Source organism: Eulemur rufifrons, chromosome 3 (assembly GCF_041146395.1).
Source record: "Eulemur rufifrons isolate Redbay chromosome 3, OSU_ERuf_1, whole genome shotgun sequence".
Classification (NCBI taxonomy): Eukaryota; Metazoa; Chordata; class Mammalia; order Primates; family Lemuridae; genus Eulemur; species Eulemur rufifrons.
The window spans coordinates 31,081,254-31,369,611 of NC_090985.1; the positions used below are offsets into that span (position 1 = coordinate 31,081,254).

General features: G+C 40.3%; 1 protein-coding gene across 1 annotated transcript; it reads right to left on the reverse strand.

The window, feature by feature from the left end:
- Window positions 1-24,719: 24,719 nt before the first annotated feature.
- On the reverse strand, window positions 24,720-189,409 carry KHDRBS3 (KH RNA binding domain containing, signal transduction associated 3). Its single transcript, XM_069465958.1, has 9 exons — window positions 188,911-189,409; window positions 137,910-138,028; window positions 119,649-119,765; window positions 114,668-114,814; window positions 103,470-103,609; window positions 85,485-85,680; window positions 59,940-60,022; window positions 27,221-27,279; window positions 24,720-25,338 (listed from the first exon to the last, which is right to left on the reverse strand). Exons 1-9 carry the CDS (start codon window positions 188,996-188,998, stop codon window positions 25,247-25,249), a joined length of 1,041 nt encoding a protein of 346 aa, XP_069322059.1. The 5' UTR covers window positions 188,999-189,409; the 3' UTR covers window positions 24,720-25,246.
- Between the last annotated feature and the right edge of the window lie 98,949 nt (window positions 189,410-288,358).

A 288,358-nucleotide genomic window follows, 5' to 3' on the forward strand; every position in this document is an offset into this window, starting at 1 on the left:
TCTTCCCCCAGACTTCCTCATCTTTTCCTTCTACTCTTGTGTGTAGCCTGCATGAATTGCCAGAAACCATCCCCAAATCCTTTTGTGGGAGAGGAAACCAAGTGCAAAAATATGTAAATAAAAATGATAAAAATCCACCAATTTCTATGGATTCAATTACATAACTAATAGGAGCAATAGATTTCTCTTGAGAGGCAATGAGATGGTGTGTTTTCTCCATGCAGAATATAAAATGTTGTTGGTATTTAAGGGAAATGAAAAATAAATTGCTCTGGCTTCCTCCCACTACCCACTTCATGCAGAGTTTTCTCTTAAGCAACCTTAGAAATCTATCAGAAAAATCCAGGCCAGAGAATCAAGAGTTAGAGAGGTGGTATAACTCACTTAAAGGCTTCCAGCTAGTTAGCAAAGCCAGGTCACTTTGCAGATCAGCCATACTCCAAAACCTGAGCTCTTCCTGTCACACTCGAGGACTGCCTGAGTTGTCTTAGTTTTGTGTATGAGTTTCTTATTGCTACTGTAACAAATTGCCACATGGCTTAACAGGCCAGTGGCTTAACACAACACAAATGTATAATCTTGAACTTCAGTAGGTTGTAAGTTCAGTATGAATTCTCTGAGCTAAAATCATGGTGTTGGTAGGGTTGTGCTCCTTTCTAGAGGCTCTAAGGGAGAATCTGTTTCCTCATCTCTTCTAGAGGGTACCCAGATTCCTTGGCTCGTGGGCCCTTCCTCCCTCTTCAAAGCACATGACTCCACACTGTATCCATCTTCACATCTCCTCTCTCTGACTTTGACCCTCTTGCCTACCCTCTTCTCTTCCTCTGTGATTACATTGTGTCCACCCAGATAATCCAGAATAATTTCCCATCCCCTAATCCTTAACCAGTCGTATCTACAAGGTCCCCTTTTCTATGTAAAGTAACATATTCATAGCTCGTAGGGATTAGGGCATGGGCATCATTCTGTCCACTAATTTGGTTTTCCCCCAAAGCAGACCCTAACACAAGGATGCAAACATTCCTTTGGCAGGTGATCCCGGGAAGCACAGGAAAGAATGGGGAAGCCAGAGGGAAGGGAGAAGGGGTGAGGGCGGGTGTATTAACAAGTGGTTGCTGCTGAGGTGTCTGGGGCTCAATGCTGCTGGGGCGCCTCTGAGAATCAGGGTGAAACATGCTTCCAAATTCTCCCACCAAGAGGCAAGAAACCTGGTGCATTTACCCACCAGATGCCGTCCCTCATTGGCTGAGACATTCCCCTGGGGGTGTCCACGCCATGGGTACACCCCCGAGGCAGAGAAAACCATGGTGCTTGAGGCAGGGAGGCATCGACGTGTGAAGGGGTCATCCATGGAAGCTTCTGGTGACCACAAGAATGGTGACAGAGTGTCAGGTGGGGGCACTGACGGTGTCTGCTGGATTTACAATGGGGGACCTGAGCCCGGAGAGGTTACGTGATGGGAGCTGTGAGGCCTGGTGTCTCTGCAGGGGGCACCAGCCCTGACTGACCCTGCAGCGCCACCTTCCCTGTCCCCTCCATGCCCATCCCATGGCTTCGGGCTGGATGCAGAGTGGTCCTGAGGACCCCAGAACCATAAGGGGCAATGGCTTTGGGCAGGTTTGTAGCAATCTCTCCATTTTCTACGAGACCACTGAGGTTCAGAGAGTGGATGAGGGTCACCTAGAACTTTCTTAGAACCCATAACCACACAGATCCCAAAAGCACAGGCCATGGAACCCACATTAACGAGGACAAAAAATCTACACCAAACCTGAAAAGCCTTCCTGGCTCAGTGATGGCCTCGTGAAGCTATTCCTGCTTGCCTTGGGGTCCAGGGTGGGTTGGTGGGTGCTCCTGGCAGCTGTTCAGCCCCCTAGGGGCAGACTTGACCTCTTCGCCTCGGCCCGCTGATGGAGAGTAGCCGGGCAGAGAAGGCACATTGTCCTTAGCTGCCTTGGGCTGAAGGTGGCACCCGGCACTGCCCCTCACTTGCCAACCGTGAGGGCCAGGTGCAGGGCTGGGGCCTGTGATGTGACCTCTCTGGAGTATCAGGGCTCCAGGAGGCAGAGTGACACCAGTCCCTGCCGCAGAGCCAAACAGGGAACTCCGAATTCCAACTCGGCCCCTCGCTCACTGCAGATCTTAGCATCTTGGATCTTAGCGTCTCGGAGGGTCAGGTCCTTCAGGAGTCAAACCAGGACAGGGCTCCCGGCTCTTAGGGTCATGTGGGAATCACGCATCAGAGCACACACCACGTGTACCCGGTGCCCAGCACGGCGCCTGGCCTGCGGATGTGCCCGCGGGGCTCAGGTACCTCCTCTTCCTGGAGGATCTTTGTCTAGTCCTCTCTTTATCATGCCGGGCTGCCTGTGTGACCAGATAACCCCTCCTCCCTTCCTTTTTGGCTACATTTACTGCAACTGATAAAACCGAGCAAACAACTTCTGTGCAGTATGAATGCCCCAAAATGGCCCCAGAAAAGGGGGCACAGCCTGGGCCACCGCTCCACAACTCTCCTCCACTAATTGATTTTCTCCCAGCTCTTCACTCAGCCCCAGTTCTTATCTCGGAGAGAGCAAGGAGGCTGAGCCCCTTGGTGCCCCCCGTCCCCTGCCCCCACCTCTCCTCTCGCCCCACAGGATGGCCCCAATCTACTCTGCAAAGCATCTATTTACAAAGCAGGTCACAAACAGGCAGCGCTGCCACCTAAAAATAGAAAGTCATTATGGAGCAGACCAGTGTCTGCGCTCGTCCTGGGAGAGCTGAGGCAGCTTCTGTTTTCTTTCTTTTCTCTCCTTTCTGCTTCTCTGCACCTCCCTTCCCCTCCCCCCCATTTCGTATGGCCTGGGGGACCAGGGCATTTTCAGAGACAGGCCATTGCCCCCGGGGGGTAGCGTCTGCTCTGAGAGGGGTGTGCCAGGACCTGGGCCAGCTCTACCCAGGTTTTCCTTTCTTTCTTTCCACAAGCCCCACAGGCTGGTGCTATCGTCCACCTTGTCCATGGAGGAAACTGAGGCTCAGAGGGCTCTGGGACTTCCCCCAAGTCACAAAGCCAGCAGGTGGTAGAGCTGAGCTGGGTGCCAGGTGCACCACACCGCACCACACCCCTGATGCCCACAAGGGCATCACCTCCCGAGACATGTGCCCTGTGCCTGGCACCTGGAAGAGCTGCCGGAAGTGTGGGGCCCCACTCTCCTGCCCTTTTCCCGTGAAGCCAGTCCTGGTGGCGCTGCCCCAGGCGGTTCCTGGGCTGAGATGCATCCGCCCTGGCGCAGCCTGCAGCTGCTCAGAGACTGTGCATGCCTGTCCTCCGCAGAGTCCTGGCCCTGCTCTTAGCAGGGATGAACATAGTGCTTGGTGAGATGACACCATCCCCAGGACATGTCTTTGTCTGGGCCTAGCACAGACAACGCCCAGACCTGAATCCCCCGTGCGCTCCAGCCCTCTGGCTGCTCCGCATCTTGACTCTTCACTTCAGGGCTCTCCCTCCCCCAGCCTCCTCTTCTCAGTAACAGCAACCAGCTATTGAGGACCGGCTGTGTTCTGGAAACATCCTGCTGCCTGTCTAGGTATTACCAGCAAGGACATGGGCTCAGAGCAGTAATGTGGCTTGCCAGGGACACAGTTTAGGCAGCGGCTGGTCTGAGGTTCTAACCCGGGTCTCTGACGCCACATGTTCACTGTGCCCCTCAGGGCTCCAGGCCAGTGGGGTTCCCGGTGCTGGCACCACCACGAGTCACTTTCTCCCTCACCTAGAGAGCCTTGTGCACCTGCCAGGTGCCGGGTGGGATCTTCAGACAGGGATGAAGAGGCCAGTTCTCCAGTAGGGGGTCAGGTCTAGTGCCCTCTGAGAATGAAGGACTGTGGGAGCCACCAGCGAGGGGAGGAGGGTCCCAAGACCCAGAAGACCTGTGTCTGCAGAAGTGCTGGACATTACAACCTTAAAGCAAAGTACGAGACCAAGAGAGGAGTGGGCGGAAAACAGTCTGAAGCCCCGCTGGTGCCAGATGGCCGCACTGGGCAGGAGGCTGGGGTGCTGGTGGGCAGGGACAGGGGTTGGGGGGGCGCTGTTTGCTCAGGTGGTGAAATTTCTCCTGTGGCCTGTAGCCAGAGTGACAGGGCCCCTCTCCTCTCACCAGCAAGGGAGCCCCGTTGAGGGGAGGTGGGGGATGGCCCGGCAGTCTCTGGGCTTCCTCCTGGAGGGGGATCCTCTATCAACCAGGGGAGGGCAGGCACCTGCCAGGTCTGAAGTCCTCCCCTCTCCTTTCCCGCTTACTCACAGGGACCCAGGAGAGCGGTGTAAGCAGTACATTGGACGGAGTGGCTCAAAGAGGCATTTTAGTTTGGTATAGAAGTAGAAAATTGGGTTGCAACTTTTTCTACCTAATTTGACTTCCTCGTGCCACTCAACAGAGAATATGGGGTAAGTCCTCAAGCCTCAGGCCATGGATGTCAACTACAAATGGCAAACGAGCTGAATAGTTACCAGCAAAGGCCTGAGGGCTGGGTAGGAGGGAATGGAACGGTGGGACCCGGTGGGGACCCGGCAGGGCCTGGGCTGCTGGAGGCTGCCCCGCAGACCGTGGGCAGGCAGGAAGCAGGCAGCAGTCGCAGACCATCTGCGTTCCCAGAGAAGCCAGAAATCTGATGTTTGCAGGGAATTATTGGGCCATAAATGAAAATCATCTAAAACACTATGTGGCCCCAAGGAAATATGTCATTGGCCACGTGGAAGCAGAGAAATGGGCATATTGCTTAATACCGTTGAATGGGAAAGAAAAAAATGTTTGTAAGTATATACAATTTGACCTCAATTATTCAGCATAATAGATCTGTAGGAAAAAAAGATCCGAGGGAAATAAATATTCCGTAATATGTCTACACCCGTGGGTTTAAGATGAAAGAATTAAGGGGTGGAAGGAACACCTCACCCCAATCAAGCCCGTGTGGCGGCAGGATGATGCATGCAGCGTGTGTTCTTCAACATGAGTGGCCTGTGGTCTCCGTTCTGAACACTGCATCCCTCTCAACTCAGAGTACCCGGGTGGAGGGCCCTGCACTCCCAGAACGTTTGGATTTTAAGCCTCCTCTACGGATGTTTAACAAATGGCCCTGCTGAGGTCAGAGGCTGGGGAGGCAGGGGACTCGGCTGTCTGTGTTGTGGTGACTTTCACTTCCCTCCTTGGAAGATTTCCGGTCTCGTCTCTGTGACTATCTTTTGACATCTTTGGAAATCATGAATTTACAGAGTTCGTAGGAACGAAAGAGAAGAAGAGAAGAAGACACAATTCCCTGTGCACAGTGCTTTCCTTGCAGGGATGAATCTTTTTGGGCAGGGACACTGATCCCCCTGGCGGGCTGCAGAATGCTTCCCCAGGGTGTGGTTTTGGAAGCTGTGGGTGGAGAATGAACGCGCACATCAAAGCATTCTGTTTGAAGAGAGCATCCTGAATTTTGTTCTGCAGAAACACCACATTAAACTAGAGATCTAAACGCTCTTTGATTTCTGGTTTTTAGAAAATGTGTGTGTGCTTCCAATCCTCCCGTCCACCTTCCTCCCCCTCCCCCGCTCCTTCCCTCCAAGTCTGGGAGCTGTTTCCTGCCTCCACCTCGCACCCAGCACAGGCCGATGTAGAGCAGGTGCTCAACTACGTTTGGAGAATGAGGAAGTGAGCCTCAGTTGCATGTTTTGTTTTCTACTGTCCATGTTCCAGCTATACCGTTACCAATGTCCAGCTTCTGAGAGTCTCTCAATGACGACCGAAGGTGTTTACTAAAGTGTCTCCAGTTCATAGATGAAGGAACCAGGCTGAGCGAAATGGATCCCACACCGTGCTTAGGTGGCGGGAGGGGAGGCTGAAGACACAGCCTGGCTCTGGAGAGCCCGTCCAGTAGCAGCGCGTCGGAGGCAGCAAGACACACCGTGTCTGATGTTGCCGTGGCCGGTACTGGGAGAAACAGGCAGAAGAGCTTCCCTGTCAGCCCTGGGTTCGGGCTGGTTGGACAGTTGAGGCAGGGCCCAGCAGGTGGCCCCGCAGGGGCTGGAATGCCGGAGGGAAGACCACCAGGAAGAGAGCGGGGCCTGGGTGGGTGAAGGCTCTGGAAGCAGCAGGTGCAGAGACAGGGATGCAGCCAGGGAAACGGAAGCCAAGCCCAGCACACCTCGAGGTTTAAGGAAGGCTGTGACCGGCTTGACGTGAGGTGGGAAAGGCTCAACAGGCAGCTCCGGGTGGCTGAGCGGATTCTCAGCCACACTCGCTGGTGGGAGGGGACAGGCGAGAGGCTGCCCAGAGCCACCCAGCCTGCTGCCAGGGCACGGTCTTTTACCTGGCATGTTACGCAGCTCTTGCTGATGTGGCGTGTGCGGGTGATGAGGGCAGGGGTGAGTCCCCATCCTGCTGTTGGAGGTCCCCACCTGAGAGGGGGACACACTGCACACCACCAGGGCCGTGCCAGGGTTCCCCAGCAGAGACAGGAGGAGCGAGTTAATCCCAGCGAGCCACGCTCAGCATGCAGGGGGAATACGTGCGAATGCCCTTGGAGGTGAAGATGCGAGGGAAGGAGGGGCAGATTCCAAGGGGATCCGTGCACACCAGAGAGCCAGGAGGGACACACTGTGCCTCTGCAGAATCACAGCTGGTGGCAATGCGGTGCAGGGTCTCCCACAGCAGCCACCACGGGGCCAGTGGGCAGAGCTCCCCCTTCGAACCCCAGCGTGAGTGCTGGACTCACGAAAACCCCATCGTTCCAGAGCAGCTTCTGAAATGCAGTAACAGTTGAGAAAGCTCTTAGCAGTGATGCACATGGACGGGTACCAGTCCTTTTCTATTTTATGTATGTTCCTATTGTATTTCTCCATCCCTGTTTGTCTATTACCTCAGAAGAAAGGTATCTAAATACTAAAAATGCCACCTGAATAGAAGAGACTTGCGAGAGTCCTCCATTCGTTAGCAGATGGCCGTGTTTTACTGGAGAATTAGCTATTTTGTGGACCGTCTAAACAGCCCCTTCACTGCCAAGGGCATCTGGGATTTTGAAAGGGATTCTGAGCAGAGAGCAAGCGTTGCCAATCTCCGAAGTTGCAACATCTCTCCCATTTGTAAAATTACCTAAATGTCTTCAGGGGACACAGGAAGCATTTCTCTTGTCAACAAAGGCATCATATTAGCAAAAGTGTACTCCTTTGTGCTATAAAAATGTGTCTAGACTGCATTGCCGTTGAGGGCCATGATGCTCCCAAAGGCTGTTCAGCAAACTAGTCCAGGGCTCTGGAGCGGGCCTGGGGCTCAGACCTCACCCGGTCTTCAGAGGCGGTGAGATCTGAGGGAGGCTGCTCCACTGCCAGTCAATTTTCTATTTTCAAGTTAAGACTACACAAACCCACCTTATGTAGTTCTGGGGAAGATGCTCCTACTTCAGTGGGCCTTAGAAGGTGCTCATCAAATATAACCCCCCTCCTCCTCACTACCATCTGCAATCAGCACCTGCCCACCCGGGAGATTTCCACCTCTCCCTGTGCCTAGACAAGTGGAAGTGCCTACAGAATGCAGATGCCGGGGACCAGCCACAAGGAGTAAGGCAGACGCCAGGTGTTCGGGTGAGGGAGGGACAGCCACGCAAGGCAGCCGCTTCGGAGTGAAGCCACCACTAGATGGAAGTGCCAGGTTCTTGGGGAGCACAGAGGAAGGAGTCCCTCTGAGAGGGGCCAGGGAAGCATTCACCATGGAGTGAAACTGCAGGTGAGAAGCACCCAGACTGCCCTGGGAAAGAGCAGCACGGAGGCGTGTGGGCTGAGCGGTGGTGTCTGAACGCGGTGAAGTCCAGTGTGGCCAGAGTATGGGGGCAGAGCAGCGGCCAGAGAGGGAGGCTGGGGCTGGAGGGCCAAGCCAGGGAGCTTGAACTTTACCCTGGAGGCAATGAGCAGCATCAAAAGGGTGTAAGCGGTTGAGAAGATCATCTGCACTTCAGGAAGGCATGAAGCGCAAAGGGAAAATGACGGAGGGGTAAGACAGATTAAAGACCCCGAGGTTCATCACTTTTGCCACAATTATCTTGCAGAGACGATGTGGCCTCCAGCTCAAGCAGGTTAGAGAGGAGGACACGGGTATGATGGCTGAGGGCTGGGGAGCCGTGGAACTGCGGGCGGGGCAGGGGTGGCTTCCACGTTCTACGCTGGCAGCGTGTGTGTTGCGGGGAAGCGCTGCCGTGACCGTAAAAGCTGACACATATCAGGTGTTTACTATGTGTCAGGACTCATTTGAAGGGCTTGGCATGCTCGTCACTAAATTCCGGCAACCTCTTGAGGTAGACACAATTATCCCCACTTTGCAGGTGAGGACACTAAGGCACAGAGGTGTAACGCACCTTGCCCAGGTGGGAGCCGGCCTCCAAGATGGGCCCAGTGTTCCCCCTTCCTCCCAGCATTCACACCCCTGTGTAGTGACGGCCGACATCACCCAGCAGTGGTGTCTGACCCGTAGCGTGTGGTAGAAGTGGTGCTATGTCACTTCTGAGATTCGAGTGTAAAAGTCTGTGGCTTCTGTCTTGTGCTCTCTCACTTGCGGACTCTCCCTCTCCTGCGCCACTCTCGGGGGAAGCCAGCTTTCACGTGGTGAGGGCTCTCAGGCAGCCTAAGGAGGGACCCACGTGACAAGGAATGGAGATGTCTGGCCACAGCCACATCTGAGTTTGCAAGTGGATTCCCCAGCCCTAGTCAAGCCTTCAGATGACTGCAGCCCCGGCTGACAGATTGTCCCCTCATGAGAGACTCTGGACCAGAATGGGTCCCAGATTCCTGACCCTCAGAAAAATGTATGACACCATAAAAGTGTGTTCTTTTAACTGTGAAGTTCCGGAATAGTTTGTTACACAGCAATGGATAACTCATACACCGATACCAGCTCAGGGTAGTACCAATCTGATTCCAGAGGCTGCACCCTGGAGCACCCTGCTGCCTTATCTCCAAGAGCTAACACAGGGAACACATTTTGAAGAAGAGTGATTTGGGGCACGGGAAGAGCAATGAAAAACTGAGCCTTCTGGGCAGGCTGAGTGGGACCGCCGACCTGCCGACGTGTACCTTTAGGGGCTGAGTGGGACCACTGAGGTGCACGCTTAGGGGCTGTCAGAAGGCAGGTGGGTGGGGATGCAGGACTGGGCGTTAGGAGGAGGTCAGCAGTAAGCAGCTGGTGTAGTATTGACAGTGAACGAATACATTGTAGGTCACCACTGAGCGAGAACATGGGAAGAGGAGCTGTTGGATTCTGCACAAAAGCATCATTTTGCCAGAACTTCCAATTGTTCTAGCTGGCCTGGGTCACTTCGTAGAAGATTTTAGTCACACTGGAGGGCAGAATTCTCAGATTATGAGAAAGTAGAAAATCTTTTGGCAAGGTAGCAACCACAATTTTGACTTTATGAAGGCATCACTTTAAAAAAAATAGCTTTAGGGTCTACTATAGTTAAATACGCTATGAAAAAGCATCAGCTGTTATTTTTAAAACCGTAAGAAAGCCTATCAGATCCTTTAAAATCAAACACTACTAGAATGGTTATTTTAGCCCGTCATGCTTGAAAAGCTGTTGACAAGTCAGTAGATGTTAAGGAAGAACCCCAGTTCTCTGAGACCGGCCAGAATTAATTTAGCCAGAGAAAGGTAAAGTTCTATTTCAAATCTAAAGGCTTCTTTTGTTCAGTTATTCTTCTGTGCTGAACAACTCCTTCTTGTACTTTTCTCCCCCAAAGCTACGAGTGGTTGATCACATTATCTGTGTAAATATTCAATGAGCACTTGCTGTATTCAGGCGGATAGTTGGGAATGCAGTCACCTAAGATAAAAAGACTGTCCCGCAGGACTGCTATGGTGTAAGTGTTGGTGTTCCTCCAAAATTCCTACGTTGGAACCTCACAGCCGTGATAGTATTAAGAGGTGGGGCTTTTGGGAGGTGACTAGGTCATGAGGGCTCCACCCTTATGAATGGGATTAGTGCCCTCATAAGAGGCTTGAGTGAGCTCCCTTGCCCCTCCCACCATGTGAAGACACATAACAGAAGGCGCCATCTCTGAAGCAGGGAGCAAGCATTCACCAGACACCCAATCTGCTGGTGCCTTGATCCTGGACTCCCCAGCCTCCAGAACTGTGAGCAATAAATTTCCATTGTTCATAAATTGCCCAGTTGAAGTTATTTTGTTACAGTAGCCCCAAGGAAGGGCTGTAAAGCCTAGTGGGAGGACAGAAAAGGAAGCCGATGACTGTAAACAGTTGATGACATAGGTATGGGTGCCGTGGGTTATAATTTCTGGGTCTAAGTCTTAAAGGATGAGTAGGAGTTGGCCAGAATCTCGGAATTTCTGCATCACTATGCTGGAATGGGTCATAGGTGTACAAAGATGGTGAGTCCCTCAGCTTTCAGGGCAGCTCAATGGGGTTGGGTAGTGCTGGGTCTTCACTCACCCCAGTGAGTTCTGTATATATGATGATTTTATTTCCATGTTCTTAAAAAGTTGGGAATCACTGGGTTAGAACAAAGGAGTGAGGTGGACCTGCTAAAAGGATATATGTGAAGAGCTAAACAGAAGACCGGCCAGTCTGAAGGGCCACAAGTAGCTGCCAGCGGCCCCAGTGAAGAGTACATGGGGTGTGGAACAGTGTGTGGTGGCAGAGGCCAGTGGAGAGCTGAGGCTTTCATGATCACTTGGTGGCAACAACACCCTCTGTGGTGTCAGTGGGGACCGGGAAGGGAGCTTGGACCTCCATCTCCACCTGCAGCAGGAGGTGGGCCACTCCCTCCCCGCTGGGCTGGTGTCAGCGAGGCCTTATGAGAGCTGAACACCCACCCCTGCCCAGCAGGAACGAGAACCCCCTCCCTCTCCTTACCCCTGCCCCTTGTCAACAGGGGCCAAATGGGGAACGTGGACACTTCTCCCACCAGGCAGTAACAAGGCAGCACCTCTCTTCCCTGACCAAAGCGATGTCTAAGGCCAAAAACAGATTTAAACAAGATCCAGCATCTCCTAACATAATACCCAAAATGTCCATTTCTGAAAATCACTCATTCTACCAAGACCAGGAAAATCTTGACTAAGACAACAGATGGCAGTGCCAGGATGACAGAGAAGTTAGAATTTACCTGGTAATTACCACAGTGGGAATTTAAGGTTTAAGAGGTAGGCAGAGGGCAAGTCATGAAAGAACTTGGGTGATAAGCCGAGGAAGTTAGCCTGGATGCTACAGGGAGCTCCTGAGGATTTGGGTCATGGTGGAACATGTGCCATTTAATGGAGGTTACCAGGTGCCACTAAGGGCAAGGAGATCTGTTGGCGTGGTGAGTGCACACACCTCTGGCTGTTACCGCACCCACTCGCCTTCCTGCACATACACCCACCAATGTCCCCTGTGTTGCTACTGCCCAGGGCTAGGCTGATACCTGTGCATAGACCAGCTCACGGCCACCTCTTTAGCTACTCTCACCCGTCTCTTCCACATGCTCATGTTTTCCATTTCCACTCTATACCCCTCTACAACAATTCCTTAAAGCAAGAACCTTGAAGAGCTGAATAAACTAATTCTGTCTTGAATCTGTTCCAAGCCTTCACTCCATGAAGTAAAATCAAGGCCATTAATGACCTTTTTTGTTGTTCAATCTTATGTTCCATCTTTGGTCCTCATCTCACTTGGCCTATGTGCAGTAGGTCCCTTTTCCTTGAAATCCTTTCTTCAGATGCCTTCCGGGGCACTACTCTCGGTTCTTTTCTTACCTCATGGCACCTCCTTGGTCTTTTCTGGTTTCTCTCCCTCCATCTCACTGACTTCTAAGTGACGTAACATTTCACGGGTCTGTTCTCTGATCTCCATGATCACACGATAGCTTTAAATGACATCTATATTATGATGGCTCTCAAATGTCTATCTCCAGCTGAGATCTGCGCCCCACTCCAGGTTTGCATCTCAAACTTAATGTATCACCTGGTTCTCCTTCATCTTCCCATCTCAGAAAGAGGCAACTTTATTTTTCCAATGGGCCAAAATCTTTGCATCATCCAATTTCTTATTTTCTGCATCTCACAACCAATCTGTGCACTAAGTCTTATCAGTTCTACTTTTAAAGTACATCAAAATCCCTAAGTTCTCAACACTTGCATGGCTGCCACCCTGGACAATGCTAGTATTCCCTCTTACCTTCATAGCAGTGGCCCCTAATGTGTCCCTCTACCTTGCTCCGTAGCCTATTTGCAAGTCATTGCCAGAGTGACTCTATTAAAATACACATTGGACCACTGTACTCTGCTCAACTCCACCATCTCCCCAAGAGCTCCCATTAAAGCAAGGCCCCAAAATGGCCCTATGTGCCCAGATCCCCAGTCAGGCCAGCTCTCTGATTTCATTTTGTTCTTCCTTGCTCCTTGCTCATCCCATTACGTCTGCACTGGCAGCCTTGCTGGTTTCAAGCACCCAAGCAGGCTCCTACCTCAGGACCTTTACATGTGCTAGGTCTCTCAATGTAGTTCACTTCTTCACTTTTCTAGGTCCCTGCGAAAATGTCACTTATTTTTCCTCAACCACTCAAATTAAACCTAAACCCCCTTCCTGTCAACTGTGCTCTTTCTCCATAGCTCCCTGACATTCCATTTTGTGGGTGAGGGCTTGTCCCCCCACCGGAATATAAGCTTTTCTAGGACAGGACTTCCTGTTTTGTCCTCTGCTCTCTCCAGTATGCAGGATAGTGCCCAGCACATAGGAAGTTCTCAACAATATGTGTTTACTAAATTAAGTAATGTAGGCAGTAAAATAAGAAGCCAAAATTAAGGTAGTAACAGTGGATCAAGGAGAAGGGGACAGACAGAAGATGAACTGGAAAGGTTCAATCCACAAAGTTTACTTGTAGGTTTGTGATTTGTATCAGGGACTCAACAGTGAAAAGGATGCATGCAAAAAGAGAGTTCAAATTCTTTTCCACTTACCATAGTCTGGTTTATGTTCTAAAGTTCTTATTTGTTTAAAATTAATTCCAAACCAAAGGGTACACTGAGCTGCTCCCCAGCTGCCCACAGCCTTCCCAAGCTGGCCCTGTGATAGTGTCCACACCCTTCACTCTCACACGTGCCCAGCTCACGGCAGGCAGCCACTGCTCCCTCTAACACAGGGGCTTGTGTTCCATGTGTTTCTGAGATGGAGAAATGTGTACTGGACAAATCTAAAGGTGCGAACAAATTATGTTTTAGGATGCATCATGGAGGGTAAGAGAAAGCTAAACTATTCAAAAGTCATTCTGTGGTTAACACAAGGCTCCAAACATGGTACACTGTAAAAAGTAAATGCCTTGAGAAAATGTGTCTTTGAGGTAAGAAAGTGACAATTTAACAATGCATAAGACTGTTCTGGAAACTTCAAGACCAGGAAACATGTTGTGCGAGCTTCTAACAGAAGGAATAAAACACATTCTCCTGGGGTGTATTGAATTAAAATCACAATGCACCAGTAAACGATGAAAAGAGAATGAACAGAATAATACTGTCCACAGGGATTATGACCTTTATGTTCCATAACAAATTACTGAGAGGCATGGAAATCAGGTTTCTGGTCTGTCAGTGCCACTCTGCTTCCCGCAGAAGCCTTTATAATTAACCTTTTATGTGACAGAATGCTTCTGGCATAGCACTTTCATATTTATTGGTCCATAACTGAGATGGATAAATCACTTTCAAATGTAGAATTTGTGTAGAATCTTGACTTCTTACAATGAGTTGCAGCTGTATGTGGTTCTCCAGTGTGCAAAATTTAGAGCTATGCTGAAATAACAAGACTTTATTTTCTAGGTTTATATTAAAATAGGGAGAGATTTCAATAGGCAGCCTTTATTAACTACTATACAAATCATTCTTTTTTTGTTATAAGGAGACAACAAAATAAGATTGATTTTCTTTCCTTTTCTTAAAAATAGGCTTTTGAAATTAAAAAGCATACCATTTTATAAAAACATTTCACAGAACACAAAACCGTGCAAACCAAAAATATTAATTAAGATGATTTTCAAGTTCCCAAGTAGATTCATTTACGGACTAGGCACGCTGGTGAGTTGACTATTCCTAAGCAGTCCACAAATAGGATGAAAGTTCCTGAAAGAGAGGAGAATGAAATATATTTGTATACATCAATAAATTAACAATAATTATATGCTCTGTTGAGAATGGCAGGGTGTAAAGGAAGCAGGTAAGTAGAAATTTAACAGAAATGCGGATGTTTATGGAAAATAATGCAAAACAGAATTGTTACAATTAAGGACATCAAATGTTTGTTCAGTAAAGACAGATGAATGATTAATTAGCATGATGGTTACAATACTGTCCGTTATATGACAGTTACGGGATTGGTTTCAGAATGGCAATGATTTGTTTTACATGAAACCTCTAATATTAAAATATGAAATGAGTTCCTATGGGTCCACTCTGGCATAGTTCTTGTCTTCTGATAAGAAACTGAACTTTCAGACCTATTTTTAAAATTTTTTTACTAACTAACCCCAGAGAACTTTGATGTGCTATACAAAGCAAAACTTTGTTATTTCAAAAACTGGGCGGTGATCAGAAAGAAAAAACTCCACTCACAGTGAAGTATGCATCCTAGTGTTTATTTTTCACAGCTCTGGTCACACGTTCCCCCCTCCCCGCCTCCCTGCCCCCCCGCCCCAGGTAACTTCTCACTCCACAAAGTGTGCCCAAAGCAACTCAGGACATCATTCATGGCCAGGGACCTGGCCCCTTCCTATCTCTCCAGGGACATCTTCTTTCATTTCTCTCTGGCCACCTACATATATGTCCCCAAAACACATGACACCATTGCATGTCTTGGCCGATGTCCTCCTCTCCCACCTGTATCAGCCTATAATGATTAACGTTTTTCTCTTCCCTATTTGCTTGCAAGATTTTGACTTTCAAAACCCCATTTAAGTTTCATCTCCTCTCCATTCCTCACACCGAGTTTGTCGCTTTTTCCTCTGCACCATCTCTGCCTTCATCCAGCCTTTCATCACTGCAGAGTGCCAGGGACACAGTGAGCATCTCAATGTCACCTGCATAAAGTATCAGTACTGCTAGGATGAATCAGATGCAAACTGTTATTTTAAAGGCCAATACTTTAAAAAAGTTAAACATCTAATATAGTAAACCTATTGATTAGGGTATTGTTTTACTTAACCACTGACTATTTCTTGGATGGCTTGTGACTGAATACTTTCAGGTTTATAAAATGTAACAGACTCATTTGTGACCCTCAAGGAGCTTATTGGGAACGAAGCACAACCCACACCACACAATCGTCAGTTCAGAAGTAGCTCTCTGCCAATTGAGCGCCACCAGACAGGATTCTCTGAGGGAGAGAAAAGGGGGCTCTTTTGGTTGAAGGAGAGAAAAAAGATCTTGAAAAACTGGCAGGATCTGCATAAACAGGGAAGAGGAAAAGGTGGGCAAAGACACTGTGAAGGGAAACGCCAGGGCAGGTCTTGTCTGGGTCCTCAAGAGATCACGAGCCCTGCAGGACAGAGGCCACTTCCCTTACCCTGGTGTGGCCACCATGCTTAGCACAAAGCCTGCCTCATTATGGGCCATCCCTTAGAACTACAGTTCCCAATGTAAATAGGTTCTGGGAGTTAGAGGAGACCACCACAAGTCTGAAGAAGGGTCATGGGATTTTTAGCTCTCTCTATAAAACACAGAGATGAGCCCCCAGGAGTGTCCGTGCTGGACCAACACGCCCTATACCCCCTCACTCATTCACACACGTAACTAGCCTATCACAGGCCAGATGTTGTGCTATTAAAAGACCATTTTAAACCAACTTTTGAGCAGATGAGTATTCTGTGTGACCACAGGAGCTAATCTGGTATATAATAATGAATATATATAGCATTTTAAGTTTAAGCTTCCTTCAGAGAATCACGTTAAGATACATAGTAAGAGCTCTATAGGCAACAATAGAGTAACATCTATTAAAAATGCAATGACCCAGTACCCCACTGACAGAACTGGATAGATCATCCAAGTAGAAAATAAATAAACACTGGGCTTAGGCCAGGCGCGGTAGCTCACGCCTGTAATCCTAGCACTCTGGGAGGCCAGGGTGGGTAGATCGTTTGAGCTCAGGAGTTTGAGACCAGCCTGAGCAAGAGCGAGACCCCGTCTCTACTAAAAATAGAAAGAAATTAGCTGGACAAATAAAAATATATAGAAAAAATTAGCCAGGTATAGTGGCTCATGCCTGTAGTCCCAGCTACTTGAGAGGCTGAGGCAGGAGGATTGCTTAAGCCTAGGAGTTTGAGGTTGCTGTGAGCTAGGTTGATTCCATAGCACTCTAGCCCGGGCGACAGAGTGAGACTCTGTCTCAAAAAACAAAACAAAACAAACAAACACTGGGCTTAAACAGGACTCTAGAGCAAATAGGCTTAACAGACATTTACAGAACATTTTACCCCAAAACTACTGATCATACATTCTTTTCATCAGCACATGGAACATTCCCCAAGATTGATAATATTTTAGACCACAAATCATGGCTAAACAAATTCAAAAAAATTGCAATCATACCATGTATCTTCTCAGATCACAATGGAATAAAACTAGAAATCAATACCAAGACAAACATGCAATTTTACACAAAGTCATGGAAATTAAACAACTGCCTGCTGCACGATTACTGATTCAATGATGAAATTAAGATGGAAATCAAAAGATTCCTCTAACTGAATGACAAAGGGGACACCAGTTATCAAACTCTATGGGAGTCAGCAAAAGCAGTCCTAAGGGAAAATTCATACCTTAAATGCTCATAACAAAAAGACAGAAATATCACAAATTAACAATCTAATGACATGTCTCAAGGAATGAGAAAAGGGAAGAGCAAAGAAAACCCAAAGCCAGCAGAAGAAAAGAGATAACTAAAGTCAGAGAAGAACTAAATGAAATTGAAAACAAACAAAAAATGCAGAAGATCAGTGAAACAGAAAGTTGGTTCTTTGAAAACATAAACAAAATCAATAGACCTCTTGCTAGATTAACCAGGAATAGAAGAGAAAGGGTCCTAATAAGCTCAATCAGAAATAAAAAAGGAGATATTACAACTGATAGCACAGAAATACAAAACATCATCTGTGAATACTATGAAAATCTCTATGCACATAAACTCGAAAATGTGGAGGAAATGGAAAATTCCTGGAATAACACAACCTCTCAAAACTCAATCAGGAAGAAAGAGAATTCCTGAACATACCACTAATGAGTGGTGGGACTGAAGCAGTAACAAAAAAATCTTCCAACAACAACAACAAAAAGCCCTGGACCAGATGGATTCACAGCCAAATTCTATCAGACCTATGAAGAAGAGCTGGTACTCATACTGCAGAAACTATTCCATAACATAGAAAAGAGTGGAATTGTCCCCGACTCATTCTTCAAAGCCAGTATCACTTTGATACCAAAGCCAGGAAAGGACACTACAAAAAATAAAACTATAGAGCAATATCCCTTATGAAAAATTCTTAACAAAATACTAGCAAACTAAATTCAACAGTACATCAAAAAACCAATCTACCATGACCAAGTGGACTTCATTACAGGTGGTACAAGGATAGTTCAACATATATAAATCAATAAATGTGAGTCACCACATAAAGAGAAGCAAAAACAAAGACCATATGATCATCTCAATAGATGCAGAAAAAGCATTCAACAAAATCCAGCACGCTTTCATGACAAAAATACTCAACAAACTTGGCACAGAAGAATATATCTTAGAATTATAAAAGCTACATATGACAAACTCACAGCCAACATTATACTGAATGGGGAAAAGCTGAAAACATTCCCCCTATGAACTGGAACAAGACAAGGATGCCCATTGTCACCACTTCTATTCAACATAATGGTGGAAGTCCTAGTCTGAGCAATCAGGCAAGAGAAAGAAATTTAGGGTATCCAAACAGGGAAACAGGAGGTCAAATTATTGCTTTTTGCTGATGATATGATCTTATATCTAGAAAACCCCTAAGATTCCACCAAGAGACTCTTGGAATTGATGAAGTCAGCATAGTCTCAGGGTACAAAATCAAAGTACACAAATAAGTAGCATTCCTATACACCAATAACAGTCAAGCTGAGAGTCAAATCAAAGACTCAGTAATACAATAGCTACAAAGAAAATAAAATATCTAGGAATATACTTAACTAAGGAGGTGAAAGATCTCTACAAAGAGAACTATGAAACACAGAGAAAGGAAATTGTAGAGGATACAAACATGGAAAATACTTTATAAATTTATTCTACAGATATACACAAACATGTACAAAAACAGAGATGGAAGGCTGTTTCTAGTACTGCCTTTAATTAGAGCAAAATATTGGAAACAAACTATATGTCAGTCAGCAATTGTTTAAATTATGGCTCACTTATATAAATATTATTCAGCCAATAAAAAAAAGGTAGCTTTATCATATAAAATAATAGAAAATGGATACTAAGATATACTCTAAAATAAGGAGAGGAGAAGACAGTATAATGTTTTATATGCAAAAATAACAATAATTAAAAATATGCTTTACCTATGTACAGACTATTCTGGAAAGACACACACACACAAAAATACAAACAGTTGCCTGTGGGCATCGGGGGAAGGGGTGGGAATTTAGACCAAGTTTTCATTGTATACTCTTTTGGAAGTTTTGGATTTCATACCAAGCACAAGTATTACCTATTAAATAAGGGACACATTTTGGTTTTCCAACTTCACATTTCCCACTGGAAGAAGCCAATGGTTACAGAAGTAAGTATCTCATATCTCATTTCCACTGAGCAAACAAAGTAATACAAATGCTCCTCAACTTACGATGGGACTATGTTCCAATAAACCCATCATAAGTTGGAAATATTAAGTTGAAACAGCATTTAATACACCTACCATACCAAACATTGTAACTTAGCCTCACCTACCTTAAAGTCCTCAGAAGACTTATTATATTAGCCTACAGCTGGGCAAAACCATCTAACACAAGGCCTATTTTATAATTAATTTATGTCTTAGTAATTTATTGAATGCCTTACTGAAAGTGAAAAACAAAATGGCTCACTGCCACTGCCAGGCATTGCAAGAAAGTACTACACTGCGTATCACCAGCCTGGGAAAAGGTCAAAATTCAAAATTCAAAATCTACAGTACAGTTTCTACTGAAGTGTATCACTTTTGGACCATCATAAAGTCAAAAAATTGTAAGTCAAACTATTTTAAGTATGTAACTATGTGTACTGAAAAGCGTTCACTCGGTGTTAGTGCTTGAAGAATTAAAGGTTTGTTCACTCACTCATTCCTCACTGAACACCTGTCAGTCCCTACTTTGTCTAAGTGCCAGGTGGTATGCTATGATTTGGAAGTACAAGTCAAATAAGACATGGTTCCCTTTTTAAGGAACCTAAAGTCTTTCAGTCAGGGAGAAAGACAAACACATCAACAAAGAGAACAGAGATCTAGCTTTAGAGTAACAGCACCATCCCTGCACACCTCATGGTGGTATCTACTAATTTATTCCATCTCCCTGTTTTGAGTGTCTGTTAGGTACTAGGAACTGTGTTATGTTAGTAACGTATGCATGCATCCTGCCAGTAGTGGTTCAAATGAGATATTACACACACACACACACACACACACACACACAGCTCAATAACCTGTTATCTTTGAATGGAAGGATGACTAACTTGATCCAATAAGGCCAAAGAAATCCTAGTCCACTTTCCTGTAAGACAGATAAGACACTGGGCCACCTCATTCATTTTATTCACTTGCATATTCGACTACTTGTTCATTTACCACTCACTTGGCATAAGACATGATTATCTGCACTAAAGATGTTTATATTCTGGTCAGGGGAGAGGAGGGCAACTAGCCAATCACAGGACACTGTGTTGCAGAATTCACAGAATGATATGAGGGTCCTTGAGTAGAGATTCTACTAGGCTAGATGTGAAGACAGTGGGCCAGAGAAGGCGTCTTGGGCGAGGGCATGTTCTAAGTTTCACTTCCAAGTTTGGATAGACCAAGAACAACTAGCTAGATCAAGAGTTGGCTGAGTGCGATAAGGACTGTGATTTTAAATAGCAATGAAAGTGCTCAGAAGGGTTTCAGTCCAGCAGGGCTGGAGCAAATCAGGACAGGATCAGAGCACTGCTGTGCAGAGGCAGCTGGGGGTGGCAGCACTGTAGATGGTGCTCTACATGCAGAGCCAAAGAGGGATTCTTGAAACATGAATCCCAGTCAGAATCAACTTCAACTGGATAAGACTTTCCATTATGTAAGGATGCATGAAATTCAAATTGAAAAATGATCCACAGCCTTTCCCGCTCAAAGATGGAAACAGATCTATTCCTACAAAACACTGAACATTAACATAAAAAGTAGACATTATTTGTGTAGAAACAAACACTATTTATATTTATCACATATATTCTATAAATGAGTTATATTTTGGATTAACTTTTGACTCTATATTTTTTGTTCAAATCATTAGTTTTAAATTCTGGGACCCATCTCTACGTGTAGTGACTAGTTTCTAACTGAGTTAGAACAAGGGAGCTGGACTATCTGAAATGCAATGTTGTTGGCAAGATTGTGGGGGTTTTCTGGTGTCATATGGGTAACACTGACAGTGCCACTGACTTACTAAACCCTTATGTCAAGTACTGTGTGACGAGATGGGGACAAGAGGATGAAGAGAGAGGCCCCTGCTTTTTGAGGCACTCACTGTCCGGCTATCACTAACCAGTGCAAACAGAAGTTTCTACAAAGTTCCTTTTGGAACACAGACCAACAAAGCAGGATACCTGTCTGAGGGAGTGGAGCAAGCTTAAAGACAACGAGGATGTCATATCTGGAAGTGGCCGCATTCTCTTTAAGTTCCTCAGCAGAACCTACAAGATACTTCATTATCTGTCCCTTGCCTACCTAACCAGCACCATCTCCTGCTTTCTCTAATTATCTAATACAACTGTAATTTTCTAGACAATTATGTTTTCTTATAATTGCAAATATTTACATATAGCAACAGATAAGAGCAAACACATTTATTTGTGCCAGGCATGCATCTAATCTTCACGGCAATACTAAAGTAGATATCATTATCATGCCCATTTTATGGGTGGGAAACTGCAATTTAGGCTTCAGTTTAGAGAGGTTAAGTCACTTACCCAAGGTTACAAAGCTGGTAAACGGCAGAACTGGAATATGAATGCTCCGAGAATACCCTCCCTATGTGGTTATCTTCTACTGGTCCTACTATCTCCACTGGCACCTTCTCCTACCTCTAACCATCCACCCATGTTACACATCTCTCTTCCATGTGCCTGTAAAGCACCACATGTATCTCTGTCAGATGCCCATTGACTCCTTCCTTGCCCACTTCCCCAGTAGGCTCTGGCAACTTCAAGGACAGGGACTATGTCTTTAATCACTGTCTTCTACTGTCTACAGCATAGCAGATGCTCAGGAAGTATGTCCGAGTGAATACTGATTCTGATTTAACTTGGAATACCCTGAGTATAAGATTAAGAACCTAAAGTCAAAAAATCTCTCCATGAAGGAATCTGGGGCACAGGTGGGGTGGAGACAGAGAAGGGGGCAGTTATTGATCATAATGTCTGCCTACCGTTCACTCAGTAGGGTGTGAGTAACTCTTAGGGATACAATGTAACAAAAATTAAAGGCTCTTTACAGGGAGCCACTGTAGCACAGAGAACTGACAGTGCAACAATATGGTTAAGATCAAAGACTGGATTAAAGTCTATGGGTTCAAATATTGGCTCCACCAGTTACAAGGCATATAAGCTAATATAAATGTGAATTTTCACCTCTAGAAGCTTAAATTTATTCCTTTGTAAAATATAGATGATCCCGTCTTACAGTTGTGAGGATTCAATAAAATAATTTATAGACAGTGATAAGCATATGCTTGGCTGTTATGGCAATGTGCAACCAATGTAAGTCGTATGATAGTAATACTAAAATGAAGAAATATAAACTAAACATGCTCTTCAGAGAAGGCAGAAGGATCATGGCCTGATTTAACTGGTGAAGACATCGTGGAAGAGAGAGGTCACTGGGCCAAGTCCTGAAGGATGGGTGTGGTTTCCATGGGCAAGGAACAGGGGATAGCAAGTAGTGGTTTATCAGTCTATCACTTCCATTAGATTTTGAATTACTTGAATGTAGGGTTCCATGTCTTATAGACCTTTGCATTCCCAGTGCCTTTGTTGTGTCCAGTATGGAACTCACATTTGATGAATGTTGTCAGATGGAAAATAAATGAATTCTAAGGGGTAAAACAAGGCTAGGAGAAAGAGATTTTGGAACAATACAATGTGACTGGCTTGTCTATACCATGGTCTTCGTACTGAAATAGGAAGAAATAAGGCTTGGCAGAGTGTTGGCCAGAAAAGAGAAGATCTTGAAAGCAAGCAGGAAAGTTCCTATTCAACAGTGTTCCTGAACTCTCTGAATCATAATCCCTTTTTATAGTCTGATGAAGCTATGGATTCTTAAAAAAATGAAAATAAACATAAAACTGTATAGTAATTCCTACAAATTAGTGCTGAAGACCATCTGAGGGCTGACCCTCTATCTATCTGTAAGTCCTGATTTATTTTTTATATGTGAATTCTTAAAAATATATATTATTAAAGAAAAAAAAAGTGAAAAATTTCAGTAACATCAAACACTAAAGAGATGTGTATGTTATGTTACATTTCTGTGCAAGAGAAAAGATAAACAAATATACAATGCACTTACTTTATTTTGGTCTATGAAAATGATGAAGAGAATTATTTTCTTTCTAAAGGTAATCTGTTTCAGGCTAATTTGGGCTATTAAGAAAAACAAGCTCATATATTTCTCTTATATATATATTAAACATGTGAATTCAACTTTGACAATTAAATTTCACATAATTGTATTATTTTCAGGTTACAAAACACTGTCACAATATTACCTTACTTGATTTTTACAAGTACATGAGATAAGCTTCATTTTCACTGCACTGATGTACAAAGTGAGACTGGCCCAAAGTCAAACAGTTCAGTGGCAGAGCCCAAATATAAACACTTAAAAAAAGTAAGACTCTCTGGAGGATCAGGACCTAAGTAGTGTTTTTTGATGGTTTATAAAAATGTAAGAATATCTTACAAGTGAGACCAATTACTTCTATAACACTTATAGAAGTAATAATTTGTTTTATGAAATTTGGAAGCACAAAAAAAGTCATACTTCCACAAGACTAAAATAATTGTCAAAATTTTTCAGCATGTCTGTGCAGTATCTTACCTATGCACATGTAGGGAAAAATAAAATTGGGTTGGAATTATACATTAAATTTGGCAAACTGCTTTTTTCCCTTAACAATTAGGAAATTTTTTTTTTCATGTTATTGACTAGACTGTTATATTTTTATTAAAGAAAGTAATCTGACTACTTAAATAGTGTGATGACCTGAGCCTTGGATCTCTGCAGCTTATAATAAAGCTCACTGGGTCTGACTTGTTTACATTCAGGAAGGTTCTTTTCTGACTTAAGGATTTAATTTTCCATAATCACTAGTGTTGGTAATAGGAAGCCAGCATGGGAAATTTTCCATGTGACTTCAGATAAGCATGAAATTGTCTTCATTTTCCATAACACATCAGAATCTCTGGAATGAAAAGGCAAACTTACCTTGGTTTGCTCTCGGTGCACAATCGGTTTCTTTGACATTGCAAGATGGCTGACATTTCCTAACAAAAAAAAAGACGTTTTTACTCAAAATAAAGAAATCCCCCAAGAAATAAAAATTAAACATTTTACATAATCTACAATTAAAAAACTTAAGCCAAATGATTAAATAATAACTTTATTAAATATTTGTCAGTTTTAAGTAGTGCCCTCAATTACTAACCAAATACTGTATTACAAATAACTAGTTATGAGGTTTTACATTTGTTTAATAGGGAATAATTGGCCCCAATTAAACTGACTAAACTAAAGCTTTTTAGATTACTAAAACAAATTAAACTTTTTAAAATGAGAATTTAGGTGATCTTAAAACCTTTCTAAAATGGATAATGAAACTTGCTAAGTTGTAATCTCCCTGGTTTTATTAGTTATATTAAGATAAATTAAGTGAGATTAAAATCTTATTTGATTTATTTACCTTTGAAAATGAAGACCGTTTAAGGGTTACACATCCTCAGCCTTGGCGAGTGCGACCTCAATTAGTCAAGTCAGAATGTCTTTAAAAGCTTTGTGCTTATTGCTTCCAGCATGGAGCGAGGTGTTCATTAAGGTACCAAAATTCTCATAAAAAATCCAAAGTTGCACTAGTGAAAAAACGCTCAACAAGATGAAAACTGATCACATCTTTTTCAGAAAATCCAGTAGTTATTTTAAAACCAGTTTTTAAACAAGATTTGGTTTTGCGTAGTTTTAACGTGCCACTCAAGCAGCTTGATACCATTTGGACTCTTTAAACAGCATTTAAATCTACGGTGAGTATAGAATGGTACATTTAATTTTATACCATTTTTAAAATAAGCTGTACAATGTTTAGTGTGACCCTTTTATGACAAGCATTGTTAAATGAATTCTTTCCCTGTTTACAACTATTTATGAAGGCCTTTTTAAATAAGAAAAACATGAAATTGTTAGCTCACACACACGAAATTTCTTTCAAAAGTTTATTTAGTATCAAGCAAGAGGAAACTTTGCTTAACACTACAGAACATTTCAAGACTTGAGTTACAAAAGAATACCACATTATTTGCACTTGTAATTGGCTTCCCTTTTTACGCATGTTGGCAAGAGAAAAAAATAACTAGCATATGGCTGAAAGATAAAATAACTAAATTCTATGGAAACCTTTAAAATGAAAGGTGAGGCTTATGTTAAAAGAATAGATTAACATATTTAGTAAACCTATTTTTTTGTTTAACACTAGTTAATCAAAGTTATTTTTTTTCCCTTTGGATGACCTATTTTTTCATATACAGACTGGAAATAACAAAATTTTACATGTCTTTTTTTTTTTTTCTGCCCAGGTTGATGTTTCACCAAAGTAGTTTTAAGTTCCATCCATTCAGATTTTAAGCATTTTGATTTATTTAAAAAGGGATTGTTCATAGAAAAAAATTACTTTGAACAGTATACAGGACTGGTGGAGATTGGCTATTTCACAACATCAGACAGTACAATCAGTATCTGCCATATGGCTGGTCTCTGTAGACGCCCTTTGCTGATCTCGCTGAAGGTGCCTTGTGTCTGGAGTTAGTCCACTCCTCTTGTCCTAAAATCAATAAGATGAATCACAATTAGATCACTGCCATGAAGCCCACTGGTTTCATTTTTCAGAATCTAAGTCAGCTCTGAACCAACGGCAGATGTCATATTGAAGATACACATATATCTGGTGTACCCGAAAAAACAAAAACAAAAACAAGGAATTTAAAGAAATTACAAACACAGCAGATAATGATCATCTCCCTAGCAAAACTTATCAGCATGGGAAGAAAAATTGTTTCTGTATCTTAAATGGGAACCAACTTTGCACTTTGCAAGAACTTTTCTTGTGGCTACTCATTTAACAAAAACTCAGAAGCTCAAGTAGCAAATAGAACTATCTTTTATAAACATAATGGCATTTATGAGTGGGAAAGGTAAATGAGAAAAGAATCACTTAGATTTCATCTAACAGCAAAAACAATGAAAAAAAAAAAAAACCAAGGATAAAAATCTGTGAAGACAAAGGAGGAAAAACAGGAGAGCAAAATGGGAATAGGCAGATTGAGAAAGAGAAACGCTGCCTCATACTTCACAGACCCTTTCACAGACTAAAGGAAAGGCGCACTGGGTGGAAATTCACACCTCAGTCACACTTCACGAATGTGAAATAAAACTTAATGATATAATGTCAAATTTCACTCATCATAATACTAAATCTATACTGGACAATATTAATAATAAAGGATAAGCTATCATCTTTATCTCCTGAAATTAAACACCTGTTCAATCTGAAGATAATTTTTAACATCTACAGGTCTTTGACATCAAACAGTTAATGTCTCTGCTGCAACATACAACAATTTAAAAGCCATGTGCCCACAGAGACCAATTTAAAAAGCTGTGAAGGAAAAATGCTAAAAATGACCTCTTCTTTTGATACAAACATGCAATCAGCGTCATTCCCTCAAGCTAACTTGCATCAATTTAAGTAGACAGCATTCAGCAAACCAACATATTTCTCTTTAAGTGTTTGCTACAAATAACAAAAAAAAAAATTCCAAGGTACAGTCATGGTCATCACAGCTTTAGGCAGGTGATACAACAAAATGCACTTCAAAAGGTTTAACACCAGAAAATGGTTTTTCAGTTATGTTCAGAGAAATGTCCTAACATCCATTAACCACAATCCTGATTCACTTGCACTGGGTACCAGGCATTCATCAGAGCTTTGCAACTGATTGAAGCTTCTCGTTCTCTGATCTCTTTGCCCTGCGGCAAAGGCGCTTCTTACTATCATTATGTTGCTGCCACCAATTCTTTTAATTAAACCTGTCATCATTTTGCATACTGAGACTTTGGACAGTGAGGTCCCAGCATCTCTGCCAGCTCCTACTGAATTAAGAGCGGTTTAGTTTCTCCCTGTAAGCCTGGCAGATCTTTGTATCTACTCCCTGGCTCTGTGTTTTCATAACCTTTATGAAATAACTCCCAAAGTAATTTTTTCAGAGAATTTGGGATTGGAAATGAATTAAAATATAAAGATGGAGGCGGGAGAATCACTTTAGAGCTGTAGTATCAATTGCTTCATTTCCCTTTAATGTCAAGAAGCAAAGACACTTCAAAAAGACCCATGTTACCAAGTGTTCGCAGTTTGGCAAACTATTCTATCAATGAGAAAATCAGCATATGGCAATCAACCCAAACAGAAAATCTAAATTCAGAATCTGAATTCATGCAATTCTCTGCAAGTCTTTAGTCCTCTTTAAATATTAAATTTAAATACTAAAGGAGCCTCTGAAAATAGCTGGATATGCACAAATGAACTGAAAGGAAAGTGCTGTTTCATAATCAAAATGTCTTTATAAATTCCGCTTCCAATTAAGATCTTTAAGGTCTTTCTATGGCCATTTCCCCCCTTTCTATATATATTCTGGCCGGTCACTCACCATAGGAATCATAAGTCTCCTCACTGAGTCCGTGTCCATAATCATAGTAATCAGCACCACTGTATTGAACAAAACAAAACACAGTTGGTACAAAATGATTTGGCTGTAAGTATAAATGAAAGTCAGTGAAGTATTCTAAAACTTAAAAATAATTAATAAAGGGCAGGGCTAAAAACTGAAAAAAATTCCTGCTAAGATCACAGAGCCCAAAGACAGAAGCCTTAGACTTTAGGATTATCAAAGGCCCCTTACCTAATTCCCCAATTATAATAAATAATAAGTATGTTTTAACATTTTAACCACAATGGTTGGCCAATCAACACATAGTAAGTGCCTGAGTGCATGAGGGAATACAGAGACAGTACCTGACTTGGAAAGACCGGAGTGTGCAGTGAAGGATGTTCTTGTGAACTGTTCTAGCACTGTATGCCAAGAACTAAGTAAGGGTGGGCTTGTGCAAGCACTGGGGGTGGGTGGTGGTGGAAGTGAATACCACTTCTTTTCAATAGATGGGAAGCTACAGAAAGCAAAGACTTTATTTGTTCTTTAACCCTCAGCCACCAGAGAACTTGGCGCTGTGAATTGTGGGCACTTCACTTTATAATACACTGAAAACAAGTGCCCAGATTAAATGTTTTCTTTCCTCAGTGCTGCTGCATTACCATCAGGAATCTTCCGGCAAAGGTGACTCAGCAGCACTGACCATGTGTGTGACAGGGAAGCGGGCAAACAAGTCTCTGCAATCTAGTCACGAGTCTGTGTTACACAGGCCGAGGATCTCTCCAAAGGACGGGCCAACGCATGTTCCAATGCACAACATCCTTGAGATGGCAGGAGGGGGGAGCCTGTCATCACTGCCATCTGCAGCCCGTACAAGACAGGTACACATGCACGCTGTAGCTGAACTAGGCACAGTTTTTCATAGGAGCAGATTTGTGGAAAATCTAGATTACTAAACCATAAGCATTTTGAGTATGTGAAGAAGAGTTTCCACTCACCCACCTCTTTCCCACTTAGTTTTGTAGGGAAACAATCATCCTGAATTTATCTTAGACTGTCATGGTAATAAATATCCCCATTATTCCAACTTCACATAATTAAACAGTTTCCAATCAAAATGAAAACTGATCGAGCTCAGCTATTTAACAACTCAGGAAGTCACAACATGAAGAGTACAAAGCATGTTCTGAGTGTCTACTCGTATGCCAGCTGCTGAGATCCTGTATCACAAAATCCCCAGCCTGAGGCAAGTGAAACTGCCATATCCATTTTATAAATGAGGATACTATAGATCAGAAAGGCTAAGAAGCCAGTCTAAAATCTCATGGAGAACAGCACGGCTGAATTTATTTCACCACAAAGGCCACACTTGTTGGTTATCTGTGCACTTGGTTCTTCCCTTGGGTTTCTTTTCTCAGGCAAATGACATAAAAGACTAATCATCAAATCCAATGACTACAGGATAGCATGGCAATTCCTTTGAGAAAAACGTAAGCAACGGAGCTATGTTCCTTTTTGTCTCAAGCATGTGGGGATGGGTGTTCACACTGGCCGCTCCTTCCTCCAGAAAGGCTCTTCTCTCCTCTCCTCCATACTATGTCCTACTCCAGTCTTCAGCCTAAATGTGACTTCCACGGAGACCCCCCCATCCCCCAGGGTTGGGTCGGTTTCCCATGACCGCACGCCTTCTCTGCTTCTCCTCCTGGCCTGGAACAGACCCTCACGTTAATGTGTAGAGTGAACGAGCACATGGAGACTGTGGTGCCTGTGCAGTGCTGCCGTGTTCTGCAAGACCAGGACAGTGAGGGTGAAGAAGGGCTGAGGAGAAGGAATGGGCAGAGGCAATGGCAGCAAATAGGTTGAAAAATCTGGGTTTCTACAAGTAGTTCTATCAAATAGAATTAATAATTATCGATAAATGCCTGGACCAGAACATTCCTTAGTATAAAATGCTTCTTCCACGTGCAGAAGATAGGCCTCACCTTGTTGTCCTGGTTTAATCATATCCTTATAAGTTTATTAAATACAGTGTAATATACTGGTTATGAGGTGAGCTCTCTGTATTGACACGGACTCTTTGGAATGTGCTGCGTTAAGCTCCATTGGTTCTTTTAAATGTTGCCCAAGAACAGAATAGTCACTACTATAGCTGACCTTTTATACCAAGTGGCAATGTGCAATTTTTCCACAGAGGCATACGTAGCTATGGAGTTTTAAAAACAGTCTTGTTCAAATTGAGGGCTGGCAATCCCTGAGAATTTGGAGGAAAGGGAGTGTGAGCTAGACTGCTGCCCTACTGACAGCATCTCACGTGCGTGACCTCACCTCATCTAAAAAGCTCTGCACTTCTACAGATGAGGCAGCTGGGGCTCCTCAGCAGATGAGCCACCTGCCCAGGGTCACACAACTTGTAAGTGGCAGCACCTACACTCAAAGCTCAGGACGCTACCACTGCCACGTGCTCAACCCAAATGCTATGTGTGGGTTTTGCCCACCATTTCCGACCCCATATGTGATCAGAATCCCCCTTTACTCGGATCTGCCCTTTCGGCTCTTCCAGAACTTTTCTTGTTTGCTCTCCCTGGGGGGCTCACATGATCCCTCCTCATTTTCAGCAACAGAAGTGAGAGTTCACCAGGAACTTACTGCTACATGATCACAGTGATTTGTAACTGCCTTAGTTCTCTCTCTGGCCTGAAATTTCCCCTCTCCCTTTGTGTAGTCCTAATTTTCCCTCCAGGTATAATATACATTTATGGTGAGAAGAAAAGAGGGACTAGAAGAAAAAAAAGGAGAGAAATTTTCATATTCAAAAAATTAATCTAGGCCGGGCGCGGTGGCTCACGCCTGTAATCCTAGCACTCTGGGAGGCCGAGGCGGGTGGATCGCTGGAGGTCAGGAGTTCGAGACCAGCCTGAGCAAGAGCGAGACCCTGTCTCTACTAAAAATAGAAAGAAATTATATGGACAACTAAAATATATATATACAAAAAATTAGCCGGGCATGGTGGCGCATGCCTGTAGTCCCAGCTACTCGGGAGGCTGAGGCAGTAGGATCACTTAAGCCCAGGAGTTTGAGGTTGCTGTGAGCTAGGCTGACGCCACGGCACTCACTCTAGCCCGGGCAACAGAGTGAGACTCTGTCTCAAAAAAAAAAAAAAAAAAAAAATAATCTAGCATAAACAAAAGAAATAGGGCTTTCCGACTTCTTAAGATATTATAGTTTTAAATACAAGAGTGCTATTAAAGTAGAATATTTTTCTTGTCTTGAGGAGAAAAATTCAGACTCACTCAAAGCTTTTGATGAAGCGTCAGTGTCAAGTATCGGTCAAGACATCTGTACCTAAACTTGGGCCTTCACCTGGGCTGTAACCTTGGGAGTGTGACTCCCACTTGCTGGATCTTCCTGTTGCCTCTGTCAAATCAGGGGCTGGTCTGAATGCTGCTCAGAATCCCTTGCAGCTCTAACATTCTCTATGGCTCCTGCACAGCAGCTGGCCCCAAAGTAGTCAAAATAACTTCTCATTTTGGTGAAAACAAATTGGCTAATGCTTCTTGGAAACTCAGTACTAAACTAAATGAACTTCAGTCTTCTTTCCAAAGGTCAGAAGTTACATCATAATGGCTCCTTAGACAGATAAAACCTTGATGTTCTTGAGAATTTTATCTCTGTTGCACAGATAAAATGAGAGTAACCTCTTCATAAAACTGAAAAGAACAGAGACAGTTCCCAATTGTTTAACTTGGAACTGTAAATGACAGGTACTGAGACTAATAAACAGAAGAGTTCAACAACTGCTTTCTGACCAAACTAAGCCTCCTTTATTAAAAGAAGCGAGCAGTAATGAATATCAGTACAGACTGGAAATTGGTCTGTGAAGTGCTATAACACAGTTCAGGATAAAAAAAAAAAAAAAAATGGGGGTAAAGAATGTTTTCCAATGAACGGGAAGATAAAAGGTAGCATAATTTAGTCCCGCAATGGTTTGGTGATAAGACAATCTTAGTTTTGACAAGTGAAAACTTTAAACTGACATTTGCTATGATTTCACCGAGTTTCTGATTATTTATTGCAAGACTGTCATCAAGCCGAGGAGCTGGGAGCAGCTGAGCCCTGTTCTCATACCTGTCAGTTCCATCTGAATTGCTTTCGCAGCATTTCATTTCGTGCACCTCCAATGTCTATTAACCAAAGACGTGTCCTATATTTCCCAAGGATAAACTAAAAACTCAACATATGGCAAAGGGGAAAAACACTAGAAATCTCTTAATTTATGGATACAACTTATAATATTAATGATAGGCAAGAAAACACATTAAGCTGAATATTCCTCAATGCCATCAAAAGGGATCCTGGGGAAGCCTCCCCTGAAAAGACCAACAGTGGGCTTCTCTCACTGGTGCTGAGACCACATCTCCCCAGCTGGGCCACCCTCCCTCCATGCCCCACCCCATTGTCAGGGGCCAAAGGTGCTCTGTATAATTCCTGGCTTTTCCGGAGGTTTTCGATTTCATCAACTTAAGTAAAGAAACAGCCCCGCTCTGTCCCTCTCCTGATAGGAGTTAACAAGCGAACTGGAGTCCTGGAACCAAGTTCATGTCCACCCAGGCTGTCCACACTCCTCCTTCAGTGGTCAATGGGAGGACCACACACTCTGAGCGAGCACTCCAAGTGGGATGATGGCCACCGTTCCCTAGATCACCCTGTCTCTATGAGCAGGATTAAGACGGACCTTCTGACATTTATCTTTGCTCTGCTCCATTTGACCTTTTTACATCTTTCCACCGCTTTCCACTTTAAATTCACTGGAACTAATCTCATTAGGCCCTTTGCTTGTATTTACGTCAGCTCAGGAAGCTTGGCACACTGGGTTACTCTTTATCCCCAACATGCCTAAAGTTCTGCACATCCCGTCTATCCTAACCCACTCTGCAACTCTTTAACTATGCCCTCTGGAACTCATGGCCCAGCCCTGGCAAAATCCGCTATATATTCTCAACATCTTCTTTGAAACCTTTTTGCTCAGTGGACACTTGATTCATCTCTAATGACACTTCTTACGTATTTGTGAAATACCCTGACTGAATGGATTATAACAAAATTGTTGAAAAACCATGTGTCCAGACAATTAAGAAAAGACAAAGTATTATTTAAGCACAAAAGTGAACAAGAAGCTATACCCCAACCCCATCAACCCTAAAGGCATAAGATGGAAGGACTCAAAGGCACTCAATATATTTTTCTAATGTTGAATAGATATTAAGAAATAAAGTAAAACAAAGCACCAAGCCCAAGTGTGGTTATGTATTCAGCAAAAATTTTGGGGCAGTTACCATGTGTAAGACACTGTGCTGCAACACAGAGATACAGAAACAAATAAAGTGTGAGCTCTGCTCTCAAGAAGCTAGGAAGGCAAACATACTTTAGTAGAACAGGGTGTATGTATGAGCATAGAACTGTGTCCAAAATACCTTGGGAATCAGAGTCTAAATTTGGTGGGAGGTGAGAGGAAGCCATGAAGGAGGAGGCTACTCCATGAAGCTGACACACTAGTGGCTGAGGGATGGAAAGAGGATAAAAGTGAAAGTAGATGTGAGTGGGCGTCAGATGGTATACAGTATTTCGTGAACTCCTAAAGAAGGGGAATTACTAATTCACCTAGTACAGTCACCTCTCAGTATCCATAGGGGATGGTTCCAGGACCTCCCTTGAATTCCAAAATCTGAGAATGCTCAGGTCCCTGATATAAAATGGTGCAGCATTTGCATATAACCTATGTATATCCTCCTGTATACTTTACATCATCTTTAGATTACTTATAATACCTAATACCATGTAAATGCTATCTAATTAGTTGTTGTATTGTACTGTCTATGTCACATGGACAAGCAAAAAAGTCTATACATGTTCAGTAAAGATGAAATTTTTTTTCCCCCAACTATTTTCAATCCACAGTTGGTTGAATCCATGGATGCAGAACCAATGGAAACAAAGTACTGACGATACACAGGGTACTTCTGGCTAATACATAATTACTGTATGCGCTATATATAATTATTGTATTTTAATAACTAAAATAGAATTATATATAATATATAATTTTATGTATGTAAAATCTCATTTAACCTCATGACAATTCTGTGAAGTAGCTATTATTCTGTCTCCTTTATATATGAGAAAAATGAGGCTGTCAGAGGTTAACTGAACTATCCAAGAGTGATCAAGTAAGGACCACGGCTATAAGTCAGGTCTGTCTGATGCCACAGCTGATTCCCCACCCGCACCACCCTCCAGGCCGCCTCTTCCTTATCTGTAATGCTAAGAAGTTGGAGTTTATCCTTTTGATAAAAAAGCTATAAAAGTTTTTTTATTCACAGCACTGTTGTTTTTTCCCTTATCTCTTCTCTCTTTATTCCTGGTATACAACCTGTTACACTCACACCTCTTTTGGCACTTGGTATGTAGACAATAATCCACATCTTTCTTCAGCTTATGCTTTTTTCTTCTTTTTAAAAATTCTCTCTCCTCACCTTAATTTGCTTTGTTTTCCCTTTCTGGTAACCCCAGTTAGGTTACTTCTGAAATTTTGGGCCCTGACTCCCACATCGCTCAGTTTTCCTATCATTCATACTTTCTGGCTCTTCCTCCTTTGGTGCTATTCAGCAGCTAATAGTTTAGCCAGCTATTAACTTTTTAATTCCCAGCTCCCTAACTGGTTTGGCCTTTATGGATGCCATGTCTTTTCATCCACCTGAAGATTTAATTATTTATCTCATAATCATCTTCTATTTCGTGAGCTCTGTTTACTTAAGGTGTTAGTTTTTCAGTTTGTTGAGTCTGATGTTTCTTAAATGCTCTGTAAATTTTGGGTATGTGTTAACTTTTGAGATTCTCAGTTTGCTTGTCCATGGAAGCTACTCCTTATTTAGAATAGCTATCTTCTGGTGGTTATGGAAAAGGGATAGAATATACTATCGTGTAGGATATGCAAGTAGCTTATGTTCTGCATTTGGGGGCCTCTGGATCCCCCTAGAGGGAGCTTCCACCTGAGGTTTGACTTTGCATTGTTACAGCTTTAATCTGGGAATAGACAATATTACTCTGCATTGCTAAGCACCACTGAGTCCGAGGCAGGCTAAGTACCACTGAGTCTGAGGCAGGCTAAGTACCACTGAGTCCGAGGCAGGACCAGACCAGCCTTGCTGTTCCAAAGGCAGCTCTTCAATCAATAATGAGAATGCTGAGCCTCTCAGTACTCCTTGCTTACAGGCATTGATTTGGGGGTTAAATCTTCCCTAAACCACTCTACCATTATAGCACTCTTCTCTTGAATGGGTTTTGTGTGATTTTGTTTTTTTCACAGATCTGGTTTCAACTGCTTCCTCTTCCTCAGAAATCTTTCAGAAGTTTTTCTGTCACTTTGTGAGATTTTAAGAAGGAGGGGTGGGTGACACAGGCACAGGCTTTTAGCCCAGTCTCTTGATTCAATCCTCCATTTTTAAAAGTCCTTTTTAGTTTACAATGCATTTAGGTAGTCCTTTAATTCTCAGAACCCCTGTTTGAAGTAGACATATTATTTAATTTTATAGACAAGAAAAGTAAGGCAGAAGATATAAACTATGTCGAATTCATAGTTGTTCTCTACAGTCTTACCCCTAGCATATGGTAGCATTCCAAAAACAAAAAGATAAATGGAAGATTAATATGAACCCTGGGACTGAAAATTCTGTCTATGTCCCAGTGACTAGTCTGTAATAACAAGGTTTTGTTGCTCTATCTGTGACAATTTTTTGGGGGGACAGAGAGGAGTAGTGAATTACTTCAGAAGTCAAATTACTAAGATATATACTATCTGAATTTATTACAAAATTTTTTTCCTGCTTATTTTGGCCTGTTCCTTTAAGGAAAATCTTATCTGTAATCATTATAATAAAAATTGATATTTTAGCAAACACTAACTGTCTATGATGTGACAGGAAAAACTGAAGGACTTGACATGCATAACCCGGGTCACTGCTCTAGACTGACTGCCCCAGTCTAGTATTTCCATTCTACTTGGAAGACTTTACTTCTTATCCATTAAGAATTTTTATAGATAAAGCAGAATAAATGAAAAGTAATATTTAAAATAAAATTTTGAGACTACCCTTGTCTTCTCATTATCATAGGTAACTGAAGATTTGAAAGTCCTTCAGGGTAAATAACTAAAAAAAATTCTAATCTGCTTTCAATGAGAGCCTTACTTATCTAATAGTTCTTTCATAACATTCAATAATATTTCCCCAGGGGTTACTGAATAATTTCTAGAATTGGGCCAGACGAGTTGGGTGGAAGAAGAGTTGCAGCCAAAGTGCAGTCACCTGGCTGCACCTCGGCTACCTTTGGGCCCCTTCCTGACCTAGCTCGCTGGACAGCCTCCCGGGAGCTATTCCACCACCACTGCGACTGTTCTCTAAGCTGGGAGAACAGATGGCAGTGACTTCACCTCATTCTCGTCTTCTGTGTTTTGCTAAATGTGTGCAGACTAAATACGTGAATGTTAATCGTCTGTCCCTCTTCACTGAGAACTCTGAAGTTACATGGGCCGGTTCTGCCGTGTGAGGGAAAGGCTCAGCCTCTTTGTAGGCACACACACACACTGGCACTCAGAGTGCCTCCGTGTGACAGCAGGTGACGAGGAAACTTCCGCCCTCGAGGAGCTTATGCTGTGAGGACAGGGCATGTGATGGCAAGGCTGCACAAGGTTTACGATGTTTCAAACAGCTTGCTTTATTATTCTCTTGTGGCTGGACTCATCACTAATCCACCTCTCCCCACAGCATTAATACATCTTACGTCTTCAAAATGGCCTAGAGCAGGGGTTTTCAAAGGGTGGCCTGAGGACCCTTCGGGGGTCCACCAAGTCAAATGCTTTCACAGTAATATTAAGATGTTATCTGTCTTCCTCATTGTGTTGACATTTGCAACAAATGAAGTGGGTAAAACTGTTAGTGCTTTACCAAGAATCAAGGCAGTGGCACCAAACCAAAGTAGTATTTTTTTTAAAGGCATTTTTCACTTAAGAATGTCCTTGATGAAGTAGTAACACTTACTAATTTTATTAAATCTCAACTATTAAGGACATACCTTTCTATTATTCTGTATGATGATAGGAAAAATACTCTTAAAGCAATTCTGGGGCAAAATGGTGATCTCAAGGAAAAGCACCTGGGAAATTCTTTATGTCGTTGGCCTAAGAGCTGCTTCTTTTGAAGAACATCACTTTTACCTGAGAGAATGTATGGCAACAAACTATGCTTATTTAGACTTGAATATCTGGCAGACATTTTCTCAAAAATGAGTGAAGTGAGTCTATCACTTTCAGTAAAACAACCGGCAGTATATTACCGGTGATAAAATTTGAACTTTCATGTAAAAACTACATTTTGAAAACTAGTATTTGCCACTGTAAACTGACAGCAAGCCAATAGTTAAAAACTTTTCTGTTGAGATCAGTGGCAATTTTTTTGACATTGCATAACGAAATGTGTCACAGCATCGTGAAAATACGTATAGCTCAGTGAACCAATACTTTTTAAATCACATATGCATAATGTCACAAAATTCATCAGGTGCAAGACAGACCAAGGTATTTTAATGTAACAGAATATGGAAAGTTTACTGATAGGGTTTCAGAGTCCACATTACAACTAATTTTTAAGACATTACTACCTGCCAAGTTCTGGTATAGAATCAAAGAAGAATATCAACAATTATCTGAAAAGGTGACTTTTCCCTTCCCAACTACCTACATGTTGTTTGGACCACTTCAACCAAAATGACATATCCACATCATACCGAATGCAGAAGCAGTCATGAGAATCCACATTGCCACAATTCCTATTTTTTTTGTTTTATAAAATATCGATTTTTCATAAAAATATATTTATGTTAAGCAATGGGTTGCTATACTTAATAATCAACAAATATTTTTAAATGTTTGTTTTAATTTCTAATATTATAAATATTAATAAACCATATGCACTAAAGTACATTGTAGTCCTCACAAATTTGAGTATAAAGGGGCTGAGAGACCAAAATCTTTCAGGACCACTGACATAGGATGCATGGATGCAGGACCTTTTAGGAGGATGGAAGAAGGAGTATTATACACTTGCCTAAAGAATGATTCTTTCATCTGAAAAACTGTTTCCTTGTCCATGCATTGAATAGAGAGGAAGTGCTTACTAACTAGCTAGCCAGAAGGAAAAAGCCCGCTGTCACAACTGCTTAGTCTCAGAGCTCACATAATACCATGATTTAAAGACTCCTGTCTTCTGGGGCAGACAGGCAAAAAAGTCAAGAGAAACTATGATTTCATATAAGCAATGCAAAATATCTAGATTCCCCCAAATCAACGGGAATAGTTTTAACATGGGAATAGCTTCAGTTCTCCAACTGGTATGTTATTATTTACTAGTGCCAAGAATATAAGAAAGCAGAAACAAACATAGGTTTAAAATAAATAACTTTCTTTAGGAATTAAAAATCACATACACTTGCCAATATTTAGAATATTTAAATAATTGTCAATTTAAAGGGGCAGATCAAATTTATAGTTTAATCAGAGAATCCCTCTCTCTAAGAGAAAGGTTCAGCAATCCTATCAGCTTACAAAAATTGAAGGTGTGATTTTCTAAATTACAGACCTTTCAGAGTTGATATTGTTCACCTGACTGTTAAGACATTTCATTGCTCAGGAGAACATCCATCACGAGGCTGACAGGTGAGGGAAAACAAAGGCAAATTTAAAAAATAATTTTACCACGTTTCTTAAGCTAGTAAATAAGATTTGGGAAAAAAAATAAGTAGAAAGTGGGGCTTAAAACATCTTGAGGAATTATTCCTGCTCCCCATTTAATTAAGAGTTAACAAAAATTCTAGTCTACAACAGAACTCTATTTTAAGAAATGGGTTGATATGAAGTACATACACAGTAAAAATATTTTTAAAAATGTAACTGAACCATGTTGACAGGGTTATTGGGAAGGGAGGGATGAACAGGCAGAGCACAGAGGATTTTGGGGGCAATGAAAATACTCTCTATGAACCCATAATGGTGGATACATGTCATTATACATTTGTGCAAACGCACAGAACATACAGCACCAAGAGTGAACCCTAACGTAAACTAAGGACTTTGGGTGATTATGATGTGTCAGTGTGGGTTCATCACCTGTAACAAATGTGCCACTCTGGTGGGGGATGCTGCTAACGAGAGCTGTGCACGTGCCAGGGCAGAGAGTATGGAGAATCCCTGTGCCGTCCTCTCCACTTTGCTGTGAATCTAAAACTGCTCACAAGAATAAAATCTTAAAAACAAAACAAAACAAAAAAAACTATAACTGAAAATTTATCCCCTATTTTTTTTTTCAGGGACAAAATAGGATTTTAAAATAATATATGAGCAAACAGATCCATTCCTCTTTTACTAATAAATTAATAATTTAAAAAATAATGAAATTGGTTATATTTAAATATCTAATACTCACCTAGGAGCAACAGGCTGTACCATATAGCCTAAGTGTGTAGTAGGCTGTACCATCTAGGTTTGTGTTAGTATACTCTATGACGTTCGCATGATGAAATTGCCTAAGGACACGTTTCTTAGAATGTATTCCTGTCATTAAGTGACGAATGGCTGTATATATACACATATATACACAAACATACATACATATACATAAAAACTTTATAACTCTTTGAGGTAGATAGATATTATTATCTTCATTTTACAAACTAGAAAAAAAAATACGATTTGGTAAATTAAGACACTTTAAGTCACACAGCTGGTAAGTAGTGAAGCCAGAATTAGAAAAAAAGGTCTGCTTAAATGCAAAGCATGCTCTTAATTTTTCTGAGACTAAAGTTACATGTTGCCAAAATTAGCAACATTTGGACTGCCCAGACACTCCCCCAGGGAGTCAGTTTCCTGAAACCTGAATACCACAGGAACCCCAGACCTCAGGCTCCTCCCTTAGGAAAGCACAGTCAATGCTCCGCCATCAAGCTCAGCTGGGACTCTGCAGGCAATCATCCAACATCCTCTTTCAGGAGGTTTTCTAACCTTGCTGACCCAGACATTCCTTACTTCCCCTCACACATACGCATGCCACCGTAAGTGCTGGCTGGTGTCTTGTCTCTTAGCTCCCACAATCTCATATACACCATCTCCCAACTGTCTGGGTCCAGGGGCAGAATGCATCACCTCTGAAGGTGTTTCTACCCATTTCTACACAAATGCAACTACTAGACTTTTTCGTTACTGTTACCTTTCCCCTAGGACTCATTCTGGGGGAGTTCAAGATGATTACTCTTTTCTGTAATCTTTCACAAAGTTATCACCCAGGTAGAGTCTGCTGCCATGAAACAGTGAGAAGCCTGACAGGAGTTACTTAGTTTACTGGGATCGCAGCATTTGCTAGGCACAAGCACAAGACATAGAACATTGGTTCAAACAGTGCGACAGTATTCCAAATGGCCCAAATCAGAAAGTTCAGTATTTCCTTGCACCTGAAACTGATGGCTCTCCGTCTTGCACTCTACCTGCTTCACCTGGTTGTTGGAGGATCAACTAAGATTGCATGCAAAGGCATTTTATGAACGAGGTCAATTATTATAGAAATCCAGTGTAGTGTAGCATAATGACTGAGAGCCCACAGTATGAATTAAAGGTTCACTTAGTTTTGAATCTTGTTCTTCCATTTAGAAGCCGGATAATCTTGGGCAGGCAGCTAAATCTTTTGACTTCCAGCTCCTAAAGGGTCTCAGACATAAAAAGTGCTCAATAAACACACGGAAAGAAGGAGAGAATAAGTGAAGTAACGTGGCTTACAGTTACTGTTCAATACGTGATTACTGCAGCACGATGACGTCCCATAGCCAGCAGAATAATGAATGAGCAATAATGCAATGAGTTTACATACACCACTTTCCACTGGCCTGCCATGTAGTCAGTATAAAATAGATGGTGACTATTAATCCTAACCCTATTGTTCTAATTAAGTCTGCAAAACCTCATTTCAGATGTAACAATTACTTTGTCAAATAAAAAGATTTTAAATACTAATACAGACTTGCCAGAGAATCAGAGCTACAAGTTTGCCTTTTACAGCAGATCTTACTTCTCTCTACTGTGAAATACTTGTAAATTTCACCTCCACTACAAAGTGCAGAAACTTAGTGGTACTTTGCTGAATCAAAGGGAAGAAATGGACCTTGAGAGGTCACGCAGCTCATCCGCTGGCCTTCAGGCTAAACCGTCTTAATCATCTGAGAGAAATGATTACCTCTCCCCTTTCAAAGACTTCAGAGATGAAACCTGAGTAACCTGTCACAGCAGTACACTCGATCAGGCCTGCCAGAGAGTTCTTGTCTTATGTTTAACCTTACTCTCTCATGAGACACTCAGAATCCTTTTTTTCTTATTCTGTTCTCCATAGAGCTTGAGATTACCTGTGTCCAGAAGACTCAGGGAGACACTTTACTCAGAGAAAGCAATCAGGAAGTACGTGCCTTGGAAGTTCTTGGTAAGTCTGATTTGGGGAAGGACCTACTGCAACTACTACCATTTGATGCTAGGGGTCAAACATATAAAGACAGTGAGTTCACAGTCCCAGGAGACACAAAGACATGCAAACAAAGATTTAATATAACACTAAGAATAGAGACCACTTGTCAAATGCCTACTGTGAGCCATGTATTGTGCTAAGTATTCTACACAACTGTTTTCCAACCTTAAACGTGCGATACAACTATTATCTCTGTTTTATAAATTCAGGTTAAAAAACAATATTTTTCTACCAGGTAAGGGGACAGAAACTCTCACCTCTTTTTTAATCTTTTGTAAGATGATCATAGTGGGAATTTAGGAGGCTCAGATACCACCTTTTCCATTCAATATCTGTTCAGCAGATATTTATAGAGTACCTACTATGTGCTGGGCCTTGGGAATGCAGCAGTGAACAAGACTTAGTCTTTGCGATAAAACGCAGTCTAGTATGTAAGCCAGACAAGGGTAAACAGGCAGATGGAGCACTGTGATACTGGGAAGGCCCGAGTTCTGTAGAACACAGAGGTAGGTCACCTGAAACAGTTTTAGGGGACATGTGAACGCTTCCTGAAAGAAGAAAAACCTAAATTGACAACTAAGAGAAAAGCTAGACAGAGATGAAGAAAAAAGCAGTCTAAGTAGAACAACACCATTCAATCTGGCTTAGTAATAAGAAAGCAGCTAATCAGAGCCATAAAGGGATTTGTCTAACTAAAGTCACATGGCTCAGGATGGGAGTCTAGTTACTCTGACTGCCAAGTGTAGATTCTTTCCACAGACCACCTGCTTTTCACTAACATCTAATTTAACTATCAGTCACTACATTCTCAGAATAATAAGACATATGTTTGGGTACGTTTTTAAAAAGCCATGTAATTCAGGGAGACAAAAGGAGATGACGCGAAGGAAGATATCTCATAATCAAAGTCTAAAAGAAAGAGCCAGAGAAACTTCTGGGGTGCTGGAAATGTTCTCCTCTTAGTTATGTGGGTGTATACATATGCACACATTCACTGAACTATTTATTTCAGATAGGTGTGAATTTATGCTCTGCTGTACGTACATTATATTTCAGGAAGAGGGAAAAAATCTAAAAGAACTAATTTATATGTTAAGAGGGAAGAACCAACAGGCGTTTGTTGCTTATTTAACATGTATTTTCCCCTTCTCTTATCAACAGACCCTATCTTACAAGACTGGAGGTGAAGTACTAGTGATAATGTATTAATCTAAAAAACTCCATTTCATAGCCACTTTTGCAGATTAGGTAGCCAATGAGATAGAAGCAAAATTCATGGCGTGAAATTTTCAGTAAATTTCCTAACAGAAGACTGACTCACCTGGGTGGAGACATGGCTTTCTACTCTTCCTTCTCCCTGCCTGAACCCCAACTTGGTGGCTGGAACTATAACAGCCATTGTGACTGAGATGAGCCTTGGGATAGATGCTGGGGTGAAGGAGGATGAAAGAGAAAGGCAGAGGAAGCCTGGATCCTTACTAAGTAGAGGAGTTGTCACATTAGCCTGAAGTTACCTACATTCGTGCATGTGAGAAAAATAAGCCTCTAATTTGACTGAATTTATCATTAATTCAGAACTTTCTTTATGAATATTTTACCAGAAAAAAGCTCTGTCCTGCTATTCCTTAACACTGAAAAGTTGCTTAAAAGGTTGCAGATGGTTCTACATAATTGAAAAAAGACCATGAATTTTTATTAGATTCCAAGAAAAAGTAAAGACTACAAGGAAAACAATATTTTGTTTACAACAATCTCCTCATTTCACACTGTGCCTTTTTTCTTTCTCCAACATACCTGGGTCACCCATGCAAAAGCAGTCTCAGTGTGTATGTTTCACAGAACACCTACTGACGCTGATGCTGTGATGTCTGTGCAATGCCATGTTAACTTTCCTTATATGCTCATATTTTCATTTTTAAGCAGGTTTCTCCATCTTATTTCAATAATTTTTAGAAGATGGCATAGAATTAATAGTTAAGAACCAGGCTTTGGAACCAAACAAACATATATCAGAATCTAGGCTTCAGCATTTACTCCATGTAAGCTTGGGCAAAATTAATTCAATTTTCTCATCTGTAAAATAGTTTTAAAAATACATCTTTCACAACATTGTCATAAGGCTTAAATGAAATGATGTGTCACATATACATATATTACGCTGTTATTCAAGGATAGCTGTTGTTAATAATATTAAAGAAGTCCTTTCTAAATGAGTTATATTTTCCCCAGAGTGCTTATTTTGATGTCATACAATCAATCTATTCAGCAAACATTCATTCTTGCCTAAGAGTGAGGAACTTATCTCTAGTGATAGAAGCCCAACAAAAATACCAATAATAACTAACAGTTTCCTTACATTTGCACAGTTCCTCGATTTCATAAATTTTAACTTTTAGGAAGGTGAATGAATACTCACTTTATTAATTAAACATAAGGTTTCGTAAGATTTACCATGTGGCTTGTTCAGGGTCACACAATAAATGACAGAGCTGAGATTCAAATTCAGACATGTCTTTTGACTCAAACTTCAGTATTTCTACAGTAGCTGTTAGTTAATTTCAACAATGAATTAATTTCTCAGAAACACCAACATTAGAACTAAGGTTTCTTATGACAACAAAAGGAAACAGATCCATTGTTTATAACTTGTTTTCCTGTCAAAGGATGATTTAAAATATACTATTGATTACATATACCGTCACTAGACACCATGAGTAATTTTAATGAGAATTCTTTGTATGAAGTATTGAAACTATCTATTAGAATTTGATAGAACAGGTTGAAGTAATGGGAAAATGTCCTAAGGAAAACTGTCACCACAGACTCTGGCAGTGGGGAAGGGGTCGGGATTAGTTCCCAAGCAAGCAGGAGGCTGGGAAGGTGAGTGAGAATGAAATATGTACTGATAAGTTCTCTCTGTGGGGGAAAAACAAGATCAGATTTGGGTTTATTAAGCCTATTTATTTATATTTCTGATTCCCAAGTCCAACTACATTGGGTGCCAAGGCATATAATCTTTTGGTATTGGATTCTTTGGCTCTTCCAATAACATTAGAAAGGGTCTATCAACATTTTACGAGCCAGTTTATAGTATTTCTTTGGATCATTTGTTAATCTTGCATTTGTTTTTGCAGCCAACTAGTCAGTCCTTCCATCTGCTGTATTGAGGTATCTTTTCAAGGAAATTTCTGATAAATACATGTGATATTTGTATTTCAAAGTCGTATCTATTACTCTTTAAGAAAACATTGATTGTGATCTGAAATATTTACATATCTGAAATAATTAAGTCTGAAAGAAAGCCTTATGATTTTTTATGGGATTGTCAGCATTTTCCTTAGACACAATGTTAGGCTAGCAAATGGTTTTCATTGTTTGTGGGGAATCTGGCAGCACACTAACTTGCATCAATTTGCATATCAAATTATACAGACTCACTTCTTCAAATACACAGAATTAAAATAATTTAAACTATGCTACCCATAGCATTGCATTTGAAATCAATGTTAAGAAACTGTGCTAAGAATATCTACTTTGTTTTAAAATTACTGATGTAAAGCAAAATTCTACCTCTTAACATTTATTCAATAAATATTTATCGACCACTTTGTATGTTTCAGTACTGTGCTAGGCACTGGGAGATATGACTGAACAGATTTAAAAAAGAAAACAGACGTTGATTAAAGAATCGCTTCAATATAAAATTGCAGTTGTGAAGGAAAATTGCTCGGTATTATGAGAGCATACAATCACACGGGAAAACATCACTCTGGCTGCAGTACAGAGAAAAGAAGGGAAGGAGCTCAGGAATACAGGGGAACAAGTGGTAGGGGACAGGCAGGCTGCGGTGCTCCAAAAGCCAGAGGGCACTAGCCTGGACCCCCTTGGTGGTGATGGGTATGTAGAGCACCTTGACTTATAAGGACCAAAACAAGGTGTGAAACTCCTGAACCTGGTATTCAGGTCCATCACAAAATGGCCTCTACCCACCTTCTCCAGACCCCATGTGCACCCTCCTTCCTAGGCATTCCAGGCTGTAGCCTCACTGAAGCACTCCTGACTACCAGCGCACACCAAGTCAGTCCTTCACAGGACCATGGCACATGCTGTCTGTGCCCTTCCCCTCCTTCTGGTTTGCTTGGTAAAATGGTCATCTGTTACTCATGATAGTTTAGCAGATACCTGCTCAACAAAAACTCTCTATGCTAGGTGCTTAAGTGTCCGCAAACAAAAAAGGATAAAGATCCCTGCCCTTGTAGAGCTTAAATTCTAAAAGAGACAGTTTTAAATGTGTTAGGCATGGTTGGCTTCATTGAGAGGATGATTTTCAGAGTTTGCTTAACTCTGTGCAAAAGCCCTCTGATGGGAGTGTGTCCCATAGGTACTCTCTACTCCTTAATTTTTTTTTCATTTCAATTCATAATTTTAAATTCTTCTGAACAGAAAACTTCAAATTTCCCTTAGGAATAAGATATTTTTGAAGAATTTGGAACATAGTAATAGGTACTCAGTAGTTGTTTGCTGAATGAATGAATGGAAGACATAACAGAAATGCCAATAATTTATTTTTTGGGGAAACAAATATTAGCAACTATCTGGCAGACATTGTGAAAAGTGCTTTATATATATTATCTCATTTATATAGTACTTAATAGTCTACAATAAGTAGTTCTCAACCTTGGCTGCTTATCAAAATTACCTGTAGAGTTAAAAAATTTTAGATACTTGGGCTACACCAAGACCCAGATTAAAAAATAATGAACAAACAGGTGATTTGCTTGAGCTTCGTTTTCCTTTTTTCTTTCTTTTGTTTAAGGGCTGCAGAGGCAACTCTTCTATGCAGCCAGAGTTGAGTGACATCCATTTTCACATTAGACTTTCAATGGTACCAGATTTCTTAATGTGTTTCCAACAAAACAGAAGCAGATTTACATGTTATCAATTCAACTGAAAAACACACATAGATCACTTTTCCGATCAGTACTATACACGGTGTTGAGGGATATGAAGATGAGTACAAAAGGGTCCCTGCCATTGAGGGGCTCTTTGCAAAAAGGAGATGAGTCTCAATAACCTAGTAGGTACTCCTGGAGGACAGAGGCAAACACACGGTATTTTGGAAACACAGGAGACTTAGCACTTATTAGAACGTGGAAAGGCCTTGCTAAAGTGATGGCTTCTGGCAGAAGGAATGGTCTTGTATTAGTCCTTTAATAAATCCTACGGTAAAAACGACTTCCTAGCACTAGCAATACTGTTATACTTGGTGGGATTACAGACTGCCAAGGTTGAATGCCATAAACCTCCCCTTGAAAAATCCCCTTATTTTTCAAATTGCTATACATGTTTTTTTTTCACTCCTCTGTAATCAAAGTTTCCTTGACCATGAAATTCAAATAATCCAAGGGGCAATCATTACCCTGCAGAAGCACAAATAAGACTCTCCTGGAGCTGTATTAACATATGGTATGTCCATACTGGTTTTCCAAAATTTTAAAATTCTGAATCTAAGACACTTGGCTTCAAGAGTGTTAGATAAAGGATTACAGAGCTTCAATGACAGCATTTACAATGTGTGAGGCATCAAAGTGCTCTCCATATATAAATTGCATTTAACTTCACAACAACCCTATGAGGGAGCTACTATTATTATCCCCATTTTACATATGAGAAACCTAGAATACGGGTTAAATAACTTGCCCATGGTCACACTTTCATTAACCAAGTCTTAACTGAAACACTATTTTATTTATATTACTTTGGCCAAGATGATATGCATAGTTCTTTCTATATCTAAAATGTCTTATCAGTCTATACACTTATACATATTTTTTACTTTCAATGTCTCTAAAATTTAGCAATGTCTAACAGTACTATGTATACAATACTATAATACTTTTTATAGTATTAATCAATTAAAACAGATTGCAATTGGATTATGTAAATTTGTATTTTCTGAACTTGTAAACAATATAAACTCATTTTCATGTGGTATGTAGTACAGCAATCCTTATAAATGGTAGATTTAGGGAATGCATGGAAGTTTTGATGATTAATTCTCTACTTTCCCACGTATATGTCTATATTTTGGTCCTTCAAAAAGAAACTAAAGTATCAGAGTAAGAAGCAACCAACAAAAAAGTAAAAACAATTATTCCATTTAAACTTGTAGTGTGCTTCAAGTTAGGCTGGTGATATTTCGTACAGAAAATGATTGACCATGAGGTGATCTGGAGGCAATCTATCACCTGGCGATGGCGACCATGCCTACGATCATCCCACCATAGTCACTAGTACTTAGTGAGCACCAGTGAAATGCCTAGCAATGAAAGGTAAATAAAATGAAGTACAGTTAAAAAATTTTGAATGTTATGTGCCAGCCTCCATCCTAAACTGTTTAAGTATATTCTCTCACTTAGTCCTTACATATATCCTATGAGTTAGGTGCTATTATTGCAGATGGGGAAATTGAGGGTTAGTGAAAGATCACATACATGGCTGCTAAGTGGAAAGGTCAGGTCTGACTCCTAAGGGTATAATATTTTCACTCTATCTTGTTTAATAGACTTGTGGGATTGACCAACCTACCCTAATTTCTGGTAGGATGATTAACCATGTAAAAATACTGGGTACGTATATTTTAGGACACTAACAAAAGAGAATACCAAAAATAAAAGTACAATTTAGTTACCTAAAAAACTGGGGTAAAAATCTAACCATAATAGTACATTTTATAATTACTGAAAAAAAATTGGGGTAGAATAATAGTTACCATGTGTGTAAAGACTTATTAGTACGTAAAATATTTCTATCTCAATTATTTAATATAATCGTTAAAATTCTGTGGACACCTGAAATTCGACATGTCCCAAACTTATTAACATTTCCCTAAATTTTATTACCAATTTTAACTAATTATATCACAATCCACCCAGTAGTTGAAGTGAGAAACTGGATTCATCATCTACCCCTCTCTTTCTTTGAACTCTGCCAGAAACCACTATTGTTTTTAAAGAGCTCTCAAATATTTTCAAACTGTCAAACACTCACTGTTGTACTGGTAAGTTCAGGTACTTATTGTGCAAATATTGGGCCATAGGTTACAAACATTTTTAAGACTCTCAATGCAAATTCGTAAATTACATTCCAAAAGGAACATATTCCCTTATGAAAAATACAAGAGAAAAATATAACACATGTCTAAATTATTTCCATTATTAAAGTCCAATGAGTAATGAGTCCAATAAATGAGGTTTAAATACGTTCTGAGAAATTCAAGCACTGACATTCTCTATTATAAATGAACCTTAGACAAACAACTTCAAGCTTTGACCTCAAGTCTATGCTTTTTGTTACTGTTGTTGTTGTTAAGTCTATCCTTCTAACATATTTTAGGACTAAATTTAAACTAAAGGAGCCTTTAAAAACTTTTTATTTCAAAAATGGGGCATCAAAATTGCATGTATAATTTTATTCAGATTGCTTATTTGTTGGAATTTTATTATCTGGAGACTTTCTCAGAAAAGACTGTAACAGTTTCTAGATGCAATAATTAAACTCATAATAACTAAAATATGTAGAGGGGTAGTATAGCAGTATGTTTAGACTGCCTAGCTTTGCTTGCCAGCTCCAGTAATTACTCTCCATGAACTTAAGGAAGTTTCATAATCTCTGAGTCTCAATTTCTTCATCTATTAAAAAATGGCAAAATAATAGTACCTACCTTTACATGCATGTAAACTGCTTAGAACAGTGTGTGGCACCCATTACATGCTACTACAGTAAATTTATTGAACAACGGCTACATACACTACATCTGCTATCTCATTTAATAATATTACAAGTCAAATGTTACTGTCATCATTTTATAGATGAGAAAAGACTCAAGTAACCTGGTCAAAATCACGCAGTTAAGGAAATAATGGATCTAGGACTCAAATCCAGGTTTGTAAAGATTTATAGCCACTATCTTTTTTTACTAAATCATGCCACCTAAGAGACAAAAATTATACAGATGTTATATTGTTTTCTTTGACCAAAAAGATACTATATATGTAAGATTTGTAAGGACAATTTTTTTAAAAGTCAATAAAAATACATTTTAAGAATGTATTAATATGAAACCTGGGGAAAGAAAACATGGGGAGATTTACTCAATGGGTCTTTATCTTATGGAACTTAAAGTTCTACAGTGAAAATTTAAAATTGGGGGTTTCATAACCAACAAATCCACTTTTTAGAAAACCTGTCACATAATCTACATTTTAGTAACGAACCTCCTTCCCTGGTATGTTCACTCTCCGCAGCATCTGTCACTGCTATGAATGGCCGATCATAAGTACTGCTGTAGTCTTCTCAACGCTATTAAGCAGATGGCAGTGCTAAATCCAAATGATGTAGTACATCTCCCTGGTGGACTTTGTTTTCATTTACTACCATTATTCTGCAATTCCTCAGTGATAAATCTCATGTATTCTCAAGAACATTAAAGAGTGAACTGACAGTGGCAATTGATTTATTACCACTAGCATGCCTATGCCCTGCTACTGTGTTTCTGTACACCTGTGCAGATCATGCATGAAGATTCCACATGGTGAGTATAGGAGTTCTGGTCTTCTCTACATTTATAGGAACATATTTTATTTACCAGTTGCCTTCAAATTAAGCAAAGAACATAAGTTTGATCTTGAAGAGAACTGGGTATGAGGACTAACTGTTACTAATTAGCTAATCTTACACAAATTCTTGAGAATTAAATGAAATGATAGGCAGGGGAGCACCTAACATAGCAACTAACACTTGGTAAGTACTCAATACTTATTTGATTCCTTCTAAGTTTGTTAAATTGAGGAGCCTGAAAAAATTTTTCCTTTCTTTTTTATAAGTTTAATTCTAAGGAAATTCCTGAAGAAGCTACAAAACTTCTTAGGTTATTTTCAATACAACTGAGGTATGCAGTTTAGTAGAAGGACACTGTAACTCAGCGAGAAGCCCAATTGTGGTTCTCAGATTCATTTGGTCAAACTTTCAACTTAAGCAGTGCTACATTATAGCTGGTCTATTCACTGGTGACACAAATGCTGAGTGTAGTGTTGCCAAACCTCTGCCATTCATGTATCACTTTCAGGACTTCTGCCATCCATGTCTACACTTATCCTACTAGTGACTTAATGTTACTCTCTATATTAACAGACTTTCTTTTAAATAAATTTATCATAATTGAATTATAGCAATCATAAAATAATGTGCTTGATATGCTGATCACACTTTTCCAATGACTTTACAATCTAACCGTCAAAAAATTTCAAAAAGTCTGCCTGTGTACCATCTGAAATCCCTTTGTGGGACATCAATGATATGTATACTACTCTTGGAAAAACACTAGTATAATAGAAAGAAAATGGACTTTGAAATCCATAGTGCCACTAAGTGTGTAACTCAGGCTACTTAATTTAACCTTTCTCTGAGTCTCAGTTTTTTAAAAAATAAAATGAGGATGATGGCATCTACCTTTTAAGCTTAAAACTAAGATCAGAGGGGATCTGAATTTTAAGGACACACATCATTCTCAATGTGATTGGTACACTATAGTAGGTGCTCAATACATAATAATTATTATTAATGGCAATACTTGCACATGTTAACACTTTGGTCTTGTGTTGTTCTTTCCCTTTTCTATGCCAGGATTGATAAAGATTCTTTGCTTGGCCAAACTTTAGTCAGGCCCCTCCATATCTTGTGAAATACAATTTTAACAAAGAAGCTTGCTAAGTCAGTTTAGCAAGAACCTGACACCTATGATATCTGATCAAGTTCCTCATCTTCCACCACACCCAGGGGATGTCTGACCACCAAGGCCTGTCTTTAGCAAGAATCCTGTTTGGTCAGTTTAGCCAGGATCCTCACTACCCCCCTAGGTGTTTCTTTTCAGTGGTTTCCCACCCACTGGCCCTGCCCTGCTCCCTATCAGTTAACTACCACTTGCCCATGTTGTATTTGCAGTTGAGCCCAATTTTTCTCGGCCACTGCAAAGTCCCAACGCCATGGTCCCCACACCTATTGCGTGGTCACGAATCACGTCTTTTTTACTGTGCTTTAACAAGAGCTGCTGAATAATTTTTTTTCTTTAATAGAGTTGTAGCTTCACTTTTCCCTATTATTCTCCCTCCTATTTTTTTTTTCTTTCCACAGGGTCCTTGACTGAGAATTATGGTATTTACAGGTCTACAGTATAATTTGGGTTGGTATCTTTGTTTTATATCAATGTCTACACAGTTCTGTGTTAGTATTTGTTTTTTGATAGTTTATAATGCTATCAACTAATAATCTGAAGCTCTCTCCTCCAGCTGACTGAATGGACCCCTCTTGGCCAAGACAATACCCTAAAACTGAGTTGCTGGCCATGACAAGGGAGGTCAGATATGCCTCATCATGTCCCCTCCCTCCTTGCAGATTCGTTTGTAACTCATTAACAGGCAGGCCTAAGGCTATGCAAGACAAACCCGCAGGTCCTCAATTTACATAACAAATCACTGGGCAGTGGCCTGTCTCTGACTTCCTTATCTTAAAACATTCATTTATTTAACCAATTAGAAATCAAAGAGTCTTTAAACCCACCTATAACCTGTAAGCTCCTGCTTTGAGATGTCCCACCTTTTTAGGCCAAACCAAGGGACGCCTTCCATGTATTGATTTATGACTTTACGTGTAAGTCCTGTCTCCCTGAAATGTATGAAACCAGACTGTAACCCAACTACAGCAAGTCCACTTGCTTAAGGCTTCTTGGATGTGGCTCTGGGCCATGGTCCTCAAATCTGGCTCAGAATAAACCTCTTTAAAGTTATTTTACAGAGATCAGCTTCTTTCCGTTGACAATGCTCAGCTTGTGCTAAGAGGTTCCTTTAGCAGTTGTATAGCAAGTAGACAAAAAACCAAAGGGCCATGCTACATAAAAGAACACTTGTCAAAAATTTTAGAAGGCATGGTTAACAAACTTCTTAATGTAGACCAAATCATTATTGCTTTTAAAAGTCCAAAATAGTTGATCCTGATACAACAAAGCACTATTTTCTAAAAGATACTTTTATTGATGTTTAAATGGCTACATTTTTTAAGTTAAACAACAGGTCATCATTTCCAAAGTGAAAATCCCAAATTATTTCCAGACCTCCACAGGTCAGTTCTTGAGAGGGCATTATTGGACACATAATGCTAAAAATGCTGGCAGAAACAACAACAAACATGGCAACGTTAATTTCTATCTCATTGCTTTTCTTGGATGTGACATTTGAATATACACCAAGAGGACTCACAGTTTCCAACAGCTTTTGTCACTCTGTATCTTTGGATAAAGAGGCTTGGGTGTTGCTTTGTTGCAAAACAAGTCAATGATTTTCTAATTTAAAAAAAAATTCTTTTAGCTGGATAATGATTTTTAGATTCAGGCAAAAACCTAGGCTCAAGTACTTTCCAGTTTTGTTTTCTTGGGCAAGTTGTTAAACATCTCAATTCTCAGTCCCTTACATGGAAAAACATAACATGTAGGGTCATTATGAGAGTGGGAGATAATAATGTACATACAGGACATAGATAGCTGGGTGCTAGACTTCGTGGATTCTCTAAAAGTGACAGTTGTTATTTTTAATTCCTCTTTCAGAAATTTAAAAATATTTTCAGGAAAATCATAGAGATTTGGGGGGATGAAATGAAATACGTACTTGAAAGTACAGTCTAACCCGCAGAGTGTGTGGGAAATCAGCAGATCAGCAATAAACACACCCAGAAGCTAACTATTTTTACTATGCCGTCATCCACATACCTTCAGGGGGTCATTAGCACTTTTTTGGATCCCTTTTTGGACTACTTATTTTATGATCACTACAGGAGTCAAACAGTTCTTTAGAGAATTTACAAGTATTAAAAAACACAGACTAAAAATATGTAATTGTTATTAGCCTTATAAATAAGATATCAAATGTAAACTAATTCCACTTGATTTAGAATAAAAAGAATATATTCACAAAACATTTTCAGGAATCAAAACTACAGGTATCTGTGAAGGCTCAAGTCATGTCAGAGGCAGGGCCCTGCGGGCTGAGGCCATTTAGCACCTGTTCTTTTTTATTCATTAGACTATAACAGCTATTCAGAAGCCGGGTATCCACAGGAAGTAATCAATGGCTATTTTGAGCCAATATGTATTAGAACAATTCCAGTATCGTAAAGAATAGTTTATACTTCTCTTCACAGTAATTGTGTTAACATCTTGTTACTCATTAAATGTGTGAATTAGATAAACAATGTTTTTGTTTTACACCACAATATTAGTGTTATCAAGGTCAGTATAAAAATCAATGGGGAAATGTAGCTGAACTACAACTGAATTTTCTATCACTCTGCAGAGATTCTCATTTGCACTTTAATTTTAATACAAGGCATTTGAAAGTTGGGAGAAAAAATTCCTAATTTGTAAAGCCTGAGAGAAACTTGCTTCTGCAACACAACAGTGTCAAAATGATTAGGACTAAAGGAATTTCAAAGTCATTTCTGAAAAAAACCTTTTCACATAGCAGATAACACATAGTGGGCGCCAGACCACCCTGTTGCCTTGTTCTATTCTGGGTTCAAGTGGGCTGCGTGCCATTCACCTCCCTCCCTCCCAGTGTACAGTGAGTGCATACTGGTGCTGACCATCCAGGTGGGGACAAGCCCTTGTCAGGTACCTCTCTCATTAGAAAACATTTACTTGCACAGTCCTTCCAGATTTACCAGTACCTGCGCTTCACAGCCGTCCTTGTGTGAAATGCGCAGCAGCGGTGCAGAGCTGCAGAAGGCAGGCAGGGACTAGCGCTCACTCAGCGTCCACATGTGCTACCTCTGTTATATAAGTTATCTCACCTCCTCCTCTGGCAGAGAGAACGGCATTGGTGATGTTATCTCCCTCCACACATTTCACAGAGACTACCTGCTGCCCTCTAAAGCTGTGTCCCCAACTGCAGACGGCCTGTCAGGGAGCTCTGTCCTCGCCAACTACTTAGAGGAGGGGGGCAGAGCAGGAAGTGAGTGAGCAGCAAAGCTTCATCTGTATTTACAGCCACCCTCCATCTCTCGCATCACAGCCTGAGCCCTGCCTCCTCCTCACTGGCCCGCCCCCCATGTCCGGAAAAAGTTGTCTTTCATGAAACTGGTCCCTGGTGCCAAAAAGGTTGGGGACCGCTGCTCTAAAGTGCAACTAATAGTTACATATTTGATAAACTGAGCCTTAGAGAGGTTCAATAACTTGCCCCAAATCACACAGCCAGGAAATGTTAAAATGGGGTCTGACCCCAGGTCTGTCTGACTCTCAACCAAGGTGGCATGAGTCTTGGGAATGTTTTTGATGATACAACTGCATCAGAAAGAAAACCATTTTTGAACTTGTAACTATAATGTGCTTATGTGTACTATACTATTACAAAGTTATATTTTAAGGTACAAAACATAATATAAAGTAGAAATTTAAAAAGTGTGAATATGAGTTGATGCTAATTATCTTTCTGCATCTAGTGAATTGTCCTGCTTATTCCTGAGTGTGTGCCCTAATCTAGCGACCACTACACTATGTTGTAAGGACAGAGACAGACAAACACAGCCCGAATCATTTAACTCAGTGCTAAGAGAAAGAAAATGAGAGCCACATTTGCAATTCAAAGCTTCTTAGTACATTACATTTTAAAAAAGTAAACAGAAACAGGTGAAGTTAATTTTAACAATATATTTATGTTACATTCTTTTTTTCAAACAAAGCCTCTGGAATGTGGTGTTTTACACTTTGAGCACATCCCACTGTGGACTAGCCACATGCCAAGTGTTCCACAGCTGCATGTGCTGTGGCTACCACAGTGAGCTTTGTACTCTAAAAGGAGACCAAGGAAAGAACTCTGTAGTAATACCAAACTATAGCTATAGCATAGAACGTACTTTCAGATTTTGAATGGTGAGAATGATTTAAATATGAAATGGACTTTACAGAACCTGAAGTGTCAAAGTCAAGACATTTTAGACCAGACACCAAGTGTTACACAGTATTATCTACTGGTGAGTGTGAGGACTGTGTGCTCCTGGAGAGCAGCGGCAGCCAATGCGTTCCTAGGAGATCCGAAAGCATCACAAAGTATCAGATTTTTTAATACTATATATGGGAAACACAAATAGGAATTAGTTCCAGCAACTAATGTGCATATACAAAACAGAACAAAAGGAGAGTTGAAAGGCAATGGGGCAGAGTATAAAAGAGAATGCTTTGGGGCCAAAGTGGATTTATTTGTACCACTGTTTGGCCTTGTGAGTTTGGATAAGCAACTTAACCTCTTTGAACCCGTCTGCAAGGGAATGTTTAGACTTGAATTTAGCAATATCACAGGGGATGTTGAGAGGGGAGAAACAATTTATGTAAAGTCCATGAAATTATGTCAAGCACACAGTAAACACCACAACGAAGGTGACAATGATTTCTCTATTAATTATTTGATCCCGGGGATGGTCCAAAATTTTGCTATCCTAACTGGTTTATACTAAGGTTCCTAATTCTGAGACATACAGTGCTGTGCTTAAATCAGTGTTATGATAGGTGCGTGTTATAGGCTGTATTGGGTACCCTGCCCCTCTCCAATTCATATGTTGAAGCCCTAACCCCAGTATCTTGGATTGTGACTATATTTGAAGACGGTGCCTTTAAAGAGGTGGTTCTTAAGCTGAAATAAGGTCGTTAGGGTGGGTTCTAATCCAATCTGACTGGTGTCCTTATAAGAAGAGAAAATTTGGATATACAAAGAGACACCAGGGATGCATATGCACAGAGGAAACGAGCAAGAGAGGACACAGTGAAAAGGCAGCCACCTGCAAGCCAAGGAGAAAAGCCTCAAGAGAAACATAACCCACCTTGATCTTGAACCTCTAGCCTCCAGAACCATGAGAAAATGAATTTCTGTAAGTCACCCAGATTGTAGTATTTTTTTATGGCTGCCCTAGTAAACTAACATAGTGTATAAAATCATTTCACCCTAGTGAAATGTGATAATTCACCTGCTTCATTTCAATTTATAGTAGAGCCATTTCAATTTAGTTAAGTCTGAGAGTGTTTAAGTAGAAAAGACACAAGCTTACAGTCACACAGACTGAGGTTCAAAGCATGGCCCTTTGCTTATATTAATAACTTGTATGATCTGAAGCAAGTTACCTAATTTTTGTTAACCACAGTTTTCTTTTTTAAAAGAGACAGATAAGTTTAATTCACATGTTATGAGGATTAAAAATGAACATTCAGAGTACCTAACAAACAGTGGCTTCTGCATTTGCTAATATGTGCAATTCTCAACGCAATTCTCTGTACTCCTTCAGGTAAGACAAGTTGTAGCACTGAAAAGATCACCTCAAAGAAGGCAGACTGGCTGTCATATAAGATGTTTCTTTTAGTGAGTCTTTCCTGATATTTATGGGGCTTATAATTTATAATATACTGGCCTCTTGACTGCTCTCTGCCTCTAGGCTCACCACCTGCCAATCCAGCCTCTACACTGTCATCTAATCAATATCTCTAAATTCAAGGCTAAACACATCATTCTCTTGCAGGTAACTCTTCAATGGCTCCCTATTACTGTCTCCAGTATGACCCTCGGATCCTTGAGTGGGAAATATGCGGTCACTCCTCCTCTGGCTCATCTCTCTCCCCACAGCGCCTGTGCATCACACATTCTAGCCCTAGAAAAGTAGTGTAGCTGCCACACAAAACTTATGTTTCATTTCCTCTGTGCCCTGTTAGACTTGCTTTGTGAAATGCCCTTCCCTGTTTGTCACCTGGTGACTGCTATTTATCCTTCACTTTTTCAGGAAAATGTCCCGAGTACTCCCAACCAGAATTTAGCACTGTCATCTTACAAAAACAATGAATTTCTCCTCAGACCTCTCACATGATTATCATATTGCATTGCATTTAAATATTTATTATTTGTTTCCTTCTAGACAGTGAGCTTTTCAAGGACAGGGTCTCTGTCTTAATAATCTTTGTATTCCAAGCATAGAGCACAATGCCTAGCAAAATATGGACATTTAACAAGCACTGACTATTCGAATAAATGAACATAGGAATGAATGCCTGTTATCAGTCATATTAATATGCTTCATAAATTAATATGCTTTACATTCAGGATTAGTCATTACTTCTTTGAACCTCAGTTTGATCACACTATTAACTCTTACTGTTGTCAGTTAGATTATGTAAGACACATAAGTAACGGATTAAATTCCATGCCTGATTTAGAGTAGACTCTAAATAAATGTGGGCTTCTTCTTGTTTGCTATCAGCTTACCAGAGGTTACACTGTGATCTCTCTCTTCTTAACAGATCATAGTATTTAACAGAGTAAATGCTTTAAATTTTGTTCTTCATATCAAATATCAAAAAACAAAAGATTTTTTGGACTATAATCTTATACCGCATATACTCTTCATTAAAAAGCTACATCTCAGTTTCTACACCTACTAGCTGGAGGCAATTATAATTATTGCATAAGATTAGGCTGATGCCCATGAATATCTACTGAAATCAAGTATAAAAAGCACTAGCATAGTATCTGAAACACAGTAGGCACTCAATAAAAATTAGGTCCCTTCTTTCTTTTCCCACAGAATTAATCAAACTGTAAAGATCACTATATGTGCATACAGTTCAAATAAAACACAACTGTATTTGAAAGTCCAACACTGAATAGTCATGGCTGGCATAACTGTTTTGGTCAACAAGGAATCGGATATACAATGGACGTTCCACAAGATCATAATGGAGCTGAAAAATTCCTATCATCTAGTGGCATCTTGATGATCCTGATCCTGTGTAGGTCTAGGCTCCAGGTGTGTTTGTGTCTTAGTTTTTAACAAAAAAGTATACAGAGTGAAAAATAGAAAAAAGCTTACCGAATAAGAATATAAGAAAGGAAATAACTTCTGTACAGCTGTATAATATATTTGCAATTTAAGCTGTTATTACAAAAGAGTCAACAAGTTAAAAAAAATACTGGAAGTTTATAAAGTAAAAAAGTTACAATAGCTACAGGTAATTTATTATTAAAGAAAGAAACCCATTTTTAAAATAAATTTAGTGTAGCCTAAGTGTACAGGGTTTATAAAGCCTATGGTAGTGTACGACAATGTCCTAGGTCTTCATGTTCACTTACTGACTTACCCAGAGCAACTTCCAGTCCTGCACGCTCCGTTCATGGTAAACGTACCATTTTTTAGCTTTCATAACATATTTTTACTGTGCCTTTTCTGTGTTTAGATACATAAATACTTATTATTGGGTAACAACTGCCTACAATATTCAATACATTAACACGCTGTACAGCTATGTAGGCTAGGAGCAAGAGGCCCATCTAGGTTTGTGTAAAGTACGCTCTATGATGTTTATGCAATGAAATTGCCTAAGGATGCATTTTTTTAGAACATATCCAATTTAAGAAGCCCATGACTGTATTAAATGAATATGGAGACAGAACTAACAGAAATGTGGGGTGAGACTCTAGTCCTAACGTACCAGGGTTAAGAACTTGGCAGTCACACACCTGAGTTGCCACTTATCAATTGTGTAGTCACAGCAAGTGCCAGAATCTCATGATTATTCAGTCTCCTCTTCTACAGTAACACCACCTGCCTTATAGGATTGTTGTCAGGAGTGATGTGTTCATACGATCTACACTGCAGGCCTTACGGAACTTATGGAAACTGCCAGAAATATATAGTATGCACTCAGCAAATGTTGTGGGGGTGGGAGACTTGCTTTGCCAGGACATTTAGACTGCAAATTGAAATATCTGTGGATACGTATGTTTTTAAACAAAATCTGAGAAGGACTTATTTATAAAGAGTATAAATCTTTGAGTTAGAAAATCCGACTTAGAATTTCATCTTTCCACTTACTGTGTGATTTCTAGCAAAATAGTTAATTTTATGCTCCTTTTCTTTATTTACACAATGGGAATAGCACCACATACTTCATTAAGTTGCTGGGAAGTCCTGTCTAGTGTTCACAATGTGCCAGTCACTGGGCTCAATGCATATTAGGCGTGCATCTACTCCCAACACACTCAAGGACACAAACATGATGCACAAGGCTTCCACCACAAACGACCTGTTGAGAGCCACAGTTTGAAGGCTACTTAAGTGTTACAAGTTATATAAGGCAATAATTTGGCATGAGCAAAAATGAAAAGTTTTTTATGTCCATGTCCATCTCAGTGCTAGAGTTAACAAATTAGAGAACCTGTGTGTTCAAAGCTTGACTGGCACCACATGAGTTCAAAAGTGAATTGATGCTTTATCAAAATAACTACATAGTCCAGATTTATTTATGCTTCATAATTACTCCAAAGCTAATATTTTGGTGTGTGTCTATCTTTGTCTTCCCCTTAGAATTGTGAACATAAAACAAAACGTTTCTAGGCATTTAGGAAGACATTCTCAACAGAATAAATACTGATTTTATATCTCGGTGAACATCAAGGTATATTATCAGAAGAGGTAACTATAAAGTTCTGGTTTTTGCCTCTGGTAACATTTATTTCTGGGTAAATACTTCTTTGGAAAACGAACTGGAACTAACTTATTCACAAGTGAGAATTTGGAGTTGTTAGAAAACAGGAGCACTGCTGTTAAGAAATTGAAATGTTCTATGAGTAAGAAATAAAACTTTTGACACTTTCTTCTCCAAGCACTGACAATGTAGAATATTTACACATTTCCAATGTAATTTTTGGCCTCAAGATTGAATAGTCACACACATTCAGGCTACTGTTCCTCCTCAAAATATATTGAACACATAAGTCAAATTTTTAGAATAAATAAAACTTCAGTTTTTTCCCCCCAAGCCTGATTTAACATTACAGTAAACCTGGGTGTGGTAATACATGTTATTTGGTGGAGCATACAGTGTTTCTCCAATTAAAACAAATGAAAAACAAAACAAAGCAAGCCAAATTTACCCTCACTAGCTGATTATCATGCTCCTCCTAGAGCATATGAATATGGAAGGACACAAGTATCTGTTGTGGGGTCTGGTAATAAAGAGTGAATCTTACCTTTGGGCTGGGGTGCTATAGCTGTTATCATAGGAATCGTAACTCTGTTCATCATAGGCAGTGCCATATCCATCATCATAGTCCTAAAATATAACAAGAGAAGTACAAACACATTCAGAGACGTTTCTGGAAAGAAAGACGCATTCTGCTATTAGTGAATGTTCATTAATTCAGCTAGCATTTAACTATACGACTAATTATAGTGTAAAGAAAAATATAGGAGTGACTTCAGTGAAAATGGTGACGTAAGAACCTCCAAACATTCTCTCTACAAAAGCAGAGAATTGGCAAAAAATGTCAGAATCAACATTTCAGAACACTGGAAATGAACCAAAGGATTGCAGAGATTTAGGGAGCATTTTTTTCAATGGCTAAATCCTGGTTAAGAACAGTGAGCTTTGTGCTGTTTTAATTTGTGCTATCCCTATGCCCCATTCTCCATCTTGGCAGGAGCCTTGAAAACCAACAGCCACAATCACCAGGAGTGTGGAGGCCACGGGAGGGGGCAGAACAGGTTGGAGCTCTTTCAAAACTCCATTCCCAGAGAATTGCCTTTATGTGACCTGACTAGACCTTCCCTAAGTACAAAAAAAGCCTTTTTCCTAGGGGTATTTGAAGAAAATAATTTGAGGCAATTGTTTGAGATTTCAGCTGCCTGATGTGTTGGAGAAAAAACAGGCAAACAATAGGCTAATCAAAACGCTTAAAAGGAAAAGTGAGGAATGAGATATCCATATAGGTCGTGAAAAGCTCTGGAATATTTCTGGTAATCTAAAAGGCCATGAATAATGTCACACCCATGCCCAGGAAAGACCTTGTAAGGCTCTGAGCTCTCTCTTATGGCTGACCTTGAGATGCAGCACAAGTAGGAAATGAAAGTCTAATACCAATTATTTGTAAATTGACTGGTTGAGTGTTGAAGGTAAGTTGCAACATGCAACAGAAGCCCTTGGTAAAGATTAGGCAGTTTACAGGCATTTACTGAAATCTCTGTCCAATCATTAAGCTGACCACTAAGCTAACACAGAGGAGACTACAGTGGCAAAAGAGAATAACACAGACTTTACAAAATTAGTGTGGAAGAGTAACTAAAAAAATAACAAAAACAAATAAATCTTGGAAGAATTTTATTTCCAGAGTTGAAACATTATATTAAATGTCCAGTTTTAAACAAAAAATTGAGACATGCAAAGAAACAAGAAAGCATGGTCCCTATAAAAACAAAAAACAAAAAACACAAACAAAAAACCCCACAAAAAACAAAAAGTCAGTAAAAGCTGTCCCTGAGGAAAACGAGATATTAGACTTACTAGACAAAGACTTTAATTTAAGTCAGTTGTTTGAAGTACAGTTGCACCTTAAACAACATGGATTTGAACTGTGTGAGTGCACTTATATGCAGACTTTTTCAACCAAATGTAAATCGAAAATACAGTAATTCTGGGATGTAAACCCTGCATACATGAAGGGCAAGCTTTTCAAATACGTGAGTTCCGCAGGGCCAACTGCCAGACTTGAGTATGCATGCATTTTGGAAGTGCAGGGGCTACTGGAACCAATCCTCTACATATATCATGGGACAGCTGTATAGTCAATGAACTAAAGGATACCCTTTCTAAAAAACTAAAGAAAAGCATATGAACAGTGCCTCACCAAATAGAGAATATTAATATAGATATAGAAAACATAAAAAGAACTAAAAGAAATTCCTGAGTTGCGAAGTTCAAAAACTGAAATAAGATTCATTAAAATAGCTTATCAGCAGATATAACTAGGCTGAAGGAAAAAAATCAGATACTTGAAGACAGATGAACAGACACTATCCAGTCTGAGGAAGAGAAAAAAAGACGAAGAAAACAAACAAAACACCAGAGATTTATGAACATACACATCAAATGTATGAACATACGCAGACTGAGATAACCAGCATGAGAGGAGAGAAAGGAGTAGAAAGATTATTTGGAGAAACTATTGCTGAAAATTTAAGAAGCTCAACAATCTCCAGAAAGGATAAACTCAGAGACCCACACCTAAGACATGTCATTGTCAAACCACTGAAAGACAAAGATAAATAGAGAATCTTGAAAGCAGCGAGAGAAAAAACTCATCATATGCAAGAGATCCTAATAATATTAATAGCTGATTTCTAACAAATATTATGGAGGACAAAAGACAATGAGAAGCCAGATGATAAGCACTTAAAAAAAATACTGCCAACTAAAAATTCTATAGCCAGAAAAAATATGCTTCAAAAATGAAGGAGAAATTAAGACATTACCAGGTAAACAAACATTAAGGCAATTCATCAATAGCAGACATGCTCTATGAGAAAACCAGAGAGTCCTAAGGGAAAGTGAAAGGTCACTTGAATCCACATGAAAAAATAAAGAACACTGGTAAATCTGGTAAATATAAAAATAGTGTAAATATATTTTTTGTTTGTAATTCTTCTTCCTTCTATCTGATTTAAAAGATAATTGCATAAATAATTATAAATATGTGTTGATGGGCAAAGTATAAAGATGTACTCTGACGGTAACAAGACAGTAGTGAAGGAAGAGAATGGAGCTATAAAAAAGCAAAGTTTTTGTGTACTACCGAAATTAAGTTGGTTTAATTCTGAAAAAGTGATATAAGTAGTTGAGATATAAATTATAATCCCCAGAGGAGGCTAAAAAAATAATAAATAAAAATGTAGAAAAAGAAACTATAAGGAAATCAAAGTCGTGCAGTAATACAAACTCTGTGTGTGTGTGTATGTGTGTATTTAACACCAAAGGCGGCACCAAGGTACAAAAGAGACATAAGACATGTAGAAAACAAATGATAACACAGCAGAAGTAAATCCTAACTTATCGGTAAGTACATTAAAAGCAAATGGTTTAAACACATTAATTAAAAGGTAGAAATTGGCATTGTGGGAAACAATGATCAAACCACATGCTAACAACAAGGCATACACTTCAGATTCAGTTGAAAGAAAAAGTATGAAAGAAGATCTACCATAAAAAAAGTAACCAAAAGACAGCTAGAGTAACTATAATACAAATATCAGACAAAAAAGATTCACAATACAAAAATTGTTACTAGAGAAAAAGAACATTTTTTTAAACGATAAGGTCAATTCATCAAGAAGATAATTATAAACATGTATGCATATATAAAAACATATAAACAGTGCTTCAAAATATATAAAGTGAAAACTAACAGAGTTAAAAGGAAAAACAGGCAATTCAACAATAATGGTTGGGTACTTCAATACCACACTTTCAATAATCAATTGACTACCTAGAAAGAAGATCAAAGAGAAAAAGAAAATTTAACAACAATACAAATGGATTCCATCTAATGGACATCTATAGAACACTCCATCCAATAAGAGCAGAATAAAAATTCTTCTCAACTGCACATGGAACATTCTCCAGGATAAACCATATGTTTCTCCAGTTTCAAAATTTAGTACAAAGCTACAATAATCAAAACAGTGTGGTACTGTAATAACTCAACTTTGTAAAATAAATATTAGCATTAAAGGATAAGTATTCTCTTTGCAGGAGTAAGACATAATTTATACATGATCACCTATATTTTTAAAATGTTTTTTCACAAAGAAGGAACTGAATATTTGTCAAAGAGCTACGTGTTCTGCACTTTGAAGACAACATACAATACAATATAAAATGAATAGTCATTAAATGGAGGCAGAGGAGGAATAAAAGTCAAGAATATAGTTACAACACAATAATGCAAGCCATATTGGCCAATCCAAAGAGAAGAAAGCTATCAGACAACAAACACACATTTTGAGATGATTCTGGTTATCAGGGAAGTTAGCAAAATACAGACATTCCTAATATTCTAACAAATTAATACATTAAACTAACCTAGTGTCTCCTAACAGAAGGAACATTTCTCCTATTAAATTAAAAAACAATTTTCACTTATCACCTACCTCGTTTCTGGCACTCTGCTAGACACCATGGATGGAAAGGAGCTTCCTAATCTAGTGAGTACAACGCCATGAGGTGGAGTGGGAGAGAGATGACAGACAAGTAAAGGGACAACTATTAATACGATTCAAAATGTCAAATGAAGTGTCAAGATAAGCACTGAAGTGGGACAGACTAGCCCAACTGGGAAAGGGAAGGGGAAGGAAATTTTCCAGCAGTGTCAATACTAGAACTTAGCTTCAAAACATAAAAAAGCAAAAACGGCCAGAAAAAGCCATTAAAGTTTAAAATTAGGCAGAATGAACAGGAGACGCAAAACAATGGAGATATAGAAAGACAAGAACTCTTTGCATCCAGGGAAGCAAATTGTTTGTTGTGGGCACACTAAGATGCAAATGGAAGAGGAGAGAACAATGAGACCAAGTGTTGGCCTATAGAGACATAAAAGATTTCAGGAGTTTTGCAGAGCTTTGCCTTGAAGGAATATGTGAACGTGTTAGTTCACAGATCAAAAGCTGCCTCCCCTCAGAAGGGCATCTTACCATCGGGAGTGTTTTGCATGGTGACACTGGTATCACACCTGAATGCCTGCTGGATGCCTCTGTAAGATAAGGCTGGGCATGAGGTCACAGGTTGAGAGCTGATCAAAGAATGCCCACCTGGCAGTCACCTGCAGCTAGAGACAATTGGCCTAAGGGACAGTTCCTGCCTCACTTCTGATCACTTGTCTCAATCAATGAGAAACTAGATAAAGAAATATATAGCCACTATATTTCTATTTGGGATCTCTAGAAGCTTTTGGGGAGACTTAAAACCTAAAGGAACTATCTGTCATTATGTAAATCTGTAACCACTGGCAACTAATTGCTGCACCAATAAATACTGATGTGGGATTTCACTTGAGGCCTCACAGCTCACGGCATGCTGGAGGACTCCTGACTCCCCTATCTTTACTAAACTATACTTTTGTCTCTGTGTCTAGGTTATTTTTCTTTTATTTCTATAGTCTCTACTATATCTATTATTTCCATATCTCTTGTGATAATCCTGCCAAAGGACCCGTTTTTGCTGGGAGCGTAGCTAACTCCCGGCAACCAAGAAACACATAAACTAGATCTTGAGGGACCAAGTTGAGGAATGTGGATTTGGATTTCGAGTGACATCATTCATTCTGTGTTTTAGAAATGTTTCTCTGGTGTGTGGGCATGGAACAGAAAGGGCGAATCTGGAGGGCTAGACTTGCAACTAGGTCACTGTGCTTCAGTTTGGCAATACGCTAAGTACATAGTTTCTTTAGCAATTTGTTAGTAGCCTGAAAAGAATACAGCTTCTTCAAATGAAGAATTCTATTTCTGTGCTTATTTAAAGAATCAATACTGTAAATAACTGTAATTTTAAAAAAAAATAACTAAAATATTAAGCACTATACTATTTTAACTTTACAGTTATGCCACTAATTCCTTGTTCAGTTATTCTTCTGGACATCATAATGCTTACAATTCACTTGACTTTCAAATAGGTCATGAAATTATTGACCATTATATTTTTATACTGAAGATTGATTAAATTTGCAATTCTCACAAGATTTCTTTTATGATGATTTCACAGGTGGATTTGGCCATAAAAGTGAGTATTTTGTACTCCCTCCCATTACAACAAGTATTATCTGTTCAATGGATAGCACTTGGAAAACATAGGGCAGCATAAAGCAGAGCGTGACAGGAGAAAAGGAAGAAGAGCTGAGTGTGACTCCAAATCAATGTCTGAGTTTCCAGGCAGGCACTAGAGGAAATTACTGTTGATCACTTACTTATTTTTATTATAAAGGTAGGCGATGAGGTCACTGGCTGAGAATAGGGGGAGATTACCAGTACATAAATGATCCAGCAAATGATTAAAATGAGGAATTATAGAGCATAGCGGAGCTGGGTTAAGAGCCTCTAAACCTTAGGGATTTTTTTTTTTTGTCTGAGGACTGGATGATCTGAGGGTTTAACAGTCCTCCCTGTTTTTCCTAATGCTCTTATCTTCCAGTGTTCTTAATCACTGGTTGCTTATGTTTTCTTTTTATTTACATAATTTTACATTATAAAATTCTTCTATAGATTTTTCTGAGGCTAAAATAGGAATTTTAAAATAGTGAATACATCACTCCTACAAGTTAATATGTAATTGAGTAGAATCACAAAAATAAAGCATAGAAGGGGATGTTAAAGATTTAGTTCAAGCCCATATCTAAGCTTAGAATCTGCTCTTAAAATTCTTCCCAGGACCTGAGATGGGGAACTAATGAGTTGGCAATGCTCAGATACGCTGAAAGTTTTCTTTATATTTGAAATCTTTGTGTCATTTCTCACATTTCCATATTTTCTCCTAGAGAAATATTCCCCATTGTAACATGGCCCCAATCTACATGTCAGCCTCATTTTTTGCAGGTGTCCTCTGCCTTAAATGCAGCAATGACTTCCAGTACACATGCTGTTTCCGACAAGTCTGTGCCTGCCCTTTCTGCCTAGTGAATTTTCAAGATGAAGCTCAAATGACAGCCTCCAATTCCATTATAACTTCTCAGTCCCACAAAAACAGAGTCTATGCCACCTTTGTTATGCCAACAATGGACCTAACACATATACCTCTATTACTGTACTGTATGGATATGACTTGCTTTTTGTCTTACCTACCATGTTACACATGGATTGTGTCTTACTCATTCTTTCACGCCAGGCACAGAGTAAAAACAGTGCCTGGAACACATTGAGGATTCAGTATGTTACTTAGATTGCTGGATTGAACCTCCCCCAGAGGTCAAATCCTTTCCTGCTCAGTCCTCTCACCTCTGCTCCAAGTTCTCCTCAGCTGGTCTATACATCTTCAGAGCCTCTAGACATTCCTCAGATGACCAGAATTGAGGAAACTGGGTATTACAAATTTATTTTAAGGGACCTACTGAACTTCCTCTGGTAGAAGCTTAATAAAGCTCCCTTCCATTGTCAAAATGTACTACAAAGATGTTTTATTCCCTTCCTTGCACTTTAAAAATAGGGCTCTGCACCTGGGTGAGGCAGTAGTGGAGATGCACGAGATCTCTAATAAAATGGTAAGAAGCCACGAACTGACCCAAGCTATGAAAGGTACTTCTGTCTGGATACAAGCAATGCTCCCTGCTTTATCATCCCACCATCATTCCAACTAGCCAATAAGTCTATTTTTTTAATCTCCTAAATCTCTCTCACACTCATCCCTTCCTCTACATCCCCAATGTGAATCATGAGATTCATTCAGAATTATCTGATTTATCAGAATCATTCAGAATTTCTCAACTGGACTAGTAGGAGATCCTAACTGGCCTTCTCCACCTTCTAATGCTTCTTCATCTAAATATTCCTCCAGAATTATCTACCTAAAATGCAAATCTGAGTTTGTTGCTTCCCTCCCTGCATAAAAATCTCCACTCTCCCCTCTTCTCTCCTTGTTACATTGCCAAGCCCCTCACAGTCTTGCCCTTAGCAACTTATCTAGACAACTTACGTGGCAGTGACTGCCACTGTCACTTTGCCCTGTGAGCATTGGCACCTCGGTAAGGGCTGTGTTGTTCCATGCTGCAATTCCTCTGCACAGGCTGTTTCCTCTGACATCACCTTTTTGGTCAGCCAACTAGAAGACTTCAGGCTGAATTATCACTCCCTCCTTCGTGCTTCCACAATAAGTGATAACTTGTATATACACGGCACTTGTAATCACTTATTTGCCTCCTTTCTCTCTTACTAGTCTGCAAGGTCCTTGAGGGTAAGGACCAGGCCTTGTTCTCTTGTATTTTCAATGTCTGGCACATAGAAGGCATGTGGTAATGTTTGTTGAATGAATGAAGAGAACTAATTAATGATCAAATGGCAGGAAATGTAAGAAGCACTTCTTTGAGATAAATGCAAATTGAGGAGTTATTGCAGAACAAAATGCACTATTAAAATTTTGTAAAATTTGATAATGAGACTTCATCTGTATTATTTTGTCAAACATTAAATATCAGTCTTACGTTCCCTGCTCTCGGCAAGAAAATTTCCCTTTGGAATTCCATATTTCAGAAAGTCAGAACAACATTATTAAAAATAGTGAGCAAACATGGAGAAGAGATAAATATATATTATTGTACCTTTATCCCTCATTAAAGAGACTTGCTTATTCATTAGGCTACACGTTTGAATTTTTAGCTTAGAAATGACACTGAACCGACGGTGGTGAGCTAGACACTGGCAGATGCCAGGCTACGGTAAGTGCAAACATGTTCTAACACAGGTAGAGATTCTTCATTTGTCATTCTTGACCTATAAAACTCAAGCGGACATAAGGCCAAACACCATAGAAATCTTGCTTTGAAAAGTAGAGATTTTCCAGGATAAAGGAACAGCATGACCTATTTAATTCTATTTCTGTCACAAGTAAAATCAAGCATAACATTTAAACTTGGGAAAACCATTTTAAATGAACAGAGGAATTTACAAAAGAGTGATGTGAAGAATATTGTTTCAGTTTCAAGTCCTTTTAAAAGGAGATAATTATGCTACATGACACTTGACTTAGGGTGAGAACTCATCATTTCAAAATGTACAAAGTTTTCATATATAATAGAGTGTTAAAAGGTTATTTAGTTTTATAACGATTATTTTGAGTTTATAAAACAAACATCAGTTAAAAATAGTTTTTCCAAAATTCATTTTCACTGTGGTTCTGGTTTATAATATCTTTGTCAATATAGTATTACCTGTGAGTTACCATTAATGACTATGAGCATATCACATAATTAAGTTATAATTAAAGGCAAAAATGATATTAGTAACAATTCTAAATAAGAATCTTTTCCATTATCATTTAAATAAAACATCATTTATTTAATAATCAAATCACATGATCAGTTGTTTATTTTATGGAATATATTATGTGGCTTCTAGATAACAACTTTTTCACGTCAGTCTTTGGAGTCTGATGACTAAGTTCAAATTCCAGCTCTGCCACTTAATAGCTGTGTAGTTTTGGGGAAATAGCTAACCTCTCTGAACTCCAATTTTATAATTTGCAACATGAGAATCATAATATACCTCCTGGCTGTTTCTCATGGTTACGTGAAGATTACCCAGAAAATATTTATGAAAGCTGTTTGGCACAGTTCACACCCAGTTCCAATTTAATTAAAGACCTATTGCTTTTAACACTCTCAAGCTATGAGGCCAGAGAAAAATCAAAGCTATCTAGGTATCCGTCTACTGTAGAACATGATGAATTCTTAAAACTTTGTCTAAAATGAAATGTCTACATTTCCATTCTGCAAATACTTATATTAACGACTGTAGGTTTTAGATAATGAAGTGACTGATCAAGATTTGCTGCCATTCTATCCACATGTGAATACAGTCTTTAAAAGTATGTCTATTATTCATAGAATGTCTAGAATTACATTTGTTTGGATTTGCCAAGGTGCTCAAAAACACAGTAAAAGGAAAATGAAATAACAAAGTTAACCCAGAAATTCCACAAATAAAGGGAAAAGTAACTATAAATAAAAACTTAAAGAAATGAAATTAAATCAGAAATCCCACAAATATAGGAAAAGGGGGAATTGAGTAGATTTTATTGAGTCCACATTACCCTGGCATCACGCTAAAGATTTTTATATAGCTCTTTCCATTTTCCCTGTGAGGGAGACATTGCTGAATGCCTACTCTGTGTCAGACTCTGTTCTGAGCACTGGAGATATAGCATTAAACATACAAAAAAAAAAAACAAAAAAACAAACCCAAAATCTTTGTCCTTGTGGGGAAGCAAATAAATCCGATCATCAAAAAATATCCCATGTAAGACAGTGAGAGTGTCGGGGAGGGCTAAGATTTTAGATAGGGTAGCCAGGGAAGTCCTTACAGATAAGAGACTGTAAATGTGAAAGAAGTAAGGGAAACGGCCAGATTTGGGGCATTCTGGGAGCATTTCAGACAGAAAGAACAGCAAGTACAAAGGCCATGAGGTGGAGGGGGGCTATGGTTTGAACATTTGTGTTCTTCCAACATTCATATTGCAACTTAATTTCCATTTTGGTGGTCTTAAGAGGTTGGGCCTCCTGGGAAGTGATTAATGAATACACGCAGGCTCCACCCTTGCGAGTGGGCTTCATGCTCTTACAAAGGAGGCTTCAGGCAGCTGCCTGGCCCTCCAGTCCCTCCAACACCTGCTGCTCTTCTGCCCTGTGAGGACACAGCAAGAGGTGCTATCGGTGAAGCAGAGCGCGAGCCCTCATTAGACATTGAATCTGCCAGCCCCTTGGACTACACAGCTTCCAGAAATGTGTGAGAAATAAACTTCTAATATTTACAAATTCTTCAGTCTAAGGTATTTTGTTATAGCAGCAGGAACAAACTCAGACAAGAGGTAAAAGTGGAGCGAGCAGGGGGAGAGGTGCAGGGGCCACATCATGTGGGGCCTTTGGGCTTTAAGCGACAGGGGTGACCACTGGAGACTGTATTTCATGCTATTTTTTGTGTGGTCCAGTCTATTATCTCTGCTTCACGGATTTAACATCCAGTATATTATTCCTTTAGCTGTATCTAATCTGCTATTGAACCCATCTATTTACTTCTTTTCAGTTCTAGAATGTCTATTTTTTTCTATATTTCCCAGTTCTCTGCTTAAATCAACCTTATTTTTTAATCCCTTGATTATAATGACTATGATTAGCTTGTGTTTGCTATCTGGATCTCTTATGATCTGCTTCTATTGTTTTTCTCAGTGTTTTATTATGATGCTTTCTCATATGACTGTAATTTTTGATTATTTGCAATTATATATGAAAAATTATTTTTTATATTTCTCCGGAGAGAATTTATATTTGATTTTTGTAGGGGATACGTAAATTAGCAATTCCAGACTAATCTCAGTCCCACAGAGGACGAAGATAATTGGAAGCTGACCCTCTTTATACTTTTGTACAGATTTTTTGGGATCCAATCCAGAACCTAGGAGGGGATTTATCAGCCCCTTCACCCAAACTTGGTGGACCTTAAATTTAATTTTTTTTTAATTTCCCCAATCTCTGGGTTTCTTTTAACGCTCAACTCAGCTTCTCAGCTACCTTCTTTAGGAACTGGCAGAAGCCCACGGCAGCCTTTCTCAACCAGGGCTCTACCAGAGAATAAAGCCTGATGCATTAAGGTACCCACTATATATAAAATCAATCAGCTTCTTTCCTATGCATATAGAATGATACTAGCAATACATCATCCTTGGGACAGTTGAGGAAATATTCACACACATCAATTTTTATATTGTGTGATTCAGATGAGGAATCCCTGTTGTGAAAGGATGGATGCCCCAAAGGAAAATCTGCCAAAAATGCTGAACTTAACATTTTGGCTTTCATCTTTCTCCAAGTTGTTAGTCCCGAAATTTTTATTAAACTCTTTCAGTTTTCATGCCTTCATCAGTTATTATTATTATTATATTTTTGTTATTTTTTTTCACTTTCTGTAACTGTTCTCAGCAAGACTTTGGGGCCCGATTCTCATCAATATCCAATATTCACTTGTTTATTACCCATGTCTTCCACTGGAAACATCCCCATGAGAACAGGGCCTTCTTGTGCCTTGTTTACTGCTGTGTTCCCTTTGCCTGGCACAGAGCAAGCATTCCCTTAGCAATGGATTTATACTGATTTGCCCATTCTTTCAAGCGTTCTTCCTTCAGAAGAATGGCTCCCGTCTGAAAGATGACTGGCCACACAAAAGATGTCAAGTGTCTTTAATCCCACCGTGAAGGGGAAAGGGCTTTTGGCCCACCAAAATGTACATGTAATTCACAGTGCAGAGATTTCTATACAATGAAAATGGTAAGTATCAGGCCATCAGTTTTATAATATTAGCATTAAGATTATTCTTTGCTCAGCTTTTAGACTCACTGAGAAAGCTTCAGATTATTCAGGTATAACAGCAGTTCTGCTTGAAGGAAGACGTGCTGTTCTGTTATAAATGAGACTATCTGGTCTACTTAGTAGTACAATTCTCTTAATTCACAAATTGGTCATATTTTAAAACTCTTTAGTCAAGCATAAAATAAGTCATAAAAAGGTACAAATCCTAAGTGCAGAGCTTAGTGAATTTTCACCAAGTGGGCACAGCTGGTTACACACCAGCAGTAAACAGTACCAGGATTAAGAAACGGAACAGCAACCGTCCACAGAATCTCCCCTTATGCCCTTTCCTGATTACTACCCCTGGAAGTAACCACCATCTTGACTTCCAACACCATCAATGAGTCTCACTTGTTTTGAGTTTTATGTAAATAGAATCAGTGTAGCTATGATTTTGTGCCAGGTCTCTTTCATTCAGTATTATGTTTGTGAGAGTCGCCTATGTTGTCACGTGTAGCAACAAATTGTGGTCCCTTCTCGTGGCTTTAAAATATAGCTCTACATGATTACACCATATTTTTTTTTTATCCATTCTACTGTTGACAGATATTTTGGTTCTTAGCCTGGGTGCAGTGGGGCTCATGCCTATAATCCTAGCACTGTGGGACGCTGAGGTGGGAGGACTGCTTGAGGCCAGGAGTTCAAAACTAGCCTAAGCAAGAGCAAGACTCTGTCTCAAAAAAAAAAAAAAAAAAAAGTATTTTGTTTGTATTTTGCTTCTTTATAGTTCTTGCCTATAAGGTTCTTACACAAGTCTTCGGGTGCATCTGCATATGTATCTCTGCTGAGGAGTCACCCAGGAGTAGGACTGCCAGGTCCTGGGAGGCGTGTGCGGGCTCTAACAGATAACCCAACGTGCCACATATTTTCCCAAAGAGGTTGTATCAATATACATTCTCACAGCTATACAGGAGAGTTCCTACTGTGCCTCACACTAACTAACACCTAAAACTATCTTTTTGATTTTAGTCATTCTAGTATGTGCGAATAGTACTGAACTTTATACTTTTCACATATGAGTATCTGAGACACAATCCCTGAAATACAGAACTACATTGGTAAACTGAAGAATTAGATTTCTGAGCCAACAACAATAAAAATACTTATATGTCACTTTTTGTGTGTCAGACACTATTTTAATGACTTTCCATATGGTAATTTATCTAATCTTCATAACAACCCCATGTGCTAAGAACTAACACTCCTGTTTATAGATGAGGAATGGAGGCATAGAACAGTTAAGCATCTCTATCCACCAAGGTCACACAGCACATAGCAATTAAAGGCAGAGCAAGGATTTGAAAGTAGCTTGGCTCCCAGCTTTGCTTTTAACAGTTATGAGATAGTTCCTGTTCCTGTAAAACTGAAGGTCAGATGTTGTGCTATAGTCAACTCCCCAGGAAAATGCAGCATTATGAGGACATTAGGAGGACGTATCTAGATAGCCAGGTGGCCTTCCACTTGTTTCACCCTACCTGACAATGTGGTTCTATTTTAAACTGCTTTTTAATTTTATTCTAAACTACTATAGCCATGGAGTGTCTTTCAAGTATCCATGTCCTGTCATGTACCTCACATTCTACTCTATAAACAAACTAAATAAAATAAACATAATGCATTGTATCAATCAATAATAATATACCATCGTCATCAATAATATACCACCACCAAAATTCTCCTGGCTGTTTGCAGTACACCAAGACCTTCCACGTGTCTAGGCCTTTGAATACTCCCAGCTCTGCCTGAGTGCTACTAGTCCCTTTTCCTATTTGGTTTAAATGTTATCTCTTCTAGAAAGTCTTTCCATGTTCCATCAAACAGTCTTCCCTCTTTGTTCCTCTCTAAATATTCTTTGTACTTAAGTCAATTAAAGGTATTCTTATCTTGAATGTCGTGTTTTGTCTCTGCATCAAGAAATCGAATACTGAGTGCAAACTATACACTGGGTCCTGTGAATGAAAAGGCACAGACCCACCATCAATAACATAAAGTGTAACGGGAAACAACAAAGCAAATAAAGGAATGATTACATTATGATAAGTACTCTACATAAGATGTGTATATATGAACTCAAATAATAGAGATTGACCACCTAAAATACAGAGGGGATTATGAATGGATTCAGAGTGAGGGTGATGACTTGTAGGAGTGCGGACATACCACCACAAAATACGCTACTTTAGCATAGAGAGCATTTAGATCTGAAGGCAACTGTGAATAGCAGAAACAAGAAAAGTTCTCTGCCCTCTATTCACCTAGAAGCAAGACATAAATTTATAAAGATCAAGGTATCCCTCCCTGCCCTCTCTAACACGAGGGGCAAAAGTTAATCATCGAAGACAACTTCAGACCCTAATTAGTCAGTGAGAGCACCACAGCAACAAAAGTCCACTGATTTGGCCTCCCACAATTTGTTGCCCTAGTGACTCGAAGTCCTTTTCCTTCGTTTAGTTACTTGTCTAAAAATGTATTGTCCTTTGTAGAAGATGCTATATAAGCCAGAGTTCTAAGCCACCTCTTTGAGATTTACTCATTCCCTGGGTTTCACTCAGTATATAGGAATTTTACGTGTTAATAAACTTGTTTGCGTTTCTTTTGTTATGGAGGTTGATTCCAGCTAAGAACTCACAAGAGTAGAGAAAAAATTATTTTTCCTCCCCCACACTGTGTTCCTTCCTAGTCTCTGATCTACTTGTAGGCAGAAAATGAGTTCTATGAATGCTGGTTAAATGCCCAAGGAAAATGATAAAACTAAGGCAGGTTCTTGTAGGAAATCCAATATAACAAAGGACTAATCTATTGATTCCCAAGTTCCTTTCCCTGCCCCAGCCCTAATTCACCTGAGGGACATGACACACCTGTCATATCAGCTCAAATATAACCATCATCGCTTAACTTGGATAAGCCTAACTATGAAGTCAAAATTTGCTTTCCATTACTCAGTGACATTGTCATTTTAGAGCTTTCCAATCCCTTGATAAGGTACTTTTTTGTTGTTGTTTTCATTTAAGGAAAGGAGAAAAAATAAAAACAAAAAAACCCTCTATACGCATATATTTAAAATCTGGACTTATTTCCTAAAGTTTTACATTTCTAAAATAAGCCAAGCTTTCAAGCAATTTAGGATAAAGATTGACTTGTGAGGCTCCTGACAGACATTTCAAGTAAATTGCATACCACTCATACCCTTGCTTCTGGTAAAATGAATATAAAAAATTACAGAACCTTCATCTTTTTATCTAAAATAAAAAGGTGTCCCTAGGCTTTTCAATTCACATTTAAAATGCATTTTCATAAATAACCTTTTCACAATCTGTACTCTGTTTTAATTAAATTTCTCACTATGGAAAACAAGATAATTGAAGCAGTTTAGAGATTAGTTAACTGTCAGAAATTGTGCCAGTAGTCACTGCACTGGGAAAATCTGCCATCAGTACAACCCTCAACTTTACAAAATCCCCAAACTAGTCATATAATTAAAGATTCAGGTGAGTTCTAGCTTTCTCAAAAGAATGAGAAAGATTATGACTTCACTGGGTCTTTAAACAAAATTTACATTAAAGAATAACACGTACATTTAAAACATATATTTGGTTTTCCCTAAAGGTCTTCACCGATGATCCTAGTCATCAAAATTTCCGGAGTTTATTCTTATCACAAGGAAGAAGTGGTGGTCCCTTTATTCCCAGGTTACAGATGAGGAAACCATTTGTGGTAGCAGTAGTGTTTTTCTTTAAGAAAACCTTCATCATATACAGATAGCCTTAATGAGTCATGAAGCTACAGAACAGGCAGAGGCGGCTGCTTGCTCTCAGAACACAAGGTTTCGATCTCTGCTCCTATTCAAAACTACCTCTTTGACTCCATAATCCTGGATAACGTTAACCAATGAAGATGTCCTATGAGGAAATGTCATACCCTACAATAGATGCAGAAGGACTGGTAAAACCAAGTACTCCTTAATCATATCCCACTTGCTTCAAATTCTGTCTAGCAACCTTTATGCCTGAGCAGACTAAATAATTTTTCCCATTGATTTGTCAGTTTCTCCACTCAGGGGTGGGGAACCTGCGCCTTTGGGGTCACGTGTGGCCTTCTGGATCCTTGAATGTGGCCTTTTCACTGAATCCAAATTTTACAGAACAAATCCCCACCCCTGCATCAGCAGTGTGACTTTGAAAAGGGACCTTTCTCATGGTGGTGTTCTATAGATCAAAAAGATGCATGTAAAGTGTTTGAAAAGTGCTTGCAAGGAAGTATGGTCACATGGGTTTTACAACTTACTAGAAGTGTGATATGGGGAAAATTATCCTCTCTAAGCCCCCTAAGCTTCAGGGTCTAGAGGTAGTATCATTTTACTTCACAGGGGTGAAGTGAGGACTGAATGAGATAATATAGGAAAAGTACCCAGCACAAGTAATACTTTGCAAACAGTAAATACCCAATAAATGGCAGCTGCCTTTTCTTCCATTAACTTAAAAAATTTGAAGAGTATACTGCTTTTCTGTGATTACAGAATCAGAAAAAAAATATATAAAAAGGGGTACAACAGTGCCCTACAATTTTGTGATGGTTTCCAAATGTCAGTTGTTTCAGGTATCGTCCTTCCAAACTTACAATAAATTAAAAGCAGTAACTTCTTTACTGGTGTTAAGACTATAACTGATTTTACAAAGAAGCATCAAGGAAGCTCAGGTAAGATATACCAGATCAGGGCATCAGTTTAAAAAAGGCCCACGACCAGTTACGCCTTGATATATGCTTACGGTTGTGTCTTTAGCTCAGTTCTTGTACTCTTTCCTCAACTACTTATTTTCTCATTTCTTCTTAGCCCACAACATTATATAATTTAGAATGCTGGGAATAAAACTTTTAGACTAGAGATTAGAGAATTTGGGATCAAAATCTTGGTCCATGAATGGCACTGGCTGGTTACTTTCTCTATCTGAGCCTTAGTGACCGTGACTCCTCCCTTCCAGCTGAGAATACCACCTGGCAACGCTGTAAGGACTGTATGCAACCACGTAAGTCAAAGCGCAGCACGATAGTGGTCTCTACCGTACATCAAAGTCCCCTGTGGAACATTCCAGATGTGTAGAATGCCTTTAGGCTACCTCCTACACATTCTCACCAGAGGGTCTGGAGAGAGAAGCGCATGGGCACTGTAGTCAGATGCACTTGGCTTGGCTACTTCAGAGCCATATGGCAGCCTTGAGGGGCCTCCAGCATGTCATTTAAAAACATGTACCTAAAGCAAAGTGCAGGCTCCAGTGCCCTCCATCAGCCTGGCCTTCCCTTTGCCTCCCTTTCTTAAGTAGGCACTACCACATCGCAGGAGGTGATTCAAGGACAATTCCACATTCTATTCAATAAATATCTTGTGGCTAGATAATCAAAGCATATCAAATACCTGCTGAAGAAAAAAGGTTCTATATTCTGATGAATCTGCGTGATTTCATCTACAATACCCTACCATAGTTATGTTTAAAGCATCATCAGCTCAGCCTCAAAAGCTTAGAATAATTACACAAGATTGAGATATTAAGAGACATTAGTGAATGATAAATACTTCCTATGAGTAGATAGTTGATACAATCATAATTAAGTGAGTTAGAGAATAATATGATGAGAATTTTTAAGACAATTTTAGTTTATACATGTTAAGGGATGGCAAGTCTGTATTTTTTAGAAAAATCTCGTTTTTTAAAACATTTTTCAAAGCTTGTTTTAGAATTCAAAAGACATACTCATTTAGAGCTTGTTTCTATCATTACAATGTGTGCTTTATTTTGCAACTTCCTTTTCAATATCAATGTTTCTATTTGATACAATTTTTTACTACACAAACCATCTTTAGGATGATGATAGTGGAAATCAAGTTTTGACAAGAAATAATCAATCCATTACAGAATTTTCAAGTTGGAAAGAGGTTAAGATCATCATCTGGTCTAACCTGCTGAACTAACCTGCTGAACTGCTAGCTAAATATCATCATCACCATTATGCAGATTTAAAAAACCCAAACAACAATAACAACAACAACAACAACAAAAACTAAGGCCCAGAAAGGTTAAATAATTTGCATATGAAGACAACAGACGGTCATAATGAAGGTAAGAGGGATAGTAACTAGTACAGCCATGTGTTTCAGTCAGTTGGGAACTGTGTATACCAATGGTGGTCCTGTCAGATTATACTATATTTTTACTGTACCTTTTCTATGTTTAGATACACAAACATTTAGGATTGTATTATAATTGCATACAGTATTCAGTATAGTAACAAGCTGGACAGGTTTGTAGAGCAGGAGCAAGAGGCTATACCATATAGCCTAGGCGTGTAGGAGGCTATACAATCCAAGTTTGTGTAAGTGCACTCCAAGATGTTTGCACAAGATGAAATCACCTAAAGATGCATTTCTCAGAATGTATCCCTGTCACTAAGTGACACATGACTGCATTTTGCCTCTCAGAATAGTACTCTTTATTAAATTGCATTGTTTTTCATATTTATCAGCTTACTAAACAAACCACGTTATGTTTGCTAAAACTGGCTTAAGATACTCAATTTTACTTCAGTAAGTATGTTGAAAAGCATACATCATACATGGCATGACAAAGAAATCGTTGGCATTAACAAAGGCCAGGTTGTCCATCCTCCACACATTTATTTGGGATCTCCAAAATGTCAGGCCCTGGGAAAACTACGATAAGGACACAGCTCCTACCCTAAAGGATCCCATGGTCTACTGGGCTCAAGGACAAGTAAGTAAACACAGGGGTGGGTACAACGTGATAAAGGGACATGAAAGATCTGCTACCTGTGTCTGATTAGGTCCAGGGCAGTCTCTACGATTGAAAAGTAGAAAATAGGGTTGGTGTGCACAAAACAAGAAAGAACACCAGAAGAGATCTGGAAACACGTGGAGAGAGACAACGTTAAAGTGCCTATGTGTTTAAGGAAAGGCAGTTGGTGCAGATGGAATGTAAAATGACAATCTGGACAGAGAGGAGGCTGATGAGGCTAAACAACAAGTGGACAGTCAGGAAGGTCCTCAAATATCATGTACACAAGTTTTTTAACTTCATCCTGAAGAGACTAAGATCCTTCTAGAATTCTAAACTACTTCTCTCTCCTTATATTGTGGGGGGATTTGGGAGCAGAAGCATATCAGATTTTAGATGAAAGCTCACTAGAAGTAGTATGAAGGATAAATTATTTAAGGAAAGGAACTAGGGCTGGAACAACACTACAAGTGAAGGTGCTGCTGAGGATGCTATGACAACTGTCCGTGCATCCATCCTTCCAAACAGCCAGTATTTACTGAGTGACTACCATGTGTTGGCTGCTAGGAATAAATGAGTGAACGAAGACAGAATCATAACTAAACCTGCTTCAACATGGATGAACTGGAGATCAAAGAGTTATTCAGGAGGAAGAAGTGAAAAGACCTGGTAACTGAAAACAAGGAATAGAGAGGCTGGAAGAATGAGATCTGGGGGTCTGGGTATTATGGTAGTAACATTCACCCTAACAGGGAACTCTGGAGTAGAATGAGGCCTTTTATATCGTCTACACCATAGTTTTCAAAGTGTTTACAGGGCATTCAGGGAGAGAGGGCCATAGGAAGGTGATAACGAACATAGTTAGAGACTTAGATTTGGTAGTTTTGATACTGTGACATAATAAGAAATACATATTTTGGTCTTCTACACCTCCTAACTCACAGGTCCTAAAACTCTTGGTATTTCCTAAGTAATAAAAGCCATAAAAGGTAAAAGAAGGGCCTGTTATTATTCATAACAATCCCCCTCCCACTAAAAAAGCAGAGTTTATGTTAATAAGGTGACTTCTGCAAAGTCCCTAAGGATTGAGAGGGAGGTGGCAGGGATGGTGTTGAGGCAGGCTGGCTATCAGGGGAACCAAGCCTGTAATTAAACGGGTGGAACTTTCTGCCCCACTCCTGACCTTCTGGCTGGGGAGATGGGCTGGAGGTTGAGTTAAGTAACAATGACCAAAGATTTAATCAATCATGCCTCCATTATGAAGCCTCCATTTAAACCCCAAATGAAGGGGGTTGGAGCGTTTCCACGTTGGTGAACAGTGGAGGTGCAGGTCATCAATTTATTTAATAGATCATGTGGGTCTGTGTATATATATCTGGTGGCTTGTTTCTGATTAACAGACTTCTTTATCTTAATTTAAAACATTCCAAGCCTTTAGACAAAACTTTATTTCTTTAGCCAATCACAAATCAAAGAATCTTCAAACCTTCCTATAACCTGGAATCCCCTGCTTCGAGATGTTCTGCCTTTTTGGGCCAAACCAAGGTACACCTTCCACGTATTGATTTATAACTACATGTAATTCCTGTCTCCTTGAAATATATAAAACCAAACCATAACCCAACCACAGAGAGACCACTTGCTCAAGGCTTCTTGAGTGTGGCTCTCTAGGCCATGGTCACACATATTTGGCCCTGAATAAACCTCTTTAAATTGCTTTACAGAGTTTGGGTCTTTTTCCACTGACAGCAGGATTTGAAACAATAGGATTTTCCCCCATTTTTGTTTAAATAAGTAATTGATTTGACTTTTTTTTTCATATTTTATTCTGGAAATGATAGCCTCAAATAGTAAATATTAAATGAAAGTTAAAATGAGTTAGAATTGAACAAGCTCTATAGAAATTAAACCTTTATCACTATAAATATATTTCAAAGAGATCTTTAAAAGTTACATTTCTGAGTTCCAAAGGAATGACAGGCCCTTCTCAGAGATATAGATGCTTGAAAATTCTTAAATAGTGAAAATGCTACTTTTATTTTTACCAAAAAATGTGTGAACTAAAATAAAATCTTAAGCCCCCCAGATGAATGAATGGACCCCCCTGTTGGCCAAGATGACCCCAGAAATACCCTAAAGCTGAGTTGCTGGCCATGAGAAAGGAGGTCAGACATGGCTCCTTGTGTCCCCTTCCCTTCTTGGAGATATCCTTCGTAACTCATTAACAGGCCTAAGGTTAAACAATGCAAAGCTTAAACCACACCTGCAGGCCATCAATTTATTCAACAGATTACCTGAGTTTCAGTAGTTTGTCTGGGATTGATTAACAGACATCCTTATTTTAAGTTAAAACATTCCAAGCTCTTAGATAACCTTCATTTCTTTAACCAATTACAAATCAAAAAATCTTTAAACCCCACCTATAAGCTATAAGCCCCTGCTTAGAGATGTCCCGCCATTTTGGGCCAACCAATGTATACTCCCTACATACTGACTTAGGATCTTACGTGTAATTCCCATCTCCATGAATGTGTAAAACCAAACTGTAACCCAGCTACCGAGGGCACATTTTCTCAGGATCTCTTGAGGCTGTGTACTCTGGGCTGGTCACACACATTGGGCACAGAATAAACTTTTTAAAATTATTTTATAGAGTTTGTTTTTTTTTTCCCATTAACCAATGTAATAGTAGAGGTTTACTCATTTTTTTTTTTTTTAAATCCTAATGCCATGTTATCCCATTCTTCCTAAAAGTTCTCTATTTCCATTTACCTAGTTAGGGTAGGTTAAAACCACAGAATTAGTGAATTGCAAGGGACACAGATGTTATTTAATTCAGTGTCCTATAATCCCTTTCATGGCATTCCTGCTGAGGTGAACATGAAATATCTGCTGTACTTTCTATTAAACTGAAGAGATTTTGTTATAATCTCAGCTGGTAGAACACTCTTTTTTTGTTTTTAAATAAAGCAGTGATTTTTTTAAGATAGAAAATAGGCCTTGAATGTTGAATCCTGGATCTGCTCCTTCTTTACTTTGGGCAAGACACTTACCTTCCCAGATCTTAAATTCTCATTTGTATGATACAGAGCATACTGTCACTGCATGGTTGTGAGAATAACATGACATATATGAAAGTGCTTTGTGGAGAGCAGTTTCTCATGAAATATTACGTCCTTCTTGGAAGTTCCTTTTTATGCTGCAGTGAGATTTACAGTATGTTACTCTGGTTCCTTTAGGAGCTACACAAAATTAGTCTTATTCCTTTATAACCTGTGACTGCCCTTTGAGCACTAGAAGACAACTTAGGCAAGTTATTTTTTCAAATGCTAACTATCACATTTCTTCCCACCAGATGGTTTTAATAATGACTTGGGAAAAAAAAAATCAATGGTAACCTTCATTAGAACAACTTATCAAGTCTCTGTTTAGGGTTTAGTCCAGCAAACATTTACTAAGTGCTTAATATGTGCCAAAAACTATGCTAGTGGCTGAAGATTAGCGAATTCAGAAATACAGTATTTTTACCTAGAAGTTTATAATCTTCTGAAAAATAGACAATACCAAAAAATGGTTGTACATATAGCTGCATGCTAATAATTATGTCATATGAAAATTGCTATGTGAGTAAAACTGAAAAATTGACAGAGGCATCTGTGCTGGGTTCTCCACAGATGGCAATTTTTAAAAGCTCAGTCTTGAAAATATTCATTCATCCATTCATTTAGCAAATATTTCCAAAAGACCTACTGTGTGCCAGACATCATACTGGTTACTGGGAATAAAAAGGCACACTGGGGGGAGGAATCCCCACTACAATGGAATTTAGAATCTAATTTATGACTACTCCAGTTCAATGTCATAATTATTTCAGTATATTCTAAGAAGACCAACTTTTCTACTTGATACATGAACGAATAACCACTTCTTTGTGTTACAGGATTCTTTGCTTTTTAAGTACACTTATAGTGTACCCACCCTATCTAAAATTCTAGAAAGAAAGAAATAGACAAAAAATTTAAAAGCAGAGTATACTTTCCTCTCCCTGCCCATGCTACAAAGATAAGTGTGGTGTGTGAGTGGTCTTTAGAACTTCAAACAGTGAAGACCAATGGCCAATGTCTGGAAGTATCTTAGAGACTGCAAAGCTGTACCACAGAGCCTAGAAGTAGGAAATTCAATTAAAATTGGGTCGGGGAGGAAGATGAGGTCAGAAGAGCATACCTGAGAGGCAGTGCTACTAATGGCGAGCCACTGCAGGTGAGGTGAGGGGCTTTATCTACTCCTTACACCAACTACCAGCAATAGTTTGTTATCTACAGTGTTCAGCTCTTGAAGCTTTTACTATAACTGTGTCAAGAGGGCTTACAAAATGCTAGGCTAAATGAGGAAAATCTTTTTCTAGTTGTTAATCTTAAAAGGTATTCCCAGGAATAATAGATACTAAGTTAAGTGGAAAAGTTATAACATTTATAATGGGAGTCCTTAATGACAGTAATTCAACTTGGGGAAAGAGGTATACCATGATGATGCTTTTTTTCCCTCTGGTGTCCCACCATACTCCCAGAGCACAGGTGGAAAGCACACAGCCGTTCTATGGGTGCAAGAGTTATTACTGTGTGAAGCTGATGAAATTGCAAATGCTGCATTTCAGCCAAATTGAAATGACGATGGTAGATGTAGCCGTCAGTTATGTGAAGGTAACACTACTGTGTGACCAGGAGTACTGGCTTTGTGTTGAAACCGCAGCTGCAGTGTCACCAGCGCCCGGAAGCATGCCAGGTGGAGTGAGTGTGGGACAGAAGCAGTGCGGGTTGCCTTCCTCCTCAGGAGCTCTCACACTTGTGTCTGCTCCTGAAAGGACACAGGCATTCTTCTACGGCGCCATCATCCTTCAGTGCATGGAAAGGGGAGTAAATTAACTCAACAAAATACTCTGCAATTCAATTGTTTCAATGCCTATCCAATCATTTATCAAAAAAAAAAAAAAAAAAAAAATCAGAGCTACAAGTAGCAGAAGCAAATGCCTTCAATTTCTTTTCCTTTTGCTTTTCCTCCCTTGGACTTTAACCTTTCAAGTAATTTTTATTTTTATTCATCTATGTAATTTCTTTCCAGACTCACTAGTGCATACATGCTGATACAGATAATATGCGTACCTGGTTCACATGGTAGAAATTCAGTCAATCTTTATTGAGAGGAAAGACGAATTACATGTAAAGAAGGCAATAGCTCTTTCTGAAATACGTGGATTGTGAAGCCAAAAAAGTTAAATACCTTGCTTCACTGATACTAAAATTTATGGTAAAATGGAGTCTAGGATCCAGGTTTCCCACACTCTCTGCCTGGCAATTTCCACTACATCATCCAGTCACATCCACGTTAAATCCAAACCTAACAGAAATCAAGGTAAACCGAGGTGGAAACAGACACTGGACCTACCTAAAAGGAATTTAATATTTCCTCACCTTCATAGTCTCTGCTACTTTTAGGAGATTCAGCATTTGTGGAAGAGCCCAAGGCATGATTATTTTAAGTTTGATAAGAATATCAGGAATTAGGAACAAGTCAAACTGTAATGAATAAAAAGAGAAGAGATGGGGCCACATCCTTTCTAGATTGAATAACAAAATGGTGATTGTTTACTATGGGATTTATTCATTAAATGTAATTCACTGAGCTCTGAGTATGTAATCTCTGCCAAGTATAAAGAGATAAAAGTTATCCCCCACCTCCCCCTGCATCCAGAAGTTCACAGTCTAAGTGGGAGAGAAATATAACAATTGTAGTAATGCTCAATAGGTAAGCTATTACCTCCTCTGAATTTCTCTGGCAATAGTTGACCTAAGTCTAGAAGGATGAATAGGAGATAATCAAATAAAAGATGAGAAGATCATTTTAGCCTGGGCAGGCAGCATGAGAAAAGTCTGCAAGCATAAGAAAACATGGCCTGCTCAGAGAATTACAAAAAGTTCACTCTGTCCAAGACAAAGATCTTGATCTTTCCAGTGGCTACAGATGAAGCAGAAGAGGTTGTCTGTGGCCCAGGGATTACTGCAATCTTTAGAAACTGTGCAAAAAGGTAATAAGCACCCAGCAAGAGAGTGCCATTAAAGTAAAACATGAAAATCTATTGGTGTTTGCATTTTATCCCTATCAATGCTTCCCTTTCACTGACAACAGCTGATATACTCTTACTTTAATATTTTCAATTACTAATATGAATTCACTATCCACTGCTTATTTTCTTCATTTGTGGTAAACTAAGATATTACAGTAAGAATCCCAGGGGAGTTATAGTCTTAAAGAATTCCTTTCCCTCTCAATTTTCATGGTTCTTTCTCTTATGTTAAATCAGTCTATGAACCATATCAAAGAAACACTGAATGGTAAATAAAAAAACTCACTGATTTGCACCAATTAGAAAAAAAAAAAAAGAACTTTTGTCTTCTTCCCTGAGAAGAATTCCATCAAAACTCTATACTCAGCAGCATAGTTTAGGAGAAAACACTTAAGGGTGAAACCATCTTGGTATATGTAGGCAATTATTTTTTTAATGATTGAAGTATTCAAAAAGTAGAATATGAAAGAATGTTATGTTAAACTCTTACAAGAGCTTGATAACACGTCTCCTGGACCCCAGACTTACACCTCCCCACCACTCAAATTTTTCTTCCATACCTAAGATTTAAGCTATTTGATGAAAGAGGTCATGTCATTTTTGTATCTCTAGTACTAAGCACTTATTTAGCATTCAATAAATGTTTGCTGAACTAAGGGAGAATTATTCAAGAGCTAAAACAAACTGAGGGAGGGTACTTGGTTACAACGTCCAGTGCCACTGTTTGACACCTTCACTTACATATTCTCCATAGGTCTCTTGTGTTGGGGGTGGTGGTGGAGGTCTGTACCCAGTTGGGGGGACTCCTCTTGCTCTTGGAGTGAGAAGTCCTCTTCCTCGACTCACTGGCCCTCTGGTAGATAGGACTCCCCTGGGAGTTGGTGTTCCACGAGGGACACCAACTCCAACCGGCCGGGCTGTGACTCCTCCCCTTCCCCTGCAAGCAAGAAGGTCAAATTAGCAATATTTATCATATTCTCTAACATTCCATTACTCACATATTTTAAACTTCAGAAAAATCAATGTGCTATATTTCTGTAAAAAGCAATAAGGAAATCATAAGCAAAGTGAGAATTAAAGCAAACAAGAAACAGTTATCTACTAAAAGGAAGTGAAGTCATTCAGGTAGTTAGTCCAGCAACAATATGGTAATATCAAAGAAGTTCAGACTTAATTTCTGGCTAGTATGCACAGAAGGAAGCTATGACATCTGGAGAAGCTGCGTGCACTGTTGACTTCCACATGATGCCATGCCAGGATCACACCATCAAGTGGGCCTTACCTTGCTTTTCTATGGACAAGAAAACTGAAGCTTAGAGAGCAAAGTCAGAGACCAAAACATATACCACAGTTTCACCAGAGAGAGAATAAATTGTACTTTCTCAAATAATGTATCACCTAATGGTACTATAAAATATCATTCTTAAGTTAAATAAATATAAGCATTTTCTAAAGTAGAATTCAACATATTCATGTATTTCTAATGTAAAACATGAGATTTCAAGTCAGAGAGGAAGAAAGGAAGTAGCTATATCAAGCATGGTTCAACTTAAGCAAAAACCTGAGAAAATGTGCAAGTTCTATTTGAAGAAATAAGTACAGAAAAGGGTGTCTACACCAGAGAATAAAAGACACAGCCTGATCCATCTCACCTATACAAGGTCCACCAAATAAGAACTGCAGCTGATAACGCTAGTTGTCTACAGATCAGTTTCCTCCTCCTCCAGTGTGTTTGGGATGGCAAATACACAGTTCAAAACTCATTTTACAAAAACAAAAGAGAAAGTTAACAAAACCAAAAGCTGGTCCTTGAAAAGATCAATAAAACTGATAAACCTCTGGACAGGCTAACCAAGGAAAAAATCCACCAATATCAGAAATGAAGAAGGTTTCATCACTACTAACCTCAGGACATAAAAGGATAATGAAGGAACACTATGAACAACTTCAGGCCTCAAAATTTATTAACATAGATGAATGGAACTAATTCATTGAAATATACAAATGACCAAAACTCACACAAAGAGAATTAAAAATCTGAATAGGCCTATATTAAAGAAATTTAATCAATAATTAATAATATTTAAAAAAGAAAACACACAGTCCAGATGGTTTCACTGAATTCTATCAAATATTAATATTAAAGGAAGAAATGATATAAGTTTTCTACAATTTCTTCTAGAAAATAAAATCAGAGGGAACCTTCCTAACTAACTTTACAAACCTGGTCATTGGAAGCCTCTTCTAAAAATTTTTTCTATATTACTAGTCAGAGGCTGGACCAGCCTGGGCCAGCCAGAGATGACTGGTCCCAGCTTGGCCTTGAGCCCTGGTAGGGACCTATCATAGAAGGTGTCTCCCAGAATGCTTTTCTAATTCTCCCTCTGGGGGCTACAACTGGCTGGGGGTAGGTGGAAAAGGGAAGGACAGGTGCTGGCCTTGGGACCAATCCAGCTGCTCTCTGACCTCCCCAGGATGAGGCATGTGGTCCTAATAACCAACATAGAAAAATACATTTCATTATATGATGAAAAAGTAGAAATAAATCTCTCTCATGAACACAGATGCAAAAATCCTCAAAAATATTAGGAAATTGAATTCAATAATGTATTAAAAGAATTATATACCATGACCAAGTAGGATTTATTCCAACTATATAAGGTTGGTTCACTATTAGAAAATCAATGTAATCTACTACACATCAATACGGCTAAAGTAGAAAAATCTTATGGTTATATAAATAGAACAGAAAAAGCATTTGGCAAAATGCAACACCAATTCATGACAATCACTTTCAGTAAACTAGGAATAGAGAGAAATTTCCTCAAGTTGAAAAAGAACAACTAAAACAAACCTACAACATAGTCAATGTTGAGAAACTGAATAGTTTTCCCTTAAGATTGGGAACAAGGTGAGGAGGTCTACTCTCACTGCTAGCATTCAACATTATGCTGGAATTACTACCTACTTCAATAAGATAAGAAAAGTAAATAAAAATTATATAAATTTTGAAGGAAGAAATAAAACCTTCTTTCTTCACAGGTGACATGATTGTCTATGTAGAAAATGCCACCAACGAATAACAAAAAAAGAGAAACAAAAAGTCACTCCTAAAACTAGTAAGTTAATAAAATAAGATCTAAGAATATAAGGTTAGCAAGTCAAATGCTTTCCTATATGCCAATAATGAACTGGAATTTAAAATTTAAAACACAAAAACATTTACTGAAACCACAAAAGAAATGAAATATTTTGGCATAAAGCTAACAAAATACGTACAGAATCTCTATGTAGAAAACCACAAAACTCTGATGAAAGAAATCAAAGGAGAAATATTCCATAGTCATGGTTATAAGACTCAATATTATGAAGATGCCAATTCTATCCAATTTGATCTATAGACTCAATGTAATAAAAATCTCAGTGACCCATGTTATAGATACTGACAAACATTCTAAAGTATACACGGAAAAGAAAAAGATCTAGCAGGTATAACATAATATTGAAGAAGAAAAACAATGTTAGAAGACCCACAATATCTAATTTTAATACTTATTATAAAGCTATAGTGATCAAGACAGCCTGGTATTGGTAAAAGACTAGACATAAATCAATGGAACAAAATGGAGAGCCCAGAAATTGATTTGGCAAAGGAGGAAAGACAATTCAAGAGAGAGATGATAATTGTTATTTTTTAACAAATTGTACAGGAACAACTGGACATCCATATGCCAAAACCAAAACAAACAAAAAACCAAAATAAAAACAAAACAAAACAAAACAAAAAACCACCTAGACATTTAAATACAAAGATACATACCTTACATCTTTCACAAAAATTAACTCAAAATGAGTTTTAGAGTTAAATACAAAATATAAAACTTATAGAAGAAAGCACAGAAGAAAATCTATGTATGACGTTGATTTGGTGATGAGTTTTTAGATACAATATCAAAAACACAGTCCAAGAAAGAAAAACTGATACGCTGGACTTTATTAAAATTATAGACTTCTGATCTGAGAAGGACACTACTAAGATACAAAGACACCACAGGAAGGAAGAAAATATTTGTAAAACACGTATCTGATGAAGCTGTGGTCCACAAACCCTGGGCTGCAGCCAGCTACCGGTCTGTGGCCTGTTTGGAAACAGACCGTGCATCATCACCTGAGTTCTGCATCCTCCCCACGACACCCCACTCCCCCATCCCCAGTCCGTGGAAAAATTGTATTCCATGAAACTGGCTCCTGGTGCCAAAAAGGTTGGGGACCACTGTGATAAAGGATCTGTACCTAAAATACACAAAAGACTTTAAAAACTCAACAATAAGGAAATAGCTCAATTAAAAAATGGGCAAACTACCTGAACAGACACCTCACCAAAGAAGATATACACAGATGGTAAATAATCAAATAAAAAGATGTTCAACATCATTTGTCACTAAGAAATTACAAATTAAAAAAAAATGAGATACCATTTTACACCTATTAAAATTACTAAAATAAAAAATAACTGGATATACCAATTGTTGATGAGGATGTGGAACAAAAGGAACTCTCATTTATTACTGGTAGGTAATAATAAATAAATAAATGTATGCTGAGAGCAAGGTTTTTCCTGTTGGAGTGGATGTTATAGATAAGCAAGAGAAAGTGGCTATAATGATCAATGTGGTAACAGATTAGAATCAGAGATATTAGTATAAACCCATGTTCAGTTCACTATAGATGCAGATGGTTAAAGAATAAACATAGTTATATGTACAGACATGGGCTATTATACACACATATGTCCTTGCTCTGTCAGCTGAGAGAGTCTAGAAGCAAGGATATTCCAGTACCAACAAGGAGAACTAGTACCCCGATCTTGGGTCTTAATACCACTCCCCAATAAACAGAGCAAGAGGTCCTTGGAGAAATGGCTGATTCTAGGACTGGAGGTAGAAATACATACAAGATGAATCTGGAGCAACTTGTAGTGCCAGAATGTAAGAAAGTGCTAAAAAAATAATAAGTGAATAAATAAAACCCCAAATCATGGGAGTAGGTCAAAGGAACAGAAGAGCCTACTGAAAGAACTCCCAATGGGCAACACTAAAAGAATGTGAGCAACAAAATGCAGTAGTATTGGACTGTAACCCAAAGTGTAAAATTGATGTTTATGAGTCCACATTGATATAAATAAATGACTGAATCAATCAATAAATAAGGGAGAAGAGACAAATCTTCCAAATAATTTTTGTAAATATCCCACCCACCAGGAGGTGAACTATAATTCCCTACTACTTAAAGAGGGATTCTCCATAGTGACTTCCTTTTAAAAGATGCAGTGGACAGCGATAAAAAGGAGCAATACCCTTACGGTGGTGAATTCTGACAGATACCACCTCAGCCAGGTGATCTTAACATAAACAGTGAGAAGTCATGTGGATAGTATGTACCTTGATATGATGAGATGAAAATGGCATTCATTCTCCAAACCATAACCCAAGGCTAATCATGAGAAAAATATCAGACAAAATCCAACGGATAGACATCTTACAAAAGATCTGACCAGTATGAATCAAAACGGTCAGGATCATTTAAAAAAGTAAGTCTCAGGTATTCTCACAGCCAAGAGGAGCCTGAGGAGACATGATGACTAAATGTGATGTGGTATCCTGAGAAAAAAAGACACTAGATAAAAACTAAGGAAATCTGAAATGGACTGTAGTTAATACTGCATCAATGCTGTAGTTAGCAATGTGTCAACACTGATTCATTAATCAAAAGAAACGAGCCATACTAATAAAAGATGTTAACAATAGGGGAAAACTACATGTGGGTTATGTGGAAACTTTCTGTAAACCTAAGACTGTTTTAAAATACCAATAACATTAAAAAACAACAAAACAAAAACCCCTCAGTTTTGCAGCTTTCTTGCAGCCATGGGTAACTTGTGATCCAGTTTTGGCCAACGACACATTAGCACTGAGTGAGATTTATGGAAAGCTCTTTAAAACTACAGTTGGCATTTTCCTTTCCCTTCTTCCTGCATGTGATGCGGACATGGCTGTAAGACGACAGGCTTGCAGACAAAAGTGACGAGCTAAGAAAAGTATAGCCACAAGCTAGAGGGAGCCAGGAACCCAAATGGCAGTGTGGGGTTGCTGATAAAATCTCTACTGGGTGAAGCCACTATAAGTAGACATTTGGTATTAGCAGTTGAACCTAATTTAAACATAAGAAATCTGAAGCAATTAAATTTTCTCATAAACTAACCTTACTCTTAGATAACCTTTTCATGAATAATGTAAATTAGTTTTTCTTTTTTTTATCCTAGGCCATAAATATTGGTACAGTACAAACGTTGGTCAAGAGTCAAAGGCACTGGAATCAGATCTGAAGTCAATTCCTCATGTCCTTGCTAGCTTAACTTTACCTGCCAGTTAAGACTCAAGCAAACCAAGAGTCAGAACTTTCCAAGCCAGTTTCCTCAACGGTGAAATGGGAATAAATACAGAACCCATTTCTTAGTGTTATTCTGAGGGAAAAATTACACAGTACACATAAAGTGTTTGAAATGTTTTCTGACTCAATAAAGATCAACAATTTATATAAATTTCAATCATTTTGAACTGTACTGACAGAGACACTATAATTTCTGTACTGCTTTACTTTGTATCGTCAGTATATATCAAGAAAAATCTTCAATGTGATTAAAGAGTAGTTTGTAGATATAGTACATCTAACTCCTTTGTGCTACTTCAACTAATTAGCATATATGTAAACTATTAAATAATTAAGTCTTCCTGTTTCCTTATCCAATACTCCATCATCCCATCCAGGGTACTATATGGACCACAAAATACTCAATATGCTTCTTGAATATACAACTGTATGCCTTTCATCAAATTGAAAGACATAAATTTATAAATTTAAATTTATATATTCAAGAAGCTCACAAATCTTTCCCATAATCATCGATATTCTTCGTTATGTGTCACTGGGTGTATGGAATCGTAGTAAGGAATTATTAGCTGCTATAGAATTTGAGACAAATCATTTGATACATCTAGTAGTTCTGGATACTTATCTCTAAAATATGCTTTGAAGATTAATTTTTTTAAGTGTTGAAATTTCACAGGAATGGTGTTAAGCAGCATAGCATTAACATTGCTTTAGATGACACTGGTGGGTGAATGGCACGAAGGAGAGTGACTTGCTAACATAAGAATCTTGTCATATCCCAAAGTATTCACTGAGTGCTATAAATGACGTTCAGGGTAAAGCCGAACAGCTGGACTGATAACATGAGATGAGAAGAGAAAAAGTGCCTGTTCAATGACATTTATATTGATAATCAACAGGATTTTTTTAAACTTGAAGAGTAGATCCAAACTGATAGGAATAGGGTGCCACACTGCTCACAATGAGTGTAACAGAAGAGCAGAAAGATAACACATCTGCAGAGAAAGTTTCAAAAGCAGACTAATGAATGAACTGTAATGGTTCTGTCTGCAGTTTTTAGCAGGCTAACCATGGTTTCTAGTCCTGAAACTCAGATATAAAAAAAATCCATAAAGGATTTTGTAGTGGGGAAGACTTTCATAGAAATAGATGCTTTGAATGAACAAATACAAAAAATTATTGACTAATCAGAAACTACTTAGTTTATAGATGAATAAATGGTTTTAAATGTGATAAAAAAAACATGTTTTGGGTTTCAACATACCCATACTTGAATTCAGTTTTGTCACTTCATCTTTGAGTCTCAGTTTTCCCACCTGTATGATGGGGTTAATGATATCACTCTTCTTGCAGAATAGCTGTGAAGTTTATGTATAGGGTATGTAAAGCGCCTGGCCTAAAGCAGGAACTTGGTAAGTGGGAATTACTGTGTATCCTTTTGCTTCTATTGTCCTCATATTTTCCTTTTGGCTACTTATTGAAAGACAAGTAGAGCAGACAGAAGGTACAACTCACGTCAGTTCTCATATTATATATTTAACAACAGTAATGTGGTCTAGTAGAGTAAGAGTTTGTAAATATATACTAAATCGTTTGGCTTTTATCTGTAACTTTTAGAAGTAGCATCAAAGTACAGCAGGTAAAACAATGGGTTCAGTGGCAGAAGCCAGGACTGCTGACGCTAGCTCCACAGCATTACTAGTTTGGTGACCCTGGGAAATACAGTTGACTCCTGGGGCTCAGGAAGGTCCGGGCCCATGGGTGGCTACAGAGTAGGACCTGTGACAGGGTCCTAACCTGTTATTACTGGTATCACGGTGAGGAAAACCTTCCCACAGATCCATCTGAGGTCCATGCCCTGATGCAATAACGATCTGAGGGATAACTGCATTTTTCCTATGGAATCCTTAACACATTTGACAATCGTTCTTCACTCCTGACAGTGCTTTTCTGTGAATAAAGCTCATTCTAAGGTCTTTTTCCTTGCCTAGGGTTGCCATGCGAATGAGAGGACAGACAAAAGGAAAAGGTGAAAGCAGCCTGCAGTTGGAGTCCCTCAGAACACACTTAAACTGTCAGAGCTGACAAAGACAAAAGCTTCCAAACAGATGATGCTGGCAGCTCTTACTCTGAGCACCTTTAGAGACCACCTGAACCGTGGTTCTACGGCCGTGCTTCGCACACGGTCACGTGCATCCACATCACCCGGGGGCCTTGTTACACGCAGAGTCTGAATCAGCAGGTCTGGGGTGGGACTGAGATTCTGTTTTTCTAACAAGCTCTCGAGTGCTGCTGCTGGTAATCTGCAGACCATCTTTTGATTAGCTGGGCTTAAGATTCAGAGGCCACAGCCCTGTCATGAAATACGCTATTGGTTATCTCTTTTTGTTGTTCTGTGTTTCACCCAAGCTTCGATGCAACTAAAAAATTAACTGAGCAACTGCTTCGTTATCCTACAGTATATAGAGTACAAAAGAAATCCATTCTGCTGTAACATGTAGCCTAATAATAAAAAATAAATAAATAAATAAATCCAAGGCAATTTATAAATTATAATTTAATCCAAGTTACAAACTGGTTGTTAGTAAAACTGTTGACGATATAATGTAAAGAAGTATACCCTTTTTTAAAGCGCAAAAAAGTCATTTATCTTCTCTTTGGATTCGATTAAGTAGCCCCTAATGACAGAGAGCTCCTTCCTCACTTTGAGGCCTATGTCACTCACTATTATCCAATTCTGATTGTCAGCATGTGTTTACTTTTTTATTTAATACGAAAATAACAAAACTCTTTCTCTATAATTTCTATCAGCTCTATTTCTGCCTCTTGGAACTATGCAGCACAAGTTTCCTTCCCTTCAGAGAACAATGATGTTGACAAAGGAACTTGAGAGAGAGCTTTGTTCCAGATCTTATGCTGAGTGATCATCACATTGTCATGGCCACAGGATTTTAATTTTCAGTGTAGGATCATTCTGAGTAATCAGAAAAGGAACTGTGGCAGAGTATGAGCTTGAATAGGACATTAAAAAAATTAAAGACAATTTGCATAAGTGTGTGCTCAATTTTCTATTGATGAGGGAACTATGGCTTGGAGAGAAGTAACCTAAAGTTCCTCTAGGCCATATAGCTAGTAAGAGCCAAAGCTGACTCTAGAAACTCTCATTTTCCAGTGCCATACCCTAATTTCAAGCCACGAACAGCCCCCTTCTTTTCTGTTTCTAAACCTCTCTCTGCTTAGGAGGACTTCCCTTTGGCACTATCTTGCCTGATTCCTTCACCTTCCGTGTACGTTTGTTCAAACTCTTTTTCTCCATTCAGAATACTCCTACCCTCTTTTCTATTCCCATAGCACTCTTCGTTGATCTCTCTTTCCCCTATTTATATCATTCTGTCCCAGTCACTTGTCTCTCTGACTTTCCTCTCTTATACTCTAGACTCCCTGAGGTCAAGACAATGACTTAATCATCTCTGTAACTTCAATTCTTGACACAGAAAGGACTCAAGGAAATTTGTGATATTAATTAATAACATAATAGACTGATTTTCAAAGAGGTTTTGAAAAAAATATTAAAACTTCCAAAAAACCAAAGTGTGGTGGGGAGGAGCTTGCCACTGTATATGAACATGCTCCCTGGATTCCTTCTCCAGCTTTTGCACTGGACACGTATGTGCTGGCCGAGCTGGAGCCAAGAGAACCAGGCTTAGGCTGCTTTTCTTGTTTGTCCGTCCCTGCTGGCATGTAAATTATGAGTTTTTGTCATGAGTTCTCAATAATTTGCAACACTATTTGCTTCAGTAATTGCCTTCCTAAAGCCTATTAATATTGAGGTGATTTTAAAAGAAACCATCAATTTTTCTCCTTTTGTCTCCCCTTCATCAACTCCAGGGTGACTGGTCACTAATACCATCAGAGAGTACTTTAATAAAAAGTAATTTGATACTGAGTACTGATTTCAGTAGGAGGAATTCAGTGGGCTTTATGGTAGGAAACAAAAACAAAAACAGAGAAACTCATTTTCAACCTAAGTCCTCTAGTGTTTTGCCTGGGATATGGGGCATACATGTCAGGTATAGACACCTAGCTGTATTAAAGGCACAAACTGTGTAGTAATGACAGAGTTGGAAGGAAGGAGAGGAGGGTGACTGTTGTGATAGTTTAGGTGGGAGGTTGTCCTGAGCAGGTTAGTCTAGTAGAGAATCAAACAATTTAAAAAACATCCCAACAAAGTTTTTATTTAAAATTTCCATAAATCTGTCCAGTTGAGAAAGAATTATCACTTTCTTTTATCTACCCTTTCCTTAATAAAAAGAAAAAGTACTGTTTAATATTGATTGGTACATTAATATAAATCATATCATACATTTGGTGAAACATTTATTGCCCTAATATTAACTACTCAAGTCTTCCTAGTAACACTTCTCATAACTTCATATACTAGAGGGGAAAAATATACTATTTTCAGTATATTAAGACAATCCTTAGCAACTACGATATCATTCTTAATCCATTTTAAAGAGAGTATCATTTAACATTTCTACTTAGTGTGTAACTCTTTGTTGTTTATCCTTCTAAAAATGAAAAGGAAATTTTTTTAAAAAAATAAAAGATTTTAAACATTTCAAATGGCAGTAAAAAATTTGTTTTTACATTATCAAAAAATAAGGGGGGGTGGGGAAGGGAAGGATATATACCTATATGATGGGTGCAATGCGCACGACCTGGGGAACAGACACGTCTGGAGCTCTGGCTTGGGGGGAAAGGCGGAACAGGAGCAACGTATGTAACCTGAAATTCTGTATCCCCCATAACAAGATGAAATAAAAAAAAAAAATAAAAAAATAAAAAAAAAAAGAAGAAAAAAAAATAAATAAAAAATAAGGTATTAAATTCCTAAAATGTATATGCATTAAAGTTTTGCCAAAATAAATACATTCTGCCTTCTAGTCATACATATAGATATAAATTCATAAACAACAGATACATAATTGCCTTGTAAAGTTGCCTTATAAGAACAAAAAACTAACTATTTTAATAGAGTAAGAGGCAGAGAGGAAGTTTTCTTTTTCATAAAAAACTACTTGGAACTGGGTTAGGTGTTGGGGTAGAAAGATGGTGGGCAATGCTGGGTGAGAGGAGGAAAAGAAAATAATTCCTCTCTAGTCTAGCACTCCCCACTGCGTAATCCTTTGCCTTTACTGGGTGGCTGCTGTGCACCAGGCCCTGTTTTGTGCAGTGGGAATGTAACAACAGGAAACAAGACAGAATTTCTGAGAGACCTCCTGAAACTCACATTCTAGTAGATTTGTACATTCAATAGAAGGTTAAAAATATATTTTTACTTAGGAAAGTATAACTGTTTCCTATAACTGTCCAACTTTTGTTATAATTTCCAATTACTAACTACTGAAGTTAATTTTTATCTTAAAACAAACTTAGAAAACTTTTTGGTGAGCTTGATGCTGTTAGATAATTTAAAATCTCTAACTTGATCCTTATCTAAAATTTTTCCTTGATGACAATTCTGTAAATCTCTTGCCAATTTGCCTAGTAATTTTATAGCAGCCAATTTAACACTGCATTTTCCCATGTATTTTGAATCCTGAAATGTGAGTTTACCTCAAGGCTTAAAATTAATGATTCTAAACCTTTATTTCAGTGAACATCAAAATTACATACTGGTTTTTATTGTAAGTACTGCATTAAACTTCAAAAGCTGAAATAATTTATGAATTTCAGAAAACTTTTTCTTTATAAGAAAAGAAATTGATTCCTAATATATTCTGCTAACATTTAAAAACATTATGCAATCTATAATGAATAAAAAAGGTTAGGTTATTATTACTTTTTAAACTACATGGCTCTTAATGATGATAAAGTTTAGAAGACGCTACTGTTTAAACAAACAAATATAAACACAGAAAAATATAAAGTTTAAAATCTAAGCCCAGATTTTAACATGGTCCTTCAATATAAATTGATGAAAGACTGCTCATAGGCAAAATATGTTATGAAATTTAGGCACCAGTTATGGGCAGAGGCAGGAGCATAAGGAAATGGTCACTCATTAGTTGATAAGCAGAATATAATACATGATTGAAAAGAGAATTTATACAAATTCAGATTACCAGTCAAGTTCTCTTCAACCTCCTGAATCATTTCCATTTACTGTTTCAGAGAACATGTTCATTACTTTCACTAATTCTTCCAAACCTTTACATTTGGACCATGGCATCCATGCATATTTGTTTTATTGTCATTCTTAATTTCCCCCCATATTTATTTCGTTAGCTCAGAATTTCTTTAGGGTCCCTTGGGAACACTCTTATCTCCCTAGCAGCCTTTTATAGTGTTGTCTTCCTCTGATGTTTCTGTTTATCTTAATCTTATCATTTTTTATCTTCCAGGAAAAAACATCTCTAAATTACTAATTTAATAAATTTTAATACTTTATAAATTTTAAAGCATTTTTATTCAGTAATTTAATAAAACTTTAGGGGAGAAGAAGGTGAAAGAATACATATCTCTGGAAGTGAGGCTCTTGATATTTATTTTTTGAAAAAGCCCCACAGGTTCCCAAAACCTGAGAACCAGTGAGTTACCCATTTTTTAAAGAACAAACTCAATTTTAGCAGCCTTCTATCCATATAGTATTTACGGTACAAAGGTGTTATGATTTTAGGCTTTGAAATAGTTCCTAAAAGCATATAATGGCAAGAATCAAGACAGCATAAATTAAAATATTTTAGTATTCTTTAAATTCAATGTTAGATGAGAGAAATGGAAAAGATAGGAAGCAGCTTTTCTGGGTGGCTGCGTGTGTGGCAAGTGGGATGGTGATCATATTTCATAGCCATTTACTTCTCAGGAGAAACGTGTAATATTGGCAGTGCTGTCCCCCTTTGACTAAAGTGTAGAGAAGTGAAGTTGCTCTCCTGTGCCACTTAAATAGTCAGGAGTCTCAGTGACATTTGAATTCAGATTTACCTAATTCTAAAGCTCTTTTCTATGAGATATCCTTCAGGGGCAAAAACAGATCTAAAGATCACCAAAAAACTGTTAGAACTGATAAATGAATTCAGTAAAGTTGCAGGATACAAAATCAACATACAAAAATAAGTAGCATTTATATATACCAATAGTAAACAATCTAAAAAAGAAATCAAGAATGCAATACCATTTAAAAGAGCTACAAAAAATATGAAATAGCTAGGAACCAATTTAACCAAAGTTCTAGAGATCTAAAAATAGGACCACCATATGATTGAGCAATTCCACTACTGGGCATATATCCACAAGAAAGGAAATTAATATATCAAAGAGATATCTGTACTCCCATGTTTATTTCAGCACTATTCACAATAGTCAAAATATGGAATCAAACTGAGTGGCCATCAATGGATGAACGGGTAAAGAAAATGGATAAATGAAAATATTCCATATAAAATCTAACATTATTAAGCCATAAAAAAGAATGAAATTCTGTTGTTTGTAGCAACATTCATGGAACTAGAGGCTATTATGTTAACTGAAATAAACCAAACACAGAAAGACAAATATCACATGTTCTTACTCATGTGGGAGGTAATAAAAATGGATCTCATAAAGAGAGAGAAAAGACTAGTGGTTACCAGAGGCTGGGAAGGGGGTTGAGAGATGAAGAAGAAAAAAAAAAAAAGAATACAAATGTATTTACAACTGAACTGTACACTTAAAAATGATAAAGATGGTAAATTATATATATCTATATAATATCTCAATGAAAAATAAAAAGAAGAAAAATTATAATTAAGTGAGCTGATAGATATGTTAATCTGTTTGATTTAATCGTTCTACTATGCAAAAATATATCAAAACATCACATTGTATACCAGTAATATATACAAGTTGTCATCTGTCAATTAAAATAAATGCATAAAAAATAGAAACTTTTAATTTCAGCAGTCAGTGGGCATGCAAATTAAACTGGCCAATATTCATTCAGTTCAATGCTAAATTTGAAGTACTTTGCCATTACTGTTATGAGTGATGAAAACATCATATGATACATATAATTTGTAGTGTTGGGTGGTGGTAAATGTATTCCCATTATAGGAGCAATTAGCAATTTCTCAGATTTTTAAAAACCTGACCTCCATTCATTTATTACTTCAGTGATTACTTATTGAACACACCCTGTTTTAAGACTGTGCTTAGACCCAGGTACAAAAAGCAAAAGGCACATCTCTTTACTATGAGCCCAATCTAGTCTGGAGATAAAACAAATTTAGTAACTACATTGCCACATGGTCCTAGTAACAGCAGAGTTTAGCACAGGGTGCTAGATGCTCAGAAAAATAGTGCAGTACCCAAACTAGAGTTATTACATGCCTTTGGTAAAAGTGTATCTCAAGAACTCAATAGAGGGGAAATAGACTTAACTAATGTAAAATGGTCTAATACAATCCCTCTTCTGAGACCTCCAGGAAGTGCTTACAAAGGTATGAATTGACATGTTTTTAACATCTGAGAACCTCTTTATTCTTTCTTTATAGCTAGGATGGAGTTTTATTCATTTGCATCCAGACTCTTCTGTACCGGACCACTTTTAGCAATACTGTAATAATTACAGGGGAATAGCTTAAAAGCTCTTTGGCACAGCACGTAACACAGCTCCTTATCAACCTCACAAATGGTCAACTCCAACTACAGTCAACTAACTACTACAGGTGCGTCCAAAGGAGTTAATATGCAGGCAGTTAATTCAGAGGCATTTAGAAGTAATTATGCAGTCAGTCAATGAAGATTACCACCACTCAGGGTCCATTTAAAAGATCTGTGCTGCTTTCTTTAGCACAAATCTGATTGTTCCTTCTATTAAATTGTTTATTACTCTACTAGCCAAAGTATTGGCTTTGTATTATGTGTGTTTGGATTAGGACTACCAATTGATGATATACTAAGATTAAAACTTAAAATATAACTTTAATAATAAAGGTTTTGTTTTTCATTCCTCCCTATCTTGGCATTTCTTTCATCAACTGTTCTATTTCATCCTCTACTATTTCTAGCTTTACATTCTTGGGAGATTTGAATTTACAGTGTTTGAATGATGAAGACATTATAATACTTTGTCTTTAGTTTATTTTAACATTTCTATATATAAATAATTTCAGAAGGACTTCAGTTTTAATATTACATTTATATTCAGAGAAAATGCTTATAATAAATTTACTGATTTCAGAAAACATTTGAAGTATTATTTTTCAAATATAAAAACATAGAGGTAACAAGGGATAGAAGAGCATGAACTTTAGATTAAGGCAGGTAGATACTAATCTTGACTCCACCAACTAACTGCATAATACTTCAAGAAGATGTATAACTGCCATATTTCTAGTCTTACTTTCATCATTTATAAAATGGGGATAATTATAGTTTATCTACAGTTGTTCTGAGGCACAGATATGAAATTTCTGGCACACGTGTGTTCTCAAAAAAATAGCCACAATATTCCACTTCTAGTTTAGTAATGTAAGCTCCAATCAAACTAACCCTTGGAGAGATAACTCTAAACTTTGGCTAAAATATTAATACAAAAAAAAATCACTTGAAGGTACTAAATAATGATTAGAAGCAGGCAGATTCTGGAATACTACTGACACTTGGAAAAAGGTAGCTGGATGAGGTGCCTTCTTATGGCTTTAGCATGAGGACAGGCTACAGGAGGCACACAGAGAGGCTATAACTCTGATCGAAGACCCATGGTTTTTGTGGCCAGAAGAATCACAGGTCAAAATTTGTAGCAACCACAGCTGCTGGAAAGTGAGGGAGGAACTGCAGAAAGAATAGAACCAGAGCCACAAATTCTGTGTATGAACTCTGGCCAAATCTCTGGTGACCACTGAACCATAAATGCATAGGGCAGATTGCAAACATCCCTGAAAAGGATGAATGATTTCAAATGAGATTTGAGCTGCTTACCAAGAAATACAGTTTCCAGTTTGAATCCAGTCAAGCCATCTATTAAAACAAACAGTTTTAAAAAATAAAAAAGAATCAACACTCTTGGGAGGAATATAACAAATTCCAGTTTTCACAGAATAACATTTATTCCAAAATAAACCATATTAAACAGCAGACAACAAATTAAACACAGCTTTCAAGAAATTTATAATGAATAAAAGAAAATAGGATAGCAATGAGCAAAAAGAAATCTCAGCAGAGAAATAAAAATTATTAAAAATCAAATGAAAATTTGACAACTGAAAAAATACAGTATCTGAAATAAAAATATCACTGGATAGGCTTAATCACAGTATAGAAAATACAAATGAAAGAGGAAGCTCAAGACAGACTGGTTTGGAAAACAGAGAAAACGGATGACAAAAAATGAACAGAGCCTCAGAGGCCTACAGGGAAATAACATAGGATAGTTTCCCAAACTTTCTCAGTTCACAATATCCTTAGTATCTCAGTAATTTCTTTCATGATATTTACCTCAGGCCAAAAAAATAAGTAACAATTCTGGTAATTGAATTATGAGGCCCAAACAACTTATATATGTATTTCCTAACAACTTTGTAGCTGTTAGGAAAAAAAAATACATATCAGTTGAAAGGAAATATTCCTTGTTTGGAAGGTGTGTATCTGCTATGGCATCAATAAAGCACATATTATGAACACATACTATTTGCTGCATACATGTACAAACTAACAAACAAATATAAACTGGTAATGTAGGGCTAGGATGAGTTTGAAGACTTTCAAAAAAGTTTTTAAAATATATTTTTGTTCTATTTGGTATATTTTGGTAAAATGTACTAGCTCCCATCATCACAATAAAGATAAAAGTAACATGGCAAATGTGGTATGAGGAATAATATTAGGACTCTCAAAATTATACTGTCCTAATCCCAGGAACCTGTACATGTTACCTGACTTAGAAAAAAGACTTTTGCAGATGTGAAAAAGGATCCTGATATGGAAAGACTACCCTGGGTCACTGAGGTGGGCCCTAAATATAACCACATGTATCCTTGTAAAAGGGGAGGCAGAGAGAGATTAGAGAGAGAGAAGAGGAGATGGGAGTGTGAAGATGGGGGCACAGATCAGAGCGACGTGGCCACAAGTCAAGGAATACTGGTAGTCACCAGAAACTGGAAGGGACAGGGGAAGGATTCTTCCCTAGAGCCTCCATAGGGAGTGTGGCCCTCCCAACACCCTGACTTTGGATTAGTGATAATGATTTTGGACATACGGCCTCTGTAACTACAAGAGAATAAACTTCTACAGTTTTCAGCTGCTAAATTTGTGGTAATTTGTCATAGCAGCCACAGGATATCAATATAGCAGGTAAGTAACTTCTTATGATTGCAACTAAATTTAATGGAAGAAGAAATGGAAATGAAAGAGATTTACCACTTACAATATGATGATGTTGAAATCATCAACAGCTACTCTATTAGTATTAGGTCTCTTTTAACAGAGAAAATCTGCCTGTACCACACCCAGACCTATGTTTATTTTACATGGCAGTACCATTTATAACTGCTGTGACACTGCTCTGATCAGTAATATTCAGTTAGTAAGTGACTTTTGGTTTTCTCATATGAAGTTGGAGATACACAAGAATGCTATTTTAAATTATTTCAATATAAATTCTATCTAAAAAAAAATCTATATGGTCACTAGGTTAATTGAAAAAAATTGTATTACTTCTTTCCAATGACTTAATAAAAATTCTGTGTCCCTGGCCCAGCTCAGGAATTTTAGATACCATAGAGCATTTACAGGGACTAAAATGGTAACAGGCATTGGGACACACTCTTGGTGCCTGACACTGTGCTTAGCAATGGTAGTGTGGCCAGAAACTAGCCTGAAGCTCAGTGGGAAAACACAGGAGACCATTTTTCCAATCTGCATATCAATGTTATTACTTACATTTAAAAAAGTCTTATTTTAACAAATTAAAAAATTAATGCTATAAAAAAATTAATGCTAAAATATATGTTTTTAGAAACAGGGTCTCAATATGTTGCCCAGGCTGCAGTGCAGCAGCTATTCACAGGGGCCATCACAGCACTCTGTGTTCTCAGACTCCTGGCTTCAAGCAATCCACCTGCCTCAGCCTCCCAAACAGCTGAGACTACAGGTGCGTACCAACACGCTTGGCTGAATATAGGCTTGTACAGATATGTTGCTAGAGCTGTTTCTGGCTATTAATAAAGGAAACATTAAAACTGTTGTCAAGGTAGTCTAAACTACAAAAAAAGTAAGTCAATTAATTACACCTACCTGGTTATTGTTGGGGTTGGTACACCTCTTGTACGCAAGGTAGGTTTTCCTCGAACCACTGGAACATCTGCATTTTCTGAACCACCATTTAAATATGTTAATTCTTGAAGCTGTGCTTGCCTAATCTCATCATTATAGTCCTACACAAAAGACAGAAGATAGCATAATTTGCGTCATATTAGAAATATAAAAATATTTTGAATAAAAAGCTAATAATTTTTAATAGAAAAAAGGGTTAGGAAAATAGTTCAATTCACAAAACAAGATATGAGTTTCTCAAATTAAAAATGTGTCAGTGAATTTTTGTAAAAAGTGAAAAAAGAAAACGACAGTATTTTTCCCCAAGCTAAAATTTTCTATAATCAGCCATTAACTCCTTTCCCTGGGCATACTTTCCAAGTGAAACATTTATAAAAAAAATTAAAAGACCATATCACTGATATGTGGGCATTGTTATTTACAACTCAATTCAACTAGCAGTTATTGAGCACCTCTGATGTGCCACCTAACAGAAAGACAAAGAGGAGTCAGCCATGGCCCCAGAAGCCAAGGACCTAGATCTAGCAAAAGAGGAGGACTTACATACAACAGGATAGCTTTCCTAAAACTAAGAACCACATTTATACATTCTTTTTGTACATTTCCATTTGTATATCGTACAAGTTATGAAATTCAACATTTCCAAAATTGAATATATAATCTTATTCCTGAAAACTTCCTCCTATTCCTTCATCTTACATGACTGTCCAAATACCCAACTCAGAAACTTTGGGAGTCATTCCTGATGCCTCCCTCTTCCTATCTACCCTCAACTCCATTCAATAATCATCAACAAAGATATGGAATAAATAAATACAAGTGTGATCTGCTCTACAATAAAAAGAAAGTTCAGGTCTAAAGGATCAAAAAGGAAAGTCATCTAACTCAGCTGTCAGTAGTAAGAGTGGGTTCTGTACACAGTGTCATTTAAGGATGAATGAGAACTATTAAAAAATAATTACTAGAAGAGGGGCAGCAGTATATTCCACACAGAAAGAAATACATCTTTGAAAACCCAAAGTAATGTTGAGTACAGGGAACCAAAGGAAGTTCTATATGGCTGAACTGTAAAAACAATTGGGGGTGGGGACAGGGGCTTAAAGTGGAAGAGAAAGCAGAGGCCAAATCACACAAAGCCTTAGGTTATTTTCAAGATAACCTGAAATATTTAAAATTAAGGGTTCTGAGAAGCCTTGCATGATTTTAAGGTGAGTTGCATATTTAGGTTTATCTTCTGAAAAAAATCATTCTAGCATTATTAAATATAGACAACACAAGACTGAAAGCAGGGATCAAAACACCTCAAAACATACATGCTTCTCAAGTACACATGAAACATTTTCAAGAATGGACTATATAACAGGCATTGCACAAGCCTCAATAAAAGGACTGAAATCAAATAAAGTGCATTTTCACATCACAATGAACTAAATTAGAAGCCTATTAAAAAAGAAATTTATGAAATTCACAAATATGTTAAAAATGAACAACATAATGAACATAACCGTTAGATCAAAACAGGAACCTCAAGGAAAATTTAAAAATACTCTGAGATGAATGAAAATAAAAATACACCACATCAAAATTATAGAATGAATCCAAGACAGTGCTCAGAGGAAAATTTATACCTTTAAGTTCCTATATTTAAAAAATAAAAGATTTCAAATCAATAACCTAAACTTTCACATTTAGAAATAGAAAAGAAAAACCAAAGTCAAAGTAGGAGGAAAAAATAACAAAAGAGCAGAAATAAATAAAATAGAAAATAATAGAGAACAAGCAACAAAATCAAAAGTTGCTTGTTCAAAAGAAGAATAAGAAAGAAGACTCAGGTTATTAAAATCAGGAACAAAAATGGGATACCACCTGGAATTTCCAGAAAAGAAAAGATTGTAAAAGAATATGGTAAACACCCATATGCCAAAAAATTAGATAACTTAGATGACATGGATAAATTCCTAGAAAGACAAAAGCTACCAAACTGACTCAAGAAGAAATAGAAAATCTGAACAGATAATGTGTGATATAAGAGGAAGTATATATTTGGTTTCTGCCCCAGGTTCCCTTCACACAGATCCACAACCTCTTGGAATCTGGTGAGTTAATAGAGAGAGGAAGCCCCTTTCAATTACACCAGAGTTTATGTTAATGAGGTAACTCTTGGAGGATGGGGGCTGGCTGCCAGAAAAAGCAAGGAAAGATTAGAGGGGTTGGAAGTTTCAGCTGTAACCTCTAGGGAGGGGAAAGGGATTAGAGATTGATGCAATCACCAATGGCCTATGATGCAATCCACCATGCCTAAATAATGAAGCCTCCATAAAAACCTTAAATGATGGGGTCTAAAGAGCTCCCAGATTGAGGAACCCAGGTGCCAGGACGGTGGTGCATCCCCAGCTCCACAAGGATAGAAGCTCCGGCACTCCAGACCTTCACACATTGTCCTGTGTATCTCTTCATCTGGCTGCTCATTTGTACCTTTATATAATAATGGCCTTTATAATAAACCAATAATAGGAAGTGAATGATCAAACCCAAGGAGAGGTTTGTGGGAACTATCCTTATGTAGTCAGGTTGGTCAGAAGTACAGAAAGGCCTGGGACTCAAGGCACCTGAAGTGGGACAGTCCTGAGGGACTGAGTCCTTAACCTGTGAGGTCTGACGCTAATTCCAGATAACGTCAGAATTGGAAGACACTGTAGGACACTGAGGTGCTGTCTGGAGAATTAAAGAATTGGCGGTGTGGGGAAAAACACACACACACATTTGGTGTCAGAAGTGTTGTGTGTAGAAAAACAGTTTATTCTTTAACAAGAAAAAATACAAAATTAGTACTCAAAATGTTTTCTTCAAAGAAAAGCCTATGCCCACATGATTTCAATGGTGAATTCTAACAAACTGTTAGTGAAATAGCGATGCTAATCTTTTACATATTCTTCAAAAATTGAATAGAAAGGAACACTTCCTAACTCATTCAATGAGACCGGTATTGCCCTGATACAAAAACCAAAGACATGACAAGAAAAGAAAACTACACACAAATATCCTTATCAGTACAAATGTTAAAGCTGTCAAATAAGGAAAAATTAAGAAACCAAATGCAGCAGCATAATTTACACACAAGAACCAAGGTGAATTTACTACATGATTACAAGTTTGGTTTAACATCTGAAAATCAATTAATGTAATATAATAATAAGATAAAGGACAAAAAACACATGATCATTTCCACAGACAGAAAGAAAACATTTGACAGAAGAATCCAACATACTTTAATGACAAAAACACTCAACCACCTACGAAAACCCACAGCTAACATTAAATTTAATGGTGAAACACTGAAAGTGTCATCCTAAGACAAGACAAAGATGTCTATTCTCACCACTTCTATTTAACATTGCACTTAAAGTTCTAGCCAGGACAATTATGTAACAAAAAGGAAAAATGGCATCCAGACAGCAAAGGAAGAACTAAAACAATCTCTGTTCACAGGTGGCATAAACTTGTATACACAAAATCCTAAAGAATCCACAAAAAAAAAAAAAAAAATTGAGCTAATAAGTGAGTTTAGCAAGGTTGCAGGATACAAGACCAATATAGAAAAATCAGTTCTATTTCTTTACACCAGCAATGAACAACCCAAATATGAAACTAAAAATCAGTTTCATGTACATCAGCATTAAGAATAGCATACTTAGGAATAAATTAACAAAGTAAAAGTAAGATTTATAAACTGAAAACTACAAAACATTGTTGAAAGAAATTTTAAAAGATCTAAGTAAATGGAAAGATACCCAATTTTTACAGACAGGAGGACTTAACTTAATATTGTTAAGACAGTGATACTCTCCAAACTATCTACAGAGTCAAGGAAATTTCAACCAAGATCCCAGCCGGCTTCTTTACAGAAAATGGACATGCTGATTCTAAGATTCATATGGAAATGCAATGGACCCATAATAGCCACAACCGTCTTTAAGAAAAACAAAACTGGAGGAATGGCATGTTCCCATTTCAAAACTTACTAGGAAGCTATAATAATCAACACTGTGTGGCAATGGCATAAGGGTTAGACATAAATATCAGTGAAATGGAAGTCAGAGCTCAGGCATAAGTTACGGTCAACTGATTTTAAGTAGTTTCTTTTACAACTGGTACTACAACAACTGGATAATCATATAAATGTAAATAAACTAATAAATGAATGAACAAATGAATAAATAGAGTGGGACCCCCCTACTTCATTCCATATACAAAAATTAGATGAAAATAAATCAGAGACCTAAATGCAATAGCTAAAACTATAAAACTCTTAAATGAAAACATAAGGAGCAAATCTTCACAAAGCAGACTGAAAGGTGTGGCAAGAAACTGAGAAAGGTAAGAAGAAAATTGTATTATAAAAGCCACAGGAAGTCAGTGTTGTATTCACATTCTGTCAAATAGCCAAGTCCTAATTCCCTGGGATTCACTAACAACAAAACCACTACTGACTTCAGGAACCCTATTTTTGGTGAAGGGTGGAGCTGGAATCCATTTCAGTGGGAAGAAGAGTAAATGGCAGTGAGTCATAGACACAGTAAAGGCAGGATGCTTCTTCCTGCTGTATGGCTACAAAGAAGGGAGAGAAAGTGTCATAGTTTGAAGGGAGGAAAGGAGAATTTTAAGACAGAAGAAACATGAGCATATTTGAGTGTGAACAGAAGAATCAGGAGACAGTTCTCTGAATTATTCATAATTTACAATTAAAAATATGAAAGCATAATTTAGAGATTTTATTGAAAAATACTGTCTCTTTTCAAAAGCAGACTACAAAAAATGACTTGAAATTTGTAGTAGAAAGCATTGTGGAATTGTAAAAAAATAGTATCAACAACAATTAAAAAGGAAGCTGAAATCATAATCAGCTAACACTTGCAGAGTAGAAGGGAAGACAAACGATGACCAATGCAAGTCACTGTGATTACAGGAAAGGCTAGGATTGGGTTAACACTTTATTGTAAATATAGATTCTTTCCCTGACTTATTTGGGGTACTGTGACCTCAGAGGAGCCATTTGAATCTTTCTATTGTTATTTCAACCTCTCTAAAACAACCTTATTAATATGTCCTCAACCACTCTACTAAAAATGCATGAAGATTAATAAATGATTTGTGAAGCAGATTCTAAGTGAATGATTTGTACAGCTCTAAATAAAGTGTGTTACATAAATGCTAAATATTGCCCCACTGGAAAGTTCTAGGAGGTGTGATACTAAATTGTATGTGGTCAAAAATAGATTCAGTGAAAAAGAACATGGCTGAGGCCCTATTCAGAACACGATTAAAAAACATTTTTTTAAAAAAAGCATTGCTCTAAATAAGATTAGATGATTATAACAGTATCACAAAAACTATAAAGTCCATTTAAAATATCATCTTTACAAAACTGTATCTTAAAATAGAAACACAGTGTAGTAGAAAAAAATACAGAATTTGAATCAATCACATCTGAGGATAAACGTAAATTTAACCAACTGAACTTAGCAGCTAAGTCATTTTACACAATTTTTAAAAATTTTAGGTGACTGTTTCTTCTAATATCAGATGGATAATATTGATATAATCATTATAGTTACAATTTTCTTGGTCATTGAAATAATGCTTTTAAATCAATAGAGAAACCAATCACTGGTGATAGCTTACAGATCTATTTTTATTATTTTACATTTTGAATTTCATTTTAACTCCCCATCTGAAAGTAAAACTATTTCAACATTAATATTAACACCATTACTAATTGTGAAGGGTTAGAAAGGCAATTAGAATTCTAATTAAATATGTGTAAGTACTACTTTCCTATCCAGTGAGTTTAGAAACTATTTAAATATACGCTAGCCTGGAGAATGGGAAAAAAATTAAATGAAATCATTAAAAGTAACATATTAAAATTCAGTGGATCCTCTGCTAGAAATTTACTCTTCAGATATATTTGTCAATATTTATGCCCACAGTTAATCCTGAGACTACTGTTTGCATTATAATCTATAAGAAATAACCTTGATGTTCATTATTTAAGGACCAATTAAATAAATTCTGGAACATGCATATAATGAAATATTATGCAGGCATTAAAAAGAATGAAGTGAAACTATGCATAGGCTCATATAAACAAAAGTTCAAAATGACTTAAGTTAAAAAAAAAAAAGGTACTGAGAGGACATGGGACTTTTGGTATAGCTAAGTGAGGAACTCAGCAAAGCCTCTCCACAAAAAGCAACAACAAAATTGACAAAATGGTTCAACCATTTTAGGAGTCTGGAAACTAAATAAAGATATACAACAAATTGAAAATACAATAAATATATTCATGAAAAATTACTACATTTCTGTTAAGAAAAGTGAGAGTCAGTAACCTTCGTGCCTGGGGATGCTGCCAGTCCTCCTCCCCAGCCCACCTGGTACACTACTCTCACTAGGGCAGGGAAAGCCATGAGAACCCAAAGCTTTGTTGCAGGAAGGGATTGGATTAATTTGGAACAAAATGTGGAAAACTCCACGCCCAACTGCAAAACAGAGCAATTCTGGCAGCAAAGGCACAGGAAAGACCCATGAATCAGAAAGCCTAACACTGCATCTTGGGTGAGGGCAAGCAACAGGCCAGCAGACTAGCCAGACATTTAACAGAGGGGTTCGGAAACGAGACAGCCATGGAGGGCCTCGGTAAGCTCTCCACATGCCTCTGGCTGAATGGAAGCCTATGCACGAGTACAGTGAAGAACAGAAAGTGCCAAGGCCCTGCACCCTCCCTTTCCTGATGGTAAGTCTGGGCACATGCAGAGGAGACACAGGAATCTGGGCGGAAAGTAAAAGCCAGGACAGACGTGAAAACAGACTCCTTTGGACACAGTCCCCAATGCACACACAGCCCCATCAGCGGAGGACGGAAGCCTCACTAACACAGGTGTGTGAGCAATGCTGACACAGAGAACACCCCTAGCTGGCCAGGCTTAAACATAAAAGAAGAAAAAACATTAAAGAGAGATATTATTAGCTGTAACCACGAGGGAGATAGACTCCACAGATCTAATCTAACTAAATTATTAAAGAAACAGAAGACAAAAAAAAAAAAAAAAAAAGAAGAAGAAAGAAAGAAAGAAAGGAACACCCTCACCTTGTAAAGAAAGTACATCAGATTCCAGATTTGTTACGTTATCTAAAATGTAGAGTTTTCAACAAAAAACTAAGAGATGTAAAGAAATAGGAAAATGTGACATATACTCAGGAAAATAAAAAAAGCAGTACAAACAAAATATCTTGGAGAGGGCCCAGATGTTGGACCTGCAAAAAGAGAGATTAAAAAAAGTACAATAACTGCAATGCCCTGCTCCTCTCCTTCACTAGAGGAGGTCAACGGCAGAGGTAAGGTAGCAGAAGAATTAGTGAACTTGAAGATAGGTATAATTTTAATTAAAATTGTCCAGTCTGAGGCACCCTGGAGAATAAAGGATGAAAAAAAAGTGATACTCAGCCATCTCCGGGATGCCAGCATGTATACCAACACACATAGCAGAAATGGGGGGAGGGAAGGCAGAAAAATGTAAAGAATCACTGAAAACTTCCCACATTTAAAGAAAAACATAAACCTATAGATGCTCAGAGCTTAGCCAACAAGATAAACACACATCGCAGCATATTCTCACTTATAAGTGGGAGCTAAATAATCAGTACACACGGAAATAGCAAGTGGAATAAATAGACACTGGAGACTCAGAAGGGCAAGAGGGTGGGGATGTGGGAGGGAAGGGCGGGATGAGAAATTACCTATTTGGTACTATGCACACTAATTGGGTGATGGTTGCACAAAATGCCCAGACTTCACCACTACACAATATAGCCATATAACAAATCTGCACATGTGCCCCATAAATCTATAAAAATAAAAAACCACATCACAGCTAAATTGATGAAAACCAAAGGCAGAGAAAGTCTTGACAGCAACAAGAGAAAAACAACAGATCATGTACAGGAAAACAACAAAATGATTAATTACTCTCCTGTCATCAAAAATAATGGAGGCCAGAAGGTGACAGCGGCATATTCAAAGTACTGGAAACAAACAAAGGAACAAAACACAAAAAATTGTCAACTAAGAATTATATAATCTATCCTTTAGAATGTAGGTGAAATAAAGACACTCCCAGAAAAATAAAACGTTTTTTGCTAGCAGACCTTCATTCGTTACAAGAAAGTCTAAAGGAAGTCTTTCAGGCTAAAAAGAAATAATAACGTATGGCAACTCTATCCACAAGAAAGGAAGAACACTAGAAATAGTAAATGTGTGGGTTAATATAAAAGATTCTAAAAATATTGTACTGTAAATCAATACCCCCACAATTATAGATGCAAAAACCCTTAACAAACTATTAGTAAACCATATCCAGCAACATATAAACAAGATTATATACCATGACTAAGTGAGATTTATCCTCAGAATTCAAATTTGGCTTCACATCTGAAAATCAACTAATGTCATACACTATTATTAAGGAGAAAAAAAAAAAACACGTGATCATCTAAAACAGGCAAAAACAGTATTTGGCAAAATCCAGCACCCATGCATATACCATGTTTTCATGATACAAACTCTCACCAACTACAAACAGAAGAGAACTTCAACATGGCAGCAATAAAAAACCTACAGTAATGGTGAAAGACTGAATGCTTTCCTCCTAATTTCAGCAAAAATACTGCACTGGAGGTTCTAGTCAGTGTAATAAGGAATGGAATGGAAAGGAATAAAATGGAATAGAATAGAATAGAATAGAATAGAATAGCATAGTATAAAAAGATTAAAGGCATCTAGATTGGAAAGGCAGAAGTAAAACCATCTATTCACAGATGACATGGTCCTGAATGTCATCATATCCTAATAATCCACTAATTAGGATTCCATTACATCATCCTAATGATTCCATTAAAAAACAGCACACTAGAACTAATAAACATGTTCAGCAAGGTCATAAGTTTAAGTAAAAGATCAATATATAAAAATCATTTGCATTTCTATATACTAATAACCATCTGAAAATGAAATTTAAAAACAATTCCATTCATAATAGCATGAAAAGCATAGAATATTTAGTAATACATTTTATAAAAGAAATAAAAGGCTTGTATCCTTTTTAGAGAAATAAAAGAATGTCTTTTTTAAAAAGTGGAGAAACATTTCACCTTCATGGATTGGAAGACTAAAAATTGTTAAGATGAAATTTATCCCTAAATTGATCTACAGATTCAATATAATATCTATCAAAAACCTAGCAGGCTTTTTTGGTAGACATTAACAAGCTGATCCTAAAATACATATGGAAATGCAAAGAAGCCAGTTTAGCAAAAACAATTCTGAAAAAGAATAAAGTTGGAGCAATTACACAACCTGGATTTCCAAATTTACTTAAAGGCTAAAGCAATAAAGACTATACGACTGACATTAAGGACAGGCATATAAATCAACAGAAGTGAGAATCCAGAAATGAACCCTTATATTCATGTTCAGTTAATTTTCGACTACGGTACTAAGGCAACTCAATGAGGAAATGTTTGTCTTGTTTCAACATATGGTACTAGGACAACTGGGTATCTATATACACAAAGACAAATTTAGATCCTAACCTCACACCTCACAGAAAAATTAACTCAAAATGGATTAGGGACTTAAATGAGAGAATACTAAAAAGCATTTAAAAGAAAACAGCAGAAAATCTGTGACCTTGGTTAGGCAAAGATTCTTTTGGTAGCCCAGATTCAGGGTGAGGGAAATTAGATTCTACCTCTGGGTGGAGGGCTGCAAAGGTCCTGCGATAGAAGGTGCCACTGCAGCCATCTTTGGAAAATAGAACCTGTCCCACCTGGGGAGATCAGCGCTGCTGGTCCACACTGCAGGCCCACTAGAACATAAACCTGTCCTTAGTTGTGGTCTTGCCATAGTTGTAATTTTGTAGTCATTTATATGAATATGTGGTTGATTATCTGACTCTCCCATTAAACTATAAACTCCCTGAGGGCAGAGATCTTGTCTTTTATAGTTCACATGTACCTATCACATAGTAAGTTCTTAAAAGTTTTGTTTTTAAACTAAATGAATAAATGGACTGTCATATTTGTTTGGAAATATGACAGGAAAATATTAACCATTTTCAGCTCTCAGGTTATTAAATACTTAATGCAATTCCATGTCCCAGCTTTTTGAAGGTAACCCTGAGTTAAAATAGCCTTTCCCTAATAAATGTAATAGTTGTTTTCCTGAAAGATAATATCATCACAATACATGTGCTACAGTATGTAAGTCAATCTACCAGAACAACCTAAGATCAATGAAGACACAGTTTTATCCCAGAGTTTGGCAGATGTGTCAGCTTCCCTAAAATAAATTGTCTACAGAGCCAAAGTGCTGAATGCTTTCGTTTTTATCAAGAACATACAAATCACATAAAAGAGTCTGTAATTTAAAAAAATCACAATAACTTTTGTAACAGAGGTAGAGCAGTATTCCCTTTAAATTATCACATTCTTATCAACGTCAAGGTGTCTGAGAGGGGTAAAACAGACTATCAATTGTCTGTCAGATGTTAGTTACATACTTAGCTAGCAATAGCCCTCTCTTCTGTGTTTATTATGGTTATGTCTTTCATTATATTTATCACTTCGTACTGAAATCATCTGCTGATGTCCCTCCTTTCTTCTAAGTTACGTATTCCTTGAGGGCAGGGACTTTTATTCACATCTGCATGCCCAACACCAAACACCATGTTCAGCACATGGAAGGCACTAATGGGTTTGTGTTGAAGAACAATGGGTCTGTGAAGTGTTTTCTGTGTCACATAAAATCTTAGGACTTGAAGTCCCAAACCCGAACTAGTGATTGTGCTCTGCAAGACTTTTAGCCATGACACCTCAGCTGTAAAATTTAATTTCTCTAAAACTCCAACACCGCATAGATTTAGGAATAATGCCAAGTAAGTCACAGGGACACTTACGAGGTTTACTTGAGGTGATGTACGCGGAGCTTTAACAGATAAAGGAGCTATGCAAATAGCAATCACTGACAACAATTATCAAGGATTAAAATAAAGAAAAGACTTTTAAAGTACAAGTTAACTATCAAGAAAAACTGTACTAACAGGGATGAGGAACTTTTTGATTTCTTCCAAAGCATGTCCCATCCGAGCATAAGCTTCTGCGGGTGGAGCAAACACTTCAATGAGAACGTGGAGATCATCATTGAGGTGGAAGTACTTTGCTTCTCCACTTTTCCTCAACTCTTCTTCCTGAAAAAAAAAAAAAAGAAAAGAAAAATCACATTTAAAAATGCATCTTTATAAGAAAAGAAAAAGAAAATAAAAACTATCCAAAGCTTATTTGGCATGTAGTTATCGTAGAAGGTTCACCCAACAGCAAACACCACCCTAAGAAAAAAGGTTTAAGCTATAAATCTGATGCTGACATCCCCAGGCATTTGTAAACATGCCAAAGGCTTCCTACTGTGCTGGAATAACGTCTCCTTTCCTGACCCTGGTCTACAAGGAGCTCCACAGTCTGCCCACTGCTGCCTGCTCTGGCACCTTCGTCTTCCCATCTCCGCGTTTGACTCTCTGTAGCTGCTCCACAGGCCTCTGCTGTGTTTCTCAACCCGGCGAAGCTCCCAAGCTCGCTTATGCACTGGCTATGCTATATGCCTGTGATGCTATTAAAAAGCATTTATCACTATCAAAATACCTAAAATATCTTAATTTTTACTTGTCTATCTTCGATTTTCCCTCACTGGAAGGTGATCAGCACGGAGCAGAAAGTGTGATTGTCTTGTTTGGTGATGCATTCTTCATGTCTAGAGAAGCGCTTCGTATATAGCAGATGCTCAACAAATATTTGTTGAATGAGTGATTAAACATTACTCACTCATTTCTATGAATGAATTATTTGCTCATTCACATATTCATTCAAAAACCATTTCTACATGTCAGGCACTATATGCTGAGACTAAAACTGAATAATATAAATGAAAGGGTTTATTATATGATTTTACATAATTATGATAAAGGTTTTTAAACTTTTATATTTTGGTTTACATAAAGAAATTCAGGGGGAAATGAGGAGGGGGGGAAGATTTTTAAGGGACTACTGATTTTGCTCTATTGCCTTTTCCTAACATTCAATCATAGGTCCAGATTTCGAGAATCTGGGTCAGCCATTAGTCTTTGTTTCCAATATTAAAATCAGACAGATTAAGATTAGTAGGAACTTGAAACTAGAGTGATTTCTAAAAGGTAGAAAATCTTCCTGGCCCCTTCAAAAAACCTATCCCGTAAGAGACATAACGCCAGTAGTTCCTGGCAACACCATCTTTTAATTCCACTATTATCCAAGAGGCCAACAATGCTAATGCTACAGGCGTATACACTGGAAGGATTTTGTATCATTATGTAATTCCATAGAGTGAGGAGTTATCACCAGACTATACCAGAGGTTTATGATGAGAGGCAGAATAGTGTTTAGGGAAAAACACAGACTTTGAAGTTCTATATTCAAATCCCAAATCCAACATTTACTGTAGGACCTTGGGCAGGTTACATTATCCTCATTTTAAAGGGGTGATTTTCAGCGGGGATAATAATAGTATAGTACCTATTTCATAAGGTTGTTATATTAATAAAGGAGTTACACAAAAAGTCTTTAGAATTATGCCTTGCACATAATAAGCATTCAATAAATGATGAAAACAGTAATGATTATTATTACATAACTGTAGCATTAATTATTCTATAGTAAAGACAATGGGGGCAAAACATCTAGCATGACATTTGGCACAAACCAAAGGCTCAACAGATCATAGCACTATCATGATTATTATCTTACATAACTAGCTGATACATATCAGTAATGACTCCCATAATTTCATCAATATAGCATATAAATGAAGAAAGAGTTATATTCTCATTAGACTTTAAATAGTGAAAACTCTGGGAATCTAAAAGGATAAGATCTTAATACTAATTAACGGGAATCTCTTTAGAAACCAACATATTATTAACTAATAATTTCTATAAACTAAAATTAAATCAGTAAAAAGGATCAACTGAAATCAATATTCATGGGTTCAAGCAGTGAGGATCTGATTATAATAGAGCAGATAGGATATTGGTAGCATCCATTTAAGCAGCAAACTTCTTAAATGGTCACCTGTGGTCACCTACAATAAAATGCTTTTGAAGGAATAACTGATGGATCATGTGAGAGACTTACAGCACAGTATGAGGGGTGGGCAAGAGGAATGGAACGAAATGGGCTGTTTCTTACTGTATTCAAGAGTCTAAAGAAGGAAATGGCAGACTCAGCATTTTATGTTATGAGTTCAAGCTCAAAGAGCCAGATGTATCCTAGAAGGTTTTACTGCTTATAGCCACTGGCTGATGGAGCCAACAGACAGGTGCAGAGTTCAAGTTTATGTGCTGCTGAATGACAATGAAGATGCCCAGCCATCTCTTATGTGAGATTTAGGACCATGTCTGGATAACGGTGAAAACCTGAGAACTGAACTGGTAACATTTAGAAGGATCCAAATAACTCTGAGGACCCACATACTAATACCCCACTCAGCCTTCCGTACAAGCAGAAGCCTGTCTGAGGAGGCCTCCCCTGCCTATTTGAGCAGCTGAGGTAGTTCCTTGAAAGGAGATGACAATTCTCATGCTTCACTACCACCCCTCCTTAATACACCCTGGCCTATGATTAGATCTCTGCTTTCTCAGAGATGTAGAGAATGAGAGAGAGAAATTAAATCCAGTGGTAAAGGCTGCTTGCATGTAGTAATTATAACATCTCCTAGTGTGTGACACTTCCTCCTAGTCTTCCTAGCAATGACCTAGGACCTTTTTCTAGAGTGACTGTACACTAAAGAAAAGAAATACCCAGCCAGTTTGAGAATTGACTGAATTGACTCTGACCTAATGCAACTCCACTGAGGGCCATGGATCACAGTAGGGCTTATGGGATCAGGAAATAAATGGACTTCTGGTCCCAGTACATTGACAATGAGTTCAGTGGATTGTAAAGGCACAATGTATGCTATCCCCCAGAGTTCCTGGGTGTCTTGACGGAATATAAATAATCAGCCACTTGCAGAATCCCTATATTGATTCACTGATCCATGTGGTCAAAGACATAGAAATGAGAGGATTAATGAATGGGTGATAAGTGGTCTGGAAAAGAGGCCTAAGTATACAAAAATAGGGTGTCCTATGCAAATGCAGAGAAGGCACTCAGGCAGGTAGTCACGAGGACCCACTGTAGCACATGTTAGAGTGCCTCATTCCCCACCCACCTCAGTGCTACTCAAGGTGTTCATAAATTAAGGTGTTCATAGTAACAGGGAGAGAAGTTATACATTACTTCACAACATTGACTCCCCTCACAAAGGATGACTCCCTACTGCCATTGCTGAGGGCCCAATATGCCAACAGCAGAGAGCAACCACAAGCCCTTGATATGACAGTGTGATCTGAAAGGACCATCAAGCCCTGACAGCAAGCTGATAATACTGAGGATCACTTTCATTATATGGATAGCCAGGTACTTGCTGTTAACTTGGGCACACAATCTAGATAAAGGTTTGCCTTCCTTGCTTCCTTTCCATCTGTAAAACTACTGGTGGATGCCCTGATCACTACCACCATATGCTATAAAACACTGCTTCTGACCAAGGAACTCCCTTAATGACAAAGTAAGTAGGACAATGGATAATTCCCCATGGGTTTCATTGCTCCTATCATGGTAGCCCATTTTCAGGCTGCCTTATTAGAGAATTAATTTAGATATAAGCAAGGGTGGAGCATTCTACAAAGTACACATAATTTCATGCCAACTAACCAATATATGGTTCCACTTTCTCCTACTGTCAGACTAGATCAGTCAGGGATTTAAAGTAACATAATTTAAGACAGTAATACTTACTGAGTAATTAACAAAACCTGGACATGCATTAAAATCATTTCAAGCACCTACTGAAAACTGATTTTGTGGTTCTACCCTAAACAACTTGGGGTATGGGAATCTGTACTTTTAAACAGTATCCCATGTGAGTCTGATACATTCCATGTTTTCCACTGTTGCAGTAGATGTTAGTGTCAAAAAACCATGGTTTTATTAGCTATGTTAACCCAATAAAATTAATTTCTCAAATTAACACAAATAATATACCCAAGTTCTCTGAATGTGTTTTCTCTCATGTAAAATAAGGAAAATATTATCTTCCATCATTTTTCCAAAGATAACATGAAAGACTGCATATAAAATGTTTCCCACAATGCCCATCTCACAGTGGTGGTTGAATAAACAAAATAGTGGCTATTTTCATTACAAAAGCTATTATTTAGATAGCTTTTCTGTGAGAAGGCTGGATTTAGTCTAAATAACTTTCATGTCTAAAATGATCACTGTTCAACATTTCATGGTATGTGATCACTGAATATGGATTAGGTTGTCAGTAATAAAATCTTTCAACAATGAGAGAACAAAGAGTGACATTAGAGAACAACATAAGTGACATACATTATGTTTGTGTTACAATAGAAATTACTAAAACACTTAAAATCAATTTTAGAAACTTAATAAAATGTATATAATATCAAATAAAGGACAAAAAGAAGAAATAAGAGTGTATACATTATAAACCCAACTATATGAAAGATATGCACAGAAAAAAAAAGCAAAAGAACAAATCTAAAATGCAAACAGTGATGGCATGCCTATGGATAGATTTTATTTCTCTTCATAATTTTAATATTACCATACTTCCTACAAGCTGACATAGTATTCCTAGAATCAAAAATGTAAGTATTAGGTTTTTACATTACATATGAACATAAAGGTTACAGATACAGGATTAAGATACCACATATTCTGAAATTGGCCAGAGTGACTCAATTTTCTAAAAAGTATCACTTATATATTACCTTATATAACATTTTCATATAATTCCATTTGAGATCCTAGTTAGCTTATATATATATATATATATATATATGTATGTGTAAATACAATGGCTAATATTAAAGTACAAAATATAACTTGACTAAAAAAATAGCCGTTGTCTACAATGAATATTACCTTTGCTTTGTCTCTCATGGAACCTTTTCCAAGGATGGACATTTTTGTCAAAGTTTCTTCTTGTAAACGCTTCAGAGAATTGCCACGTGGACCCAAAAGTTTCCCCACAAAGTTGAACTAGGAAAAATAAACAGACCAACCAAATTTGTAACATTCATATCTGAAAGTAATTTATTAATCTTGAACATTAGGAGACACTGTAGTATGCTACACATCATTAATTAATGACAAATATTTAGGTTCCTACTACATGTATCACGCTGTGATATTTCCCACAAACCACAAAAAATGGTGCTAAAAATTGTAAATTTATAAAAATATTATATTTCTTTATACCAATCACTTCAGCAATGGCCATATTTCACAAATTGTGGACAAAGTTAATGTCCCAGAAATCCTAGGTTGCTACCCTGACAATTTCAACACACATTAAATATCTACCATCAATACTTCTAGTATTAGAATATAGCTGAGGAAGAATGACACTAGGTTACTATAATACGCACTAGACTGGTAATTTTAGAGTAACTGGGTTCTTCCACCTGGTTGGCACATAGAATTGGTTATTCAACCAGTGAATGGACTGGCCTAGATGAGTTAAGCATTCAGTGGCCGACAGAAGCTTTACAACAAAATCATTTATCTCTTCCAAAATAACTAGCGATGGGAATGTGGACAATTTATTTAACCTAGATGCCTAGGATTTTTTATTTAACAAGCAGGCTGGAAGGGAATTATTTAAGGATATGTCCTCTGTAGTTAGAATACCATGGTTTACAACCTGTTTTTTTCTGTTACCAGCTGAGTAATCCTAGGAAGTAACCTCTCTGGACCTCAGTTTCCTCATCTGTAAAATAGGAATGGCCACAGGACCTATCCTCATTGGGCTGTTCTGAGGATTAAATGGGTCAGTATAAATAAATAACTTAGAACAATGCTTGGCACATAATAGACACCCAATAAATAGATCTTGAATGAAAAAAAATTATTATTAGGAATTTCACACAACGTTTAAAAGTCTTACTATAATTAAGGTAAACCACGACGACTACTTCTTGCTCCCAAATAGAAAATCAGCAGGGAGGAAACTGTTCTCTTTGGTGAGATTGATTACAAACTCATGCAGTTGCCACTTCCCCTGTGATCTATGCCACTGCTGTGCTGTTGCTGTTTCTAAGAGAAAGTTGTTCCTCAATTTATCTAACTATGGCAATTGAAGTAATTTTCCTGGAATAAGTAGTTAGCACTTTAAAAAATCAAAATGGTATTTTTTCCTTCCCACTTTTAATTTTACTAGTCTTCAACCAAAACTCAAATACATACTTTTAATCTTTGCATGTAATTATTTTTTGCTTTTTAAATTTTAATTATAAGTACTTTTTTAAAATGTAAAAGTCATACTTACAGAATTAACAAAGTCAACTGCTACTGCAAGGCAAGAAAAAGACTCAGTGTCCTGAACCCTTAACCCTACACTATTTGTGCTCCCCATTTTCTCTGCTTTTATTTTTCTGGAAATTCTATTTTTCTATTATCTGGAAATTAGATATTCTATATTGGATCACTACATTTCTCTCTTATTTTTCCTGTCTGTTTTACTTTCTGGAATATTTAACTACATTTCCTATATGTCTATTGATCCATTTCTGCTATCAAATGTTTACTAACAGGACTTTCTTATATTTGTTCATTTTTAATAGTATTTTGTCTACATTTTGTGGAAGAGATTGAAGACAGGGGCCCCTCCCTGCCTTGGAGCTTATAGCATCTGCTTCTTCCAGCAGTTTTCCCTTCCCCGTTTTGTGAGCTGGTCTAGTCTTTCTATATTATGTGCTTTCCTCAGATGTCAAGTAATCCTCTGCCACTTGTTCTAAAGATTTAAGACTGAGCCTCTAAAATGCCGACTGGGAGGTTCTGCTTTCACACGTGGGACTTGACAACTGGTAGGCTTCCCTGTAAATATGGCAGCCCAGTGTTCTCACCAGGAGCTATTCAAATATCAGTACCTACATTTCTTTTCTCTTGAGCTAGGCATTTCCCAGCAGGGGAACTCCCCCATCTCCTAAGAGGAGGTATAAGCTTGGTTGCCAGAATACTGGGAATCCCATCGTTAAGCATGTACACTTTCATTTAAAGGAAATAATTCCCTCATTTTCAGTGTGACATCTCATCCTTATCCTCAGTTGTATCTATCTGTGTCACAGAGCCTAATACTTCAATCTCTTCAGGAACCCTCTGGTCTTCTGTTAGGGTGTGGAGGGGCAGATGCCTGGTTTTATCAGATGGGAAGAACATCTGGTGGTCTATTTCTTATGCAAACTTCCAACCAAATTTCTTTTTAGTTCTACCCCATAAGCTCACCTTTACAGCAACCAACATCTACAATTTCTGTGTGTTCTCAAGGTCTCTCCATGCTAATGAGCATGTTTCTGGCTGAATTCCTCTCACCCTGTCAGCTCAAGGTTCCACTTTCTCTGGTCTCCATTACCATTTATCCATTTATTTTGCAGCTACCAAAATTGTACTGACATCGTTTTGCTATTGTCTCTCCCATTCTTTTCATTTTCATGGAATTGTAACTTTGTTATTCACTTATGTTCATTTTAGCAGGCTTCAAGGATGGAGTAAAAATAAATTTGAAGTCAAATCACCATATTTACATTACACTGTAAATGGTCAAGTACTTCTCAATTGATAAAAATTAAGAGGCTTTACAAATCAATCATCTGATCCAAAAATCTGATTTCACACTGAAGAACTGAAATTCAGAGTGATGTGATTTATTCAAGGTTACTTGATATGTTATAAAACATAAATATATAAGATTCTATGTAAAAAGGAAAAGCATTTTAAATAATTTTGTATGTCTTTAGGGGTTTCTTTTTCTATTTAACTTCTATTAGTCTTTTGTTCACAAAGAGTATACAAATGAATACTTTGACAATCAGAAACACTTTTATCCCCTTCTTTGTTGTTCTTAACTCTGTTCAACTACATACTGTATATTAGTTACATCTCCCTAGTCAAATTAGCCCTCATGACTCTCTCGTTCTTTACCTACAACACAGGGACCATACTACCTACTGTGGGTGCCTGCTATATGAATTAAATAAGAAAATGTATAAAAATCACCCACCAGAGTAGCCAATAAATTGTTACACTTGATGCCAAATAAGTAATAAATTGAGAAATTTAACTACTGTGGACATATGTAACTTTAATCTGAAAAATACTCACCTTCTGCAACTGATTCCTTTTTATCCACAAGGCTACCAAGGGAGCCACCACATTGAAGATGACATGACCAGGCCCAGCCCACCCAAGTTGGTCAAGGAACTGGCCTCTGACTAGAAGTCAAGGGAGCCTGAGGTTTAGAACTAATTGTGTGGATACTGAACAACCTTAGAGCTGAGTCACAATAATGGTAATATGCTTGGTTGCTTGGTCAGGTTCTCAAACTACAGGTTGCATCACCTCCCTACGGGGCATTTGGAAACATTTAGCATGTTTGTTTGGTTGTCACAATGACTGGGGTCACTACTGGGATTTAGTGGGCACAGGCCTATAATGTCACAATTCACAAATATGTAGCACTGCCCTTCACAATAAAATGTCTTGTGTAAAATGTCGGCTGTGCCCCTGTTAAGAAATACTGCTAGAGAGAAAGGCCACAGATTGTCTATTTCTTAGGCTTAAAGCCCTTTTAGTGTCCTCTCAGTTTGCAAGTTCAATTGCTCCATGGATTCTATAGGATACCCTAATGTAGTTAAAAAACAAGACCAAAAAAATCCCTTAAGCTAGCCACAGTTGGCACTTGCAACAAGAAAAGGCCTAAGTAATAGATGGACTGAGTATTTTCCGGACTTTCTAGATGATGTGAAGAATAAACAACCAAAGCAGCACAGTCCTCTTACTTGCCGTTGGTCCTACAACACTCCAATTTCCACTTGCTATGGACCTCTGAGTGCGTGTCATTACGGAGGCTCCCCCTTACCAGCACAGTGAACACGGCAGGCTTTAGACTCTCCCCCTCACCATACTCACCATTGTGTGGCGTGTAAGAGTCATTACGTTTCAGGGTCATTAGGAACATTGTGAACGCAAATAAAAGCCTAAGCTCCCTCCTGATGGAACAGACCCCCTCTCAGCCGAGGGGACCCCAGAGAAACCTTAAAACTGAGTTCCCAGCCTTGATGGGGTGGGAGGTTGGATCCGCATCATTTTACCCACTCCCTTAATGGCAATCAGGCTTTTTTTCCCCTTAAGGGCCAGACTAGCATTCTTTCCTGATAAAAGACCACAGATCATGAAGTAGTTTTTTTTAACAGAGCATGCACCAAGAGGGTTTCTGTGTCCCTGCTTCACCTTTTTAATATAGAGGACAGCCATTTCTGAACGTGGACCTCAGGAAAGGGCAGAAAGCACCATTGCACAGGCAATTGTTTCTCTTTTCATAAATATTCATGACTCCTTCCACAGCTTGTTAAATATGTATATTTGGCCATCCCACTCACTGTAAATTCCTGTTCCCACTGTCCCTGCCCTGAAGCACATGCTCCTGGCTTGTGGCTGGGGGCCTGCTTTCCGGCCTGCTAGAATGGCCACCATGCAACACTATGAGAAATAAAGTTCTCCTTTCCAAATTATAAACCTTGTTATTTCTTCAGTTAACAAGATTAAAATACCAGATAATGTGCTGTGACAATGTTGAATTGTACCTGAGCCCTGTGCTCCTGAAAACAGTGATGATTAAGAAATTACCGCCCATCTGTGTTCCCAGAAATAGTTTACTACAAAGGACGCTCTTCCCCATTATGACTTAAGTAAGACTTGCAGATGACCCCTGATTTACCCCTAGCAACCCTCCAAATTCCCATTAAAGATTAGCTGAACTGTTTGTCTCCACCGATCAGTCAGAAAAAGCCACATATCTTGACTTGATTAAACTTTACTTCAGCTTCTCTCCTTTCTCCAGGCCCCTGAAATTTGACCCACACTCAATCTGCGCCAGCAGACGAGCCCTCTCCAAAGGTCCATTTGGAAAACAGGCCAAACTCAGGGCAGAATGTCCTCTGATCACTGTCCTATCCCGCCACTGCCACTCATTCATCCCACCTCCCCATACATACCTTTCTGGCCTCCTTCTCTTCTCCCCATAAGACGAAAACCCTTTTCTGTCCTCTAGATATATAACTCACAGGTCAGTGCATTTTCCCTACTGTAAAAATCCCCCTCTCCCCACTGCAATAGTCCCTTTTCTGTGTTCTTGCAATAACCCTCTCAAATAAAGTCCCTCTTATTTAAGTCTATTTGACAACTATCTCTGCAAGACAGAAAGAATTTAACACATTTTAACATTCACTTTTATAAACAATTCCATTTATCCAAATAATTCATTTATCCATTAATATCCATTTATTAATAATTTCATTTGTTCATTTACACAGAAAATAAAAGTACTGTCCTTTGTAAGACCAATGATATTTCTCCAGGTACCAATGATTGTATTTCTCACACATGCACAAACAACAAATGCTACAATTTTAAACAGGAAACAAGTGATTTTTGAAGATGGCAGAACAACACACAATAAGTATACCTGAGTTTCACTGAAAATGTACAAGCTACAATAATTATATTCTTCATTGGTAATGATCAAATACCTTTCTGAACTAGCTTTAATTGATCTAAACTATATTTGTGACATGACACTGTTCCTTGGGGAACAATTACAGTTAAGTTGTCATTTCATAAACAACTAAACCTTAAGAACATGTCATGGTTGCCATTAAAGGGTTTCCCTTAATTGGGTGCTTACCAAAAAGTTGATTAGTCTAACAAAGGGATGCTTTATTGACTTCTAACTCAACACTCCACACGCTGCACTTGTAACCTCTGCCACCAGAGCTTCAAACGTGTTCTTCTTACAGAGTCCCTTAGCCACCAAATGGCACCACCATCCACGCAGTGACTCAAGCCTGAAGCTTGACGCTTACTTCATGAGGGCAGTGACTAGGTCTTTTGTATTCACTGCTTTATCTCCAAAAGCTGTGCAGGGAAGGCATTAAATAAATGTTCAATGAATTAATTAGTTATATCTTAACAGTATTCCCTTCTAAACATCTCTGATCTGTCCATTTTCTTCAGCCCTACCACAATCACCCTAGTCTAGGCCCTCATCTCCTCTCACCAGACCACCAGAGCCCTTTCTCTGCCTTCACTTCTACCTCCTTCTGTCAATGGGGATGTCTTTTAAAACACAAGAGGACCTTATTACAACTCTGCTTAAAATGCACCCAGAGCAACTATCCTTAGAATCTGAGTCCAAATGTCCTACTACTGCCATGAAAGGCCTTCCCTTGAGAACACTCTCACTCACCTCTCTAGCCTCATCACATTCCTGCTTTTAATATCATCCACTCTGGATTTCTTTCCATTTGTCAAAACTACCTTACTCCAAGAACTGCCCATTGAGTTCAGATGTAGAGAGCAAAAAGACAATAAAAAAGCTGGGCAGAATGCAAATTAATACCATAGTCCCAGGGCAAAAATTAACCCAACATCTGAAGAGAGGCACCTGCAGGGAGAAAGAAAACTCAAGCATTTGATCGCCAAGGGTAAACTAGCATGAGAATATGAAGCCCTGGAAGCCCCCTCTACCCCCAAATTAGGAGCACTGATAGCTTCTCAAAGGCTTTTTCTGCAAAAATCCCCCTAACCTCCAGGTGTTCACAGGGAAACTCAGGAAGAATACTGAAACCACTTCCCCTGCGGAGCTGGTGGGGGAGAGGAAAGCAGCCACTGCTGAAATCTGACCAGACCCACCTACCCTATGACTCCCTCTTAAACAAAAGCCTTAATCTGCAGGAGAAGCAGTATTCAAGGCACCATCTTAAAGGCAGAAACCCAGGCCCTCACCAGACAGTGAACCTGCTGGGCCTTGATCTTGGACTTCCCAGCCTCCAGAATTGTGAGCAAACAAATTTCTATTCTTTATAAATGACCCAGTCTCAAGTATTTTGTTATAGCAGCACAAAGGAACTGAGACACCTTCTGCTGTTAAAAAAAAAAAAAAAAAAAAGGTCACGTTCTGCACAGTTAAGTGATCCACAGGACAACAAAAGATAATTTCTAACACAGTATTTTGCAATGGAGTTAACTTCTTGATCCAACACACATGTAAATATATAATAACTATTCTACCCCACAGATAATACAATAATACTGTATTCAATTAAAGACACAAACTATATTTTAGAGAAATTATGAATCCCTATTTTTGAGCAACAGGTGGAAACCACATAATTTTCGCAGAGCCTTAACTGACTTGGCAATGAGAAAATTGGGGGCAGAAGAGTTCTACTTCCATTTTTTGAATTTCTGGTAGTGCAAAAGCAATATGCATTCAGTAGAAACTGTATATCCAGTACCCATACAACCATTCCATTTTTCACTTTCAGTATAGTATTCAATAAATTACATAAGATAGTCAACATTTATGATTAAATAGGCTTTGTGGTAGGTGATTTTGTCCACCTGTAGGCTAATGTAAGCATTTTGAGCATGTTTAAAGTAGATCACATTAAGCTATGATGTTTGATAGGTGATGTATATTAAATGCAATTTTGACTTATAAAATTTTCAACTTAAAATGGGTTTATTGGAACATAACCCATCATAATGCAAGGAGCATCTGTATATAACTCAATTTAATAGCTAAGAAATTATGAGAAAGGAAGAAGGCCAATGAGAAGCAGATCTATTAGCACATTCCACGGTGATGGCAAATGTAAATATTCTCTATTGATCACTACCTCAAGCGTTTCAAAGTCTTAAGTTAGGCAACTGTAAGAATTATCCCCATCCACATTCACACCTTTGCATCAGCAAAGTGTATGTGTACACACACACACACACACAGATTTATCTGGGTAAGATTTCTATACTTGTTCTATCACTGGTTAATACTGCACTACTTGCACAGGGCAAGAGATGCATCATTAACATTGTACATTCTGGATGTAGAGAAATCGTTCCAATTGAGAAGTCTGTTTTTCTTGTCACATTCAGTTGGATAGCAGTTTTTTTAACCTTATTACAAGGCTGAGCTTGTATTAGGCACAAGAGAAAGATCAGCAGGTTTCTCACTCATTTAGATCGCATTTGTAGCAGACCCTTATTCACATTGTTTTTTATAGTAATCTTTGCCCATTTACTATTAATCCATAAATCTGTAACTATGCACATATAAACAGCTATATGCCCAAGTAAACTGAAAGCAAATGAAAAACTCTGCATTATGGAATTCCCCCCTTTTGACTTCAGGATACTCTCTTAAAGTGAACGGAACTGTATGGACTGACATAAAACATGTCCTAAATATTAATAAAGTTTACTTTCTTAACTAAGAGCATGGGCTTTGGAGTCATAGACTTCTGGGGTTCAAATGCTTGCTTCTTAGTAAGCATAACTTTTAGCAAGTTACTTCTCTGTTCTTTAATTTTTTCATAGGTGAACAGGAGATAATAATGCACACTTCATGAAGTTGTAAAGATTAAATGAGTTACTACATGTAAAGTGCTTAGAATAGCCTAGCATATAGAAAATCATATATGTTTGTACGTACACATAAACAAGTCCACACATAAATAGAAGCTCTAACATATTTTTCTAGCACAAAAATGATGTAGAACGCATGCACCCCTCTGTAGAGAACATCACCCAAACATTTGCTTTCTATACCTTACTAGGGAGAAAGAAATTGTCAAAGAACATCTTTAGTTCATAATCTACACTCACCTATTTCCTGCCCAAGGGCAAGAATACAGAGGGAGAATAAATAAGATTTATTTTCCCTATATTCCCTTCAAATTAAAGAACAGATCAATAATTTTATTTGCTCAATGGGACATTTTAGGTTCAATAACTTAACCACTAATATAATAATTACTTAAATAAATCCACATTGTAGCTGGTATTCAGAATTCCGATCTTATCTGAATTATACGAATGTCTCCTAAATGCCAAATTCCAAACAATAGTAAACCTAATAATAGACTTGGGACTGCGGCATTCACATGAAATGGAGCAGCCTCTTCAGAAATAAAATGTGTTTCTTAACACAGTTACTGAGTCAAATTTTGGATTATTGACAATTTTCAGGATTCTAATAATCACCTCTAAAAATAACAGTAACTTTTTACATGGGCAATTGAATTTCCTAGGAATAAGTCATTCCAAACTTGCATTTAAATCAATCATTCCTAAATTTTAGGAGGACTTTTTAATAAAAACTAAGATCTTTTTTAATACAAAATACCATCTCCCATATATTCTAGTTGCTTATTTACCACAGTATCACAAATATTTTAGGGCTCTCTACTAGCTATATAAAATCCCATGCCCAAGAAAAGAACTGACGACATTCCAGAATATATTCCTTACCATTTCAACAAATGTTATAATCTGCTATTTCCCATAAGTAAGTCATTCTAGCCCAATAGTCATTCTGCTCTTCCACTTTTTTTTTTTTTTTTAATTTCAGCATATTACGAGGGTACAAGTGTCTAGGTTACATATATTGCCCTTGCCCCACCCGAGTCAGAGCTTCAAGCGTGTCCATCCCCCAGACGGTGCGCACCGCACCCATTAGGTGTGTACATACCCATCCCCTCCTCCCCTCTCCCATCTGCCCAACACCTGATGAATGTTATTACTATATGTGTACTGAAGTGTTGATCAGTTAATATCAATTTGATGGTGAGTACATGTGGTGCTTATTTTTCCATTCTTGTGATACTTCACTTAGTAGAATGGGTTCCAGCTCTATCCAGGATAATGCAAGAAGTACTGTATCACCATTGTTTTTTGTGGCTGAGTAGAACTCCATGATATATATATATATATCACATTTTATTAATCCACTCATGCATTGATGGGCACTTGGGTTGTTTTCTCATCTTTGCAATTGTGAATTGTGCTGCTACAAACATTTTGGTGCAGATGTCTTTTTTATAGAATGCCTTTTGTTCTTTTGGTGGATGCCCGGCAATGGGAATACTGGATCAAATGGTAGTTCTATTTGTATTTCTTTGAGGTATCTCTATATTACTTTCCACAGAGGTTGTACTAGTCTGCAGTCCCACCAGCAGTGTATGAGTGTTCCTATCTCTCCGCCTCTACGCCAGCATTTATTGTTTTGGGACTTTTTAATAAAGGTCATTCTCACTGGAGTTAAGTGATATCTCATTGAGGTTTTGATTTGCATTTCCCTGATGATAAGAGATGTTGAGCATTTTTTCGTATGTTTGTTGGCCACTAGTCTATCTTCTTTTGAAAAGTTTCTGTTCATGTCCTTTGCCCACTTTTTGATAGGGTTGTTTGATTTTTTCTTGCTGATTTTCCTGAGTTCTATATAGATTCTAGTTATCAGCCCTTTATCGGATGTGTAACATGCGGATATTTTCTCCCATTCTGTAGGTTGTCTGTTTGCTCTTGTGATAGTTCCCTTGGCTGTGTAGATATTCTGCTCTTCTTGATCTCTGCTTAATAGCCTGAATTTATTTTTAAGAATAAATTATTGTGCACCATTTGGGGAATGGTAATGCTTGGAGGTGCTGACTCGGGAAGGGGGGGTGGGGAAGGGAGGGATATATACCTACATGATGGGTGCAACGCGCACTACCTGGGGAACAGACATGCCTGGAGCTCTGATTTGGGGGGAAAGGCGGTATATTGGCAACGTATGTAACCTGAAATTCTGTATCCCCCATAACAATAAGATGAAATAAAAAAAAAATAAAATAAAAAAAAGTTACAAACACACACACACACACACACAAAAAAAAGAACTAAATTTAATTTCACCCATAATTCTTTCTCTAGAAATGTCTCATCCAAATTCATGTTGGAACTTAATCCCCAATGTGTTGGTATTAACAGGCAGGGCCTTTTGGGAAGTGATGAGGTCATGAGGGCTCTGCCCTGAGGGATAAACTAGTGTCTTTTAAAAGGACTGAAGGGAACTATTAATAGCTGAGGCCCTTTTTGCTCTTCTACCTCCCGCCCTGTGAGGATGCAGCACCAAGGCCCTCACCAGACACCGAATGCCAGAGCCTTGACCTTAGGCTGCCTAGCCTCCAGAACTGTAAGTAGTAAATTTCTGGTCTTTATTATTATCTAGTCTTAATATTTTCCTATAGCAACACAAAAAGACTAAGACACCAGCCACATTAGTTTTGGTGATGGCACTTTAGATATAAAGAATGTACAAGTACATTGTTACTTTATTTCTACAGGTATGCTATCAATTAAGCACCAAAAATACCATTTTCATATAAATTCTCTGGAAAAAATACTGTATGTCCCTGAAAATTCATTAGGAGCTACAAAAAAAGGCAACATTTAACACACCTCTATGACTGTAAAATATTTCCTAGCCCAGGAAATCTAAAAATCCATGATCATTTCCATGGAATACGCTTCCAGCAAGTAGTAAATGCAGAGGGTTTAAATTGTCTCTAACATACTACAAGGGAAAAATGCAAGCCAAATTCAAAAAAGAAAATTTTCCTGAAACTCCAGGAACAAATATGTTTTATAAATACTTCTCCCTCAAAGATCCTTAACCTAAGAGTTTCTGTGAAGAGAAGAAATATATCACATTTTCCATATTCATGTGACAGAAAATTTTTAATATAAGAAACTACGTTAAGACAAAATTACTACAAATAGTACGTACACACATTAGAATGCTTAGAGATTAAGAGAATTATCAAATTAAGAAACTTAATAAACCTAATTTAAACCTATAGATTTAACACAATACACTAAATCTTGAAAAACAACCACAGTACAAAGGTACTTGCTAAGTTAACGGCCTTAGACACATTTTTCCTCTAAAATGGAAATCTTTTTTTATCCTAATTATAAAAGTTATGCTAAGTTATCATTAAAACATTTGTGTCCAGAAACATGTAGAATAGAAAACAGCACAAAAACCTATCTTTCAGAAAATAATTATTATAATTCCCCAACTCAAATTCTGTATGTTCTGTACCTTGCTTTTTGTTCTTTCATTTAATAATACAGAAAACTTACAATAGAGCATTATATATAGAGATATAATTTATTTAATTTTATATTACAACTCACTTTTAAAAATGGTGTATAAGCATTCTTTCACCCCAGCATGACTATGCGTATGGCATTCTCTTCCTGAAATAGTTTCCCATCATGAAATACCCGGAGAAGCCTCATCCTTTAAAACAGCTCAAATGTCATTTTCTATTTTAAATTTGCAGCCCTTTTGGCCAACACCACCCCACACACTGCTCCCTTACCACTTCATTTATGTCTTCTGTAAAAATCTACACATCTTACTGAAATTCCTTTATCCCAATAAAATGGCTTATAATTTCTCAACTGCCTTCTGCACTACAGTGCAGGGTCCCTGCCATGGCCACCCCCCAACTCACCATCTTACTTCCAACCCCTTACTCAGCTAGCCTCTTCAGAGACAACCTCCTTAGAGCAGCCTTCTCTGAGTGTGTCAAAATGATCCTTCTCTCTGTCTTTCCAGAGCACCCTGCATTATACATATTAACTAATTCACTGCATCACTATACAACTGAGAGTTTCTTGAGACCAAAGACTGTCTTAAACACTTTAGTTTTCCCAGCACAATGCCTGGCTCAGAGAAGACCCTCAATAATGTTAGATATATGAATGAACAGATAAATGCACTGACCAATGGAAGAGTGAATGAAAAATGAATGTAAACTCTAACCCACAATGCACCTATAGGTCCTCACAGATAGGATACCTCATTCCAATGTTGATTTGACATTTACATTAACTCTGTTCCACCTAGACACTGCTCAGCACCGGAGGTTAGTGTTCTTTGAGGAAAAAAAATAAAAAAAATAAAAAAAAAATCATGGAGAACAATTTCCATAGCTTCTTAAAAACAAGAAAAATCATAAAACAGTGTTTAGAGTTTCACACTTTACAAACTCAGATACATAACTAAAGAGAGTGAATACACATGAAAGTTTGAACACTAAAGGACTCGTGTTCAATGCTGGGAATTTAAAGAGGGTGGAAAATGGTTCATTAAGAGAAGAGAAATTATTTAATTAATGGAAGTCACTTTATTAGATAGAGTTTCACAAACTGCAGTTCCCTTGTCCCAGAATCTGCAAGTGCACGGTCAGCATCAATTCCACAGCATGCTGTTCTCCATGCACAGCTATTCCAGAGGGGTAAGCCCTGCCAGCTTCCTCCAGCTCAGTCTATTAACTGATATGAGCATGAAAGCTTCTTCTCAGAACTGATGGCAATGCTATATTAGCTTCTGTCCAAGGCTGGCTTGAAACTTGCATGCTCCATTATGCTAAGCAGAAATATCCTCTTTCAGTATTCTGGAAACAGTAGATTTCTAAGCTGCCTACTTTAGAAGTTGTAAGTACTTGAAATGGACTCTATTCTCCGTTAGACATAGAAGTTATCATTTGCCGTCCCCAACCTCATCAAAGCTGACAATGAAAAATGGTATTTGAGATTTTATTTCATACACTTTATTCAAATATAGTCATGTGTCAATAATGACGTGGATATGTTCTGAGAAATGCATCATTAGGCAATTCCTCGTTGTGCAAACATCACAGAGTGGATTTACACAAACCTATATGGTATAGCCTACTAACACACCAAGGATATACAGTGCAGCCTATTGTTCTTAGGCTACAAACCTGTACCTCATGTTACTGTACTGAATATTGTAGGCCACTGTAACAAAACGGTAAGTATTTGTATATCTAAACATACCTAAACATAGAAAAGATGCTGTAAAAATATAGTTTATAAACTAATAGGACCACTTTCATATACGTTATCCATCATTGACCAAACATCATTATGCATTATGCAGTACATGATTGTATTTTATTTTATTTCACATACTAATTCATAGACAACAAAGTATTAATTTAAGTTAATCATCATCTATTTGACCGAACTGCTTAGAGATGGGGATCATATATGTTCATTTTTCTATTGCATATTGAGTATATAGAACATGTTGAACATGAAGAATCAATCTATAAAGGTTTCTATCAGCCATGTTTTGTTTAGTAATGAATCTGTCTATGAAATGTTCATAACATAATTTTCTGTTTATAAAAAATATATATGCCCAGTTCTTTCAGTATAGGTTGACCATCTATAGGTATCAACTATAAACTCCTAAACGCTGAACAAAATATAAAAGTCAACTATCTGAAGCCCTGAAGAATGATCAAAAACATGCAGATTCTGAAAGAGATTTAAGACTTAAAAGAAAGTAACACCCTGGGATGCATTCAGTAATTTTAGAGCTTTTAGCCTGAGTGGCAGAGTTGGAGGCAACCATAGTGCTGAAATGTGAGGGAGGAATACTAGAAAAGACAGAGTCAGAATTGGGGATTATCAAATTTTGCATATAAAATCTGCCAAAATCTCTGGCTGACCCCTGAATCATGTATGCCAAAAATTAAACACAAAAGCCAAACTAAGGAAAGAAATGACTGAGACTTCAAATCCTTTCCAACAGACAAAGTTTGCAGTCTGAATCCAACCAAGTTAATTAACTGCTAAAACAAAAATATCAACATTCTTCAGAGGAATATCACAGAATCCGTAATGTACATTCATAATGTCCAGCATACAATCAAAAATTCTCAACATGCAAAGAACTGGAGCAATATGACTCTTTAACAAGATAAAAGACTATCAATGCAGAATGAATCTAAGATGACCAAGACTTTGGAACTAGAAGATAGAGACTTTCAAGTACCTATTTTAACTATACTCAATGACATAAGGGAAAATAACATTTGCAATGAATTTAAAAAAAAATAGAAAATCCCAACAGAGAAAAGAAGATTTTTTCACATACACATTATCTCTACATGAATCAAATACAAATTCTGAAACAGATAATTATAATACCTGAAATAAAAAATTTACCTGATGAGGTTAATAGCAAAATGAAGATGACATACTAAGGAATCAATGAGTTTAAGATAGAGCAGTAAAAAATTATCCAATCTGAAGGATACGGGTGGGAAAAAAGTAAACAGGAACCTTTGTGAGATTAACAAAAGGCTGAACATATATGTAATTGAAATCTCAAAAGATGAAGAAAAGAAAAGGTCAGAAAAGTATTTGAAGAAGCAATAGCTGAAATATTATGATAAAATGAACAAATCTGTTAAAAAACACATTTTTCACAAAAGATAACAATAAAAAACCTGACTAGTGCCATATCAGTCAAAGATATGGAATTCATCAGCAAACTCAAGGCCTGGATGGCTTCACTGGTGAATTGTATCAAATATTTAGGAAGAAATAATAATAATCCAATATACATTCTTTGAGAAAAACAATAGAAACACTGTCCCACTAATTTTATGAAACTAGAATAACATCAATACTAAAATCTTATAAAAATATTACCTCCCAAAATTTATAAGTCAGTATCACTCATTAACATAGATGCAAGTGAAGCCAGCAATATATAAAAAGGATAATATGTCTTTGGTAAGTAGAGTTTAACTCAGGAATACAAAGAAGGTTTAATTTTTAACAACTGGTTATTAAAATTCACTACATAAGCAGTATAAAAGAAACATCCTATGTTTATTTCAACAGATGCAGAAAAAACATTCAACAAAATTCACCATTCATTCAGGATCAGAATTCTCAGCAAAGCTGACGTGAAAGGGAACTTCCTCTACCTAATAAATGACAGCTACAAAAAACTTATAACTGATATTGCTCTTAATGGTAAAATACTGCATGCTTTCCCTCTTTGGGAACAAGGGAAGGTATTCCTACTCTCATCACTGTTTCCAGCATTATACCGGAGATATTAGCCAATACAATAACGCAAGCAAAGTAAGATACACAAAAATTGGACAGGAAGAAGTAAAACTGTTTATGCAGATGATACGATTATGTATGTAACAAATCCTAAGGAATGTACGAAATAACTTACTAGAACTAATAAGTGAATTTAAATTTAGCAAGGTAGCAGAAGACAAAGTTAATATATAAAATTTTAATATAGAAGCAAAAAATTAGAAAAATTAAAAATATTCAATTTACAATAGTGTCAAGAAACACAAAATATTTAGGAAAAAGTTTAACAAAAGACATACAAAGAGCCTTGTCCTGAAAAGTACAAAACATTGCTGATAGAAATTAAAGAAGATTTAAATAAATGGAGAGATATACCATATTTAAGAAATGGAAGACTTAATGTTGTCAAGATGTCAAATCTCCACAAACTGTCCAACAGATTCAATGCAACTGCAATCATAATCTCAGCAGATCATTTTGTGGTAATTAAATTCTTGAATTTATATATAATTGCAAAGGATTTAAAATATCTAAGCAATCCTGAAAAAGGAGGACAAAGTTGGCGGGACTACATTACCTAACTTCATGTCTTACTATAAAATCTACATTAATCAAGATAGTAGGGCACCGGCAAAAGGGTCCATAAATCCATAAATAGATTAAATTAAAGGAACAGAAAGCTTACAAACACACCCCACGCACATGGTCACCTTATTTTCATCAAAGGCACCAAGACAATCAATGAATGGGTAAACATCTTTCAACAAATAGTGCCAGAAAAACTCAATATTTATATAGAGAAAAGAATAAACTTGAGCCTCTAAAACACCATATACAAAAATTCATGTGGGATGTATCATAGACCTAAAAGTGAAAGCTAAAATGATAACACTTTTAGAGAAAGCACAGGAGAATATCTTTATAACTTACAAAAGTCTCTAATATTTCCTTGAGATTGGCAAAAATTTCTTAGTTCCGATACATTAAATGCCATCAAAATTAAAGACTTCTGCTTAACACAAGATTCTACTGGGGAAATTAACAGTCAAGTCATAGACTGGGCCAAATAGTCACAAAACATATACCTAACAAAAAAATGTGTATCCAAGATGTATAAAAAGTTCCTACAACTCAATAATAAAAATACAGCCCATTTAGAAATAGGGAAAAGATCTAAACAGACACTTCAAAATAGATGACATAAGACTAGTCAATAAGTACATAAAAATTGCATAAAATCATTAATCATCAGGGAAATGCAAATTTACACCACATGAAGATACCAATACACAATCAAAATGGCTACAAGAAAAAAAAAACTGACAGCACCAAATATTGATGAAGATACAGAGCAACTACAACTTGTACACACTGTTTATGGAAATGTTACAAGGTACAACTAATTTGGGGGAAAAAAAAGGATGGCAATTTCTTATAAAATTAAATACACAGCAATTTACCAAAGAGAAATGAAAATATATGGTCACAAAATGACTTGTACAACAGTGTCCACTGTAATTTAATTTACAATAACCAAAAACTTAAAACTGCCAACACAAATGGATAAACTGTAGTATATTAAGGTAACTATTACGAATCCACAAAAAGAAAGGAATTACTGATACATACAACAGCATCATGAATTGTGTACATGGACACTCGAAAGACAAATCAAAAACAGAGTAAGGTTTAACACATTAACTGCCATGTGAGCTGTATTTAAGTCATGCTAGTTTTGAGCCTGGGGCTTCATGAAGCATATGTAACTCACACATCTGTTTATCTTGGGAACTGTGTGTACTATTTTTTCAGCTGCATATAACTCATGCACAGAAAACAATAAAAAATAATAAACTTTTCATTAAATTAGAAAGGATCATTTTGTTTTCAATTTTATACAATTTTCATAATAAAACACTATGGCCTCAAGGAAAAAAATTTTTTTTCTAGTGTAGCAGTCAATGTGTTAAATAAAATTAGAACAGATGGTATTTTTGAAGTTTTCTGTGACATGCACTATACTAATCATTTAACATGCATTATCTTATTTAACTCTTAACCATACAACTTCATAATACAAATGAGGAAAATTAAGTGCAAAGAAGTTAAATAGACTGCCCACGGTTCTATCACTAGTAAGACTCCTAAGTATATTTTTTAGGGATCCATAACTCACAATAAAGTCAAACAGAAAACACAGATTCACTAAATACACTAAATAAGTTTTTAATTAACTTTAAACATGTGTGGGGAGTGCTAAGAGAAAACATCTCTAGAAAATATCAAACAGAATATAAATTAAACATCTGTTCCTCTGCGATTAAGGTTAAAATATCTGCAGTATGGACCTCACTGTCTTACCTTAGGGAACTGTTTTACAGGAATTAACACTTTCTGTCCCAGCTTCATGTTCTTATTAATCACCACATCGATGTACTTTTCTTCATCCTTGCCTTCTCCTTTTTGAAACTTTTCTATTTCTGTGGAGGCAAAAAAATAATCATGAAGTGTATGACTCAGAACTCCTGAGGCTAGGAGTTCTGGTTAGCTCTGTTGTGGTATGAAATAAAAAACTACAGAAATATGGATTATTAAATTGCTATAACTTTTTCAAGTAATGACACATTCTCCTGTTTTATTAATGATTCCTCATAAATTAAAAAAATGCATATACCATGGCTCTACAAAGTCAAATCTCAATTGCCCATGCTAATGGAAGCAAAAAATGGACTAGATAACACACATAAAAAAATAAAAATAAGTTACTTGGGGTCTTCCAGAATCCTAGATAAAGGCCAATCAAATAACAAAAGCCATAAAGCATTCACAGCTTACTGTTACAAAGCACTGACACATTCTTATTTATCAATCTTGCCTGTCTTTCCAAGGCTCCTATAATCAAGAATTGACTCTAAGATGACATTAAAAGCTCTTAGACAACCTTCCATCAGCCTACCTCCCCCAACCAAATCTTACCACATGACACACATCAACTGCACGCTAATGTCTTTCCTAATGCTCTTTGCTCTACTTGTGATGTTGTTATAATGTTATTTCGTCTTCATCTCCTTTCAAGTCAACCACATTAAATCTCACTTTTTCTGTACAGTTGCCCCTTTCCTCAATGGAGCAGCAAGAATGGAAGAATCAATCACTCCCACTTTGATACAAAGCACTGTTATGTTCAACTCTACTACTACCCTTAGGTTGAAAAAGAAATGTGGAACTCCACTAGAACATAAATTTCTCTTAGATAAAATCTATTTCTTCATTTAATAAACATCTACAACTAAGTACCTACTATGTACAAGTTCCAGATCCTAGAAAATATTATCATACAGTTTCATTTACTTTATGGCCCATGGCAGCAGTCCCCAATCCTTCTGGCACCAGGGACCAGTTTCATGGAAGACAATTTTTCCATGGATCAGGAGTGGGGACGATGGGGGTTGGTGAGTGATGAGGAGCGGCTGTAAATACTGATGAAGCTTCACTTGCTCACCCACCACTCACCTCCTGCTGTGCCGCCCAGTTCCTAACAGGCCAGGGGTTGAGTACTTGGCTGTCTAAGAGTTATGAAATTAAATGCTTGCATGACTGCTGAATGAATGAGTGCATGAACTATTACCTCCAAAGACAAACCACTAGACACCTAGGTTCAGGGAAGGGAAACAGTATGAAGAAGGTACCAAAGATGGTATCAGTTGTACAAAGAGATACACATATTTATCCATTTTGCTTGCTGAGCTATGAATATTTAAGAACTTAATATGTGCCATTTCTGGACTAGGCGCCTCATATTCATGACATACTTCAATCCTCAAAACAGATGACTATGAGTAAGTTCTGGGAGGTGACTTTACTAATAAAAAGCAAAGGTAGGATTTACTCCCAGGTTTTTCTGACGCTAGAGTGTGCCCCTGTCTCTCTCACTGTTTTTAAAAGTCATATCAGACAGAAAGTAATTAAGATTTTTATGGCATCTTGAGATAAATGGAGGATATGTTTAAAGCTGGAGCTTCCAGCCTGGGGATTCAGACCACCAAAGAAGCTAGTGTTTCTCATAACTATAACCACTGAGGAAATTTTCTCCATCATACTATGTTGCTTCCTGTTTCTTACTAAATTATTATCTATTAAACAAAGATTTTGAATGAACAACAAAGAATTATTATACTTTAAAGGTCACTGAATGGGACATAAAAATTTCAAGATCCTAGTCCAAGATCTGTTTATAATAGTCTTTGTAATTTTAAAAAAGTACATTCATTAGGTTAGGATTCAGGTTCTCCGTGTTTAAAATGAAAAGACCAAAATAGGATATTCAGATTTGGTTCTAAAACCTTAAGATCTCATGTGATTTATGAAAGTCTCCCTCTCTCCTTAATGAAACTTTAGTAAGCAAGATACTTCACTGAGTTCCATGAGTCATTATAGCAAATTAGGAAACCTGAGGGGAGATCGTGGAACCCCCTAATTTGTAGTCAGCCAGGCAGACATGTGGGTAGCCTGGGTACTCCATTTGTGGCTGGCATCTGAAGTGGGGGCTGTCTTGTGGGACTGAGCCCTTGATCTGTGGGGAGAGGGTGGGTGGGCCTGGTGCCAACTCCTGCTAACAGAAACACTACACTATGGGGATTAACGGTGATGGTGATGTGGGGCATGGAGAGAAGCAGGAAGGGCCCTGAAGATGAGGACAGGCAGCTGACAGAAGGGAACAGCAAATCATATCTGCAGCTTCTAATCAAAGTTTCTGAGAAGAGGCAAAGACTATGTCACCAAATAAACTAATTAGTCATTTTGTCTGTCTTCTTTTTCTACACTATGTTTTGATCCTGGAAAACAAATTCTAAATGGAATCTGTATTGGGAACTATATACATTGAAAAAGAAAAGTATCTTTAATTTATACTGATTTTTTTCTATAAAAATAATGTATGTACAAGGTAAAAACTTAAAACAATAAAACAATATATAATATATTTTTTAAAAGTTTCTATCACCCATACTCCAGAGGTAATTATAATCAATAATTTGTATGTACTCTTCAGAAATTTTCCATGAATAAAGACACATACACAAAGTTTGAAAATTGTAGCATTAATGCTATAAATGAGCTTAAATTAGTTTTTTCTTCAGTAAAGAGCAATAAGTCATACGTCAGCTGCTCCATCAAGTATAATTCATGACTTCAGCTTTAATTAGTAGAAGAAAATAAATCCTATCTTTCATTTATCAATTTATGCTATAATTGGAAATACCTTTGGCATAGTTAGAAGATTCAACAAAATGAGACACAATGAAACTTACTTTAAAAAAAAATTTTAGGGGTGTGTGTTATGTGTTAGTATGTCAAAATAGATTTAATTGCCTACTTTCTTTTCAAATACCATTTTTGTAATTTTCTGAAAACTCATAACAGATGCACAATTTAATATTTAATTCCATAAAATCAGAATTTCAAATGCTCTTCTTTGTATCAGCAACATTTAACATTTTGAAGTAATACATAAAGTCGTATAGGTAAGATTTTAAAAAATTAGGAAAAATTATGTATTTTATCATATATTATACTCAAGTTTGAGATATATCTATGATTTTAAAGAGGACAATAAAAGAAAATCTATATTAAAATATTTAATTTCCTCTCTAGATATATAACAGCTTACTTCACAAATCTTAGGTTGCTAAAATATATTGTTTTTATCTTAAGTAAGCTTTCAATTCTGTTGGAATGTAATATTTCACTGTTTCAGATTCATTGAAAAAAAAGTTTAAGTCTGATGTCATATTAAAAGCATGTAGGCTTGCGTTTCCTAGACATGAAGCACTGCACAGCAATGAAAAGGGGCCCATCACTAGAGTCGAACAGACCTAGTTTAAATCATGACTGCTGTACTTTTCTCAGGTCCTTGTACCCTCCAAATGTAAAATTCAAAACTGGTCAAAACTTTCATTTTTCTAATCGGTGCTGTTCAAACTACAATTTTATATTTTCTACTAAATTGAGGATTACAAGTAGCTCAATGTTTTCATGAAATCCAATAAAATACAATGCCCAAAATGGGGAAATGTACAAAATGACCTATGAAATCTTGAGACAGCTGTCTCAAGTACTCATGCCCGCCCCTAACCTGGAGCTTGGTACTCCAAAACTCATGCTACCACTCCTCTGACCTTCCCTGAAGGAGGGAAGAAACCTGACATCCCCCAAGACGGATGTGACCCCTTCGTTAACTATAGCAAAGGCGAACCAATAGAGAAAACCCAATCAGATTTTCAAGGTTGAATGCATAGGGGATTTGACTTTCACTAATCCCCAGATTACATTTGGTACCAAACAGCTTAATGTACCAATACCATCTCCCAGCTCAGAAAGAATAAGCAAATGTGTGATTAAGGTTTTAGATAACATAAGGGATAAAAATGTGATGTTTTCAAACCATAGACACCACACTCTGTCAGCCCAGAAACCTGGTTGCAGTAATAATGTCGGTTTTGATTTTTGTTTATTTGTTTTTGCCTTGGTCCAGTGCAGAGCTTCCTAAGCAATGGCCTCTTTCCTTTTTAATATACCAAATATAGTAATCCACTAATCCTCTAAAAAAACAGTCACATAATCTTTGGATTTAAATGAGTTAAATTTCCAGTATTAAAAAAACTGCTTAATTTTTCTCACAGAATCAAACACACTTAAATTGATATTTTTCCCTTGTCCTAGCAACTTCATTTCTAGAACTTCACCCTACAGATATACTTGGATGGATATAAAATATTATCCAGTGTAGCTAGGCACTGCAACATTGTCTGTCATAGCAAAATACTGGATGCCACCTCAATGTGTATAAACAGGAGGCAGGTTAAATAAGCTAGTGCACACCTACGCAATGAAATAGCATGCAGCTACTTCACAAAATGAGGAAACTCCTCATGTTCCTATATGAAATGGTCTCTACCAAATACATTGTTTACTTACCACATAAACACACACAGTGAAACAATATAAGGAAAATAAAATATCTCCCTACTGATATACAGCATCCACCATATATAATGACATTTCGCTCAACAGTGGACCACATGCATATAAGACGGTGATCCCATTAGATTACAATGGAGCTAAAAAATTCCTATTGCCTAGTGATATCATAGCCACTATAAAGTCATAGAGCAATGCATTACTCCCGTCTGTGGTGATGTTGATGTAAACAAACATACCTGATTGCTAGTTGTATAAAGGTGTGCAGTAATGTTCTGGGCCTTCACATTCACTTACCACCCACTCACTGACATACTTGAAGCAACTTCCAATCCTGTAAACCTCATTCGTGGGAGGTGCCCTATACAGGTACACTACCTTTCTTTTTTTAATCTTTTACCCTGTATTTTTACTGTACCTTTTCTATGTTTGCATGTTTAGATATGCAAATGTTTATCACTGTGTTACAATTGTCTAAGTATTCAGTACAGTAACATGCTCCACAGGTTTGTAGCCCAAGAGTAGCAGGCTGCACCATATAGCCTAGGTGTATAGTAGGCTATACCATCTAGGTTTGTGTAAGCACACTCTATTATGTTCACACAAGGACAAAATCACCTAAGGATGCATTTCTCAGAATGTAACCCCATCATTAAGTGACGCGTGCCTGTACAAAAAATCAGTAACAGGAGCTATGTATTTGGCATGGAGAAAACAAAGCGGATAGGATACAGAAATAGGAGAGAGACTTTTCACTGTATCACTTTTTACATTGTTTCCAATGTTTGAATCATGTGTATATTTTATCCATCTGAAAAGGTATGAAGGGGCAAGGAAAGGAGAAGAAAGAGACTCTATGGAGAGGGGCAGCCTGATAGGGGCCACAGACTTCACAGCGGGAAGCACCAACCACAGGTGACATAACAAGAAGAAACCCAAAGAAATAAACACTATAATCTCACTTCTCTCTCCTGCCAAACTTCTGTTGGTGACCATTTTTGGATGGTTATTAACCTAACTATTAATAGAAGCCAGAGAGTAGGGTATCTGCAGATACAGGCCTTTCAACAGCCATATCAGCCTCCTGGGCACAGAGCAGGGTAGAAAAGGGTGGAAAGAGGACCTAATGAGGAAAAAAAAGAAAAAGATCTCCAATCCAACCCTATAACTTTACCAAACTGAAGGAATCTTTAAAAACAGTTTCTGATATTGCCTTTACATACAAGAGAATCCATTTGAGCTCACCACATAAAAAATTACACAGAAAAAGACAAATAATGAAAATTCTTTCAAAGGTCACTTACTATACCATTACAAATTATTATTATTTTGTTGGCAATGACACACCAAGTACAGGGCTGTTTCACTTAAATTATCTCCTTATCCTAATAAATATATGCTGTGTTACCTAAGGATTCACATGGTTAAGAAGCTTGCCAAAGTTAGGCAACTAATAAGTGGCAGAGTCAGGATTCAAACCCAGGTATAACTGACTTCAAAGACCACACTTTTTCTTTCCTTTTTGTAATTGTTGTAAATGACACATAACACAAAATTTACCATTTTTAAGTGCACAGTTCAATAGTGTTTATAATCACATTGCTGTGCAACAGGTTTCCAGAACTTTTTCATCTTGCAAAACTGAAACTCTAGACCCATCAGACAACTCTCCTCAATCTTTTTCCTCCTCCAGTAACCACCATTCTATTAATATTTTCTGTTTCTATGAATTTGACTACTTACATACCTTATATAAGTGGAATCATACTGTATTATATAAGTGGAATCATACTGTATTTGCCTTTTTGTGACTGACTTATTCATTTAGTATAATGCCCCCAAGGTTTGTCCAGGGTGTAGCAGGTGGCAGTATTTCCCTCCTTTTTGAGGCTGAATAATATTCCATTGTAGGTATATAACACATTTTGATTATCCATTCATTGGCTGATGGACATATGGGCTGTTTCCATTTCTTACCTACTGTGAATAATTCATCTCTATCATTTTTTCCTTCCTTCCCAAAGTGAGATGTGAAAATGTTCTATAAGCTGTAAATCACACAAGTGTATTAGATTTTAATGTAGTCACACCTGCTTATCTCTCCACTTTATTCCCCTACAAAAAAGTTATTCTGTGAGAAGCTCTGATTCAATGTAAAGAAAACAGTTTGAAATTACAGAACCTCAATACTGGTGATCTGTAATGAGGTTTGAAACTGAATTGAAAGGAAAAGTTAAGAATTTTGTGTGACCTCTCACAAAAATCAAATCACGGTGGTTAACAGACTTAAACCTTAGGTCGGAAACTATTAGAATTCTAGAAGAAAACATAGGAAAGACTCTTACAGACATTGGCCTGGGCAAAGAATTTATGAAGAAGACCCCTAAGGCAATCACAGCAACAACAAAAATAAATAAATGGGACCTGATCAAATTAAAAAGCTTCTGCACAGCCAAAGAAACAGTCACGAGAGTAAACAGACAACCTACAGAATGGGAAAAAATTTTCCCATACTACACATCAGATAAAGGACTGATAACAAGAATCTATTTAGAACTTAGGAAAATCAGTAAGAAAAAAATCGAACAACCCTATCAAAAAGTGGGCAAAGGACATGAATAGAAATTTTTCAAAAGAAGATATAAAAATGGCTAACAAACATATGAAAAAGTGTTCAACATCTCTAATCATCAGCGAAATGCAAATCAAAACCACAATGAGACATCACTTAACTCCAGTGAGAATGGCCTTTATCAAAAAGTCCCAAAACAATACATGTTGGCGTGGATGCGGAGAGACAGGTACACTCATACACTGCTGGTGGGACTGTAAACTAGTGCAACCCCTGTGGAAAGCAATGTGGAGATACCTTAAAACAGATTCAAGTAGACCTACCATTCGATCCAGCAATCCCATTATTGGGCGACTACCCAGAAGAACAAAAGTCATTCTAGAAAAAAGACACCTGCACCCGAATGTTTATAGCAGCACAATTCACAATCGCAAAGATGTGGAAACAACCCAAATGCCCATCAATTCATGAATGGATTAGCAAAATGTGGTATATGTATACCATGGAATATTACTCAGCTATTAGAAATAATGGCAATATGGCATCTCTTTGGTTCTCCTGGAGAGAGTTGGAACCCATTCTATTAAGTGAAGTATCCCAAGAATGGAAAAATAAGCACCACATGTACTCACCAGCAAACTGGTTTCCCTGAGTGCACATTTGGGAATAACACCAATTGGGTATGGGACAGAGGTGGGGGCTGGGGGGAAGGGATGGGTGTATACCTACTTGATGAGTGCGATGCGCACTGCCTGGGGAATAGACACACTTGAAGCTCAGACTTGGGGGGATGGGGAGGCATGGGCAATATATATAACCTGAACTTTTGTACCCCCATAATGAGCTGAAAAAAATAAAATAAAATATAAAAAAAGATAAACAATAGACTTTAGTTAATAATAATTAAAAAAAAAAAGAATTTTGTGTGACATTGGGGATCGTTCAAGGCCCAAATCCAAATGAAAAAGTAAAAAAAGATTTTGACTACTGTCAAAATAAAAAAAAAAATTACAGAGTTAGGTGAATACAAAGGAGCTCAAAACAAGCAATCTTTGCATATAGTAGCTGAAGGCAAAAAAAAAAAAAAAGAGAGAGAGAGAGAGGACAGCCGATATTAATATAGCTTCTAAGCTCTGCATAGATGCTTAAGGCTAAGATAATTAACTCAAAAAGTACTCTAAGGTCCTGCATGGTTCTCTCATTATACAAAAGGTCGGTTTCCATGGTTTTAAGGTTAGGCAAAAATTGATACTCTCACCCAAGAACTGAAGAGATAAAAATGACAAAATGGTCCACTTTCTGTCATCCAAGACACCTTAGTACACTGCTTACTGCTGAATTAACTGCTGATTAATAATAAGAATTTTCCAAGAAATATCTGAAACATAAAATCTCCAAGTGAGAAAGAATGCTGCAAATAATGTAGCCAGATTCCAATTACCTGAGTTTGAAACCCTGATACCAGCTATATGGCTGCCAAAAGTAACTTAATTTAAGTCACAATTTCCTCATCAAAAAAATGTAGAAATAAGAGCATCTACCCAATAGGATTATTAGGAGGATTGAATAATTTAATATTTGCAAAGTACTCAGAACAATATGTGATAGAGATAAGTTCTATATAAGCATTTGCTAAATAATGTAAGTGCTCATACCAGATAGTAAGTTCTTGAAGGGTAAGATCTTATCTGATTTAACTTTATATTTCTTGAGCAACATAGAAATCGCAAGCCTGTATCCAAATCTTAATTAAAATATCAACTTGCCTTTTCCCCTACAAGTGAATTGAGGATGTTCTCCACAATGACCTGTTTCACTGTATAAAACTTGTACCACAATATAGTTTATTATATTCGTTATTCACATCTTCTTTACCCCCCCCCCAACAAAATTGTAAATCTATGGAAGGTAGGAACCTCTATTTATTCACCTTTGTTATATTCCAACACCTAGCACAGTTAATTAGGAAGGGCTCCATAAATGTTACTAAATAGCTGAATAAGTGAAAGAATGAATGTTTTAAATTAAATGAAATGGGTATAGTTTGTAAATACCTAGTAGTCACTGTTGCAAAATGCTCTTCTAAAAGCTTTAACTTGTTAGTTTTTTAAAATCTATTTAATAAAATTTCCTAAAAGGGTCAGAAAAGTGTAACTGAATAATGCAAATCAGTCTGCATAATAAAGTATTAGCAAGGAAATTAATATAGTCCATAGACCCTCCCCCTTTCAAAACACCTTAACTCTTAAAGAAACTTTCACTAAAGGTCAAGTCTTGGACTGAATCTCTTAAAAAAAAAGAGAGAGAGAGAGAGAGAGAGAGAGAGAAGCTCATATAAGAAGAATGACAATACCTACATACTCAACATTTAGTAATCTATTTCAAAATAATACAACAGTCCAGGTGAACTATTTAAAAAGAAATATAGTGTTCACAGCCATTGTAAATTCTATTTGACAGATTACTAAAATGTTACTGTAACTGCTGCTCTGAAAAGAAATTTTTAACCTCCGACATGACAAATGTTTTCACTAAGGAATTATTTTATTTAAGCAATCCAAACCTAACTGAATACCTATTAGATTCAAACCAGAGTGGAATACACTAAAACCTACCCAAACTAGATTGATTCATTCAGCTCACAATCTTGCAAATAATGTTCCACAAACAAATAAATGGCACAGCAGAGTAGAGATACATATCACTGTCTAATAAGGATGAATAAGCTCATCATAAATACACTATCCACGGAGAAAGAAACAATCAATCCTCTAAATATTAAAAATACTTGGAAGTAGACTATCTTTATAGAGCAAATACCTGTACCCAAAATGTCCTTAAATATACACACAACACTTAAGATTGAAACATACACACAAGGAAATGACAGTCAAATTCCTCCAGCAAGGAAGAAAGGAAGAAAATAAGGAGGCAGAATAAGAGGAGGAGGGAAGGAGGAAGTAATTAATAAATTAATTCTACCCATCATGGATAAGTAGCAAAAATATAACAATGGTATCAGCAGCTGGGATTTATTTAACAACTATCTTCCAGGTAATTAATCCTTGTAACACTGCTACAAAGTAGACACAAGCTTCATTTATTGCACAGAAGGAAACACTTAAAGACATCCAGCAACTTAACTAAGGTCCCACACCTTAGCCACAGAATCTTCATCACCCATTTGCTAAATAAGAAACCTGACAATCAGTTTTGATTTCTCCCTCTCCTTCACCACCTGGAATGAGCCTGTTTGTGGCCACCAAGGATCTTGTGAACATGCATTCTACATGCATGCCATGAGTTTTGGCCCCCCCAAATCTTGTACAGTAGCCTAGCCCAAATGACACATAAAGTCAATCATCACAGAGAGTGAATCTTACAAAGGAAAATACTACACGTCCTTGTCCTCTATGTCTCTCTGTCTAGCATTGCAAGCTGAGTTTACTGATTTTTTAAGTCCCTGCTCCCTCCACATTTTTGGTATTACTGTACTAGAGGGATCTTGATTTTGAGTGAGAAAAAAAATGCTTTGGATTATTATTACATTTGGGGGGAAACCCATCAAATTATTACAAGTATCAAAAGAAATGGCTATCAATGTGCTTCAAAAACTACAACATGAAATGCAAACATAGGTGGTTGTTGTTTACCTAATATAACCCCTGACTTGAGATGGCTTATTTATAGTGTTAAAAATTAACTGGAAGGCCACTAGACTGAGATGGCTTCAAAGCCTTGGGTTCGTATGGAAGCAGACTGAAACCCAACTCAGAGTGAATGCTCGTAGCCTAGAAAAAGGAAACTTAAACTGCCAAGTAAACTCCAACTAGAGACTTTACCAACTAGAAACCATCAACTAACCTCTAACTAGGGACTTTCCACTTTAACCAATCAAATAATATCTTTGCCTTGCTTCCATAAACGCTTTATAAAAGTTTTACCCTCACTCTCCTTCGGTGGAACCCTCAACTACTTGAGCTCTGGCAATGCTAGATTTATGAAGCCCTGTCTGCTCATATAAACTCATTAAAATTTTAATGTGCCTAAGTTTATCTTTTAATAGTTCTTATCTCGTAGAATAGATTTCAAGAAGGATTTGTGAAACCAAGATGATTCCAGAGAATCAAATCCAGATAAATAAAAAATTCCAAACACTATTCAGAATTATCACTAAAATTTTGTCAAATTCTTTTGAAAACAAATGATTCCAGTGTCCTGCACCTTACATACATGCAGTTACTCAGTAAGCAAAAGGCATTATGGCAGAAAAGAGAAACACAAAAATAAGACATGGTCAATCAATGCCTCAATGAAACATAAATTTATCCCTTAAACAAGGGGAGATTTAAAGGCCTTCAGAAATGAGTAGGTTACTGGATTTGGGTACTGAATTCTAACAATTTTAAATATAAACTTTTAAATTTCAAAAGATTTATTAAAATTTTAAAACAATAAAGACCAAAGAATAGAAATTAGAGATGGATGTTCCCTAAAACTGGTAGAAGGAATCTAACAAGTTGAACAATTACTATTTAAAGACTATACTGGATGTTTTACATACATTTAGTCCTCATAACTTTTCAGAGTGTTGGGACAGGAATTATCATCCTCCTTTTCTTATACTTAATAAATGGCAGAGCTAAAATTTGATTCCATTATTGTCTCTCAAAGTTTTTGCTTACTTTCACAAAATACAACACTACAAAATATTGGCTTCAAAACAAAATAAAACTTTCCAAGAAACAAGTAAACAAAATAGAGTAAATTTCACCTCCAATAAATATACAGACTTTTATAGGGATAGTCAGTGAACTGTATTCACTGAATGTTCCCTATTTACTAAGAAATATAACACCAGTAACAGAGGAAATTAAAAACATCATAAACGTATAACCGTGCAAACTAATTTCCACTATGCTGTTAGGCACAGTGGTGAAGAGGACAGATGACTGGGGCTCAGGTTCACCTATAGTTTTACCAGTCCTAATGGTGAGTACTAGCAAATTGCTCTTCCATTCACCCATTTTCATCTGATAGCAAGGAAAGTTCTTAAATAAATATTTACTGAAGCTGGTTGGAAAGACTGGCTTAGCTTTTACTTGAATCATTCAAAACAAAAGGCAGGAAAAGCAGACCTAGCCAGCAGAAAAAAGAGGCCAGGAGTTGCTTTCTTCTGAAACAGACCAATCCTTTGGCTATTCTAAATGACTGAGGATTATTCTTAATATAACCCAATGCATTTATCAAATAAACATTCACTAAACTCACAGACTAAATAAAGTAACCAGCCACTGGGTTAATTCAAGTTAATAAGGACTTAAAAGTCAGTAACTATTGGGAGGAGACGACGGGAATAACTACTAAAGATTGAGAGAGAAAAATCTACATTTTTAGTTACACCTAGGGTTAAACCACATTTCTCACTTTTAATTGCAAATATCATTAAGTATACTGCAAAAGACCAGCTACCTTAAACAATTATCAGGCTTCAGAGGTCACCAATTAGAACCCTGCAAGGATTTGAATTAAAAAAGGTTTTACGATTAGGTGAAGTAATGATCCAAGAAAGAGATTAGTTCTGTTCAGACTGCACTCATTATAAAACCCATTTCCTTTGTGTGAAGATTCAATGTCTTTCTCATTTATCCTGCTGGCATTATCACACTTTGAGATAGAAATATGACGGTACTAATGATATTCTATAACAACCATATAATACAAGCATTTTACTCTATTACTTTCATATCTAATAAGACTACACATGAATATTTTCTATTGGTTAGATGTACAATAATATAGTGACAGAATATTTAAAATATATTCAAAATAGGATTTATCATTCTATGGCCATATATTTTTAGGTCAGATTCATAATCAGTCCCTATTTACAAAACAAAACAGAATAAATTGGGGAAAGGAGGAGAACCTTGAGAATTTAAAGCATATTTTTTGTATAATGATATTATTAAAAAGGGTCACTTATATGTAAAGAATTATAAAGATAAATAGCATGATCAAGGATTGCAACTAGATTCCAAAGAACACATCTAGTCTGGTGCTTTTACAAGACATGTCAATAAAACTATAAGAGACAGGCTAGCACAATAAAAATGGCTTAAAAAAACAAGCAAAAAAAAAAGTAGCTTAATGTTAGCACAAAACATACACAGTGCCTAAAAATACCATATTTCCCTCGTTCTCAGTGTTCTTCTAAGCCACCTGGAAACTGCCAAATAGGCATAAAATATTTTTTAAAAGCAAAATATAACTGAAGCAGAGACATACATCCTGTCACTCAAATTTAATCGTTACAGAAGATTACAACATTGATGAAAAATCAATTTGCCTACACTTTAATAGTCACAGCCTCTGTGGACATGAAATAGCTCAGCACAGATCTAAGGAATTATTGAAAATGAAGAGTGTCTTCCCATGTCAACTTAAAGCCAGAGACAGCTATCCATACTAGGTCACTCTCCAGTCACATGTTATACATCACTCTGCCTTAGGAGTCTGATGCTCTCTCTTCACAGTGGACATTCCCCCTGGGTTTTTTTTTTAAGGGATGTTGTCAAGTTAGGTATGCATCTTCACGTTCTAGACCAAGTTATACATTAAAAACATCTAAGGATCTTGTAAAAAAATAAATAAATAAATAAATAACTACTCCAAGGCCAGTCAATGGAATTTTGTTTTCATTTTGTGCTTTAAACCATTATTTAGTTAAGCAATCACTCTAGCAAAGTGGTCCCCAACCTTTTTGGCACCAGGGACCGGTTTCAAATCTCCTCTAATTTGATTCTTCTAGTCCAATATCATTTGGAAAACCAACAGTTAAACGTTTTTAGATCTGTGATTTATCAGTGGTAATGAGGCTCTAGTGGAAATGCCAGAAAAGCTTTCCTGGGCATACAGTGTATCTGTGCAGCATCTCCCTGGCTCCTCGGAGTGCTTTCTTGCTTAGATCCTCAGTCTCAACTATATCCTGAAGAGTTGAGAGCAGGGGATAACTGAAGTACTCCTGCAGTGGTGTGTGTGTCTATTACCCACTCCACCCCTAGTATATATCATAATGATCACCATCAGAGTTGGAGAAAATGGCATCTACGTAATGACATTAGCATAGATGTTCTCTATACAAGGAAACCATAATGAATATTCCTGGAGGCTAAATTATCTGAGCTAAATTTCTGATTTCCCCTGTGAAAAGCACAGGAAGACAATATAATCTGGGAATATGCAACTGCAGGTGATGTTTACCTTGAGAAGCATACCTATCAGCATTCTAATTTGAGTAGCATAGAGTAAATGTCTACGAATATATAACCATTCAACACATTATTCAGAGGGAATGTGTTTATCATCTTGAAAACATTTGCTATTCCAAGAACTAATTAAGTTTACAAACTGTGTTGTGAATACCAGAAGGCAGTAGATGTACAAATCATATTGTTAATTATGTCTCTGACAAAGAAACTGTATTACAGGTATTACATACAAATGCTACAACCAGCCAAGTCCTTTAAATTCCATGATCTCAAACTTGGGAACAAATGAAGCCAAAAAATGAGCATAAGATGAATGTAAAATTAAGCTGCTGAGAGGAAAATGCAAAAATAGCCCTAAGTGAATGCTTAATCGGGCTATTCTGTCACCTGGTTTTGTTTATGGCACTCCCAGAACAGCATATTAACCTACAGCCTCCAGACAAGCACAACTGTCTACCTTTTTGACACTTGCAATATGAGGGTATACATTAATGATAATATGGAAAGAGAAGCTTAATTTCGCAAGACTTAAAGTAATAAAAACATAGATTCAAATCACAGACCAGCACTACAGTATGATATATGATACACACACACACACACACACACACACACAAGCAAGTCAGAGGGCTCAGTCCCCCTGACTACAAATTAGGGATACTGATACCTACACTTCTAGAATTATGAGGATTAACAAAATACCTCAAATGCCATGCCTAGAAACCATACATAGCAAATTCTAACCTCCTGCTCCCCATATTTCTGCATATTTATGTGAAATGTTACTATATAATATGATGTTGACCCCACTCATAAGACATATATATTTTTGTAAAACTACATGTGAATACTCACAATGCAAAGTATAAATTTTAAGTACTTTAAGAAAAGTACAAATAAAATATTACAAAATTTATAGGAGGCAGTAAGAACACTTCTAGGTCAAAAAATCCAGGGAAACTTCTAAATGAGTGGTACTTGAGCTTAACCTAAACACATGGACCTGCATATGTGGAGGAGGGGTCCCCGGCACAGGGAACACACAGAATGAACAAAACTTTGGAGACATATCCATGGTAATATTTTCAAAGAATACAGAACAGCAGAGTGTGACTAAAGCATAAGGTACAAGGGGCGAGTATCTGGTGATAAAGCTGAAAAAAGGCAGATAGACTGGGAAGGATTTTTAATGCTATGCTAAGTTTCTTTATGACAGGACTGGGAAGCTTAAAAGGCATTTGTATAGGGCAGTAGCAGGAAAAAATTCATGACTCAGAAAGAGAGAAAACTGCAACTAACAGCAATGCACTACGAGTGTTCTAACTGATGATTTAGTGTCCACTGCTATGTGTGTTAAACTACTTTAATAAACAAAGATGTCACAAAAAGGTTATACAGGAATAAGAAAATGTATTTTTTTAAAACGTGGTTTTAAGACCCTCAATAGGCCCTTGTAACTTCATCAGAGGAGTGAAGCAAATTAAAAGGCTTCAACAATTCATGCAAAAAGCACAATATGTGCTGGCGTGAATTTCAGTGAAACAATTCATACATTATGTTTAATGTTAAATCTAAGGCCACGGGCTGAAGGCTGCAAAAAGAGAGAATATCCCCAAAATGTCTTCTTGTGATTATAAGGTCACTTTATAAGAATAAACTCATTCTGAGATTAAAAATCAGATATTAAAGAAAATTCCATTATATGGTATCTATGAAAGAACAACAAAAACATCAATACACTCTAACTTTTCAACACAGGTAAAAAAAAAAAAACCTGATAAGCTACATTTTTGGACAACTGGTAAAAGAGTTATAAATCTTACTGAAGAGTGGATATAAAAGTACGACCTTATATTTCTTTTCCTTTAATCTTACTTTCACCTCAAATCTGTTGAATTCATTTCTATTTCCTTCAAATGCATTCCAATCTCTTAAGTATTATTTGACCTTTTATGTTTCTTGCTTGTCAACAGCTACATTTGATTCTCTAGGAAATGATTTTTACAATTCATAGAAAAAATATGCTAAAGAAAAAACTTTGCCTAAACAAGAACCACATCATGACTGGTATTTTACGTGGGCTTTTAAAAGTCTGAATGCCAAGGCATCACACCTTTATGTATGCTCATGAGTCACCAACAAGTTATGTTCAAAGGCCCTAAATTCTAAGAAAGAAAACGTTAACAGAATAAAGAGAAAAAGAGCTCAGAATTCAGCTAGTTTTGTTTCTTTCTTTCTTTTTTCTTTTTTAAATAAATTAAATGTCTGTTCAGCCATAAAATATACTGGATATAGTTTAAGGACAGGAGGAGATGGGAACCAGCATTGGCTGAAAACCTACTGAACAACAGACAAATGTATTTCAGGCACTTTTAAATATACTGTTGTAATTAATCTTCGAGGGAGGCAGACAAATGCGGGAGGGTCTTTTCTTTCCTAGCAAGTTAGTAAGTGGAATAAGTAGGTACTGATTCTGTATCTAAGGTCCATGTTTTTAGCTATGGCAATGGTTACCACATTCTTCAGTGAGCATATTTAATTCAAGCATGATATACTAAATATAAATTTCCACTAATTCCTAATCATTTTACTCAATCTTTCAAAAGCATTCACCCTACTATGTAGCATTCACCATAAATTATTTAGATCTGTCTTACTCATGGCTAAATTCCAGCACTCAGGGTAGTGCCTTGAGTGTAGCAAGTATTGAATGAATAAGTGAATAAATAAAAGAATCTTAACCAATTTAAAATTTGCATTCCTTTTTGGTTTCTGCCATGAACTAGATCAGTGACCTTAACTAACCCACAAGTTCTCTGAGCTTTGTTTTTCATTTCTTCCAGGAAATACTTTCTGAGCTCCCTACCCCATCCCAGCCAAGGCCTATACTTAAGAACTAACTGTCTTCCCAGAAGAGTGAGGTGGACTTCTTCCTTTCGAGACAATTCCTCCTTGGAGTGGTCTTTGTTCCTGCCCATTTCAAAACCTACTTCCATAATCTTCCATCTCCCTAGGATCTCCTCAAATGCTTTGATAAATTCAAGGTTTGTTGTCTGGCCAAAGTCAGTTTCTATTCTTTGGAAACAAAAGACTTTAAGAGGCACAATATGAAGCACAGTATTGTCCATATGTTGTATAGTAAGTGTTCCACTATTATTTCTAACTCCTTTATTAAAAAACAAAAAACCTGTAACCAAACTACCAGCTCCTGCTTATAGCACTTCACAATAAACTGAATTTTCCCTCACTGGCCACTGTATTGAACTTTCATCTCTTCTTGAAATCCTTATTTCTGTGTTTTTAGGGCCAAGTCTATCAGCAGCTGCAGTGATTTTCTGGGGTCAGTGATATGCTTTCTTCAATTAAGTCACAAGATGCAGAACATTAGATTTGAGAACATGATTTTTTATTAGAAAAATCCTGAAAGTAACTGTAGTTATTATATAGTTTTAACTCCATGATACGACTAACAACTGTAAACTTCATTTTAAATGTAACAAAAGTTATTTTTCTATTTCATTTTAATTTTGTGGTTATAGAAAGGGGAAAGAACTCTAGCATGGACCAGAAAAAAGAAAAATGAAATTTTAAAAATATATTTCACTGCCAGCTAATATAAAGTCTCTTTGATCAAATAAAAATCAAGAGCAAATCTCCTGCCTCCTGGCAAGCTTAAAAACTCAAGAAGAAAAAGTAAATAAGATAAGTGAGTTTAAATCACTCTGATCTGTTTCTAGAGTAAAAATAAAGAATACAATGAAAGAACAAACTAAGATATGCAGATAATGTGCCATAACAAAAATATGACCTGCTGGCTATATCCTGCATCTAAGATTTTATATCTCCAAAAATGGGAAACTATTTTGAAAGATCAAGTTCCAGACAAGGGATGAGCTGCAATTTGCATTTTCTACAGGTAAAGGAACACCATGCACATACAGCCAAGTTTATTGGGAATTTTAATAGCACTAAGATGGATTAGTAGAAAGACTGATTCAAGAGTAGGCAGAAGTGAATTTAAATTATAGCTCCATCACTTAGCAGCTGCATGACTCTGGCCAAATTACTTATTTCTGACATTCCATTTCTTTATTGTCAAAATGTAGATAATAATGCTTAATAGGAGCTAAAAGAGAACTAAAAGAGAAAACAAATGTAACTAACACCTGACAGCCAGTAGATAACACATATTACTGATTAATACTGTCATTACACTTCATGTATGCATGTCAAAGTGACACCCACCCCCAAGAAAAAGGACACTGAAAATATCTACCCTTCCTAACCACAACTGCGATATCCTATGCTTTTTGCCATCTTCCACCTCTTTTACCCATACAATCAGGTGCCTGACCACTAGAATAGGCACCAAAACTCACTCCTACATTGTAGTAAGCAATATCCTTAAGTGAATTCATTAGCATAAGAATCAAACCACAAACCTAGGTCCACAGGGCAGCATAAAGAAAAGGAAGTTACAATCATGCCAGGATGATGAAGTGCAAAAGGGCAGGACTGTTTCCTATTTTACCATCACATGTAAATCATCCGATAGTGATCCAATTACTAACAGAATAATAATATATTTTTGAGAAGTTAGGTGGAATAATACAAAAAAATATCCAATTTCTAGCTCTATGACCTCAGATAAGTAACTTATTCACTTGGTTAATTTAACACTCCTTTGTAAAACGGGAGAAAATGCTATTTACTTATCATGGTCACTGAAAAACTTAAATTCAGTGTAGAAAGAGCACCTACTAAGCACAGTGCTTGACATGTAGCAGACATTAATAAATGTCTGCTGTTTCAGAGACATTTATATTAAAACATATCAGTTTCTTTTGATATATCACTTTATTTGTCCTAATAACCTTACAAGTTGTGCCTGTGACTCCCCCTTGACACCCAAGAAAAGAGCTTTCAGGTATGTCGCTTCCTATTAGTAACAGATTGCAAAAGATAATTGTGTTAAAAGGTAATAAGGCTGAATTCATGTAGAAGGGAAACATTTACAAACCCTAAAAGCCTTGGAAATAGCCATTAAACTGTAGCAATAAAGAAGAGAAAAAGGGCTGCTGTGGTCATGAGACAATGCCTTCTTTTCAGAAATCCTCTCCTAAACCTGTCTTTTCAACCTAGGTAGCATTTCTGGCATATCCACTGTTGACAGTATAGTTGATATTTTGAAGCCCCCAACTGGCACTCTGAGCCAAGTCTGGGAGTGAACTGGGAATATCCAAACTAGAAAATACCACTGTTCTCTAAAGGCCAGTTTGCTTTGTAAAATAATGAAAACTTGATTGTGCTCACTACAGTTCAAATAATAAAGATGATTACAATTTCTCTGTGATACTCCCAAGAAGAGATGGTGTTTAATACACTTCCTGTTCAATCTGGGCTACTTTAGTGACTGACTTAACCAACAGAATGTGGCAGAAGGAGCACTCTCAGACTTCCTGTCCAAGCCTCTGGAATTGCTCACACTTGGGACAGCCCCTTGAAGAATCCTGACCCTGTGCTCCAAGAAGCCCAAGACATGATGAGCCTGCTACAGGTAGGATAGCTGGTCAAGAACTACAGCTAAGCTTCCAAATGAGCCACTGACCACCAGCCACCTGGAAGCCATGGGATGAGCCATCGGGGTAGGGCCTTCAGATGAGTGCAGCCCTAGCTGCTCTCTGACTGTCATATGTGAGACAGACTCCAAGTGAGAACCATCTAGCCAAGCCCAGTCAACCCACAGAACTATGCAAGTTAACCACACACTATTTTAAACCACTTTCAAAGGTTTAGGGTAGTCTATCACACAGCAGTAGATAAAAAATGTATCAGGGTATGTGGATTTAAGTTAAGGAACTGCCAAGGCAGTCACTTGCTTCAGTATTAACCAGCCTCCCCTAGGTTCAATCTTGTGTATTTTTTTCTTCCAACCCCAGTACTTGTTTTAAAAAATGCTTCCGAAGAGTTTTCTTCAATTTATGGATCTCTTTTCTTGCTGGGTTCTTTTCTTGCATTTTTTCTTTTCTTTTCTTTTTTTTTTTTTTTTTGCATGACTTATTCATTTCTCTACAGAAATCCTCCTACTTCTACTCTCTAATACTATATCCATGTCCTCATATCTATATATCTACAGTGAAATGTGCCCATCAGGCTCAAGGGTTCAATGCCAGCTGACTCCCCAACTTGGCCTTTACCTCATCTGCAGAATCTACTTTTATTTCCCTAGAAAGGGACACATTTCTCCACAGCACATATTTACATTTCAAAGGAATATTTACTTGCTTAAGTTATACTTCCTAAAATATTAAAAATACCACACATCTACACTTAAAACACAAGTAACCTACTTCCATATCTCAGAGATGCATTCACCAAATTCTCTAATCACCTCCCTAGAGGCAAAAAATCAGTTTCTCACATATCACTCTCCTCTAATCACTCGCTCCTTCAGTTATCCATCCATCTGTCTCACTGATTGCCCAGGTACCCTGGACTGTACTGCACCTAGAGGAACAATGATTAAAACCAGCGCCTGACCTTAGAGAATTCAGATTTTGGTAGAATAAACAGACTTGTAAAGCAAAAAATCATGATACATGGTAAACGAAGTATGAAGTCACAAAGGACCAATAAACACCTCAGTGAAAAGAAAGTGAAAAAAGTGCTATTTATTGGCAAAAGTTCAGCAAGGTGACAATATCAACTTTCTGACTGATACAATGTTCTGACTGATAAAATGGCATCTTACCATGATATACTTCCTCCACCTCTAATCAGCTATTCCTTGGAGTCCTAAAGGTAATTAACTACTTACATGTAAAAGCCTGGCAGGCTGAGGTTCAACTCCTACTTAGGATTTAGAAAGCAGCAAGAGAACACTGCTTGCCCTTTAATAATGACAAAAGGTTGGATAATCTACAAAATAATTTTTGAGTTCCTCAGAAAACTAAAGTCACAAAAACAGGTGAATTGAATTCTAAAGCCCATCCACAGAGAGAAGAGACCCAAGAAATGTTTCACCTTTGGCAGAGCACAGAAGTGGCAGCCATAATAGAAAGTAGAGGCCGGGTGGCACGGTTCACGCCTGCAATCCCAGCACTGTGGGAGGCCGAGGCAGGAGGATCGCTTGAGGCCAGGTGTTTGAGACCATCCTTAGCAAGAATGAAACCCGTCTCCACCAAAAATAGAAAAATTAGCTAAGCATAGTGGCATACACCTATAGTCCCAGCTACCCGGGAGGCTGAGGCAGGAGAATCACCTGAGCCCAGGAGTTTGAGGTTGCAGTGAGCTATGATGACGCCACTGCACCCTAGTCCGGGAGACAGAGCAAGATTCTGTCTCAAAAAAAAAAGGAAGAAAAATGACATTTTAACAAATTCTCTGAGGCTGAACATGGGCTAGCATAGGAGTTTAAAATGCCTAGAAGAACACATCCACTCTCCAACTATTTTTCACACTTCTCCACCTGAATGCTCACAAACAACACTAGGGTAGGAGCAGGAGACATAAGAGAGCTCCTCTAGGTGGTAAAAGTAAGATGCCACTGGGAGACAGAATAAAAACCCTGCTTGTATAACAGACCCTCTCTAGCAAAGCAAAAAATCATCTGCCACTAGGGCAAGATAATTAACCCTAACGAGTGCCTTCCTCCCCCTGCCCTGGTTCCACCCCCACCCAAAGGGCTAGAGACAAAGCCATAGGTCACTTGGGTGAGAGGATGGTGGCTTGGGAAGTAAGAAGACACTCCCCTGAACTCACTATGAAAGATAAAAAACCTACCCTACATACACTGACGCTAGGCAAAAACACCTGCCACTGGAGGAAGAGCAGGAAACCAGCTTGCTCAGGATCTTGCACTGATACAAAGCATTCCATGCTTATGTTAGAAAGAAGATGTCAATTCTCCCAAAATTATTTTATAAATTTAATACAATCCCTATCAGAGGCACAGTAGACTTTTTTTTTTGGCAGAAATTAGTAAGTTGATTCTAAAACTTATATGCATGTGCAAAATGATCTAGCATATAAGGTCCTTATATGAACAGAGAATAAAATATTGAAAAAAAGCAAAAAAAAAGAACAAAGTTGAAGGACTCACATCACCTGATTTCAAGAACTTACCAAGAAGCTCCAGTCAAGCAATACAATGTGGTACTGGCTTAAGGAAAGACACATAGAGCCAAAGAACAGTGCCTAGAACTAGACCCACACATATATGGTCAATTGATCTTTAACAAAGATTCAAAGGCTATTCAGCAGAGAAAGAATAGTCATTTCAACTAATGGTGCTAGAACAATTAGATATAGTATTCAAACCAATGAATCTTTCTTTTTTCTTTTTTGTTTTTCAGAGACAGGATTTCTCTCTGTCGCCCAGACTGGAGTGCAGTGGCATGATCATAGCTCGCTGCAGCCTGCAACTCCAGGGCTCAGGCAATCTTCCTGCCTCAGCCTCCAGAACAGCTGGGACTACAGGTGCACACTACCACACTCAACCAATTTGTCTTATTTTTTGTAGAGATAGGGTCTCGCTATATTGCCTAGGCTGGGCTCGAACCGCTGGCCTCAAGCAATCCTCCCACCTCAGCCCCCTGAAGTGCTGGGATTAGAGGCATGAGCTACAATGTCAGGCCATCAATGAATATTGATCCTTACCATATACAAAATAATTAACATGAAATAAAACAAAGATCTCAATATTCCCTTTCTGCTTCCCATTTTCTTTGCTACATCTTACCTCTTCAGAGATAAAGCTTTCTCTAAGTAGATCAGTTCCACAGATATACAAGTATTTGAATTACTGTCATAAAGTAAATGTAAAATGCATTTTGCTTTAAGATACAAAAATTTCAGCTGAAAAAATATAAAGTGGAGCTAAGTACTATAACCCATATATCTAGTGCCAATAATCCTGTATACCCGATCAGATAATTTACTACTCAAAGTGCTTTCATATCCATTATCTCATATTACTGTATCATAGGAATCCCTTGCTTTTGGCATATAATTATCAATATTCTATTTGATACTTTCCTTACGACAACTATCTACTAATATGGTATCCACAAGAAGTAATGTATATAGACTTCCCTTTGTGTCATAAAGAATATTTTTTTTAAAAAGTACTCAGTGACATTCAATAACATTAATAATTTCTATTGCTCCATCAGGGACATTCTAAAACTACATTAAAAAAAACAAAAACATACACAAACAAAAAAAACCTGTCAGCACCAGGCATTGAAAAAGAAAATTACTAACAGTACTGTTTGATGCCACTGCCTTGACTTCTGGCTAAGAGGCCAGTTTTACCTACCATGCTTTTGCATTTTAAGTAAAAATGTTAACACAGTGAAAAAGGCTAAAACAACATTGCCTTCTTAAAAAGTACTGTTTTGACCCCCCCTTGTGAAAGTCCCAGGAACCTTCACACTGAGCGCTACTGCACTGATCCACTGATACAATCACATCAACTCCCTCTGCTTCTTCAACCAAGACAACCACAGCCCCTTACTTCCTGGGGCTATATAGTCCTTAGCTTTAAAAACCAAAGCAATTTTCTTGTATCTTCAGTTTAAAATGAAATGTACACACACACACACACACACACACACACAGAGGAAGTGTTCACTCTTATCGAGCACTATTTACCTAAATGGAGTAAAGCTTGGTTAACTGAATGTATGAGTTCCAGTTTATTTTCTCCAACTCTCTCTCTCTCTCTCTATTTTTTTTTTTTTTTTTTTTTTTTTTTTTTGCAGAGGGGAATGTTTTGCTTTTTCCTAAAACCTAAAGAATTCTCCCTAGGTACCTAATAGTGGGTGGAAAAGTAAGGGACCATACATACAAAAATAGACCCATCACAGTTATCCATGGATATAAAATATGACTGCAGATAGCGTATCTTTGCATCCATCTTCCTCCAAACAAAAGTGAGACAGACACAGATATACACATACAAAAACACAGACTCCAAGAGCTCACAATCTATCCAGAGAAATGAGGCAGAGGGAAGCAATACCATCAGTACAAATGATAAAGCATCAGCACAGAAAAGGCATTACTAAAATTAAGCAAGTGGAAAAGAAATTCACATCTTCAGCAACACAAAGAAACGAACACCTAAATTTCTAACAAAGAAAAACACATTCGTATCTCTGACTAGCAAGAAATGTTTATGAAAATAATGTCAACATAAAATTATTGGTTTCTGAGTTAAATGCATTATCAATTTACAAATGGAGTACCCAATACAGAGTGGAAATTCTTCCCACAGAGTGGTTTCATCTAGCTAGGAACAGAGGATAACAGTTGAATTTTACCAGCATGTTGCCCACTGACTCCATATTCAACTGTTATCTTCTGTTCTATATTATCTAAGGCTTGTCTAATCTCTTTAATTATAAAAAATTACAAACTGGTCTCGTGATTCATATTCTATACCACCTACAGAAGGGAAGTTCAGAAACAAAGAAAGATTTGGTAAAAAGAAAAAAAGAGAGAAACTTTCAGTTTGTTTTTTTATGCCTCAGTATTCTTTTAATTTATAACTTTTATCTGAAAAGGTATTATATATTCACTCAGAAGATACAGATATTGATTACCAACTGTCCATACTATGTTCCCTTCTAAATTTTAAACTTGAGGACAAAAACTTATTCTAACCTTTAATATACATACGCAGCCTATAACAGTGCCTCTGAAACTATTAAGACAGGAATAACAGGAGCTTCTTCCTGCCAGGTAAGAAATAGGTAGGCAAGAGAAAAAAGAGGATCTGCTTGTAAGCTGAACAAATTTACTTCTCATTCGTAGGGTACCATGAAACCAAGAATTCTCTTCCCGAAGCCACTAGAGAGGAAGGGGAGTCAAGGTAAAGTCCAAAGTGGTAACATACAGTTAGGCATGGCTTAATGATGGGGATACATTCTGAGAAATTCGATTTCATCATTGTGCAAACATCACAGAGTGTACTTACACAAAGTTAAATGGTACAGCCTACTATACTCCTAGGTTATATGGTATAGCCTATTGCTCCTAGGCTACAAATCTGTACAGCATGTTACTATACTGAATACTTTAGGCAACTATAACACAATGGTAGTAAGTTGTGTATCTAAATCTATCTAAACATAAAAAAGGCACAGCAAAAATACAGCACAAAAGATAAAAATGGTACACCTGTATAGAGCACTTAGCGTGAATGGTGCTTACAGGAACAGAAGTTGCTCTGGATGAGACAGTGAGTGAGTGGTGAGTGAATGTGCAGGCCTAGGACATTACTGCACACTACTATAGACTTCATAAACACTGCACACTTAGGCCACACCAAAATTATTAACAAATATTTTTCTTTCTTAAATAATAAATTAATTAACTAACCTTAGCTTACTATGACTTTTTTACTTTTTAAGCTTTTTGACTCTTTTGGAGTAACGCTTTGCTTAAAACACAAACACATTGTACAGCTGTAAAAAAAAAAATACTTCCTTTCTTATTCTACCAGTTTTCTAATTTTTTTTTTTTTACTTTTTAAAATTTTTTATTAAAAACTAAGACAAAAACACACATTAGCCTAGGCCAACACAGGGTCAGGATGTCACTAAGTGATAAGAATTTTACAACTCTGTTGTAATTTCATGGGATCATTACCCTATATGCAGTCAGTCACTGACAGAAAGGTCATTATGCGGTTCATGACTATTTCATTTACACTACTGGATTAAAAAGACGTCTACCAGTCAGCTTAGAAACTAAGGGAAGGCAGGGAAGAAGATTAACATTTGCTGAATATTTACTATGACCAACATATTTTGGTTTCATGATCTCATTTATGGCTCACATAATGAGTGACAGACAGTTGATACACATCAAGGTATGTCTGACTCAAAGGCCCATGGTGACTCACATATTTAACAATATGATTTATATTGAAAAATGTGGTAAATTCCCAATAATGATTTGATTAATGACAGGGTTTAGAAAACTTTCTGTAAAATGGCCAGACAGTAAATATTTTAGACTTAGTGAGTTATAAGTCTCTGTCACAACTATTCAGTTCTGTTGCTGTAGAGGAAAGCTATAGTGAAACCACAGACAACAGGTAAACAAATGAATGTGGCTGTGTTCCAACAAAACTTTACTTATGGACACTAAAATCTGAAGTTCATGTAATTTTAACATGAACTTTTTAACGTGTAATTTTTAACATGTTAAAAAATATTCATCTTTTATTTTTTTCAACCATTCTTAGCTTCTATGCCTTACAAAAACAGATTTGGCCTATAAACCAAAATTTGCTAATCTTAATTTAGAATTATACCCTATTCACAGGTTAGAGACCTATGTAGGTATTTTATAAAAAATAAGTGTACTACTTACACATTCTTCAGATCTTTAAAACATTTTTACTTCATATTTTATGTTAGGTAAAAAGTATCATAAGCAAGAATAAATGGACTATTTCTAGCTGTGATGACATTCAAGAAGATAATTTTATATTAAATCTATTCACCATTGTGATCAAAGTTTCTGCTAAGGACAATAAAGTATTTACATTAAACGTTTCTATCAAAAAGAAACAAAATTGAACATATTTTATGACATATTCAAAAAAATACAATTCATTCTTCAGTTTTGAAATGCCAACTTATCAGTCACCTGGACAAAAAAACCTTCTAGGCAAAAACTCTTGAACAACCAAGGATAATATACACAGCTGAGGAAGTACTGACACTTCATTGAGTTATGAGAATTACATGGAATAATGCACTAAACCCAGTGCCTAATACATAAGATATACTTAATTCTTATTATCTGATATTGTGCTTTATAATTGCAAAAACAAAGGGAATATAATATTCTAAGGAAATAATCTGAATTGGATTTAATTTTTTATGCACGAAGAATTTCATTACAGTGTTATTTGTAAGAAAAAGTAGAAATCAATTTCATAACATGAAAAATCATTAAGTAAACTTTTCTACAAAATGATTAAAATACCATTTAAAATCACATTTTTAAAAATTGAAAAAAGTTCAAAATTTAAAATTTTGAACAGCCAACAGAAGGTATGTTGGAGCTTGCACCCTGAACCTAACCAGGACAAAAGAAGGTTGTGATTCTGGTTCCAGTTAAAGTGGACTTAGGCACATTCTACTGGTGTTTCTCATATATGCAACCAAAACCTGGACAGAACACATGGGGCAGCCATCTGAGGGCTCTAAATGTAAACGGTAGCAGGCAACTTGGAGAAGCAAACCAGAAATCAAAATAAAATCAATTCAGTGATTAATTCCCTGATTTTTTTATTTTCCTTCTGTTTCTCTTAGCCTGCACTCAAATGCAGTCCCAAATCCAGAATTCTGCATATGTTATGAACAAAAAAAGTGTCAAGAAAAGACTTCTCTGTCTGGTCTGAGGAACAGAAAAGAGACCAGGGAAAGGGTCTGAGGAACACAAAGGGCTGAGGAGGGCTGGGAAAGCCCCCTGGATTTGTTTGTGGACCCTTTCTCTCAGGCCCCAGCTATCAGGCAAGCCCCAGACAGTGAAGATAATTGCAGCTGTGTCCAGAAAGTAGTTTAAAAATTTGAAGGACTGCATCTCTTCATTTTGACTAGAGAACTGTGATCCCAAGAGCATGAGGAGAATCTCTACAACCTTTTAAAAAATCTATCCTCCCATCACTTGGCACTGAGGACAGAAAAAGCAGGAGTCACAGAGAGAACAAAGAATAGCAGTGATATTAAACCCCAGCTTTCTACCCAAAACATCAGGGGGAAGAGGGGCTAAGAGCCGCAGTGTGACAGGGAGAACATAGAAAAAAAGGAGCTCAAGAAATCAATTTCATAAACTTACATAAAAACTCCCTGACCCACCCTGAGCTGCAATGCATGGATCTAACCCTAAGAGCATACCAAAGTCTTTGAGATCTGAGCTATGGGGTAGAAATACTCAAGTTTTAGCCTAGTACAAAAACAGAACCAATGCAAATAGCATTGGAAACACTTTGAAAACAGAACAGAACAACAGCCAACAGAAGGTACCTTGTAGCTTGCAGCCTGAACCTAACCAGACTAATCTATCTTTGCAAACTATATGTTTTGAGGCCCTACGCAAATGAAAACTATATGTAAAAACTACAGATGCCAATCAATCCCGCATATCTCATAATGTCATTAAGAGGCTCAAGTGAAGCAACAAGTGAAAATGCTTTGGTAAAAGCACTATAAAGGGCTTTGCAAATGCCACCACCATCATCATCATCACCATGATCTTTATCATTAACCTTACTGGTGCTTGATCATATCACTGAGGAATAGCTGGTATTTTAGAAATTAACGTCAGGCAAAAAGATGAAGCTATCATATGAAGCCTTACATTAAAAAAAAAAAAAAATTCCTGTAATAAGCAAAGCAAAAGTTTAAATAAAAACATGGGATGGACACAAAGTAACCAAACAGAAAAACTAATTCCTATAATTTCCATGTAAATTGCCCTGAAATTATCTGATGTGACAATAGGTGTGACCGACCCATTCCCTTCATGGCATAGACTTTCATACTGTATCTCTAAACCTCTGCTCTTCTGGCTGAAAGGTTCTTCTCCACCTGAAGATAGCAGGCACACTCTTAGTCATCTTTCTAGGTCCAACTTAAAAAGTCCCATCTCTCTGTGGTTCTCTTTGTCTCATCCAGGTTAATGCAGTGTTTCCTCATCAGTGCTCCCCCGTAGCACGTTCATATCTTTAAACGAATACCTACTACATGTCAGTCACTGTTACAGGTGCTGGGAGTACAAAAATGAGCATGTTTACATGAAGCATAACATGCTGTTTACATGGAGTTTTTATTCTAGTAGGAAAAGACGTGATAAATGCATGTCAGATGGCAAAGGAGTGCTTGAAGAAAACTGAACTAAGGAGGATAATCGAGACGGAGGTGTTTCTGTGTGTGCACAGAGCATTTATGACACTGTATACAGTTCCACTGTACATATCCTAGTAGACTGCAGCTTCTTATGTCAGGAACTATTTCTTACTCGTGTCTTCACATCCTCAGCAGTTAGCAGTTAGCAGTTAGCACAGCACTTAAAAGAATAACAATTATAAAATAATAATAACAGCTCACATTTATTGAATGTTACTACAGTCCAGGCAATGAATGCTTTACATATTCTGGCATATTTAATCTTCACAATAACGCTTCCGAGGTAGTTATTTTTACCATATTTCACATTTTACCTCATCTGAGGAAATTTAGATAGTGAGGAGTTAAAACCACTTGCCCCAGGACAAACAGCTAGCAAGTGGGGGTAATGAAACGTACTGAAACTTACACAGTCTGATTCCAGAGGTCTTGTTCCTAATCACTACGCAATACTGGCTTCCAAAAATAGTGGACATTCGAAGTTATCTTACATCAAAACAAACTGGAATTCTACATTTACGTTCTAAAATATATCTAAAAATATTCTGTCCAGGCCCATAAAGAGAGAGTTGCTATTCCCTGGATAGGGAGAGAGAATGAACAGGTCATGACTAGATTCAAACATCAAACATCAGGTCTCCGGATCTGGAAGAATGAACTCAGCTCTGCAAGAGACCGCAGATGAGCAGCAGGAAACCACGCACGTGGCAGAATCAGACACCTCAACATGATGCCCTCAAATCACAGCCCATTCATACAGTAAAAGTAAAGAATCTCGTAAATTCAGAGTGTGAATCTGATTCATGTGCTTTATACTATTTAGTTCCAAAGACTAATTAGCTTCAAAGATTTCAAAGTACAGAAAGTGCCCTCCACTCTCCCCACAGCCACCATGACAACGTCTTACTACACCACAATCTGACAGCAATAACAAGCCAGCGTGGGCAGCTGCAAACCACAACAAATGCACTAATGGCAGCTGAACGTGTTTACTTGCCACAATCCATCATGCTCTGGGTTTGCTGCTGTACGACAATGCAGCTATAATAATTACTGGTTTGAAAAGAAGATATTTTCAGACAGGTCAGATCATTGTGCAACATGTTTAATGTGAAAGAAAAAGAGGCCATAAATGCAACCAGCAACTTTCAAACATGGGCCAGGTGCAAACAGTATTTAATTAGTAAATACAATATTTCAACAGAGAAAACCTATCAGCTTTTACCTTTCTTTTTAATAGGAAGGGGGAACAGAGAGAGAGAGAGAGAGAGAGGAAGGAGGAAAGTGACTCGATGTCTAGAAATGTTATGGGAGGGAAAAAACCCAGAAAACATGATATCACCCCCAGGAATAAGCATGAGAACATCAACAAAGCACCATTTAACACACAGAATTCTCTTCTAGATGTTCTGACGGGAAGACCCTGATAAAAAAGAAAGGAATAAATATTTGTTGGGCGCCTACTACTTGCCACGTACTAATTTAATCAGAATCCTCACAAGTAATTTACCACGGCTGATGTTCACATGTACCTAATTCACAGATGCACTAAGTGCTGCAGAGGTGAATTAACTTGCCCAAGTCCTCACAGCTAATACCTACCCAGAGACCATTTTATATCTACTCTATTAGGCCTGTGGGCCCCAAGCCCTGGCCCGCAGACAAGTACGGGTCCTCAGCCTGTTAGGAACTGGGCCGCACAGCAGGCGAGCAAGCAAAGCTTCCTCTGTATTTATAGCTGCTCCCACGACTTGCATCACCGCATAAGCTCTGTCTCCTGTCAGATCAGTGGCGGCATTAGATTCTCATAGGAGCACGAACACTACTGTAAACTGCGCATGGGAGGAATCTAGGTTGCAGGCTCCTTACAAGAATCTAATGCCTAAGGATCTGAGGTGGAGCTGAGGCAGTGATGCGATTGTTGGGGAGCGGCTACAAATGCAAGATTATCATTAGCAAAGAGTTTTGACTGCACAATAAATGTATGTGCTTGAATCATCCCAAAACCATCCCCCCCACAACCCCTGTCAGTGGAAAAACTGTCTTCCATGAAACCCTGGTGCCAAAAAGGCTGGGGACCACTATACTTGGCCACTTGTCCAAACAATGAAATCACAATCTCAAACAGCAAGCTTCTCCCAGGCTCTAATGCCACTTTCCACACGCCCAACACACACACACACACACACACACACACACGCACATCCAAAAACATAGAAAAAGAAACAGACATTAGGAAAAAGGATGGCACACAGATGCATTTGGATTCACAGACACATAAAGACAATCTGGGCATATAACCAATGAAGAATTATTTCAGACAAAGGACACAGGTTTCTTCCAGAAACCAGTCTGGTAACCAAGATCTCATTTCTGTCCTCCCTCTTCTCCAGTACTAAGGCTTATAAACGCAAAATCAGACTATTTCTTCTTTCCCAGGGCAGCACAGGGAAATGCTCTGTAATTCTACTGCAGGTTTTATCAGATGCAAATCCAAAGACTACATACATCATTGCTAATTATTTTTTCTTTGCCTATGGCAACTTTAACCATTACCAGTTCATCAGCCCAATAAGAAACCCTGAGGTTATATATTAATGTAATGTCCAGTGACATTAATGACATATTTTCTTTAAGGTTTTGCAAAACCAGAAAGAGCTTCTCCAACAGCTTTTCCAAATTCTGAAAAGCATTTATTCTGGCAGTATGCCTATTACTGGTTTGATCATTATGCTGAGTGCCAAAGAAAGCTCTCTGTCCATCTAACAGTATCAAGGAACAACAAATTATATTTGAAAGACAATCATACACCAGCATAGGAAATGGAAAACTGTATTTCCAGTTTTCTAGTTTGGTACATTTTGTTCCCATTACCACGTACTCATAAAAGCTGACAGGCTGCAAGCCCACCAAATAAACGCTTTCTACTTGGTATCTTCCTAAAGAGCCATGGCCTAAGCAATGATAGTACCAATTAGCCTAACAGATCTTATTGCAAAATATGATTTAGAAAGCCCCATCTAAGTGTTCACATACACTGTTGGCAGAAAGTGTAACTAATACAACTCATCTATAAATCAATTTGACAATGTGAGTCAAAACCTTTAAAATGTTGATTAACTCTGACCTCCTTGATTAACTCTGACCAAAACTTCTAGGAAACTCTCCTAAAGAGCAGACTTGTATACAAAGGAGTTTGCTGCAGCATTCACTGAATAAATCTTTATGAAAGACCTATTTTGTTCCAAGCACCACGGATACATGGTCCCTGCTTTCAAGGAATTTACCCTCTATAAGGGAGACATTAAAAAAAAAAAAAAAAAGACGAAACAAAAAAAAAACAGCACACAGAGGCCTCACACAAAAAGTGGCTTTCAAGAATCAGATAAGAAATCTAGCATGTTTGTAACCTCAGGATCAAAGAGAGAAACAGCAGAAATAAGACTAGGCAGGTAAGGAGGGCAATGATTCCATTCTGAAAAACTTACCTTGAGGATATGATAACCAGTGAAAAAAAATTAAACAAAGGAATAACTTGATTGGATTTGCATGTTGCCCTGCTACCTTTTAAAATGCAAATCTTAAAAGGAAGAGGAACAGCACTAGTTTTAAGGAAGTCAGTTCAGGCTATCACAGTAGTAATCTAGGTGGGAGTGGAGGTGGACAGAGAGTATAAAGACAGAACAGACAAATCAGTTCACTCCTGTAATCCCAGCAACTCCTAAGGCTGTGGCGGGAGTATTCGCTTAGAGGCCAGGAGTTCAAGGCTGCAGTGAGTTATGATCCCGCCACTGCACTCCAGCCTGAGCAATAGAGCAAGACCGTCTCTCTCTACAAACAAAACGGACCAACCAGGATTATTAATAGTTCTAAAAAATGGAAATGTTCATTAGTGATGAATCAGCTAATTATATGATGACGTACATAACATGGAATACTACAGTCATGCAGTATTCACAACTTTCTGGTGACTTAAGAAAATGACTATGACAGAATATTATACTTAAAAACAAAACATAAAACTTTATATGGAGAATGAAATTGAAAGAAATTGTCTAAAATATTACCAATGGTTATATTTCCAATTGGTTGCTTTATGGGAAGTGCAATTTTCTTTTTTTTTCTATTTCCTATTTTTGTATAATAAGCATTCATTAAAATAATGTGAAGAGTGCCTTCTATATGCTAAGCATGTGTGCAAGTGCTATTTATACAGGGTTCCACAAAACAGACATGAACTTTGGTCTCATGAAACTTATAATCTGGTAAAACATATAACACGTTTATTATCAAAAGAAATCCATTTTAAATTTAAATACAAAAGGGGAGGAGTTAATTGTACCTCTTCCTTTCCAATCTGGATGCCTTTCATTTAATTTTCTTGCCTAAATCCCCTGGCTAGAACCTCTAAGACAATGTTGAATAGGAGTGGTAAGAAGACATCCTTGCCTTGCTACTGATTTTAGAGGAAAAGTCTTTCACAACTAAGTGTGATGTTATCTGTGGGTTTTCACAGATTGTACTTTACCAGCTTTTTGAAGTTCCTTTTTATTACTAGTTTGGTGTTTTTATAATGAAAGCGGTTAGAATTTGTTAAATACTTTTTATTTATCCACTCAAATGATTATGACTCTTGTTTTCTTTATTCCTTTGATATGATAATAAAGCCACTAAATTTGTGGCAATTTGTTATGGCAGCCACAGAAAACTAATACACCCCCCCTTCTAATTTTTCAGTTTTCTTTTAAATAAGTCTCAACATCTGAATCTGAAAATTGAAAAGAGAAAAAGCAAATTTCAGTTTGTTTTCTTTACAGAGATACACTTCATTTTAAAATGAAATATTTTTTAAAAAGCACTTCTTATTCAATTAAACTGAATGAGTGATCTTCTCAATAGTGCTTGATTCCAGGTCCTTGTCATAAAAAACTTAGAGGATATGAAATAATATAAACTGACTCATTAACATTTTACACCAATGACGTTAAATAAAATAATTAAGATGTAACACACAGCATAGAAGTACCTAAGTTTACGAGGAGCAGCCAACCCACGTCCGAATTACGAGCAACTGAGCAAGACATACTGTATGTTTCCCTTGGGCACATGGCTCGCTCCACGAATACGGTATACGTTAGGTTTCAAGGCCAAGTTTGTGGTCTGAATATTGTGATTTTGTTTAATCAGAAGAAATACTATTTCCTTTATGAATATGTGATATCAGCTGAGAATAGTATTTTCCCTCCAAACAAGAAATCCAAATCAAGGTAACTTAGAAAGTTTTATTTGTGCTATTTTTCAAACTGATGGCAAAATTATTCTGGAAAGGGGTCCTTTAAAGGTTATTAAAGTATAAACTGACAAATTTAAAGTAAATTAAATGAGACGGTGAGCTATGAACTGACAGAGCATGGTCTGCGGGCAAAGGACCCGGAAAAATGTCAGTGACATACTCATGTCTCTAGAGGATAACAAGGGTCCCTGCTCCTCCCCCACAACTGTAACATCACCACCAGTGAGAAAGAACATGGCCATTCTAATGGACTCCTCTGGGACACCAAACTGGGCCAGAGCACCAGAGGTGGAACTTCCATGTGGGAGCAGGCAAGAGGTTAAAAAGCTGTCTTCTAATTGAGGGATAGGTGGTGTTTTCTGGGCTTTTCTCCTGGACGTCTCCTTTTTTGGACCATTTTTATCATGTAGCTGTTGCAATAAAAAAGCCACTGAGCTCTTCCTATTTTGGATGAGCTCCTAACCCCCACTCAAGAAAATAAAAAAGAACTAGCATGCAACCCAAGAGAAAGGCAGACAAGTGGGTCTGCTCTTACCCAAAGTCCTAACGAAAAGAGCTAGAGAAAAAAATCTGCTGCAGTTCAGAGGTCAAAGGTTCGGTGTGGCTGAGGTTCATTGATAATGAAAAGTGTATACCTGCCTAGAATGTTGTCTCTGCACTCTACATACAGCCTCAAGGAACCCCAGAAGCATGACACAGGCACTCATTAGGCAGCAGGATTTACATGCAACAATATGAAGGTCTGGGCGCTAGCGCTATCGATGATGTAGCAAGGCTAACTGAAAACACTCAGAATAAAAGCAGGAACTTCAACATGCTGGTGAGGATTGGAAGCCATAAAGCTACGTCATTTAAATTTAAAGTCTACTGGGAAAGTGTAAACCAACTCAAAGTCAATTTGGAAAACGTGTGGTCTCTGATGAAGAGAAGCTCTGCAGCCATTAACATTCGCAACAGATGAGCCTGCGAGAAACTGACTATTCTATCACACTGCCTAAGCTCTCCGTACTAAAGCGCTCTCTTCCAAATTCTTATCAGCTTAGGGTTCAAGAAGCATACCAGTAAGCACTGCTTGCAGCAGTAACAAATTTTAAGATTCCTACTTGAAAAGAAATGCATCACCTGAAAAAAAAAAAAAAGGTTTTCAAATAAACATTTTTAAGTGTAATTTACACTGATAGGATTCCACCCTCTTTCTGAAGTTAGTCACCTTAAATAAGAAAAGGAAACAACTGAGGGTTTCTTTTCCTTCGCCCAACACTTCAATGTGGACAGGGCCACAAGGATTCCTTCCTTTGTCCTTTTCCCTGCAGATCCCACACACTCCCTGGATGATCTCATCCTCAATCAGGGCTTCAAATACAGGCAGTGCATTTTTAGTGAAAGTTTAAGTCCAGAAAGACCACATGTAATTCTGAACTCACACAATTCAAAAACATTTCAACCAGCATGGTTCAGTTACCCAAATGATCTTTCTAAAACACAGAGCTGACCATGGCATTCGCCTGCAGTCCATCCTTCTACTGTGTTCCAGAACCTTAAAATACATCCATACTCGTTAGCCATGTGTAAGGCCCTTCATGTTCTAGTCCCTGCCTATGCCTCTTACCCAATTCCCACCCAACACATTCCTGCTTTCCCTTACGCTCCAAACAGACCGCTAGGAAGTGTTTTCACATACATCACTCATTCAACAAATACTGAGTGTCTACTGTATGTTAGGCACAGTACGGAGCACTGGAGGCTCAGCAGGGAATAAAAGCCCCAGCTCTCAGGAGCCTGGAGTCTAGCGATACACATTCTCGATGCATATCACTGAATCATCACAGTGAGTCAGGCAGGTAGCACCGGGCCTGTTTGACAAACTAAGACACTGGAGTTTGGAGAGGTGAAAATATGTGCCCGGGTCCAATAACTCTTAAGTGGCAAAGTGGTCCTCCCCACAAGCTATAAGTCCTAGACCCAAAGCTAGTGCCATAACAAGGACCACCCGGCACATTTGGCTGAAAAACGGCAGATCTCACCTCAAAATCAGTCGCTGAAAACTCAAATAAAGGAAAAACACTCTTTTTCAATCTTCCTTCACCAAAGTATCCTGAGAGAGTGAATTCACTGCCCTAATCCATAATGAAGAAGCTGAGACCAATTGGCAATTCGCTCTACAAACATTTACTGAGTGCCCACTATCTCCCAGGCACCGTGCTGAGCAGTAGAAAAGGAATCAAAGACCCTAAGTCAGATTCCCTGCCTGTTAGGCACTTGGATTCTCATGAGAGAAACAACTCCCAACAAATCACTATGTTCTAAGTGTGATAAACGCAATGCTGGCTGCACAGAGGAAGGCACTGAACTAGGTTCCGGGAATACAAAGAGAGAGAGAGAAGAACAGGAACTCATTTGATGCACACTATATGCCAGACAAAGAGCCCTACAGTCTTCAGAGATGACATGGTTTTAATACTGAGCAAAGAGGCTCCGAGATGTTAACTTATGTCACAGTTACGTCATACTCTGGAGCCCAGGATGCTTCTACTACTACATCAAGAGTCACACATAAGTCCCTGTTCCCTCTCCCAATCGGGATAACATACCGCTCCTATGCAGTGCCATAGTACAGTGTGCTTGTCTTTATTACACCACTTACCACCCTACAATATAAATGTCTTTTAATTTGGCTGCTTCCCCACTGAGCTGAAAAGTCTTTAAGCAGGGATAAAGTATTAGCTAGCTCTGTGTCCCAGCACTTAGCCCAGCCTAAGCACGTGATCATTACTCTGAATAATGGAGGAATAAGAACTGAACACTCCTCTGGTCCAGGAGGAAAGACTGTGGAAAAATATACACCCTACCAGTCTGCTCTTAAAGGTGTTTCCACCAGAAGTCTAAACAGTGATTTCCTGCAAGAGTCTAAAAGTCGGAAGTCGAAATAGTAGATTATGCTACTCTCTTGCCTTAATGCTCACTCTCCAAACCTAAAAAACTTTCTGCTATGAATCCTTTCTTGGAAGTAATATGGTGCTCTACCAAAGACAGGTGAGCCAAGAATGCACACTTGCTCCTCTAAGTAAATATTTCAGAAGTACATAATGAAGATTAACTCTGTGTCTAGTATTCTGTGCTGGGCTCCATAAAGGAGGAAACCAAGGAAATGTGTCCTGGGAGCCAAATAAACTTTGGAAAAAGAGGTGACTAACTTCTGAGTACCTAACAATATGCCAGGTACTTTACAGGTTCTCGCATGACAATTTCATACATGAACAAAGTGAAGCTCTTGGAGCTTATTATTACCAAAGGTAACACACTTATTTACTACTTAATGAGCAAAATCCCGACTGAGGGAGGAAAAAAAGGAACTAGAAAAATACAATCCAGAATACAATGAATGGCTATTAAGTTACACGACTTTTTATTCTTGTCCCCTTATTCTTCGAAGTTATTGTAAACTGTGTAAATACAGGGCAGGGAATTATCGTTTCCTATTTGTTCTGAATTGATGGTATACCAAATGAGGGCCAGTATGTCAAAAAGGAGAAAATCCTTTATCCACGGGTCTCTGAGAGAGACAAACACTAAAGAATAATTTTCTTGGTACATTTCATATGAAAACAACAACAAAACACAAAACAGTAAAACATATTCAACAAATCAAAATCGTATAAGGAACCTCCAGACCTAGAATATAAAAGCCAAGTAGGGGCAGGAAGCCTGCTCAGTTTCCCCTTCATCACCACACCAGGACACGCCACAGAACCAGAAACTGTTTTGTGGTCTGGAACTTTAAAATCACTCGTTTGGATTCAAGAGAAAAGATTCGCCAAAACTTCATGCTGCTTCTAATAGACAAGATGGCCTGCTGAAAAACAGAAAAACAGCTCACCAAGTTTAAAATTGACTGTTGAACTCCTGAAATTTAAAAAAATGTAAGCAATAATTAAAAGTCTGATTTATTTTAGAGCCAGCAGAGACATTTTAAATTGATTGAATTTGCATCTTTATGTGCAAGCTATTGATACTGGCTGCGATGTACTCTGGTGCTTGGTTTCTTTTCCAGTGTCAAACATCACCATGATGGCAGTCACTGTGCATCAACAATAGGTGGTCTTTCCTAATGACACACTTTTCTCTGAGAATGGGATCACTCCCTGATAAAATCCATTTGTCACCGCTGTAATAAAGTCCTTTTTTGAATAAATTAGAGCAATAAATTACATTAAAAAACTGTGAAGAAACAAATCTATTCTGAGATAATAAAAGGAGTATAATTTTGAAATTTTTCACCCAATTGATTGGTGCTGTAGCCTTGCATTTCAGCTGAGACTATGTGGAATGCGAGTAATGCTAGATCACAGCAGGGGCCACGTGCTAATGCCTGCAGGTATGGCTCTGCCTTAAGATATGCTTTTATTAAGAAAAAGGTAACTATTTTATCATGACAAGAAAAATATCCTCACGAGTATATAAAATTAATTTTCTCAGTATTACTTTGCATATTATGTTTTAAAAAGACACCCATCTTACAAACAAAGACCACAACAAATTGATAAATCACAAGACATTGATGTCCAAAAGATCCCTATGAGAGAAATGAATGGTCTGCAATAGAAACAGCCCACAATTATCATACTTTCTTTTTTGAGACAGGGTCTCTCACTCGGTCACAAAAACCAGAGTGCAGGGGCATGATCAGCACAGCTCACTGAAACCTCGAACTCCCGACCTCAAGCAATCCTCCTGCCTCAGCCTTCAAAAGTGTTGGGATAACAGGTATAAGCCACTGTGCTCAGTCAGCCCACAATTATCATTAATTCATTCATGAAACAACTCTTAGTGCCCCTATCCTGCCCCTATAGTGGATGGCATTGGTACAAAAAGAATTAATTTTTTACCATATTGGTAATAAAACCTGGTCCCGAATCTCTAAACTGAGAGCAAGGAGGGGTAGACAGATTACAGCCCATGGCCAAATCCAGCACACTGCCTGTTTTTATAAAGTTTTATTGGACCACAACCATTCTCATTCATTTGTATCCCATCTATGGCTGCTTTCTGCTACAATAGCAGAGGTTGAGTAGAATGCACATCTCAGATAATATTTCTTCTTTGGCTTTTACAGAAAAAGTTTGCTGGTCCTAGGCTTACCATTTCAAATAGACAATGAAGATACAGCCAAAGACACCTATCTATCGCCCAGCTGTCTGAGGAAAGGGCCGACAAGTAATGACATACAGCAACCCAGATCTTGGTTTCTAAATAGCATTCCACACTAAAAGAAACCAGGACATCTTGGAAGAAATGGCTGATTCCAGCAATAGGGCACAGCAAGTACAAGATGAGCCTGTTAGAAAGAAAGAGAATATACACCTCAAAAAACATATAGGATGATCCTGTCAAAAGGATGCAGGAGCCAGGGCAAAGGGCCACCAAGCCAACCCTGGGACAATTTGAGCTTCAATTTATACAGTGACAGTAAAGGATTATAGCCCACTGAATTAAAGAAAAATCCATAAATTTATATTAATAACACAGGTAAGATAGATAAGATAGAGAGAAGGGAGAGAGGGATGGGAAGGGGAGGCGAGGGGAAGTTCCTTTTCAGTAGAATACCAGCCAAGACGTGTAGATGGAATGACTGAGCTAGAAAATTACTAATTTACAACCATCATAGCAATAATTCAGGTAAGAAACATTAACGGATGCCAAAATTTGTGAGAGTTTAATGAAAAAGAAGATTATTTACATAATCCCAAAGTATCTCCCCACAAAAGGAAAAGCTATTTTCTCTCTTTTTACAGTGAAGAAAACTGGAACCACTTTAACTAAGTGAGCAAACTTAACATCACCAAAATGGGATAAAGTGACATTGACATTATGTGCCCCTGGTATGACAGACTAAGAAGGACACATCATTACCTCAGTGGCATTCCTGCCAAACAAGTACATAATATGAATCTAATTTTAAGGAAACATCAGACAACCTAAATTGAGGGACATTCTACAAAAACCTGGCTTATAATAATTTTCAAAAACACCTATCATGAAAGGCAACGGGAGGCGGAGGAGCTACTCCGAGCTAACATACTAAAGACACTTGACAACTAAATGCAATGTGTGATCTTGAATTGGATCCTATAAAAGACAAAACCAGAACAAGCAAAATTAGCATATGAACTGTAGATTAGATAACAGTACTGTATCACTGTTAAATTTCCCAATGCTGATCATTGTACTGCAGTTATAAAAGAGAAGGCCTTTATTTTTAGGAAATATGTGCCAAGGCATTTAAGTGTTTAAGGGTAAAGTGTCAAAATACGTGTACCTTAGTCTCAAATGACTCACGAAAATACAAGTATACTTAGAATAACAAAGCAAATGTGACAAAATTTTAATTGGTGAATCTAGGCAAACAGGTATACAGGGGTTCATAGCACTATTCTTTTAACTCTTCTGTAAGTTTAAAATTGTTTCCAAATAAATTTTTTAATGCCAAGAAGAAATAAAGGTCTTAAAAATGGGAGGGTGGAGGAAAAGAGGAGGCAGATAAACAAATAACCACAATACTTGTCAGAACCCAAGTTTGTCTGGCATGTAGGAATATGAAGATGTTACGAAAACATACAGGAGATGGAATTAATAATCTGCAGGAGCCAAACAAGTTATGTATCATTGCCCAAGTTGTGTCCCCTGCCTTGCAATGATTTCTGTATCCGGCTAATACCTCCTTGAACAAGACTCCTCTAGAAAGCCAATCCTGGTCCTGAGGTAAGCTAGATGTCATTCTCTAGCCCCCCAAACCTCCATGCATTCTTCTATCACAGCACTTAACATATTCTTAAAATTGTTCTGTCTACATGTTTATCTCTCCCACTGGATTACAAATTATTAGATAAAATATGGTGATGATATAATGATGATGACAATGGCAGCAGCAACTATTTACCCTGTACGTATTATATGCCAGGCATGACACTAAATAACTCTTCACACGTATCTCCTTTAAACCCCACAAAAACTCCGAAGCAGATTTAGTTTTTTTTTTTAATCAACATTTTGCAGGCATGGAACTGAGGCTGAGAAGGTTTAATGTATCTGAGGTCACAATACAAAGAACTGGCAGAGCTGAGATGTGAACCCAAGTTTGTCTAAGTTCTTAACTACTCTTTTTCACCAGACGGTCTGATTTCAGTACCATTTTCAATTAACTGTAAGTGTACACAGGGTAGGCAAACAAAGGTGAGAGGGATTTTTCTAAGTGTTTTACTTGTGTTTGTATTTTCTCTGCACACCCACACTGAAAGCAAGGACAGAAGAGGCACAGGTGGTAGAAGCCAGTCTTCAAAAAAAAATTATCTACCAGTGCAGTGGCAGATAATCCACTGCACTGACAGATAACCAAGAGCTGAGGTACAGAATTCAGATATAAAAGATAATACAGGAGGAATAGAAATATATAAATGTGTAATAATCTCTGATACAATAATTAGATTCTCATTTTAAAGATTTAGAGTAAAACTAAACAAATATGAAACCACTGTCATTTCATGTTAATGACCACAGGGGTGGCAACACTGCCATGTGCAGATGAATGAGGGGTCCAAGGCCCAGAGAGGTAAAGTCATGGTCCAGAACACACAGTACAATTTAGCAGTTCAACAAATGTTTGCTGAATGTCTGAATAAAATGGAAGAAACTTCAACAGTATAAATTTTTAAAGTCCTGAGGACTCTCATACAGTATTCAGCCCTGCTAAAAATTACTTAAAATGGAATCATTCTTCCTATGTCTTATACCTGGTACTGATGGAGTCCCCCAGCCCACTCAAGTCAGACAACAGAAGGCAAGAGGAAGCAGGAATTTCCACACCAACTGACAAACCTTTTGTTACTACTATTCACTTCCTTATACAAATCAAAGAATTTGAGTTATATACTCCAATGAAAATTAACTATGAGGACTATAAGCCCCTTCCCCAAAGTAACAGACTATAATGGCCAGTAGCCATAAGTCAGACTAACCTAACACTTTCTTTGAAAAAGCTTTCAATTCAATACTTTCAGAATATTTTTTCTTTAATGCACAATGATCTCTGTATGTTAGCTGCATGACCTGGAACAAGTTATAAATCCCTCTAACCTCCATTTCTTTACCTGTAGAATGAGAACAACAAAACTAAATTCACATGGCAGTCGCCAGGATTAAACGAAGAAATGTGTGTAAAGGAACCTAGCAACAGTATGGGACACAGCTGAGGCACTCAAGAAATGGTGGCTACAAAATAAAAACAAGTTATGGTTTTATGAAATACTGATTAGAAAGTGTGCTTCCTAAGATATTAGAAATATGAAAAAGTGATACCAGTGCATGAAAATCAAAAGCAATGCAATGCAAGTTTGTTGATCAACTCATTTCAGTTCAGAAGTAGCTACCAGTGTGGACAAAGAGGGTAACCTAGCTATGTGGAGCGCCATCTAGTGGAGGAAAAGCAGAGCACAAGTGGTATAAATACAGAAGGAGAAGAACAAGGAAAAATGATGAAAATGAAAACTGCCCCTTCTCCTCTTCATTACAATTTCTCCATAGGAGCTCGAACCAACAGTGACCCCAAGTGTAAGATTTATAGCTAAAAGAAAGATCAAGAAGAGTAATCTCACGTATTCATGCCCTTTATCATATCAAGGAAGAACATCAATGATATGCTAGAACACCTTTTAAAATCCTTAAAATAGCAGCAGGGGCTGATTGGTGAAAAATTATGGAAATGTGAAAAATTATGGAAATTTACAGCTTACCAATTCAGAGCAAGATATCTTGTGCTTGTGGAGAGAGGCTGCTGAGTGTCCAGACGTGCTTTAAGATGTGCAGTCATAAAACTGTTTATGGAAGCTTCATTTGTTAATTTAAGCTTCAGGTGCTGTATCTTGAATAGCATAATAAAAATCAATCAGAGCTGCTGCTAATTTTGGACATGATATTAATGAAAGAAGCTTCCTAAAGAATGAATTTCTCCTTCAATATTTCCAGGGTTGGAAAACTAAAATCATTCTAATAACATAAAATTACCCTAAAAAATGAAGCTACATGATTTATGTATTAAATTATTACTATACCCTTTATGTTTGGAAAGTTATGCCAATAGGCACTCATCTGTCTCACAGCAGTCTACAAAAATAGCAGGTAATGTTTATTAAGCACCTATTATGTGTTAGACACTGTACTTCTATCTAAAACAGCAACCCTACAAGGGCACAAGGTCCTCAATTTTACAGATGGGGAAACTGGGGCTCTAAGTAATTGGCACAGTGCCACATATTAGGAAGTGGTCACCTCCCCTAATCACATGGCTCTTTCTGCACCAGCTTGTCCCTTTGTTAAGTAATGCTATTTCCCAAGTAAATGCCATCCACCAGCCTAACCACGCTGGCCCTGGTCAGACAGTTCCTATGCCATTTTGCCATGACACTGCCTGTCCCTCTGCACAGTATGCAACTGCCCTGCTCACCAGATCACCCACCCAATACCAGGCATTTAACTTGAAGAGCTGCATAACAGCAATTCCTCACAGAAGTTAAACATGGAAAGCCAGACACGGCAAAAGCTTCTACCTGGTGCTCATAGGTGAACTGCATAGGGTCCTGGAGTTGGGCAGACAAGGCTCTGAATCCTGGTTCACCACCTACCAGCAGTGTGACCTTGGGCAAATTATTTGACCTTCCTGACCACAGTTTTCTCAGCTGTAAAACATGGTAAAATGATTTACTCTTTTAAGACTGCCAGAAAAATTAAATGAAATAATGTACACAAAGCATATAAACCAGAAAAGGCTCCTGATAAATGATAGCTATTATCATCATTAGCAACTACAAGGCAAGTGTATTTAAACATATTCCACTCTTCCAGAAAGCCAAAACCATTACTAGTAGGACTGTATTTTTGTATTTTCTTGACACTGTTTTTCTTCTTTGACCCTATATTTAGAGAATGGAGAATTTCTAAATATATCGTAAACTGACTACAAATCCCTGATACCATACTCTGGACCAACTGTTTCTGTGTTAAACAAAGTATTAAAACACAAGGAGCTCTGCACCTCTCCGAGAAAGAACTTTACCAAGAATTTCACTCACGAACTCCCTATACACAACATTTTTCTATTTTCTCTTTGACCATTGAAATATATACATAATTAAAAATCCTTACCTTGATGCCTACTGAAGACTGAAAAATATTGCTAGAGAGCACAGGAAAAAAAATGAGCTTGCCTTTTTGGTAAAACACATTTTCAGGAACCTCTTTTAAAAAATTCATCACCAGTAAAAATTCCTAAGGGGCTTCTGCTATAATGAAACTTTTATTTAAAAACAACAATGTTGAGTTCTGTCCTTTTATCTCTTTTCTTAAAGTATCTTATCAACACACTGCAGACTTGATTAAAATTTCAGCCTGAAATTTTAACTTACAAGGTGTGCACCTTGACTGGGTGAATTATGTTATATTCTTGAGGCCTTATTTGGAAAAAAACAAAGGAAGTAGGCAGGGGAGAGAAACCACCTACCTTGCAAGATCTTGTGGGGATGAGAGATAATGCACAGAAAGCACCTGGCACTGAAGAGGCCCTCAATTTGGTAGCTTTTATTATAATCATTATCCCTAATGCTAAGGAACGCTCTAGTTCTATTGTTTTGGTAAAAAATGTAAGCCATTCTATCTTCACTCAGTGGGACTGGCGACAACAGCCAAATGGGACTTTTGATATCAAAGTTGATGTTGGCATTCAATTTGCAATTTCAACTGTTCCTTTGGCTTTGGTTTCCCTTTTGCATCTAGATTGCATACGAACTCCTTCAGGTAAAAAGGCTTACAGGTAAAAAAATTTTGTTTTTAGTCTGTAATAAGAAAATTGCATTAGGAGTTTAGAGAAGGAGAGCTAATTGTATTAGAGTGCACTGGCTTAATAAGTTCCTCAAGAAAGAATACAAGTAAATAAACATCTAATTCAAAACAGATTCTGACAGATCCTTCTCATTATCTCCTAAAGAAGGACCCCTACTGTTCTATCACATTTAAAGAGCACTGGGATGTTCTTCTGCTTAACACTGCATTTCACTCAAAACCTCCTTCCACTGATACATGCAGAGCTGTTAGGGACTTCATCCCCACCCCCAATTCAGGTGCTTTAAAGTGTTAAGGAGCAAAGCTCTTTACCGACTGCTGAACTCCAAATATAGTTTCTAATTCTTCTACCTGTATGATGATTAAAACATAACACTGAAAGGAAGGCTGGAGTTCCCAAGGGCCATATGCCAAGAATCATGCTAGGTGCTAAAGATACACACAGATGAAAGACCAGGCCCTGCCTTCCAAGAAGCTCACGCTCTACCAGGTAAGACAAAGAGATTCAGACAAGATCACACCCCAAAAGGTAAGCACCCAGTGCTGTGAGAGACCAGAAAATGGGCAATCTAACCCATTTTGGACAAAGAGAAGTGGTCAGAGGAGATATCTTAGAGCAGATTGAAGGGTGAAGTATGAAAACAGATGCTCTATAATTTATCTTCCAATTTAGCACAGGCTAGAGAAAATAAGAAACTGCACATTACCTAAAGGCCCAGGTTTACATTCTCCTTCTGTCATTAACTAATTGTACCATGACAGTTTGACCAATAACTGTTTATACCTCTGAGGGTCAGCATGGCATGGTGAAAATAACAACAGACTTGGAAAAGAACAAGGCTTGAACCTTCACTCTGACATTTTCTTAGTATGTCACCTTGGGCAAGTCACTTTAGTTGTCAGAGTCTTGGTTTCTACAACTGAAAAATTGGGCTAATAACCTCTCCATCTCTGGGCTGTTACCCGAACTAAGATTACAAACATGACCTGGCACAGAAAAGTGCCTCGAAAATGTCCCTAGGCTGATTCAGGAAATCTAAACCATCTAATAAACTTAAAACTCATTCTCAAACTTACCCAGATGAGAGCAAGGGCTTCTCAGGGGTAGAGGGACTGTGGCTTTCCTCTCTATCCCTAGGACCCAGCACAAATAACTGGCATAGCAGGTTTTCAATAAGCACATCACTAATGTCTAAATACCAAAACATTGTAATATACAATCACTACATCACTTTGATTCATAATAAACTATACAGGACTCAGAAACGGTTTATCTGAAACTATGAGTCATCCCATCCATTATACAAACAAACCAAAAAAGTGATAAGCAAAAAAAAAACAATTACAAACTAAAAACTAAATAACCACATCCTCCTCTGGAGGAAGCAGAGACTTACACACGACAGCACCAAGGCACTTCACCTAAATATAATTCTGCAACTCTCATTCTTACTCTCTCACTTTACAGGTCTGGCATCATTCAAGCAAATCAGAAATACTTTCCAAAAGGAGTACCCCAAAATGAAATTTCAAACCATCAGATTTTGTGGGTTTCAAAGAGATGCACACAGGGTAAAGAAATAATCTTCCCTTTATACATCTGCATCTTCCACATATATCCTAAGTCATGCTAAGAGGCCTGATATGTGAGAAATTGATACAGTATGAAAAATATTTTGAAATACCAACAAAGAACTTTATCAATCTGGACACAAATAGACCATCTTAATATTGAATCCTCTGCTCCACTTTCTCGTGTAACCAACAACTAAATATAACTTGGCAGTGCACCAGTCACCAATCCATACATTATACCAGATAATTAAAAATATAATGTTATATAGTCTTATTTAATGGTTACTTGGCTTGGATTGAAAACCATCCAAACCAATATCTATCGGAGGGCTGGATTAAATTATAACACACAGGACATTTCTGAAGATGTTTTTTAGTAAGAGTCAGCACATTCCTTACTAGCAAATATAATATAAAATATGCAACACTATTTTCATCTCCAATTAACCTCCCTGGCAAGAAATTGCAATATCAATTCACCCTACAGGCACTAGTGGGGGGCTGGGGAGAGGGTGGAGGGAAGAGCATCAAAGCCTATTTTCTTTGAGTTTTAACATCAAGTACACACGACCCATTACTTTTGTTAGAGAAACAAATTCAATATTTGGGGGTCTGAGGAAAGGGTAACAGGTTATCCTGGGAAAATAAAAATAAAATCAGCAACTAATGCCCACCACAAAACACAAGTCTGCAAAAAGTAACCTACACTAGATAGTAGTGTACCTCTTGATGTCATCCTGGCTCAAGTTCTTACTTAAAGATTATTAGAAAAAAAGTAATTCAGCTAGGAAATTGATCAATGTTTACAAATACTGAATTTTTAAAAAATGACTATACCTCATTTATAAACTGTTTCATTATTGTAATGTGTTGATTATTAAGCTTACATACTGGTCACAGGAGGGCTTTAATTCAAAAGTGCCTCTTGGTCTGACCATTAAAATCCTGTAGAATAACTCTACCAGGAATGTCTGCTTCTTCAAAGAAAACAAGTAATGAAAGAAACTTTAAAAAAAAAAAAATCAGGATAAGTCTTCCTAAAGGAAACATATTATTTCCCTTACATTTAAGTCAACCAGAAATAATCACATTAATTATAATTTTTGCAAGGTTTTAAATTAGCATGTGAGAAGTGTTTCATTCCATCTTTTTGGGAAGGCAAAAGTAGAAAGAACAATGGCCTCAGAGACATAAGACTTGAGTTCAAATAAACCTCAGCTGCCTATAAGCTTATATAGCTAGGGTCCTCAGCTCCCTCCCTGAAAAATGGAGACACCAATATCTGTCTCAAGGGATACAAGTATGAGGATGAAACTAGTGCCTCGGAAACTTTCAAATACTATGCAAACATAAGATACTGTTAGCCTTGGGATGTATTAACCATACAATATAGCCATTATGTGTCACGCTACAATAAAATAAAGGTTTGTAACGCTGACCCATCATCTCTGTACAGTTTAGTGCAGGAATACCAATTCCAGTGCCAAGATTCCGAATGAGCTCTGAAAAAATAGTTTCCTTAAAGGCAAATAGTCACAAAGATAGAGAAATAAGAATAAAAAGCTTTCATACAGCAAATAACAAGATGGTTATCAGACTTAAAGTCAAAGCTTCCTCACAATCACTTAAATTCAGATTTAAGACACTATGTTTTGGAAAGGCACTTGCAATTTTGGAATTATATAACAGAGCATAATTAATATTTTAAATGACAAAGCTCTGCATTCTGGATATCAGCCTGTGATTTAAGAGAAAATCATTTTAGGCTGAAGTAATCTAAATTAACAGTAATACAAGCATCCGAGTAACACCTCTTTCTTCCTTCCACTGTTGAGAAATGTACTTCATTTTTGATGAAAAGTAAGGTAATCAAGTTTAACATCTAAAAAATACTAAATGGCAACATTTCCCCAATAAAAATCTGTTCAAGTAACCACAAGTCATTAACACTAGTAAAAACACAGAAACCAAAAGAATTTTAAATGTATTAGCAACACAATACTATGACAACATGGCACAGAAAACAATTCTGACTTTTAAAATAACTCGCTACACTTTTAAACTGCTTCCTTAATTGAGCACAACATAACTTTGATTCGTCTTCTTTATTAGGAAAAATGCACTTGATTCCATAGTCCAGAATATTTCTAATGCCACTGTTTTCACACAATGTACAAAGAAATTTCTTTCACAGAGATGACAGCCCAGCAGGCAACAAAAGATATATGTAAATCATGAAGAGCAGAGAGTACAAACCTAGCTGTAGAACTGTTCAGAAGAGCATGGGAATAAAACTCAAATTCCTTTTCCTTAATTTAGGAACGCGTGCCCATTACTTTTTCAGAAGCTTATTTTATTAAAGAAATAAAAATAAGCACGTAATTAAAATAAAATGGGGGAGCTCTGTAAACCTATTTCTGCTCAACAATTCAAATATGCTCAAATTCTTGGGAACAGCAAGAGTCTCTCCACCACCACCATCAGTTGACAACACACACACACACCCTACTCCAAAGAACTGGTTGCAATAGGCGAATACCAGAGGTCGTTATTTTAAAATATAGATATCTATATACAAATAGAATATGTCTGCCTCATCTTTCACTTCCAACAATAAAAGAGCCAGGGCTAGCATTAAGAGCAGCAGATACGATTCATCTAGGGAACCTCAGACCGTCACTGCACAAAGTGATTCAAGCAAAAGGTAAGAGATCTGAGCAGATAATGTTTCTGCCATTTCTCAGAGAAAAAACAGACCAGCGGCCCCCAAACCCATCTTCATCTGAAACACTATTCCAGATCTAGGAGGAGTAGAGAACTGCTCCCAGGAAGAAAGGCTTAATTTACCGTCCATCTCAGCAGATTATTCAGGAAGCCAGAGGAGAAGCAAGCCAGGGGAGTAAGTCCTGGGTGGGGTGCCTCCATAAACCCCTGTTATCCCCGCGGTCTAGTACTTCCCAGGACCTTTCACACCCTGAGCTGGTTGGAGTAATGTGAAAATGCCAAAGACTCCTTCACCAATGCTCTGAACCCCAAGTCAGCCACCAATGAGGGTCACCCACCCAGCGCTTCCCAAAGAGAGCACAGGCAAGCCAAGAAAAGGGCTTTTTTGCCAGTCTCTTCTCCCCCACTCACTTTTCCGATGGCCAGCGGGCAAGGCTTGTCGTGAGTCGCCCACCCCAAAGGAGGGCAGACTGCAGGGCTGGGGCTCGTAGAGCTTGAACATAGGAGAAACCGAGGCAGGGAGAAGGAACTGGGCTCTTCCCCTGGGACGGCTGGGTTCTTCTCCTCTGAGTGCTGGGGTCTGATCCCAAACCTCTTCCAAGGTCCCCAAACTTCAAGAACAATCCAAGCACCTGTTCCCTTCACCTCTTCTGCATCTGATTCTCTCAAGTCCTTCCATTTTTCCTCCAGCTCTTTCTCCAATTCCTTAGACAAACCAAACACCCTAGTTCCCCGAGTCCCCCCTCTGTCCCCTCCAATGAGATAATTCAATCTCCTCTCCAACAAAGCCCTCAGATCTTCACGGTCCCCCATCCAGAAGTTTCCCCTGGGTATCCCTGAGTCCCCAAAGGTCTCCTTCAAGTCTCATCCCTATGCCCCAGCCTTCTCCTTCCTTCCCAAGTCCCCCAAATGCGCATCTCGGTCTTCCCCCCGGGTGTCCCACATCCTCCCAGGTCCCATCCAATGTCGCCGGATTGCTACCCAGGACCCTGCCGTCTCCCCGATGTCTGCTTCCAGTCAGCCCCGACACTTGCGTCCCCCAAGCCCCCCGCACTTCCACCCAGTCCCCGACCCTCCGTCCCCTGGCCCCAAACCGCCGAGGGCCGGCAGTTAACGGCTGGCGCGCCCTCACCTTGGTTCACCAGCCGCAGAGCGTGCGTGAAGGAGGGGTCCAGGGAGTCCTTTTCCGCCATCAGCTCCGGCAGGTACTTCTCCTCCATGCTCGCCGGCCGCCCGGGGCCCGGAACGCGGACTCGAGGCGCGCGGGCAGCGGCCGCCCGGCAACCCCCGACCCCGCCCGCGCCCCCAGCAGCGCGGACCCCGAGGCCAGACGCCGCGGCGGCGGCCAAGCCGGGCGGGCGGCCGGGCGGCGGCAGCGGCACTGGGGCGGGAACCGGCCGCTCAGCCCCGATCCCCGGTGACCGCCGAGTGCCCAGCGCCGGCGGCCCCCCGCGCTCCGGGCGCGGGCCGAGGAGGAGCGGGTGCGGACCGGCGCGGTCAGGCGGGCACTCAGGCCGGACAGCGCGGCGCGCTCGGCAACCCGGAGGCAACCCCGGGAGAGCCCCGCCAGCCCGCGCCGGAGCCGGAGCTGCAGCCGCGACCCGCACGCCGCGCGCCGCCCCGCGCACTCTGAGCCACCGCGCCGAGCGCCCTGTGCCCGCCGCCCGTCCCCCCCCGCCCCCGCCCGCGCGTGCCCCGCCCCGCCCCGCCGCGCCTGCGCGCTGTCGCCCGACCGCCGTGGCGCGCGCCGCCTCGTGGGGCAGCTCCAGGCTGCGCGCTGGTCTGCAGGGGCGCGCGGGGTACGCGCGGGGAGGGGGCGGTCTTGGGGCTCCTCCCGCGTTCCTGGCTATCTCTTCTAGCTCGGGGGTCGATTGGGGAGCCCCACGACGCTATTAAGGCATTGCCCGACGCACAGACTGGGAAACTGAGGACCAAAGAGGTCAACTGGCTCGCCCAAGGTTACCCAGCGAGCGATCCTGGGAAGAGGAGACAAGGACCGAGCCAGGAAGGGCGCCCCGGGCTCGCCCCAGCCAGGCTCTGGGGAAAGGCAACGGAGCGAACCGCCCGCTCTTTAAAGCTCCCCGGACTTCTCTAACTTAAGTCGCGTTGAGGTCCCCTAGTATTTACACAAAAATATCGCTGGGGCGCTATCTTTCCTCGGCGCCCAAGCTTTGAGCTCCAACCTCCTGAGACCCTCCTGCTCAGAGGTCGGTTACATAAAAACGCGTGCCCTTCTGAGCGTCTTTGTCATCTCGACTTGCTACTGGATTGTCATTCTCTTTGGCCATAAACCGGCTGTGCCTGGACACGGATGAGTGAGCCGCGCAGGAGCCCATCCCCTCCTCGGGGAGTCCCCTGGACGCACCGCCTTCAGGTGGCGATGCCCTCTGTCCCTCTCCACCCCCTCCCCAATCCTCCAGCAAATGCTCCCCCAAGCCCGTTTCAGATTTCCGAAGGCATGTGTAGTAAATGTCCCCCAGCAAGCCAAGGACTCAGAGTGTTTTTCCTGCCTTTAAACGCCCACCTCAATTTCTGTCCTCAATGTCACCTTCCCTGGACAGCCTTCCAGGACTTCCCCAGCAAAGCTGGTCACTTCTTTGCGTCCCTCAGCAATGTAAGAGGCCATTCACAGCTGCAATTAGGCCATGAGCATCTCAGGGGCAGAGTTGGAGTTTGTTTGTTTTTTTTGCGGGGGGGGGGGGGGTTGTCCACGGAGCCTGGTGCATGGGGCAGGTGTGGGGGACACCAGAAATGTTCACTGAAGGAATAAGTCAATGGCATGCCACTCCTCAAGCCAATGGCCTGGGGTCAAGTCCTCACAATACCCCCTCACCAGGCAACTGCCTACTCTAAATGCAGATGAAGGCAGCTCTACAACCCCAGGTGAGAGTGGAAATGTCAGAAGCTCTCTGCTGCTCTAAGTCCCACCCCCCCCACCCTCCCCACCACTGACCTTACTCTCAAGCACCCACCCCTGCTCCACCCCAGACTGACTGACCTGACTCCCACATGAGGTGCCATTTGAGAGTCCCAGATAAAAATCTTCCTCAAGTCTCTCTGCTCTAAACTTGCAAGAGGCAGCAAAATGAAACGGTTAAATGCATGGCCTCTGGATTTGAAATCTGGCTCTGCTGCTCACTAGTTGTGATCCTTGGGCAAGTTTCTTCACCTCTCTGTGCCTCAGTTTCCTCATCTGTCAAGTGGAGATGACAATGGAACCTATTTCATCAGAGGGTCATTAGGATTAAGTATGTTAACTCATGATGAAATGCCCACAACAGTATCCAGTGTATAATAAATGTTTACCTGTTCTTTGTTTTGGGTTTTTCCCCCCCTGCATGGCTGCTCTCTGGGCCTTCTGAACCTTTTTTGCCTTCTCTTCAGCTATAGCTCCCTGGGACACCCAACCTGTGGTATCCTCGCTGCTGGACATGGAGCATAACCCCAGCAGACCGAGTGGACTTGTCACCAACACACCTCTCTTTCTGACCTGGGGCCCACAGTCAGGCTGGTAGAGCAGGAGCATGGTTGACCGCATTCCCTGCTCCTACCTGACTCACTGTGTCCCCCTGATTAATTAAGTAAGCTTAAAAGTCCACACCTCCAAAACCAGCATTATGCCAGCAGTCCTGGAGGGCAGTTGGAAGGATTCATGGGGAAGTGTCTTCTTTTACAACTGAATGGAAGTACATACCTCTGGCTTATGTTCTTGCATCACATGCCAGGGTGTGATTCCCTGCAGCTGCTTATAAAGGAAGGAAGGGGGACAGGGAGTACGTGCGATGAGCCCAGGGAAAGAGAACCGGGCCCAGAAGCTCCGCTGCTCCCTCTGAACACTTGGTCTTGGGCTCTCTCCTTTCTAACAGCTCTTCTCCCTTTGCATCTTCCATTCAGACCTTCTGCTCCAGTGACAATGCTAACCTTGAGGAATCGCTGTCTTTGTTAAGCATTTACTAAGTGCCAAGCTTCTTGCTCACAGCTTTGCATTCACTACTGTTCTCTCAACACTCTTCAGGAAAGATTCTATTTATCACCACTTACAAACCAGGAAACAGGCTCAGAGTGGTTTAGTATGTTGTTAAGGTCCCGCAGCTGTCAGTAGAGAAGCCCAGCACCACCTGACTGAGACTCGGCCCCCTTCTCTCCCTTCCTGGTTCTGCCTTCCCAGGTAGCAATCTAGGACACTTGTGACTGGCTCTCCATCCCTCCCCCCATCGGAGCAGTTGGCAGAGACACCCCTGCAGCAGCTGGGAAGGAGGGCTGTACACTGGGAAACTGACAGCAAAGGCACTGAATCTTCTGTTCTGGACCCGCCTTCTTCCAGAACCTTCCAAGAAGGCAGGTGCTGAGCACTGTGAGTGCCCATGTGAGGTCCTCCAGGGAGGAGGGAGACAAATGTCTCTGTGAGATGCTCAGGAAATTGTCCCCACCCACCAACCTGGCTGAGCCCTTGGCTGTGGGGCACCTCCACACCTTGCTGCTCACTTTGCTGGTCTTCACGAGATCACCATCCTGCAGGCACTAACCCTCTGCTCCTTTTGAAAATGAGAAAATCGGCTCTTGGGAAAGGTGGTGGTTTTTCTGCAAGAAGCTGCAGGTAGTGCTCAAACTCAGGTCTTTGGGCTTCCAGGCCAGAGATCTCTCCAGATACACCAACACTCACTGAGCATATACTGCAGAGACCACAGGGGACATAGCCAGGGACAAAACAGACTTCTCCAAAGTCCCTTAAGGCCAGGGGAATCTGCAAAGTTTGTGGCTGCCCTGGCCTGAAGGCCCTGAGCTTCAATAAGGAACTCTATCTGCCCTTTCCCTCCAAATCCACATCTGTGACTGGCCTCTTAGCCCCAGAGACAAAAGGACATTTCCTAAACTAATCTTGCCGAACGCCATGGGGCCATCTCAGGAACCACTGAAAGTCCCTGCTGCCCCAGCCCACTACCATCATGGCACTATCAGAGTCCCCACCTGACTCCTCTCTGCCCACCTACTCACTCCTGGGGAAAGAAAGACAGATACTTGCCTGACCTTTACAACACTAACTGCAGTAAGGCAGTCAGTGCCACAGCAACTCAGTGTCATCAGGAGACACACAAAATGTAGGAAAACAAAGTAGTTTTCACATTTTCACAGAATTGCTGCTCATGCTATGAGTTTCCCCTTCCTTTTGTTTAAGAAAGGTGAGCCCTATCCAAATTACCCCAAGACCCTGCAGCGCCCTGATGTGACATCCAAGTTTGACTGTGCCAAGGGCCAAAGAGACCTCAGTTTGGCCCAAGGCTCTGCTGCTTACTAGCTGTGCAATCTTGAGTCAGCCACTTGACCTCTCTGAGCACAGGGAGAGGAGGATGCCAACCTCACAGGATCATTGTAAAATTTAAACTGAATTATAGGCATGAGTGCATTTTAAAGCTTTTTGACTCTCCCTCCTGTCCACTCCACCAGTGTTGTTGTGCTTCTGTTCACACTTAGTGCATCAGGTCCTGGTCATCTATGGACCCTTTGCCTCCATACTGTGCTCAGCACCTGCTCACCTCCATAGCCCTGGTGCATGGTCCGGCGATCAGTTCAGAGCAAGCACGGAACATTCATTCTGGGTCCATTTCTCCTGAAATACAGTCCTCTAACAGCACCTCTTCCCAGTTACCAGAAGCCAATGAGTTTGTTATGGAAGACAGGCACCAAAAGATGGCATACCCTTACCTAGAAATCAGTCATTTATGTGTCGGGGAGGAAGACATCAAGAATGTTCACTTTGATCCCTGAGTCCTGTCAGTTACAGCAGGAAATACATTTTCAAAACTTGGGACTGTGACTGAAAAGGCTTAACACAAGTTGGGGAGGAGAGGGAGACACTCTTCAAAGCTGGGAGCCTTCACAGGGTGCAGAGCCCGGCGCAGACCTGGAATGCCTTTACTGAGGACGAGGTGATCTGTCAGTGGCTCTATTTTCTCAACCTCCAGAAACCTCCTGCATTCAAGGTATAGAAATATAGCTGGAAAGAAACTCAGAGATCAGGTAGCTGACAAGCCACGAGTTTTTAGAGATGAGGAAACTGTTGCTCAGAAAGTTTAAGTGACCCAAAGGTATAAACAGTATGTGGAGAACTGGACACGTGTGCATGTGCACATACACACCCCTTCCACCCAGTCTGAGGATCGTTGGAATCGGACCTTCCAGCCCAGCCACGACATACCTGAAGACACCTATCCTTCTGTCCCTGAATCCATGTGCCTTGCAAGTCTATACCTGCTTCTTGATGTCTGGTGGATGGAAAGTTCCGTTCCTTCCGTCTGCTATTTTTTCACCAGAGAACCGAGCCATCCTGACTCTTTCAGCAGCTAAAAAACCCCACAGACATTGCGCACGCACCCCCTAGTGGCCACATGTGGAAGCGCATGCCCCCAGAAGTTTCTGTCGGGGTTGATAACCACGTGGGTTTCAGCTGGCCTCCCCCCCATAGGGAACCCCGGGTAGGACTGGAACTCCATCTCAGGAAGGAGGGTAGTGAAAATTGATTGTAGGTGGAAGAGGGTGAAAAAAAGACGAAGGCAAAGGAAAAGGGGAAAGGAAAGAAAAAATGTGAGGGAGGGAGAAAAAGAAGACAGGAGAACCAAAGGAAGAGAAAGAAAAGTATATGGAATAGGAGAGAGAAAAGAGAATAAGGAAAGCCTGAAGGAGAGATGTTTCTCACTGTTAAGCCTCTCTCTATTTCAAAGATAAACACAGGAAAATAATAATGGAAAATATTACAAGAATTGACATGTCCAGGGTAGGCTAGCCGTCCTGTAGCCCAGTCAGGTGGGGACAGATGTGCCAGGGATGAGAGGGGACAGAGACCCCTGTCACTGCCTGACTTGGTAATATTTTCGAAATCAAAAGCTTCCTCTATCTCTATTTCTGCGCCTGTAAGGGGTAGCTAATAGCAGTTGTTCTTTTCCTATTTTATTGGGATCTGATGAGAGCAATAGAGATCTGCAGAGAAAGCCCTGAAAAGTGCTCTGAGCCCTCAGACGTAACCATTGTAGAAATGTGTTTTACTATTTTCCTTGATGCAGCAGCAGCCCTCCATCCTTGGCTTCCTGGTCTAAAAGGTTATACGTGATGCTGGACTGCCAAAGTACCTGCTGTATTTCGACAATGCATCAAGTTATGACCACCTCTAGTCTTTGGAAGATGCTGTGATTTGAAAAGCGCTGTTGAAATGTAAAACATTATTGCCACAGTAGTAAAAATATCTATGTCCATCTCCTAACCCACTATTTCTTGTCAGGATGCACAGAAATACACACAAAACAATTCCATCCACATTAGCAGATTTTTTTTTATAGCAAAACCACACATATCTGAGTTTGGCAAAATAATCAGAAACAAAATATTTTGGGCAGTGTCAAGTTACCCTTAGTGTCCAAACAGCTAGCAAGGGGGCGATGAAGTTTTCAGAGTCCACCACAAAAGCGAACACATCCCAGTCTCATATAAAAACACCAGCTTGAGCTTGTGTTTTTCTTTAGTTTAAAAATGAAGAGACAAGCTTAACCAAAATGGCTGTGGAAAGAAAATGGACATAAAGCTGAAGTTGGGTACTTGTATAAAATCATTGCATTACAAGAGAAACATTTCTTCTCTAAATAAAAGCGGACTTTTGTCAGTGGCCCATCTGTGGACTCCCTAAGTGGCTCTGTAAATTTCACTCTTTGGGTTCTCTATAATGTCCAAAAGAAATATAACGTGAGCCACATGTGTAATTTTAAATTTTCTAGCAGCCAATTAACAACGTGAAAAGAGACAGGTGAAATTAGTTTTAGTGAGGTCATTTATTTAATCCAATATATCTGGAATATTATTGCAACATGTAGTCAATAATTTTAAAATATTAATGAGATTTTACATGGTTTTTTTCCACTAAGTCTTTCAAATTCAGTGTGTATTTTGCACCTATAGCATATCTCAATCCAATGCAAAATTTTCAACAGGTAAAATGTGGTCCTATCAAAATTCTAAATTTGTATTTAATGGAAAAATATATTACACTGCTTCCATTTTAAAATTTAACTTTAATTAATTAAACTACATTAAAACTAGTTATTCACTAATGCTAGCTCCAAATCAAGTGCTTATTAGCCACATGTAGCGAGTGGCTATGGTAGTGAGCACTACAGAGTTAGAAGACGACATTCAGGGAAGTGGAATAGAAAACCGAGCCGTTGATGCTTAACCAAATAGATGTGCCCTGGTCTTACTCCATGTGAAGTCCAAAAGTCCACTGTCCAGGGCTGGTGCAGCGGCTGCAAGATGTCATTAATATGCCAGGATCCTTCAATCTTTCTGCTTCCCCAAGCTTAGGGTGGCAAAATGGAATGAGCTCCTTCCACCCGGGGCATCGTGACCTCATTCCAGGCAGGAACAAGGGGGAAGGAGAGAGCTACAGGAAAAATGATCAGCACCTGTTGAGTGTGCTCAGCTGATAGGGTGCTTTCTTGGAAGCTCCATCGTTTGGCTTTTGCTCAAATGCCATTAACCAAACTGTATTACATGTGGTCACCATTATTTGCATGGGGGCAGAGATGGCAACTGTAGTGTTTTACCTGGGCACATGGCATCCTCCAGTGAAAGTAGAGTTCCTCAGGAAGGAATGGAGGGCAAAGGCAAGCAACTGATAGCCTGTGTCAGAAATGGCATCTGCAATTGTCATTACTGCTTCTACTACTGTTATTATTATATTACTACTACTACTAGACTACTGCTAACAACCTCTCAGATGATCTGGAAGGGGTACACAAAGAATCTTTAAAGAAATTATATACCAGCGTTGTGTGCATTTTGCTGGTTAGAGAAAACATCCCCCCCCCCCACCACCACCACCACTTACTGCATCACATCTTAGAATTCAGCTGGGTATGGCCCAGGGAATCAGGACAGACAGGGAAGGGTAGACAGGAGGACTGGACTGCCTTTCTTAGTGGGGTGTAGACACCAGGAGAAAACAGTCTTCTGGGTAGAAGGAGGTATGGGATGGGCAGGAAACCCCTCCTTCATGGGGATGAGGTGGAAGCTGTGGTCCAAGTTAGTGTTGGATGGTAACTTGCCTCAGGTGACTGGGAGGGCGGCTGTATGGAAGACAAGTAGTTGCCCCCTGTCAAGGACCCTTCTTTCTTACAGGTGCCAAAGACATTTCTACAGGTTCATCTGCAGTTTGGAGGTCTTTGTGGGATGCTGACTTCCTATGCCCTGATCTCCTTACTGCACTCCTGCTTATCATTGAGCAAGAACAGATGTACTGTTAACTTCAGTGACACCTAGGTACAATCCTTGGTTTGTTCATGGAGAATTACTTAAAACTTAAACATCACAATGGGATCAATAATACGACCACTTCATAGGCCAATTTTGAGGATGAGATGAGCTAATGTACCTAAAATGCTTAGCTCATCCCCTAACACATAGAAAGTGCTCAATAAATTATTATTATGAGTTTTCTTTTGTTTACCCTATTATTTGATATATTGGTCAGAATCCTGCCAGGAAAAAAATGGTGCACTCAAAAGGAGTCATTAAAGAGAGTGTCATAAAGAGGTTATTTACAAGGTGTGGGTGGGGCAAGGGAAACAGAGGAAGAGTTAAGCAGTCTGGGCCAACAGTGGGAGACCTTTCCATCCTGTGCCTGAAGAAGCCAGAGGGAGAGCAGGTCCCAGAACCTGTGAGAGCCGTGGAGGTGGGAAGAGGCCTCCAGCAGGAGCTGAGGCTGAAGATAAAGAACACAGCCCCTGCCAAACAGTGGCACATCCAGGAAGGACCAGGGCACCAAACACCCTGGCCTCACTCTTCCACCCTCTGATCTCCTGCAGATGCTTTTCACTGGCTGAGTTCAAATAGAAGCCAGAGGTCAAGGGAGCCCAACTGGTACATTCCATAGAGGTTAACTTCCCAGGGCAGAGAATGAGGTTGAAAAAGATGGAGAATAGATCCAGAAGGGCAAAAGGACAAGGACCACACCACTTTGTAATATGCTATAGTAGAAGATTCCACATTAAATATATGGCACCGACTTACTGGATTTCTATTCTGGTTAATTTTCTCTTCTCCTTGCTGTGTTTGGTATCTTCATTCAGGTTATGTGTACACATGGCTTCTGGGGTTGAGAATCTGGAGACAGAGAGGCATCATGGTGCCCTAGAAAGAGCACAAGGTTCCAGACTCATCCAGAATTTCACACCATGCCTCTCTCACTCACTAGCCATGTAACCTTGGGAAGGCTAACAGTCCACTCTCAACCAATTTCTCTAATCACTATCATGGGAGGAAAGTGGTTGTCTCGCTGGCTGGCCGTGAGCATTAAATGAAGTGGCATGTGTTTCCTATGCCTTTGCTACTCTGCAGAAGCTGTAGGCACAGTGGCTGAGAGCTCAAGTTCTCAAGGTAGAATGGATGTGTTCAAATCCAAGCCTTCAAGTTTTCAGCTCTGTATCTTTGGTCTAATTACTTAAACTTTTGGTTCCTCAGTTTCCTCATCCACAAAAGAAGGAAAATTGTCCCCACCACATAAGGTGGTTATGAGAACTAAATGGTCAATAACATGAAAAGTGATTGAAGCAGTATGTGTCACTTACCAAAACTCATTGTCCCCTGTTATACAAAAAGTACTGAGCTGCACATAATGTGTGCTCAATGCATGTTGAACTCTCTTCTTCTTCCTTCTCGTAAGGGAAGTGCAGGGATGGTCAGCACCAGAGGTGTGGACAGCACCCTCCTGAAGGCTCCCAGGGTGAGGGTAGGAATTTCCTTCTTCACCTTCTTAGATATTAGAGGCCCACAGATGGTGGCTCCTGGTCTTCAGGTGAAGGAAATCACAGAAGCCACAGCCCATGTTTTTGCCCAAGAAATAACTGGGCTTTGTCCAAGTATAGGACCACTTAATATAGCAGTTACGATCATAATCTAAGGAGCCAGATTTTTGCTAGAGGTGTGACTTTGAGTTAGTTACTTAACATCTCTGCATCTCAGTTTCCTCATTTGTAAAAAGGGATTAAAACGGCACCTACCTCATTGAGTTACTATGAGGACAAAATTAGCAAATATTTGAAAGTGATTAGAACAGAGCCAGGCACATAGTACGTACTTTATAAAGGTTTCTGTAATAAATAGAATAATCTCAGTTCAATAAGCAAATTTTGCCTAATTGATTTCTTTAGTGTTTGGTACTGGTCTGAGATACTGTCCTCTCTTGGGTGCTGAGATCAAATAAAAACAGTGTTTGTCTAGTAAAGAGACGGAAAACACTAAGTCAGCAAAATTAAGAGAAAATTCATTGATACAAGTCACTCAAATCCACTGTTTAGCATCCTATAGCCTGAGAATGATTTGATTTATTTTTAATCTCATAGACAAAACAAAGCCTGTCGCTACTTCCTGATCATGGACAACAAACTCAGCTAACTGAAAATAAAATTCCTGCTCCCCCGTTACTAGCCTGTATTTGTGACTGGTCAAATTATTTCATCTTTCTGTGAGCCTCCATTTTCTCATCTATGAAATAGAGATAACAATTCCTATATCAAATATTCCTATAGGCACATAGCAGTTACTCAGTAAGTACGAGTAGTTCCCTTCTACCTTTCATCTTTGACAGTCAACGAATATTGAGGAAGTCTAGAAAAGAACTAGTTAGGGAGATTGAATTTCACAGATGGCATCAGTTAATTAAGCATCAACAAGTTTGAAACCAAGTATCCAGCAGGGTTTGGGTTTTTTTCTAACCACGCAATGTGCAGCGATATTTCTTGGCTTCACTAATCAGAAAGAAGGCTCTGTTCTACTTTGAATGAAAAATCTAATCTGTCAGAGGCATAGCAGGAAAGACACAGACTTTGGAGCCCAGATTTCAACTCCAAGATATATGATAGCCTATAGCAAGTGACTTAACTTTCTAAGCCTCAGTTTCCTCAATTGTCAATACCTACCTTACAGAAATATTGAGATCAATTAAGTAATGTGTACATAACTTTCCTGTACACAGGAGGGGCTTAGAAAATTATACCTGTTATAGTAAGTTCATGTCCCCTTTGAAATAAAATTAGGCTTCTCATCATATCAGACTGTATAAGGTAGATAAAGAAACACAAATCCACAGAAATACCTCTTGCACTGATGATTTATTTTCCAGATTTCCTAAAATATAGTGAGGAATAAAACATTACACTCTAAAGAAATAATGTCACTTCTGCTGAAGAAGCTGTTAAGTTTTAATGACATGAGAATAATTTGCTTGAAGCAAAGTCCAAGCAGATACCCAGTGCTGGAGATGTTGCTTCTAAATAGGCCTTTAAAATAAACTGAGAATCTGAAGCTATGTGGAGATCTAATGTTGTTAGTCATTGAAGTTTCTCCATGATATTAAGTATGCCCCTCAAATTAGGATAAGACCCCTTAAAACAAATGAACCTGTGGTTAAAGGATAACGATGGTCTTGTTTTGCATCTGTGTCTTTGCCTTTCATAAAATAGTTGTCCATCTTCTTATCAATAGCTTTTGTTTTATTCTTCTGCCCCCAGAAAGAGACCATTCTTGGTCTCTTTCAATTTTCTCTATCTCAGTGAATGGCCTTTCCATTATTCTAGAAACCTGGGTGCCACCCCACCCCTTCACCCCCACAGTGATGCTACCAACAATGTCTGCTGGTTTTTCCTCCTAAATATCTCTAGGTTCCTTCACACCTTTCCTTCTCCTCTCTCTTCTCTACAGTCCACTTGTTGGTCTCCTGCCATCATCAACACTGCACCAGACTGATCTTTACATAGGTACGTTCCATTATTTCTTCCTAGCTTAAAACCCTTCAGAGGTCTCCAGTGCTGTTGGTTCAGATGAAGGCCAAATTCTTTATTTAGCCAGAATGACCCTGCCGGGTTTGGCCTACCTTACCAGTTTCTTCTAATATCACTGCAACCACACAGATCTTTGGGTTTGGGGAATGTACCATAAATGAATTGAATGGGTGCTCCAAAACCTCCAATGGCTCATAGCATCAAAATTTAATATTCCTCTGACTCTGACTGCTAACCCATTTTCCATCACTTCCCCCTCCCCCATTCTACTCTTCCTTTGCACCAAGGGAACAGTTCCTTCCATGGCCGGCCTTTCTCTCTGGGGGTGGCATAGGCAGTATAATTTCAAGTTCTGGTCCCTCTGCCAGAAGTTCATGGTGGTGAAAGATTTACCCGATCTTCTACAACCTCGACTCATCAGCCCATCACACATGTACATATATGTACATGTGTGCACCACATGCAAGAGCACATGTGCATGTGTGCCCATACATGCACACTGCTTCACAGACTACAGCACCTAAACCAGTATCTGGACATTGAAAAGCACTTAACGAATCAGCATAGCCAGAGATACAGCACCTGTTTCTGAGCACAAAAGGAAAATCTCATCACTAGCTTCATAACTCTTTTATGTTCTTTTCACTTGGTATTCTGTATCTCTGTATTGACTCAGTGTTTAATGACTATATATGATGTGCCTACCAGTTCTGGCTTTGGAATAGGGTCCCTGCTCTCAGAAAGCGTAGTGGAAGGAACAGACATACTACTTACTAGCTCCATGACCTTGAGGAAGTTACTTCACCTCTGTATGTCCCAGGACCATTATCTAAAAAATGAAAATATCAATGTCATCTTCACAGTGTTGTTGTGGAATGAAATAAACTAACATATGTCAATTGCTAAGTGCTGACATTCATAAGATTGATATCAGATATAAAGATATAATACAAGAAAATTACCTGGAATAATATCAGGATAATATATGTATTCAATAAATGATAGGTCCATATTCTTATTATGTGAACATAGGAATACAGAATTGCAGATTGTAATAAGTCGTGTGAAGGAGAAGCCGAGGGACAGTGATAAAGAATGATACAAGGACCTACGTAGGTGGAGTGGTCAAGGAAGGGCCCTCTGAAGAGGTAACTGTTAGGACGTGAAGGAACCAGCCATGACAATCAGTGGAGGCAGAGGGTTCCAGGCAGAGGGTCAGGTCCGGGATGTAGCAGAAGGAACACGGGTCTCCTAGATCTGGTTCAATGCCTTCTCTGCAGCTCTCTAGCTGTGTGCCCTTCAGACGGTCACATCACCTCTCTGCGGCTTGGTTTCCTCATCTGCAAAATGAACGCTCAAATGACAATTATAAAGAGAATGAGGATAATGAAGGAGATAATGTCAATGTAACAGATTTTAAATAAATAACTCAAATAAGTCACCAAGCAGAGTATCTCCCACAGTAGGCATTTAATTATAACAGGTTGCTCTCTCTTTCTCCGTCTGCTCCCCGATGCCAAACATCCTCCAGAATTAACAATTGCCTCCTCAGGCCACTCACATAAATAGTAAGTCAGGCTTCAAAGCCATGCTGATCTAACTCCAGACCCAGGTCCTTCCCACTTCACTGCTCAGTCAAATCTGGAATCATCACGACAGCTAACCAATGGGCAGAGCGCCCATTCTAACCTGGGCCTTTTTCATGAATTCTCTCTTTACTCCTCACAGTATCTCAGTAAAGAAGATTCTATTCTTCCCCCCATTTTACAGTCAAGAGAGAGACCTAAGGATGTGGTAAGTTGTCCAGTAATGGGGCTGCGCAGTTGGTTGCCCAGGGCATGCTCCACCCATGTTCTGTGCCCCTGGCCCAGGCCTGGACTTCCATCCAGGGGAGGGCATTCGCCTGTGTTCCCCCGCTCCTTACACCGGTCAGGCTAAATCCTACTCTTGATTAGTGTCCACCTCTTTCAGGAGGATACTAGATTGCCCCAGGCCACAGAGATCTGAACTTATCTGAAAAACTCAGGACCTCAGCCACACTTATTCTTAGATCTTTTCTTGTTAGCTTATAAAAGGTTTACCTTTTCAAGGGGCCAGAACTGTACCCCCTCCCTCCCGTCCTTTCTGTCTTTCTCCTTCCTTTCTCCTCTTTTATTCTTTTTTTTCTTTCCCTTTATCTGCCTTTGTGCCTTGCACACGTCTTTGGACTCGGTAAACTGGCAAGTCCTGACAACATTGAAGGAGCGGCCAGGGAGAGTGAGGATAGAAAGATGATCCCGGGGACTCTAGCAGGCGTGAAGTGTGCTATTTCCTCACAGCTGGAAGTAATGTCTGAATAATCTCTGAATTAAAACAGCACTTTTCCTGAAGAAGCTATATTTTCTGAAATAAGAATTAGGACACATTTCTGATAAGGAAGCTGAGAAGATGTGAAGAGGCCAAAACGTTGCAATTGTTAGGATTGGATTGGGGACTGGGAAAAAAAGTTGGAATTAGTTTTTTGTGCATTGTCTATCAAAGAATATTATCATTCCTATTTCACAGATAAAGAAATTGAGGCCAAAGTTTATTCGGCTTCTAAGTTGATGAAGCATTGGACTAAAAGGTGAAACTTTTTTCACCTGAGAATTATCACTCTATATATTCACAACCTGTCTTCCCAGGCCCATTGCCAGACTCCCCAGGCCACGTAACTGGTCATTTGAGTCAGGTCCACATATGGCCGTGACCTCCGCTCATCACATTTCAGAGCCCCTCCAGGGTATATGCTAATACCCTGAAGTTCCCCTGACAAAGCCTTTATCTTGTTACAATGAAATTGTCTGTCTCCTTGTCCCTCTCTCTCTGGACTGTGAGTGAGCTGCATGAAAGCTTGGCTGTCATGGTTTTACTCCAGGATCTGGGACAGCCACATTTTCCTGCCCTTGTTCCCCAGTCTACAGCATCACAGTTCCTGCCCTCCAACCCACAGCGTACCCCGTCCTTCCTCCCCCAGCTCCCTCACGTTCGCCCTTGAGAGCTCATCTTGTTGGCTTGCCCTACCTGGATGCAGTGCCCCTCCACGGGGCTGGCAGAGTGCTGGGCTTCCTCATGGCATGGCGGCCCACTGTTCATTTATCCACCCCTTCACTGGGCTGTGGTTTCCTGGAGGCCAGAGACCAGAGGTGTTCGGTAAATGTTAGTTAAATAGATGAACAAATGATTCATCCCTGTTGTAGCCAAGAATTCCTGGCAAGTCTTTCCATGTAATAGGCTCAAAATATACATTTCAATGTGAGCTACTTAAGCCATCTGCATGCATTTCGTATCCCACAAATTTATACTGGGCTGATTCGTTCTGAGCTGTGGTTGTTTCCAATACAAAAGAAAAGGAAAACTAGTCATAAATAACCAGTTTTCAGCATTTAGGAAAAAATGCTTATAGCTATTATCTAGAAAATTTTTAAGGAGGTGGAGATGGAGAGGGCTTTATATGCGTAGCATTCTTTTCCTGTACTCATGAGAAGCATCAAGTTTCAGGGCCTTAGGAGCTACAAGTGTGAAAAAGAATGTAAAATTACTTAATAGTTTGTTATATATCAGGTTTAGAAAGCCAATTATGTAAAAGAAAATTCACATCCATTTGAATAAAATTGAAATCTATCTGAACCATATGTTTCACTATGTGAAATCATAGTGAAAAACAAAAAACTATGTGGTTTTTTTTCTTCCGTAGCTGGTATTCAGAAAATCCAGGTTGTCATCTCTACCTGAATGAAGAGCAGCAGGTGACCTACATAAATCAGGTAATCTGGAAAGTCCCAGCCTAGAGGGAGAGCCCTCTGTCCTGACTCCTTATGCTACAGATGGGTAGGTACAGGCCTAAGGGCTTATGACCCATTGTGGAAGCCCAGGGACAAAACTGAAGCAGAATTCAAATTTTCTTTTTCCAAAACCCACGCTGCCTCCACTAGCTTGCCAGGTATAAGTCATAGTCTTCCCTTGCTTACTGGGTTTATCTTCACAAAGGTGGAATAAAACTACGTTATTTCTAAGGTCTTTCTCCCTCCAACAGTCTATGAACTTATTTTATTAAATCTACTCAAAGAGACGCCCTATAAAATATTTTCCTTTTTTCTGATCCTATTATGAATCATTGACAAAAACCAATCATGGTGATTCCATTGGGAGAATTATTTTTTATCATATGTATATGTATATATTTATCTTACATATATATTTTTCTTATAATATTTGAAAACTGTGTTCTTCCACAGCATAATTTAACACTGAAATAGAACTTTGTGTTAACAGGTACAGACACAAAACAAAACAATTGACTGAAAACCCAAGAGGGTAAAATTTCGGGGAAAGAGAAATATAGCCAGGCAATCTGTACTTGTTTTAATATCTATATAATCAGCATCCATATATATATATATATATAAATTCTGAAATAGTATAAAATAATCTATGTTTCATTAGGTAGTAGTGTCAATAGAACAAAGTCTCGTCACAGAATAAGTTCTCTGCAATCTACAATTAATTAAGCAAAGGGACAAATTGCTTAAAGATCTGTTGAAAGGATATCAACACCATTATTTTTCTAATACAAAGTGATTTTCCCATAATGCATCTGATCCCTCTATTTTTCTCCTCTATGATACGTGGCTGTAAAGAAATTCTTAAAATAGGCAGAATCCTCATAATATGATTTTCGTTATCTCTGGTATGTGTCTCAGATCCCTGAATACTGTCTTCTTTCACTAACTGTTCTCTGAGAATTCACCATGGTGGTTTCATTCTTTCTATCTAAGGCTTTGTTTTAAATTGAACATAAATTCTCTGGTAAAAGTTCCTTCCCTTCCTTCCTTCCTCCTTCCCCCCCTTCCTCCTTCCCTTCCTTCCTTCTTTCCTTCCTTCCTTCCTTCCTTCCTTCCTTCCTTCCTTCCTTCCATTGTTCTTTCCTTCTTTCCTTTCTTCTGCCCTCTCTCTTTCTCACCCAAAATATCAGAATATTTCAACATTTCTGGTTGAAAGAGAAGTAGGGAGCCTAATAAGCATCTTTGTCCTTCCCCTACCCACTCAGAGCTGGCAGAGCACCTGCAGGACTCAGGGTGACTCTAGGGTTCCCACTCACCAAGACATGACATCAGCCACAGAGGGTCGTCTCTTCCTCGCCTCTGCGCAGGGCATGGGGCAGCTCCTGGAGCCTTCCAGCTGTTTAAACATCAAAGCTAATTGAACTGAATTAAATCCAGACTTGCTAGCTAGGAATTAAAGAATCTGAGTCTGGTCCCACTGTACTCATCTGGCGAGGAAATATTGATTCAAGTGGGAGTGAGGATTTTCTTGTCATGATGTAATAAAAAGTGTCAGGCTGACATGGGTTCAAATCTTAACTTTGATTCACAGCAACTGTGGGACTGTGAGCAAATCACCTAACTTTTATAGTCTTCATGTCTTCATGTTAAAATGGGGATAAAAATACTTCATTGGACTGCTTTGAGGATTGGAGATAAGATCATAATCAAGTTTCCTGTAGGGTCCAACACATAATAGCTGCCTGATACATGTGTACAATCAGCAAGAATGTTAGTCCCTCTACCACCTGCAGGGTGAAGTTGTGAGTTGTAACTCCAAGGCTGAGCATTGTTCTCTGACACCTTTGCTAAATGAACAAAGATCCACCCATGTATTTGTTAAACACCTAGTCTACCTGCACAGGTTTGCTGCTATGTGGGATACAAGAAAAGACTAAGGACTCTAGCCCTTAAGGAAGAAACCGTTATCTTTGAATAGATCATTTAATCCATCTCATTACTTGGTAACAAACTGGGCCAGCTGCAAACTCCCCTGGATGCCAATGAAAAGAAAGGCTTAAACAGTTTAGTCCAACAACTTGCATTCTCTGTCTGGAACATTGGCTAAGAAATAAAAAAACAAATGCTGCCTGTCTTCATGGCCCATCGCCAAACAAGGTGGGACAAGAAACTCACCAACGACTTTGCCATGTTCTCACGCATGCAACATCTACCATCAAAGCAGTGCATCTTCATGCGGAATGTTGGCTGAATTAGGAATCAGAGCATCCTACAAATTTCAAATGTTTTTAAATGCAGAGTAGAGAAAGGAATGAATGAACACACACTGTACATAATTCTGGTTCCTACTTAACTATCTCGTCCACAGGTATTTCGCTCATTCACTCATTCTTTCATTCAACCATCCATTCAGCTAACATTAATCAGGCATCTCTTGTATGTCAGGCATCATTCAAGGTGCTTTACCAAATTACTGCCAATCTATACAACAAACCTGTAAGGTAGTTACTGTAATATTATTTCCATTGTACCAATGAGGAAATGGAGCCTTTAGAGTTTAAATTATTTGATCATATTTATACCATTACTAAGGCAGAGCACAATTCCAATTCCCAAACAGTACCCCTGTAAATAACAATTGTCTTATTTATGGTGAGGGAGTTATAAAAACCTCCTGCAGTTTTTCCCATCTCAGTTCAATGATAAGTCCTTTTTTCTGTTTCACAGGCTGAAAACCGTTTTTCTCTCATGCTCCACAACCAATCCATCAAAAAAATTATGTTGCCTTATCTTCAAAATAAATCCAGAACTGACCACGCCCCTTGGCCTCAGTTGCCACGGGTCTCTGACTGCTCTCCTTTCACCTTGCTCTGCGGCCAGGGGGCGCCGTTGCAAACAGGCGTCAGACTGTCCACCTCCAATGACTCCCACCTCCCTGGGAGGCAAAGCCACTGTCCCAAAGAGGCCTCCAGGTCCTTTCTGTCCTGACCCTGCTCCTACCATTTGTGCTTTCCTGCCCTGGCATTGTACAGGCCCTTCCTTCTGTCCTCAGGCCCCCTTTGCCGGAAACTGCTTGGGCTGCACTCACCTCTTTTAAATCTTTTCCTAAATATCATCCCTGGGGGATGCCATTCCTGAGTCCTCTAGTTCAAATTGGACCCCATCCCCTTTCCCTGCTATATTTTTATTCACACCTTCTAGCAACTTTCACCTTATAACATATTACATAATTTACTTTATTGTTTTGTCATTGTTTCCCCTCTTCCCCTAAAATGAGGCTTGCAATTTTCATTTTCTTTGTTCTCTGATGTATTCCTGGGGCTTGTCATGTAGTAGGTGCTCAATAAACATGTTGAATAAAGGAATAAAGCTGGGTGTGGGGTGCTAGTCAATGGCATCAAGATGATGTTATGGCTAAGGAATACGGGAACATCGAATCTTAGTTCAGACCACAGACATCCTTCAATTGGGACAGTGACAAGGGATGGAATCAAATGAATACAGTGAGCTCCAAGGAACACCTGACGCTGAACTGTTTCGTCACACAGTTCATTGAGGTGGCCTCATATAGGGCTGAAGAATAGAAGAATTTCTGTGGGCAGAAGCCAGTTATCATGCACCTCTCAACATGAGGGAAGTTGATGGCTAATTTGATCAGTATAGATAATCCAAAAGAGCAAATATTAATTCAAAAGGGAAATCTGGCTGGGCATGGTGGCTCATGCCTGTAATCTTAGCACCCTGGGAGGCCGAGACAGGAGGATCACTTGAGCCCAGGAGTTTGAGGCCAGCCTGAGCAAGAGTGAGACCCTGTCTCTACAAAAAATTTAAAAATTAGCCAGGCATGGTGGTGAATGCCTGTAGTCCCTGCTACTCCAGATGCTGAGGCAGGAGGCTTGTTTGAGCCCAGGAGTTGGAGGCTGCAGTGAGCTATGATGACACCACTGCACGCTAGCCCAGGTGACAGAGTGAGATCCTGCCTCAAAGAAAAAAAAAAAAAAAGAGGAAAAGGGGAAATCTAACCTATACCCTCAGTGGTCCTCCATCACTCCACTTGGCGCTCTCTGCTAGGAGAGTGTGGCAGAGTGCCGGGCAGGGCACAATAAAACACAGAAAATCCTCCTGGAGTATGGGCTGTGTTTAATATTAATGAATTTAAGATCATTGTTAAGTTAAAGCAAACATGGAGCTATTTTGGTCTAGTGTGCAAACTTTAAATTTTTAAGATTAAATTTGACATTCCAAAGACGTTTCCTACTTTGGCAAATTGTTTGGTCCTGAGCCCGCAGAGTCCCCCTAAGAGGAGCTTCGGGGGAAGGTTTGAGGGGTGTGTTCCCTGACCAAGTCCAGCTCATTGGTAGATGGTGCCCTATCTGCCTCTTACCTCTCAGCCCCACTCAAGCCAAGTGACGCAGTGCAACAAGCATTTGGGGACTAGCTGGAGGCAGTACCACAATGCACTTATAAGCACAGACTCTGGGCTGCTTCCTCAGCTAGCTGGTCGCCTTTAGAGTGGCCCTGGGTTGATTCACATCTCTGAAACTCAGCTGCAAGTTTCATCTTTCCCAAAATTGGTGTTAACACCGGGACCTCTTTCATAGATTGTTGTGAAAACTACATGGTAAGTGGCTTAATTATAGTCTGGGAACATAGTGCTTTGCCCTCATCCCTCTGAACCTTTGCACATGCTGCTGTTTCTGCCTCGACTGGCTTCCCTCCATCGTATCCAACCTTCCCTTAAAGCCCAATTCCTGTGTCATGATCCCAGGAACATTTCCCTAACCTCCTCCTTCCTGGGGACAGTTTGAGGTCAGAAATTCTCTGGGTAGCCCTCTGCTTCCTTCTCTCCCAGAATGTAGCCCCCAGAACTTAAAGCAGTGATTGCTGAACACACACACTCATCCCCCACACACATACGATTATCTTGAGCTCTAAAGCTCTGGGAGTCAGAGGGACCCACCTTGGGCAGTCGGTGTCACATGATAGTTGAGAGTCTTGGGAACCAGACTGCCTGGGTTCAAATCCTACCTCTACCTCTTAGTTTTGTGACCTTGGGCAAGTTACTTAACCTTTCTGTGCCTTGATTTCCTCATCTATGAGGACGGTGACAATGACAGTAACCTACACTGCCTTGGACCAGGGTAATCTGGGCCCTGTCTTCAGGGGAGCCCTGCTCTGGCCTCCCCTGGCCACACCCTTCCCAGGGGATGGGGCACATTCCACTGAGATCCTCCACACCCTCTTCTGGACCATGTTCTAGGTGCAGGGGACTCTGAAATTCCTGTACCAGCAACCTCTAACCCTTGTGCTTGCAGGGCCTCCAGGACTTCTTCCCTGGAGGGAGGTGCCATGACACTCCCAGGCCTGGAGGGTGGCCAGGGGATGCTGTTTGCAGCAGGTTTCTGGACTGAGCTTAAACTTGTGACTGGAGAGACTGTACCCTAAACATGTGGCCCCTCATGGTGAGAGACAGACTAAGGACAGGGAGAGAAGGGGGAGGGGCTCCCTTCCTGCTGTGACCCCAGGCCCACTCGTAGAGTGTTGTGAGTCTCAAATGGGATAAGTCTCAGGAGGCGTGCTAGTGCAAACTAGCCTTTAATGTTGCTCTCCACTCCTACATGCAGGGCTCAACATGTGCCTTTGCACATCTTCCTGAAGGGCACTGGCTCAGTCTGCTTTCTCCTCCCTGGGCCCAGAAGCCATCATGCTTTACTTCTGCCTGGCTCCCCTGGAAGTTGACTGTCTTCACAAGCACCAGCTCTGTCCTTTCAGATGGAATCCGCAGACCCCGCTTTCAGAAGTCCATTCTAGGAAGGTTCAAATCTGGATCCCTTCAGAAGTGATATTTCCCATCGTCAATGTTTTGTTTATTTTGCAAATGGTTCCCCACAACATCCTTAAAACAGCAAACTGCCCTCTGCACTCTTCCTCTGTTCCAGGAATGAACACGAATGCTGAGAAAGACCCTGCGTGCTATGTAGGGGAAGGTGCACAGATGTGTGGCTCAGCCCTGCCCAGCCGCGGGTCCCTGCCATCTGTCTCCTTCCCTTTCCCTAGGCTGGGCTGCTTGACGCTTCCACCATGGCCTTTGGCCTGCTTCTTGGTGGCAGATTTCCCAGGCCACTGCCTGCCACATCTAGGATACCCTGCCAGTCTCCCCTACCCATATATCACATTATGTATGCAAGAACCTCGGAAGCCAACTCTTTTCTGTTGCATTTTTCCTCTGGACACTGCTTTCAGCCTGCTCAGTGGACCTCCAGAGCCCCTGACAGCTGCTCTGAGAACTCCAAGGACTCCATCCAGCAGCAGGAGGAGGCAGAGTATGTGGAAAGTCATGCTGAGGGGCAGGCTGAGATGAAGGTAACACCTTGGTTGTGGAAAGTTCTAGGACACCCAGTGCCCTGCCCCCTGTAATGTATCAGCCAAGAGAGTTTGAGGGGTTTAACTGCCAGACAATGGGCTCCCAGAGAGAAAGCAGGGGCTGAGTGCTGTCCTTACTGCTGTATCTGAAGAACCCTGCACAGTGCTGGCATAGAGTAAGTGTTCAGCAAATGAATACCTGGGTGTAGCAGGTAGAAGAACAAGTTTTCCAATGTAAAATTACAAGGCCTGTGTATGGGAGGTGAAATTGTCATGTGGAAGGTCTTTGTGCTCTGCTTGATGGGTTTGACCAGACAGGTTTGTGAGGACATGCAGGAGGTGGAAGCTGAATTGTTCCTCATGATAGAGAAAGAAGAATTTGGACTATCCTAGGGCAATTCTGGGGAGAGGTTGTAGGAAGGAGAGATGGCAGGAAGGAGGACAGATGGAGAAATGAGAGAGGCAGGACTGTGTGGTGTGTGATGAAATCACCCTTCAGCAGCAAATCTCCAGTAAAGTTTACCAAACTCATGAATGCTTATTCCAAGTGGAGTGTGTGCGTGCTCGTGTGTGTGTATGTGTGTTTTAGACAGTGTTGTCACAGAACCAACAGAATATATAGACATATATATATAAGAGGAGATGTATTATGGAAATTGGCTCACACAATTATGGAGGCCAAGAAGTCCCCTGATATGCCATCTGTAAGCTGGAGACCCAGAAATGCTGGTGCTATAATTTAGTCTGAAGTTGAAGCCTGAGAACCTGGGGGCCACTGGCATAACTCTCAAAGTCCAAAGGCCTGAGAACAGAAGAGCTCCACTGTTCAAGGGCAGGTACAATGGATGCCCCAGCTCCAGCAGAGAGAAAGAGAATTTGTTCTTCCTCAGCCTTTTTGTTCTGTGTGTCTGAGCCCACATTAATGAGGGCAAATCTTCTTTATTCAGTCTACTGATTCAAATGCTAATCTCTTGCAGAAATGCTCTGACAGACACATCCAGACATAATGTTTTACCAGCTATCTGGGTACTCTTTAGCCCAGTCAAGTTGACACAAAAAAGTAGCCATGATAGTGTTCATGCATGTGTGTACATGTGCATGCATGTATGTGTGTATATGCATTTGTGCGTGCATACAGAAGTTGGGAGGGAGCTTGCTTTCATGTTAAGGTCAGCATGGTAGAGGACAGAAACAGCACACAAAGTAAGAGCCTAAGATGCAGAAGCTGTGAGAAAGGGAGCCTCCTGTACTTAGCAGAAATTGCACAGGCAAGTGCTGGATTTCCACAGGACCAGGAAAGTAGCAGGAATATGTCTAACTATTTCAGCAGGTCTCTCTGGGTTGCCTGAGTAGAGAAGCCAGGACTAATGCTCAGAGTTAGTCTGTACTCTTGCAGACGGGATGAGGATGAGCTCATGGAGCCACAGTCTCAGGGCACAGTTGGAGAGCATGGAAGAACTGAGATGGTGGGGTAGGAGCCTGGCGAGAGGGGTGGTCTAGGGTGAGGAGGAGAGGAGAGACTGAGGAAGAGTCTTGTCATTGCATAATTTCCTTGGTCATCACCGTTGGCTAAGATCTCTGCTTTTCAAAACAGATATAGGATCGCATTCATTTCTGTGTTCCGGGGGTCTGTTACAGTGCCTGCTGGCATCAAGGCACTAATAAATATTTGTTGAATGAACAAATTAATGGAGATGTTTTTGTGTATAAAATATGATGTGTTGCTTAAAAATTCAATTTGCACTCAGCTTTGCAGATGCACATCTGTTTTAAGAGTTGGTTATTTTAATTACATTCAGCTTTTTCTGTGCAGCATTTATGGGCTGTGGCAGTAATATAATTGAACTAATTGGTGTTGAAAGCTAAATAGGATTATCCAAGGTAGATTTTGACCCTCAATTATATGATGTGACTACCAGCATTTAGAACATATTAAGAAGCAATGAGGGCCAATGGGATGATCAAGTCCCTAAAAAAAACCACCTAGGTTTGAATCCTAGCTATGTCCCTTACTATTTGTGTGATAATTCGAGCAAGAATCAAATTCTCACTTGTTATATGAAGAAAGTAATATCCACTTCCCAGGGTGTGAGGTTAGGAGTGATGGGTGAGTAAGTGGCATAGGCAGTGAGATTACTGCAATTTCAGGTCATGCTATTCTTGAATCCAAATCTTTAATGCTTGTGAACTTGAGGCGGAGAAAGGTAAGTTGGTTTAGAGTCAGCTTCCAACTTGGAAACCAAGTATCATGAATGGCAAGAGACCTGGCTCTGCCTGGCTTTAATCCAAATCCCATGGCCCAGTGTTCCTACAGATTCAATATGAAGTCTGATCCTGAGCACTGAAACAATATTTAATACCATCCCATTGTGCCACTGAGTTCTACCATAATCTATTTTCAGATTTGCTGAAGTTTTCTTTCTGATTTTATCAGCAATTATTTCAAATGAAATTGGGGCTAGACAATTGGATTACTGGATCGTTGACTCTCATATCCTGGTAGATGGTGAAAAGTGAATGTGATTTTCACCAGGTATGTGTCAACTACTCCGTGTTGCCATAGGGAAAAGAAGGCTTGGCCTGGGGAGATGGAGAGGGAAAAGATCTGAATGGAGGGGAAACCTGGATTTGAGCTCTCATTTCAAGCATTGCTTTCTGTTCATAAGACATGAAAGACCTGAGAGTTTGAATAAATCAGCTGTTTATTGTTTTTGCAATACATATTGAGATCAATCAAGCTTCCCACTGCTATGACAATTTGTGCTTATGTAGTAAATGTCAATCCTTTAAGACAATATTTCAGCATGTCTTATCCTCCCAGCAATTCTTCAGGGAAAAAAATATCAGACGAAGGGCATGGACTTTAGAGCCAGAGAGACTAGGATTTAATTTTCACTCCCGCACACAGTTGCTTCATTTGCAAAGTAGAAACTACAGTCCTTACTGGCAAACTTGTCGTGAAGATTAGAGGAGACGGTAGTGCACAGGGCCTGCCCAACCTCTCTCAACGCTTCTCTCCTTTCCAGATCCAACTCATCCATCCACCTGTTCAATGAATAATATTTTTATCAGGCATTATCCTAGATGGGGTAGATTGTATTTTTCTCAATTTATTTGATTTTTTCCCCCTGTAAGAGAATTATACGTCTCTGCCATTGCCTGGATATCTGAATGTGAAAACATGTGGCGTGGACCTGGATCCAACTCCCTGTTTCCTGCCTCAGGGAAGTTACAATCTAATGAGGAATATGGATATTAAAAAGTAATTATACTAAGTTTTGCAGGGGGTGGGGGTTGTACTAATCAGTGGTCACTAGAGAAACAGAACCAATAGGATGTGTGTTATCTATCTATCAAGAGATTCATTTTAAGGAGTTGACTCATGCAATTGTGGATGCTTGGTGAGTCAAGATTGCTAATCAGCTAACCTTAAAGAAATCATCCTGCAATTTTCTGGATTATCTGGGTAGGCCCAATGTAACCACAAGGGTCTTTCAAGTGTGGAAGAGGGAGGCCTAAGAGTGAGCGGCAGAGTCAGAGAGAGAGACAGGAAGAGGCCACACTGGATGCTTTGACGATGGAGCGGCAGCTCCAAGTGGAGGCAGGTAGAAACCTCTCAGGCACCTGGAAGGGGCAGGAGATGGCTGAAGGAACACAGTCCCGCCAACACCTTGCCTCTGTCCAGCGAGCCCCGTATCAGACTTGTGATCCTCCAGAAGTGTAAAATAATCAGTCTGTGTTGTTTTAGGCCACTAAGTTTGTGGCAGCTTGTTACAGCAGTAAGAGAAAACAAATACAGATCTGACTATTTCTGTCACCAGAACTCTTCGTACTCGGTTTCTGAGGAATTACTTCCTATTTTTTCTATGATGTGCTTTCGCTTGCTCTGAGCCCTCCTAGGGTAATAATTTTAATTTGCCTTAAACACCAAGCCTACTGGCATCAGAGGAGCCACACTGGATCGAAGCCTTCAGTGCAGTATCCAGCTTGTGATCGTGGTGCTGGGGAGAGAGAATCCCTAGGGTGAGAGGGGCCAGGCACTGGGTGTCACCTGGGCCACCCCCTCATTTTACAGATGGGAAACTAAGATTCAAAGTAGGGGAGAAACTTGCCCAAGGCTGTAGAGCCAGAGGGGAGCTGGGCTGGGCCAGAAGGGAGTGCTTTCCTTATAAATGCCGTGCAAACCACAGGCATTCCCATTGCTGGCCCTCCCTTTCAAAGCCACGCGAGTGCCGCATGACGGTGGTCCTCTGGAGGCGAAGGTGGGGAGGTCATCTGTCTGAAGCTGCCTGAGGATGCTGCATCCATCAGAGCCTTGGAAATGTGGGGAGCATGTCCAGGAGGCAGTGTTCCCTTTCGTAAAGGAATCAGGCAGAGACATAGTGGTGAGGTGGCAGGGGGGATTCCATCCTTGGGTGGGCAGAGGCTTGTGCCAGCTGCCTTGAAGGTCCCTTCAACCCTACACTGCCAAGCCTTGGTGAGCCATGGCTGCAGGAAGGTCCTGCTCCCCCACGGCGTCTTTAAAGCTCAGGGTTGTCTCCCTCCCCAAACCTCTCCGCCCTCCCTTTTGCCAAAGCAGCAGGAGCAGCTGTCCACTTTGTGCTTTGTCCTTCAGCCTTTGTACCTTTCCTCCTCCATCCCAGGCCGCTGGGAGATATATTCGTCTTACATCAAACAGCCCCTAGCAGTCAGTGGCCGTTGGGTGAGCGGCACCACGCGTGGCTCGAGCTCATTTGCAAGCAGCCCCTCTGGGAGGTGCAGATCGGTTCGCCCAGCTCCAGCCAGAGCTGCTGGTCTGCCTGCTGTGCTGTCCCCGCCCCGATGCCTGTAATCACCTCCTTTCTCTCCCAAGGAAGAAAGGCTCTGCAACGTGGCCCTGTCACCAGGAGGCCGGGACAAAACTCAGTGATCATCATACCTGCACTCCAAAGAGTTGTCTCCCAGCCTTCTGCAAAAGTCTCACCACAGCCTCCTCCAAAAGCTCTGTGATGTTCTGCAGGGGAGGAGGGAGGTTAGGGACCTGGAGGACTTCATAGAGAACATGCAATTAGCATATACCTCCAGCCTTCAGGGCCTTCCAGCCAAATCTCCCCTTCCCCCAAGCACATTAACATGCAGTTAACATGTTTTACTTATCTCAGGAGAACAACAATTATGACCTTATTATCTTTTTTTAACAAGAGAAATTCTTTTGTCATGTGGTGGGGAGTCCTGGGGCGGGTGAGAATGGTATGTGGCTCCTCAGAGGCAAGAGCAAGTTTTAATGAAGCCGATTCCCTCAATTGTCATCCTCCCTCCAGCCCCACTTTGGAAAGAAGGCCGCTGACCCTAGTTTGGGTTTCAGTGTCTGTTTCGTTTTGCATTCGGGGGCTTTTCCAATGTGTGATTTTCCTTCTTCTCTTTCTGTGTCACCCGTGTGAGAGAAAAGAAGACAGAGACAGCAGAGACAGAAGGAGGACACAGCAGGGACCTGATTCCTTCTTATTTCTAAACAAAGTCTCTGGTATGGTTGGGGATGGGGGAGGCTTTTCACATTTGTGAATTGCAGCTGGGAAAAAAAGTCCCCATGGGGAGGGAGGGAGGGCTGCAAACACTGTTCAGGAGTAAAAAACGAGGAGAAAGATTTCTTTTTTCCTAGATGCTCTGAGTTTAGGAAAAATAACCTGGGCTTCCTGGTTGTTTATATAATATGGGGAAGTCACCTGAGACCTGGATGTTTTAAATTTTATTTAGAAATTACATTTTATTTTAGGACACTGTCCTTTTCAAGGCATTATCCCGGACAATTATAATGAGAGTAGCTGCCTTTTCTACCTCATTACTACCACGCTGGGCTATGAGGGCTTCTCTCCCCAAAGTGGCTGCAGTTTATGCTGATTCTTGTGACCTGGAGGGAAAGTGGAGGGAAAGAGGCTCTGTTGAATGCGTTTGCGTTGGCAGTATTGGTTCACACTTGCACAAGAAATCTCCATGTTCTAAATGAGGAAAGTGAGGCTCAGAGAGGTTAAATACCTCACCCAGCCCACATCAGGAATGGATGAATGAATGAGTGGGTGACCTGGGTCCAAGAATGTCTGTTGAGTGTGCAAGTCAGTGCTTCACTCTACAATTGCAGCTGCCTGTGACACAGTGGCTGATGCAGCCCCAGGCTCCCCTCAGCCTCTCCTGCAGCTGATGCAGCCCTGATTCCCCTCAGCCTCTCCCTGCAGCTGATGCAGCCCCCGACTCCCCTCAGCCTCTCCCTGCAGCAACAGCCTCACTTCTTCAATCACCTGTTGACAACATCATTAATTTCAATCTTAACAGGTTTACAAGCGAACTCTTGATTCTCTCTCCTAACCATCCCCTGTATCCCCAAGATAGATTTTTTTTCCCAGTGATATAGTTATCTATTAATGTGTAACAAACTATTCAAAAACTTGATAACTGAAAACAGCAATCATTTAATTGTATCTTAAAATTTTGTGGCCCAGGAATTCAGGCAGGAGTAAGCTGAGTGATTTCTCTCTTTCAGGTGGCTTTGATGGCGGTCACAGTGGGTATCTGTTGGCAGATGGGGCATTCTGGAGCTTCTGAGATAGCTGAGTGGTTCACACCTCTGGTGCCTTGGTGGGGACAGCTGGAAGCTTGGCTTACCTGGACTGTTGACCAGAATGTTAATACATGTCCTATCCAGTGTAGCAGCTTTAAGGTAGGCAAATTTATTACATGGCCATAGCTACATACTTCTTATGTTGACTCCGCAAGACTCCATGCTGTGGTTTGAATGTTTGGGTCCCCTCCAAGGTTCATGTTGAAATGTAATCCCCAATGCAACAGTATTGAGATGGGGTCTTTAGGAGGCGGTTAGGCTGTGAGGGCTGAGCTCTTGTGGATGGGGTCAGTGACCTTATAAAAGGGCTGGAGGGAACTGGTGAGGCCCCCTTTTGACCTTCTGCTCTCATACCATGAGAGGACAGACACAGCATTTGCCCCTTCTGCTGTATGAGGACACAGCAAGAGGCACCATCCTAGAAGCAGAGAACAGGCCCCTACCAGACACTGACTCTGCCTGCACCTTGATCTTGGACTTTCCAGCCTCCAGAACTGTGAGAAATAAATTTCTGTTAATAAATTACCCAGTCTAAGATATTTTGTTATAGGAGCACAAATGGACCAAGACACTCCCCTTGAACATGGGCTGGTCTTAGTACCTTGCTTCTAATAAATAGAAGTGATACGATGTGACTTCTAGGACTAGATTGGAAAAGTGATCCACCTGACTTACTCTCTTGGGGCACAACTTGGAGTACTGGATGGATACACATACACCTGGTGACCCTGAAGCTGTCATGCTAGAAACAACACACAGAGAGACTACACAGTTAGAGATGCCCAAAGACCCCCAGCTGTTTGTATCTTCCCAACCCAGGCCCCAGACATGTAAGTGAGACTGTGTATCAGCCCAGTCTCTGGTCTTTGAGTCACCGAGGTGGCCAAGTGGAGATGAGCATTCTTGACTGTGTCCTATACAAATTTTTGATCTTCAGAATCCATGAGCATCATATTATGGTTGCTTGACACCACTAAAACTGTATAATTTGTTTTGCAGCCATAATCACTGGAACATGACAACTCAGGGCCCCAGGAATATTGCTCCAGTGAAGAAGAGGGAGGCTACCTGGTCTGTTATACTCTGGCCTTGGAAATCACAGACTTACTTCTGCCATATTCTATTTGTCAACATAGTCACGGGAATCTAGGGAAGAGGACACAGAATCCACCTCTCGGTGGGACTGGAGGTAACAATTTGCAGCCATATTTTAAGGTCTCCACAGTCCATGTCCATCATCTCAATAAATGACAACAACTATTCAAGCTAGAAACCTGAGAGTCACCTACCACTCCTTCCCCTGCCTCAGTCCCACATCCAATCCACCAGCAATCAGCAAACTTGGATGAGTCTCCCTCCAAAGCATTTGCAAATCCATCCATGCCTCTCCCTCTCTCTCCTACTGCCCTGCTCAGAGCCACCATCATATCTTGCATGGGGTGTGGCCACAGCCTCCTGACAAAGCCTCCTGTCCACTCTCATTCCCAACAGTATTGTCTACATATCACCAGAGGGGTCTTTTAAACAATCTGGATTGGATCCCATCATTGCCCTGCTGGAACCCCTTAGAGACCATATAAACTCATTACCATGGCTTAGGAGGACTGAAATGATCAGCTTCTTTTTGACATCTCTGATCCCACATCGCATCACTCACTCCACCAACTCCTGCTACTCATGCAAAGCTCTGAGTGCCATTTTGCATGCTATTCTTTTTTCTCCCGGAATCCTTTTTTTCAGGTTCTTTCGTATCTGGCTCCTTCCTGCTCTTTAGGTTGCAGCTTAAATGTCACCATCTCAGTAAGACCTGCTCTAACCACACTAGCTAATGTCTACCTCTCCTTCCCATTATTCTCTCTCTCGATACCCTGTTATTGCTGTTGTTTACATAGTGGAATGGAAATGTACACACTACAACTCAGATGTGAAAAAATGATAGCTTAATTTTTCTCTGTAGGTGATATCATCCTGCCCCAGAGCCTTCCTCATTACAGCTGTTGAAAACAGTAATGGGTAGTGGATGGTGGGGAGAGTATAAACTCAGTCTCTTACAACCTAAAACAACCTGTTTCAGGTAAATTCAGTCTCTTTTGGGAAAATACTCTTATCAATTCCAAGTCAAAACCCTTCAACAGAACTATTCCTTCCTCTTCAATTACTCTCTCCTCTCCATTCATTTCCCCGACACTGTCTGGGTTCTCAGGGAAGCTTTGCCTTCCCCAGTGGTGGGACAAGGGGGCCCTTGGGAGCTTTCTGTTCTGATGTCTCCACTGTAAAGTGTCCAGTTTGGTCCAATACTGGGTGACCAGTATATAACCTAGTGTCCCCTGAGGTATGGCTGATCTGCCTGGACATCACAGTGAGACCTGCTCCAGAAATCCCTGCCATTTTACTCTAGCCATGATGGCCCAGCTCTCAGTGGCCTCCCCCTCCAACTTCAGGCCCCTTCCTGTCCTTTGTCCACTCAGGACCTCACTGACAAGCCCCTGCACCAGGGTACATAGAAGCTTCTATTAAATAAAAACTGGTTGATTAGAGCACCAAGTCAAGACTACCCATCCACATGCCTCATTCTCCCCTTGCTGCCCTACCGGCCTGGCCTTAGTGTGACCACAGTGGAGAAGAGGTGCCCTCCCCTGCCTGGGGACCCTGCTGCACTGCCCATCTGTGACTGAGGTTCCAGGGTATGGGGGTGGGGAGACCAAGGAGGCATCTCCCCCCTGGATGAGGGCCCTCCAGAGCATTCCGCCTCCTCCTGCTACAGAAAGTATAACATTCCACCACTTCTTCTCCGCTGCTGGAAACTTCCTTTGCCTGACGTCCTCCAGTCTCTTCATACTCCGGGTGACTATTTTGGAAATCTAAAGCCCCACATGGATTCATTTTTAGTATTACTTCTTTAAGTCTCCTAATCCTCCCTAAGGCAACAATTCCTCTGTACCAGTGGGGTAAACTTAATGTAAGAGGAGCCACCAAAACGGCAGACAGGCAAATGAGGGTGTGTGTGTGAGCGTGTATGTGTGAGACTGTGCATGTGTGTGTGCCATGTGCATGTGTGTGCATGCATGTGTGTTCTTGTGTGTATTGGCATATGGAGATACATAAAATTGTCCCTACTGTATGCCCTTCAAAACACTTAAGGTAATTTGTTTAGTATCAGTTTCCTTTACTTGAATCTAAGCACCGTAAGAGAGAGGTCTTGCCTGTCTTGTTTATTACTGTATTCCTAGCACCTATAGCGGTGCCTAATGCATAGTTGGTGCTCAGAAAGTATTTATGTAATGAATGAATGAATTGGGATCCTATGGCTTCGAGAAAATGTCAAGCTTTCCATTTAACTCATGTATTTTACCCTTGTCACTTAGGTTTTGTTAATTTCTCTAATGCTAAAGGATTTAATAAATTTATGAATACAGAAAAAAGCCAGTTTCGACTGTTATGTCCTGTACTGTACTAAGCACTTATGTGCCAATCTCCTTTAACCTTCACAACTATGAGACACATGGCATTATTATTTTCATTGTACATGTAAGAAAACCAAGGCTTAGAGAAATGGAATGGCTTGTCCAAGGTCAAAAGACCAAAAAGTGACAGAGCTGAATTTGAGTCCATGTTTGTCTTACATTAGATCCCACCATAGTACCTAGGAAAAATAATGCTTGTGGCCTTATAGTGAGGGTCCAAGAGTGAGTGATGTCTGGCACAGAATAAGTGCTGTGTATGTTAGTGATTACTGTTGCTGTTGTTTTATTTACCCACCAACTCAACCTCTTCATAGTTTCCATTTTCCCTTCAAGAAAATAGAAATATATGAGTCAGATCTCAAAGGCTACAGGGCACTTTTAAGCAAACGTTTTACTTTCTCTCCTTCCTTCTGTTCTCCCACTTTCTTCTAGACAGAATTAGGGAGAACCAGATGAGAGCTTCACTCCAGGTATTACATTTGAAATTGGAGGAAGTTACCTGACAGGTTCAAAGGTTCATGATCAGAGGTGAAGAATGAGAAAGACAGTACACAGAAATCAAGGCCATGGTTGTGGAGACTGCATTGTACAGCCTACCGGACAGGAGGGAGAACAGAGCTTTCAGAGCTGGGAGAGCTCAGAGCAGCACAGAGGTTGGGGGGCTGGGGTATAGGCTATGGCTCTAAGGAGGTGCTAGAACACCCAACCCACGCGGTGCCCAGGATGAGTTTGCGTGGGGCGGGGGTCCCCTCCTGTGGCAGGAGGACCAGTGCACCAGATTTGGCCCCTTTTCTGTGAGAGTGGGGTGGAGTTGCCCCACACAGAGCAGAGGCAGGGTCCAGAGCAAAGTTGGAGGTGAGGGTCGAGCTGACTCCGTGGCTGGAGCAACATCCGGAGAGAGGCAAGTCAGACCTGGGACAGCAGGAGAGAAATAGGGGTGCAGGCGACAATATTCAGAGAGGAAGGGTGGTGTTGGGGCCTGGAGAGGGTCTGCTCTGAGGCTGTCTGTGCTGTTGATCCTCTTATAGGGGTGGCAGAATGGCCTCACCTTCTCTCATCCTCTTCCGTATTCTTAAACTGAGTAAAGGCTTTAATATTACTTATGTAAACTATAAGTACTACAAAAATACAGGCAATATTTCATATTATCATCTTCTTTGTTTCTCCCAAGTGGGAAGTGGGAGGGGGATAGATAGATCCTCAAGGCCAGGGGCTGGTTCAGAGTTGTTAAAGGACCTATCTGTAGGCCCCTAAAAGGACCCTGTCTTTAGATTTGAGAAAAACCAGAGACAATCTGACTGTTGCAAAGCAGGAACCATGAGAGCAGGTGGCTCAGGGCCCTGTGCTGGGCAGGGAAACCACAGAGGCCAGAAACGGTGCAAGTCACAGAATATCAGAGCTCACGAACACCTGAGAGATGATCTGTGCCGAATCCTGCAGAGCAAGAAATGCCATGGAGCTGCCGGGGCTGCTGAGTTGGCTGTTGGGGATGTCTCCTGGTTCTTGTTCCTATGTCAACCTAAACATTTCTACTTTCACATTTTTTATGTTGGATTTCTGCATAAGATTTTGCTTGAAAAGTGGATCCTGCTGTTGCTGCAGGAAACATGCAAAACACTCTGTGCGTATCCCCTGCAAGTGCCAGGGAGGAAAGAAGGTTCTCTGTCTAGGACCTTGAGCACAGTGCCCTACCCTTAGTGTCCAGAAGGGAACAATCCATTTCCTCCTGTGGCAATGGAAGTATCTCCTGAGTCCCAGCAAGTGGTCTGGGAGGACCTCATGGGTTCTCAGCCCACAGCCGGCACCGGGCTGACCTGCCATTCCAGCTCCACTGAATGTCATATCTGATGAACGGCCCTGGGACAGGACCAGGCTGCTTCAAATGTTTATTATCTCAGCTACAGAAGATCTGACAGGCAGAGAAAAACACTTCTTCATACATTTGCATCAAAATGCTCTGCAACCTTTTAGACCAGAGCTGCCATTGTTAGCCCAAGAGCTCTATTATCAACTTTCTATAAATCTGGCTGGCTCATTTCATTTGCATATGCCCATGTAGGCTCTATAACATTTTCAGGGCTGTCTTGACATTCAGAGAGGTGAGGCAGAAACAGCATGCCATTCATTGGGCCACAGTTGAGCCTTTCTATCTTCATCTGTGCTCATGACCCAATCTAGGTACAGGTGCAGGTTGGGTGAGGGAGGGGCCACCATTTGAGGAGCAGGGACAAGATGTTGGGCACTGCCCTAGGCATTCTGCACACATTTGATCCTAATGACAACCTTGAGAAGTAAGTATCTATTTGTTAGAATGGCTCTGCTGCAGTAATGAATAAACCCTGAAATCTCAGTGGCTTAGCATAATAAAGGTTTACTGGTCATGTAATCCAGGCTGGATTGTCATGTGGATGTAGCCTGGGGTACCCTTCCTCTTGGCTGTAGCTAGGTCTCTCCTAGTATATCTAACATCAAACTCATCTTGCTGCCTCTAGGATTGATTCTTTCCTCCTTACTATGGTCTGGTGCACAAAAGACATTCATAATTGTTCTATTAATGAAACTTTTACTCTATTTCTTGGGAAATAATACAATAGCCTCATGATCCTAAGGAGAATGCAGTTTCTTCCTGCTCAGACTTAGAGTACAAAACATTCCACACTGCAAATGAAATTAAAGAATATCGTATTAGAACTCCTTCTTTTTAATACCTGCATGAGAAGATTAGAAGTCTCATTTTACCCAACTATGAATATAGCTGCTTTATAAAAAGTGACAACACTTATTTCATTCATAACATATTAAGAAAGTGAGAAACAAATACTTCTGAATCACAAATTATGAGGCTTAGTAGGTTTGGTAAAACTTCTTATTAGCTATAAACAATTAGGTTTAATGAAGCAATACATCTGCTCATAAAAAGTATAAGTAATTATTAGAATTGTAGACAAAACATTCCTACTCACAGAAGGCCTAATGGAATGAAAACAGTAATTACAATGCCAAAAATATTTTTAGGTGTTAAAATTGACACCAGCAGAATGAAACACTGCTTAATTTTTGATAGCATCACATGTTGAGACACGACATGCATAGCATTTCGATTGACACAAAGACTTGTTTTTTGTAGCTCAAATACACCTCATACTTTCACACTTTGATTTGCAATACGATTTCACAAATTTTGGGCAGGCTCCTGCTGATTGCAAAGTACCACAAGCTGAAGTTATATTTCCCTTCGTCATGTGCATTACTAAACTCAAAACTTAGGTTTTGTTGTTATTGTTGTTTTCCTTTTAAATGCGAGCTTAATAGCATGATCTGAAATATTGTTGCTTAAAAATATCCGCTCTCTTCCCAAGAGAATCAACATGGTTATGGAGAGAAAGTGTAACTCAGGCCCCACAGAGATCTATGGAATCCATTTACACAGTGCCCATATGACATCTGATCTGACACTAAGCAAAATGTAAAGTGGGAACCATTTTATATTTCATCTGACATTTTCTGGACAATCAAAACATTGCCTAGCAATGGTTTACAATTTCTGTTTTAACACACTGCCTGTAATATATGCAAGTTTCTACAAACAAAAGGAACCCTACAAATTTCAGCAGGTCGACAGTCTGAAAGGGCCATCTCCTCAGAGTGCTGAAATCAGCACCATTTGAACAAAGCAGCCTGTCCTTTTAAGAAAAATCCCTCCATAGAAATGCTATAATTTCACTGTTACAAAGGAGCCTTTTTCTGAGCACGTAAAGTGCCAGTTTGTTCAGCGCGACCTCTGCTTTCATTCTATCAAGGTTGTATCTGATTACAATGTAAGACAGATGAAGGGGACGCTGTTCTAGGCAAAGAAGCAAAAAAGTTTTAGTCTTGGGTCACTTGCAAAAGTGGTTCATCACTTTCATTGGCACTGTTTTCAATATCTTCTGGGGTGGTTCTATGTAAGTCTGAAAAAAATTGTCTAGGATAGATTTTCAGGAGCTCTGAAGTGTTTATTAGAGGTTGACTCCCATGGGTGAACCCTGGGCTGTGTTGTTGCTTTCCTTCTGGAAAACAAGAAGCAGGACAGGCTGGAGTCAGCAGACCTCTGCGTCATCCCGGCCTCCCGCTGTCTGTGGGGCGTCTGGTCGCATAAGCCTCAGCTGGTCCAAATCCTACAGGAGTTGATGTGACTTCTGAAAGAGACCATAAATAGTAAAGAACAATAAAATGTTACTTATACATCACCAAAGACTGAAAATCATGATGGTGAAGAGCCCAACAGAGCTGGGTTTTAAAACCTGGTTCTACTATTCAGTAATTCTGGCAAGTATTCCGTATTATTTGTATTATGCAAGGTCACTTGTAAGTGACCTTGGGAAAGTTAATTAGCTCTCTGAGCCTCAGTTTTGTCATATATGGAGCAGGCTTATCAAAAGTTAAATGAGATAATGTACGTCATTCTTTGGGCACAGAGCCGGGTACACAGTGAGTGTTCACAAAATGTCAGCGATGATTGCTATTCCTAGTTGTAGTACTTTTAGGGAGGAGATAAAGCCCTGGGAGTTTCTACCTCACCGAGAACTGTAGGAGAGAATACAGTTTAGTGTAATTGAAATGGCAGAGACATTGGAGTTAGACTTGTATCCTGCCCCTAGTTCAGGGATTTTGGCTAAATCCTTTCTGACATGGAGTTTCCCAAGTATCGAAATGGAGATAATAATTCCTACTTCCTAGTGCCTGACCTCTAGGATGATCCATAAATGTTTTATAGTTGCAAGGATGAGATAACAGATATAGAGCACTTGCCACGTAGTAGATGCTTTACAAATGTCTTTGAGAGTTTAGGGGCTGGATTATCTCTGTCTCAATGGGAAACTGTGCTCTGATCAGCTCTGTCTTGAAAACACATCCCAGTCCCACCCCTGTGCCTTTGTCCAAACCCTCAGCCCCTCCTCCCTAGTGTCCTTGCAGCCACTCTTAACACTGCTGCCCATTCCCCACCCAGCAGTCTGGAGGGGTCGTTCTAAAACATAAACCAAACCACGTGGCTGCCCTGCTTGAACCCCACGATGGCTCCATGGCTCCCTTTGTTCTCAGAATGAGTTCATGGCTCCCAGGTTGACCGGGTCCCTGCTGCCTGTCCAGCCTCATCTGCTGCTGCTCGTCCTGCGGCTCATTCCTACCTGGCAACTCCATGCTTGCTGTTCCTCTGACGCAGCATGGACCCCGGCTGTTCCCTCTGCCTGGACTTTCCTTCACGCAGCTCTTTCCTGCTCCCTCTTTCTCTTCTTTCAGGCTTAACACTTTTTCCTTCAAGGAGGCTCCTTCACCACCCAATTTCCCAGCCATCCTCATTCCCCTCTGACTGTTGCCACCGTGCTGTCTCCTTGGAAGTTGTTACTCCTAGACAGCCCACTTTTTATTTTTTAACATATTTCTTGTCTGCCTTGCTCCTGAACTAAACCTCTCTGAGATCAGGTGCTTTGTGTGTATTCACCTGGTATCACCTGTGCCTAGTACAGGCACTGGCATATGTGGGTGCTCAATCAATGTTAAATTAATGATTATTGATTGCTTACTGTGTGCTGGGCACTGCTTAAGATGTCCTGGATTCAGAGACGAATGGCTGTTTTGTTCTCAAAACAGATAAATATTGCAAGAGAGAGAGCTTCGGATATTAGGGGAGAACAAAGGAAAGGCAAAGGCATCTAAATAAAGTGGGGGTGATGGTAGAGGTGGCAGAGTCTTTCCAGGGTGGCCAATAAGACCTGAATCTTGAAGACTACACACCAAACTATTTAATATAACGCCCCCTCCCCCAAATTGCAGGTAGCAGGTAGAAATGGATTACATAAGAAAGTGCTTTGTAAGTAAGCACTTGCTATTAATATCATTGCTACTAGTAATCTCTGTGTAAGGATATTCATTTGCTCTTGCTCCTCTGAACTTCAGAGCCTGTTTCAGAATGGTTCATTTCTCTCCCTACCCATGCAAGAAAAAGCCCCAAACCTTCGAACTCCATGTTTAAGCCTTTGCATTCATGATGAGACCACGGGAAGCTGACTATGGGCACAGCCCGGGGAGTAGCTGCTGCTGCTGCAAGAAGGACAATTCTGGCTCTCTGAGCCCTCCAGCCCCTTACAGTATCAGGGGAGATGCTGGTGAGAGGCTCTCACAGAAAAACACAAGAAGAATTGCTGTTAAAAATATTGTGACAAGTTATATGAAGCACTAAGGGATATTCCTGAGTTTCTCAAGAGTGAGGCGATCGTTCCCATGGTCATAAAAGTGCCTTGGCAAGCAAGGACGGTCAACGTAATAAAAAAGGGGGAAATGTTATCTGAGCTCATAAAGGAAGAGGGTGATTGTGTAGTTACAGTCCTTCATAAAATCCTTCAACACAGGAGAGGGAGAGAAATTGGGTCAGCAGACAAGGCCTCTGTCGTGCTTGCTAACCTAGACAAGACTGACCAGCTAAGAAACAACAGGACCCTGTCATTATTCTAGTGAATAAAGATGGACCTTGGGGGAGTGACCTGTCATTTTAGGATTTAGCACAAGACATGGTCCGAGAGAAGAAAACTGAGCAGACTAGGGTCAAGAGACCTGGGCTTGGGGTCTGTTTTTTCTGAGTTGTTGTGTGGCTTGAGACGGTCATTTAATGTATTTATTAGTCAGTGTAATTAACTCTAGTTGCTGTAACAACTCTATAATCTTGGTATCTGAACACATTAAACGTTGAGTTCTCACATAACCATGTAGTGTGGGTCAGCAGAGGGCTTTGCTCCACGTGGTCATCCAGGGACCCCGGCTCATGTGCACTGCCATCTTCAGTGTGTGATTCTCAAGGTCATCCAGGTGTTAACCTCCAGCCTGCAGATGGGAAAGAGAGAAGGGGCATGGAGGACCACATGGTTATATCTTAGGGATCTGGGGACTTATAAACTAAAATTACAAATTATTTATTTTTCTTAATGTACCCCTGTGGAATAGAGACAGAAATGACGCAGTCATTTCGAAGTCTCCCATTCACAAAAGGAGAGAAAAGAAGGCATGTATGAGTCCCTGATCTGTAGCAATGTGGGAATCCTGAAGTGTAGACCCTGGGAAGCTTTCTTGTCCTAGCAGAGGAGAGGATCTCTGGACTTCTGTCTGCTCTTTGGGTAGAACAACCATATACATGTCCCTCAGTGGCCCTGGCTTAACCCTCTGGGGGATTTTTCTTTGCTCATTATCTCCCTTGACCACACATGAAAGGTGTTGGGGAGAAGCATTCCTTGGGGCTGTACAATTTTTGGAGCCTGCTGTTTGTTTATGGAAGGTTGGAGGACCAGTGATGGTTTTAAGTTTCAAATTGTCAAGGATCTTTTTTATCTGGACTTGTGGTTTCTTTGGTAATACAATACTCCCCAAACTTTGGTTGAATTCTGAATTTTTTGCTTCCAGCCAGTTCCATGTGACAATCACCACAGCCAAAGATCTTTCCCGGACACATTTTTCAAACCTACCTTATTTCTTTGCTTCCTCATCCCCACGCCTTTCTCTCTCAACTTACTATACATTGAGACCGTCAGGGTTGAGTGGAAAGGCCACATTCTTAATCTGATCTTGTTGCAAGGTTTGGACTGTTTGCTTATTGGTTTGCTTACTCAGATGAAAGATTTTCTCAGTCTTATTTTCTGCCATTGGAGTTTGATCAGTCAGCTTTTCTGATCCTTCAAGGTCTCACATTTCTGGACTCTTTCTTCTCCCTTTCATTTTTGCTCATAAACCAGCTAATGGTCCCTTGAGCACACCTTGTTTTTGCAATGCTTTGCCAAACAGCCAATATTAGCCAAGCACTTCCAACATTCAATTCTCCACTGGAGATGAGGCCATTACCACCTTCAAATATAACCCACATAAGATGTCCTGTTTCTTGGATCCATTCCTATACAAAATAGTGAAACTGGGTGTGTTTGAGGAAAAGAGAAAATGCTCCAGGTATTCCAGACAGGAAGGGATTTAATACAGGCTCAGTCATTGGAAGTGAACAGAGGAAAGGTCAGTGATCCATTGCATCCTCATGCAAACCCTCAGTGGGGAAGACAGACATAAAAAATTGTGGTTAATGTTATACAAGGAGCAATTCTTGAGTACACTGAGAGTATACAGCTGGGCAACCTAGTGTAATCTGGGGGATGAGGAATATATTCCTATTTCCTTTGCTTAGGCTTCTGTAGCATGATAGAGACTAAATTCTACATTTCCCTGACACTGGGGCATTGTACGATTGGCCTTTGTAAAGCTATACTGATTAGACGCTGGGTAGTAAAACTTACAGATAACTTGTAGAGTTCTGACTGAAGTATAGTATCTGGATTCAAAACTAATAAATAGAATGTTTGATACTCCATTACTTCCAAGAAAATATCTTAACTTTGTAGCAGAACGCATGAGAGTGTTCACGATTTATCTTCAAACGTTTTAGTCTTTCTTCTTGATGGGCACTCTGCCCATATTTTATTGTTGTCACACAAAATTAATCTGTATTTTATAAACATGACACATTCTCTCCCTTCTCCTTGCTAGGCTGTGTCCCTGACCCGGAATGCCTTCACCTTGAGAGCTCCTCTAATCTGAAAAAAAATTTTTAAAAACTTTTGAACTAAATGAAAATGAAAATACAGCTTAGAAATTGTTTGATGCAGTAAAAGCAGTGCTTTGAGAGAAATTTATATCATTACACGCATAAATCAGAAAATAAGAGAGATTTAAAATCAATAATCTAAGTCTCCGCTATAGGAAACTAGAAAAAGAACAGTAATTTAAGCTTAAAGTAGAAAAAAAGATATAATAAAAACTGGAGCAAAAATCAATGAAATTGAAAGCAGAAAAACAATAGAAAAATAACTGGTTCTTTGAAAAGATCAATAACATTGAAAAACCTCTATCCAGGTTAACCAAGTGAAAATAAAAGAGAGAAAACACAAATTACCAATATCAGAAATGAGAGAGAATTCACCATTACTAATCTGAAGGATGTTAAAAGATAAAAAGAAATATTATGAATCATTTTCTTTGACGATTTAGATGAATTTGATGATTTAGATGAATTAGAAGGTCAATTTCTTAAAAAGACATAAACTACAAAAACTGACACAAAAAGAAATAGTCTGAATAGGCCTATATTTATCTATTAGAGAACTTTAATCCATAATTAATAACCTTTCAAAAAAGAAAGCACCAAGGTCATATGATTTCACTGGTGAATTCTACAAACGTTTAAGGAAGAAATGATACAAATTCTCCACAATCTCTTCCAGAAAATAGAAGCAGAAGGAACACATCCTAACTCATTCCATGAGGCCAGCATTACCGTAGTACCAAAATTATATCAAGAAATTACAACAAAAAAGTACAGATCAACATCTGTCCTAAATGTAGATGCCATAATTCTCAAGAAAATAATAGCAAATAAAACCCAACAATGCATTAATATAAACAGAATTATACATCATGACCAAGTAAGCTTTATTTTAAATATGCAAGGCCGGTTCTACATTTCAAAACAATCACTATAAACCACTATATCAACAGGATAAAGAAGAAAAATCATATGATCATATCAATTGATGCAGGAAGAGCTTTTGACAATACCATTCATGATAAAACTCTCAGCAAACTAGGAATAGAACACCTACAGCTAACATCATACTTAATGGAGTGAAACTAATGCTTTCCTCCTGAGATCAGGAACCAGGTGAAGATGTCCTCTCTCACCACTTCTACTCAAGATCACACTAGAAGTCCTAGCTAGTGCAATATGACAAAGAAAGACAAAAAAAATGGAAAGAAAAAGTATGCAGGTTGGGAAGGAAGAAATAAAACTGTCTTTGCTCACAGACTACATAAATGGTACAGCCACTTTTTATCAGTTTGTCATGAAGTGAAAATCAATTTTACCATATAATCTAGCAATCATGGTCCTAGGTGAATAACCCAACGGATCTGAAAACATATGTGTACAAAAACCTCTACTTGAAAGTTTGTAGCGGCTTTAGTCATGATTGGCAAATGCTGGAAACAACCAAGATGTTCTTCAGAAGAACAACACTTGTTGATGAATAAGCAAATGTGATAGATCTATAGAATGGAGTATTACTTAGCAACAAAGAAATGAACCACCCACTCTAATGGAGGAAACTTAAATGTACATTGGCATGTAAGAGGCCAGTCTAAAAAGGCCATATACTGTATGATTCTAATTATACAATATTCTGGAAAAAGAAAATCTATAGAGAAGGCTAAAGTGGTTTCCAAGGGGTTAGAAGGCAAAAAAGAGAGGGTTTCATAGGAAAAGCAGGAGGATTTTTTAGGGTGGTGGAACTATTCTGTATGATATTGTAATGACAAATACACTACACTGTGTATTTGTCAAAACTCATAGAACATTACAGAAAAAAGTGAACTTTAACGTACACAAATAAAATTATTTAGGAGACAAGTAGACAGAGGGAATGAAGAATGTGACAAAATAGTCTAACTGTATTACAAATACATGGGACAACTTCATTGAAGGGGGCAGTGGAAAAGTTGCTGACCTAAGTGGAATTTGTAAGACTAAAGGCAAATAAAAACAACAACAACAAAAAGAACTATACAAAAACAGTGTATTCTAGTTGATGAAGTTGTTTCCTATGATGGGGTAGAGGTTAATAATTCTGATACTGCCACCATGAAAGCTGGAATTTAGCAAATAAACAAAAGGATGGTGGATGGTGGGAGCCAAGTTTCTCATCATTAGAGCGGGAGGTTACAGATAAACAGAGCAGGAGGCTAGAATGATGTAGTGATGAATTAGAGTTGGAGATATCTGTGTGAACTCATGGCTAGCTTAATATAGATACATATGGTTGTATTGGAATTTTTATGTATATGCATATGTACAAGGATAGTACACACACACATATTTCCTCCTCTGGTCAATTGAGAGTACCTAGAAGTGAAGACGCTCTGGTAGCGACAGCACACCTCACACCCAGATCTTGGTTGCTAGCACCATTCTCCAATGAAAGGAACCCGAGTTCTTGGAGAAATAGCTGATTCTAAGACTGGGCAGGAGGCAAACAAAATGAGCGTTGTAATGACAGAAAATAAGAAAGTGTCACCAAAAAATGTTCACAATGATGAAGGTCTATAAAGGGGACACAGCAGCCAACTGAAAGAGGTCCCAGTGACCAAAGCTGGAAGAATTTAAGCAAAAGAGAGAGAAAGAGAGAGAGGAAGGAAGGAACTATTAGATTATAACCCAGTATAAAGTAAATATTCGTGAATCCATACTGATACAAAGAAATGATTAAATAAATAAATAAGTGTGGAGAAGAAACAAATCTTCAGTGCAGAAGAATTCTAAATAATTTATATTGCTACTCTGCCCTCAAGGAAGTGGAGCATAACAGCCCACTCCTTAAGTGTGGGCTATGCATAGTGACTTTCTTCCAAACAGTGTAATGTGGAAAGGTGGATGAAGAGTAACTTTCCAGGGAAGAAAGCTGACAAACGCTCTTCTTAGCAAGGTGGTCAAGGTCAACACTGGCAGTGATAAGTCATATTGATAGTATAGACCCCTGATACATGATGAAAAGGGCACTTCACGTCGGTAGGCTTCCTCCTCAGAACCTACAACCCCAGTTTAATCATGAGGAAAATAGACAAACCCCAGTTAAAGGACAAAACACCTGACCAGTATTCTTCAAAATTGTCATAGTCATCACAAACAGGGAAAGGCTAAGAAATGGTCACAGCCAAGGAGTGTCAGGAGAAATGCAAACTAAATGTAATACGGATAGGATAAAATGTGGATGAGATCTTGGAAGAGAAAACAATAGTTAAGTAAAAGCTAAGGAAATCTGAATGAACTACGGACTTTAGTTAATAATAACATATCATTGCAAAATACTTTCTTCAATAAATGCTTGCGTGGAAGACTACTATAAAAAAGGAATTAATGCTCTGTTTAGAGTAAGTGGCACTTGAAAAGACTTGGTGGATTCCCTTGTGATCCTCGAAATACAATTTGAAGTTTCTGGACCAGATGGTTTCTATATTTCCTCAGAGCACTGCAGATTACAGAATTAACAAGATAGAAGGTACTCCAATCTGCCAGTTTACCTCCTGAAAAATTTCTTCTGGTCTGTGCAAAAATGAGAAAACAAGGGCAGGAGAGCTCTCGTGAATGGCACCCCCAACACAGGAGTTGTGCAGTGCACAACCTGTACAACCATACACAGCAGCCCTGAATAGGATGTGCATCGGTTTAAGATTTGTATTTTCTGTCTTGCAGGGAATTTTCTTAATCTCATATTGAGTTCCTTCTACTTTTGGGGGGACAGTGGGAGAAATGCTGACATATCCTTTCTTTGTGATATTATATGATAGAGTTTTTCTTATTTATATTTCATGTTCTCAATTTGCAAAACATAAAGTTGGCAACCTTATGTTTCAAATATTCCTTTAAATCTTACTAATCCATCAAATTCCAAAGTCTGGGAACCCTTGACCTAGTGTAGCCTACTATGGGTGGGGTGTAGGTTCCTTCTTCTCCACAACATCCCTGACGAGGGGCACTCAGGCTGAAGCAGACATGCCACTGCCAGCTCGCTTCAGTGGCATGGATGCAAATTCTTCTTTTAAAAGTTGAACGTGAACTAGCCTGGCTAGTTCTCTACTTTGGGAACCATCAGAAAAAAAGGGATATGTTTATAGTAAAAAGATCTTTGGCCTGAGGTGCAGAAAGATTTGATTAGGTTCCAGATTTGCCACTAGGCAGCTCACTTAACTGGTCCTCCCATTTGCAAATCAATGAAAAGGGAAAATGAGACCAGCTTCCGCTCACTTGCCAGGGTATGGTGCGGTTCATAGAAAGTAATAGATGCAAGGGCCCATTGACTGTAAAACGTAGAAATGTAAGTTAGGACCCAATTGTCAAAAATAGCAATGATAGTAACGTTGTGATTATTATTATCAGGGTCCTTCCTGCAGGCTCCAGGGTCACTTGCTGCCAGAGTCCCCTGGAGAACATCTCTCTACTGACTGTGATCCCACCCGGGGCCTCTGAGGCTGGATCTGCCTCCTAGACCTACTCCATGCCCTTGTCTCTCCTTCTGCAAAGTCAAATGTTAATACGCTGAGCTCCTTTGTGCTCCTTGTTAATAGAAGTCCTTGTCTTTCAGCAGTGGCCTTGTTTGCTGTCATCAGAAAGGGACATGTGGGGACATCTTGCCTTACTCCAAGTGACAGGCTGGAAGCATATCCCTCCCCTCACTAGCCTTGAGTTCACTTTCTGGCAAGAAGAGCTCCAAACATGAGCTTCAGGACTTTCCACCCATAGCTGCATTTTCCAAGCAAATGGCCCTGTAAACATTAAGTAAGCTAAACAAATACATGAATGAACAAATAATGATGGTGATCATGAGCACCCACCAGGTTCCAAGAGCTGCTGTAAGACAGTGTATTAGCTTACATGTGTTAACTCATTTAATCTTAACCCCAACCCTATTAGGCAGGCACGACATCATTCTCACTTTACAGACGAGAATATGGGACACAATAAGATCCAAATTCATACAGCTAAGAAGCGTTGGAACTGAGATTTGAACCCTAGAAATCCCTGTAGTCCAAACCCTGGGCACTGAGCCACTGAGCTATATATATTATGTTGCCTTATAAAGAAAGGGCAATGATTTTGAAATGGACCAACTGCATGTTGGGTTTCTGCCTGATCACCACGAGTCCCTTCCCTCAATCCTTCTGGTCCTGCCTCATCAAAAATTTCCGAAGATGCCGGTGTGCTTACTTTCTGGCACCCAGGTCTTTGCATGTGGTTTTCCCTTAATCTCGAGGGCATCTATCTAATTCACCTGGCTAAGTTCTAGCCATTCTCATGACTCAGCTCGAAGGTCTCTTCCTCCAGGTAGTCTTTCCTGAACATTCTCCCCGTCTGGGTTCCCACATTCCCCGGAGATTTGGGTCTCACAGTACTCATCACACTGACTTGTCTTTGTCTGCTTGCATGCCTGGGGACAGTTTTTCATGACTAGACTCTGAAGCTACATTCCATGTGTTCAAATCCTGTCCCTGTCACTTAATAGCTATGTGACCTTAGGGAGCTTACCTAAACTTCTTTGCCTCAGTTTCTTTATCTGTAAAATGGGACTGATAATGTGGCTTTAAGTGAATTCATTTCTGTAAAGCACTTAGAACCGTGTCTGGCACATAGGTTTTTATGTCTATTTATCACTAAGCCACAAACACATTTAGAGCTGAGACCACATCTTATTTACGAATCCCAAGTGCTGGCATAGTGTCTGGCATGTGTAGGTATTCAACACACATTTATAGACTAAATAAATACACACGAGCAGACAGCTCTTAGGAGAAGGCACAGGGACGTGAAGGCATGCATAAGAGACCAAGAGCATCTCTTTCCTGAGCACAGAGAGGAGAGGCAGAGTAAAAGAAGTCCCAGTTGAACCTAGGCAGGTGGGTGGGCGTGGGACTGAGCAGAGGGCAGCACTATAAAAAAAGTAATGATAATAATACAAATTCTTGTAAGTGTAATAGTTGTGCAGAGAGGAATGGGCGTGGCTGCTGAATGCCAACACGGCGTGGCAGAGAAGCACTGGGCTGGGACTGAGCAGGCCTGCTCTATCGTAGCCAGATGGCACCAGGGACAAGCTTGTGACCTTCTCTGTGCCTGAGTCCCACATGGTCCCCTCTGCCAAGTGGGGAGGCCAGATAATTCTGGTATTGTTACGGACTGAATGTGTCGCCCCAGATTCACGCTGAAGCCTTAATCCCCAAGGTGATGGTATTAGGAAGTGGGGATGCTGGGAGGTGATTGGGTCATGAGGGCGAAGACCTCATGAATGGGATTAGTGTCCTTATGAGAACAGACACCAGAGAGCTTGATATCTCTCTCTCTCTCTCTCTGGACAAACACTGAGGAAAGGCAAAGTGAACACACAGTGAGAAGGCGGCTGCCCACAAGCCAGGAAGACAGCCCTCGCCAGCCCTTGACCACGTGGCACGCTGATCTCAGACTTCTAGCTTCCAAAATTGTGAAAAGTCAAATTCTGTGATTTAAGTCGCCCAGTCCCTGGTATTTTGGTATGGCAGTCTGAGCTAACTAAGCCAGCAGTGCAGCCTTTTTTGTGTCTTTCTGTAACCTACTTTCCCCCCCTCGGCAGTACACCTTGAAATGCACCTGAGCCTCCGCTTGCATATCAGTGCGTTTGTTTTATCTTCTGTGTAGTATTTCATTGCACTACCAGGTCACAGGTCATTGATACGTTCCCTTATGGAAGGACAGTCAGGGAGCTTCCTGTGTGTTTTCTTTTACAACACCTGTGGCCATGAACTTCCATGTGCGTATTTTTTATGCCCATATTGGAGCATTTTTCTGGGCGGTGTACCTAGCTGAGAGTGGACAGCTAGGAATTGCTTATGCATATGCTTTATCAGAGATTGCCGGTGGCTCTCTAGGTTGCACCAATTTACACTCTCAACCTGGGCAGTTTTTAGGACACCTTTGGATGCTGATATTCTTTGATTTTATTACCCTCTCCCCCCACCCCCACCGTAACTGTCTTGCATTCTGCTGGAAGACAGACATCTGGGACCTTAGGAGGAGGCAACTGTACATTAGGTGTGACGTCTGTTTATCAGAGCCCAGAGAGGGACACAGCTTGGGAAGGAAAGTCATGAATCCCAAAAAGGGCTTTGTGTCCAGCTCTGCCATATTCCGAATGTGACGAAGACTTAACCGATGATAGTAGTGTAAGGAGGGCAGTGATGGGCAACCACAGTGTGCCCTGGGCAGCTATGGCAGCAAGGCTTTGGGCAGGACTGACAGTCAGCAGGAAGCCACTGGTACAGGGTGTCACCACGATGATGGAGACCCACCACTGGGACCCGCTGTGCCACACCAGCTGTGATATAATCTAAATATCATTCTTTTTTTTTTCTTTATTTATTTCAGGATATTATGGGGGTACAAACATTTTGGTTACACATTATGACTTTGCACCACCCAACCATGATTTGGGGTGTGTCTTTCCCCCCTCACAACACTCACCGCGTCCATTAGTTGTGAGTTTACCCACCCCCAACCCTCTAAATTTTCTGAATATCATTCTTCACACTGGACATACAGAAATGAACAAAACAAACATGGTCTTCTCATGAAAAGTACAGACTTCTAGGGAGACAGCTATTAAATAAGCAAACATACACATAAATCCATAACTAAAGGTTTTGACGAGTGCTCTGAAGGACAAGAATTGGAACTGGATGCACTAGCGGTGGCGGTAACGGGAAAGGGCTTTCAGACACTTTTTCTCTTTTCACCTTTGGACTGGTGAAGACGTCACGGATCTGTGCTGTCTGGATCTGGGAAACACCAGGGTAGGTGAAAGGGCTCCAGGAAGAAATGTGTGAAGTGTCAACTTTTAGATGAGAATGCAGGATTGGGACTGAAGCTGTTTGCACTAAAGTGCAGAGGTGTCTCTTTGTCCTGTGAGAGCTGCCTGGGGAATCAAAGCGAGAAGCCAATCTGGTGGGAACAGTTGGACAAGAAGGTGCGATCTGTGAGTTCATTACATTGCTTGTCACTCTCCGAGGGAAGCCAGGAGACCTTGCCCGACAGCCGTCACTGCTCTCCAATCAGCCCATCTTCCTGGCAGGCAATGCGTCCCTCTAGCTGAAGATGGGAGAAAGAAGGAGAGAAGGGAAGAGTGACAGAGTGCCTTGCGGGTGTCAGACACCATACCAGTGCTTTATATTAATATTTGCTAACTGCCCCTTTCTCAACTACATTCACCTCTGCTCCCCTTTGCTGCCCAGGGAGAGTGGGCTGGGCCTGGGCTAGAGTCCCAGAGGACATCTGGTTTCTCTGAGCTGAAGCCTTGGCCAGGGGTTGCTTCCTGAGCCCAGAAGAAAGCTAAGAGCAGCAAGACTGAACCAAGGCAAGTCCGCGAGGAAAGCTGAGGTCTCAATATTGGTCAAGCACAGAGGGACACCATTTTCTTTTAGGTGCTTGTGTCAGAAACTGAATGGAGAGGTGTGAAGTAGATGGGCCGTGTCCTTGCTTCACAGAGGATTAAATTCTCTATCCAGTAATCCTTGTAGGCCTATGTAATTCAGCAAAATAACTGGTTGACAATGTATAAAACATAAAACACAAATAACCAAACTGGATAGCTTGTTCAAATTAACAAGACAATTCTTTAAGCAAGGGAGTCAGCAAACTACGTCCCTTGGACCAAATCCCACCCACAGCCAGATTTGTAAGCAGTGTCATTGGAACCCAGACACACCTATTCATATGCGCGTCGCCTGTGGCTGCTTTCCTGTTACAGCAGCAGAGTTGAGCGGTTGTGACAGAGACCATATGGCTGGCAAAGCCTGAAATATTTACTATCTGGCCATTCACAGTACAAGTTTGCCAACTCCTGCTCTAGACCTTTGGTGCATTTAATTTTATCTACACAGACATGCTGCATTCATTCATTGCATGAATTCATTCAACACATGCCAACTGAAAATTTACTATGAAATGTCCCAGGGAGTGGGAACGGAGAGCTAGAAGACCCAGTTCTTGCTTTCAGAGAGCTCTGTGTTCTGTGCAGATGCAGATGCAGATGATTGCTATGTAGGTGGTAATTACTACGGAAATGTAAGCAGAGCAGGCTGCCAGCCCAGGTGGGGGTGGGAGGTCAGGGTGGGCTTCCAGGATGGAGGGTCTCTGGCTGACTCTGCCCGGAGACGGGCTGCAGTGCTGCCTGTCTAGTCAGGTGAGGGCCCTGCACCAGTGGCATGAAATCACCGGAGTGCTCCTTAGAAATGTAGAATCTCCACCCGCTGCTCACCCGCTCCCCGGAGGAGAAGTTGTAGTTTAACAAGCTTCTCAGGTGATTCACTTACACATTAAAATGTAAGAAGCTTGATTTAGGCAAAGTATATGCCAATTACATTCACTTGTGTCTCCACCAAATGGCTCACACAACCAGACTTTAGACAAAGTCCTGGGTTAGTGTTAGAATTTTCTCCCAGTGGGGGCTCTTTGAAGGGCTGTTAGGCCCATGTCAGGGGCACCGGTGGGGCAGGAGGGGCTCAGGAGGGGCTCACCAGGGAAGCAGAGAAGCCAGGGGGTTTTGTCTGAGCCAGAGTCTGTACCGATGCTGCAGTTCAAACTGAGAAGACCCCGATCCATCTTCAAGGCTAGAGGCCAGACCCGGGAGATGAAATGAAGAGTGAGGAGCTGGTGGGACCTGAACAGGGATGGGGAGAAGAGTAAGGAAAGAGGGGCAGGTTGACGTCGCCAAACCCCAGCCACCCCAGGGGTCCTTTCTGATGTCGGGGTGATGCCTGGGGGTGGTGTGGGGCTGCCTTAAGGAGTGGTTCAGGCTGGATGTGAGAAACATCCCTGATGGCTTGATTATGCCCTGAAGAACTTAGGCATCCTTCCTCTGCAGATCTGACTCAGCCTCCACCCCAAAGAAGGCTTCTTGCTCCTAAGCAGTCCCGCAGGTCTTCCTGCATCCTCCTCTCTGCAGTTCTGACTGTTTGCGGTGGTGCCTGGGACTGACTGACAGCCCGTGCCTGCCCCTGGGATCCTGGCACCCAGGGAGGGCCGGATGCCCCCTCTCTCCTGCCCTCTGCCGGGATCACACATCTCCCCAGTCCTCTTCTGCACCGTCAGCTCTGGTCCAGGTGGTTCACTTTGACAAACATTCATTATTTCCGGATGTTTTCCAAACTTCCCCAGAGATAAGAATCACCTGGAGCTCTTGCCATAACTAACAGACTAGTAAAAACTGGCAGCCTGCTGGGACCCCCAGCGGAGACCTCCTGGTAATGTGTGTTTGACGAGCCCCTCAGGCGATTTCCTCAGGGATCTTGGGGAACTGGGCCAAGGTGGGTTGTTAGGACTGTGGGTGGTTTCAGCCAGAGACCCCCAGTCCAATCCCAGCTTTAGCACTGCTTACTCTGCAACCCTGTTGCAGAATTATAGGATAAGTTAAGCATTAGCTTTCTCCCCTGTAGAATAAGGATAAGTTTGGTGTCTCTCCCTTAGCCTCCTTTTGAAGATAAACCGAGGCATGTTTATTGAGCACCTCTCAGAGTACAAGGCATAGAGTAACCCTTTAGTAAATGTTAGTGTTTAGACATTTGCTAATGCATTAAGGACCAACTGGGCAAGAACTCTGCTAAGTGCTGGATAATGAGAAGTAAATAAGATAGATTTTTTTCCTCCACCCCTGCCCTGTGATGAAGGCCAGGATCTTTCTACACCTCTCCCTTGGCTCTCCCCTGCTGAAAGCCCTCTTGTGCCTCTGGCCCTGCTCAACTCTACAGTTTCCTATCCTACCTGGCCTCTCTTAAAATGTCTTAGCATTTTCCTACAGGCACGCATTTATTTTTTCTTGCTCCCAGACCGTTCTCCAGCTGTTGCTTCTATCTGGAACCTCTGCACCTCCTTCCATGCACCCCCTCAACAGGTGGCCCCTTGGCGAGTGTTACTGCTCAGCTTGGCTGTTTCCTTCCTCAGGATGAGAGCCCTGATTCTGAGGCTGGGTTGGGCACTGCACATCCAGAGGAGGCCCACGGGCCGAGAAAGGGAGGAAGGGTTCTCCCAGTGGAGAGCATGCTGCACGCAAAGGCAGGTAGGTGGAGGTGAACCTGGGAGGCCGACAGAAGGGACCAGTTTATGACAGGCCTGGCAGTGGAGTGCCAGGCAGTGGTGCACTTTGATGGAAAGAAGATACTTCCAGGGAAGAAATGGAAATTTCCCAGAGATGGAAGATACCTACCTGATGGGGTCCCCAGCAGAGGTCCCTGATGTCAGAGAAACACACTGCATACCTGTTAAAGGTGGCAAGACAGACTTTATTTAGTTTACTGCAGTAGGGAGGGCAGACTCCAGTATAAACTGAGCTCAACTCCAATTAAGACAAAGGTGACTGAGGTCTGTCAAGGGAGAGCAGAGAATAAAAACAGACTACAGAAAGAGAAAAAAGGGAAGCAGAAAAGGGACTGGGGGTTATGCAGAAATGGAAAATTGTAGGAAGAGGGTAAGTCGAGAATTACTGAAAATGGTTCGGTAATGTTAGTTAGGGAAATGTACGTCTTGTGGTTTGGCCGCATTGCATTTTCTGGAGCAGAGACTTGGCATGGGGACACCTCAAGGACCCAGCTTAGTGTATGCAGAAGTCAGACTAGGGTTTGGTCCAGTCTTTTATTACAGTGTTCAAGCAAATCCTTTGTGCTGTGGGCAAATTTATAGTTCAAACTGGAAGTTCTCCCCTGTATGAGAAGAAAGCCCCTGGGAGAAGGCTCAGCTTAGCATCTACCTGCCAGCAGGATCAGAAGCTAATGGGAGGCCAGATGAGCCTATTTAGAACAAGAAGAGACACCTGGAGCAAGAATGCACCAGCAGGAACCAGCTCAGTGGGACCCAGGAGCTCTGAGCTGGGCATCAGTTGGAGTGTGTTTGGAGGGGTGTTGAATCCTTATGTCCTGCAGCGTGTGATTTCCCCACACTTGTCCCCAGCCCTGAGGTTCCCTGTGACCAGTAGGTACTGGAATAACACAGCAACTCTGCAGGAGCAACCCCCACTCTCAGCCACTCACAACAATGAGGTTCGGTTTTTGATCCTGCTGTCCTCCTCTCCTGGGTCAGCTCAGACCTTGTTCCTGCTGCTGCTTTCTTATCGTGGTCTTTGCAGGATGAAGGGACAGCCACTCTTGGGGCAGGTGCCAGGGCACAGGAGGTTCTGAAAGAAGTGGTGTATGTCACTTCCACCCACGTTCCACTGGCCACGGCCAATCCGGTGGCCAAGCCTGAAAGTGCAACAGGGAGCTTCTCCTAGCCTGGTTTTGCATAATATGCAACTGTTCCCAGCTGCCGCAGTTCTAGGTCAGATATCATAGATCTGCTCGTGTCCACATGGGAGGGAGTTTTGATGTTGTCAGCAGTGTTGCCACCAGGCTCATCTGCATGCCTGTGTGTACAAGGACAAATGTGGTCTGAAAACACTGTGCCTATCAGAGGTGGAAAATCAATCTCACATGCTGTTAGAGAATCACAGACGTCAAGAGCCTGGATGGGCTGAAGAGTGTGGTCAATCCCTTGAGAGTTTTCCTTTAATCCTCTTCTTGCTCTTCCTCTTCCTCTCCTTCTCCTGGTCCTCCTCCTTTCTCTTTCTCCTTCTTCTTTCCCTCCCTTTCCTATTCTTACCCTGATCTTCCTTTTTTCCTCTTTCCCCTTCTCTTGTCCCTCTACTTCCTCATTCCTGAAAAAATATGTTATATGACTTGCCCAAGGTTAGCATTGAGAACTGGTGCTGCTACAGGCCTGTCTAGAGCCTTTGCATTGTTTTGCAGAGCTACAATTGAAGAACATTAAGCAAAATCATTTATAAAGCAAAGGTCCCTTTGGCAAAAAGCAAAACAAAACAAAACAAAACACCAAAAACACTACAAAAAACACCAAAACTACAAAATAAAAAACTGTCCAGCAACTATTAAGTTGCATTTCAATCCATAAGTTTGACTTCAAGGGGAGCTCACCTGGGCAGGGTTGATCTTGATGTTCAGAGGTCTCTCTGTAGAAGCCGATGCTGTGACTGGCAATGTCCCCCTGGCGGGGGTGTTCTACAGGCATCCTTCCACTTGGTAAAAGCAGTAAGCATGTCTGATGTTTGCTAAAGGTAATTTGTGTCGCAGCAGCAGTTATTATAAACCAATCACAATTTCTGTGGGATCCAGGAGAAAATAATTTGAGAAACAATGCTTTTAATGAGTTCACTAATTGTGTTATATTTTGGGAGCTGACAGTCAAAGGAGCAAAATGACAACCTTCTCCTACTACAAAATGCCCTTTCTTTCACTTAAGTTACTCCTGTCATTCTTACCAAAACTCAGGAGAGGTTGTCTTAGAATAGATGCAGTGTCGTGATGGGTGATGGATAAGAATGGATTGGAGGGAGGAGAAAGGGCGCTGGAATTAGGCAGATGTGGCACCACTGCTGATGGGCTGTGTGCCTTTGAGCACCTCTCTAGGCCTCTGTGCCCTTACCTCACAGGGGTAGGAAACCTACCTCAGAGGGTTCTTGGGAGAAATAGGAGGGATCATTTATGTACTAAGGTGTTGAGGTTTAGTATACTGCCTGCTGCTATGCAGTCAATGCATATATGTGAGCATCCAGGCTACGTCATGATAGCCACCATCTGATAGCCTCCATCACAACTGCTGACCGTGCACATTGTTTCTTACATTCATAACAGACATACAAGGAAGGGAGGATGGAAGGAAGGTGTGCGGAAAGATGAGATCCACAGTAGAACGTGTACTATCTCACTAACGTATGCAATTAACATGGTTTCCTGTTCTAAAGTAATAAGCACTAACTAATTTGTGAATCTTGGAGTTGAATGGAATCTTAAATGTCTCCTAGTTTAACCACCATTGGTTGCGTGAAATCCCTCCACAACACCAGGACAAGTGATACGTAGCATCAGCTTGGACGCTGTTAGTGATCGAGAAATTGCTCAAGCAACTGATTTTATTGTTGATCATTTTTCACCATTAGAAAGAGTCTATATATTGAGCCAATGTCCTACTACTCTTACTTTCTTTCCTTCATTGTTGGGCTTTTGCAGAAAAGGAGTCTAAATCATTTTTGGGATGAGTTTACATAGCTAGCCAGATAATAGATCAATTTAACCAAATAATGGTTTTGTCCTTTTTCCCTTGAATTTTAATATTTTGACTACACCTTCATTTAAATCCTAGGGCTGCTTTATTTCCTTTAGTAGCTAGTAGGTATACCTTGGTAAGAAGTGGTGTAGCACTGTGCTTGACAGGATGGACTCTGGGGTCACACAACCTGAGTTCAAATCCCAGCTCTGCCTCTTACTGGTTGTCTAACCATGGGACAAGCTACTTCATCTCTCTTAGCCTCCTCTTCTTCTTTAGAATGAAGAAAATGATAATAACATCTTCCTGGGAGGGTTGTTGGCAAAAGTAAATGAGTTAATATATGTCTAATGCTTACAATGCATTTATATTATAGTAAGTGCTCAATAAATGTAGATACTTGAACACCTGCTATGCGATGAAGAGAATTATGGATACCCTTTCTGAGGTTACAGTAACCTCAGAATAGCTTGCATGACAGCTATTAGGGCATCCATTATACAAATGAGGAAATTGGAGTCCAGTTACTGTTTACTGAGCTGGTAAGTATCTTATCTTTAGGTAAGAATCTATTGGCTTGTTTAAAATTAAATAAATCAATATATGCTAAGGGGTGGAGGTGCGAAGCTTTAGACAGGAACAGAATGGCATGTGTTTCACACAGAGGACTTCATCTGGGTTTCCTCAGAGAAGCAAACCACAAGAGGGTACATTTTAAAGCCTACCACCACGGCAGACACTGAAGCCTAATATCACGGGTAAACTCTGGAAAATGATGAAGAATATATGCCTCAGCGTTATTTTACCTTGGGGGTGGGGGGTTGGGATATTTATACACCAAACCCCAGGAGGCACTGGGCAGAGAAGCCTTCCAAAGTCCTAGAAAAACCCATCTGCCCACATGCTGGCAGTTGGAAGTTGTCTTATGTGCTCCAAGGCACAAAGCAAGGCACTGCCAGCATCCACTACAATCCCCTTGGACTAATTTTGAGTCCTTTTGGAGAGAAAGTCAAAAGCAGTTTCTGAGTGAAACTGGCTTTGGAGATTCTGGGTCCATGCAGAATTACCACGGGGCCCTGATGTCAAAGGCAGTGCTGTCCCCGCACACCAGGCAGAACATTGGAAAGGTTGGGACCGTCAACAGCCAACCCTTGCTCTGGACATTCAAGTCCTTAGGCGGGCCAGTGGTGCTTCTCTGGGTGTCTTCGCCAGCCTTATATATGGGCAAGTGGGAGACAGAGAACACAACAAATGCTAGTTATTTTAATGATCTGTTGCTACATAACAAACCACTTCAAAACACAGAGGCTTAAAACAACTGTTCTGTTATCTCTTACAATTCTATGGTTTGACTGAGCTCAGTGGGATGGTTCTTCTCCATGTGAGGCCAACTGGGGCTGCAGTCACAAGAGGGCTCAACTGGGCTAGAATATCCAAGACGGCCCACTCACATGTTCAGCTATCAGTGTGGGCTGTCAACTGGGGGCTTGGCCAGGGCTGAGGCCTGAAGGGGCCCTGGCTTTCTTCTCTGTGGCCTCTGCACGTGGCTTGGGCTTCATGCAACATGGCAGCTGGGTTCTAAGAAAGAGTATTTCAGGAAGTAAGAGGGAAACTGAAGGTATTCTATCTTAATGCTCAGCCTGGGAATTATACTGCAGCCCTTACACAACATTCTATTGGTCAAAGTGAGTCACAGTGAAAACCCAGATATAGTTTTGAAGGGGACTTCTACAAGTGTGAAAACATCAAGAGGCGGTGACCATTGGAAGCCCTCTTTGGAGACTTGATATTACACCAAGTGATGACTGTATCTGACAGACTAGTTTGTGGAAAATTGTGAGGCTCATTTACATGGGAACCAGGTTTCATGTAGGGGCTGGGAATGAGGCCCTGAGATCCTATGAGCATGAAGATGGGTGCCATTGAGCCAGTGGACATCGGGGCGCGCCTCTAGTACACAGGGTTATATATTTCTTCTCCTTATCCCTTTGGCATAAAGTGAAAACAAATGTTTGTTGACAAACTGAATTGATTACAGAAATATTTCTCCAAGACACTTTCTATTCTAAGGAGAAAATGGCATTTGTAGAACATTCTCTGAGTACTAAGCACTTTGCACCTATTCATTTAATTCTCATTCTGGGAGGCAGATACTGAGGCTCAGAGAGGCTGCCTGACTTGTTAAAGGCCACACAACTAAAAATGCCTGATCGAAGACCTGAATAAAAGTCCTCTGCGCTCAGCTTCCGGGACTTTTTCTAATCTGGTATTTTTCCCTTTATGGTATTTGTGGTAATACAGCAGTAGTAGATAGTAGGACAGAGGCAAAACCATTTTTTTGAGGGATAAAAATTATCTGATAAATATCACTCTTGAATGGGAATAGATACGACGACCGACCTCTCTGTGATTGACTAGCAGGTGTAGTGGGAGTGAGGACACGTGGAAGCTAGAAAGGTGTGACGTTGCCAAGATGTGCCCATTGACCATGAGATGCAGGAGATGTGGCTCTGTCAGTCTCTGGTCTTCTTGAGTGAATGAATGAATGGGTGAAAGAAACCCCAGGGGCCAAAGAAGTATCAGTTTCTACCTCTTCGGGACTGTCCTTTCCCCACCACCCCTCCCCACATTGTCGTGTGCCCCGACTCTGCACATACATTCCACGCTGCAGGGACATCTTTACCAACACCCACTCCCCTGCTGAGTCACTGGCCTTTTGCTTGTCTGTCTCCCCAAGCTGGATGTGGGTGGCAACCATGGCTAGTTTTTCCTCTACCCCCAGCACCCAGCATGGCTCTTGGCAAGTGATGGGTGCTCAACACATCATTGCTGAAGGAGTGAATGAACACACCAACCACAACACATCAAACTGGCTTTTTTCATGGATCCTCTTGTAGATCAAATGAAAACCAAGGCTTAAAAATTGTTTTTAAAGGAAAAACATGTGTGGGTTTTTCTTCCAGGGACAGATCTCTACTCTTATGAATAAAGTCTCTACCTTGCTTTACCCACCGCATAGAAAGGAGCCCAGATGCTAATTTGGGGGCTGGTCTATGTGCCTCCCCCAAATTAGAGCATCCTGCTGAGAAATAAGTTTGTAGCCCAACTGGAATAATCACGTAGAATTTCACAGCATGTTTTTCTGCTTGAGGACTTTTTAAAGTTTTGTTTTCATCTTATTATTCCAGCTTGTTTTCTCTTTGGCCCAGTTTTTAAGTTTATTTTTATTTTCTATCTTGCTGTGCTATGTGTGAGGACTTCCTCCAATTATTTCAGAATGAGGTTGGGTTTAAACAAACACACAACAAACAAATGTGTCCTTCCGAATTCACAATAACAAGCATTCGTGTTGTCAGCTTTTCTTATCATTGCTTCCTCTCCATTCCCCAGGAAGACATTAGTTAACCTACTGACAAAGATTCTTGGGTTGGCCAAATGTTAGTGAGGCTTTTGCATCTTCTGATAGGCCCATCTGTGCACTTCCTTGTAAAATCCAGTTTTAGCAAAAAACTCTGCTAAGATAGTTTAGCAAGAACCCCAGCCTCCATCCTTGATATCTGATCATCCTCTATACTTGGTCAGGGTTCTCATCCTCTGCCAACCCCCAGTGGGTGTCTGATCACCCAGGCCTCTCTTCAGCAAGAATGAATTTAGCCAGAATCCTCCTTACCCCTGATGTTTCCTCTAATCTTCTATCCACTGACCGCCCCCCCTCCCATCCCCGCCGTCCTTGGTTATAAATTCCCACTTGCTCGTGCTGTGTTTGGGGTTGAGCCCAGTGTCTCTTCCCCACTGCAAGACCTCTGTATTATGGCTATGTCCTGCAAAAAGACTGCCTTGCTGTGTTTTCACAAGTGTCATTGAATAATTTTTTTCTTTAACACTACCCTTGTCATTCCAGATAAGTTCTTCATACCAATGATTGCCTTTGTAGATTTCAAGGTCCTGTGACTTTACACCAGCCATGAATTGGCTTCTGACAACACAAGAATATGTCAATGGGAGGTCTGTGTTCCTGACTTCTAAGGCTTGTAGTCCCAGATACCTGAAGGAATTGCTCAGCTATGGATGCAAACCAAGAGACTAAGAGTCTTATCCATCAATAATTTGATAATATATTGGAATGCTCTATGAAACTGAAATATATTGTCATTTTTTTCTTTTAAAAATTTCTTTGGAACCAAAGTAATAAGCATCATTTATAAAAGTTAAATGCTGCAAGATTTATTTTTATTCTCTCTTCTGCAACTGCAGTCTTATACTCCCTATCATGGAAGAAAGAGGCTGTATGTCCCATCATCAAACAGTGTCACTGTCAGCCTGTCAGACATAAGATGAATGGAGGAAAATTCTTACTTGTCAGGAGAAGAGTTTCTTTTCCCTGGAATCTCTCTTGTTTCCCCTCGATTAAAGACTTCAGTCCACTTAACCTCCTTGTCACTCCTTTCATCCCTGACCCTCAGAGGGGGTATTCAACTTCTGGCATGGATTGGCATTTATTTAGCAAGCAGCAAGTGGACTGGGGGTCTCCTCCTGGGCATACGAGGGGGTTTCCAGCCCTTGGTCTGGTTCTGGATTGATGACTTAAAAGGCAATCAGACTCCACACCATCAAAATAAACCCGCAGCATTATCCTTTAGTATGCTAAAAGTTTTTCTGTCCTTTTGTTCTAATCAACTTTGTACGTGCCAAACAACAGGAAATGTGGAGAAGAAGAGAAAGGAAAAATCCACATTTAAAATTTAATTTCCTTATCTTTTGGATTTTGTGTATTACTATGAGATTTTTAATTAAAAGCTCATCTCAGATTCAATTTCTCTATCAAATGGAGTAAAGGGAGATGGGAAGTGTGAAAAATATGACAAGTCTGTGAAGATATAGGTTTCATTAACTGTTCCTCTCTCAGCTAACGTGCCTTGTGACCACTCCTGCCCCTCGCACTAGGCGGAAGTCAGGTTTTCTCTCCACACAACCTCAGTGAGATGAGAACATCTCTGTCCCTCCGTGGGACCAGGGTTCTTCTCTTTCCCCATTTAAGGACTGCCTGCAGAAGCCTGTCCTCTGTTTGCAGGTCTGCTCTTTCTAGAGAAAGCCCACCCCTCCTGGAAGCCTGGCCCTGTCTCATGTGGGGTAGCCTCGTGCTGCACCTTCTAGCAGGATGATCCCTTCAGAACCCTGTTGTCCCCGCCCCAAAGCAGTACAAGGCACCTTGCGGGTGATCACCATTGTGGAATTGGCTGACTCTATTTTATCATATGTGCGGCATCAGAATCTAATTGCAGGTTCTCCTATTGCCGGTGGTAGTGCCCAGGCACTCATGTCATGCCTGTAACTTCAGGGTCCACGTGCCCTGTGAAAACATGATCACACACACGCACCTGAAAACAAATGAAAAATTATTTCAATTCTGTAAGCCATATAGAGAGAAGAACCTTTCTCTAGGAAATACAAGTTGTAGACTTTCAGCTCTGCGCATGATAGAAGCACCTTTTCATGCAGATTCAATTAGCTGCCAGGACCCAGAGCATCTTAAACTCTCCATGTGAGAGGAGGATCTTGGCTTTTTGCTCTGCATATGCAAAGCCATGGGCAACAAGGACAAGGTGAGTTTGAAGGGCAAGGCTCCTCTTTTCCCACCTGCAAGGTAGTTTCCCCCCACAAGAGAATAGTCTGCTCCAAGGGTATATTCAATTGTCCACCTCTTACAACACAGAATTTCTCAAAGCTTTGAAATGAGAGATTTTGAAGACTGCAGAACAATGATTTAGTTAAAGCTCACCATGTGGATGCCTCGCCTTTGCCTCTGCAAGATGGGACCTCCTCACAAGCACCCGCCTAAGGGTGGGGGTTCATCCGTGACAAGTGGGGGGAGAGCAGTTGGAGGTTGTGCTTCTCCTTATCCTGATCTTGCTCAGAGACTACTGCTTCCCCCCACCCCCCACCACCCGTCTCCCCGACTCTCTCTCAATGTGTATGTGTGTGTGAATAAGAGAGCAAACTGAATATAAATTTCATTAACCATCCAGATGTTTTCAGAAATCTGTCATCCCACACTTGATTGAAAGACATTTTCACTCAACACCTGGTTTTTGTTGTTGTGTCAACTCAGAGTAAGACGAATGAAACTTTTAGAACTGGAAGGGAACATTTTGGTTCAAATGCTTTGAGTCAATCCAAGATTATTTGCCACATATAATGCGTCAGACCCCTTCATTCCCTGGCTGGAGTCCTTGCTTGCCCCAGCCCTGGTTGGGTGGATGGTGCCACGTGGGCTTGGATGCCCCTCGTGCTGGAGATTCTCTTACCAGGCTCGTGTCATGCCTTCTCCTCATCCTCTGAGGCCCTGATGCTGGTGGGTTTCTACCTAGCAAGGCCCCATGGACAACCTAAAAACACAAGGGAGTCAACACTCATGGGGGAGACTCTCAAACAGCGAGGGAGCCTGCTTCTCCTGATCAGCTCTTGGGCGAGAAGCCCACGGAGGTGTTGTGGACATTCTTCAGCAGTGCTCAGGAAGGAAAGTGCCCATTGTCCTCATCAGTCACCCCAGTAACACGCTTGTTTTGGCTCATCCTCCTTCCCTTGCTCTCCCTGGCTCTTCACTCCTGCTCCCTCAGGCTCACTCTCAACTAAGCTGCCTGCTCACATGCCTTGTCTCGTCCTCTGGTTTTGGGGGGAAACTCAAACTAAGAGAGCTGGTAGCAGAAGTGGTCCTAGAAGCAGTCTCTCAAGATGGGCTCTGGAACTGGACAGCTCTCCAGTGAGATGAAAGTCCCAGCAGGAGGTAGGATGGGGGTAACCATGGGTGCACAGAAGCACCACAATCCCCAGGACTCACACTCATGGTGGGTGAGAGTGAGGTGCAAGGAAAGGTGAGATTGTGGACTATGTGGCAGCCAATGGGGCAATGATAATTTCAGGGCCTGGAAGTCAGCTCCTTTTCTGAACTACGTTAGTAGCTTTGAAGAAAGGAAATGGCAGGCTCAGGATAGCCACCAGTCAACTCAAAGCTGACTGTGAAAACTAGAAAGTCTCTATACTCCATTGAAAGAGACCCTCATCTCTTGTAGCTGCAGGTAATACTGCACTGAAAATCAGACCCAGACTTAGTTGTAAGGACAATAGGTCTGCAGATTCACAGCCTCAACAGGTCTCCTGTGTCACTGTTAGTACTCTGATACCTGAGAACTTTCAACCTCTGGATTTCCGTGAAACTCCTGGGCTGGCAAAAGTAGCCCTAACAAGGAGAGAGAAATCTCCTCTTTGTTTAGAGACCCTGCAAACATCACATTAGAGGCAGGTGCCTCATTAAACCATATCTTTTTATCCACTATGTTATGTGCACCCTTTAGAAGCTGTTCATATTGAAAAGAGCCCCCAAGGTAGAGACTCTGGGAATAAAAGCTGAAGACCAGACCAAGTGTAACCCCACTGAGTACGTGAAGTATATGGCCATGATTTACCCCTTTTTTATACAATAAATTGTGCTTTTTATGTCACTATTTTGTCATTCTTGATTCTACCAGGAACTCTGCTTTCATCTCCCTCTCTTCATTTTCCTAAGTCCCATTGTTTGGGTCCAAATCAGGTCTGAGCAGAAAGAGTTAAAGCATCCTAGAGCATTTGTTATGTAGACGGTTGTAGTTGGAGGTGACATCTATTAGAAGGCAAACCTATTTTCTGGATGGAGCATTTTTTGTTGTTGTTGTTTAGTGAGAATTACAAAATTGTGAGAATAAGACATCTGGCTATTTCACCTTGTTGACAAGTTTTCAGGCATGATTGATAATTCCAGCTTTGACCCCAACGTACACGTGTGCTAATACTACAAATTCTTTTTTAGTCCATATATCTTGATTAAATTTTGGACATTGCTGGTACACCTAGTGACAAATACCAAGCACAAAAGCCCAGTGAGGGGATAAGCTGGGGAAGTAAATTGAGTTAACATAAGTGAATTAGGCAGATGCCTTGAGAAAGGGACTCCGTGATGGGCCCATCACAATTGGAAGATGAAACATGGGCCAGGGACCCCCCCCCCCAGGGGGCCTCCAAGGATGTAAGAGGCAAGCGGAGCTGCAAGGTTCAGGGAGTGTGATGTGAGGGCTCCCGCTCCAGGGTGTCTCATATCAGTTCCTTTCTGCACCATGTGTCCATTGGGCACTCTTGTGCCTGATGCTGTGCTGGGCATGGGGGTGTAGGTTTGGAGGAGCCACTATTTCTGTCCCTAAGGAGAGAAAGACCCAGAAAGAAAGACCAACCCAAATTCTATCACAGGGGCATAAGCAAGAAGCTGACAAGGAAACTAGGGCAGCTCCTCTCAGGTGATGAGGATTATGCCTTGAAAAATAAGCAGGACTGACCAAGGACAGAGGGGAAGAAGGGATTTCAGGTGGAGGAGACAGCATGCAATGGTGTGGGAGACACGAGTGCCTGGGAGTGTCCTGGGCTTTGGGTCTCATGGGGAAATGGGGCCACTGTGGCTGAGAGACAGAAAGCAGAATCCAGGTCACGCTTGTGAGACATCTTGAGGAAGGTGGGCTTTATCAAGTAGGACTTATTCTCTTTTTAACCTTCCTTATATTCACAGACAATCGAAGGACATATCGCCTTTAACACTGGTGAAAATTACAAGGTGAAGTATGAATTGTTACTAAAATAAAATGGAAGCAATAATGGCAAGCATGGTTTTGTTTTCTCAGGCATTATTGTGAAAACCACTTGTTAGAAGCCACAAAGAACATTTGAGGGTTTTAAGCAGGGACAGATGTGTGCACTAGGGTTCTCTGAACTGGGCTGAGGAAGTGCCTGCCTGCAACGTCCAGGCCAGGAAGATCCTGGCGATTACAGCAACAAAAGAGATAGAAAAGGGGGAGGGTGGTCTGGCGAGGCCGGATGGGGAGAGTGTCCCCCCAGACAGCAACGTCTGATCTCAGCTCAGCGCCATTCTTAAACACTTTAGAAACTCCATCGTGAAAGTTTACACAGAGCTCACATGTTCTTAGGGGGATGATGCGTACTAAACAAATCATAGTGATAGACAAATATTCATAGATACCAATGGATTAAGTTATAATGAGAAAGAGTGCTTCCTGTCTGGAGGCCCAGATTACAAGTGGATTTGTGGGTCCTGGCCTACTTTTTCTCTCCATAGGAAGATGATCATGGGAAAATGATTTATTCTCAGGAATTTGCTTGGTGGACATTAATCATCCACTCAGCCAGTGTATATTGACCAGGAACTCTCTGTGTGTGTGTGCGTGTGTGTGTGTGTGTGTGTGTGTAAGGAGCATAGCACACACAATGAGTAAGAGAACACCTGCACTGAATTTTCTCATGGTCTAATGGAGAAGAGGAACAAACACATCAATATAAATTCTTGAGTGTAAGAAAGAAGTATTATAGTACGAACAGGATCTGAGCAGACCAGAGAAGAGCATAATGCCTCTTTTCATTTTCTAGAAATTGTATTTCTGTTGGGAATTGGTCATATTTGATTCCTGGTATAGCCTTTGGCAGGAAGTGGTAGTGTTTTCAAATGAAATCATTAATAAAATCAATTACCGGGGGATTTCCAATGAAGTTGATATGAGAACTACTTATGCTAGATGACTAAGCATGTTCTATACTGTTTGAATCTGTATTGTTTCCTAGGGCTACCATTAACAAAGTACCACAGACTGGATAACTTAAACAATAGAAATTTATTTTCTCACAGTTCTGGAGGCAAGAATTCTAAGATCAAGGTGTTGGTTGGTTTTGTTTCTTCTGAGCCATCTAACTGGGGCTTGGAGATGACTGTCTTCTCCCATGTCCTCACATGGCCTTTCCTTGGTGTGTGTCTCTGTGTCTAATTTCCTCTTCTCATAAGGACAAAGTCAGATTGAATTAGAGCCCATCCATAGGACCTTATTTAACCTTAATACCTCTTTAAAAACCTTATCTTTAAATATGGTTACGTTCTGAGGGGTTAGGAGGACTTCAACACAGGAATTCCGGGGACACAGTTTAGCCCATAGCAGAGCTATAGGGCATGTATGCTGAAGTTGAGATGGGATAAATGTGAAACAGGATTGTTGCTCTGACTTAACTAGGACCAGGATGCAAGCTGACACGGTGATATAAATCTAACTGTAAAAGGGAAGAGGTAGGTGTCAGGATGGCTGGATTGTTTAACGCTAGGGTGCCCCACCTCACCGCTCCTGTAGCCTGGGATCCAGGGCACTGGTTGGGGGAGGAGGTTCAGCCTCAGAGCCAGCAAGTTCCCGACATTGACTCTGGACAATCTCTTTTAGTCTTTTTACTCTTTTAGTCGTCCATTGTAGTTGTAAGACGCCTGTGATGTCAGTGTCGTCAGTCATGTCAGCCACCTTGACAACAGAGAGAAAATCCATCAATGCAGCCTGAGAGCACACGAGTGCCTTTGCTGCTGAGTTGTCTTCCCTGCTGACTGAACACGAAGTAAGCGAAAACCTAGAGTTATTTTCCCTGTGTCCTTCTGCGAAGTTGTGTCTCCCCCAGGCTTTCCATAACTGTGGGACTCCAAATCAAGAGCTTATTAATGCATTTGTCACAATTGAGTTTATGTTCTTATATTTGGCCCATGATTTGGGAATAGTGTCTTTCATCAACTCCAAGTTGTATGACCTTTGATGAGTTACTTATTCTTGAACTTCGCTTTCTAATATGAAAATTAAGGTTAAAAGACTTTCTTCACAAGGTTGTGGAGGGGATTGAATGAAATTATATAAATGACAATGACTATTGTTATTGCACACTGCCAAGGTCATAATGCAATGAGGTCACTCAGGGTCCAAAGTTCAGGGGAACAGTCGGGAAGGAGGAGACCTAGGAGCTGAGAGCAGATCTGCAAAGGGGTCCGTCCTGGTACTAGACTTGCAACCTCTAGAGACTTACCATGTGCCCTGCCTGGACTTTGAAGTGATCTGCACTCCACCCCAAACCCTGTCACAGTCACCTGGGCTTAGCCTCTGTTGGCTTTGCTTGAATTGAATCTTCTCTCCCTCCTTTATTCATTACTCTGTTACATCCCGATTGCATCCCAGGCTACCACCTCTTTTTGGATACCGATTTTGTCAAATTACTTGATACTCTTCCAAGCTTTATGTCATCTGCAAATTTAATTTCTATCATCTGTGTCTTCCTCAAAGTCAGCCCTCGTACACTCACTTCTATTCTCTTTCTGTCTATACTGTCAACATCCCCTGAGTTTTCATGGGCTTATAATTCTTCCTCCATATCTGCCTCCAATCTGTCCTGATGGCGACTAGGTGTCTCCCTGAGGAAGGCTAGGGTTTGGAGTTGGGGTTTGGAGGGAAATGTAGGGCTCACAGGGTCAAGTGTCTGCTCAAGTGTAGGCTGTTGTAATTATGGGGTTGTTTGTATAGCCTTGTTCTGCTTCTCAGAGAAGTTCTGAAAATAACTATGAGATTTGTTATCTTGTGTGAATTCTGGGGAAGAATAATAATAGCAAAAATTATTCTATTCTTTCTCAAGGAATCAGAATTAGAATTGTATTAAAACATACAACACTGGATATAATCAAATTGGGGTAAAGGGAGCATAATGAAGGAAGGGGTCATTTTTGCCTGGGGTATCAGGATGGGCTTCTCAGAGATGGTTGAGACATGTCTTTAAGGCTTAGTCTCAATGTCAATGAGTGACCATCTTGTCCATAAGCATCGGTATCTCTGTCCATTCACCCGTCCAATATAGCAGAGTCACCAAGGTGGGTATCCACTTACTGCGTCGCATCAGCTACAAACTGATCCTGCTGCAGTGGCACAATCCCACCAGAAGACATGTCTCTAACATAGCTCTACAACTGATGGAGGGATCTGTGACAAAGGATGGCAATGGCTATGGGTGACCACATTTTACTGACCTTGGATCCATGGGCAGAGAACCACTTTTGCTCACCCTAGTGGAGCTGAGTTAATTCCAGTCATCCCTGAGCAGTTTCACAAGAGTGGGCCCATTTTAGGTAGGAGATCTGTTCCTTTCCTTAATCCATATTTTCCTTTCTTCCAGAACCTACTGTATACAAGCATTGGGCTAAGCAGTCTTCTGGCATTTACAGCATCCTGACAGGCCGTGTTTTAGCTTCTTCTTTCTATGTCCCTTGATACATGATGGGGATATCCCGTTTCCCTATTGGCGCTAGTTCTGCCACCTGAGAAACCGGACTCAGGACCATCTTCTATATGGCCGTCCTTCTTCAGAATGTGCAGTTAAATTTCATATTCTATTGATATCCTTCCTGTGAAGATCCTTCCAAGATTTTCCCCTTCCTTCTCTCTTCCTTCACCTTCCTTTCTTCTATCTTTCCATCATTCCTTCCTCATTTATTAAGAATGCTTTGCACCAGAAACTCCGGCTGCAATCTCAAATAGGATTTCATTAAGCCAGGAGCCCCAAGAAGGCAGAGTCATAATATCTAGCTTGGTTTCCACTGGATCCCTAGAGTCTAGCACAGTGCCCTACCCACACTGGGGCTTAGTCAACATTTGTTAATGGTAGGCAGGCAGGAAGGCAGACAGGCGGGCAGTATCTCAAGGAATTTACTACGTAGTAAAGAAACAGGGAACAGACCATCTCTATTCTGTGCTGTAGGTCTAAATGGAGGTGTGTGGGGGGGGGGACAGTGGAATACCATGGAAAGGATACCTAAATCTACCCAGGGAAGTCAGAAGAGGCTTTGCAGAGAGGTCATCCTTGGGCCGATTTGATGGATAACTGTTTGCCAGAGGGAAAAGTGGGATTCCAGCTACAGAAGTAGCTTGTGCAAAGGCACAGAGACAAGCGAGAATACCAGGTAATGAGGAAACCGCCAGCATGCCGGTGCTTACTAAGCCCCTGCTGTGTGCTGGAATGCTCCCTGTGCTTCTGGTAGGAGAGAGTACAGAATGCCTCTCTCCACACGAGTTTCTCTGTTCCAAAATCAAGAAAGGCTCGAGAAAAACCAAGCTACTTTCCCACCTAGACTTTGATCGGCTAATGACTTGTTATTTGTTATTCTTCTATTTTACAAGGCACAGTCAACCACACAGCTACTTGCATCATAAAATAGCTAGTGAAAAAATAATTACACGTTCCTGAAATTGCTTGGTGGTTATCCTTGAAATATCAAATCATTCCAATGAATTACTTGGTAATGTAACATTTCTTTTTTAATTTCATGATAATGTTCCAATTTACTAGTCACAAAACTCCCTGACATCACTGCTGTCCCAGCAGGGTGGATATTTTAAACAGTTTTGACAATATAATTATGATTATTAGGTGGATATTTGTTTCCCATCAACTAAATAATAACACCTTGTCCCAAGAATCTAGGTTTCTTGGGAGAATCTCAAAGTGCTCTACCAACAAGCATTATTTTTCGGAAAGGGGAGCTCGAAGGCCCCCAGGTTAAGGGATTCACATCCCAGGTTGTACGTGAAGCTAGTGTGGTTAAAGGAGACCCTGGTCCAGAGATGGAATCCAGCAGGGGCAAGTGATAAGACTGCATCAGCTTCGTCTCACCAAAGGGCCTGGTAGCTGGGTGTACAGCCTCCTGCCAGAGGGCTTTGGGGCATGATATTTCCCCCTCCAAGAAGGTAAGGAACTTGGGCCCGCACTATCTCTGAGAGGCCCATTCTTAGAACCTAACTCCAGTACAACATCTAGGTAAGTCCCCGTCAGTCTGCTGTGTTCCCAGACCTGAGGTTGTCCCAGAATTTTATGCCCTGTGTGTTCCTTTGCGGTAAAACAACAACAACAACAAAGACTCTCTTACTTAAAATCCACAGCTTCATTAGCAATTAAAGTAACATTAAATAAAAGCAACTTCTCATTTTCTAGTGGACATCTATTGAATAAACAAGAACAAACAAATGTTGTTAGAGATAGAAAGAAACATGACTTTTACATTGCTTGATCTTTCTGGAGAAAGGCCATATGCAGCTACACCTATACAACTATTTCTTCTGACTTATAAATCCCATTAGATTACTTCAAATGAAATGAAATAAATGACGGTCCAAGTACTTGGCCTGACACTTACTAGGCCAGCAAGGAAACTGTCTCTTTTCCCCTTTGGATGATATTTTAGCCCAATCTTCCTAGGAAAATGGAGCCTGAGGTATATCTTGTGTGCTAATACTCATTGGGAGATAAAATACCAGGATAGTAAGAGGTAGTTGTTTTAAAATGTAGGTTTAATTATTATTCAGGTATGATGAGACCAACAGATCAGGAAATGACTGCCATTGCACAGATTGTTACTCATGTGAGAGAGAGAGAGAGAGAGAGAGGCGTGCTGTGTGAGTAGGGCCACACAGCAAATCTCCAGGGCTGGTCAGGAGAGGGGGAAATGGGAGGGCAAAAGTTTTTATTGTGGTTTCCATGGGAAGGAATGTGTGGGGGTAAACAGGTTTAGGATGGGTTAATTTGAATAATTTCAGCAGGCTCTGGGGTGCAGGGGCTGCCTGGAGTTGTTTGATACCTGGCCCTGGAGTAATTGGAGCAGGTGAATAGCAGCCCTGAGTGTAAGAGTCCAGTGGAAGGGTAGTGGGTGTGGGCTCTGCACCGGCTGGTTTGCATATGAAGGGCACACTTGCAGGTGACTCATTTGCTTTCTCTAGGAATTGAGGAGCCCTGGGAGGGGCAGTCTCTCCAGGGTCTCTAAGGCCCCAGATATCAAAGCCCCAGAAACACATGGCTAATATGTCACGAAAGAGGGCAGTGAGGTAGGGAATGGGGGGATGAAAGTGCAAAGTGAGGTAGTTATGGTTTCACAAGAAAATGCATCCAAGAAAATGGATTCTTGGTTGGGTGGGATATCCCCAGATACTGTGTCTTGAGAGGGTTTATTGGAGTGGGAAAGGAGAAAGGTTTCTCTGCCAGCACCTTCCCACCTCCTGTTGCTGCCTGGGCCAGGGTTGCCCGCTGGGTATCGGGTATCTGTCCTTCCAGGTGACATTGCAGAGTCCCAAACAGGCAGAACGCAGAGGCTGCGAGCCAGGAAGCAGGCGAGATCTGCTACAGGTCTGAAAACCCGGGGAAGGAACTCAAAGGGGAAAGAAGCTTCTCCGGCTGAACTGTGCTCCCCTCCCCAATTCATGTGCTGAAGTCCCACCTCCAGTAGCTCAGAATGTGACCTTGTTTGGAGACGAAGTCTTTAAAAAGGTAATTAAGCTACAGCGAAGTCATATGGGCAGGCCCTAATCCAACATGACTGGTGCCCTTGTAGGAAGAGGGAGTTTGGCCACAGGTGGGTGCAGAGGGAAGACTGTCTGAAGACACAGGCAAACGATGGCCATCGATAAGCCACGAAGAGAAGCTTCTGAGACAGCCAACCATGCTAACATGTTGACCTTGAACGTCCAGCCTCTGGGATTGTGAGAAAATAAAGTTCTGTTGTTTAAGTCACCCAGCCTGTGGTACTTTGTTACGGCAGCCTGAGTACATGAGGAGAGAAGCCATTTGTACAAAGTTTCTCACATGCTATGCAGTTTACAACAGGCTTCGAAAAGATGATCATAGAGCAAAGTCTGGTACAGCAACATAATGTACTAATATACATTTTTTAAAATAAGAATTATCTACAGTAAGCAGACAATTGCATGCATTGAATGATGGTGAGCAAAGAAGGCCCAAGGGAAAATTGAACGTACGCTCTAATGACAACTAGGTAAAATTAATGTAAATTTGTATGTTTATAAAGATCAGGGAAGATTTGGGAGTGATGGAAAAACGAATTCTTTTTCCCCCACAGCATTGTTTTAATTAGACTGTATACTGTAATTAAATAAATCTATCTTGAGTTTAATATTTTCCTTTGATCCTTTTGTTCTCCTAGCTTATATAGGAGAAAAAACTGCTTGATGAAGTCATACAGCCTTGCTGGGTCTGTTTGCTCACGTGAAAAATGAAAACTTTGGTGTGCTGGGGAGGATGCTGAGGCTCTGTCTATGGCAGGCCAGCAATCTTGTGCAGGTGGCCGGGCGGCAGGGGGAGAGCACACACCTGCCCTGGAGTCCTCCCAGGGCTTGTTCAGATTTTGCTCTGTGATGACTCCAAGGTAACATTGGTGAGTCTTTGCAGGCTAGAGGAAAATTGATTTCTAACGTGCTGCTTATTGGCTATGTAAATAAAGAGCGAGAGGGCATTTTTGGATATGTGTCACAGAAATGCAGTGCCCCTTGTTCCAAGGTGTATCTGGTGCTGGTTCTCGGATAAACCACATCGACAGCCTGAGTAAATAACCTGCAGCCTTGTCATTAACTGGACTTGGCTCCTCATTTGGATTTAGAGTTTTCCTTTCTCAGGGATTAGGATCTCTCTTGTCACCAGGCTTCTATTGTTTCCTGATTGATCTTATGCAGCTTAGCTTATGTTTTCTAAACTAAAGTCAATAGTGTAACAAATAAACAAGCCTGAAACCTCTCACCTCTCACTTAAACGTGTTTCTTGAGTTATCTAATAAATACGTCAGTACTATCACTTCCGTAGCCCTTTACAGTTTGCAGAGCATGTTCCCATGCATTCAATCCTCACACAGCAACTTCTGAGAAAGCCAGCAGAGGCGAATCACTATTCCTGGTTTATAGAGGGGTTCTGTGATTCTGCTGGGGTCACACAAGAACATTTTTAACCTGGGCTTGGGTCTGGCTGACTCAACTGCTGGCCCTTTGCGGAGCACAGTGCTGCGTCTCAGCAAGTCGCTGCTGAGTATGACGGTCCCTGGCTGACTCCCACCCAGTAGTGGTCCCACCATGCTCCCTGTAAAGTTTGGAATCAGCCACTGCCATGGTCCACTGGACAGAGTCTGGCCTCTTGTTTCCCTTAGGAGCTCTTTGTTGACTCGGAACTCCATGAGACTGCTTGCCTTCCATGCCCTCAGCCTCCAAGAGTTTTGGGACTAAGGGTCTCCCAGCATGTGGGACTTTTCACTGCTAAAACCAGGAAAGCCCTGGGCAGAGAAGGACAAGATGGTCGTCCTGTCTCAGTAGGACTTTAGAATCCCTTAGAAGTGGGAGGGGAGGACTCATGTGGGGTGGGGCCGGGGCCACTCTCCTTGTAGGTTACAGTGTGGCCCACGGCTTGGCAGGATTGTCTGGAGTTCAGTTAGAGACCACTGAGTACAAGCTTTTGGTTTTCTTAAAGAGGTCCCTGAGGGGTCTCCCCAGATGTCCCAGCTTGTGGTGGCAGATACAGTGTCCAACCCAGGCCTTCTGACACCCTTTCTGGGCCTTTCCTTATAGCCATGGAAGCTTTAGTTCAATGTTGTCACTTGCTTATGCTCATTCACTTCAGTCTCCCACCCCTGAGAGACAGGTATTCCTCTCTAACTCATGCACACTTAACTTAGGAAGAAACCAGGACATGGAGAGTTGAAATAATTTGCCCGAGGTCACACTGCGTATAAGTGTCAGAGACAAGACTCCTTGTCTAGAGCTCACTCTGCCATAATCTCAATAGCTACAATCTCTATATTGCAGAATTTCCTTTTTTTTTTTAACAAAGTCCTATATTATGTGACTGACATTATTTCATGTAATCCTAACAAGAACTGCCCAGCAGAATTGAGAGATGAATACATGGATGCTGTTTTAAACTGCTAAATTTTGGGTGGTTTGTCATAGAGCAAAATCTAACTGCTACTGTGCATTATTTCATTTGTTCCTGGCAATAACTCTGCACTGGCTGTTTTTAGACTCATTTGATAAATGAAGACTCTAAAGCTTAATAGAGTTAAAGTGGCTGCTGACTCAGCGTTACAGGGCTGCAAAGTGGAAGAGTTTGGATCAGAACCCATGTCCATGTTATTCCAGAACTAGTACTTTTAACCACTATGAAAGGCAAAACAAAACAACAACAACAAAAAGGCTTCCAAAGATGTCCATCTTCTAATCTCTGGAACCTGTGAATACGTTAGTTTATATCGGCAAAGGGGAGTAAGGTTCTAGATAGAATTAAGGTTGCTAATCAGTTGACTTTAAAATAGGAAAATTATTCCAGTGGATTTTCCAAGTGGGTCCAATATAATCATGGCAGCCCTTACAAGTGGCAGAGAGAGGCAGCACAGGAGAATCAGGGCTGTGACTACAGTATGAAAAGGAGAAAGATGCAACATTGCAGGCCTTGAACTTGGAAGATGGGGTCCAGGTGTCGAGGGGAAATGGGCTGTCCCCAGAGCCTCTGGAAAGGAACGCAACTCTGCTGACACCCTGAGTTTAGCCCAGTGAGACTTATGTCAGACTTCTAAGCTTCACGACTATAAGATAATAACTTTGTGTTATTTTCAGACACTAAGTTTGTGGTAATTTCTTACAGCAGCAATAGAAAATCAATCCAACTGCAACACTGTACAAATTCTCCACATGGCTGTTCTCCAGGGTCTGAGCTGTATTCATGCTACAACCCTTAGTGCTTCTTGCATAGCAGGGGCCCGAAAAAGCACTAGAGTGCTAATTATGGCCATTTAGTGAGTATATACTGTGTTCCAGGTACCAAGGTGTTCACAAAAATATATCATTTAATTGCCATAACCACACTATGGTTATTCATTTTACTAGTCAATGTCATACGGTTAGAAGGAGCACAGCTAAGATTCAAACCCAGGCTTGCTGGCCCCAAAGCCTTTCCTCTCCCACTCTGCTGTGCTGACAACAACATTGCAGTTTGTTGAATTAAAGTGAGAAAGGATTTGAAAATCCTATAATGAGAACATTTCATTAACTTAGAGAAATGGTACCTAGGGAACCAATGTCCCACCATTAACACATCCCTCCCGCTCCTTTCCTCCCTTTCCACCCACTTCTCTCCCTCTCTCCCTCTCTTCCATCTGTACTGGGATATCTGGATAAATAAGATACAGTCCCTGTTCCAAGCAGCTCACATCTGGCAGAGGAATTACGACACAGGCACATACAGTACCCTTGAGAGGCAGATATGACCACTGCCCTGAGAGAGAGATGGGGAAGTGGAATGGAAGCTTCCTCCTGCTCAGGTTGGGAATCAGAGGAAAAGAGAAATGAAATTTGAGTTCTGGCTCTCCTGTGTTCTAGCAGTGTACTTTTGATGATACCAACAAAAATAGTAGTAGCTAACAATCTTCCCATGTGACACATAGTGTTCTAAGTTGTGTGTTGTAACTTTATTAAATCTGCTTGCCTTTCTGAGCTCAATTCATTCACAAAGTATTTTGGAGCACGAATTCTATGCTAGACAGTGAGCAAGACAGATGTTATCCATCAAACATGTAAGACAAGCCTGATGAGTGTTACAAAGTGCTTATTTGAATCTCAAATCAGGAGAGCTGACGTCTTCTGGGAGTCCGAGAAGACCCTCTGAGATTTACAAATATGCTAAGACCTGAGGACCCATTGGGCCAGCCAAGGGTCACACAGGAGAGGTGGGTTGGTAGGAGGCATCTCATAGAAGGCCCAGGCAGACAGAAGGCCTGGGAATGAAAGAAAACATGGCACATTCCAGGACAGAAAGAAGTTCTGTTCTCAGGGGCTTGGAAAATAGGCATTTGCAAAACGGAGCTAATCACCCACCTCATGGAGCTCCAGGGTGATTATGTGAGATAATGTGTGAAAGAAAAATGAAAATGATTTTATGACAACCTATACACACTTTTATTTTGGCATTGTTTGCTAAGCACTAATTTTTATTATTTTTTTCTCCCCCATCTAGACTGAAAGCTCCTAGAGAATGTACTGCTTAGGATGAAAGTTTTTGCTGCTGTAGCAAAAAGACTCAATGACACAAGTCTTAAAGATCTATGCTTAAACGAAGATATGGTCATAATGAGCAGTAATAGACCCTGGAAACTGATAATGAGGGAGAGTGGGAGGGGATGAGGAATAAAACTCAACCTATCAAGTACAATGTATGCTATTCTGGTGACCAGTACATTGAAAACTCTGACTTCAACATGATACAATTTATCCACGTAACAGAAAACACTTACACCCCCTACATTTTTTGCAATTAAAAAATATTTGAAATTTAAGAAAAGTCTATGCTTCTGTTTCTCTCTCACACGGCAGTCCATGGATACACACAGCTGTTGCCCACGGGTTGTTCAGGGTCCGGGTTCTTCCCATTCTGTGACTCTTTTCTCCTAGCACATTGTCATCGTCTAAGTGGCTGAAACCGAATCACCCTGGGTCAGCTAGTGGGAAGTTGCCAGACACAGACTTTGAGGCAGGATTTGATTGCTGAGAAATTAATAGTAGGGGAGAAGGGGACAGAGACGGGGAAGTGAAGGCAGACAATGCAGGGTGTATTACCTATTCATCTCCCACTGTGCATAATGCAGTAATCCTACTGGGAACTCGAGGCGCTCACATGAAATACACCGCTCAGAGTTATCTCACACCAGGGCGGGGGAGCTGGGGCCTTGATGTACCAGCGTCTGTCAGTCATTGGTTGAGAGCTACTCCCAGGGCCATGGCAGTTTCCTGGTGCTTTTTCCTTCCATGCCAACAACAAAGAGGGCTCCAACAGCAAGGGAAATCCCTCTGGAAAAGAAATGCAGATACTGTTGTGAACAGAGAGGATGAGGGGAAAGAGATACAGGTGCAGCACTGACAGCACCTGCTACAGTGGGCAACTAGCAGTGCTCGCCAGAGAGGAAACGCCAAAACCGCGGTCCCATCTTTACATCCCCAAGTGTTAGTCTAGGTCACAGTGAAAGCTCAATAAATGTTTAGAGAATGAATGAGTAAATGAGTGATTGATGAGTACATTAATATGTCCTGTGATGATTTACCTATTCCTATGGTGGAAGAAAACAAACATTTATCTACCTCTATGTCTATAGCCACAGCCATAATTATTTCTATATTACATCTGCACCTACTATCTATCTATTTATCTATCTATCTAGATATGGGTATAAATACAGAGATGGAAAGATAGAAAGATATTAATAGATGGGTACATACATATATATATCTCTAGAATCATGCCAGGTACTATGCATATATTATTTAATTTAATTTTCACAATATTGTAGAAAGTGAATTTACCTGCATTTATTGATGTGGAACATGAGAAAAAGAAAGGCTAAATCACTTGCTCAAGGTTGCACAGTTAGGAAACAGCAGAACAAAGCTGTTGGACTATTACATAGAGGCCCTTCTGGTTGCATCTTTCTGTGTTGCCTGTTTGTACTCACCAGCTACACTAGCCAGACCATCAGGTGGGTGTGAGTTTTGAGAAATTCTCTTTGAAAGTCTTTATGCATGATATTTTTACAGAGTCTTGGTGAAATGATTCTCACAATTGACTTGTCAACCTTGATAGATAGATCATATTTTCTACAATCCCAGCTGAAAGCAAGAAAAATAAAATAAAAAAATTTAAAAACATTGTGGCTGTATGTACCAACAAAAATTTCTAAGTGATAAGCTGATGAAGACAGGTTAACAGCCCAACTTTGATTAAAGAGTACACTGTGAAAAGTGTGCCTACCTGAATGAATCAAGAATAAACAAAGAGAATGAAGATTTATTGCAAAGAGAGAGAGAAAAAAATAGAAATTGTTAAAAGAACAGGGCCTGATGTTGGAGAGTTATTTGAAGCCATGGGTATCTGTTGGCAGATTCATCTTAAAAGGTTTTAAGGATTTAAAAAAAAAAGTAGCACTACTTTTCCCTAAAGGTTGAAAGAGCAGTAAGAGTTAAGCAATTTTTATTTGATAAAATAAAACTGCAAGATCCATTTCACCCAAGACTCAGGGAAAGAAGAATCTGGTTCATCACACAGTCCTGTTGGGTGTGTGCTAGAAACTGAAGGCTACTTGTGACCCAAGAGCATTTGCTCCCTGGCTTAAGCAGGTGGGGATGGGCCAACTACTAAAGGAGCAGCATTGTAGGAGGATTTACCAAGGAGGCATGTTCACACAGCCCCAACCCACATGCCATACAAGATTTCCAAACTCCAACTGGTGTGGACTACTCGGTTCCTATTTTCCAGAGCCTGTGCTAGATGCTTTGGAATGCAAAGTTTAATGTAGTCATATCAGCAACCCTATTGTGTAAGTATCACTGTCTCAGTTTTAAGGAACCTGAAGCTCAGAGATGTTGAGGTTGTAGTAGGACCAAAGGTATCACAGTTTTAATCCCTAGAGCCTGTGAATGTTACCTTATATGGAAAAAGGGACTTTGAAATGTGATTAAGAATCTTGACATGGGAAGATTATCCCGGATTTTTTTTTTAATGGGTACTAAATGCAATCACAAGGGCCCTTGTGAGAGAGAATCAGAGGGAGATTTGAACACAGAAGAAACAGCCAACTTGATGACTGACGCAAGATGCTAAGCTGCTGACTTTGCAGAGGGAGGAAGGGGCCAAGAGCAGAGGAGTGCAAGGAATGCAGCTCTAGAAGCTGGAAAAGGCAAGAAAACAGATGCTTCGCATTCCGGAAGGGGAGCAGCCCTGCTGACACCTTGATTTTAGCCCAGTAAAACCGGTTTCAGACTTCTGACCTCTAGAACTATAAGAAAACAAATGCATATTCTTTTAGGTCACCAAGTTTGTGTAAATTTGTTCCAACAGCCATTGGCGACTAATACAAGTGTCCTAGCCAATGACACACAGCCATGAAATAGACAAGCTGGGATTGAACCCAGGTATTTTGACTCCAAATCTACTATTACTGCTATTACAACCTGCTACTTCTTGCTGTGTGGTCTATACCACTCTCATGGGCACCCCTCAGATGTCTATGTAGCCTGTAACTTTTCACAGTGGTTCCCAAACCTTGACCCAGATCTCCTGGGCACTTTGTAATAAGATGTAGAGTCCTGGAGCCCAAAGCCTAGAGAAGGGACCTATAATTTCCTATTTTAAAATAGGTGAATTTCATGTAGCCTTCAAGATTTAATGTGGGAATCTTTGCTCTAGCACTTTTTATTTCTAAAATGCATTTTATGTACACGTTAATGGAAAGAAAACACAACGTCAGCACTGTATCTTCCTGTTGAGCACGTGAACACTCGACAGGAGCATAGATTTCTGGAGAGGCCACTATGTGGGAGGCACTTTATACCTAACAATGCATCCACCTTCACTCCACCCCTGGGAGGGAGTGTTACCTGTCTACTACCGATGACGAGGCTAAGGTGTGGCTTATTCAGGTGACTGGCCATGCTGGTTTCCTAAGACGGTTGTAACAAAGTACCGCAAACTGGGCGGCTTAAAACAAGAGTGGGGAGGCGCTCCAATCTGTGTCTCCACTGCCACCTTTTTCCTGTGTGTCTCTGTTTCTTCTTTATTTCTTATAAGGACACTATTTGTATGGATTAAAGACCCACCCTATTTCAGTATCACCTCAACTTAGTTTCACTAATTACATCTACAATGACTCTATTTCCAAGTAAAGTCACACTCTAAAGTACTGGGAGTTAGGACTTCAATGCATCTTTTTGGGGACACAGTTCAATCCATAACAAGGCCATTTAGCTAGTGAATGTCACTGATGGGCTCAAATACAGATCTGGCTCTTTTCCTTTCTCCAGCCTCGGTGGAGTATGCATATAAGTGGGTGCTTACTTATCAAAACGGGAATCACCGATGACAGCTTTTCTGTGCCTTCCTCAGTCCTTCCAGCAACTTCTTAGCATCAGGAAGTCTCCCAGGTACCTTCACTTGGGAGCTCTGTTTTGCTCCACTGAGCTCAAATCAGAAGGAGCTCATGTTTGCAACTCTTGTCCCTATTCCAAGAGGTACTTTATTTCCATTCCATTCAGCGTGAAATTGTTCTCCAACGTGCAGCAGAGGAGGCTTTTTATTGAAATGGATCGGTTTCTATCTAGGAACTATTATATCTACTGGCCTTTTGGATAATTTCTGCTGTGAGTTGACCATTCCTATCCTTGGCCCAATTTTTATTTTAAGTTCTCGGCATTTTTCTTATTAATTTGTAAGAACTCTTTTTATATTAACCTTTATCTATCATGAGAGTTGCAAATATTTCCCTTGATCTATTAATTTTCTTTTGATTTTGCTTTATACTCTCTTGTCATGCAAAAATCTAATTCTTTTGTCTATAGTCATTTTTTTTTCCTGCTTTATAATTTTTGGGCTTTATGTCTTGCTTAGAAAGTTTTCTTTGACCCCTTGGTGATCATATGTTCTCCTTCATTTCTCATTTTTTGTTGCCTTGAATTGTTTTTGCTGTTATGCTGATATGGAATATGCAAATGATTGGAATGTTGGTGATTCTGCTAACCAGATTACTTGTTCTGAAGCCTGTGTCTGTTTATTTAGTCTGAATAGTGCTACATAATTTCCAGATTTCAGTGAATGGATTCTTACCCCATTGAATCCACAGCCGTGAACACTCAAGTGTGATTATAACTCTGGGTAAATTGAAGTTAAACGTGCTTGGACCAAAGAGAAAGACAATCCCTGCTCTTCCCTTTTCTGTTCATGCTCCCCTTTGCCAACTGTTTAACAAACTGTACAATTATATGTACATGCACATATGTGTGTGCATGTGTATGTCAGAGACTGATACTGATTCACCAAAATTCACATGCCTGCTGTAGGGACAAAAAGGTAGTATCTTTTCCTTAGCCATCACAAAGGTTATGGCTGGCACTCCTTTAACAAGACAGATTAGCAAGAGAAAAACATAACACATTTATTTCACAAAGTTTTATGTGACGTACGAGCCTTCAGAAATGAAGACAAAAAGACCTAGGGAAAACGGTATGTTTTTATGTTAATCTGGTGAAAGAAATAGATAGTCATGGGGAAACATAATGGAATAAAAAGAGAATGATCTAATAGTAATAAACTGGAGGGAGAACGTAGCCAGGCCTGTTTGTTCAGATGCTTCTTGGCCTCTCTGTGCAGCATTCCTTCCTACAGGATATGGGTCAGGACCCCTCTGGAATGAGAGTCTCATGACCTACTTTCAAGGGAGATAGGTCAGAGAGTGACCTTTCTAGGTTTTAAGGCTTGCTTTGGTGGACAGGAGTTCTAGTTTCTATCATGCACCTCGGGGGAGAGGAATTCTGGTTTCCTTGACTCTCCTTGGGGAAGAAAGGGGAGCAGGAGAAGGTTCTGAGGTGCTCCCAATCACCTCCAGTTCAAAGCACTTGATATATCAAGGCACCATACTTTGGGGTATCATTTTCTGAGCCCCTGACACTGCCAGAGAGTGGGAGATAAACCCATGAAAATTCTGGTGATTCCACATTGGTGAAATTGTGTGAAATTGGATGTCTAATTATCTGGGTCATATCAGGACATGCCCCACAAACTATAGGTCACATTATTGCACCTTAAGCTTCTTACAAATGAATGATGGGCACAATGCTTGACAGATTCTTTGGATTTTCAGGGCAGCATGTTCCATGTCTGGGAATACAGTTCCAACAGTTTATTGGATGACTTGGAAGTCTCCCAGTTTCGATTTGGGCCAAAAGAAAGAGAGGGCTCTGCAACAGGTTCAGGCTACAGTAAAAGTTGCTCTGCCATGGAGCCAGGTGGCGCCAGATCTTATGGTACCAGATCCATCCAAGGTAAATAAGGATGTTGTATGGAGAGCTGGGCAAACTCAACAGGGGAATCGCAGAGCAGACCTCTAGCTTTCTGGATAAAAGATGTGCTTCTAACACAGAGAATTATACACTGTTCAAAAAGCAGCTCCTGCTATGCTACTGGATCTTAATACAGACTCAGTCTCACTGACATCAAATGACCATGCAATAGGAGCTGCCCATCAAGTGCTGGGTATTATCAGATTTACCAGGTCATAAGTGTGGGCAGGTGCAATAACAATCATCATGTGATAAAAATGGTCCATGCTGGATGAAGCTCAGGCAGGTCTGGAAGGCACAGGTAAATTACACCAACAGGTGACCCAGATCCTCTGCCACCTCCCTCTGTGGCACCAGGGCCTCTCCCAGCACCCACACCTGTGGTGTACTGTGGGGCTCTCTGTAGGACCACTGGAAAAGGAAAATCCCAGTCCTGGTTCTTGGGTGGGCCAGCTATCTTTGTGAGTGTGCTGGCCACAGACTAGTGCCACACTCCAATTCCACTCAGGTGTCTCCATGGAAGTGGTGAGGGGAAATCTCAGCACAAAGGGCTCTGAGCAGACTTCATCATCAATTTCATGTGGTGGTAGAAGTGGTCTGAAAAAAGATTACATACAGTGGTGAGTGGCTTAACTGGTTGGATAAAGGTCTAAAGAAATGTGATGGGAAGATTCGTAGGGAAGCTAGGGAAGAGGTATGGGTAGAGTGCCTTGCTAGAGGGGACATGAAGAGTATTGCACCATCATTCCCAGTAAACCTCTTGGGAAATGTTTTACCTCCTGAACCTGCAACTCTTGGCCCTGGTGGACTGAAGATCTTAGTTCCAGAACAAAGATATCTCTGCCAGGGATATTAAGGCTTCTACTAAGCCTAAAGTTGTAGTTGCTGCTGGTTACACTGGACTCCTCATGCTGATAGATCAGAAGGCAGAAGGAGCCACTCTGCTAGTGAGGGTGAATGACTGACTGTTAGGGAGGGTGAATGACTGACTGATTATCATGAGGAACAGGGGCTGCTGTCCTAACAGGGGCAGAGAGGAGTAAGGGTGGAACTCAGCAGGTTCCCTGGGGTCCTTCTTGGTCCTTCCATGCCCACTGGTGGTAACTGTAAGTGGGAAATTCATTGGCTGTGCTGTGACAAGGGCATCGCCATGTTGTCATTTTGTCACATTGTCAGGGGCTCTTATGCCTCAATGACGAAGCTCTGCATTGTACCACTGGGAAAGCAACTTACATCAGCAGAAGTACTGGCCATGGCAGAGGCCTATCGTGAATGAACGGCAGGAGGGAAGGTGGGGAATACCCAGGACACCACCTGGAAGAGCCAGTGGGAAGACAAAGTGATCTTGCTGGGTGTCGAGAGTGGATCTGAGAGGTGCCGAGGGTGGACTGTAGCAGACGCTCATATACCCTTGGCTCAGAGGTCACCTGCAGTTCTGTGGACAAACCTTGTATGTGTGAAACCTTCCTACTCTAGCCTCTGCCTCGCTGGCTGAAAGCCTTTTCTGGATACGGGAGCCTGCTAGGCTCAAGCTCAGTGGTAAGTACCAGGAGTTAATCTCCGACCCTGGAGGTGACCACAGAATAGTGTCTGACAGGAGTCAGTGTGGTGTATTCTGTGAAGTCTCTCCAAGGGTCTTCAGAAACCAGCATTAACAACCCACTCAATTACATACCCTTTCTTGCCTTTCCTCTGTTTCCTGTCTCCCATTCACACTCCCTCATTGTCCTTCCACATAAACAATATGTGCAAAATCCATACCTTAGTGGATGCTTTGGGGGGCATCCCAGCTGAGATACCTAGTTAGTGGGCAATAAGTACTGGTTCTTTTCCCATACATGCTAGAGGCATTTATTCTAAGCTCATTTCTGATTTAGAAAGAAAGACAAGTTGATTACATTCCAGATGCCACCAAATCTCAAACAACAATGAGTATTGGAGAGGCTAAAAGAATAGAGGAGAATGTGAGTTTTGGGAAGCAAATGACGTGAGATTTAATATAGATAAATGTAAGCTAATGCACCTTGGGAAAGCCATAATCAGCATTAATTTAAAGTAGGAGCCTGTAATTTTTGAAACAATCAGGCCGACAAAAAGCTGGGGCTAATAATGCATAGTCAATTATGAATCAAGAAATGTTCTGCTTATTAGAAAAACAAAGTCCAGCATCTTACAAGGTGTAGATAAAATATGATCAGACATGGTCATGTCATTCCAGGGCCTTCCTGAGACAGCTGGAAACCTAGGCTGGGTCAGTCCAGGTAGAGTGGGAAATCAAAGTTAGGAATGAGACATGGGATTCAACTGAGTCTGGGGGGTTTCTGGACTTATGGGGTTGAGATAAAAAGCTGGGGAGAGTCCAACAGTAGATGGGGCAGGAGGATTAAGGTCAGGGGTCAGAAGCAGGGCTGAGGAGAGGGCACCAGACACAGCATCAGCTGTAGGTAGTGTGGATCTGAGTTGGCTCTGACAGCACACTGGTTGCTTCACTCACTGAGTGACAGAGTAGGAGTGAGTTCCATGGGGATGCCACCTCTGCTTCCCAAGGGTGTGCAGGTAAGTGAAGGTGTGTCACATAAGGATGGCAACAGGTGGTTGCCGTGGGGTAGTGTGGGAAGTCATTCTGCATGCTGCCTTGTGTCAGTTGGGATTCTGTTTGGCTGCAAGGAAGAGAAAGCTGGACACAGTGGCTTATGCACGTAAACCTTGCTTCTGTGATGAAAAGAAACATCTGAAAGTTGCACTGCTGGTATTGGTTCAGCAGCTAGTCAACATCAGAAGGGAAGACTCTAAGCTTGTCTTGGTCTTTCCCTCACGACCACAAGGTGGGTGCCACACGTGAAGCTTCTTGCTCTGTTCAAGTCAGGAAGAAGGGGCAGGGAAGGGAAAGTGGCAGGGCCTTGGGCTTATTTCTTTTATTAGATGAAAAAGCATGTGCTGAGTAGAAGGAATTCCATGAACAAATGCACAGAAATATGTAATAGAATGATATGTACAGCAATCTCTGTTAGCCGCCTACCTAACATACAGAGTCCCCCTCTTTGGGAATCAAAGCCCAGTTTTGTTTGGAAGCAGCGTGATCAGCTCAGGTGAGATGCTGCTTTCCCAGCTTCCACTGCAGCCGGGTGTGGCCAGGTCACAGGGCTTTGGTTTTTGTAAATTAAATTAATTTTTTTATTGTGTATGATTTTTTTTCTTTTCTTGGCTTTTTAATAATTTCAATAGATTTAGAGGGTACAATTTTTTTTTTTTTTTTTTTTTTTTTTTGTTATATGGATGAATTGTATGGTGGTTAAGTCAGGCCTTTTAGTGTATCTTAGGAATGGAAAAGCAAACGCCACATGTTCTCACCAATAAGTGGGAGCTAAATGAGGTGCACACATAGGCACAAAGAGACATAAAAAAACATTGGAAACCAGGAAGTGGGGAGGGTGAGAGGGGGTGAGGGATAAAAACTTAACCCTTGGGTACAATGAACACTATTCTAGTGATGGGCACACCAAAAGCCCTGACTTAAGCATTATACAAGATATTCGTGTAAAAAAAAATTTGTACCCCCTTAATGTTTTGAAATAAAAATAAATTTAAAGAAAAGGAATTCCAAGATAAGGACAGCAGAGCATTAAACCAAGCTCGGGGCCTTTCTGAGAATAACTGCACAGGCTGCACACCCATAAAGCTGGCTGTGTACAGGGATGGCTAAGCCACCGCTTACCATTCAGTCTCTTCAGTGAGAAGCCACTGGACGGTTCAAATTGGGGGTATGTTGAGCAATTTCATTTAAATCACTGCCTGCTCTAAGGGAGTGGGTGGGAGGGAATATGGCTGGGGTGGGGTTGAAAGCAAGGACTCCATCTGGGAAAACGTTGCTGTCATCTGAGGAAGAAGCAGTGGTGGATTGAGTTGAGATCTGGCAGTGGGACAGTGAGTGGTCATACCCACAGCATCTTTTGGAGGTAGAGACTTCAGGGCTTGCTGATGGATGGGATGGAGCTTGAGGGACAGAGAAACTTGAGGGCATCTCCTAAGTTTTCGGCCTGGGCTGTTCAGTGAATGCTGATTCCATTTACCTTAAAAGGAAAGACTAGGAGAGAAACAGTTTGTGAAAGAAAACAGTCTGGGAACTCGTGTTAAATTCAACACGTGTATTAGACATCCTAGCAGGGATAGCAAATAGGCAGAGGGAGTGGTAAGGACCAGAGGTACAATTTGTTTCAGTATATGGATGGTATGAACAGACAGTATTCAACAAGGAATGTGTACACACATATTTGCTATTCACCCCAAACACTCAAAGCCACACTGTGCTATTGTGTTGAGTCCCAGCTCTGCCACTTACCAGTCATGTGCCCTTAGACACATTTCTTCACCTCTTTGCAGCCATAAAATAAGAATAAGCACACGCATCCCCTAGGGCAGCTGTGGAGATTAAATGGAATTATGTATATAATGCCTAGTGCAGTGTCTGTCAAGTAGGAAGGACTATATCAATAGCTGCTATTATTAATATTAATGCAAATCAGTTTATCTGCAAGATGAGATCAGCTGTCCTGAGAATATGATGCTTATGGAAGTTTAGTATTCAAACAGAATGGATCAAGCTATGCAGACTGGCAGGAACTATTTGGGACTCTCCTTCCCCTTCTCCCTATTTGACTATATTTAAAGGTAGAATAGGTTAAAGGACCATACGCTTGCCTAAAAACTTCTTTTTTTCCTTTTTATCTTCCACACAATTGCTATAGAATACCTCTGTGGCACTCACTTATTTTTCTTGCTCATAGGATTTTGAGGTCCTGGCTAAGAATCCAGACCACCTGGTATATAAAAGTAAGAAAATAACATCTTTAAAAGCCAGAGGCAATCTTAGCTCTGTTAAGCATGAGATGGTCAGAAATATCTGGGGTTTGACGTGGACGTGCTGAATATGTTTATTATTTTTAATTATTATGAGTACATAATAGTATATATTTATGGAGGATGTGATATTTTGATATAGTCATTCAGTGTGTTATTAATCACACCAGGGTAATTGGAGTATACATCACCTCAAAGAAATTTGTCATTTCTTTGTGTTAGGAACATTCCAATTCCACTCTTTTAGTTATATTAAAGTATATGATAACCTTTTTGTTAACTATAGTGTGATTATGTTGAGACCCAAGAAACTGAGACACCGCGAGCCAGGGCAGAGGCCAAACCTCACCCCCCGGAGGAGGCTGGAGACCCCCGTCCCTGCCAGCTGAGGACCAGTGGCTCACCCAGCCCCCACTGTCGGGGTCCGACGGCCACACGTGCAACATCTGCTGATCTTCTTTATTGCTAAAATTATGAAAGGCACTAAAAAGTACAGAAATGATAAACATAAATCCTCCATACAGATATTTGCTTCACATGCTATTAAAAATGAAAAGAAATAAACAAATAAAATGGAAGCCCCTCCATCCAGTTTTCTTTTCCAGACGTAATCAGGATCTAAAAATTGCACACACCCTACCAAACCATGTTTTTATGTTTTTACTATACATGTATGATTTTGGAAAAATACATATTTTTGTTTTTTGTGTTAGAACAATTACATGTATATTTTTATGATTTATATTTATGAATTTTCTTGCAATTTGCCTTCTTGTTCCATATCATGTTAGTAAATGTATGTCTAGTTGATTAATTTTAAGTGCCAGTTATCATCTTTCACAACTATATCACAATTTATTCATTTCTCTATTGTTGGAGAGATGGGTGTTTTTCTTTCTCCTTCCTTCCTCCCTTCCTTCCTCCTTCTCTCTTTTATTTCCTTCTTTTCCACTTGTTACAAACGATGCGGGCTCGACCACCCTGGGCATGACAGCTTCGGCACACCTGTCCTCAGGGCACTGCTAGCAATAACATGCTCACGTTACCAAACCCAAAAAAGGGTCCAATCTAGGTGACTCACTGCACAAAGAGCCAGTTATTGAGACAATGAGGATTGCCAGGGAAGGAAGGAATTTTAATGTGAAAGACTTCTGCAAGAAAATGGGAGAAACCGTCTGAAGTCTGTCTCCCTGACGGACTAAGGGAAAGGCTTTTATAGTGGGTGTGGGAGGCAGGTCAGGCTGCGTGGGGGTTGGAGTCACAGGGTGTTCAGGTGGTCTCATTCAAGACTCAGCTGTTGGTGATGGATGGTGAGTCCTGTGGAGAGACTAGTTAAGTCTGGTTGTTGGGCTTGGCTGGTAAAGTCTGGGGGAACAAAAAGTAACTTAGGGAGAAGGTTATATTGCAAGGCTGATTACACTCATCTTTAACATTACCGGGTATCGTTCTGTGGCTTTCCTACGTGGTTTTCCTAGTTTACGTTGCCACCAGGGATGGATGGGAATTCTTGTCTCTCTATAGTCTCACAAATGTTTGCTCTTTACTCATCTGCTGAGTGGGAAAGGTAAATCCTCGTTGCCTTAGTTTTATTTCTCTAATTTCTAGAGGGATGTGCCTCCTTCGGATACCCCTTTTGCTGTGTTGTCCTGGCAGGGGTTTTATTGCATGCAGTCGTGCATCAGCCCTGACAGATGCTGGCGTTTTTTACCAGTGTTAACTGGCTCTCCTGGTATTGCCTTGGGAGCTCAAAAAGAAGGAAGGGGAATGAAGATAAGAAGAATGGGTGCCTCAAAGGACAAACTTCATCAGCTTCCCAATTTTGCCCAGGGATGCTAAGAAGTCTGACATTTTACTTTTAGACTTAATTGTTCAAGACCAAACCTAACAAAGCTATACTTCTCTGGGTTTGCTTCTGTTTTCCTTCTGACATGTGGATCCTCCCCACCACTCACCTCCATGTGGGGTACTTAGAGGAGCTCTCCGAGCTTGGGCATCCTGCCCAAGACTTCCAGAGAGTCAGTCTGGACTTAACAGAAATCTCTATGCAGTTCAATCCTGCAAATATTTATCAGGTGCCTACTATGAACAACACAATGTGTTTTCTATCAAATAAGTTATTCCCTTTGAGGGCCAATTAACAAAGTGATTAAAGAAAGGAACAGATGTGTCCTGCCCAGCTCTCTCTCCTCAGAAGCTCAGAACCGTAAGATGTGACAATTCCTTCCCAGCTCCCCTGCTGGAGTTGACCCTAGAGTCCCATCAACTGAGCCACCAGCAAAGGTCCTAGACTCTTCAGCCTGCTGTCCCCCACACCTGGCCAGACCCTCTCTCGATACCAGCCTCAGTTGTCATCCTGCCTGTCTCTGCACATCATCAGAAGAGCTCCTGCCATAGCCTTCAACTGCATTTGGGTGTTAAAAAAACACAGATGGCTTTGTGGTTCCAGGCTAATTGCAGCATATTTATCTGATAAGCGATTCTCATTATGTGTTCATCAAACGATTATGGAAACAAGTAGTGGCTCCATCCTTGTGCTTGTCAGTTCTGGTTAATAAAAAATGGGGGAAAAAAACTAAAGAGAGGAAAATTGCTAAGTGTAGAGTGGTCTTGGGACCAGGAGGCATGAGGTAAAAAGGAGAGAGCACTTCTAGGCAATTAGTTAGGATGGCTCTGGGCCCAGTTGGCAGTGCCTGCCCATGGAAGTTTTATCTCAGCCTAGGGCTTGAGGCTCCTTAAACCCAGGAAGGGGAGCAGAGGAGAGCTGCCTGTCCAGTGTGTGGCCATTTATCTCCTTGCACTTGACCTCGTGCCACAGTGAGCTTCCTCCGATGGACTTTGCCCTTGTGCCTTGGGATGGTGCACATGCTGTTGCATGGCTTTTGCTCAGGCCCCATAGCTCTCTGGACTCCCCACCATGGAACCCAATCCAATCTGCAGGTTCAGAACACAGGCTGAAGACAGACCATGCAGGTTCCATCCCTGGTTCAACCTCAGGTCCACCACTGATACCTTACACTGATGGCCTGACCCCTCTGAGTCTCAGTGGAACAACAATAAAACAAGGAATAGCAGTAGCGCTTATATTTGCACAGCTCTCGTGCAGTTGCAAAGAGATGCTGCACGTAGGGCCCTTGGCCTGGTGCCTGGCTCCACACAGGCTTTCAATCAATGTCGGTTTCATCACAGTCACAGCTGTGGAGCTATTTCAGCGCCTCCTGCTTGTTGCTTACCTCCTTTGTCGGCTGGTAAGCTCCATGAAAGCAGAGACACTCTGCTCACAGAATATTCCAACACCTAGCACATGATAGATGCTTACTAAACTTGTGTGGAATGAGGAAATTGATGAAAATCAACCCTGAGAACTGTAAGCACCTTTGGATTTGGGAGGATGGAACAATGAGTGAACAGTGATTCTGGAGAGGGGAAGGACGGCATGGCAGGGGCCATATATAGTTTATAAAGATCATATTAAATATAATCAACTCATTTTATGTTTAGAAAATTAACAAATTTTAGGGGACAATACAAGCCACAATAAAAACAAATCTGGATAAAGTTTTTGTGATTGGTGGGGCAAGAGTTAAAGAATCATAAAATCTATCCACTTTCTTATTTGAGGATACTGAGACTAGGAGGGGTGGAATAGCACGTTGAGGATTTCATGGCTAGTGACTGTTGGCTCTGAAACCCATTCATTCACTCATTCATTTATCCATTCATCCAACAACCATGTAATCATCATGTGCTCAGTTTCCATCCTCAGGGCACCCCTACGCTACAGGGTCAGGGACACAACTACACAGATGCAGAAGTCCCTGGGGCAGTGGATGCAAAGTGCTCCTGGAGCACAGAGGAGGGGGCTCTAGCATCTGAACGTGGAAGGGTGAGTAGGATCTGTCCTTGATGGAGGAGTAGGAGGACCCAGCAGGCAGAGATTCTATACAAAGGCACAGAATCGTAAATCTATAAAATGAATGGTGTTTAGGGAACCAAGACTCCTACAGCATTCTTTGTGCCCACGCTGTCTGGGTTGTTCCATATGTGCTGGGTTTGACACCATGTTAAGCTGGGCACCCTGTGAGGGCTGGGGCCAGGCCTTCCATTCCTGTTTCCTTCACTGGGCTAGACTAGCACTCACACTGCAGGTGCCTGGCATCTGCTGGAAAACAGAAGGCTCTGGCTCTTGCCTAAGTGGCTTTCCTGTCATCTAGTAAAGAAGGTAGGCAGTGGCCACCAGGGACAGCTCAACATGACTCAGATGACAGATTTCAACTTTGCAGAATCAGAGCTGCTATTTCCTTGTTGTTTGCTACTTTTATTTCAATATTTTCCAACCCATCTCATTCCAAAAAGGACTTGAGACACCGACTCCTTCCCCCTGGTGTCCCACTGCAGTAGGTCAGATGAGGGAGCGGAGCTTGGACCACCATTAAAGATGCAGGTAGTGGACGCTATGTTAACCCCTTCAGTTCGCCCACATGACCTAACCCATCCCTGGCTCCCACCTCCAGCTCCTCTGAGTGTGGGGCTTCAGCTGTGAGATCCTGGGTTTCTCTTACACCTCCTTTCCCCTCTTCTTACCACTCCTTTTCTCCGTCTCCACCCCGTTCCTGCCCACTGTCTCTGCCCGTGTTCTGGAAGGTCTCTCCCAGTTTAGCTTATTTTGGAATCAAAATCTTCTTTCTGGGCTTCATGTTCTTCCTCACCCTAAGAGTGAGGCCTCTTCTCCATGTTTGAGGCCAAAGTTCCTGCAGGCCCGTGACAGTCCTGCAATTCAAAGGAAGCTTTAGAATCTACTCCTAGATCCTTATCTTCAATTTTATAGGTTGATTGATTAACTTATGGATACATTCATTCCTTTATATAGTCATCAAATATTTTTCAATGCTATTATTATTTTTTCCAAGTTGGAGCTTAGAAACCAAAGTTATTACTAATAATTAGGGGCTGAAAATCTCTGAACAACCAGGAACTTCACAATGAGAATAAGAAAAAAAAAATCACAGAAGGAACTAATATCCAAACAGTTTCAAAATTCCAGAGAGATTTTTATGTATGTTCATTAATACTGCCATCATCCAAGTGATTTAGTTATCAATATATTCGAAGGCTTCTGGAAGTAGCACCTGGTCTTTGGAGTGGTTGAGTGACTTTCCCAGAGTGAACAAACTATTCATTAGTTAGCAGAGATGGGAATTAAACTTGGGTCCTTTGAGCCTCAAACCTGTGGGATTTTTTTTCCATTAAAAGGGGTGTCTACAATTGGAAAAGCAAGGGCGTGGGCTAGCAGGTGTTTGAAATGGGCGACGCCACACAGAGGTTAAAGTAAACTACTTCCCTTTGGGCCCTTCTTTTTGCATTAGGCAGAGTTCAGAGTAAACCAATTCTTATGATCTTCCGACAATTTCTCACCCTTGTTTATTGATCTGACAAGACTCTGGAGTACTTTGCCTTCCAAGGCCTCAAGGCACCATTCTGAGCATTTTGATAAATAAAGAAGCTTTACCACTGGCAGTTCCCAAATGGACCAGAGAAAGCAGGGCAGTCGGCAGGCAAAGAGCATGGGTGGAGACAGGCCTGCCTGAGAAAGGGGGGTGCTAGGTGAGCCCTTTCCTGACAGCCTCCAAGGAATTCCCTGCCAGCAAGCCGGTTCCTCCTACAGGAGAAGGAGTCCTGATGCCCACGGTTGGGAGACACTGGGATCCTCTCTGGCAGCATCCTTGTCTTGGGGAGCCTCACACCATCAAGCACCCAGGTCACTTCTAAGTCCTGGCCCTGGGCTCCTGCCTTCCTTCCTGGGCCCTGCAGCTCAGCCCCTGCTCCTTCCTCAGCAGCGCCCCCATCCCTCCCCTCTGCAGGGCTGCTGTGTCCCCGTCTCCCATCCGGAACAGAGAAGATGGCTGTGGCTGCCTCCACCACCGTCCTATCCCTACTGCATTCAAGGGGAGGGTGACCCGACCCCTGGTCTGAGGGATCTCACTTCCAGGTGACGATGCAGAAGAGGAGGTCGAGGAGTGCTCCAGGAAGTCAAACCTCATGGTTCTACTCTATGCTGCTGACCCTTACCCAACTCCAGCTGCCTTTCTCCATTCTAAAGGTCTAGGTGTGAAGGCAAAATTAGGGCTGATTGATGTGGGAGGACAAGGAGCTCCATGCTTGTCCACGTACCAACCCATGAGCATGGTATGGTTTTCCATCTGTTTACATCCTCTGCTATTTCTTTCTTCAGTGTTTCATAGTTCTTCCTGTAGGGGTATTTCACCTCCTTAGTTAAATATATTCCTAAGTATTTTATTTTCTTTGTTGCTATTGTGAAAGGTCTTTGATTTGGTTCTCAGTTTGGCTGTTGTTGACATATACGAATGCTACTGATTTGTGTACATTGATTTTGTAATCGGAGACTTTTCTGAACTTATTTATCAATTCCAGTAGTGGAAGTAACATTCATGGGGTGCCAGGCAGGTGGGAGGAGGGAGGAGAGGATGATTAAATTCACAACTAATGGGCGTGATACGTACTTTCTGGGTGGTGGGCACACACAACTCAAATGGTACAAAAGCAATTTATGTAACCAAAATGTTTGTACCCCTGTAATATTCTGAAATTTAAAAAAATGAAAAAATAAATTTACAGAAAGGAAAAAAAACCTAGTAAAAATTGTATCAGGGCAAGGCTCCTAGACCCCCCTTTCTACCAGATGTCTCTCATGGCCCTTATCTAAGGCTGAGTTACTCTAGGAGCAGACCTTGACACAAGGCTATGATGTAAGTATCTTCTTTGGAAGCTAAGCCAAGGAAGCAGTTATGGGGGAGGAGACCCAGGGAAGGGAAGGAAGCCAACGTGTGGTGCGTCAGTGAGCAGGCCACCACTGTGGGCCACTGAAGCCTAATCCCATGGGGTGCCGTGGGAGACAAGGTTGAAAGTGCCTCAGAAATGTTCTACCCAAGGGCCAAGGGAGCTGGGATATTTATCTACCAGGTTCATTCTCATCGGCTGGGGGTCTCTTTTGGGATATTTTACTCTTCGTACTTCTAGCCTGCCCAAAGCATAGGCCAGAGGCATCTCTCAGGCAGAATCCCACATGCTGGGAACAAGAAGCTTCCAGTAGGGAAGACAAGTGCCAGTGGGATATGGATGGGCTCTGACAGCATCTGTTACTGTCCCTCCGGTAGAAACACTGCAGCTGCCACTGCGGACTGAGGGGTCCAGGGAGCCCCGGGTTGTGTCATAGTCTGATTGTTAACAGCTGTGTGACTTTGGGTGTGTTACTTTACTTCTCTCATCTTTAATTGCTTCATCCAGAAATAGAGTATAAATGTACCTAGGTACTTAGGGTATTGAGAAGATTATGTAAAATAGTGTATGCCAAATGTCTGACTCCTGGAGGGCACTCAATAAATGGTAGCTATAAATATCATTATTCTTAATCACAGGCTGGATCATGTCATATAAGCCATAAATTACTTAGGAATTCAGAAAATGTAGCCTGGGGGATTATTATGGATGGATGTCAAATGGAAGTTGGGACTGGCATTGAACTTTGAGAAGTTCCAGAATATTTTTAAAAGTATAAAATGAATATATCAACATTACAGAAAATTTGGAAGCACAGAGTAGAACATTCTATGAGCCCCCATCCCAGCAGTCTTCTTTACTGGCACGGTCTTGATTTGCATGTCTCTCATGACTAATGGTGCTGAGCATCTTTTCATGTTCCTATTGGCTGTGTATCTTTGGAGAAATGCCTATTACCCATTTTTAAGTGGGTTATCTTTTTAGTATTTAGTTGTAAGAGCTCTTTATATATTTGGTCTAGTGTTAATTTGCATTTGATAAATAGCTTGGACATTTTTAAAACATTTCTTTACTGGTTATATAATATTAATAAGTGAAAGCATGAAGCATGATGGTGAGGATGTCTTAAACAGCACCAAGGGCAAAGATAAAGTTGCCAATGTGGAAGTTATAAAAGGATAATCGTTCTATGATTCTTTAATTCCTTCATTTAACAAACTTGTGCACATTTCCTGTTTCAAGAACCAAATTATGATACAAAATAGTGCACATGATAGGAATAACCTCTGTCTTCATGGAACACACAGCCTAGAGGGGCTAAGGAAGATTTACAAAGTAAACAAGAAGTGCTTATGAATTGGGCCTTGTGCCTGCCGTCCTGGAAACAACCAGGACATGGAGTTAGGCAACGAGTGATTCAGGTTGGCTTCCCAGAGGCCACCCCTGAGCGGAGCATGCGAAGTCCTCTCAGGGCAACCCGGCGAGTGGGGAAGTGGGACTGTGGGACAGGGGTGGGAAGGAAACCGAGCAAGTGAGCAAAGTCAAGCCAAGCCCCAGTCGACGGACAGTGTCGGGCAGAGCTGTCCAGATCAGCCACAAGGAGCTGAGGAATTTACACTCCTGCACCCATCAGTCCTGGGAACATAACTCCCCAAGCCCTGTCAGCTCCCCTTGCGTTTGGGCAAAGTGGCTTCTGGGAGCCTGAGGGCAGCCCCACGATGAGACACTCAGGTGCTGGCTGTTGGGAGTAAACACACAGCCTTGGAGCCAGAGGGCAAGAGATGGCCAAAGGGTCTGATGTGATGGCATGTGAGCCCAAGAACAGAGCCCTGAGTGCATCTGCTACAGGTGGGCACATCAGGGAAGTCTCCTTGGAGGAGGTGACATTTAAGGATGAGGAGGAGCAGAGGAAGGCTCTAACAGCCAGAGGAAGCCAGGCATCAGGTGGAAAGGGCTCAGGGCTCTCCAGAAACTGAACAAACCATTGAGAGTGGTAGGTCAGGAAGAGGGCTGAGTAAGTTCTGTTTTAGACTTTTCATTTTACAAAGGGTAGAGGAAAGGGGGGAGGGGGGCATACAGAAACTGAGTAACTTACCCAAGATCACAAAGCCAGTGAGGTCATACAGCTCAGGGCAAACCTCAATTCTGACATGCGTGACCAGTTGGGGGTGCAGGATGCAGACAAGAACCCTCTGCCTGAGGGATGTTGGGGAGCTGAAGTGGCAACTCGGGGAGGCAGAAAGAATGATCCTGACCACCCCCACCCTCCGGCCCCGCGGCGCTTGCTGTGGTTCTTTCTTAAAGCAGAAAAGCCTCTCAAGTACTTGGATGCAACTGAACAGACACAGTTATAAATAAAGTGACAGATACCATAGCAACAGGGAAAGCAAAATGAAATACATCATTTTATTGTAAAGGGCAAAACCTACGCTATATATACAACAAGTGAGCGTCTCCTTCCTCTTTCCATCACTTTCCTACACAAACACTTCAGACTTCACATGCAACAGGCCTGCCTCCTCAGCCAAAGCAAGTCTGTTCCAGAATTTATACCTATCTTTATACACGTCTCTATTTGTGTGCTCATGTGTTCAGTTACATAAAGTATTCTTATAGCTCTACGCTATAGAGATATATATTAGATTATAGATGTGTATATTTTATATCTGCAAAATACTAAGATAAATAGATAGAGGTTCTGTGGCAGGTTATATTTTCCAAAAATGGCAACAATATCTTTGAGGGAAGCTGGCCCCCATGCAAAAAGTCCAATTACCCTGAGGCCACTGTGCCAGAGAGACCATATATTCGTGCTCCAATCAAGAGTCTCAGCTGAGCGCAGCCTTCCAGCCATCCATGCCAAGGTGCCAGACACATGAGTGAAGTGACTTTGTGTGCTCCAACCAGTGTATCCACCAGCCATGTACCCCCAAATGACCCCAGATGATGCTACAGAGAGCAAAGAATCAGCCAAGCTCTGCCCAAACCTAGACACAACTGAATTCATGAGACATAACAAAATGGTTATTTCTTGAAACCACTAAGTTTTGGGGAAGTAATTTATGCCACTATATAAATATGAAGATAGCTACCTTTTGCCGAGTGTCCAGCATGTGCCACGCTCTGTGCCGAGACTTGACACTCATCATCTCTCTAATCCTCAAGTCAGCACCAAGAGGACGGAATGACAATCTCCACTTTTCACATGAGGAGGCTGAGGCCAGGAGGGTTCAGGAACTTGTCCAAGGTGACAAGCCGGAGCTGAGGGTGGGATCCACTAAGCAGACTGCCTCTTTGTTGAGGTTTGTTTGCCATATCCTCTTAGCCTTTTCCTAGGCAAACCCACTCACACTTTTTTATTTTTGTGAGAGAAATGGGATGTTATTATGCATACTCTGTGTAACTTGCCATTTTCAGCTAACATATTTCCGCATCAATACGTATGGATCTGCATCACCGTTGTAAATGGCTGCAGTGCGTGCATCGGACGGATTGACTCCATCCAGTGCATTCAGCCGGTCCTCCTGGAGATGGATATTTAGTTGTTTAAATTATTTTTTTTACTGTTACAAATAATGTTTTAGAGAACTGCTTTGCTCATATATCCTTGTGCCCTGGTATAATTATTTTCCTAGAACAAATTCCTACACATCAATAAATTGAGCTCTGTAAAGATCGTGGTTAAATTTGTACCATATGTCTATGAGCTCCTGTTTACCATGCCATAAATAACATGGGGGTTTCTTCTTTGTTTTTAATTCCTTCCATTGGCACCCTTTCGATGGCTATTGAAAAGTCCTGTGGAACTTGCTTCGGAGGTTAGAGTGTTGCAGACCTTGAAGTCTCCATGAAGTGTTAAAACACATTTCAGGAGAGGTCCTAGAGTAGAGTGGTTGAAGGTATGAGCCCGGAGTCAGACTGTTCTAGAGCCTAATCTCAGCTCTGCCACCTGTTGTTATGGTGACCCTGGATAGGCCACTTGACCTTTCTGAGCCAGTTTCCTTATCTATGAAATGGGGATAAAAATAGAACCTCCTTGTAGGATTCCTGTAAGAGGGTACAAATAAAGCATGTAGCCTTGCACCCAACACAGCTAAATATTATGTAACATTATTAATACTTTGTGTAGGGAACTGTGTCTCAGCATATCAGAACATGGAGTTTCTGGAGTCTCTGGGAGTGGACACAGACGGCTCAGGCAGCACCAGCTTCAGCCCCTGAATTTCACTTTTCCCGAGGTCCCTCCACAATTTCTGATATTTACCCTGATACTCACTAAGTTCCTGCTGGGGTCTAAAGCACCATGACCCATAATATCACTTCAGTTTATAACAGTTTGTAAACAGGGAAATTAAAAAATATGTTTTATTATGAAAAAGGCAGAGTTGGAGAATGCACATTCATTGTGTGACATGCCTGGGCTTCCCAACACATCTCCCTTTGAGTTGAACTTAACCACTCCAAACTTCAGGGGTAGCACTTGCCCTGGCAGATGTCCCCTACAGACGTGTAGGAAGCCCAGTGCCTCCGCCCAGTCTCCCCAGTTAGATAAATCTCTCTTCTCTCTTGGGCAGAAAAGCTGAGGAGCTTTTATGGAAGTGGATGTTTGAGCTGAGAAGCAAACACTTTCCCCTCTAACACTTCCCTCCTCCCCATCCACTAAGATAACAGAACAGCCAGGGTGCAGCTCTCACTTTTGGAGGAGGAGATTGGAGAAGTGCTGCCCCATCTTCATAGGTTCCTCCCAATCCTTCCCCCTTCTTCTTCCAGGACTACTGGAAGAGGTTTAACTTTTGGCACAAAAGACCCCAAAATGAGGTTCCCTGGTATGCCCGGCATGCTTTCCAGTGGAAAGACCCAGATGTTCTGCATTGAGATTAAATGGCCACGTAAACAGCCTCCAAGGAAAGTGACTTGGACCTATGGAACTCCAGGCACCAGCCTGCCTGGGCTTGCTCCTGGGTGACTGTTCACGAGAACGGGTATAGCTTCTTGAAGATCTTTACGTTAATTGAAACCCAACTAACTTCTTAAATGTGTTTTACCATTTAAAGAACTTAAATGGTTAATAAAACAATTTTATTACAGTGCCAATCTTTTCCCAACTGTCCCCCCACTCCATAATTTAGCAAACCCTAATCCCTCCACTGGTTATCCTAAGTAAAATTATGTTCCCAGAGCCCGGTTCCTAATCCAGGCCATATAGTCTCTGCCATCAAAGATTGGAGAAAAATCTTAGGGAAAGCAGAGAAACACTTGGTTTTTGGATGCCAGCTAGTCTAAACCAGTTGTCCAAATGTCTCAGTGGTGAGCAAAGAACTCTCCCATGAGGATGTTAATTTTGGTGCCCTATTAACTACATCTCTCTATGCACACTCCCTCTGCTTTCAGAAGGTGGCAATTGGGATATTTCCATCTGCTTGTAAAGTTGAGACAGTGCAGTGGTGACCCTGTATTATACTTTTTCTTTTGCAAGCCATTCCCTGAAACTCTGCTCTTTCTCATGCTGCTGTCAGACCCCATTCATGTGCATGTCCTCTGTCAGTTCTCAGTTGACCCTATGCCACAAGGAGTGTGAGCTCTGTCCAATGCCCCAGGCTCTAGCTGCAGTGGCTCCTGCCCTGCCTCCAGCTATGACATCACTTTGGCCTGTGAAGCACCCTTTTGTTGCAGCTGCAGAAGCATCCTTAGCAGATTCCTGAACTGAAGATGAAGGTGAGGTTTCCAAAGTTCTGGACCTTCAGGTCTCATGAGTTCTGATACCTCAGCAGTGGTCTCATTTCCAGAATTTTGCTTTTCCCCAGCTCTGCAATTGTTCATCTGTGTAATTGATATGACCTTAGTAGCAGGTAAACTCAACATGCCCTGTCTCATGCATTTCCCTGTGGTTGCAGTGTGTGCCTCTGATGGTCCACTTTCTCCTTGTTTCTGAACTCATTGCAAAATTGATTGGCTGAATTTTTAACATTTTTAACTTGCTTCTTAAATGTGTTCCTTTCCTTTTATATACCCTTGGCTGAAATCCTTCCTTTCCTTTTTCTTTTCATTTGCTATCTTACTGGCAAGGGAATTTGGTTTTCAAACACTGTCTAGATTTTATCTTGCGAGTACAGTACAGCAAAATAGACAAAGTCAAGAAGATCTGGGCCTTCCAGAATCACCCATAGTTCAAACAAATCTCGACCATATGTGTCCCTCTGAGTTGTACATCCTCTGTCAGGAGAATTTCCTTCCTCAGGCCAACATCTAGCCCAAGCCTTGACATGATCTTTAATTGCTTTCCAGTTCCCCTATATCTTCCCTGGTTCCTAATTCCATAAATTACCTTGGTGTGCACCCTCAGAGTGCATTTCTCTATACCATCTTCCCTTGAGCTTACTCAGTGCTGCCCACCTTCTCAGTTCGGCCTTCTTGGGTCTGTGTAACCACTTGGCAGGGCATTTCTGGAGTCCAAGAAGGAGTTCTTGAGTTGACCCAATTACCATCTCTGCCTGGAGCTTTGGGAATGAGCATCTATGGGGTGAGAAACCTGCAGCCTTTAGGCCACATGTGGCCTTCTAGGTCCTTAAGTGCCACCTTTTGACTGAATCCAAATTTTACAGAACAAATACTTTTATTAAAAGGAGTTCAGCAGAGAAAGATGAAGATTTTCTTGCCTCCTTTGGTGCTTAAAAAAGTACAATCTTGAAATCAGAAGGCCCAAGGTTCCCCACCCTTCTCTGTATGAGATTTCTTTGGCCCTTGCTGCTTCCTACAACCTAATAATAACTGGAACATTTCTTTCCCATCAGCTCCATCATCAAGGCTGTTGGGCCCAGGTATACCTTTGTCTCCTTTTCACACCTGTCCAGCTTGATCTCTAGGACTTACCTTCTTGGCTATCTAGATTGAACCCAGGTCTTAAACCCTACAAAAAACCCCTGCATTCTTTCTGGGCTTTATCACTCTGATTGCCCTTATTTTTCTTTCCTGCTTTGATAATAAATCTGGTATTTATAATCCACCAGTTGAATTCTTCTGTGATTTTAGAATAAGAAGGTTCCATACTTTTAAATGTCTTTCTCATCCATCATTGTTTTCTCTCCCAACCTGAGAAGCTGACATTACCCTATACCATATGGGACCCTGCCCCTTTCTTGGGAACTGATGGTATTTGCCACTGGTTAATGGATGGAGTAACAATCTGGGCCTCTGAAATCCAAATCATGGCCTGGGCTAACATATCAGTGTGAGGGAGTGATTGATTCTAGGAATGTGCATGGGGCAGCTGATCTACTCCCCCCAGCATTTCCATTTTAACGTCTAATCCTATCCATTAGTGCCTCTGTAGTCCACATGGAATTTAGCTGCTTTTCCAATTTGAAGTCCTGGTTTATGGTCCTTGCTGAGAATCACAGTAAAAGAAGCAAAAAAGTGTGTGTGCATGTATATATGTTCCTCTTACTATTGATTAAAATGTCCATAGACAGGATCTCTGCCTGCCCTGGGGTAGGCCTTCCGGGGGCCAAAGACTTTTCTTCCCGTAAGCTGATGCTTGCCTCAGTGGTACTTTCTCAAGCCAGAATCAGCCAGCAAGACCCCAGGACCA

Excerpts from the sequence above, each read along its gene's own strand:
- KHDRBS3 (XM_069465958.1), bottom strand. The coding sequence starts at position 188,998 with ATGGAGGAGAAGTACCTGCCGGAGCTGATGGCGGAAAAGGACTCCCTG. Across the intron at positions 119,766-137,909 it reads CTGTAAAACAGTTCCCTAAG|TTCAACTTTGTGGGGAAACT; the intron begins GTAAGACAGTGA and ends TATTTTTCCTAG. Across the intron at positions 114,815-119,648 it reads CCATGAGAGACAAAGCAAAG|GAAGAAGAGTTGAGGAAAAG; the intron begins GTAATATTCATT and ends TTTTTTTTTCAG.